This window comes from Talpa occidentalis, unplaced genomic scaffold, assembly GCF_014898055.3.
Source record: "Talpa occidentalis isolate TD23 unplaced genomic scaffold, MPIMG_talOcc4v2.1 talOcc4.13, whole genome shotgun sequence".
In the NCBI taxonomy this organism is placed as follows: Eukaryota; Metazoa; Chordata; class Mammalia; order Eulipotyphla; family Talpidae; genus Talpa; species Talpa occidentalis.
This window is the reverse complement of record NW_023601322.1, coordinates 33,725,466-34,013,823: the sequence shown is the minus strand read 5'-3', so window position 1 is coordinate 34,013,823 and position 288,358 is coordinate 33,725,466.

Here is a 288,358-nt window from a genome sequence, read left to right as displayed (position 1 = left end):
TAACAGTTCTCATTGACTCATCTCCTTGGTTTAAAAATAGAGTTTACTAACTAATCACTTGTTTCTTGAATTATAAGGACATAGATTTACATTCATATAGAAAAATAGATTATTTGTATTCCTACTTTATTAAGAGTATACTTTCACTAAATTTATAGCCAATTTCCTTAAATAATCCACTTATAAAATATCTTATATATGTGTTCTTTCTCCCACCTGAAAATTTCTTGATGAAATTACAAAGTGTCCACAATGGTTAAAACTTGCATATTTACAGCTTTGGTCTCTAGAAGATAAATGACTACATAAAATAGTATTTAAAATAACTACCAATAGTTTACATATGACTGGGATCTTTGCTTTTGTGATTTGGGCCTGATTATGTCATCAAGGATTATGGGTATTTTGCTCCAGGGTATTGTGTGGTAACATACCTCTGAAAAGCTGTGTATCTATACCTGTACATCATTTGCAGTGTTGTGAACTTTGAAAATATATACCTTTTTTTAAAGAAAAAAAAGGATTAAGAATACTTTGTGTGTGGGGGCGGATTCTTTCTACTCTGTCATCTTTGGAATTTCATTCTTGTCTTCAGATTGTTTCCTCATATTCTTCACATGGGTAAAATCATACAGTATTTCTCTTTGCTTGCCTTATTTAATTTAGCATACTACCCCTAAAGTCAAAAGGCTAGGATGTGAGCAGCTGGAATTTGTGTTGTAAGAAATTGTAAGATTTCGGGCCTCCCGGTGGCGCAGGGCTTAAGACGCAACCTATGCAACTATCTGAAGCCACTGCAGCAGGAGTTTCATCCTTGGCCCGGGAGCAGCAGACCTCTCCTGACTCACCCACTGGTCCCCTCAGCAGTGTATTTTAATCTGCCTGTTCTGTTCCCCACTCTGTCTCTGGTGAATCTTCTCCCCTCCCCATACCTCCGGTGTGTACCCTGGTTCTTGTATGCATAAATAAATAAATCTTAAAAAATATAAAATAAAATAACTACCAATAGTTAATATATGTGTGAGTATGTGTATATATGTCTTTTTTCTTAACGTTTACCATGAAAGTGTCTATAAACACTTTGAACTCCATTTTCAGCCATGACAATACAGCTTACTCTCTCGAAGGAAAACTGTAAAAAAGGAAAAAATGGATCAGCAGTATGGAAATTTATGAAGTAACAATTTGCAAATATTGTGTATCACATAGAACAGAACCCTGATTTCTTAGGAAAAATGAAGTGTTAGCTTTCAGATTGAAAGTATTTCCTAGAAAGGGAAAGATTATCCAAAGCAGATATTGCAATGTAGCTGAGATTAAGAAGTAAATACCAGGTTTGGGTAGGTGAACACAAATGGAACTGGTAGGGCAGGCACTGTAGAAAAGGGAACAAATAAGAGAAAACCTTCAGAGACATGCAGAAGTTTCCCCCTGAATCTTGAGGTAAATATTAATTGGTGCCTGTGAACACAGAAATTAATGAGATAGAGGAAAATAATAATTGCTGGGAAACTATACAATGAACAATTCCCAGAACAACACAAGACTAAAAAACATTTAAATTTCATCAGACCAAATTACAGGAACTTATTTGAATGTTTTAGGAAATTAATAGCGGTCACAAAAGGGTCATGCTTTAATAATTGTGCTATATGATAATTCCCAAAATAGTTTTAAAAAGGAAACTTTGAACCTATCAGTCAGCTCTGCCAATAACACAAACAATTTGCCAATTTGCCAAACAAATTCAGCACTCTTTAAAGAAAGAAAACTAAATCCAAAAATTCAATAATGCAATATTCGTATCTAGAGAAATTAAAATGTATTAGAAAAGTATAATTTGTTTTTACTGCTTCCATATGAAGTGACCACAAATTTAGTAGCCTGAAGTAATCAAATTTATGACCTTATAGTACTGTAGTATAGATCAAAGATAGGGTAAGTTTGTCACCAGATTGAAATCAAGGTAACTGACAGGTTTCATTCTTTCCTGAAAGGTCTAATCAGGAATTATTTTTCCCTGCCTTTTCACGTTAACAGAATTTAGTTTCTTGGGGTTTTAAGGCTGAGGTTTCCATTAAATTCATTTTATCTGCTGTCTGTAAACTGAGTAATTACCAGTTTCTTTCTTCTTTCTTGAGTGCATTTCCAAACACATAACCTCCTTTTTCCATCTGCAAAGCAAGAAATAAAAGGTACATTGCTTTTAACATATCTCTATGATCTCAGTCAGGAACTGTCTCCCATTTTTGAGAAATCTTGTAACTAGACTGGCCCCACTCAGAAAATCTAAGATAATTTCTTCATCTCAAAATCTGTACCCTTAATGGCAAAGTCTCTAGTATGTTAGGTGATATAGTTACAGATTTGAAGGGTTAGAGCATGAACATCCTTGGAGAGAGTAGCAGCAGTATTTGCCCAACACATTATGTGAAAAATTAGAAAAATGAAACTTGCAATAAGAATGAAAATCAGTCATAATTATGAATTTTAAATATGATAAATATTCAGAAATATCAGAAATAATTGATGATAAACTGAAGATTAAAATCAAACTATATGGGGCAAATATATAATTTTTTAAAGATTTATTTATTTATACATAGAGGAACTGGGGTACAGGAGAGATGTGTGGGATGGTGAGAAGATTCACCAGAGACAGAGCGGAGAATGGAATAGAACAGCGAACAGAACAGGCAGACTGACTGAAATACACTGCTGAGGGGAGCAGTGGGCAAGACAGGAGAGGTCTGCTTCGCCATGTGGGTTGCTCCCAAGCTGGCCGGGAATCGAACCCACACTGCAGAGGTTGCAGACAGCTTCACAGCACTGCGCTCAACTGCCTGCGCCACCAGGGAGGCCCCAAATATATAATGCTTTAAGGGGAAAATTCATTCAAGTTTAATGTTAGAGTAGATTCTATGAGAGAAATGAACACAGAATGAGATTATCTATTCAGACTGATGCTCAGAGAGGGAGAACACACTTGATAAATTAGCAATATCTGAGTAATTTCTCACACAATATCAAGTAGTTCTATATATGTAATTGGAAACCTGAAAAGATAAGGAAAAGAAGAAAAACATTTGAGAAAAGAATAGCTGAAGATTCTACAAAAGGGATGAAAAGCATAAGCCCACAGATCCAAGAAATTAAAAAAAAAAAGAACCTCAGGGAATAAAAATAATGTGAAGTTTGACAATTAGTAATAGATTCTTAAAGAAAAGTAGAGGGAAGAAAATACAAGTATAAAAACATAAAGACAATGATAAGAAACTTTAGTCACATCCATTGTATTATAGTCAGAAAGCAGTGGCAGTTAAAGTGCTGAAACAAAATTACTTTCCAACTTTTTTGTTTTTTTTTATTTTTAGGGAAAAAACAGGAGGAAGGATTTAGTCTCCAAAATTTGGAAACTAAACAATAAAGTTTTTTTTTTTTTTAAGATTTATTTTTATTTATTTATGCATACAAAAACTGAAGTGTAGGCCAGAGGTGTGTGTGGGGGGGTGGGGAATGGTGTTAAAAGGATTCACCAGAGACAGAGTGGGGAGCAGAACAGGCAGAATGACTGAAATACACTGCTGAGGTGAGACAGGAAAGGTTTGTGATTCGTGTGGGTTAGCTCCCTGGCTGGGGATCAAACTCAGGCCAAAGTGGCAACAGCTTGATAGTGCTGAGACCCCTGCACCACAAGGGAGGCACATAAACAACAAATTGTTCAATAAATCTCAAATTCAAGCTCCATAGTCAAAGAACTATAATGAGAAATTTTAAATATTTTGAAGTGAATGGACAAAACCCAAAATATCTAAATTTGTGGGATGCTGCTTAAACAGTACTTAGAAATCTATATCATGAAAGAATTGTTTATAATCGATAATTTAAACTTACCACTCAATCAGGAGAAAAAAATAACAAGGTACCCCAAATAAATGTTTATTGTTTCACAGTATATATTGATTAATAATAAAAATTGGTCCAGTCTGTATTGTAAATTTGGAAATGTAGGAAATATAGGAGAAGCTCACAGGGCCTAGATGAGTGTCCTCAGGCATCTTTAGCCAATAGCTTTATTATTGATAGACTGACCCTGGCAAAAAATACACTTGAAAAATACCTAATGTTATAATTTTTGCATTACATTTATTTTTTTTCAAAATCACAAGTTAGCAGTAGGCAGCATGGGAAAGTAAAACCTGTTCATCAGATGACAGAGGTAGTGTTTTCTTGATTATACCAAGCTTCATTTTGAAATGTAGAAAGCATATTACATGTATTATGGTTTAATTATTTATAATGCTTTCTTTGATAGCTATTTTAATATAAAACAATATTTTAAAAAAAATAATAGAAGAAATAGACTTATGAAACTTGGATTCAAATTCAAGGACATTTAATCATGCTATATGATTTTGAATATTAAGCAATGTTTCCTGTCTCTGAAGGGCAGTCTGGGAATATCGTAGGGCAAATTAACCATCTATTGCTGTTATAAAGAATTTTTTAAATCTGATTTTTCAAGTGCTTATTGGCACTCTTTTTTTTTTTTTTGGTCAGTCAGTTACCAAGCATGTGTGGTTAATCTAGAGAAGAATGGAGATTTGAAGTAACAGAGATCATCATTTGTTGAACTTATTTATTGTGACAGAAAACTTTCATTTTCACTGGAAAATACAACATTACTGCTTATAAAGTCAAGTTCATTTTTAATAGAATTTAATTCCATGCAGACAGCTATAGCTGTCAGAAAATATTGGCGCATGAGATGTTGCCTTTAAAAATGTTGGGACATTGTCAGTTGATGAAGGTAAATGAACATCCTAGATGATTACAAATACCACTTTGTGTTTAGTGTCGCATTATCAGTTGCATAATTCATCATTGCTATGCAAAGCAGATTGAATAAAGCAAGTGCCATTATATATTTTTGCTTTACCTCATTAGTGATGGAAAATGAACTTGACAAGATGTCTTTAATTCCATATTAAGTTGACCATGCATTTCAATATGACAGAATTTATGGGTGTAGATAAACTCCTCAAGTTTAATGAATGTGCAATATTATAATTTTGATCCAAACTACATTGGTCATGAAAGAAAGTACATTTTATATTACCTGTGCCCAAACTCGACTTTGCCTTTAAAATATGCACATCCAAACCTCATTAATTTGACCATGATCCTTAAGATACTATTAAATTATTTCCTTGGTACAATAAACTTTGCTCTGACCAGCCAGAAGAAATTACCTTTAAGTACCATTCATAAGCAATGAGATTATACAATATATAAACTTGGCTTTTCAACTTTAAAACTTTTTGTCATATTAAAAATGAAATTGGCCTCCCTGGTGGCACAGGGATTAAAGTCTCAGCACTATCAAGCTATCTCCAGCCACAGAGGCATAAGTTTGATCCCCCCACCAGGGAGCTAACACACATGACCCATGCTGTCTCCTATCTTGCCCCGCTGCTCCCCTCAACAGTATATTTCAGTAGATCTGCCTGTTCTGCTCCCCATTCTGTCTCTGGTGAATCCTCTCACCCCTCACCCTGTGTCTCTGGCCTATACCACAGTTCTTGTATGCATAAATAAATAAAAATAAATCTTAAAAAAATAAAAAAGAATCAACATTACTATGGAGAAGCTTTTGCATAAGACGCTTTTGCATAAGAAAATATAAAAGACAGTGAGAATGCCTCAGCTAATTGCCCATTTTTTTTTCCATTTGCCCCCCCCATATTTAACATGATTTATTTATTTATTTTTTTTTAGTGAAATACATTGATTTCATCATTGCTAGTCTTTTGGAAGTGGTACCTCCCCCTTCGGGTGCAGTCACCACAGTGCACCTACCACCAAATAATCCATAGGCCTCCACCATAGCCCATAGCCCATTGTGCTTTCTCTCTATCATATTCTCTTCTTTCTCCTTCTTCCACTGGGTTTCTCAATTCTTTGTCCTTTAGTTAATTAAATATCTTTTGTAGTCAAATATATTCACTTACAAAAAAGTGTTACTCTAGAACTAAGAATAAAAGAACAAAACAAATTTGATAAACAATGAAATGCATTTCATTTTAACTGTCCTGTTTATTAATATTAATGTAACATTAATTGGAATAATATGAATTTGGTGAGAAATTGTTAACATCATGGATAATAAAATCAATTGTTGCTAGATCATAATTATATAAAACTGATTCGTAAACAGTATATAAATTCCTTCACTTGTTGTTTCTAAATCATATACTATCTAAAGTCTATCACACTCTGAAGTAAATCAATCTAAATATGATGAATGTTAAAGAACAGTAAACTAGTAGTCCATTGAAAATTGAAACTGATATAGTCTCTGTTAGAAAATCCCATTATTAGATTAAATTTAATGTTCCTGGCTCTATGACCAACACAAGATGATCCAAATAAGTCTATTTACATCCCAAATATCTAACAATATCCAAGTCCTCCAAAGCCCACCACATTTTGAAAGAGTATTAAGATCCTGTATCTTTGTGAACACAAATATAACATTTAACAAAAAGCATTCTCCTCTTTTAAGGAAAAAATTGAGCTAAAATAAAGCTGCATACTATGCTTTTCCCCTTTTGTTCTTCTTTCAGTTCTAAATTCTGACTTGCCCCCAATTTTTAAAATATATTCTTCTCTCTTTGCATGTCTCCTCCTCCACTCTTCTTTCTTGTATTAGCTTGTCTGCAAAAATTATTCCAACAGTAAGCTTTGAAAATGCCTGATGGCTAATGTAGTTTTTGTGCACTAAATGGATAAATTAGTTATTTGGTTGAATCATTTAAATCCCATCTGCTTAGAATGAATAGATTAATAGAATCCTAGTTCATGCAGATAAGACTTTATTTCTAGTTTTCTATGTAAATTTAAAGAAGCAAAATCTGTAAACTAAATGCAAGTGATGGAGGAATCTTAACTTTGAATATCTTGAAATATAATTCAGGGATGGAAATTCACAAATGACTATTTTTTAAATGATTTTTCTTCAATAGCTGATTAGTAATCATGGTAATCAAGGGGAAAAAGAATATCAAAAGCTAGTATGAGTTCAGGGATTGTTTCAATTGAAAATGTGGATATTATATATATTTATAAACACATAAACATATAAGCTTTTAAAAATATCTTCATTCATGAATTTCATATCTCTGACTTTTAAATATTTGATGTAGGTGATTTAAATGATTTAACATTTCTGTAACTAAATGAAAACAAAATTATATTACTGGGATTTCTTCAATTTGCCTAACTTTTAATAATGCTTATTAAGACTAATTCATTAGTAATGAGAAGTATAACTCCACTTTTATTATTGCTGGTGAAACATTCTGATCATGTTATTCATACAGGTTTTTGCCCTGAGAAATATCTCTAAACCTCACTGATTCACAATAGTAATAATTCATTTCCGATGTAAATATTGTCTTCATTGGGTATCTAATCAATTTAGCACATTTAAATCAAAACATCTTATGAATTGAAAACCAAGTACCCTATGTCTTGAAATGTAATGTTTTCATTGTCCTGATATGAATTTGTTACTATGGGGATACTGGACAATATTATGTGAAAAAATTTCCAAGGTGTTCCAAGTTCATCTTTTAATTGATAACTGTTAATATTGAACTTGAGCTTGATAAGAGAATGAAAATTCTGTGACATCAGCAGGGTGCTAATTGCTCTAAGACATGTGCAGGAAGCTGGAGAAACAATAGAAAACGTATGTAACAGATTTATCTACTGCTTTTAAAAAAAGCCTGACTCCATTTTCAAGAGGTGGGAAAGTAATTTAAAGATCATTATAAATAGAAGTAGGATAAACACTGAGAGTAATCCATACAAAAACACTGTAAAGCAACTCTGCACATTCCAAGTCTTTTAAAACTCTTTGTTCCCTGGAAAAAAATGTAATAAAATAATCACCAAACTTAAAAGGCAGAACTCTTTCATTTACTCTTTAGATGTATTCCTCAAACTTCCAAATTTACCTCTAAGAGGAGAAGATCATTCATGTTTATTTGATTTGAAGAAATGTGGTTTTGAATTTTTGCATCTATAATTATGAAAGGTAATGGAATGTAATATATTTTAGTGCTATGTAAATCATTTTTATACATGTTTATATTTTATTGAGTTAACATTAGTTTACAAACTGTATATGATTTAGAGGTATAGAATCATACCCACCAAGGCACCCATGATCCTCTACCATAGTCAATTTTGCCTCTCCCCATTGTGCTCTTCACCCTCTTCTTACCCCTCTTATAACCTCAATTCTACAGTCAGATTTCTAGGATTTGTTATTGGTTTGGTTTTATCTGACTCTTTGTTTTGGTTTTATATATCCCACATAGAAGTGATACCATCTTAAAATGTGATTTAAAAGAACATCTCATTTTGATTTTTTGAGTCAGGATAATGCAGACCTCCCAGAAAGAGAGAGTAATTGCTTTTTTTAAATCTTCTGGAAGAATTTGTATAATATTGTTTTTTTCTTCATAATTAAATATTTGGTACATTTTGCCAATAAAATTATCTGGGTCTAAGGTTTACTATATAAAGAAGTCTTTAATTATATAATTGAGTTAATTAGTATAAACATTTCTTCTTGAGTGAGCTATGGTAATTTTTAAGGGATTTGTGCATTTTAACTAACATTAAACTTTTTCTTCTATTATAATATCTCCTAAGTATTTCCTTGATTTCTGTAGAATAGCTAGCAATATAAACTTTTTTTCATTCCTGATATTGGTATTATATATCTTCTTTTCTTAATCACCAGTTAGGGTAGTGGTTTATCAATATTTTTGATCTTCTACATGAGTCAGAATTTGATATCATTGGTTTTTCTCTCCTGTTTTTTGCTGTAATATTGATAATTCCTTTCCTCTGCTACTCTAAATTTAATTTATTCCTGTTTTCCTTGTTTCTTATGTGAGAACTGAAGTCATTGTTTTGAGAACTGTAATGCTATAAAAGCCTCCTTTGCCAAGTATGATTTTAATAGCATGCCACAAATGTGGGTATGTTGCATATATTTTCGTTCATTTAAAAATGATTTTTTAATTTCACTTTGTTCTTTATTTACTCCTAAGGTCCTTATGGGAATATTCATGTCTAAATATTTGGAGATTTTCCATAAACAATTTTGTTTATAATTTGAATACTTTGATTGCTTTTAAATTTATTGAGATTTATTTTATGGTCCCACATATGCATGTTCAGATCAGGAATTCCTTAGCTTAAAATTTGGTAAACATAGTATGAGAAAGGAAATTATCAGGTACGATTATGCTAGTGATGATTTAATCCTAGAGAAACATATTAGGAACAAAATCCTACAAATGAATAGAAACTAGAACATATGATTAATTATAAGTCATAGGAATTCAAAACTGGCTTAAAATTGGAGAGAAAATAATAATCTGTTACATTTATATATTACAGAAAATTCATATATCACCTTAATTCATTTATCACACTTTGCATACAAAGTGTGCAAAATAATAAAACAGAATAAACAAAGGGATTTTATTTATTGCAAATAAGACATGAGTTAAATAATTATCTTTCAAAAATTCCTTAAAGAAGCTTCATGCAAATGTCATAATATCCTTAGAGCAAAATAGACAAGACTGCCTATTAAGATAACTTCATTTTTTTAAAAAGAAGATTTATTTATTTTTATACAAGAGCTGGGGTACAGGCCAGAGACACGGGAGGGTGAGAGGATACACCAGAGACAGAGCAGGGAGCAGAACAGGCTGACTATAGAAATGCACCGCTGAGGGGAGCAGCGGGCGTAACTGGAGAGGTCTGCCACACCAGGTGGGATTCTTGCCAGCTGGCGGGGATCAAACAGGCACTGCAGAGGCTGTGGACAGCTTCATAGCATGGCGCTCAACCCGATGTGCCACTGGGAAGGCCCTAAGATACCTTCTATTTCCATTAGAATGAAGTATATTAATAGTACACTAAGTATAGAAAACTTGTAAGGTAATAGGATTGGAGGAATTCTAAGATAAAATTCTTATTGTGCTCATTAGAAATGAAAATTCATTATAAAGATAGATGAATAGATAGGATTAAAAATTTATCATGTTTCTATTGTTTGAACTTATTTAAATAAATAATAGTTTTACTTGATTAGGAAAACATTGTTCCTTATGAAATTATTTCAGCAAATAAATGTGGTTTGCTTTGTTAGAAAAATAAGTTGTTTTTCAGAAATTGAAAATGTGTCAAATACAAATTCTAGAATTGTTAAAAAAATTGAAATGAAGAAAAAATGCCAGTGTGACCTATAGTAAACAACTATTGGTAAACTCTGGAACACCATAAAGCTTATCAAAAATGCATAATAAGAATCTCAGAAGGATTGGAGAGTAAAACTCAGAAAGAATATTTGAAGGGAAAAAATCAAATTTGATTAAAATAAGATATATAATTCAGGAATCTCAAAAATTCCAAGCAGGATAAAGTGAAAGACATTGTCATCTAGGTGTATCTTCATCAAACTTCTGAAACAAGTAACAGAACAGATCCTGAAAAGAATAGGAAGCATTCATTCATATAGAAGGAATCCTCAGTAAGAATAGTAGCCAATTTGATCTGCTTAGAAACTATGAAGTCAGGAAGGTAATGGAATGACATGTACAGAAAGCTGAAAGAAAAATTGTATTTGCAACCAAGAATTCTGTATCTGGCAAAACTATCTTCATATATGAAGAAGAAATTAAATCCTTTCACTATTAATAAAGCAGGGAGAATTCATTGATAGAGAAGTTTTTATTTCAGAAATGCTAAAGGGACTCTCAGACTGAAATGAAATATTGATTAACTAAAATACATACAAATAATTAAAGAACACTTGTAAAGGTAAGTATCTAAATAAACAAAATTCAGTATTAATGCATTTTTGGTAAGCAACTTCTTTTTTATAATATAGTTAAATTTTAACTATATAAAATAATGATAAAACTATATTGAAAGGGATATAATACAAAGATGGAATTTGTGACACTATCAACATGATATGGATTAAGCCATATAGAAAAAAGATTTTGTATATTTTTTAAACTAAGATAGTATTAGTTAACCTAGACTGCTGTAAATTAATATACCCATTGTAATTCTGAAGACAGCCACTAAATATATAAGAATAAAAGAAACAAATCAAACTGTTATACTAGAAAATATCTATCAAAAAAGAAGTTATTCTTTCTTAAGAAAGAAAAAATCAAAATCAACAAACAACTATGAACCAGAGACACACTATGGGGGGTGAGGGGTGGGGAAAGTAGGGGATTGGGATCAAAATAAGAGGGTTGCAATTGTATGGGGGATATAAAAATAAAATTAAAAAAAAAAAGAAGTTAGCAGTGGAGTCATTGAGGAACAAAAACAACAAAAACTATATAATTCATATAGAAAAATGTAGCAAAATGAAAGAAGCATTTTATTAGTAATTACATTAAATGTAAATCAATTAAACTCTCCAATTAAAAGGTAAAGAGAAACAGAAGAAAACTATCCCATTTTAAGGTGTTTAGGAAAGACTCGATTTTTATTTATGGGTGCAAATAAGTTGAAAGTAAAGAACTTCATATTCTATTTGACACAAGTAGAAACCAAAATAGGATTAGTGTGACAGTACTGATATCAGGCAAAACATATTTGAAGACAAGAAGTGGTGAAGGAGTACATTTTATAAGGCTGGATTGGAGGTCTCTGAGGAAAAAAAAAAAAAAAGTATATCCACCATGTGCCAGAATATGCAGTGCCACAAATAGACACTATGAGGAGCCCCATGACTATGATTTATTATGGCATCAGCAAGGTCACATTATTCTATACTCAGACACCAGAAGCAACACCTGAGTCAAAACTGGCAAATTGCTTCAAGTCAGAGATTGTGCACACAAGCCACTCAACAGCTCATATACAGAACATTTTTTAGAGTTCTCTAAAAGTTCTAATTGGGCTGGGAGAATTGATTGAAGCTTCACAAGATGAAATCCTGACAACAAAAAGATACTTAATGCAACAGACAATTACAGTGAATTTAAAGGAATCAGAAAATATCTAGGAGTTGAACCTGTGGAAATAGAGACCTTACAAAGTATTCAACTTTATCATCATAATACACATGCATTAAAAGGCAGTAAATACAACTAGAATAAATCAGGAAAATTATGAATGAATAAAATTAAAATATCAACAAAGATAAAGGACTGTAACAGAACTAAATGAACCCAAAAGAAAATTTAATGGGGAAGAAGAGAAAATTAGCAAACTCAAAGACAGTTCTTTGAAAATTGCAAAAGTAGAGAAGCAAAAAGAAAAAAAGAATGAAGAAAAATGAAGATAACCTAAGGGAGATATAATACATTTTCAAGTAAAAATCTTACATGTAAAAATTCTAGAAGTAGAAGAGAAAGGGGCAGTGAATCTACTTGAAGAAATATAACTGATAATTCCCTTAATCTGAGGATGGAAAATATACATCCATATTCAAGAAGTTCAAAGAACTCCAACTAAAGAGACCTACACTTAGACACATCATAGTCAAACTGTTAGAAAAGAGCAAATAACATACCAAAGTTAAGTGCTTCCCTATCAGTAATTACTTGATATATATATATATATGATTAAATGCATCAATTAAAAGGCATAGTGAAGCCCCATAGATGGAGATAACATGATTTAACCATATGTTGCCTACAAAAGGTTTACTTTAGATCTAAGGACTCACATTAGCTAAAAGGGAAAGGGTGGAAAAGCCATTCAATGAGACATAAATAAAGCAAAAGTGTCAATTTTCCTATTAGACAAAATAGATCTAAGACAAAAACTGTAATAAGAGACAAGAATACTATAGAATTATGGAAGTCAATTCACCAGGAAGATGTTATGATTATAAGTGTGTATGCACCTAGTATTACATTACACATTTTATAATTTAAAATATTTAAATGTTAATATATGGAATGATATATAAAATATTTTATATTGATAAGAAGAATGGCTGTGATCATTAAAAGATGCTGTTTTAATTTTTTAAAGATTTATTTTTATTTATGTCTACAAGAACTGGGGTATAGTTCAGAGATGTGTGGGGGGTGAGAGGATTCACCAGACACAAAGTGTGGGGCAGAACAGGCAGATCTACTGAAATATACTACTGAGGGGAGGGGAGCAGCAGGCGATACAGGGAAGGTCTGCTGAGCCATGTGAGTTAGCTCCCTGGCTGTGGATCAAACTCCAATTCAGCTCATGCTTCAGTGGCTACCCACAGTTTCCTAGTGCTGGGACTTAACCCCTTGCTCTACCAGGGAGGCCCTGTTTTAATTTTTTTTAAAGATTTGACAAAATTCACTGATTTATTCAAATCAGAGTACCAAATTTTAAGCAGACCTTTCTCATATCATTTTATGTCATTTATTTTTGTAATTCTGTAAATATTCCTATATTCTATGTATGACACTTTTATAATTTTATTGTATATTATAGTAAATCTACACTATATGTATTATATTACTTAAACGTACTCATTATTCATTCACAGACATACTGTTTATGTCCACAGTTAGCCAGCACTAGGTGAATTAGTGAAAGTAGCAACCCCCTATTTTTTTGCCCCCCACCAATATACACCCCCCCACACACACACAACTTTCACCAGAATTAGGTGGCAGTCTATTTTAAGAAAACATGTTTTGAATATTAATATCTGCTGTTTGTACTTAGATTTTTGTATCTTGGTCTGGGGTTCTGATCTAAATCCATGCATTATATTTTCTACTCCAGCAGAATATATATCAAAGTATGTTATATAGAAGTAGTGATTATTGAAAAATAAAATTAATGAAAATCTTTATTAGAATATTTTATAATGATTAACAATATCTTATACTACTACACATTTCACCACTCTTTCTACATGTATCACTTCCTTAGTAAAATATATATGTATGATAATCATGGGGCCTCCCTGGTGGCGCAGGGGTTAAAGACAGCACTATCAAGTTATCACCAACCACTGCAGCAGGAGTTTGACCCCCACCAGGCCAGAGAGCAACCCACATGGCAGAGCAGACCACAATTGCCTCGCTCTCTGTTTCCCTCAGCAGTATATTTTGTAGATCTGCCTTTTCTGCTCCCCACCCTCTCTGGTGAATCCTCTTACTCCCCCACATCTCTGTCTTACACCCCCAGTTCTTGTATTCATGAATACAAGAATACAAGAATAAATTAATAAACCTTCAAAAATAAATAAAATAAAGTCAAATATATGATAATCAGATTATGAAAAAATTAAAAAGATACTAATTATTTCAAAGAGGGTTTTTTTTAAATGACAATTTTACAGGTTATTTCTCTGTATATGTAGAATATTAATGAGTGTCACAGACAACTCCTGAAGCATGTTAGATACTCTTTTTGTTGAAAATTAGTCAAACATAAATACAGCCATCTAAAATTTAAGTCCTTGAGCTATTTTGAAAAAAATATTTATAAAACAATTTGGAATAAAATGTTTAGAGTTTTACTTATTGTGTAGAATGTCATTGAATATATTAATATAGAATCTACATGTGGAATAGAGCAATATAGAATAGCCATTCAACTCCAGCTTTCTCATTCCTCACATACGAATTATTTGATATTTTATGCTATGAAATTCAATTGTGCCTCTTTAGTAAAATCTGTGAGAAAAAAACAGGGGTTAATGAAGGAATTGATCAATTTGCCAGCTAATCCGTAGAGCTTGGGGAAGTAGCTATTAGAGAAACTATGGAAAGAACAGCTGGACTGCTCATAGAAAAAAATCTTATTTACTGGGTTCATTCCAAATATGCTAACCACATAGTCCCCAGGTGCTCTGGTGGTAGTTGTTTCCTTTACAATCATTCTGAACTGTGGTTTTAATGGAATCATCTGGGCAATATTTACTGCCCAAATTGGACAGTACTCCCTATATACTAATTATATTCAGCACAAATGAAAATCTTCAAGTATTGTTTAGTCAATGATATTCTGATTACGGAACAGCTGCAGTGAATTTTTTCACTTGTCATATATTGTATCTTCTCATAAATATAATAAAAATAAACACTAGAAAAGTGATGATATCCCAAATGCAGAGACTGTTGCTTATAGCAGAACTACTTTATACTGGGCTACTCAATGACAAATATAATAATCACTTTAATACATTTTCCTGATTTATTTTGCCATTCATTTAAAAAAATATATATACCCACAGGGCCTCCCTGGTGGTGCAAGGGGTTAAGCACTGCACTGTGAAGCAATCTGCAATCTCTGCAGCACGAGTTCAATTCCTGGCCAGCCAGAGAGAAACCCACATGGCAAAGCAGACCTCTCTTGTCTCGCCTGCAGCTGCCTTCAGCAGTGTATTTCAGTCAGTCTGCCTGTTCTGTTCCCCAATCTATCTCTGGTGAATCCTCTCACCCCCTACACCTCTGGTCTGTACCCCAGCTCTTGTATGCATAAATAAATAAATCTTTAAAAAAAATACCCACAGTTTGAATACAAGGGAGCCCAGAGATCAAGGTTTAACTGTGTACATTTATTTTATATTTTTTAAACATTTATTTATTTTTATACAAGAAACGGGGTACAGGGAAGATGTGTGGGAGGGTGAGAGGATTCACCCGAGACAGAGTGGGGAACATAACAAGCAGATGGATGAAATACATTGCTGAGGGGAGCAGCAGGTGAGACAGGAGAGGTCTGTCCCGCCATATGGGTATCTCCGGGCTGGTGGGGATCGAACCTGCACTGCAGAGGCTGTGGACAGCTTCACAGCGCTGTGCTCAACTGCCTGTGCCACCAGGGAGGCCCTTAACTGTTTAAATTTAACTGAAATTTTTCATCTGATTTTATTGGCATGGATCCCTGTGCAAATTGTTGTTACAAATGAAATTATAGAACTATCAAGCATCTCTCAATTCAATAAAACAATTCTGCTCTCAATTTTTTATTAATCATGAATTATTAGATAATGTAATCCATTGTCACTATACACATATAAAATAAGTATTGTGTTTTAAGAGGCAACTGGACACAAAGCCTTTGAATAGGATCTCTTTTGTAGAAGTACAGTCCTAATTTAAGTATAGTATAATTATCTGAGGCAATCTGTGACACCCAAATCTATATTATTCTCAACTCTTAAATATAAAATAGGTGTTTATGTAAAGGAAGTGTGGACACAGGCCTCAAGTAGCTTATACTTAAAGACAAGTTTGCCCTCAGAGACTACTACCTTTGTGTAGGAAAATTTTCATGAGAGATGGTTCATTAATATCGTAATGTCATTGTTTTCATGTGTTGTGTGTATGTGTATTCATGTTACCAGCAAAGGACCCTCCTAGAACAGGTCATATCAAATAACCAGTGTCACATAATAGGACTAATGCTGCCACTTAACAGCCCTACTCGCAGTCTTTGAACCATGTTCATATGTATTAGATAGTTCTATTTTGCAGCCCTCTCCCCATTTCAACAGACACATTCTTCATCTTAAGTGTTTATGCTAATCAACTCATAATGTACAATCATTCTAGACTTGCAATTATCAATCTAAAAAACATTGCTTTACAGCAAACTGTACACTGATAATGTAGAAACGATTAATCTCTCTAGTATTGTTCATTTGTTGCTATGGAAATATTGCTTCTCTACAGAGCTATTAGTAAGCATTATATTGAGATTGCTGCCAATGAAAGAGTCAACCTTTCTAAACTCTGCAACAAATGCAAAGCTGCATAATTGCAGTCATGCTCAGCCATGCATACACACATCAGAGTTTGTGTTTAATCAATAGGATTTTGTTTTAGTGAGGAAATAAAATTTGTTTCTGTTATAAAACATTGATAACAAGTTGACTGTACATTGATGTTTATTGGGAATGCATGCAATTAAAATGTACAAATAATCTTATAATTCAAATAATTATTACTTTCTTATTTTTTCCAAATGAAATTGTACATGCATATTCGTTATAAAATAGACTATTTCTTTTAGTGATATGAACACTGCAACATTTGTTATTTTCAAACTTGAAAGAAAATAAGTAATTCTTCCCTTTCTAGAAACAATGTAATGAGAATAATGTTAATTTTTGAATACAAATTTGTGTAGTAGCATATATTCACTTAGAAGGAGGGACATAATCTCATGTGATTGCACATACCACATTTAGTCACAATTGACTGAGGTGACTTGGTTGGAAATTGTTTACACTTTCCATTAGGACTTATAACCATATGTTTCTGTAAATAAATACATTTCACTCACTGCACCAAGTGAAGAAAAACATTGTCAATTTCCATAAAGAATATCTGCTTGTCAGAAAAGCTAGTTTGGATAAAATATCTCTAAGCAAACATAGATTAAGCTGATATCAGTCAAGTTTTAATATTCAGCATATCTTTTTAATTATTATGAGATCATTGTTACAATTGCAACTTGATAAAGTATTCTTTAAATATAAAATAATATACAATAATCTCAAACTGCTGAACTGAATGTATTAGAAAAATATGCCATTAATTAATTTTCTTGAGTATTTTAGTTTTTCAATTTTATTGAGGTATAATTGAAAAATATAAATTGCATGATTCATAGCATATATATAATTATATATTACAATGATATTTAACATATCTATATTGTGAGATGACTACCACAATCAAGATAATTAATACATTCATCCCCTCACATAGTAACAATAATATTTTACTAAGTATAAAGTATTGTCTAGCTTTTAAAATCTTATTATTAGATTTTTATTTTTAATATTGGAAAGATAATAAATAATGGCACATAGGCCAAAAGAAGCTTCACAAAATTGCTTAAAGTTTCATATCACAGATTTATTTTTATTTTATTTTTTGAAGTCCTTCAGGTTTATTTAGTATTTTGCAGGTGCATAAATATTTCTTTTTTATTTTCTACAGTTATTCCATATATAAAAACTTTAAATGCTTCAATTCATTACGGCTAATGAAGGACAAAGGGTCTGGAAAATATTTCACATTGGATATAGTTACAGTTATTTGTTCTGTTCATTAAGTCATTTTGTTATACTTCAGAAAACTTTCAATTTTAGTGTATTAATCTAATTCTTAATTTTTTTCAAATAACACTAGATGAAAAATTGTGCTTTAAATGTTATACACACTAATTACTGATTATTGTTTTGCAACTTGATAAAGTATTCTTTGAATATAAAATATTTATTTATTTTATATTCAAATTATTTGTAAATGTCAAGCAATATACTTAAAGATCTTTGTTCATCTACTCTTGTGGTATAGTGGTATTTACATTTAAATCAATTGTAGTTAATTTTAAAATAAAACTCCTAGATTTATTGAATAAATACTATTAAAGTTAGCTAATATTTGATGGTCATCAGCTTGTAAGTGAGGAGGAATAGCTTCAAGATCTAATTTGAACAGTGAAAGTCATTTTCATCTAATAAGCATTAATGTGTGACAAAGTCGCTAGTTTCCCAAAGGCTTCCTGGAACACATTTCATCTGGCTATATCATTATGGAAATTTTGACCTTTGATCTTAATTAGATATTCACATTTCCATGATGAAAGTCATAATTTTGGCTAGATACCACCCAGATCAATGTCCTCCATAAACTGTTTGATTTGTAGTTTTAGTTAGGTAAATTGGAAGGAGGGGTGCAACTAAAACTTGTGAGCTTAAGATAATTGGTACTAATGGTGAATATTTACAGTGAATCCTTTTTTAGGAATGAAACTAGTAAAACTACAGGAAGAAGCTTTTCAAAACTGAAAGAGTCGACAAGTAGGTAGTTTTAAATCTAAAAAATTGTGAGAAATAGTCTCTCAAATATGATGCAATAATGGTGATCAGTAACACCCAATTGCAAAAGTGAGCATAAGAGCTAAGATGGTATATGGTCCATTCTTTAACAAAATTAATGGGAACTATTTAGTGAAAATGTTAGATACCTAATTATACTCTACAGCATGATTAAGAAGAAATTTCAAAAAGCATAGAAAACATAATTGTTTTAATAGCACTAAATGACCAATATGCTTATATTCTGCTTCATATTTAAGTGACAAAAATTATATAATATCACTATAATGAAGAAAATAAGTTTTTATCTTATTTTATTGTTTCTACATGAATAATCACTTGAGATTTTTGATAAAAAAACAATACAATATTATTATAAAACATTCTAACTAGACCCAAAGAAAAAAGAGAAACTAGAAAAGATTTTTTATTAGGCACTTATTAATTGGTAATTTAAAACAAAAAAAATTAGAAGCACTCTGATTGTCTAATACATTAATAAACTGGGTATCCATCCACTAGCATAATATGCATCTTTAAAAAAAAGTTTTTTGAGAACTTAAAATACAAAACAATCCTGTCAAATATGAGTAAACTTGTATTACATACAGCAAAAGACAATTGTTTCTGTTTCTTTCCAAACATTCTTCCTTTTAGTTTTCCCAATATTCCCCCTGTGTCCGTGGTTCTTAAACTAAGTGCATCTTAGATATATCTTAGGTTATTTTAAGACATTTCAAAGCTTGGTCCACCTGAGACAAAATGAGAACATTATATGCAGGGCTATGGATTTTTTTTTTTTTTAACTAACTCCAGACTCCCCGCTAGAGGTATAAAAAGTAATAATATTTTCTCTCCCTCCCTTCTTCCATCCACTAGCTATTGATTTATCAACTTCATTGAAATATAGTTCACACAACATACAATTTATCCATTTAAAGGATCCAGTTGTATGTATTTTAATCCAACCATAGAGCTATGCAATCCTCAAGACAATCAAATTTCAGCTATTTCAAATGCCTTCCCCAATAAATTGTTATCCAAATGCATCACTTCCCATTGCACCTTAACCTGAACACTCCAGTACTAAGTAAACATTAATCTGTCTCTGTAGAATTGCATATTAGGGACATATTAAATAAATATAATAATGTAACATTTTGTAAATGCTTTCTTTTTGTCACTTATATCAGTGCTTTTTTTCTTTTTACTGAAATACTACTTAATTTACTGCTTTAATACATTTTATATACCTATTCATAATTGATAGACATTTAGATTGTTTTTACATTTCTGCTATTATTGTTGTTATTGTTATTATTTGTTTACAATGTTTTATGTAGATATATTTTATTGACTCTGTAGATACATTTTGAGAGTATTGTTTGAGTATATTTTCATCTTAACAATATTAAGATACTTGTACTTCCATTTACTTAGATATTCTTTGATTTATTATAAAAATTCTTGGTAGTTTAGGGTGTAAAAACATTGCACTTCTTTAAGTTTATGTCTAAGTATTTTTTGATGCTATTATAAATAAAATTGTTTCCTTAATTTTCTTTTTGAAAGATTCATTGCTAATATATAGAAATGAAATTACTGTTGTGTATTGATATTATATCCTGCAACCTACCTAAACTTGCCTTCTGGTTTTAATTTTTTTTCATGAAATACTAAGGATTTTCTATGTATAAGATCATTTTATGTCCTCTAAGATAGTCATCGTATTTTTCACAAAAGTTATTTTTATTGTATTTTATCAGTTTGCTGTCTTTGTTTTATTAATATTCCACAAATAAGTGAGACTATCATATTATTGTCTTTCACTTTCTGATTTATTTTACTTCACATTATCACCTCATGTTGTATTCACATTGTCACAAAAGGCATAATTCATCTTTTTAAACAGCTGAATAGTATTCTATTGAGTACATGCTAGTTTCTCTGTCCAGGTCCCCATCAATAGGCAGTTAGGGGTGTGTTAATATTTTCATGTTCTTTGGATAACAGCATTAGAATGGTTTCTCAGGGGTCATTTGGTTGTTCCACTTTGTTTTGTTTTTTAAGAAATCTCCATCTAGCCATATTACATAAAGGGTGACCAATTTACATTCCTTCCAAATGTGTCTAAGCATCCTTTTATCCCACATACCATCATAAATTGAAAAAAAAAAATAAGTTGAAAATGCATAAATGCATTTAGTACACCTAACCTACCGAACATCACAGCTTAGCATCACCTACCTTAAGACATGCTCAGAACACTCATATTTATCTACAGTTGGGCAAGATCCTCTAACACAAAGCCATTTCATAATAAAGTGTTGAATATCTCATGTAATTTATTGAATACTGTACTGAGAGTGAAAAGCAAAATGCTCTAATAGAAATTTGAGGTGACTTCTACTGAATATATATAATTTTCACATTATTATAATACTGAATAATCTCTTTAGATTTATTTTTCATATTATTATAATACCGAATAATTTTTTTAAGATTTATTTTTTATTTATACAATAGCTGGGGTACAGGCCAGAGGCACGGGAGGGTGAATACTGAATAATCTTAAGGTGAAGCATTATAAGTTGGGGACCTTTGTAGATGTAAACATCATATGCAACAGCAGCCACTGCAGTCTATTTTTAAAACTGTTGGGAGGGGCCTCCCCTGGTGGCGCAGCGGTTGAGGCTGCCCGCAGCCTCCGGAATGCCGGTTCGTTCCCCGGCAAGGGTTTCACACAAAAAAAACAAAAAAAACAAAAACCTGTAGGGAGAGATATTTTAAGAACAGAGGGAAGATAGTATGTCTTAATGTATGTCACAGAGTCCCAATTTTTATGTAAATATTTAATATTTTATATTCCTCAGCTTTCAGAACCTGCTGCCAAAGTACCTCACAAGGTAAACTCTCAGTACAGCCCTTAAGCCCATTTAGTTCCTTTAAGGGTGTGCGTGCAGGCGCGGAGGGAAAACGCCAGCATTTGGTATGCTTCTTAAAGCTGTCAGTTTTGCTCAGTATATATTTCTGGAGTCTGAAGTCCCAAATACCTGACAGGGTGTTTCATTCTCTCGCTGTTTTGCTGCCAAACACTCTTCCCACACTATCAGCAGGGCCATCGCATTCCTTCAAGAGTGAGGAAAACTTGTTACAGTAACACTTGGCTTTATGAGAATCATCTTCCTAGTGGCTCAGGAGCCTCCATGATTTTGGTTGACACAAGTTCTGCTTTGGCAAGGCTTCATGTCATAGATAAGCGAAAAAGAAAGTTAATTCATACTTGAAAGCTAAACCTCTTAACTTATGAATCTTGTACAATGTTTATAAAGATGCAAAGCTTGAAATGGGGTGTGAATAATGACAAGAACTTTCCATAGTAGAAACCATTCTTCCCTACATATGTAACCTTCTGATGTTTATGTAGACAATGTGGGATTTCTCAGGATTTATTAAATCACACTATTAAAAAATTGGGAAAAAAGTGTATCCAATATCATGTCTAGGCCAATGTTGCACTCTGAGATTTCCTAGGATGCTTTTCTTTTCTTTGTGTTTACAAAGATAATGGGACAAAGGGTATAGCTTAGCCTACAATCACTGAGGCTAAGTAATTTAAATGAATATCCCATGAGTAATTTGTGAAAACTAATCCCCTGTAGAAGAACTTACACTAGGTCCTTAGGGGAAGTTTGTCACTTTTATTTGATGTTTTAAGAATTTATATCCTGACAAGTACCCTATCGGGGTGTCACTAGTAGTATCAGTTTAATTAAGGTACTGTCAGCTTTTCTCTAGTTTGTACAGTTTAATGTCTCAGTCTTTTATAATCAAATGGGCCAGAAAATTGGTGTTCAGTTTACTAGCCCTGTTTTTTTTTTTTTTTTCCCTAATGTATGACTGGAATTGTTAAGACCATTTTTTTAATCATTTGTGTTTAACATGGATGGATATATCTTTTCAATTTCTTTTTTATATTTGAATCACTTAATAGCAGTTAGTCTTCTAGTTCTACTCCATGTATCCAGAAACACTTAAACATAAATTAGCAGATAAATTAGCACATCATTTGATATTAGATTGACAATTCTGTTACATAATATATAAAATATATTAGGTTTAAGGAACACTTTAAGATTTTGTATAGTCTGTTTCTTGTGAGATATAAATGGCTTATAATTTCTTATGTATGAAATGTAGTAGTGGGTCTTTTTGATGAAATGGTTCTGTCTGGTATGTAACTACATTAATTTTACCAAATAAAATCATTTAAAATTAATCAATTTTTGTATTTGTCTCATGAAACTCATTATATGCAATAGAAAGTATAGAAATAAGTTAAAAGCATTTCTGTTGAAAAACTATGATATTTATTTTTAATTTTTATAATTATAAATCATTGAACAAATGGGGCCTCCCCCGTGGCGCAGCGGTTGAGCGCTGGGTTAGCGAAGCTGCCCGCAGCCTCTGCAGCGCCGGTTCGATCCCCAGCTGCTCCCAGGCCACCGGAGGAGGGTCCCACATGGCACGCAGACCTCTCCTGCTGCCCGCTGCTCCCCTCAGCAGTGTACTTCAGTCTTTCTGCCTGCTCTGCTCCCCGCTCTGGCTCTGGTGAATTCTTTCACCCTCCCGCGCTTCTGACTGTACCCAGTGCTTGTATAAATAAATAAATAAATCTTTAAAAAAAAAAAGAATCTTTAAAAAAAAAAAAATCATTGAACAAATGATCTAAACAACAAATTGTAATCAGCAAAGTTTTCTTTTTATGTTTTCTTCTGCAAGAAAGTGGATGCGGGCCTCCCCGGTGGCGCAGCGGTTGAGCGCTGGGTTGTGAGGCTGCCCGAGGCCTCTGTGGCGCCGGTTTGATCCCCGGCTGCTCCCGGGCCACTGGAGGAGGGTCCCACATGGCGCGCAGACCTCTCCTGCCGCCCGCTGCTCCCCTCAGCGGTGTCCTTCGGTCCTTCTGCCTGCTCTGCTCCCTGCTCTGGCTCTGGTGAATTTTCTCACCTTCCCGCACTTCTGACTGTACCCAGTGCTTGTATAAACAAAAACAAACAAACAAACAAATAAATAAATAAATAAAACATGCCTCTATTAAAAAAAAAATTAAAAAAAAAAAGAAAGTGGATGCGAAAGAAAATGTAAATTTCATTGCATTGTGTTTTGGAAAAAATATATAGATTTCATTATATTTTGCAATATGGAAAAGTAGATTATTCTGTTTGAAATGAGAACACTGAATTTCCTCTGACACTGACTGCAAAAGGGGTGAAAGCAAGGTGGTGAAGGGGCATGGTGAACTGAGGTGCGGACAACAGGTGCTTTGGTTGTGGTTGTTAATATGGTAATAACACCTGAAGTTGGTGGTGGAGAGGTCCTATATTCACAAAGTATGAGCAACAATATAAGCCAACATTACCTAATTAAAAAAAGATAAAGTATATGATTAATATATTTCACAAAGACAAAAGATAGATGTGTTCATGTTTTTTTAATAATTAAATTAATGTAAATTAAGTGCACATATACTTCATAGCAAATAAATTATAATACCAGGAAAAAAAATAGTGTCACTGTCCATATCCAGTGAAGATGTTCACTTTCATATAGTAACAATGGAAATACAAATTGATTATTGATTTAATCACATATACTTCATAACAAGTAAATTATCATACCAGGAAAAAAATAGTGTCACTGTCCATATATGGTGAAAAAGTACCTTTTATATAGTAACAATAGAAATATAAATTGATCATTGATTTGATCATTGATTTGATTACTGGTATTTTTTAACACCAGCAATTTATGACATGCATAGCACCATAGCATGATTAAGTATATTATACCATAGCCATTGATAGTTTGCTAAGTTTTATTTTTTTATTTTTTTTAATATGGAAGATGTTAAATGGTTGTGAGTTTTTTAAACATGGAAAAACCTTAAAATATACAAATGGTACAAAAGCTCATATACAATACTAGTGCAATTATATTTTTGAAGGTATTTTATATTCATAATCTCTAACATAAAAAAAAAGATGAATTCCAATTTCTGACCATAAGGTAGACTAGATATTTTGAAAGGATTTTCCACTACGATTACTGTGCTTTGAGTCATATACACTGTTTTCTCAGTTCTTTTGGTTTAAATCTACTTCTATATTTTTCAAAAAGTTGGCACTGTAAAAGTTGCAGTGATTTGGATTTCATCCTTTAAACAATGGGGTGTTGTAAAATGTCTTATGCTGAGTAGAAATAGGAAGCCTGTTTGTAACTTTGATCAGCACTGGTACTCTGGGAAAAATAGAAGGTCAGGTTTGATATTGAGACCAATGAGATTATTATTGCAAGTAATAAAGAAGCTGAAGTGAGAGGAGATGAATATTAGAGATGTTAAGGAGACAAAATGAAAGGATGTAGTAAAAGTTAAAAGGGATGACTGAAATATGAAACCGAAACACTATTCCAGATTTCTGACATGGGTGACTGATAGATGAAGAAGCCAAGCAAGAAGAGAAAATATAGGAGAAAGATAATATATAATAAAAATTATAAAACCAGATTAATATATAGTCAGACCCAACTAGCTATGGGCATCCAAGTGGAAGGTAATATGAAATGGAATAGGGTCTACCTATATTCAATCATACAGTACAGAGTAATAGCGGTGTCTGATCAGGATTTCTTCCCCACCATCAGGAGGAAATCTAATTATTGTGTACAAAATGGAAGTGAACTTTTACTTGATCCTATTACAAAATGAAAATAATGGTCAGACAACTGTATTATATTTTAGAACTATAGATCATTACATGGATTTAAACTCATTGGGGATTAATTTTTTTCTTTCTCAGGAGATATAAATTAATAAAACATTTCTGGACCAAGTGATTTTTTTTCTATTTATTTGTAACCAATATTATCCTTTTTCTTTGAAAATAGAGCTAGTAAATTATCATGGCCAATGAAACAGTGAGTTGACTAGATGCTCAGTGGCAAAGGGAGTTCCAGTGTTTTCATTTCTAACTGGCTGAATAATAATCTATTTTTCCACATCAAAAACTGCTGAGCTAATGAAATGTATACATTTTTCCAAAACACAAAGCAACCAGATTTGCATTTTGTTTCCTATCCCATTTTTTGCACAAGAAGTCATAAAAAGAAAGAAATGTTTTTGCTGTTCATTATTGTTTTAGATTCTTGGTTCAGTGATCTACAGTCACTATGCATTGAGTCATATGTGTTAGTCTATCAGTCTGGTTTAAATAAATCTGCTTCTCTCTATATATGTTTTTCAAAAGTTGGCATTGTAAAAGTTGTGATGATTTTTCCCCTTCTCTTTTTGTAGTATATTAAAATTATTTTATGCTTGTTTTATAAAAGCTATGAACATTCAAGTTTTTTTTTAATTCATATTAATAATAACAGTGACTTCACCTCTTCAATTGTGTTTTGCATATCTGGAGCATTGTGGCACTGAGTTTTGGTTTGTAAATGTAGTGCGGATTAGCATGAAAGATTAACAGTCTGTGTATGTTTTAAATGACATACATAATAGGGAGAACATAAAAATAGTGGTTAAACTTCAATCCTAGTGTTCACAGGTCACTAGTCACAAGCCACAATGTCATAGCTTGTTTGGGCCAAAAACAGCCCCAAAGCAAAACAGACTAAAATGAAGTCATTTATTCAAATGTTTCTACAATAGTCATCTCTTTGGGCAGCAGAATTTCAGAGGCTGTCCAAAAAACAGCAATTTGTCAACAATTTGAAAATGATTTGTGACATGATGTATTTATTTCACAGTATAATGCAATAATAGACATACAGTAGGATGATGATTGTAAAGGAAATTATCATTGGTAAATGCCCTTCCCTGCAATTAATTTCAGATGTCTATGGGGAAAATACTGATTGACAAAATGATTGTGGGTGGGTGAATGGACAAAATACATGTTACTGGTATTGTCCTATATCTTTTTTTGACATTTATAGAATCAAAATAAAATGATGCCTATAAAATAGAGTTTTAGTCATTTTCCTTTCAATGGAAAACAGAGTAGAACTCACAATGTGAATTCTTTAACATTTTAATAGATTTCACCACTGGATTGAAATACATTGCAGATTTGGAAGTGCATGAAGCCAACAAACCAAGGGTTGCTCCCCACTCCACACCCAACTTGCAGAAATTTCCAGTGTTCATTATTTTATGCCCCTAAAATTCATCATAATATGAATAGTTACATACAAAGTTATATACTTAAGATTTTCCATATTTTTATAGAAATTACTTGACACACAAGATGAAAATAAATCATAGATGTATGGTTTTATTTAATATTTAATAAATATTTATTGGGTATCATTATGATAAATGTTTATATACTTTTGAATTTTAATTGCTTCAATGGAAATATACAGCCCATTGGCAAAATAACAAAAGTAAATTAATTGTGGACTCCCCCCCATGAGTGGATTTCCATGTGAATCCTAGTAAAAACTAACTATATAATCTCACTTTAACTTGTACAAGAATATATTTATTTATTTTTATTGAGGTTAACTCTACTTAACAACACTTTATATCATCAGAGGCATGCAATCACATCCTTTCAGATGCATGTATTAACACCACTCCAATCACCAAGACACCCACAATCCTCCACCATAGTTCATTGTCCTCCCTCCCTCTAGGCGTTTTGTTTTCCCCTGTCCTGCCCCATCTTGAAGTCTGAATTCCCTAGTCATATTTGCAGGGTTTCTTATTGGTTTAGTTTTATCAAGCTCTTTATTTTATTTCTCTGTATTGCATACACATGTACGTGAAACCATCCACATATAAGTAAAACCATAACTTTTTTTAAAAAACACTTTCTTTTTTCATTTATTTTTTAAAGATTTTATTCATGCATACAAAAACTGGGGTACATACAGGCCATATGCGCGGGAGGGTGAGAGGATTCACCAGAGACAGAGTGGGGAACAGAACAGGCAGACTGACGAAATACACTGCTGGGGGAAGCAGCGGGCGAGACAGGAGAGGTCTGTCACGCCATGTGGGACTCTCTCCGGCGGGGGATCAGGTGGCCGGGGATCAAACCGGCACTGCAGAGGCTGCGGGCAGCTTCACAGCCCAGCTCTAAACCGCTGCGCCACCAGGGGAGGCCCCAAACCATAACTTTTTTGTCTTTCTCATTCTTTTATTTAACACTATTCCCTCCAGTTCCATTTATGTTTTCACAAATGGGGAAAAAAAAAATCTTTTTTATACAGATTTCATATATATTCCTAGTGGCTGCATAAACTGACATTCCCACCGACATTATTAAAATGTTCCTTTTTTTCCAGTCCTTACCAGCTCTTGTTTCTTGGCTTTTTGATAGTAGCCATTCTATTAATAACTGTTATGAGGTGATAATCTCATTGTGCTTTTATTTGCCTTCCCTAATGATAAGTGATGATAAACATTTTTTCACATGCTAGAGGACCATCTGTCTATCTTCTTTAGTGGAATATATACTTAGATCCTCTGCCAATTTCTTAATTGGGTTGACCAGTGTTTTTGTTTTATTGAGTTGCACAAGTTGTTGATATATTTTGAATGTTAATCCCTTGTTAGATATATAATTTGCAAATATCTTCTCCGCATTCAGTGGGTTAGCTTTTCGTTTTGGTCCTGGCCTCATTGACTGTGTAGAACTTTTTCAGTTTGATATAGTCCATTTGTTTTTTATTTTTTTGTTTTTATTTCTCTTGCTGTTATTTAATCTAGTTTCATATCATGTCATGTGGAACTTCATATTTCCAAATTCTTCCAAGATTTTAAATAACTTGTCCTTAAGAAATACTGTCATTGAAAATTTTCTTGGATTTTCTGATATAGTCCATATATCTGAGTGTCCATCTCTCTGAATTTTCACAAGATATGTTAATAGTTAATACCTGAGTTAATAGTTATACCTGAGTCCTGTTATAAAATAGGATTAGATTGCTGAACAAACAATATTTTGAAATATCTTTAATTCACATATACTTAGAGAAAAAGAGCTGGCCTTTTGTTAAACTATTGTAAATAAGGCTAAAGAAATTACTTTATTACACACAATATTTTTCTCACATATGTAAGAATTGTTATCCATTGACATTTGTATTTTTCATCATGAAATTCTTCCTTCATTTGTATGTTATTCAGCATATGAATAAAACATTCTTCAAGTTACAAAGAGGGAGTTATAAAATGGTTCTCTTACACTGAATGAATGCAATGTTGCAAGTTAGGTTAAGACTCAATCAACTGTGAAAAAGAAACAGCAAGAACATATTTTGCAGAGCAATGAGCATTTGGACATGTGCAGTTTTAGTATAAACAGATATATTTTACGGGTGGCTGGGCTTCAACCTCATTTTATACCTAAAATTGGGTGGCATGCTTATGGGGATACAAATAAAAAAGTTGATCAAGGCACACAATGTCTTTGGTACATAGTCTAAAGAAAATGTCATCAAATTTCATTTATCATTACAAATTATTTGCATTTTTTAAAAATGTATGGATACTGAAGAAAATATAGGGAGAAATAAGAAACAAACTGTTCTTTTTTTTAAAGATTTATTTATTCATACAAGAGCTGGAGTACAGGCCAGAGGTGCGGGGGGGTGGGGGTTGAGAGGATTCACCAGAGACAGAGTGGGAAACAGAACAGGCAGACTGAGTGAAATACCCTGCTGAGAGGACAGCGGGCAAGACGGGAGAGGTTCACCTTGCCATGTGGGTAGCTCCCTGGCCAGCCGGGGATTAAACTTATGCTACAGAGGCTGTGGATTGCTTCATAGTGTGGTGCTTAACCCCTTGTGCCACCAGGGAGGCCCCAGAAACAAACTGTTCTTAACTTCATTTAAACATAGTGAAACTAACTCAAAGACTTCAACTGTACCCTAGTTCTTTGAAATGGGAAGAGAATGATTCCCATGTACAGAGGAAACTATGGAATGTAGGAAAAAGGCTGAACTAAAAATAATATGTCAGTTCAATACTAAAATCATGTCAGCTGCTTTTTTTAATCTAATTGAATGACTATAACTTCAACTGAAAACCAGTTATTGAACAGTAGAGTTTGACAAGACAAATCTACCTGAAATTTTGTACAAAGAAAAGCAGAGATTGGTAATCAAAACATCATATTTTCAGGACTTTTAGCATAAACTTGTACTGAAAATATAGTTAAATAATCAGATCTATAAATAAAAAGTCATATTACTTAATTTTATATGTGTTAACCCAGTTCAACACTAAGGAATCTTAGATTTTCCAGATAGTTATGTTAATTTATTTTATTATAATGAGAATGCTATTGAGGACTGGTACAGCTAGAATCAGGAAATGATTGGTTAGGATGCCATTATACTGGAATCCCCATGAAGGATTTATACTTAGAATGAGACATCTTGCGAAATAACAGTTGCTCTGTAAATTAGATAACTGTGCAATTTTCTTCTTTTGTCTATTCTCAGAACTATAAAATCATCCTAATTGAGTTCCTGGAGTGTACAATCTAAAAGAAGTATACATTACTTTTTGTATTCCTTAGTGTTAAACTATATGGCTAAAAAGCAAATAAATTTGTAGTGGAAGGTAGTCTATATGCATCTCAATGAAATCAATTTTATATATTTGTAGAATAATTCATATAGTCCTCTAATGATGAAATAAAATATCTATGAAACAAGGTAGCATTTGGAATAAAGTGTTAATGACATTAATTATTGGGAGATTGCACCCTACTTTCCAGTGATAACATCCAGCAGTCATCATTAACTAGAACTGAATATTTATACTAGAAAACTTTCCTTTTTGGCTGTCCATTAACCATGTATAGTGCCAATATTTTTATGTTTTATTATCAATATCATTTTCTGTGGAACTTATGCAATTAATTATTAAACAACTGTCTTTTTCTTCTGATAATGGAGAAAAAGCTATGTAAAAAACTTGCTCTCAAGACTTTAAAATTGGGATATATATACATTCAGATGTTTCACTTAATCTGATAATTACCCATAACTAAACATTAATGCATGAATACACTAATGCTTAATTATCTTTAGAAAGTAAAATTAACTATCATAGAACTTCATCTCTAAGTACAGGTGAATTGAATTTTCTAAAAATGTATCCAATTGGATGAGAACACATTTTCATACTGTATTTTTGAGAGGGCAGTATTTTTGGACCCTTTGTAAATGTTTTTGTCGTAGAAACCAATCACTCATCTGTGATTCAGATCAAAGGAAAGCCATGAAAATATGGTGGACAAGCAAGAATAGCTTTTCTCCACATGAGATGTTTTAAAATCATCAGTGGCTCACAAAAATCAAAATAAAAACTTCACAAAAATGTGAAAAGAAAAAAATTCACTGGGTTTTTTGGGTAGGAGGAGTATAAGGGAAGGTAACTAAAATCTAGGGAAGTCAAGAGCTGGAAGCTATAGATGGTACAGATCACAAGAAAATATTTTATCATGATTTTCCTTCTGTTTAGTATCTCCTTGATTCTATCAATTACTTCTGAATCCTTACACAAAAGGGCATTACAGTTCTATTGCAAACATTTAATTTTTGGAATTATACTAAAAAGTACAGGAAAGAACAAAGAACATCTCATTTAAATAAGAAGAATATTTCACTGGAGAATTGTGCAATAAACAGTTTTATTTTTCTCTTCATATCAACATCTAACAATGATAAACTAATTTCTAAACAGATTATACATTTTTATGGCATGACAGTCTTATTTTGCTCAAAGAACTATAAGTAGATCACAAGGTTTATTTTACAGCAGATAACCAGTTTGCTAAGCTTGAGACCTTGAGAATATGACAAATATTGTTGGGTGACCACCTCGGGCACCACTACTGCTTTTGTTACTATTGTGTCTACTCTGATAGCACACCCATATCCTTAAGATATGCAGTTTAGGGCCTCCCTGGTGGAGCAAGGGATTAAGACGCAGCACTATGAAGCTATCCGCAACCACTGCAGCACACAGATTCGATCCCCGGCCAGCCAGAAAACTGACCCACATGGCTCAACAGACATCTCCTGACTCGCCCACTGCTCCCCTCAGCAGTGTGTTTCAATAGACCCACCTGTTCTGCTCTCCAATCTGTCTCTGGTGAATCCTCTCATCCTTCGCACCTCTGGCCTACACCCAAGTTCTTGCATGCATATATAAATAAAAATAAACCTTTATCTAAAAAAAAAGATATACAGTCTAGCAAAAACCTTCCTACAAATCCTCCAGATATCGTCATGTACACTTTCCTATATTGACCACTGTTTCTGCCATGTTGCACATTAAAACAGTAACACTCAGAAGGAATAATAGAAACAGGGTTGTATGGGAGTAGGTTATAAAAGGAACAGGCAAATTTATTTAACACCTGCACTCCCACTAATACATACAAAATATTCAGACCTAAAGGGGACTTAACTTTGAAAAAAACAATTATAATGAGGGAGGTGCATGGAAATTTCATGATGAGCAGAGTCATTTGGCAAAGGGGCAATAAAGAATGAGCCAGTTCTGACAGTGAGAGGTGCCTGAAGTACATAGCACAAGAATGCCCAAGGGACAAGATTTTCTGCACATCTATTCAAAGACAAATTCAACCAAAGTAGTCAGAGTATGCTTCATGAAATATGTGGAAAATATATATATATATATGCATATATAGGTGTGTGTATACACACACATAGAGGGGGTGGGGAGAGAGAAAGAGAGAGAGAGAGAAAAGAGAGAGAGACCTAAGAGGAATGAAGGCATTAGAAAAAGAGAAAACATTAAAGTGAAGGAAGAAGAGTGAAAAAATACCCAGTGGAATGCATATAAAAATGCAAATTAAAAGCTTTAAAATGAAAGACAAGAGGGCATTATTAGAAACCAAAAACAAGTGAATGTGATTAGACATCCATAATGATTATGAAAATATATAAGTTCATGCTTACATGGTACACAGAAGACAAGTCTTCTTTTTTTAAGTCATGAAAAATATAAAAATTAAAGTTAATTAAAATTAGTTTTATCAGGCACATGGCAGTAACAAGAAAGCTAAGGTTAGACCATGGTTATACAGGAATGAGTTCAAGTGCCCAAATCATTAAATAACACAATATATAGACTTTGTCTCTTCTGCGTGTGAAGGATAGCCTGGAAATAAGCACTTCAAATCAAAGGCATATAAATATCAATATCGAAGGCATAAAAATCAAATTCTTGTTTCAAATCCACAAAGCTCTCCAGTCAACCATCATTCCTGCACATACTTTTTCTCAGTCACATGTGCAAATCATTGCCCACATATACTGTTTGCAGAAATCCTACATGTCATATGGAAATCAAATTTATGTAATATGTCAATAACTTACACATTTCCAAAATTAGTCAGAACTTTACAGTATTTATCTGCACTAGCTGTCTTTTTTGTTTGTGTGTGTGGGACGCTGGGTGTTTATGTCATTTAGACATTACCAATACTTTAATTACAAATATTGGTTGATTTTCTTCTTTATATTCTAGATTACAATATTCTTTTTTAAAAAAAGATTTATTTTATTTATTTATGCATACAAGAGCTGGGGTGTTGGCCAGAGGTGCGGGGATAGGGGGAGTGAGAGGATTCACCAGAGACAGAGTGGGGAGGAGAACAGGCAGATCTACTGAAATACACTGCTGAGGGGAGCAGCAGGTGAGACAGGAGAGATCTGCTGCACCCTGTGTGTTAGCATCCTGGCCAAGAATGGAACTCATGCTGCCTTGGCTGCCAATAACTTCATAGTGCTGAGAGTTAACCCCTAGTACCACCAGGCCGGTCCAAGACCACAATATTCTTTGCAAGTATATATAAAATAGTTTCCTCTTTCTTTCCAATGTTTAAAAAAAACGGGGATAGCATTAGTTTAAAATATTGCACAAGATTCAGTGGAATATGGTCAAGATTCTGTAGATGTATATTACTACACTATAGCCACCACCAGAGCACTCATGGTATTCCACCATTGTCCACTGAAAATATTTTGCATGCAAATATAGCTTGGTATTTTGTATTTATTTATATTTGAATTTTAAAGAGTCACAGATAAAAATAAATCAATAATGACTAAACACAAAAAACTTGGATCTCCTAAATTGGGCTTCAACCTTTATCATTACTGGCCTCAGTTTTTTTTTTTTTTTTTTGGTAACATGTGAGAGGATAATGACTAGTTATTTTCCAAACCATTCCTAGTTTGTTCATTTCGTGAAATACAATAAGATGGATATGTACAGTATTTTTATAACATGCATTGAAAAAATTATTAAAATTACTCATGTTGATATAGTTTGAAACAGGATAATATGCTAACTCCTAATTACATAAAGAATAAAAACATTTATGTTGTTGGCTTGTAGACTATAAATAATTTGTAGTCGGGGGAAAATTCATTAATGTAATTGTGAGACAGGATGGTAGTTTATGTCAATAGAAAATTAAAGTATCTGAGTTTATATTCCTAATTTCTTATTTTTTAGAAAAACATTATTAATAAATATTAATTATGTTCTGGATCTATCAAATAAGCAAAGCATTCAAAACACATATGACAGAAAGCTTTCAAAAGTGTGAAGGTTTTTCAAAAGTTAGGCTAATATATTATTGATTCTTTTGTTCCCCATAGTTAATTTCCTTTTTTAAAATTTTTTTTTGCATAGAAAACCTAGGGCAGAGGCCAGAGGTGTTGGGGTGAGAGGACTCACCAGAGACAGAGAGGGGAGCAGAATAGGCTGAGAGCCAGGAGGGTCTGCTACCCATATATGAGTTAGCTCCCTGGCCAGGGATCAAAGTCAGGCCCTAGCCATGATAATGTTGAGACTTAAACTCTAGGCCACTAAGGAGGCCCTTAATTTCTTGAACAAATCTTCATACTGTCAGAGGAGGAACTAAAAATTGCAGATTCAATATGTCTAAAGCAAACTTATTTGAACATTAATCTATATAGACATGGGGCTATCTGATCATATATGCTTCTCAGATAAGGTAATACAAATTCATTATATTTTATCAATGTACTGCACACATGTATAGAGGCATTTTTGTATTGCCTCTGGTGTAAAGGGGTTTTTAGAGAATACATTATTGATAGCTTCATATTGGAATTCCTGTGCAATGCTGATAGTTTATAGGGATAACACATCATTTGAAATTAAAGTGTCCCTAGAATTTCCAACATGAATAAGTTATCTTTGCAGAACCAATAGACTCTCCCTCCTGGCCTGTAGATAGAACAATTCATTTAGAATTCTCTTTTCGGGGCCTCCCTGGTGGTACAAGGGGTTAAGCACAGCACTATGAAGCAATCCACAGCCTCTGCAGCACGAGTTCAATTTCTGACTGGCCAGGGAGCAACCCACATGGCAAAGCAGACCTCTCCCATCCTGCCCACCCGCTTCTCCCCTCAGCAGTGTGTTTCAGTCAGTCTGCCTATTCTGTTCCCCATTTTGTCTCTGGTGAGTCCTCTCACTCTCCACACCTCTGGCCTGTACCCCAGCTCTTGTATGCATAAAAATAAATAAATCTTTAAAAAAAATGGAATTCTCTTTTCAATTCTGCAAATAAAATCACCCATTTTCAGGTGGAAAAATCGAAGTGTTTCTTTTTTGTGATCCCAATATAAAATCAAGGATGAGTTAATAATGGAAAAAGCAGTTATGTCACATTTAGCTTTAAGATCTGTGATAAGTTTTTCTCTGAAGACACAGATTCTAAGGTGGGACTATGACCTGGTGATCTCTTACTACTCTAGTGTCTCCTTAGCAGTTTCTTTGCTGCTTTCTTATATTCCTCTTTTCTTTACCCAGCAGTGCCCCATGGTTCAGTCACTCAATGTGGGTTTTCATATACTTTCACACTCCCTGGACCATCTTTTTTTTTTTTTAAGATTTATTTATTTATGCATACAAGAACTGGGGTACAGGCCAGAGGTGTGGGGGGTGAGAGGATTCACCAGAGACAGAGTGGGGAACAGAACAGACAGACTGACTGAAGTACACTGCTGAGGGAGCAGTGGGAGAGTCAGGAAAGGTCTGCTGCACCATGTGGGTATCTCCCTGGCTGGGGATCGAACTTGTGCTGCAGTGGCTGCAAATAGCTACATAGGTTGCATCTTAACCCCTTGTGCCACCAGAGAGGCCCTCCCTAGGCCATCTGACCAAAACCTGTTTTTAAAATTATAATGTAAAGACTAGTCCCAAAGTTGTTTCTTTTACTGGGTCATTTTCCACAAACATCACATGCATTTATCTTGATTGTGTACCTGAAAACTCCATTTGGATTTTTGGATGTTTGGATATGAGTGACATTTTGAACTTACTTTGTCTAAAACTAACCTTATCTTCCCTCCAAAATGTATTTTACCTGGTGGAGGATCAGTTATGTTTTCAAAGTGTTCAGACAGGAAAACATAGTCATCTTTCTCCCATTCCTCACACTCTGTTTTGTAGAAATATCTCTTGACTCTGCCTTCAAAATATACACAGATTCTGAACATTTTTCCCATCTCCCACATTACCTCCTTGCTCAAGACATTGTCACTTTTTGCCTGAGTTAGGTGACATCTTCCACTTTTATAACCTATCACTTTACACACAATAAAGCACAGAGTTGAATCAAATCTTTATTTTTCTCAAATCCTCAGAATACAGTGGAAGTCATTGAAAGGGACCTTAGACCCCCAGAACCCAAAGGGTCTCACTATCTCTGATTTTATCATCAACTATGCGCCCTGCTGATCCTTCCACTCCATTTTAGAGAGGTTCAAAATATTCCTCAAACCCACAATTCCTCTACAAACTTCCTATGTCTTAAAGGAATTTTCAGCCCAAACAATATTTTTTGCACCTAATTCTTTTTTCATGCTTTCAAGATCTTTCCTAAAATCAAAATACATTCAAAATTTGTGAAAATCTGTACTTCAAACACAAGCAGCATTCTCCTGCTTCCTGGCACTTGACTAATTTCTCACTGAGAAAGTCTCCCAAGATATCTTCACAGCTTTCTTGTGATTCCCATTCTCATCTGGTTCTCATTCCCTTTCTCACCACGTTTTCAAAAAGACCTTCCCTGACTGCCGACTGTCATATGTAAAATTGCAGTATCCTCCATTTGCAGTTATGCTTTTCTGTTTTTTTTTCTTTAGTACTTATCACAATAATAAACAAAATACTTTTTATTGATTTGTTTGGTTAATTTATGTTATCTCCACTAAGAATATTTCCCCACATTCAGGTAAGGATTATTGCTGTGTTAAGTCACTGGTTTTTCCCCAGTATCTAAAACATAATGAAGATGCAACAAGTACATGAACAAACATATTTACTTCCTCTTAAGAAGATACTTTTTGGAGTGATTAAAGATATTAGAATATATCAGGAGACTATTCTATAAAATACAACACTGTACCTGGTGCCCAGTTGTATGCTGTGTTCATTGGTTTCAGTATAAGAGATCTGTAAACCACAGGGATGGAGGCTGGATTTAGTCAAACCCTTTAATTTTTATTTCTTTACTCCAAACCCTCAGAAAATCATTATTAGAGAATTTTCCAGTTAAACTTTATAAAAATAAAATGAATGTTTTTGAGAAACCTGGAAATCTTGTTTCATGTTAAGTGTTTAATTATGATTTTAGGTTGGAATCACAAGGTATTTTGAAAAATGGGTCAAAAAGGATAAATTAGTTTCATTACTAACAAGAATTCTTAGCTAAGTAGCAGTTTTGCTTTAGGCTCAGTAATTAAATCTCCTTGATGTGATATTATGTTACCTCTTTCTCTAGACTTGTTCCTTTGCTAATTGCCCTTAATCTATTATTGATCACTGAAACTTCCTCCCTAACTTTCCTATCTCCTAAATCAATTTCTCAAAGCCAATCAATAATTCTGTTTTCAGCTAACTTCCTTCATTTCCACATTGCTAAGTCTTTTTATCAATTTAAAATGAGATTTCAAATTGTCTTGTGAAAAATCTGTAGACAAATTAAGATGGCTCACTATGTGTGTATAGACATATACATTTATCTGTACATATACATTATATATGTATAAGATCTATAGATAGATAACTGGGTGTGTAGATATATATATATATATATATATAGAGAGAGAGAGAGAGAGAGAGAGACAGAGAGAGAGAGAGAGAGAAAGAGAAAAAGAGAGAGTGTGTGTGTGTATCTTAGGAACAGAAAATGAATTGGGTAGATTCTTTTTCTCTGGTTAGCTTTTTGAGAATATAGTACATAATTTACTTTTGTTTTAGATATTCTTATGTTAGCATTTTTACCCTTTGCAGTGATTTTTTAGGGGATCTAATGGAACAATTAAGTAGTGTGTTCCATCAACAGGGATTTGATGAAAATTTACAGAACAGAAAAGCAGTTAGGAAGACACTGGGAAAAACAATGTAATCTTACCCAGTGACACTAATCTTTTGATTGGCATGCACGAATATCTGTAATTTTCAAAATATTTATATGTCCATGTGCACATATGCATTATCTTTTAGTCAAACTGAAATCATACATCATGAGTTAAACAATTAATGCTTAGTTAACTCTATATTTAAAAAAAAAAAAACTGCTACCATTTTGTTGTATGTCATGTTATTAATTTTATTAACAGTGATGCTGTATTTCATTTTTTTTATTTATTTTCTCCATTTGAATCCATAACTACCTATAAAAAAAATCAAAAGCTGCTAGAACATTCTAGTATAATGCTTTCATTTACAGTTGAAAGACAGAAACTGGCAGTGACATTGACTCCTGAGGTAAAAATTACTTTTGCAGTACACATGCCTAAAACATATACATCATTATTCTTGCCCGCAATCTTGATCTACATACTATGTATAGCATTTTAACCAACTTCAGTACACAGATGAAGCTCAGATTCATCCCTCCTCCTGACTCAATATATATAGATATGTATCTCTATATTCTTCTGCATTTAGAAACATTTTGCCAATACTTCATCACTATATCATCTATTATATGCCTATGATATTGTATTTATCAAACATATACTATGTCTGTTGTCAAATATACATATTTCTATTAAAGAACTATTAAGGTAATATTCAGAAAATATTTAATGTATACAGTTTTAAACAGTAATTAGTCAGAGGCAGAGTTATAAAAGTATAAATTAAATATTAATATGGATTGTGTGAACATCCTGAAACTCATTTTGAGAAATATAATACTTGATTTTAAAAGTAAAACACATCAAATTAAAATTAATTATGATAATAAATTATATTTTAACATTATTTTACATATTACTTTAGCAATATAAACCATGATTTTAAGTGACCACATTTTCTCCATAAAATAAGAAATAGATGGGCCTCCCCGGTGGCTCAGCGGTTGAGCGCTGGGTTGCGAAGCTGCCCGCAGCCTCTGCAGTGCCGGTTCGATCCCCGGCTGCTCCCAGGCCACCGGAGGAGGAGGGTCCCACATGGTGCGCAGACCTCTCCTGCCACCCGCTGCTCCCCTCAGCAGTGTACTTTGGTCCTGGTCCTTCTGCCTGCTCTGTTCCCCGCTCTGGCTCTGGTGAATTTTCTCACCCTCCCGCGCTTCTGACTGTACCCAGTGCTTGTATAAATAAATAAAATTAATCTTAAAAAAAAAGTCTTAAAAAAAAAAGAAATAGATTATACAGTGAAGTACAAAAAAATAAAATTTTCAGGGATAGGCAATATATGCAAATATTTTTTTAAACATAAAGTTTTCTTTTAAACAAAGTATTCCTTTCCAAATTAAACAATAAATCTTTAATTCTTTATAAACTTCTAACTATAACCTTTGCATCGACTTCATGAGATAATTAAAATGTAATTAGCATGCAAATGGAAGCATTGTATCCCCCCAGGCACATATATTGTCATAATAAAATGTCTTTTAATTTCAAATTTTAAAATGTTTGTCTCAAATTTATATATTAATACGTTTACAAAAGCAAATTTGCACAGATGATTATTCATCCTTTTAATTTTCCTGTTCAAAAAATAATTCACACCCTACATTTTAAAGCAATAGAACAGCTTGTACTTTAGAATCATGGAAATGAAATACATATATGTCTTGTCAAGTGTTAGCAGACGATATCTTCTACTGTTATGGACATTCACATACAAAAATACAGTCCATGCTTTCTGAAAGATGGCATACATGTCACTGTGTTGCCACTGCCTTCCCAGTGCTTAGACACTTTGTGCTAGAGTGTTCCTATGCACAGATAACTGATAACAAGTAGGGGGCCTCCCCTGGTGGCACAGCGGTTGATCGCTGGGCTGCGAGGCTGCCCGCAGCCCTTGCAGAGCTGGTTCGTTCCTCCGCCACCGGCGAGGGTCCCACACACACACACAAAAACAAGTATTACTATTTGTTGGTTTTATATATTATTTTATATTAAATGTTATTGACCAGGTAACAAATTTAAATAATTAAAATTCAAAATATGTAACTGATGTCACTTAAAATACCTCTTCTTACCTTTCTCTGTTACCCACTTCTTTATGCAAACCCCTAATCCTCAGGTCATCCACTATTATCAGCTTTCTTTCCAAGTTTTTTTTTTTTTTAAGGTAAATACAAATAAATGAAACTACTCCTCTTTACCCCTCTCCCACTAGTATATTAAATAAACTTCTAAATTTTAACTTACCAATATTAATCTTTTTTTTTTTTTAATATAGCTGCATAGTCTACAACTTAGAGATGTTCTGTAACAATTTAAGTAGTTTCTTAGGTGATTTTAGTCTCCTTTCCTTAATTTTGGACCAGCATTTATTTGTATGTACTTGCTTCTATCAAATGGAATTTGGTGAAGTTGCATCTAAGTGACTTCCGGGCTAGAACAAAGGAAGCGAGAGTTTTCCCCTCTCTTTTCTCTCCCTGACTCTTTCTCACTGTACACTCTCCCGAGTTCCATTGGCCTTTGTTTCCTGAAATTTTACTTAGAAAGGAAATTTGCTAACACACTGAAGAAAGAAAGATCATAGAACCAACATCTAGGGCAAGGAGGATTTATACTTGAGCAATTTGCTTCAAGAGGTTTAGGTTGTTGCTCTTGTCATGTATTTTTGTTTACGTATGATTTATTCTTTTCAATCATACTAAAAATGGTTAACTATTGAATTGCAGAAACTCATTCAGGAAAATAAATGCATTTGTTTTTTTTTTTTTTTTGTTTTTTTTTGGTGGGCATGGATTATAAATATTATTTTTGATTAATTTAGAAAGGACCAGAAAGTGGGGTTTAAACAAATATTGGGAAAAGAAGCAGGAACCTCACAGAGGCGCTCTACAGCAACAGAGTGTAATGTCTTTTTCTCATCAGGCAAGCATTCCCATTTTCTTTGTTTTCCCTCTAGGCTTAATAAACCTTTATTTATTTATTTATCTATTTTTTGACATTCAAGGGCAAAAAGCCTCAATACAAAGAAAACATCAGAATTGCTGGCCACCAGATGATGGTGAAACCAAGTTGCCATCAATGAGAATACAAAGAGGCACATGCTGTCCCTTGCTCCCCTTCTGCTCCCTCTTAACTATAGACCAATCCCCATGACCCTTGCCAAAGATCATTGGTCTTTCAGATGCCAGTCTGCTGTCCTCAGTTTGTCAACAAAATTAACTACTTCCCTTCTCCTAAAACTCTGTTTCTTTTTATTGGCCAAGGGAACCAAAACTGGTCAGCCTTCTGGTGTTAACTGTAGGCAAAGATACTTTTGCTTGAGGGGTGGGAAGTACTTGATAAATAAACTCTATATACCCATTAGCTTGCAGGGAAGGGACAAGGCTGCATTGTTGTAATTAACATAACTTACAATGTTAGTTCTAAACTGTTTGCAGTTGAAGAACACAGATTTTTTTTAAGGTTTATTTATTTATGCATACAAGAACTGGTATACAGGCCAGAGGTGGGGAGAGGGTGGTGGTTAAAGGATTCACCAGAGACAGAGAGGGGAGCAGAACAGGTGGAGCTGCTGAAATACACTGCTGAGGGGAGCAGCAGGTGCTGCAGGAGCGGTCTGCTGTGCCATGTGGGTCACCTCCCTGGCCGGACATCGAACTTGTGCTGCAGTGGTTTGCCATAGCTTCATAGTGCTGACACTTAACTCCTTGCGCCACCAGGGAGGCCCCAGAACACAGATATTCTTGACTATGCTCTCATCATTCAGAAAATGACATTTAAGTAATCTTTCTAGTGAACACTTAATATTGTATATTGTCTTGCTTCTATAGTATCTATGTTTAACAGAAATGAAAGGGTGTTTTTTCTTAAATGAGTAAAAAGATTAAGGAAAAGAAAAGCAATTGTCAAAGTGTGGCAACTTTATTTTGACAGATGACTGCTTGTCTTCTCTGGTAGTTGAAAAGCTTTTGCAGTTGCAATTCTCCCACCTCACGTAGAATTGTCACTGTTCATTTAAACTACGTGCTTGATAACTTTTTTAACTTACCTGAAGAGTACTTCTGTTGCTAAGTGATACACTGAGGCAGAATTAATTGTCCTAATGGTGAGGTGACTGTGCCACCTCACTTGGCATTACAGGTTATTTAACATAAACATATGTGTTCTCATTAAGTGCCATCTTTCCTGAAAATACAGTGAAGCACTCATAAAAGAAATTTTGCCTATAAATCTGAAAGTAATTTCTCCAGTGCATTCTCTATATGTCTCATTGTAACACTACACAAATACCACCCATAAAATAAAATTATGTGTGAAGAATACATATAGCAATTTATATGATCGTTTTCCTAAACCACACTTTACACAATCTACTATATAATAAAGAGGTCAAAATTGGCCTTGAGTGTTTCTTTTTTTCCCTCATGAGAGGGCTCGAACAACATATAAACATCATTTAGCCGACAAAAATATCAATTCACTACATAGATAAAGTAATTTATTTTTCTGTTATTTAAAATTAGGTATAACAACCCCAGGATTGTAGATTCAGGTATATGTATGTTGTTATGTATATGCATGTTATAACTAAGAACATATCATAAGCCAGAAGAGAATAAGGGGTATGTGGGATCCTAGAAGAGTAAAAAAACATCCTAGAAGAGTAAACATTACCAGTAAAAAACATTACTGGTATAATCTGAATAAAGTCTGGAGTTTGTGACGAGTTATATACAAGTGTTGTTTTCTCACTTGCAACCAAGGTACCATGGTAATGGACAACACCAATTTAAGGGGAAATGAATGAGGAGTATATAAGAACTCTCTGTGTTAACTTTATGAATATAGGAAAAATACGAAAGTATTCCAAATTAAAAAAAAATCAGTAAAAGTAGCTTGTAAATTAATTATGTAAGATGTCTGAATAATTATTTAAGATGTCTAATAGCATGAACATGACAGGGGGTTGATTGGATGGTAGTTGATGGAAACCAGATCTTTTGGTGGTGACAATGGTATTGTACATGCAGATGTCAAGGTGTGAAGCTGTACCCCTAAAACTTACACAATGTTGTAACCCAATTATAACTTTAAAAATGATAAAAATCCTTAATAAGCTTCGTAGCATGTATGCACATGGATTACGCTGTAGATATAATTACTAAATGGTCATTAGTTTTAGTCATTTGTGACTTGAGGTTCAGAAAAATCTTGCTATTCTGATGGAAGGTTGATGAAATTAGAATGTTGTCATATTTTCCACAGTGACCTTTTAATGATTGGTATTTTCAGAGCAAAGTTCACTCACAAACAGGGTGTTCTATTAAATCACTATCACATATCACTTAAATTATTTTTTATCATATGCTCAAAATCACATAAAAATCTACACTTAAAAATGATTTTGAAAAATATGTGGAAAATTCCATTCAATTTTAATTATGTTGTAAGTACAAATCATTTTATTGATGAATGAAAAGGAAGAAAATGCTATTTACTGGACTACTGCATGCTATTTGCATATTTTGGATTTAATTTTTTACAAATGAACTTAAAACAACCAACATAAAAAACACATTTGATCCATTTAGTCATTTATTTTTATAATTAAAAAATAATTATCTTGCAAGACTTACAAGTACTATTAATTATATCTGATATTTCCTCATGTACAATTGACTCTTGATAATATCCTAATAAACAGTTGGAAAAAGTAGGAATAGAATGCAGTTTAACTTCAATATGTCTTGTCAATACAATATTATTGGTAAAAATTCATTGATTTTAGTAGGTTAGTCAACAGAGTAGAATTTAAGATTAATTCTAGAAATTTATGGAAAATATTTATTAAGCAAATTGATTAGCAAAACATATTGATATCAAACTAATCAGTAAAGTCAGATTTTTTTCATAGAAGTATTATATTATTTCAACAGTTAGGCTAATATATCTATTTAACATTGGTTGAATATTATGAAAAATATTTAGTAAGAATTGATTAATCCTTTTGAGAGAGATTATCATCAAATGATGAAGATATAATTAATATGTTCATTTAAATTAATTTATGAGAGGATAACAGTGTTTCTCATTTAATGTTTCACCATAATGATGAACACAATGTTATTTGTGAAGTAAAGTATACATTTCATAGCATTTTTAGTTGAACATGTACAAATATGTCATTTTACTTTTAGGGAATATTAAGTACTGATCACTTGTAAACTTTAGAAGTAACTTTTAAGTTCTCTTCATGTCATAATTAAATTTTCCTTTTTAGTCAGTGAAATATAAAATATTACTAAAGCTATTTGGTTCTGTTGCTAGCATGCAATTCTAGTTTTAATTGATAGTAGGTAGAAGAGTTTAACATTTTCAAGATGAAAAATAATCAAGATTATCTGTAACTAGATACATAATCTATCAAATTATTTAATCAAATATAGTTAGCTGTGTTATTAAATAATTCACAGATTCTCTCAGAAAGCATATAAAATGTTGTCTTAGATTTTATCAAGGGTAAAATAATAAGCAAGAGTGGTCCTTGAAAATATTCTTGTGACAAACATTTTAGCGACACTAGAGTGTTTTTCTTTCTAATTAAGACCCTACAGATGAAAATAACAGCAACTGCAAAAATTTCTTAAATTGGAATATATGCAAAAATCCATGGTTTGTTGTTGAGTATTTCTTAGCGATGTTCATTTGGCTTTGTTTTTACGACTGTCATAGACAAACAACAAACAAGCAAACAAACAAAGTTCTTTCACAATTGTACAGTGAAGAGGTGGGCTTGTTATTTGAAATTTATTTCAGAGCCAGCATTCCAAATATATTTGATTTTAGATAATTCCCAGAAAATTTCTAATTCTCTATTCACAAGATTTCCTAGAAATATATATAAGATAGTGAAATATAGACACTTTATAAAGAATTTTAAAACGTTGATGGAATTTTAAAGAACAGAATCCCACTATTTTGATTTTGCCACTAATTTTGTGCTCAAATTTTGACACCTCCAAACAAGAACCACATAAGTTTTAGGGACACATGCATGTGTAATACTACATCTAATGGGCTGACTGTGGTAATAAAGAATCACTTCTGATAAGACTGTAGTCACTCAGTCAGTCCACACCTGCCTCACTAGCCCACTGCTTCCAGTTATTCTCAATTACAAGATTTCGCTTTTTTTTTTTTCAACCAGACGGTAATGAAAGTAGTCAAGAAGCAGACAGTTGTAATTTTCTAGTTTTATTTTAAGATTAGATAATAGTCTGGATCAGCTTGTGTTTGCTGATTTATTTGTTTCAGATTTATATCTGACCTGTAAGCTATACTGTCTGACTCATAAATAGCATCATAAAAAAAAGATTTTCTTATTATTAGATTAAATATCCTATCTTCTATTTGCTGTTCAGGTTCATTTAACAAACAAGAGTAATTTCTGACTCTTCTAACCTTTTTTATCTAGTGGATGCTAGAAGGGTGATGCAGTAAAGGGTCATAAGAATGATAATAAGGCAGGGAAAGCCACAGCTGCACTGTATCACAGTTGTAATGCTTTATATGACCCCAAATATCATCTAGTGTTTTGATCTACTGGAATTATATTTCTAGGTCTTTGTGAACTTATTTCTACTTTTCAATCTTATTCCTAAAAGTTCCTAGTCTCTCTATAAATTAGAAATTTAACTGCATATTTCTTCACTTAACTAAATTCAATTATTTACTTAGATTTCCTATATGGTAATGTTTTCTTCATTCTACACTATAATATGAGGTTTTACGTCAATAATATTAGTCATTATCATAATTCTATTAAGATAGGTGATTAACTTCTCAGTAGAGGAGTGTATGTATGGTTGTAATCATTCATGAATTAATTTTATATACAACACTCATGGAAACACTAATAATATTTTGAGAAAGTGATAATTTATAATTATGACTCAGGGTAATATTACTACATTTTATCTTGATTGCTCTTAAATTTTTAGGTGTTTGTCATGTGATTTTTAATATATATTTCCACTAGATATATGGTTCTAGGGAAAAAAGACTATAAGATAATTTTTAAATATTTTATCTGATGGAAGTTCTATAGGATGTTGTGATTTGACATGAACATGTACAATTAAATCTCCAGTAAGAAATGGATTTATTTCTCTAATATGTTATAATACATTTTAAAATAATATACAAAAGTTTCTCCCTAACTTAGAAATATTTGATTGGAAATATTATAAAAAATATTTCTCAATTTTTAATTTTGGTTGTTCCTAGATTTTCAAAAGAAGCAAGACAAATTAATTTTTATTAATTTTCCTTTTATTATAAAGACCAAAGAATTATCTACATTTAAATAACTTTATTAGTAAAACTGGTAGAATCACACAACGTGAAATATAATACCAAGAATAATAAGCATTCTGAAATTATATGTATCTCACCCCTGTGGAAAATATAATTGAAAATATTTTCATTTTCTGATGATGCACAGGGAAATGGTGGCATAAGAAAATAAATTCCAGGCTGTCATTATACTATTAAATATTCATTATTAAAAAAATGGTAGCATTTTAAGGTAAAAAAACAAGTTGAGAAGAAACAAAGATAACCTTTCATAGGTAAATGAGCAGTCTGAGATTAGAGATATATCTAAAGAAGTGGAATCCTATATTAGCGAATCATACATGGTGTTGTAAACCAATGTTCTCTAACAAAATAACTATAAAAAATAAAAATACATGTCTTAAAATAGTAAAGGGACATTTATAAAAAAGTAAGGAAAAATGAAATAAGTATGGACTTTAGTTAACTATAATGTGTCAGTGCGACTTCATTAATTGTGATATATGAACCATGCTAACCATATATTGATCATAGGGGAACTTGAGTGTAGGGCATATAGGAAGTTACTCTTTTTAAGTTTTTAAAATATTTCTGACTTTTTCTAAACTAAAGACAATGCAGTGGATAGAGAAAGAAGTATATGGATGTTAGAGACAGGAAGTAAATATCAGCAGAATGTGGATATTAGAGCAATGTGGATACTAGAGGAAATATACATTGGGTTTTCTACATTGCACTAAGTATATGAATTTTCTTGCAATATTTAATATGTGATAGGGCTACACAAATAGAGATTTTAACTAGGCAATTTCTACAGAAGATATGGATTTAAAACTTCTATGCAATTTGCTGTGAAGAGAGTAGGTGTAATCCTTAGTAATTCCACAATTTAATGCCTTGATCGATCCTTCCAAAAAAACCTGAGGAGAGGTAAGAGTGGATAATAGAAAATCACTAAGTTTCAGTGTCCCACAAGGGAAGATAAAAGAGTATTATAAAGAGAAATGAGTTAACACTAACACCTGCTATTAAGAATCCAAGTAAATAAAAGAATGAAAGACTTTATTCATTGGATTAAGCTATAAATTTCTGCCAAAAGTAATTTTGGCAGAATAATGGTGGACTCAGGGAGGTCAAGCAGAGAGTCTAGTGGAAACTGGCTCACCTTAAACTTCACTTGATGTTCCAAATTCCCTACCCCTCTCCATGTCTACATACAACAACTGCATAAAAGTAAGCAGCACAATCTAAATGGTGATATGATAGGACTAGAGGAAGGATTTACCTAGTTTTCTGAGAACTCCTTGTAAAATGGTCTTAGAGAGAATGTCTTCTGCGGTTACATTTACATTCATGGCTTCCATTATCTACATTTTAATGACTCACCCTGATAATTTTCAGAGTTTCCTTTCTTAAGTTTTACTTACCTATATGTCTTACTGATATATTTAACATAACATATCTGAATAACGATAAAAATAGCCACACTTGTACTATTTATGTTTTGCTGATGACATGGAAAATGTTGAGGTGTTATTAAGCATGCATTATTATTAAGCTTCATGAGAATTCAGTAGTGATAGCATTTCCATTTTACAACTGAGAAGCCAAAGTGTGGAGAGATGAATTAATTTGCCTGAGAACCCAGAGCTAATTAAGTGTTTGGAGTGAAGTCATAAGCTGACCTTCAAAACCCTGACTATGTTGATGGCATTGTACAAAAGACTTCAGTTTATTACCACCAAACTTCAGTTCGTTCTCCATTCTATTTCATTTAATAAAGTATCTTCCAATTTAATAAGCCTGAAAAATGGCAAGATCATTATTTCTTCTTTATTTTCAAAACTGATGCTCGATAAATATCATTACTTATTCTCTCAAATATCTATATGCTTGTTTTACAGTCATTCCCCTAACCCATGCAACTGCCAAGTTTGAGGTTATATTTTCTTTTTCCTGAATTATATCAACAGCCTCCCTCTGGTCTCTCTGTCTTTAATCTCTTCCACATACCCAATGCATTCTTCACAGAAATAAATGAAATCTGTGTATGTGGGTCCCTGGTGTTTCCAAGTGAAATTTCTCCATGGTGTTCAGGAATAATTGAAATCTCAGTGCCTGACATGGAGACATTCTATCATCTGGCCCCAGTGTAATATTTCAGCATTGTATTTTACCATATATATCCAGGCACATTTTCTTTAGCCACGGGGAACTATTCTAAATCCCATGAACATGCTGTGTTCTCCCATATGTGTAGAACATCGCTAATTATTTTTTGTTCACCTGAAATACATTTCCCACCTTCCTTTTCATCTTCCTACATAGCTTTTAATTTTCTTAAAGAAACTCTATTTAAGGATTATCTTAGAATGATTTCTCTGTCACTACTTGTCAGTATTAACTTTGATGCTCAGATTTTCCTTGTTTTTGATGACCTTGAGTTGTGAAGAGTATTGGTCAAGTATTTTGGAAAATACCCCTTACTTGGAATTTGTCTGCTATTTCAATCACAATTATTCAAGGATTATATTTTTATTTGGAGTTGCAGGAAGGAAAACCACAGAGGCAAACAAATTGCCTCATGTATTTACAGTCTGATATTATAAATTATGCAGATAATTCTAGTAGTCATGTCATTTAGTGTGACAAATAAAGGGCTTGAAGAGTTTTACTGCAATGACTATTGAGAACACTATTGTAATCTAATTTGCTTTAGTGACATAAAAACTTATATTAACTTATATTTCAAACTGATAACCTAATTTAAAAAATATACTTATTCCAAAATGCTTCAGTTAGAGGCTATAGAGAACTAATGATTCAGTTAACCCATTTTTATTTTTAAGAACCAAGGATTAGATTCTGAAGTTGGGGAAAAGACAAAGTGATAGGAAACTAGAAATGGCAATGTTTGATGGGGTTAAAAAAAAAAAAAACTAAGGTGAAAAATAGAGAACAAAATCTATTTGAGTAAAGAAATTACTCAATCTATAAGCAAAATAAGAGTTATTAAAAGAAAGTACTCAATATGAATAGGAAGGAAAAACGTATCATGAAGTTGTTGGGCAGATTAATTTTAATTCAAGTCAAAAGGATTTTCAGGACTTACATGGTTTGTGAAAAGTCTCTAGTTCTCACTGATTAAGAGTAAAGAAAAGAGCCTGATGAGCTTAGGAGTCAAAGTTAGAAATAAATATTAGCTTCTGAAATCATTCAACAAAATATGCCATATAGTAATTTATGCTGTTATTGCATGTATAGAAATGAACATAACTGTCCCTCAGTACATAAAAGCTCAACCTCCATTTTATAATAAAACTTCCCCGCATTTTAACAATGCACAAAAATAGGCAGACAGGAGACCATGTTACCTAGTCTTTGAACTAGGTATAACCATTAGACTGTGTACTCTGTAGTTGGTGAGTTACAAGTGATTGGCACCTCATGCTCTAAGAACATGTCCTAGAGAGTGTAACTTCAGTGAAACAGTTTAGTTACAATATATTAGGGAAATACCCTAAGGGGATGTTGGAAACCAGAAATAAAGAAGTCTTTTGATTACCTCCTGGTTTAGTGCCTAACCACCAGGACTCCTCCCCTTTCCTTCCTCTAAAGAGTTAATCAGAAAAGTAAAGTTCTGCATACATATTTGAGCTTCTAAGTTGTAGATTTTTTTTTTTTTTGCAGCAAGTTAATTGCTAAACTAGATAATATACAATGCAAAGGTTTATTCTGGTGTAACTGTGTATAATAGCATAATTTTTATTTTCAATGACTGCCTATTTAATTGCAGATATGCAATTCTTGCCAAACAGGAAATTACAGAATATCAGTGCAGGAATTAGTGTCTGCTTACCATTAAAAAAGATAATGCTTCCAAATCCTAATGAAAATTAGCTGCAATTGTAGATATTCAGTAGCCTTTACATTTTTAATTTACTATATCATGGAATGCCCCTGATAAGACTAATAAATAATTATTTTACCCTCATCCTCAGAGTGTGTCATCTATGTGGGTTTGAAGAGTCAGTGACTTTCTTAAGTATATGGCTTAAGAAATCCCTTAGGCTTCCACTATTCTCCAGTCATTGTACTGTGCCCCTTCTTACCTTCTATTTTTCTCTTAATGTTAATAAGTTATTAGGTCATTTGACGGCAGGTACCCCCAAATACTAACCATTGCTTTAGAGAATTCTCCTGAAATAAATTTAATGGATTTGAAAAGGAAAATAAAAATATATTATAGGGAAATAAACAATAAGAAACAGAAGCTGCCTATTGAGATATCATTACAACATTTCTGAAGATAAGACAATCAATTGGCTCATGACATGACAACATAGATCAAATTTTGACTTATTTTGACTCTAGTCCTTCTTTTCCCCACCCATCCCTACCCCCAGCCCCCCCACCCCCGGTGCGTCTCTGGTTTATAGTTGCTTGTTGATTTTGATTTTTACTTTGTATTGATTAGTCTTTTTCCTGGTCTCTTATTTAGGTTTTCTAAATTCCTGCTATGAGTGAAACCATCCGGTATTTTTCTTTTTCTTTCTGACTTTCTTGACCCCAGCATTACATTAGAATCAGATGGAGAACTTTGAATAGATATTGATTCCTGAGACTCTCTGTCAGATAAACTGATTCAGTTGTCATGAGGTGGACTCACACATTTTCTGATTCTAATATGTAGCTGATCTGAGAAATAAGGTTCTTGAATAATTTGGAAAATCGATTATAAATATGTATGAGAGTATCAGAATGAGAGAGACTGTGTGTGTGTGTGTGTGTATGTGTGTGTGTGTGTGTGTTAGTTTCCAGCTGCTATTTGTGCTTTTTGGTTTGGTCTGGTTAGCTATTTGAAGAAATCCGAATGGTGACAGCTGGCCAGCAATTAGGAATCTCCATCTTATAAAAAAATCTCACTAGAAAATAATCTTGTTTTTTGTCTCCCTATAATAAGCAGTTAAAATTTCCATAATTAATTCCCTGCTATGCAGTTTTTAAATTGGCAGATGATTATATGAAGGAACTAGAAGAGAGAAAGAAAATCATACTTGAAAGTAGATTTTTCCTAGAAAATGAGATTTCAATTAAATAAGTAAAGACTGCTGCTGCTGTTTAGTAAGTTGTCTTTTATATAAGTTATATTTCTTAGATGAATGCTGAGATTGTAATATGCATTAAAAGAATTTCACTTTAGTATTTTGCTAAATAAATATGCATGTTCTTTGCTTTCTGAAAATATAAATTGAGAAAACATTAAAACAGATGTATTTTCTCCAAACTAAAACACACATCTTTTATTTTTACCTATAAAACATTTTGTGGGTCAAAGACCTCAAGAATTATAACATGTATTTAAACACAAGAAACAAAAGTTTAATGATAATAATGTTTATATTAAATTTAATTCAATTAATAAATCACAGTAGCCAAGAATAAAGTTATCTATTGAAATTGATTTGTATAAAAGTCTCTATATGTCATGAAATGGTGGGTGTGTGAATAGTACTGTATGTCATTTTACTAAATGTCCCTTGCTATTATATTTTGACTGTAATTCAGATACACTGATGGTGTTTTACTACAACACTCAGGAAGCATGTCTTAGTTGTCAGTGCAGGCCTGATGTGGTGTCCCTACTACTAGGAGCAAACCTTTCCATGGTAGCACAAGAGTTGACCCTAAAGAAGCACAGAGAACCTTAAGAATACTCATACATAAGGCATTGTCACCATTTCGAAAAGGCTTAATATTTAATTCTCAGAAAATAGTCAACAAGATGAAATTTCTAGATGCTGATGTTTATAGAGAAAGCAAATAATTTCACTGCTAGTCCTTTATTTTCTACACAAAGTTTGGGTTTACCACACCAAATTTTTTATATGTCTGAATATAACTAGATACCTCATATGTATAATAAAGGGCCCAACAGTTGTTTTGTTTTGTTTTTTTTTCCCCCACAAACTGGTATATTACTTCAAGATACATTTAAACATTAAACGTTCAGCTGGCACAACTTCTTGCCTTTTGCAAGCATTCCATATTCCATGTATTGTGTTAGCATGAAATTTTGTTTTTGGTAAAAGTACACACCATTGTCCTAAAGACTTACTTAAATATAACAACTGCCACTTAATTTGTAGTGAAAATTATAATTGATTCACTTATTTTTTCAGTGCTTCAGCTTTAAAAATGGACAAAGTTCTCTTGCAACAAATATTATAAAAATATTAAAAACTTTAAAATGAAAAATAAGTCCTTTCTATAACAAACATTCTTTTTAAAATCAAAAATCTTCCTTAAAGGGTCTTGATTCACTTAAAAAATTTCCATGGAACCATAGCTTGCCTGAAAATCGTGTTTCCCAGGTGACATATACAGATATGGCTATAGATAGGATTGTGTGCAATCCCTGAAACCCTGCTTTAACATCATCTATGTCTTATCCATTCAAGGGAACAAATCCAAATGTGTGTGTCCATGAAACAGAATGCACACTGCCTTCTAAAAAAGTAAAGCCGTTGCTTACAAATGCCATAAAGATGAAAAAAAAAAAATCGTGTACTATATGTCATGAAACTGTGAGACAAAGACTTACTCTCCAAGATGTTCCAAGGTTTTATATTCTCATCTTTCCTTCTGATGTGGTGTTTAGGAAAAAAACAACATAAAAACAAGACACGGGGGGTTGGGAGATCTTAGAATGGTATAACAGAGAGAAAGATCTTAAAAGAGTCATAACTGGGCCTCCTTGGTGGCACAAGGGGCTAACTCAGCTCTATGAAGCTATCAGCAGCCACTGCAGCACAAGTTCCATCCCTGGTCAGGGAGCTAGCCCTCTTGTCTCAGCAGAGCTCTCCTGTTTTGCCCCCTGCTCCCCGCAGCAGTGTATTACAATCTGCCTGTTCTGCTCCCCACTCTGTCTCTGGTGAATCCTCTCACCTCCTTTCCCCCTCACCTCTGGCCTACATCCCAGTTCTTGTATGCATAAATAAATAAAAAAAATCTTTAAAAAATAAATAAAAGAGTCATAATTAATAGCAGTTGATATCTAAAACCAGGCATTTCTGCCAGTGACTGTAAGCATGGTAAGGACTGTCATGCCAGCTCTCTTCAATGGGGCTGACACCAAGGTCTTGCTGCTGGGAAGAACAGAAATAGTAGAAATGAAAGAGAATTAAGTCTTTGTACCCATTCTGATCCATTGGTAGTATTCTCAGAAATGCTCTGTTGACACATATTCAGAGATTTTATATAGGTTTATAGGAAATAAGTACTAAATAACAGTTTGTGCATAAGCCTGAACCAGCTAAACACAATTTGTAAGATAACATTTAATATTTAAACTCTCAAAAGTTAGAAATTTGTGATTACATAGATAACAGGCATAGAGATAATATTATCTTCAATGATTAGATAGATGATAGATAATACAGGTAGCTATAAATGAGTGCTAAATTTTATATATTTTTTTAAAAGATTTATTTATTTATACAAGCACGAAGATACAAGCCAGAGGTGTGGGAGGGTGAGAGAATTCACCAAAGACAGAGTGGGGAACAGAATAGGCAGACTGACTGTAATACACTGCTGAGGGGAGCAGCGGGTGAGACAGGAGAGGTCTGCTGCGCCATGTGGGCATCTCCCTGGCTGGCCGGGAATTGAACCTGCACTGCAGAGGCTGCAGACAGCTTCACAGTGCTGTGTCAACCTGCTGTGCCACCAGGGAGGCCCTAAATTTTATATTTTTAATGAGTGAGTTATATATATTTAATGAATGAGTTTTGGTTAATGTGTTTAATGATTGGGTTTCTACTAGAAGATAGTCTGTGAAGTTAAATGTCAAGATATTCTGTATTATTACAGTTTAAGGAGGATTAAAATTAAAAGGTTTTTTTTTTAGCCACAACATATATTAAGATTTATGGTAATATAAATACAGCGGTGTAAATGAGTACAACTTTAGCATTTTGACACAATGAGATAAATACATTGATTAGAATGAATTTGCCAAGTTTTTAGACCATCACCTTGGCAGTCCAAGCTTTCACTTAAATAACATTTCAACTGTGAAATAATATATTTTTGCATTCTAGGTTCAGAAATGTGTATTCATTGGACTTAGGTACATTTTTATTTCAAATTCTTTGGAGTACAAAATAAATATCATATTGGAAAATACAGTTACTGGCACCAGACTACTACACACAAAGAATGTCTTCAATAAGTCATTTATATTCTCTATGTCTGATTGTCCTGAGCTGTAAAATGCAGCTTCAAATAGTATTTATTTAACAAAACTGTTGTTAGGACTAAATGAGGGACATCATGGAAAAATTGCTGAAGTAAGTATCAGACAATGTGTTCTTAGTTTTTATTTATACTCATTTAGCTGAATTCTTTAGACAACTCATTTGATATATATGACTTAGATCTACAACAGCCATAGGTAGGACTTATTGGGCACTTCTTACGTGACAGAAAGTGTTTAAAGTACTTTAAATGCATTAACTTATTTTATCACTATAATAGAAATATGACATGTAAATATAAAATGAAGTATTTTCAAATCATAAATATTTATCGTTCTGTGATCCTGAGTTGATTATATCAAAATGGAATAAGTTTTCCCTCACAGAGACAAATCAAGCACTCAAATTAAAATACAGAAGGTAAAATCAAGGTTATAACTACACGTTACTAAAATAGTCATTCACTTAAATATGAAATCATTGGAACTTTGCCATTCCTAGGTAAACATCAATCTTTATCTTATCTACAATATATTGCCCACTTGTTCTAAGTTATTCTTAATTTTTATATAGAAATAGTGTGGCATCTCTACTAGATTTTCAAATTACATTTCTTATAACTTTTTTAATTTCTAATGCAGCAGTGTTTGTGAAGAATTGGCATTAGAAGCTGCTAAGATAAGCAAAGACTTATCCATATGTTTGCAAAAATTAAATATATTGTCAAAATGTTAGAGAAGGACATATAAATGTCAAAAAATAAAAGCAAACTCATTTTGTCTAGTTAATCATTCTTCAAAATCTGACAAGGAAACAGTCCCATTACATGGTACATTAGAAACACCCAACAGATAAACAAACAAAACATATCCTAAAGGTAAATTTCTAATGCTCAATTAATTAGAGTTACATAATTAATGGCTCTTTTTTCTAAAGGATTCTTTCAAGGTGACTTCTAAAGCTTCAATTTCTGAAATAAAAATTTCTTTGGCATATTTATCTCTCTGTACATAATTTTTTAACTTATATGATAGGCTTTCCAATAATCAGAATTTCAAATTAATATTTTAGGTACATCCGAAAAATATATAAGTAAAAAAGTCTAAATTAAATAATATATACATATATAGAACAAAAAATAATAATTAAAATGAAAAGATTCAGTTGGAGACAGTTGAATCAACTCTTTTGTACATTTTATTTTTGGAGGAAAATAATAACTCAAAACCAGTGTAAAAGGGGAAAAAAATTAGCAGAAGCCTGCTTTACTCTCATAATGCTGTTTACTGCATCTATTAAATTCTCTCTAATCTTGACCAGGGAAGAAATAGTAGAGACAATTGTGACTGTGGGAATGTGTTCACCAGTACATGCCCACTGTATACATTTTAAACGTTGTTCATTGCCTGAGGGTCTTGTATCTGCAATTTTTTAATTGACCTGTAAAAATAATAGACATAGAAAAATATACTGTTTCAAATATATTGAAAACATCTATTTACAAAACAGAATCACTTGTCAGTTTTGTTCATTTCAACTCAGTATATATGTAAGTTGTCATTAATATGAGCTGAGAACTTTTTAATGGATTTGGTAATCATATAAAATGGGGACACCAGAATTAAGACTATGCAGTATCTGTAATATACTTGTAATGCATTGACTCCCTGAATTAGTGAGATAAAGTCCTGTAAGTGTGACTGTAGAAATTCTTAGGATATTTTTCTGCATCAGTTGGCAACTCACCAGATAGCAAGAAGATCCCCAACAGAGCTTAAAAGTAGAAATTATAGTTGGAGCTTCAGCACCTTAAAATGGTTTGCTTGAAACTCTAATTCCCTTAAATGGATATTGCTGTGAAATGAGGCCAACCCTTCCAGTACCTTACTCTACGGGAACCCAGCCTTGACAAATGGTTCTTAGAATTGCTACAGTCATGATACCCCAACTTGTACCTCTCACTCCAAGTCATTTGTATTTATTAAAACCATACCAGAAAGAATGGCATAGGAACTTCTGCTAAAAAGGAACATTCCCCCCAAACATATATGCAAAGTATTAAAATGAAAATAATTCATGAGATGATTTTTGAGGTACTATATATAAATAGTATGTTGAAAACATTGGAATATATGAAGCAAATTATTATTTCTAAGAAAATATAAAATTTCTATTTCAATGTGAAGCAAGTGTGTAAATGAGATGTCTTATTGTATCAGATAATTACAAAAATAATAATTTAGCCAAAAATGTAATATTTAAGAAAACAAAGTGCAATATGTCTATTCATGACCATTAAATTTGAAAAACTATTTTTTTTTGTAGCAGAGATACCAATGATCTGTCTGGATTTTATTTATGAATTAATTTTATTTAGCTAAAATAATCATGTGTATGATTGATTCTCTGCTAGGAATTACAGTGACAACAGATCATTACTATACATTTTTATGGATTTATCTAAGGAAAAATGGAGTAGTTTCTTCTGAAAACAAGGTGTCAGTTTATTTCACATCATGACAGAGCATAAGAAGGGAAAAAACTCCAACACAGTGAACTTTGTCATAGTATATAATAGCTGAGTCAAAAGAGAAACAATAGAACACGTTATTTGGTTAAAGTTTTTGAAACTGGATAATTCTGTGTTTTGCTAGAAATCCTTTTGATATTGTTATTAATTTTATAATGTCTATGATTATTTAAAAAATACAGGGACTAAAATTTCATCTTCTATAAAGGATCTAAGCTTCTTTATTAAAATGTTTCCTTTTTCTGAACTCTCCTGCACTGTTGGTGGGAGTACAAACTGGTCCAACCACTATGGAGAGCTGTGTGGAGATTTCTTGACCTACTAAACATAGAGCTTCCATATGATCCAGCAATTCCACTCTTAGGTATTTACCCAAAGGACACAGAAACATCAATTCCAAAGAGCACCTGCATCCCTATGTATATAGCAGCACTATTTACAATAGTTAAGCTTTGGAAACAACCAAAATGCTCAAAAATAGATGACTGGATCAAGAAGATGTGGTACATATACACCATGGAATATTATTCAGCATTCAAAAAAGATAAACACATGCAATTTGCAGCAACATGGATGGTGCTGGAAGGGATCACGCTCAGCGAAATAAGCCAGAAAGAAAAAGAAAAATATTGGATGGTCTCACTCATAGAAGGAATCTAGAAAACTTAAATAAGGGACCAGGAAAAAGAATAACTATGAGAAAGAAAATATCAAAATCAACAAACAACTTTGAACAGAGACACTCTATGGGGGGGTGCGGGGTGGGGAAAGGAGGGATTGGGGTCAAAATAAGGGGGTTGTAATTGTATGGGGAGTATAAAAATAAAATTTAAGTTAAAAAAAAGTTTTGTTTTTCTGTTTTTTAAAAAAAATTGTCATTTTGATTATTGAGCATTGGTTCTGATAAATCTATAATACTATCTAATTAAGTGAACCTCTTCTTACATTTATTTATAAATATATATATTATATATATTTTAAATTTTCTTCTCATAATTGCACCCTAAATATGGAAAAAACAAAATAGCATGTTCAGGATAACTTTTATACTTAAAATAAGAATGATAGGGAATCACTCTGATTTTCCTAAGTTTTTTCTAAGATTTTCCTAAATCACTCTGATTAAAAGTAGAAAACTAACAACTTTATGAGTGCAGGCTATGGTCCCTAGTTTCTTTTAACCCAAATCCTTTTCACAGTCCCCTCCAGCTTCTCCTCAAGACTAGACTCCACCCTTTCCGAGGGTGGGGCAGGAAAACTGGAACCTCCCCTTGCTATGGCTATCACACTGTTACAATTCCCTACTCTTCATCAGTCCCCAATTCCTCCCCAATGATTATTCTAGAACAATGATCTATTTCTAGATATGTGTAACCCTAAGTATACTAACACAGTATTTTAGCCGAAGTGGAGCATTTAAAAACTATTTCTGAGTCTGCATACTTTTTGCGACAATACAGTTATTTGGATATGTTCAATAAGTTTTTTGTTCCTCACAGATTTGAAGAATTAACTTCATTAAAAAGGGTGCATTACTTAATGCAATATGTACATTCAATGAAATCTCTATCAAAATTCCAATGGCATTCTTCACAGAAATAGAACAATAAATCGTGATATTTATTTGGTCCAACAAATACCCATATAGCAAAAACACTCCCAAGAAACAAAGAAAAAAATGTAGATTAATATTCTCCAATGTCAAACTATACTACAAGGTGATATTGGTGATATTAATTAAAGTTACTTGACATTGGAATAAAAAAACATAGGCACATAAATCAAAGGAACAAAATTGGGAGCCCAAAAATAAAATCACGCACATATGGTTAATTAATGTATGACAAAAGAGGCAAGGGAAATTTCTTCAATACATGATGGAAAAGGGGCCTCCCTCATGGCGCAGAGGTTAAAGACAGTGCTATCAAGCTATCATCAGCCACTGCAGCATGAGTTTGATTCCTGGCAGGTCAGGGAGCTACCCACATGGCACAGCAGATCTCCTCTGTCTCATCTGCTGCTCCCCTTAGCAGTGTATTTCAGTAGATCTACCTTTCTGTTCCCCACTCTGTCTCAGGTGAATCCTCTTACCCCCAGCACCTCCTTCCTGTACCCCAGTTCTTGCATGCATAAATAAATCTTAAAAAATAATAAATGTTGGAAAAACAGGACAGTAACATTGAAAAGAATGAAATTTGATCCTAATTCACACCATAAACAAAAATTAACTCAAAAAATGATTAAAGGCTTGGAAATGACATTTAACTCCAGCAGCAAGAAAAGTAAGAGCAAAAATAAACAAATGGAACCCCATCAAACTAAAAAGTTCCTGCAAAAGAAAGGTAACTTGTATCAAAATGAAAAGAAAAGACATCCTACTGCCTGGAAGAATGTATTTGCACATTACAGGTGTGACAAGACTTAATATGCAAAATATGCAAAGAAGCATTATGATTCAATAATTCAATAAAAAAGTTCAATAATTAAATTTAAAAAAAACATACAAAATTAAACCAAAGCAAACCCTGGAAGTCTGACTATAGAATTAAGACTGCCAGAGGGCTAGAGGAAGGGTGGGTGACAATGAATTAAGGTGGAAGTGTTTGGGTGCTTTGGTGGTGGGTTTGTTGTAGTAACATAGATTTGTGGAGGTGTGAACATATACAACTAAATCATATACAGTGTGCAAAGCAACAATAACTCAGTAAACATTACAGTTGAAGAAATAAATAATTGCTGTAAAAATGAGATTGAAAAATGATTAAAGAATGGTTAGAGAAGTGAACTCTTTCCCTAAAATATTTCCTTTCTTCCTCCTGTTTGCACAATTTTACTGAATAACACTAATACTATTATTTTTAAATTAGTTGAAAACATAATCTAACAAGCAACTGAAACAGGGAAGTGTTATTTTTTGCAACATATTTTTGTGGAGTAAGTTAGTTTTGATTATACTCATTATACTCCCAATTTGTTTGCCATATTTGATATTCATGTGTTCATTCTGTCCTTTAAATTCACTATTTATAAGCAGTTGTTTTTAAGTATCATAATGTATGAGGTTTATTAATTTTATGGAAAGCAGATTTTGGAAGAAATTAAAAAAAACTAATATTTTTCTATCAGTTTTGATTTAAAAAAGTAAGTTTAGCAAAACTGAATTTTTTTTTAGTGACATTTAAACATGGGTGGTTTAGCTCCCCTTCCCCCCCACACTATAATTTTAGCCACATGCAAACTTTATAATTTTGGCAGTGAACATAAGAATTTTTCAGGGGTGTGGAGAGGGTGGGTGGTAGAAGAGAGTTGTTTGCCACAAAGTATTTTAAATCTTTAAGGAGAAATAAGCCCTACAATTAAAGAACACTCTTTTAACGGAAAGGTGTACTTATTTATATGTTTTAAAAATCATAACCTTTGAATAATGATTTGTACTGAATGTCTTAGCGCAGGTGTTCGGATGTTCTTGTATAAACGATTTGTCAAAAGTAATTGGTGGGTTATGTTACCTTAAAAATAGGTAGTTATTTCATTGATGAATAGAAGAGGAGTTATGTGTGGGAAGTTTTATATTCTCAGCGTATTAGGTAAAAAAAAAAAAAGCTATCCATAGATTACATAATCCCAGTGTATATTCCTAACTACTACAATTTTAAATAAAATAGGTGGCATTATTTGATTTTGCAGTTCCTGTATGAGAAACTTTTTCTTAGTTTTTTTAAGGATATGAGGAAGCCCTTAAATTAAATTCTATAATGATATAATGGAGTTTTTCATAGTGATTTCAATTTTCCCGAGTGATTTTGATATATAAACCCTTATTGCAACCAAGGAAAGTATCTAAAACAAATGTACATTTTATGAGTTTTATCTGATTGGATTTGTCAAATACATTTTTGTGTATCTGGTCTGTAATTCATAAATCTTACCATTTGCCATATATGGACATATAAACTCACCACAGACTCTGATTCTTTTCTAATGACATATCAGTTACTTCAGTGTACAATAGAAATGTGATAGGAGTATAGCAAAGTGTTTGTTAGAGAGAATCAAATTTATTTTATATTTCATGTATATTCAGAATGAATTCTAGTATCCAAAATGCTTGCACAAGTTTATGTTAATTTTAATATAATAAGGGTGAATTGTTAATATATGTGAAAAATAAAATGTGTCAGATCAGCATTCAATAAGCTTATATATTGAAAAATACTATATCATATTATACCACTGTTTTATTTAGGAACAATATTGTAAGGTATTTCCTTTTTAGTATTCTTCAGTACAAATACCAAACTCCTTGTTTATTTACATTCTCATTTGAATTATGCTTTCTTCAACTGTTCAAATCAGTCACTACATTATATTTCAATGACATGACTGATTAGTCATAATCATGTAAGTTTAAAACTGTGTCCAAATCTTTCCTATCTCCACTTTTATGGGTTCACATGCTATTAACAGACTCATCAATTATCAACACAATGAGAAATAAATATCTTCATTAATTCATTTATTTAACATAATGACTTTCTGCCTTTCTTTCTCCCCTCCTCTCTCTCCTGTCTTTATTTTCATTTCAACCTGAGATCTTTTGTTCAAATATTAGATTTATTTAAAGAATATAAAAACCCAACCCCTCTCTTCTCCCTTTTTCTCTCTCTTTTTTTAAAATATTTATTTTTTTATACATACAAGAACTGGGGTACAGGCCAGAGGTGTGTGTGGAGTAGAGAGGATCCACCAGAGACAGAATGGGGAACAGAACAGGCAGATAGACTGAAGTACACTACTGAGGGGAGCAGCGGGCGAGTCAGGAGAGGTCTACTGCGCCATGTGTTTAGCTCCCTGGCTGGGGATCAAACTCATGCTGCAGTGGCTGTAGATTGCTTCATAGGTTGCATCTGAAGCCGCTGCGCCACCAGGGAGGCCCTCTTCTCCCTTTCTCAACATCATCTCCTGGATCACTGGGAGTTCTTGTGTATATTCACTATGTGTAATTCATGTATTTAGACTTAACAAAAATATGGTGGGGTAAAGAGTTAACATATTTGTTGTTCATTTTCTTTTCATTTCAGAATTTTGGAGGAAGCACTGATTTAAAATTACCATAATTCTGGGCCTCCCCGGTGGCGCAGCGGTTGAGCGCTGGGTTGCGAAGCTGCCCGCGGCCTCTGCGGCGCCGGTTCGATCCCCGGCTGCTCCCCGGCCACCGAAGGAGGGTCCCACATGGTGCGCAGACCTCTCCTGCCGCCCGCTGCTCCCCTCAGCAGTGTGCTTCGGTCCTTCTGCCTGCTCTGCTCCCTGCTCTGGCTCTGGTGAATTCTCTCACCCTCCCGCGCTTCTGACTGTACTCAGTGCATGTATAAACAAAACAAACAAACAAACAAATAAATAAATAAAACATGCCTCTATAAAAAAAAAAAAAAAAAAAAAAATAAAATTACCATAATTCTAAAATACCTTTTTTTTAATTAAAAAAACTTGACAAGTTCATATAAAGTTTGAATGTGTGATCAAGGACAAAATCAACAAAACTCATTTCACAGTAATACATGTTAAGAAATACCTATTCAGTGTCATGTTCCTTGCAAAAAGGAGACAGTATTTGACTATTTGGAATATTTATGTAATGTCATTCATCACATATACAATATAGACATGTAAAAAGATATACAAACAAATTTACAATGTAACAAATAGATAAACGAATATACACATATAAATATACATATGATATATACAAATAATGTGTATATATTTAAATGAAAAAATGTGTAACCAGACTATTAATCTAAATTTTGTTTGTTTTGTTACATATATATATATACATATATATATGACTTAGTGAAAAGTGGCTTATCTTTTAATATGCATTATTATCTGTCAGAAATATTGGTTATTTGTGGACATGAGGATATGCAGCAGTTTTTATGCTTAATGCCCTAGAAATTAAATGCTGAATGAATTAAATGATTTGAATTTTAAATTCAAATTCATACTCTCAAATTAAACCCAGATATTTTGTATTAATTTGTACTGTTACTACAAGTGTATAGAAGATACTATCCATAATCATTACACAAATTTCTATTAAATTATTGATCTTAGTGATTTACTGGAGTCCTCTATATTTTGTGAATATGAATCCAATATAATGCACATGATTTCTCTCAGTCTTTTTTATGTATAATCTGCCTGATATATTTTATCACATATATAATTTTTTAAATTATACAGATTATTTATTAAGGTATTATTGATTGATTTTGTAAATTGTCTTCTTTTAACTTATTTACTTTCTTGAAACTATAGCTTTATTATTCTATTCAAAAGTTTTCAGTAGTTCTATATTATCTATATTATCTATTTTCTTTTTTATCTTTTTACTTTTATAATTACATTTATGTAATATTTGTATTTTACTTTTGTGATGATTTAAGAATTATGTTTACTTTTTCCAGTACCATTTCTAATTATCCTATCACATTAAATTTTTATTCACATTCCACAGAATTAATCTAACACTTTTGTCATGTAATATAAACAAAAATGGATTTGATTTTGATCACATAGACTTGGTTCTGATGTTGTAGTCTCTATTTTCATCAATTTATTTACAATACGATAGCTTTAAAATATAGTTCATCAACTCATAAAGAAAGTCATCTTCTTCTAAAAATTTTTGATGTCATTTATATACCAGTAATAATCTAAAAGAGGTTCAAACAAAAAACATATACATGAATTATCATATTCAAAATATTAAAAAACATACAAATGTTCAAACTGTCATATTTATGTGCAATGATATATTATTATTCAGCAATAAACATATTTTACTTAAGTATTTAATCCCAATTTTATTTATTTTATTTAAATTTTATATATTTTACATCATTTTTCATTTTTGCACAATGTATGCATTTTCATCTTGGTTATAGTCCCCATACAATTCCCACCCCCCTTGATTTGCTCTTACTCTCTCCTCCCCACCCCCCCCCAGTAGTGTGTCTCTGGCTTATAGTAGCTTGTTGATTTTGATTCTTACTTTATTATAATTAGCCATTTTCTTGGTCCCTTATTTAGGTTTTCTAAATTCCCATTATGAGTGAGACCATCCAGTATTTTTCTTTTTCTTTCTGGCTTACTCTGCTGAGCATGATCCCTTCCAGCTCCATCCATGTTGCTGCAAATGGCATGAGTTTATCTTTTTTGATTGCTGAGTAATATTCCATTGCATATATGTACCACATCTCCTTGATCCAGTCATATATTTTTGGGCATTTGGGTTGTTTCCATAGCTTGGCTATAGTAAATAGTGCTGCTATAAACATAGGGGTGCAGGTGCCCTTTTGAATTAATGTTTCTGTGTCCTTTGGGCAAATACCTAGCAGTGGAATTGATGGGTCATATGGAAGCTCCATCTTTAACAGATTGAGGAATCTCCACACAGTCTCAATAGTGGTTGGACCAGTTTTCACTCCCACCAGCAGTGCAGGAGAGTTCCTTTTTCTCCACAAGCCTCACCAACATTTGTTGTTGCTAGTGTTTTTAAAATGTGCCATTGTCACTGGTGTAAGATGGTATCTCATTGAGTTTTGATTTGCATTTCCCTGATTACAAGTGATGGTGAACATTTTTTTCATATGCCTGTTGGCCATTTGCATTTCCTCTTTGGAGAAGTTTCTATTTAGCTCTTCTGCCCATTTTTTGACTGGATTATTTTTCTTTGTTTTTGTTGATTCTCATCAGCTCTTTATAGATTTTTGTGATGAGTCCTTTATCATTAGTGTTGTGTACAAAAATTTTCTACCAATTGTTGGGGTGAAACTTTGTTTTGCTTACTGTCTCTTTTGTTGTACAGAAGCTCTTTAATTTGATGTAGTCCCAGCTGTTTATCTTTGTTTTCACTATCACTGCTTTGGGTGATGTGTCTTTAATGATGTTACTCAGGTGTATGTCATGCAGTGTTTTGCCTATATTTCCTTCTATATATTTTATGGTTTCAGGTCTTATGTCTAGTTCTTTAATCCATTTTGAGCTGGTTTTTGTGCATGTTGTGAGGTAGTAGTCAAGCTTCATTCTTCTGCATGTCGTGACCCAGTTTTCCCAGCACCATTTATTGAACAAACTTTCTTTGCTCCATTGTGTATTCTTTGCTCCTTTGTCAAAGATTAGTTGACTGTAAATCTGTGGGTATATTTCTGCATTTTTTATTTGGTTCCATTGATCTGTGTGTTTGTTCTTGTTCCAATACCATGCAGTTTTTTAATTAATTATTTTTATTTTATATATATTTTACATAATTTTTCATATTTGCACAATGTATGCATTTTCATCTTGGTTATATTCCCCATACAATTCCCACCCCCCTTATTTTGATGTTAATCCCTTCTTCCCCACCCCCATAGTGTGTTTCTGGTTTATAGTTGTTTGTTGATTTTGATTTTTACTTTATTATAATTAGTCTTATTCCTGGTCCCTTATTTAGGTTTTCTAAATCTCTGCTATGAGTGAGACCATCTGATATTTTTCTTTTTCTTTCTGGCTTATTTTGCTGAGCATGATCCCTTCCAGCTCCGTCCATGTTGCTGCAAATTGCATGAGTTTATCTTTTTTGATTGATGAGTAATATTCCATGGAATGCCACACAGTTTTGATTATTATGGCTTTGTAGTATAGTTTGAAGTCTGGGAGAGTGATACCTCCATTCCCTTCTTATTTTTTCAGGAAAGCTTTGGCTATTCAGGGATTTTGGTGGCTCCATATGAATTTCATCAATATTTGTTCTATTTCTTTGAAGAATGTCATTGAAATTTTTTTTGGAATAGCATTGAATCTGTACATTGCTTTTGGTAGGATGGCCATTTTGATAATGTTAATTCTTCCAATCCATGAGCAGGGGAAGTCTTTCCATTTCTTTGTGTCTTCTATTTCTTTTAACAGTGTTTTATAGTTTTCTTTGTATAGGTCCTTTACCTCCTTTGTTAGGTTTATTCCCAAGTATTTGACTTTTTTTGTTTCAATAATAAAAGGGATGATTTTCTTGATTTCTTCTTCCTCAGATTGATTGTATATAGGAAGGCTACTATTTTTGTGTGTTGATTTTGTATCCTGCTACTTTACTAAACTGATTGATTAATTAGTTTTTTCTGTGGAGTTTATGGAGTTCTCTATGTATATTATCATGTCATCTGCAAATAGTGATAGTTTTACTTATTCCTTCCCTATTTGGATTCCTTGTATGTCTTTCTTTTTCCTTATTCCTCTGGCTAGGACTTCCAGTATTATATTGAAGAGCAGTGGTGAGAGTGGACATCTTTGTCTTGTTCCAGATCTTAATGGAAATGCTTTTAACTTTTCACCATTGAGAATGATATTGTCAGCCACAAATTTTGAACTCATGTTACATTATACAATTGAATGAACTTTGAACATATCATGCTAAGTAAAATAAGCCAGACACAAATGGTCACAAAAAGTATGATTCCATTTATATGAAATCATCAGAATAGGTAAATTTATAAAATTGAAAGAATGTGGTTGATAGAAAATGGGGGGAGAAATAGGGACTACCTGGATTTTATTTGGGGGAGGATATTTTTTTTCTGAATAAATATGCTTGCACACATTAAGTGTAGAAAACACTGAATTACTCACTTTTTTAATTGTCACTGACATATCTATGTATTTTTTTAAGATTTATTCACCTATGCATACAAGAACTGGGGTACAGATCAGAGGTGTGGGGGTGAGAGGATTCACTAGAGATGGAGTAGGGAACAGAACAAACTGATTAACTGAAATACAGAGATGAGAGAAGCAGTGGGCAAGTCAGAAAAGGTGTGCTATACCATGTGTGTAGCTCCTTGGCCAGGGATGCAACTTGCGCTGCAGTGGCTGTGGGTAGCTTCATAGGTTGCATCTTAACCCCTTGAGCCACCAGGGAGGCCCTGATGTATCTCTTTTAATACATTTTTATTTATCTGTGTGTTTATTTTTATTATATTACATTGTATTTAGGTAATGTTAGTTTACAATATTGAATATGATTTAGGATTATAGGGTCTTATATCTTCAGATGTTTACCCTTCACCATAGTTCACTGGACACTTTCCCCTTTTGTTGCCTCAACTCTTCAGTCAGATTTCTAAGATTTGTTTTGGTTTAATTTTATCTGTTTCACTACTTTATGTCCTTATAATTTACATATTAGTGAAATCTTTTTTTCATTTTCCTTCTCACTTATTTGTTTTAGCATAATTCTTTCCAGATCATTTATGTTGTCACAAATGTCAATATTTTACTGAATTGGTGTTGTTTTTATCTATTCTGGTTGCTACATATACAGGTTTTTCAGATACACATATGCAGATATTGTATAGTGTCTGCTTTGCCTTTTTTTTTAACACAAATATGGTAGTAGTGGATGTACAGAAGTTGCAACTTTAATTGTAGATAAATCAAACTTTCCCTTAATTTTTTTTATTGCTTAAGGACTCTTTTAAAATATATTTTCTTCTTAAAGCTGCAGGCAATTATGCAAAGTGAAATAAGCCAGAAAGAGAAAGACAAATAGCAGATGGTTTCAGCTCATAAGTGGAATGTAGAGAAACAAAACAAAGGGTCAAGCAAAAATAAACTCTAAAATAATCTGACTATTAAATTATAGTCATAATTTAATTGTAGGGAAGGTGGAGAGCAAAGAATTGGAGGATAGTCAATAGATTATGTGGAAAACTATGGGTACTTTGGTGGGTGTGGGATAGTAACATACATCTGTATAGGTGTGACCTATATCTCTGAATTACATTGTAAACAAATGTTACTTTAATATTGAAAAATAAATAAATTTGTCTTTAGTATCCTATAATTGATTTTTTATATTTATTAGGATCCAGTTTTATTCCCTCTATTTTGAAACCATTGACCATGTAATGTTTTTGCACAAGTTTAATATACATTCTCTAAAATGCAATTTCTCTCAAAAGTTTCAACTCATAAGTAACTTTTCCTATCCATTTTAATACTTTTCATTTTCTTTGCTATTATGAATATCTAACATATATTTAAGTCAGAATTAGTTTGCCTTGTCAATACCAATGTATTTTAAAGACTTTGATTATAAAGTCTTTTTGTTATGGTGTTGTTATTATTGTTATTGTTGTAGTATTATTGTTGTTATTAGTGTTATCTAGTTGAGAGACATAGCAAACCTATCATCTTTAATTTTTCCCTCCTTAATCAAGAGATCCTTTTACCTTGGGTGGGAAAATATCAACGCTGTTGATAAAAAGAAATGAGACTGTAAAGTTCTTGCCTCATTTTTTGTTTTAATGGGCAAATATGTTGCATATTTTGTATTATCTAATGGCCCCAGAGAAAACAGGTATGACTTTGGGTACTAGTTTAACTGAAGGAGTTTTAATAATAGAGGATTTACTATAAAGGATAGTGTAAGAATGGGAGGAACCAAAGGAGAAAGGCATGATATTCAAAAGTCTGAAATGACCTCATTATGTGAGGAACAGAAGGAAGAATTTTGCATTCAGACAATTTTCATGAAGACTAAAACTCAACAATAAACTATAGTTTCATAAATTGGAAGATAAATCCAATGTATTATTTAAAATTTGAAAGTCTCAGTTGAAACACAGTATAGAAAATGAAGTATTTTTCAGTATATGGTTATAATTTTACATTTAACTTTGTAAAATCTTTCTTAAATTCAGTTCGCTTTAACTGACTTTCAAAAGAATAATGATTAAGAATAAAAACCTGCTCCCTGCTGGGTTTGTTATTATGTGCTTGTAAGTTCCTCTTAACTGTTAAATTGGAGCTTTATTCAAACTTCAAAATGCCTATAATGTCTTTAGTCAAAATAATGCTATGACAGACAAATTCAAAATATTATTTTAAGAATATTTATGGCATTTCTGATCGGGGAAATTACATGTTTTAAAGGGCCTCTAATATTTTCATAAAATGCCTGAGAACCTGTAATATTTTCCATAGTATCTGAAACTAGCCTTCTTGGCTACTTTTATCATTTACTGGCCTTGTATCTTGGTCAAGTTATGTTAGTTGTCTATGCCTCAGTCTCTTCATTTGAAAATATAGACATAATAATACCACCTACTTTTATAAAGGTAATTTTTGAAATTTGTGGTCAGGAAACCCATGACTTTTCTTTGACTTTTCTTTGGCAGGTTTACAGATTGCATTTTATGGCATAGACTCTACTAGCAATATTTCTAATACCTTAGAAACTTTTCTTATTTCACATCATCGTACTCAGTGGAGTAAGAAACTATAAACTGGTATGTTACATTATCCTCATCTTCTTATTGATCAAAATAATCTTTCATATACTTACATGGTCAAGAATTTTCCCTTTATCAGATAAGTGTGCTTTAGTTTGTATTGTTTTTGAGAACAGAAGTTTTCAGCTCATAGGTAGTTTTGTTCCATTTGTTTATATTTAAAATAATATGAACCAGGAAAAATATCTCCATTAAAATTGTAAGTTACTAAGGCATTTTACTGTGTTTTGTAAGGTAATTGTATGATAAGTGACTAGTTGCATCTCAAATCAATTTTAGAAACCTAAATAGTGGTGGATAAAAATATTAAATATTGTGCTAGGCAACTCACATTTTAATATTAATTATAATTAAAATGTTTGTTTTTATTTAGATATATTATTTAGTGGAACAAGCAGACATGGCTTAAGATTAATTTGTATTCTAATTTTGCTAATTATTTGGAAGAACACCTACATTTGTGCCCAGGAAACCACTGCAATATTTCCTTTATGTTTGAAATATGTAAATAAATTTTTTGTCACCTGTTTCCTAATAGTATTTGAAAACAAAATTTTACTGAATAAAAAAAAACTTAGCTCTGTGTAAACAAGACTATGTTATTGTTATCTTTAGAATAAATATTTCCTCTATGCATTCACCAATAGAAAAGTCTGGCTAATTGGCATAATAATCTGTGTTTATATAATAAGGATTTAAAATTTTTAAATAATATAATGAAAGATGAGATATATCAGGGTTTCATTTCAGGTACATAGTTACCGGTTCCATTTATGCTTAACAATTTTTTGTTAAGCAATTTTTTTTAGGCAATTTTTTCAAAGTATTTCTTTATGGGAAAACCTTTCAATTGATGCAATTATTTTGTGATAGTGTATATTTTTCAAGTTTCATTACAGTGAACAGCCTCTAGGGTGACTGCTATGGGGAAAGATTGTAACTTAAATTTGTTTTTCTTCTGGAGTGTAATGTTGCTCATATCTATACCCAACAGTTTAATTTGATATGAAAACCAAATTTTCATGAGTTTTGATTGTAGCATTATATTTTGCATCTGCAATTTTACAGGCATGAAATTTAATTGCTACATTATTTGGTTGATTATTTTTATACTTGGCTGTTTTTGTCATTACACCAAAATTCAATTGTTCACTTATTGGTGCCCTTGGGAAATTTGCCCTGTACTGACAAGTTATAGTCATAATTTAATTGCAGAAGCTGTGCATGAAAAAAAAAAAATAAATGAGGTCAATTAAGTATATTGAAAGGAGTGAAGAAATACAGTGGAACTTAGAAATAAATTTCCAGAATAAAAATTATTATTGGTAAATACTTTCAAAGTATTTCACAATTACATTTACAGTAAATGATATCTAACTACCCATTATTTTTACTTCGTGTGAACATTTGTTTTCAGGGGGAAATATACAGCATATATTCATGTATAAAACTTTATACGCAATATTGTTCTGCATTATTTGGTGACTCACTTTATGCCTTCATAGACTGAATATTTTGTCTCAAATTCACTGAATAAACTTATTTTGTTTTTATACTATGCATAAGACTGTGCATAAGAACATAGAACTCATAGGGATATCATGAATTTTAAGAAATAATTATTTTAAGTGCTTACCTGAGAACCTAGCACTAAATAATAATTCCATAAATTGTTGCAGTAGTAATCTAATTTTGTCAGAGGACTGCATAGGAATGACATAGGAATGACTGCATAGGAGTGATTTACTGATGACCCTTATCCCCTTTCTGATTTCATCTCTGAAGTAATTCTGAAAATTAAAGCCATAAACTCAGTCTCCTTTGTCAGACTAAGTGAATTACTGAATTCAGAAAAACTGATGTTTTATAATGTAAAAGTCATCGTTGTGTGTGATGATGACTAAATCTGTAGTAAAATTTCTGGTTTGGGCTTATGTTATACTAATGACCGCAATGAATCATGCCTCTCTGGGTACACGCCTCTTTGCACATTTACATTACCATTATTTTCCTATCAAAAGGTGAGGTTTATCCATCCTATAGAATCTATCCTGGCTGCTACAACAAAAATATCATAGACTTAATAACTCATAAACAACCCGATATTTATTTTTCACGTTTCCGGAGACTGTCCAAGATCATGACACTGACATGGTCAGGTGAGGAAACCTCTCCTTGGTTCATAGTATTTTCTTCCTGTGTCCTCACATGATGGAGGGTATGGAGTCTCTGTGTAGGCTCTTTTTGTAAAGCTCTAATCCCATTTATCAGGGTCAATCTCATGAATTAAGCATCCTTCAAAAGTTTTGTCTCTAATACATAACATCAGGGGTTAAGAGTTAAGATGTGAATTTGGAGGAAACACAAAGGATCACAGCAACCCCCTTGATTCTGCACTTTGTCACTTGCATAGACCAATAGGTCAGAGCAAAAATAGCATGAGTTCTAAAGAATAAGCCAGAAGAGGTTATACAGGTTTTCACTCTCATCTCTGAGAAAATCAAATCGTGAAAGTCCAGTCTAACCTGTTGGAGGATGAGAAGCTACTAGCTAGAGAAGCAGGGTGCCTAGTTGACAGCTTGCACTAATTGCAAACTATGTGTGTGAGGTTACTTTAGACCCTCCAGTTCTAGTAAAAGAATACAGCCTTATTGGTGACCCCAGAAATTAGAGAAGACTCTTCAAATTGTTAAACATAGAATATTGGAAATTAATAAATGATTTTAACTTGTCTTACAGTAATTGAAAAATAAAATAAAATAAGCATATTGTCTTTGTTTTTCTCTTATGCCACTTCTTGTACATTGCCTTTTTGTGTACACATACACTCAGTCATCCTGTACATCAACTGACTTTTCTAATATGGTTTGAATAAAAGGAGATAGAGCTTTCTCAAGGAATAATTCAAAATAAATTTTTAACAATTTTACTTTATGAAGGCCTATCTCATAATCGTGAAGGACTTTTATAGGCATAATACATTAAAAACATAAAGTCCTTTGTTTTCTGTGACTATACTTAAAATAAAAATACAAATGAAAGAAACTGTATATTATATTTCAAAACAAATCCAATTTCAAGCAAAGATTTTTTTTACAAAAGAGCTCTCAATGTCATGACACTTTAATCACATCTGGGGAATACATGAATAATGTATACATTTTGCCACAGATCTTAAATAGCATTCATATCGATTCTATATATAAAAATTAAATTTAATAAAGTAAAAGTAAATATAGTAAATATTTTTACATGTCAAGATGATACAGTTACTTTCTAAGCATAATGACAATAGCAACATATTACCAGAGTTGATTTCAAAAACTTCACATTTAATTGTAATTAAATAATAACCACATATCTAGAAGGTAAATGATAAATATTACACTAGCAATATTGTTTATAACAGCTTGGTATACCAATTATGCCAAAAAAAATGCAAACAGATAAAACCAATAAAGGGTCAAGAAAACTAATGATTATTTCAAAAAAGAGGAAATATAAATATCCCATAAAACCATGATTAAATATGTACCACATTTGTTTAGCAAAGAAATAAACATACTACTAAACACAAGAATCAAATGAAATTCAGATAAACACTAGAAAGCAGCAGTCTAAGCAACATTTGTTAAGAATTTTGTACAGTTAGAGAAGGTGAAATGAATGAGACCCCACAGGTGCATCATCATCTTTGAAAAGAACAATTTGTGGGGAGGTGGTGGAGAGACTGACTGCTGGATGGCATCAATTATATAAGTGACTACTGATTAAGGCAGGATAAAGTATAAGGACACTATCATAACATGAACAATTTATAGTCCTGGTAGCAAAGTAATCAGTGTATTCTAATCACTTAGGTGTGAGAAATCCAGATGCCTGGCAGCATGGTGAACACCATATAGATTGAGAAAAAGTATTCAAGGATAACATTATCAAATTTCAAGCTGCTACTTCTCTCATTCACTTCCTAGTCAACTCCACTCTATAGTTTTTATTATATAGTTGGCATATATAATAAGCTTAAAGAATAACTGATATAAATTAATTCTTTTTAGATAGTAAAGTATCATTTTATACTCAAACATGCTATGTAAACAAAACTGTACTTTGATACATGGTAATTTAATGAAAAAAAACTGAGGCAAGAGACCAAGGAAAAATCCAGTAAGCTCTCTAAAATGGAATGACAATAAAATATCACTAGTGGCAGAAAGGAGAAAAATACTGTTAAAATCACAATCATGTGTGTAGAAGGCATACTAAGAAAATTAATTATGAGACAATGAAAAAAGACAATGAAAAAAGACAATTTCTTTTTGAAAAATTATCTTAATAACTTGGGTTGAGGAAGTATTTCTTTTTCATTACCTTCTCTTTTTTTTTGAAATAACACTGTATTTTATTTTGAGTTATAAGATTGTACTCCTTCAGCACTACCACGCCACACCCACCATAGTTCACCACCCAAAGTTCTCCATTACCTTCCACTTTTGCTCCACCCTCCCTGTTATCCACAAGTCAACAGTCAGATTTTTAGGGTTAGTTTTTGGTTTGCTTTTGTCTGAACTATTGTTTTGTTTTTGTCCATTCCACATATATGTGAAACCATTCAATATTTGTCTTTTCCCATCTGACTTGTTCTGCTTAACATTATCCTCTTCAGTTCCATCCACGTTGTTACATATGGCAAGATTTCATCCTCTTTAATAGCTGAGTAGTATTTTGTTGTGAATGTATACCATGTGCTCTTAATCCACTCATCTGTGTATGGGCATGTAGGTTGTTTCCATAATGTGACTACTGTAAATTCTGCTGCAATGAACATAGAAGTGTATAAATACCTTCAAAATAGTGTTTTGTGCATTCTTTGAGTAGGAATGAAATTGCCAGATCTAGTAGGTTTGCTTTTAATATTTTGAGAGACCTCCACACTGTTTCCCATAGGGAATGGGCCAGTTTACATTCCCACAGAGTAGAATGATTCCTTTTGCTCTGTATCCTCACCAAAACAAACATCTTTGAATAATTAATTGGTGATTAATAGATACAGAGGGCTCAGGTGACTAAGCATTTAATTATAGCAGAACTAAAAAAAGAGAAAATATAAAGTATTACTAGTTATTTTTTTCCTGTTACTATTGTATTTAAAATAAAAGGAGATTATTCTTACTTCTGCCAAATGCAGTGTTTTAAAAGAGAATTCCTTATTCATAATGATGTGACAAAAATAACATGAATACATTTTCTGAAATATTTTATCTTTCTCTTTCACTATGCCATTTCTTGTACATTGTCTTAGTGTAATTCATTTCTTTTTCAAATTTCCCACATTTTTGTTTCTTGTTGCCTACACAATTAACATATTTCCCATTGACTTTACCTTAAAATATAATTCAATTCTGCTGAAATAATTTGATAATAGAATACCCTGTATGAGCTCTCTCCCCTAATTGAAGATTGTTCTTATCTATACATCTTTTTCTTTGCATTACACTTATTTTGCAATGCAACCAATCATGAATTAAGGGACTCTTCTTCAATTTTCTTGTCAGCACTAAATTCCAATTCCAATTCTTATACTTATTAGAAACTTAGAGAATTAATATCCCTTATCTTCAGATTTCTGGCTCAAAAAAGCACTTAATTATTATATGGTCACATTGTTTTGAGGATTGAGATAGATAATAGTACATATGTAGTGGCTTATAATAAACAAGAGAAAATGCTATAATTTATTATGAATTTAGTATTTAGAAAATAGTATATTTGAGATAGAGTGTAAGTTAACATCTGTATCAGATAATACAGAAATTATAAGATCACACACCTGTTTTCCTTACCCAGCCATCAAAACTAAATTATAAGTTGAAAGGTAGAGAGAAAAGATAAATTTGACCAGATAAAGACTAATTTGTAGATTTGAAATAAAACATACTTCACCTTAAAAAAAAAAAACTTTAAAGGAAGGTTTAAAAACAAAATGGAATAAAATTACCTAAGTCTTGACCACACACCTATAAAAAGTAATACATCCACTTATTAATATATTTTTACACAGAGATATGCACACATGGTAGTGTGGTTGCACATGATTGTTAATTATTTCAAAATGTGAAAATATTACAGGGATGATGAGAAAAGGTGATATTGAAATGACCGAAGAAACCAGATCTGTAGAGTCAGCTAATGACATAATCATGTTCCTACCAAATCACAAAGTATAGCTCTGCAGTGAAAATACAAAAAAAAAAAAAGTCCCCTTTGTAACATTTATAAAATGGTGCTACCACTGAAATTACCTTCCTATGTTTTCTAATGTCACATTTGTTCCATCATAGTAGGAACATTTTAATTTATTGTTTAAAGGATCAGATGTGTGGTTAGTTTCTCCAGCCGTCTTTCTTCATTTTCTTGTCTCTGTCTCTCAGTTATAAAGCTTTATGTTATTTCCTCACGGATAATCTATATCCTGGATCTCTGTTTCTGGGTGACAGTTTTGTTAGTAGCTCATGTGTGGAACAGTTCCTTTGTTCTAGTTTATAATTGGCTCCCCAGCCACAGTGTTTTACTCCAGAGTATTTTCTGAAGTGTCATGGATTTCTTTAGCTTCGTCGTTTTTTTTTTTCTTTTAACCAGAAACCCTACTTTTTTACCCTTTGTGTTTACTGCCTTATGAAATAAAGTTACGAAAGAAAGATTTCCCTCTAGGCATTGTGATGTTTTTATCCTGAGTATAGTACTTATCTAAGCTGTGATTTTTCTTTTTAGCAGAAGGTGAGTTTCATGGCTATTCTGAATTCATTTTGGCTTTTCATTGTTTCTTGAAAGATCTAATTTAAACTCTATTTTTACACATATATTTATTGCTCAGAATTGTGACATGGATATTTTGCCTCGAAAGCTAATGTTTTCTTCTATGATTTATACAATCAAACAGAAATCACTGAAGGGTCATAGTTAATTTTCACATATGTTGATGAGTGTAGACACATATCTTTTGTTTCATTCTGACATTCAGAACCGACTGAGCTACAGAAAATGCTTCACTTTTGAGAACCTTTTAAAACAATACTTTACTCATTGCACTAAATGTTTGAACTAGTCAATGAACACCTGGAGCTCTGCTTAAAACGGGAAAGGATTTCAATATTTAAAATGAGAAATGCAAACCACTTTCATTCCAAAGATGAATGCAAACACCTCCGCACTATCCATTTTCAACCTTAACAGTGCTTAACTATAGTACTACAATATTATCTTCCAGGGAAAATACAGTTTCAAGTTAGTGGGAAAATGTGTTCTGGGTTTCTGTGATGGGACCCAGTCTTAAGCCCATGCAATCGAAATAGTGTCTATAGAAAATGCAGTTCGGAAATCTACATCATGATAAGAATTTCAAACTTTCTTCGTACAAAACCCTTCTGTGAGCCATGGATATTTTCAGTACCAAAGCAGCTGTTTCCAGCATTTTCAAAAACAGAATCTCACATATTCAACTTTCTTAAATGCAGAAAAAAATTTTATATGCTCTGTTTGTCCCCCTCTTTTGGGTTTTGTGAAATATTGAGAATACCATAGTTTCCTAACTACCTCTGTCAAAGAAGTTTATGAAACTCTAGCAATACACCCAAAGTATGCCATTTATAATTATTGACTTGATCCTTCAAAAAATTTAGAAGATACAGCAAATATGAAGTCAAAATCAACAAAGAAAAATGCAAATTTTGTTTTTTTAATTTTGACTCTTGAATTATAGCTGCATAATTCATATTTACTTTCAGCATTGTAAAATTTAATTATGTTTGAATATAAAATATGTTCATATAATATCACAAAATTATGTAAAGTGACTACTGTTCCATTTGAGGTTCATTTTGATATAAGGTGTGTGGGGCAGCTCTAAACAGTGTTTACAACTATCAGAAATATAACAACTATTTCCAGAAATTTCAGAAAGACACCACTAATTCTCCATTGGTTTGTTTGTATCTACACATCCCCATTTTAAGTAACAAGAATTGCAAATGTTAATTGAAGTCATTCTATTTATGAAAATATCAAGTGTTAGCGTCCAAAGATGGTTCAACATTTAGAATTTAAAGAAAAAGTTATAAATGATCCTATATTATACATATTCATTTACTAAAAAGAGACAAAGAACAAAGTACTTCAACTTTTAAATAGGACCTACAGATAATTTTACAGTAACTTATTGAGTTTCATTGACCCTGTGAACAATGGGCTAAATTCATATTTAGCAATGACACTTATGATTACTTTTAAAGTAAGAAAATGATGTTAAGAAGTATACATATTTAAAAATAACATCTTATCTGCTATTAGTAGGTTTTAACTAACATATTTAAAAATTCAATTTATCTTTATATTACATCAACCTTCTATTGAAGAAGACTTGATTGCCAACTACTAAAAATTCCATAGACATAAGGTATGTATAAACTCATGGTGCAGATTATCAGACCAAGTTTTGAATTTTATTATTCTCTCTCAGAATTAACATCTCTTCTTCATTTTGTTATGTTTACTATCCAATCATTAAGTACAGATGGCACAATATAAAAATTCAGGATGGTAATTACAAATATGAGAATTATCATGAAATCAATAAAAAGATGCTGCGATTAAAAAATCACTTTATTTTCAATTTAAGAACCTGAAATTCAGGTAAAATTAACAATATGATTGTTATATATTCATTTGAGCAAATAAAGTAAGGTGTAATTAAAAATTACTCTGTTCTGAATGAATAGTTTCTCTGCATTACAGATATGGTTTTTAAGTAATTCTTCCTAGTAACCAAATGGGGATTATTGTGATGCCAACATTTTAGTTTCCAGGTTAACCATTGATTTGTGAATATTCCTAAACTTATTGGAAGCGCTGCCATTTGAGGAAGTCATTTATACTTAATAAATCTTGAAATACCCATTACTCAACAGTTAGATCAAATATTTCTAAGAGATGATATAATCACTTGTTGGAAAATATTCTCAGATGACAAAATAGTGTGTAATTTGAATATATACAAACTTTATATACAAATATAATGAATATGTAACAGAAAAGATAACATGACCCAACAATTTTTAAATATGAGATTATTTTATAGTTCATCACTTCATGAGGTCAAAGGAATTGACTATTTGAGCATTACAAAATATGTCAAATATCAATCCACAACACTCAATAGTTAACAAAAACCTTAAAAAAGACATCTCCCTTGCATTGATTAAACTCATTAACTTTAAGCTGTGTACACACACACACACACATACACACATGCATGCATTTTGGTTTATATAAGGCAGATCTATTATATGCACATGAATACACATATGGATTCATGCCTATTTGCCTGTAATTTGCCTGATGTTAGGTAAAGAAAATGTAGACACTGTTATTATTCTTAAAATGTATGAGATGATCCTATCATTGCAATAAATATTTACATATAAATATGAAACATAAATATTCAAAGAGAAAAATATTACTTGTTTACCTGAATTATTAATAATGAATCAACTAAAATATGATTAGAACTAATAAGAATTCAAATAATGTGACTCAGTGCAGAATAATTATGCAAAAGTATTATGTAGTAGTCATAGCCAATTTTGTTTATATACCCAAATATTTCACACTTAAAATTGCTGCTAAATTAGGACATACATAAAACCTGTGTTAACACTATAATATGTTTAGCACTTTTTAAAACTTTTAGCTTTTTTCACTTTCCCTCCCTCCCTTGAAAAAAATGGAGAGATCTTATATGATAATCTGTGGGGATACCGAATACTGATCCATAATACCACACCTGCTGTACAAAAACCTTCAGGAAAGTTGTTTTGTAAAAAACCTGTATATAAAGTTTCATGACCTCTTGTGTAGGACTTTCTTCCTCTCAGAGCAAAAATACTGTGTCTGGTCACAAGATTTTACTATTATCCTTGTACAAACTTTTTATAGCATAGGTCTTGTATTAACTTCCTAAAATGTAAAAAATTCTGAATTTTGAAACCCATCTGGCCTAAAAAGTTTTCAATAAGAAGTCTTTAAGATGGCTTCCTTTTGCAAATTTGAATTTAATAAAAACCATTCTGAAAGTGATGGAATATGTCAACAATGGTTTATTTGAGAGAATCTACAGAAGAGAAAAATTAATTTTGGAAATGCAGATTATTAAGGGAGAAAATATTCTAGCAAATATTAAAACCATTAACATACTATTTTTAATAAAAAGGATTTGGGTCCTCTCAGGAGTGGAGACACTTACAGTGAACCCACATTTGAAGTTGAATTAGTGGAAAGACTTTGACAGGTAAGCACACCTATTTGAAGGGTGAGATTACAGGTGCCAGGCTCATGTTATATTTATTTCCAAATATCTAGGGCATTTTTGTATTTTACTCACCAAATACCACTTTCTGGCAGACTGAGGAAAAAATTCAAGTGGAACAGAAACTCAAGTTTTCAAGGTAATGCTGGTGACAGTACACAGAGGAGCCTTGCAGTCCAGGGATAGCACGTGATGAGAAGCTAAGGACAAGTAGCAGGATAGATACTTGGTAATTAAAACAATTACCTTTTGAAAATTCTCCAAAGCATAAATCTGAGTAACTTTTTACAAGTGCCTCCAGCAGAAGTTTGCCTTGCTTTTCATAGCATGTATTTATTCATGAGACATCTTAGGCCAAATCAGTTGAATTCTCAGGTCAAAAGAATGGTCCTAACTCAAAACTACCTAATACTCCTGGATTTGGTGTGGTTTGAGAACCACTGATTTGTATATATTAAAATTAAGGGGGGCGGGAGCAAAATGCATGTTGATGAGATAAACTGAGAGTTTCAATCCTGTAATTAGCAGACTGGGAATTTCATCATATTAGATTTGATGTTGCTTAAATGAGGAATATCTGGTTAAAATTGTCCTATTAAATATACTGCAATATTCTTTGCAACTACAGGCAATTTTTTTGTCCTGGAAATGTTCACTTCACGAGGAAAAATAGTGGGTATGATTGTGTTTGGCCATTTTTTTTGAGGGTCCCCCTTGCCTTATGCTAGGAGGGTCCTAATGCTGCTGCTAAGAAAAGTTGTGGTCAGATAGGTTTCAAATTTTGTATGTGTCATATGGTCCATGATATTTGCATTCTGGATCATCTCATGACAAGGTTCATTTCATGATACCATCCTTCTCTTGCACGAAAAAGAAGGATTTTTCCACGTTCAACCATTAAACTAGCTTATGGTTAAGTAATTAAAATTCCAACTATAATGAATAGTAACTTTGGATGAAACATGGTTAAGATAGCCTACTGTTTGTTCTTCTTTGACTTTTGGGGTGCTTGCAGTGTGGTCTATTTAATTTTCCTTTTGGTAGGAGAATTACTTTGTATATAGAAGTAGAATAAGAGGATACATTTTTCAGATTTAATGGAATATGCCCTAATTTTCCTTATAAAGGAAAGGAATGACCAAACTGTGCTGATGCAGTTTTAAGGGACATGCAGACATCTCAAGGTTAATGATTACAAACTCATTTCTGATATTTTTGATACAAATATTTACCTTCTCTTGGATTCTCCTTATTTTTCCTGCTTTATGTTTCCAAAATCCAAAGCCTAGAGAATAGTAAGGATTTATATTTCTTTTCTTAATACTTTTTATTTTTTTAAAGATTTATTTATTTATGCATACAAGAATTGGGGTACAGGGCAGAGGTATGGGGGGGTGAGAGGATTCACCAGAGACAGAGTGGGAAACAGAACAGGCAGACTGACTGAATACACTGTTGAGGGGAGCAGCGGACGAGACAGGATAGGTCTGATGCACCTTGTGGGTATCTCCCTGGCCGGGGATAGAACGCGTGCTGCAGTGGCTGTCAGCTTCATAGGTTGCATCTTAACCCCTTGTGCCACCACAGAGGCCCCAGGATTTATATTTCTTGCCAAGGTAATAACATGGGAATCTGGGACAGAGTTACATATATATTAGCTTCACCATTAATTTTCTGTTGGCTTGGGTTTCCAAGAACTCAGTGGGTAATGTTAAAAGCTACAGACAAAGCAGGGATGAATAGTAGATGACAGGCTCAAGCCCCTGGAATACCGGGGTAACCCAATATGCATATACTTAGAAACAAAGGCTAATCCACTATAAGCTCCAAGTTTTCATATCACCTAGTTTGGAGATCAGAAACAGAGTAAGTTATCTTCAAAATGTTGCTTACATTGAAAAGTTCTTAAATTATCTGGATGTTCTCTCTCACAAGTATGGGTAAACCATACTGGTATATAAGTCAATAAACAAGATAGAATCAATGTTTATGACTTTCATCCAGAGTCATCCTGTTTCTAACCAATCCATCAATCCATCATCTTTGCTCTGTGTTGCCCGCTCAATTTATCAGTCAGGCTAAGTTCTTCATAGATCTTCTAGATTTGGCATTTATGTTGACCTAAATTCCAGCTCCTGAACTCTGTTCATTCTTTGTTTTATACCTTTCATGTCCTCCTGGGCATCATATTTTCAGAACACATTGCTAGTAATTGACTTGTTGGCCTAGTCCTAGATCTATCCCTCCCCCTATAGGTCTAGAGAGACATTTCTCAAAATGAGCAGTGTTGTGAGATATCCTTGACAGCTATCCTAGAAAACATTTAAAACTGTAGATGTTCCAACCATGGGTTCTTTATATCACACCTAGAAAATTCAAGGAGTCTGTATAAAACTGGGACTCATAAAGGCCATAGATTAGCTCTATAGCTTTATAATAATTTAGCCTATTACATGTATAAACTTGGATGTTTCTTTTTTTAAGATTTATTTTACGTATGCATACAAGAGCTGGGGTGTAGCCCAGAGGTGCAGGGAGGGTGGGGGGCGGTTAAAGGATTCACCAGATCAGAGTGGGGAGCAGAACAGGCAGGACAGACTGAAATACACTGCTGAGGGGAGCAGCTGGTGAGACAGGAGAGGTCTGCTGCACCATGTGGGTTAACTCCCTGGCTGGGGATCAAACTCATGCTGCAGTCGCTGGCTATAGCTTCTTAGTGCTGAGATTTAACCCCTTGTACCACCAGGAAGGCCCTAACTTGGGAGATTCTTGAGGAATAGTGGGACTCACATTTCCTTCAAAACTTCCTTAGCAAATAGTTAATTTTCAGAATGGGATTTCTGTAGAAGTGGTATGTTAAAGATTGAGTTTGACATTAAATATTTTAAAGATACCCCATGGTGAGAAGTAATCTATATGCTTTATACACAATTTAGGTGATTTTTCTACACATACCAGATGTATAGATGGAAATAAAAATGTGGATGGAAACTGCTTTTACTTATTTAAAAAGAAAACATCAAATACTATAGTTGAAGAAAGAAAAATATATGGATGCACGCTTCCAGGTTGTTACAACTGAAATTTCTTCTCAGCAGCACCATTGAAATATCACCACAATTTATATCTATTTCTATTTCTTTATCATCTATCTGTCTATCTATCATCTAGACATACTATATTTCAATGATACTATTGAGAGGAAATTTCAATATATACATACAACTTAATGTATATATTGTCCATATATATTGATATGTGTATATATTCATTCATTTGGTATTGCATGAGGGTAGGGGAAATAATATCAATGCATAATGATAATCTTTATCCCTCATTTATTAAAAGGCTGGGAAATATGTATTTATTTCATATCTAAATATCAAATATTAAAAAACACTACTCCTTCTCAACTGTAAAACACTGTGTTCCTATACACTAGGACCTTTTCTTCTCTCAAATTATATATTTTCTTTATAAGGTATACTCTACATTTCTGTTTGTAATTAATATTTTGGTGCATAAACTACTTTTGATTTGCATTCTTTATTTTATGTAACTTATTTAGTTCTTAAATGTTTCATGTTAGGGGCCTCCCTGGTGGCATATGGGTTAAGGTTTCAGTGCTATCAGACCTCTTCTGTCAGGCTCACTGCTCCCCTTAGCAGTGTATTTCAGTAGATCTGCCTTTGCTGTTCCCTACTCTGTCTCTGGTGAATCTGCTCACCCCCAACACCTATGGCCTACACCCCCATTCTTGTATGCATAAATAATTAAAAATAAATCTTTTTAAAAAGTTTCATGCTAAACTTTAAAGAAGGCATTAGACACTATCTATCAGTTGCTTACTTTGCATCTTTTGTTCATCTCTAGTTTCTTTATCTGTATACTTCTTTTTCCTTACCACAGCCTTAAATTCATTTTGGAGAGAATATTTTTCCTCTATATTTCACTAAATCCCAATTTTGTTACTTTATTCTTCCTCTAATATCTGTCAAGAATTCATTTGCATATGTGGTTTCAATTTTACTCCTTGAGCTAGTAAAAATGAGAAGCCAAATTAATTTTTATTAAAAATATACTTGTTAAACTTGAAATGGGAAGGAAAAGCAGTATGAAGACATACTTTTTAATTTGAACTCTAATTTCATTTCTGATTTAATTTGATTATTATCACATTTTATTCTCCTATTACCCATCTTGGTTACTATTTCACAAGTCACCTCAAATCTCTAATGTCCTCAAGTCTCTAACATGCTGTTTCCCTCCAGATTTTGACCAATAATAAATATTTCTATTTCACAGAAAAACAAAAATATTTACAAAAATATAATATGCTTTATCACAGTGTCTCTGAATTCATCAGCCTTTTTATTTCTGCCTTCTTTCCGAAGGATGGTATTTGTGTAGCTCTTTAAAAACCTAATTCCTACACTTGTTCACTGCTTCTTGATCTCTTTTCTACTCCAGAGTTTGTTTTGTGCTAGAAAGTCAGTCTCCCCCACTACATGGACAGCTGTCTCCCCTACATCGACAACTGTCATTCTGTATTAGATCAGATCCTTGGTTGTTACATTCTCTTTAAAACCAGTATTTCTTTGTTCATAATTTCCCTCCATATTTATACTTTCTCTGCTACCAATTAGAACAAAATTCTCAAGGCAATTGATTTTTAGCCTAGTAATGTCCAAATTAAAGGAATGTTGACTTAGAGAACTGTAAAATTTTATTAATTTGTATTTTCAAAGCTACTAAATTCATGATAATATGCTGTAGTAACAGTAGGGAACTAACTAGCTCACACCCAAATCAGAGAATATTTTTTGTCTTGATTAATGAATATAAATCATTTGCTACTTATTTGCTAAGGAAAGTGTAATAGTGTTTCTGAGATTTTCAATAGGAATCAACATTGTATGCCCTAACCTTTTTATAATTATGCCTGCCTTGACATTATATATACACACATATACACACATACATGGTTCTATGTGACATTTCAAAATGAAGTAAATGTATTGACTTAAATCAGAGTACAGGATAAAATGTTATTTTGCATTCAAACCTTTTGTATCTAAAACTTGACTGAATGGCATTTTAAGGTACTTCGTATGTTGCAGCATTCCATTCTCTAAAACCTTCCAAACATTAATTCATAAAATGTGGGGAGAAGTTGCTTAATAAAAGTAACGATAAAAATTTAACACCACTTTGCATATTCTCATAGGATTTTCTTAGAGTTTCCAACGTATGGACATGAAGAATTGAGTCATTTCAGTAGCTCCTGAGATCTCTTTGAAACTGTGATTATTATTCACTTATGAGGGAATTTTAAACAGATGTTCCACTGGAATCCCAGCACAGTTATTTTTAAGTATGAATATGTCAAGTTTCTCAAGAATAAAACCCTCTAGAGGTAGGCCGATATTTTTTTAGAGCAAAATATTGGGGGGTTGTAATGGTTTCTGAAGGAAGATGTTTACCTCATTGTTTATGTGCATGGTCTATCCACTGTACGATTATGTTCATTTTTAATAATCATCAGATTAAATATATGACAAAAATGTTTGTATAAACACTAACATTTTTAAATAGTAATATGCAATGATGAGGGCTGAGCAAAATTAATTTCTAGGATAAAGTTAAAGTGGAGAAAAATGTTACTAGATCACTTTGTTAAAGTGATACTGAATAACTTCCAAAATATAGATTTTTATTGTTTTTGTTGTTTTATGCTATGAGAACCAGCGGTGCCTTAAAAGAAGCTATCTGAGGGCCTCCTTTGTGGCACAGGTGTAAAGTCTTAGCACTGTCAAGCTATTGTCAGCCACTGGGCCTGAATTTGATCCCTTGCCAGGGAGCTGACCTACATGGCACAGCAGACCTCTCCTGCCTCACCTGCTGCTCCCCTCAGCAGTGTATTTCAGTAGATCTACCTGTTCTGTGCCCCACTCTGGTGAATCTTCTCACCTTCTCCCACCCCATACCTCTAGCCTACACCACAGCTGTTGTATGCATAAATAAATAAATAAATGTCTTTTTTTTTTAAAGAAGCTACCTGAAATGAAGTACAAAACACTTAACATAGTTTAATTATTATTATTATTATTATTATTATTATTATTATTATTAATCTTGCAATTTTGACCACAAACTGGTGAATTTACTTTAGAGATTTTTTTTTTCTTTTTAAATTCCAGCAATCCCCAAATAAAACATATTGGTTTTAAGATGCATATTACTGCCTAGCCATGCTCAGAGCTACCAGACCAGCTACCAGCCATGCTCAGTTTCCACCAATGACCTCTAGTAAATTATCATTGGGATTTCAGCTTTACCTAGACCTCAGCTCGCTCTCTAATCCTTTGACTTCCTCAGATATCCACTGTCACTAATGTCACTCTGAATTTTGTTTTTTACAGAACTTCCCAATAATTCCTACTCATTTCCTATAATTTAGCCACCACTCTTATTAAACACTCTGCTTTTTGTTTTACAATTGTTAGTTCAACTCTGGTTCAAATTCAGCTCTGTAACTAATTACTGTGCTCACTAATGTCCTACTGATGGCTCTATCTCTAACCAGCGTTGATTTTTTCCACCATTGTTCTTCAGTGTTGAATCCAAATGCCAGGTGAGATTCAAAATGAGCCAATTTTTCAAATTATTTTTTCTTCTTTGGGAATTCAGAAAATGCAAGAATAAAGTTGGCATATGATATATGTCTTAATTTCTTTTTTTAAGATAGACAGAGTTATAAATGTGTTTTAAATAGAATGTGAACAATGGGTAATTTAAAGCATAGAAGTTAGGAAAATACAAAGCCATCTTTGTTTAAATTAGTCTATCTTAATTAATCTGGGCCTCCCTGGTGGTGCAAGGGGTTAAGCACAGCAGGATGTATCTATCTGCAGCCTCTGCAGCATGAGTTCGATCCCTGGCCGGTCAGAGAGCTACCCACATGGTGCAGCAGACCTCTCCTGTCTTACCTGCTGCTCCTCTCAGCAGTGTATTTCACTCAGTCTTCCTGTTCTGTTCCCCACTCTATCTCTGGTGAATCCTCTCACTCCCCACCCCGCACCTCTGGCCTGTACCCCAGTTCTTATATACATAAAATAATAAAAATAAATCTTAAAAAATAAATTAATCTGAGCACCATCAGCTTTCCTTTCCATATGTCACTTTCTGAGTGTGAGAGTGTAAGTGTGTGCTGATGGTGAAAAAAGGGAAGAGTAGATTGGTGGAAGAGATAAGGAGAGGGCACCCTAACTAGAACAAAAGTTGCATGTCAATACCAAAATAGAGTTTGAGAAATGCATCCATTCATTCAACAAATATTAAAGGAGCAAATAAAGTGTGATCCAGAGTAGTTTACAGAATGGTGCAATATAGACTCATTGGTGCAATGAAGATAGGTCAGAAATTATAATTGGTGACATTTCACAGAATGCACAGCTTTAAACAAATCAATTAATATAAGACAATTTCCAGTACAGGATTTGGAGATAACAGTGAGAAGGGGTATATTTGAAACACTGCATGTCATCTATTTCAGATGTGTGTTATTTGAGCCAGCTTCTTAGAAAAAAAAAAGTCTGGACTTATGAAGAGAGAGGCTTATAATTAGAGAGGACTTATAATTAGAGAGGAACGGCTTTTACACTGAACCTAATACAGGACTCATAGTATGAGGCTGAGTCAGGCACAATATCATCCACTTTTGCATAGAAATCATGACTTTTGTGCCTTGAATTCTTTATATAATGCAATGAAACCATGGTAACCTGAAGGCTGATAGTTTTTGAAGTGATAGGAGACATAAGCCTTGACACGACATCAGTTTCATTAGGATTGACAACACAAGGCTCTCTTAAAAGGTGAAGTTAACAGACAACCAAAAGGCTTCCTGGAAAAGCTGGCTGAGGTTTTATGAGGAACGGATATCTTATATTTATGGATGCTATCAGACAGAGTTTGTTTTAAGAGAGAGTTGGATTTGAGATTAGCCTTTTCACTTACTAGCTCTATGTTTGGAAACATTAAAACATTATTTTAAGCTCAGCTTCACTCTTATCATCTCTGACATGGACATATTAGCAGTAGCCATTTTTTAAAAACTTTGGAAATAAAAATTTTGGAAAGATGACATTAGAAACAGCCTCCCTGGGGGGCCTCCCCTGTGGCGCAGTGGTTGAGCACTGGGTTGCGAAGCTGCCCACAGCCTCTGCAGCGCTGGTTCGATCCCTGGCTGCTCCTCGGCCACCGGAGGAGAGGCCCACATGACGTGCAGAACTCTCCTGCCGCCTGCTGCTCCCCATGTACTTCAGTCCTTCTGCCTGCTCTGCTCCCTGCTCTGGCTCTGAATTCTCTCACCCTCCCGCACTTCTGACTGTACCCAGTGCTTGCATAAATAAATAAATAAATAAATAAATAAATAAATAAATAAATAAATAAATCTTAAAAGAAAAAAAAGAAAGAAACAGCCTCCCTAGTGGCTCAAGTGACTGACCTGCTACTCCCCTCAGCAGTGTATTTCAGTCAGTCTGCTGTTTTGCTCCCCACTCTGTCTCTGGTGAATCTTCTCACCACTATCCCCCTACCCCATACCTCTGGCCTGCATGTCAGTTTTTGTATGCACAAATAAATAAATCTTTAAAATAAAAAGATGACATAAGAAAAAGTAGGTAAAGTAATTGTGATAGTGCTGAGAATAATGCCTTAAAATTAAAATTTTAATTTGTATTGATTATTAAAACACATATGCAGTGAGCTACTAGAAACAATCATCATGTTTATGATTCATATTAAACAAATACATCAAAAAACAAGGTACAAGAAGATTATGTTGGATATAACTTTCCCACCAGTTATTATTCATTTATTAGCTAAACAAATGTGTTAGGGATATACACATGAGCCTTTCTTTAGCTTTTGGGGAGCTTATTGAAAATAATATATAAATAAACAATTCTGAATATATTTTGATTAACATTTTTAGAGCATACACTGAATAATTTAAAAAAAAATTGTCTGAGTGATGCAATATATTCCAATAAATGCCAGATTCTGTTGAGTTCCTAAGAGAAAATAAGACTGGATGAAAGAATTTAGTAACAGTGATTCAGAGACAGAGCATGTTTTCTACTTATTTATTCTGAAAAAAAAAAAAAGAGATGTCATAATAATGAGCTATATTTAACAGAAATCGTATAAGGATTTTTTTTAAAAATTGTATCTTGATTGATAGAGACAAATATTATGATAATTTATCTTAGAAGAAAATGAGCAAAATATTTTCCATTGCCTGACTGTGGTTTATTTGTAAGCCTCCTTTATTTAACAATTGAGATGGGACGTTCAGAACAACCTCTATAGGGCCTCCCTGGTGGCCCAAGGGGTTAAGACGCAGCACTATGAAGCTATCAGCAGCCACTGAAGCATGAGTTTGATCCCCAGCCAGGGAGGTACCCACATGGTGCAGCAGACCTCTTACTGTCTTGCCCACTGCTCCCCTCAACAGTGTAATTTCAGTACCTCTGCCTGTTCTGCTCCCCACTCTGTCTCTGGTGAATGCTCTCAGCCCCCACATCTCTGGCCTGCACCCCAGTCTTGTATGCATAAATAAATAAATCTTTTAAAAAAGAAACCTCTATTCCAGAATATGACCTTGGGAATATTTTTGGGAGGGTTCCCCAAATAACCCCCTAGTTCTCTAAGACATGGACTGCTCAATTCCTTAATTGAGTATATATTTCAACATAGTATCTTATTAACTAATAGTCTTCAAAAAAATAGTTTATTCTGGAAGATTCATAGTAAGTTAAAGCAAGATATATCATGTGTTATAGACAGGAAAAATGTTATCATTTTTATGAATGTGTAACATGATATATATATATCTTTGAAATACAAATATAAGTATTTAAACATTGGTCTACAAATATTTGAATTAGGTCCAATTTATAGTATCTGCTTTAAAATGTCAGAGTGTATAGTAAATTGGAACATATGTAGTGTCACTTTTCTCTATTTGTGACAAGAACTGTATCCAACTGTACCCCTTACTCCTTTGCCAGATTCTATTACTCATTTAAGATAATTAATGTCTGCTATAAATATGAAATTTAGAATGTTAATATAAGAAAATATATGAGTAAAAGTAACAAGAAAGAAACTGAGTTGAAACAGACTTTAAAATGTTACAGGGCAGGGAGGGGGCACCCCAGAACCCCTAAACCTGCCTTCTCTAAATAGGTTCTGTCATCTATTGCATCAAGACAAAACATATAAGACCTTTAATGGGAAAGAAGTCTAATACTTTAATAAAATTAGTGTACAATACAGAAAAGACCAAGAATATAGTTTCCAAATATAGCACCCAAAGTTACCCATCCCCTCATGGGTAAATGTCTAGCCAAACAAGATTAGTCCAAAGCAAGGCCCAATGCTGCCATAAGCCACAAGTCTAAACCACCTTCTGGTGAAAACCATAAAAAGGGTCAGAAACAGTAAGACAAGTCTGGGGAAAAAAAGAACAAAATGAAAACCAACATAAAAGCTGCCATTGTTAACTTCCCTTTGGGTCTCTCACCCACATCTGTTTCACCCAGGACCAAGAGACAAACTCAGTTTCTTCACATGTCTCTCTGCTCCATGTGCCTCCTCCAGGTCTCCTTCTTGCTCTCCATCCTGCTCCCTTCCTTCCCCAGTCTCCTCTCTGGCCTTCTTTTTCTCCCTGCTCAGCTCCACCCTCCTCTGGGTGGGACAGGAAACCTGAAACCTCCCCTTTTCCAGGAGACCACCCTGTTACAAAAAGACTTTATGGTCATCCAAATTTTATCACTAGCTTTATAAATAAATTGGATGTATAAATAAATATGCAATTATGTCCACAACATTATCTACATGTAAGACAGTATTTAAAATATCTACATAGTATGAGCAAAAGGCATATATTAGTCAATGTGAGATATTTTATTTCTTGTTATATTGGAACAAATTGTATCTTCAAGATTATGTATTGTATCTTCAAGATTATATTATTATACAAAAAAGTATCATCAAGATTATGGAAACAGGTAATGTTAAACTCTCCCTGAAAACTCCATATATTTGCAAGAACATTATCGGGTAACTGCCAAGTAAAAGCTCCCTCTCACAGCTCTGAGGGCAGGTGGATAGAGCAGATCTGTGACACAGAGAGGAAATGTAAATATCTTCAGGCTTTATGAGAAAAATATGCTGTTATTTCTAACTTCAGCTGTTATCTAGAGATTCTGATAAGGTAAAACTGTAAAATAAGTTGAGAACAGTTTACTAAGTTGTATTCTTTCGCTATGTTTAGGGAAGAGAAATATATGAAGGAAAGAGGAGGGATAAAAAAGTTAATGTGTGAAATGGGTTCTTTTTCTATCTTTTACTCATATAATTTTGCATTTCTTGAAGCTGAAATAGTTCTTAAAGGCCATATTTATGAATGTGCTTTCTCCATTTAACTGTGGTATTTATGTTTATGTCTTAATATAGGGTTCAAATAGGAGAAAGACAGGGTATTGGCTTGGTTTGGTGGAGGGTGAGTGAAACATTTGCATATATGGAAGAGCAAAAATGTAACCCCAAAATTTAAATTAAAAAATTTAAATAAAAAATTTTAAATAAAAAAATGAAAATAAAACACAACTAGCATATATTAACTAGATGCAAATTTTGGTGTTGGCAGTGTGCACAGTGGAAAAACCCATCATGCACTAATGATATATGCAAGTTGTATGAATTAAATATAGATAAATAAATATATAAAATTCAGTAAAAATAGCAATATATTGCTTCAGCATAACTTTGAAGGTTTTCTAAAAGACTTTTTTCTTCACTCATTTTGCTGTAGGAAAGCTAAGCTATACACAGAGAAGGAAAATGTATATTATGGGCTTTGGAGCATACTGAAAAGCTAATATATTTCAAAATGGGATGCAGGTATTGATTCAGAGGTTTGGATCTACTACATGTATTTAGAGATTTCTGTCACTATTAGAATAGTGTACTGTTAGAATCAGGTACTATTAGAATCTGGATTAATACAGAATTAAATAAAGTTTTTTCCAGCTATTCTGAATAAAATATTTGTCACCATCAAAGATTTCTACTTAATTTTATATTTTTGCTTGTAGTCAAATCTTTGCAAATTTACGTCTCCCATTTTTCTTGCAATTTTTTCCTCCTTTGAATTTCTGCCAAACATTGCTCCATGATTTCATCTTGATATAGATTAGTGAGCTGGCTACCTTACCAGTTTCTCATTTTTGTCTTCCTGTCTACTACCTGCCCACCATAACATTTTTCCATTATAATCTTCCATTATTTATTCATATGACTTCTGTGATCAAATCAAGTTAAATGATTTGTAGTATGAGAGAGTTTTTATTTCCCTTCTATATTTTTTTCATAGTCATGCTTCCACTTAGAAAACCTATTCCTTCTCAAATCTACCTATGAAAGTTTTTCTCATTCATCAAATCAGAGTACAAATACCTTTCTCAAGTAACCCATTTTCCTCTTCTTAGTTCAAAGTAATATTTTTCTTCTACATTAAGCCATAACACTTTGCATCTCTTTTATGTTGTTTTACCTATTATCATAGATTTATGCTGATATTTTGCCTCTTCTTCAGGAAGGAAGTTCTTTCATCTCATTGTAATAACAAGGCATAATATTTCCCACAGTGCTTTGCATGGGGTGATTATTAACAGTTGCCTGGCAATAAACAAAAGAGAAATGAAAGCCATCATCTTATGGTATACCTTCAAAAAGTGAGAAAACAGGGGCCTCCCCGGTGGCGCAGGGGTTCAGCGCTGGGTTGCGAAGCTGCCAGCAGCCTCTGCAGTGCTGGTTTGATCCCTGGCCGCAGGGCGAGGGTCCCACATGGCATGCAGACCTCTCCTGCTGCCCACTGCTCCCCTCAGCAGTGTGCTTCATCAGTCTACCTGTTCTGCTCCCCGGTCTGGGTCTGGTGAATTCTCTCACCCTCCTGTGCTTCTGACTGTACCCAGTGCTTGTATAAATAAATAAATCTTTAAAAAAAATTTTTAAAAAGTGAGAAAATATCACACTCAAGCAGTTTAACTACCACATGCTGCGAGGCAGCAGTTAGAGATGGATAAAGTGTAAAGCATGTGACTTGGACATAGAGAACAATTTTGTACAATTATCAACTGATAGCTGACCCACAGACCTTGGTCTAAAAAATAAAGGTCCATCCGGGGCAAAATGTTAGAAAAGAATGAAATGGAATCACTATCTTATCTTCTTCCCCTGCAACCTAGAAAACTGCATTTATAAACTTTTTTTGTTTTTTTTTTTAAAGATTTATTTATTTATGCGTACAAGAACTGGGGTACAGGCCAGAGGTGTGGGGGTGAGAGGATTCACCAGAGACAGAGTGGGGAACAGAGCAGGCAGCTGACTGAAATACACTGCTGAGCAGCAGGCAAGTCAGGAGAGGTCTGCTGTGCCATGTGGATATCTCCCTGGCTGGGGATTGAAATCATGCTGCAGTGGCTGAGGATAGCTTCATAGTGCTGCAAATGAACCCCTTCTGCTACCAGGGAGGCCCTTACAAATTTTTTAATGTGAAATTTTCTTTCATTTTTGTTAATATTAGTCTTAATCATTCTCACGATGATAAGAATTAAAAGAGTTCAAATAATCAATATTCCTACACATCATGTTGTGTGTATTTGACCCTTTAAAATAAAGTGTTTCAAGGCATCATATAAAATTATGTGTTTAGTATGCCCATCCCACTAACTTGCTATCATATTCAACTAGGTACATACAGGTTATCATTCTAGACTGGCATATATAAATGACAAATGTATTTGTCATAGAAAAAATGTGAGAGAAAACACAGATTGAGAGTGAATTTGGAATAAGTGCTGTTCTCTTCTGAGCAAGAAAAGCACAGGTTAAGTTTTAAGGTTATTAATGAAATTAATATCAGAACACTTTTCTGTAGTTTATGTTGTATATTTTAAAATAAACATATATCTAGAGATAGAGATTAATAATTGATTATACATATTTTATTGAAAACAAATACAAATAGACTTTTAATATTTCCAACTACATAATTTTTGCCGACTGCCGTTCAGAACTTTATAAAGAATGCAGAAGTTGATTTGACAACAGGTAAAAATTTTTTCCTTTCAACAATTATTTTTACAATTGTAGTAAAATGAAAACTTTCCAATGTCCTTGGCCCTGTTCGTTCATATTTCTGGTTTTACTTTGTTATCACACAATTCTGATGGAGTGTTATTGTGTACTTTTTCCAGATAAAGAATTGAGGGTTTAAAGGTATTATTAATTAATAATACAACCATTTAAGATGTATTTTTATGGGCCCTATATATCTATACTCGGCAGGGGAGATATTTTACTCAACATGGTAATATTGTGGCTATTAGAATACATTCAGGGAACTAATAAGCCTTTGACATTCACCTGATTGAAGAGGAATGACTCCAAGAAATGGAATAATAACAATTATCTTTAAAGCATTAACTATGTATTGGGTAATTCTAACAACTTTATTATACGTTAAATTATTCAACAACTACAAGAAAAAGTTAAATTAGTAATACCAACTTGATAGGTCTAAGTAACCCCAGAGATGTTAAGTAATGCCCTAACTAGTAAATATCATAGTAACAACAATAATTGTTCTGATGTAACTTCTTTTTTTTTAAGATTTATTTATTTATTTATTTATTTATTTATTTATTTATTTATTTATTTATATAAGCACTGGGTACAGTCAGAAGCACAGGAGGGTGAGAGAATCCACCAGAGTCAGAGCGGGGGGGGGGGGGGGCAGAACAGGCAGAGTAATGAAATTCACTGCTGAGGGGAGCAGCGGGCGCTGCAGGAGAGGTCTGCACGCCATGTGGGACCCTCACCCTGTGGCCAGGGATCAAACCAGCGCTGCAGAGGCTGCTGGCAGCTTCACAGCCCAGCGCTCAACCACTGCGCCATGGGGAGGCCCTGTAAATACTTCTTTAATGGTGCCAATAATATAATTTAAAATCCCACTCATGGGGAGGGAAGAGTTAGGGACTATGGTGATGGTGCACGTGTGAAATGGTGGTAGGAATTCTGTGGGGACTACACCTAAGAGGAGAAAGCAAACATTGTACAAAAGTAAACAATGATGTAATATATAAATAAATAAATTATATAAAAATAAAATAAAATCACTCACTCATTAAACAAATACAATGCTTTCTCCCTCTTGTTGTCGGTTCATTCTCCAAGAATGAATGTCTTTTCTTCACTACTATTAATTTGGTATTCATTTGTCCTGTGGAGAATTTGTCACCTTTGCTAATGCCTTTGTTATCAGATGGACATCATGCTAAAGCTGACATCAGTGCTTTGGCAAATGCATGCTCCCCTGTGTTCGTTATACAGATCTTACTGCACATTGATGCATATTCTACTTTTGGCTCTGTGTACTTTATTGGAGCTGCTTGGAGATCATTGCTATCAATAAGAAAAGATGTTACAAATTTTTTTTAACATGTTCATTGATTGCTAAAAAAAAAATTCCTGGTAATTTATGACACTGTATATTCTATTATGCCCAATTTATAGATTATGAAAGAAGCATTTTTCAGGCCCCTCACTGGTCAGTTGCAGTTAATAAAAATAAAACAACCATTTATTTTGTCAAGTTTAAAGTTTTATACCAAATTCATGTGTAAAATGAATGACATTTTTAATATTGCTAATTTTATCACTTTTTGTGAAGAGAGATTTTTGTTGTAAAGATCTTTGTTAGCCATCTCTCTCTCTCACACACACACACATATATACAAGGTATGGAAAGTTAAAATTAAATAATTTATTTGAAATAAACATTTCCTTGCCTACTATATTATCACTCTTGCACTTGAAGAAATCTCCACGGGATTCAACTGTTTGGCATTACAATAGATTTTATAACATTGCTGAAAGCATTCTCATATTCAGTAATAGCAGTGGAGCTAGTCTCCTCATTTGAAACATAAGGCATAACTCTGAAAGAGGCAGAAGCCTTTTTAAAACATCCAGGATGTGAGAAGAATATTGTAAATTTGCTTCTAGAGCTTACTTGACGTTTAGGTTTACACTCAAGACCTCAGATGGCTTGGAAAGGAATTTTACTTGAAAGCAAAACAATTAAAAGGAGCATGTTTGACAGTGAGGATGGGGCTGGGGAGATCTGGGGGCAGCGATATGTATACAAGTTAAATTTCTGCTTTGAAGATTACTCACATTGAGGCTCCTGATTTTCAAAATATTGTAAAAAAAAATGAGGACCCTTTATAAGAAACTCTAGTAGAATGAAAATAATCAATTACATTATTAATGATTATAGGAGTTCAAGCATTCACTCAATTATTAGTACACAAATATTTAATGAATGTTTACTAGATGCTAGTCATTATCTTAGAAATTAGGAATGTAGTTAAAAAATAGAGAGGAAGTAATTCCATGATTTTTTTTCTATTCATTTTAAAATTAAGGATTATTAACAGTTTCTAAGAGCCTTTAAGGACCAAATGAGGCATGTTGGCTTACTTTTGAATAAGGTAATACTCCTGAATAAGGGAAAAGCATATATCTGTAAGAAATTAAATCACACAGCAGTTAGATATTATGAAGACAGAAATCATAGTATCATAATTAAGATGAAAACTAAAATAACGTCTGTTTTGGTAAAAGTTATTTTAACCTATCCCAGATAAGATATTTACAAAAGTTATTATCTTGAATTAGTATTTAATTCCAAAAACAACTAGTGTCACAAAATAGGTTGTTAGGGATGATTATCCAATAATACAAAATCTTTGATGATTGCTGGCAATAGCCAAGAGGGAAAAAAAAATACAAACAAAAGATGAAAGATGTTTCAGCCATAAACGTTGTCTTATTTTTTTAATTAGAAATGACCACTTACTTGAAACTAGAGTGAGCTTAACAGACAATTATCAATGTTTTCATTTATGTTTCTCTTTATGAAGAACAGTACATGTCTTACTCTATAGCCACATAAATGCATATTTACAATTCTGGGAGTATAATCATTTGCCATTAACTTTCTTCTCTGGTAGATGTGTGCTGTTCAACTAAAGACATGAGATAGATATCAGCTAGAGTGAAATATCCAGCATCATGCTTTTTGATCTAGTATGAAGAAAAACTTATAGATATCTTCTCAATATGTTTAAAAATGGTCAATATCACTATTAAAATATCAACATTATCTAATGTTATTGGATCAACTAGAGTTCCTTTTCAACTGAAATTTTTATTGCGTAATAAAATATAAAACTTTGAGCTAAAATATCAGATGCTGCCAGAAAAAAAATATTTTGTGCTTCTTTCTTTTTTATATTGAAAATGTATTGTGCAATGTATATTTTACCCTTTCCCCCTCTTAATTATAATAACTTTCTGACTTTTTGCAATAATCAAAACAGTAATAGTGGAACAAAAGCAGACACATGGAACAATGGAAGAGAGTTGAGAGCCCAGAAATAAGGTCACAAATATATGGGCAGTTAATCAATGACAAAGCCAGAAATATACACTGAAGAGAGAAAATTCTCTCTTTAATAACTGGTGCTGGGAAAATTGGACAGCTTCATGCAAGAGATAGAAGCTGGACCACTATCTAACACCATATATAAAAATTAGCTCAAAATGGACAAAAGACTTGGTTTTAAAAACTGAAACCATGAAATACATAGTAGAAAACACAATCAAACACTCTGCAAAACAGGCTTCAGAGATGTCTTTGTGGAATCATCTCCAAGAGCAAGGAAACAAAAGATAATATAACAAATTGAGACAACATTAAACTAAAAATCTGCACAGCCACAGAAACTGTCGCTAAAACAAAATGTGAGAAAATAAGTATTTGCACACCATGCAAACAACAAGGGACTGATATATAAGATCTACCAAGAATGCATATAATTCAAAAGAAAGAAAGAAAGAAAGAAAGAAAAGAACCAACCTAATCAAAAAATGGGCAGAAAAACTAAATAGGCACTTCTCCAAGGATGACTTACAAAAGGCCAAAATGCACATGAAAAAATGTTCATTGTCACTTACCCTCAGGGAAATGAAACCACAACCACAAAGAGACACCACCTCACATCTGTGAAAATGGTCTATATCAAAGAGAACAGAAACAAGTGGTGGCAAGGATGTGGAGTAAAAGGAACCCTGATAGGCTATTGGTGGGAATATAGACTTGTCCAGCTCCTATGGAAAACAGTATGGAGACTTCTCAAAATATTAAAAGCGGGCCTACCAATTGAACCAGCAATCCCAATCCTAGGTGTCTACTTAAAGAACAAAAAAACACTCATTTGAAGGGATACAGGACTCTTATGTTCATTGAAGTACTATATTCAATAGCCAAGCTATGGGTAACACCTAGGTGCCCAAATAAAAATGAATATATCAGGAAGATAATGTATATATATTTACAATGGAATCCTATATATTTACAATGGAATCCACTAAATAATACATAGTGTTGTAAACCAATGTTACTTCAATAAAAATAAATGAATAAATAGATACAATTCAAGTGTATTAAAAATTAAAACAGGACCTTCCCTGATGGCGCAGCAGTTGAGCACTGGGCTGCTAGGCTGCCCGCAGCCTCTGCAGGGCCAGTTCGTTCCCCAGCCGCTGGTGAGGGTCCCACAAAAAATAAATAAATAAATAAAATAAAATTGAAACAAAGGAGTGCTTCTCTAGTGGTGCAAGGAAGTTAAGTCTCAGCACTATCAAGTTATTAGCAGGCATTGCAGCATCAGTTCGATCCCCTGCCAGGAGCTGACCTACATGGTGCAGCAGACCTCTCCTGTCTCACCAGCTGCTCCCCTCAGCAGTGTATTTCAGTCAATCCACCTCTTCTACTCCCCACTCTGTCTCTGGTGAATCCTCTCACCCTCACCCCCCCCCACACCTCTGGCCTACATCCCAGCTCTTATATACATAAATAAATAAAATAAATCTTTAAAAAAATTAAAATAAAAGGCACTGAGTTTTATTAAAAAAAAGTATTTGCAAATGAATATGTCTTAAAGAAATTGAAAAAAAAAGAAATTAACCCAAAGTTCTCAAACAAAAAGACTAACATCAAATACATATTTTGTTATGAAAATAAATAAGAGATAAAGATGAAAGTTAGGAAGATTTATACTTTTTTGTTATATTGTATAAGTATTTAGCTAAAAATAATCACAGCAGAGACTTGAAACAGGGAATAAGGCATACTTTTCAAGCAATAGTTAATAAATTACAAAGAAGAAATATACTAACAAATAACTATAAATGAAATATTCAAAACATTAATGTAGGAAAATAGAAATAGTCATAGATTAAAAAGGATATTAATTTGACTTTTGCGGCATAGTTTCACAAAAGCAATACAAATATATCTGAAAATGAATGAAATGGAAAACTTTTAGGAAATGTAATTTCAAGAAGCATTATTAAACCTTCACTAGATGAATTATCATTAAAAACAAATAAAGAATGTTGACAAAGAGTGTTCATTCCCAAAATGTCACACCTACATAATTTCTCAAGGGAACTATTTCAGATTCACAGAACAAATAATTCTGGAACAATCTAATTCAAAAAGGAAACACAGTCTCTTAAATTCCCCTTACAAAGTCAACATAACCACTGTTTCTATGATATTTTTGGTGGCTCTGGTAGTGACAGTCCTAGATTTCATATCCAGCAGGCTCCACACTTATATGACTCATGTGAATGCCCTACTTTATATAGCTCTTCTGTGAAATGGTATAAAATTTGGAGGCAGTAGATTATTATGGGATGCATTTTTATCAATGAAAAATAAGGGATTTAATTAAAAGAAATCCTCTCCATTCTCCCTCTGTTCAGATGAGGTTTCTTTTGCATGATATTATGGGTTTAATTGTGTCTTACATCCCACAATTCAAATGTTGAGGCCCTAATTCCCTCTACCTCAGTCTATGAATGTATTTGGGGATAGAGACTTTAAGGAGATGAAGCTGTTAGAGCAGCCACCAATCCAATCTCACCAGTGCCCTTAAAAGAAGAGGGAATTTGGAAACAGACACCAGGGATGGGCATACATGGGGGAAAGACCATTTGAGGACTGCAAAAACGTGGCTTCCTGTGAGGCAAAGAAAGAGGCCTCAGAAGAAACCAAATCTGTCAGCAATTCTAGTTTGGACTACTATCCTCCACAACTGAGAGAAACAAAGTTTCTATTATTAAGCTACCCTGTGGAAGTTTGTCATGACAGCCTGAACAAAGTAGTCACCACAGGACCAGACACAATTTCTGAGTAACCTGCCATGTCTCTATCTGACTCATGTGAACGCCCTAATTTATATAGCTCTTCGATGAAATTTGGAGGCAGTAGATTTTTATGGGATATATTTTTATCAACAAAAAATTAGGGATTTAATTACAAGGAGAGCAGTAGGTGAGACAGGAGAGGTCTGCTACACCATGTAGGCTAGCTCCCTGTGCTAGCACTAAGACTTAACCCCTAGGCCACCAGGGAGAACCAATCCATTTTTTAAAATAGGGAAATATTTGCCACACATTACCTGGTTTTTCTGTATGCATAGAACACTTAATGTCATAACATGCAAAACAAATGAACAAATGATATCAAGGCCAATTGTTTGAAGATCTAACTCAAATGTCAAATAAACATTTGGGATAGATGATCATTTTTCCTCACTGCTTAGGAAACAGTGTGCTAGTCTGTGAAAAACTCAACAGATGAGCAGTAGATTGAGAGAAATAGATTGAGTAGCCTCCTCCTACTCTTTAGCATGACTCTAAGTAAAAACTACAGAATGTAGGTAGACTTGAAATAGTTGCAGTATTTCAAGAAAAGGGGGCTATTTGCTGACACAGTATATCTCACAGAAACAGTTACACAGTTGGCAGGAGCAAAGGAAGTCAGGCTGAAGCTTGATAGCACATGTAGCATGCAGCAGCAATTGTGCACTGGGAATAATCCACAGTGCCTGTGCTCTTGAGAAAAGAAAAACCTTCACCCATGAACCCCAAGTTGCCTGTTACATAGGATTATCAATGATAAGTCACTGTTAGCCAGATGTTTGTAGCAATTGAAAGAGAATTGCATTTACTCCCCAGTCAAGAGTAAAGCATATGTCCTTTTGCATTTGTCCCATACCTCTGTCTTGAAAAATTTAGGAACAGCAAATTAAAAGAAGTGTGCTCTACAGAGCATACCTCCCTTTGCTAAGTCAAGGGTTAAAGTGTAAGCAAGGGAAAAAATATGTTTAGAGCTATTTTTGACTTCTCTAATGATCAAGAGTGACTGGAAAACTCTTGAATTTCCACAACCCATCATTAAGGAAGGTATAATATTTTTTCTCCATGGATTTACCATTTTAATAACACATACTGTTATACCATCTCTACATTCTTAATATAATTCTGGGGTTAGACTTTGAATTATGAAATTTATGTGGTTTAGTGGCATGTAACTTTAAATATACCAATGAGACTTCGTTGAAAATTCAATTATGTGCAAACAGAAACCAAAGAAAGTGAGTGTTGGTTCATCTAATGGCAGCCAACTATACACATTTCCTATTGCAATTTCCTATTCAAATTCTCAATTTTTTATTGCTTCCAATTATGAAGTGATTCAGACATAAAGACATAATTAGTTTGGTGAGAATGTATTTTCACATATATGGGATGTGAGAAAATAGTTATTGCACTAAGATGTGGTGAAAGACAGAGTGATTTAATTTCCAATTAATTAAGTGGAGCCATATATATATATAGTGGGACAAGCCATCCAGATGTCATGTCATCTGGGACAAAATGCTGATTGATAGGGGAACCCAGATGATTGGGGAAAATTTGTCTTTTTAATCATTTATAGAAGGTAAAAAATGTGCAACCCACAGGAAATATTTCTTGAAACCAACAGAATATCATGATTATGGACACTATTAATGCATATTTTCCCCTTGCTTACTTTCCTGATTTGAAAGCAATTGTAAAATTAATACCAACACAGAATTGTTGGGCCTATTAAAAAGAAATGTAATGTCTGTATAATACAGTTGTCAATAGCACAAAACACTAGGTGGGAGCAAAGATGTAATGGACTAAGTAAATTATGACAGATTGAGAAAGTAATAATTACATAAATGTTGCTGAGTAAACAGAGAGATATAATATATAACAGAAATACCAAAAATGGGCACTAGTTTGAAAAGAATAAAAAAAATCTTAAATGATAATATGATTCTTGGAGACCTTCAGGTCATTAGAGCATCATACACTTATTATGATGTCCCCTGCATCTCTATAGCCTTGGGATAGGCTCTAACTCTATGGTAACCATTATTCAAACTGAGTCCTGCTGGGAGTATAGAAAGAGGCAGAGTGTGGAGAGACTGTAGAATCAGCACAATACATTTTTTAGACTGCTTTGTGAATATACATTGGTTCAAGCTGAATTAATCAAGAATTACATATCCACAAAACATGCATTCGGTGTTCTCATTGAGGGAACTAGTCATTATAATACTTAATTTAATGGCAAATTACACTAAATGACACATAAAAACTTAATGTTTCTTGATATAGCATAGATGGAGGAATGCACAGAATTAGAGGAGTCTCATTAAATCATTGAATAAAGCATGTTTAAAGCATATCTAATCATTTGCTATGTCCCTTACAAGAATTACAGGATTTTGTAACCCTTACCAGAGAATAATTGTTCTCTTAGACCATAAATGCTAAACAGAAAGCTTCATTTCTTGATCTCATTGACACTTAGATAAACTCAGTATGATCAATTTTATAGGACCCCCTGCTGTTCTGAACACGGGGAATAACACATATCAAAGTAGATGAATAAGGAAATCTGAATATTGAGTCGAAACCATAGAATTGAAAAGACATCAGAACTGAGGAATTGGATGATGCTGACCCAGGAAAGCCCATGACACCATATCCCAGGAAAAATGATCACATCTTAAGTTTTTATTCTTTCTGAGGATAATTGATAATTATCGTGGCATTTCCACTGTCCTTTGATTGTATAGGCTAATGAATTCCTTTGGCTGAAGTTTGACAGTTGGTTTCCTTTACTTTCTTTCAGAAAGGTACTTTGATGATCTAATTTCAATATAATCATATTGTATGTCACTGCTGTGCTTTTATTTGCCCAGTAGCATTCAATAAGAAAAAGGGAGACCTAAACCTATATTGATAAATAGGTACTCTCTGCCTTTCTGTGTTTGTGATAATTTGCACACCACTGAGGTTACTTAGACTGTATGCAATAAATGTGTCTGAATCATACCTATCTTTGAATCTTACCATGTCTTTAATTTATGTTCTGTATGGGAGTGTCAAGAAAAAAAATGTCTGAACTGTTTAGACACAGAAGTAGTTTAAGACAGAATCAAAATCAAATATAAACATATGTTAAATGAAAAAAGGTCAATAAATTATGTACCATGACTCTAACTTCTAATGAAGATAAATTTAATGAGTTATAATACACCAGTGTAAAATAACGTGCCATCACAAGAACAAATGTTCATATTTTATATCTAAGTATTTAGTAGATATTTGATCACCTATTTATGACATAACATACTCAAGGAAATCACTAAAGTATGAGAAAATTTAACATTAAACAATGGATTTCTCCCATCTGTGCAGAAGGTATACATACTGTTATTAAACACTTTTTTTTTCAAACTAACAATCTTCTGATAACTTGCATAATTACATGTAAGTCTAGAAGGACCAGAAGAGATACAGGGTGATTTCCTTTGTGCCCCAACAATTTGGTGTGCCAACCAGGAACATATTTGTAGGCTGAATACTCCTTGCCCCTGAAAATGTTATGGAGAGAAATCCTGAATGTCTAACAAGAGAAGGCTAAAAGCTCAGTTTCACCAAGTCCAATTCCTGAATCTCTGTCGAGGAGGCCAGGAGGTGAGAAGTGGGGAGATTTTATTTCATTCTTTTAACTTTTAAGATGAGCTAAAGAAAATAATGGGAAAGCTACTAGGAAAGAAGATACTATGTGTTGGATGACTCTTGGTTTAAAGATTTAGTTCCTTAACTTTAGTTGATCTTTAGTTTTGTTTCTCTAAAGTTTGCTTTTTTTTTTAAAAAAAAAGTGAAATTTGGCTGTTTCTTTCCTATAATATGCTATGTTTTAATTAAGGGGGTGTTTTCCAACTCAAGGTAGAGTAATGATCTCTTCCACACTGAGGTGCTTTCCTATGCAATTCTATAGATAGGAAATTGGGGTCCAGGTTCTCGTCATTTCCCCTTCGTTTTTTTCTAGTCTTGAGGTTTGGGCAAAAGGAACTGTTACTTACCTCCAGACTCTGTCATTGGCGTCAAGAAAGATGAATGTGTACTGAGGTAACACCTATTGCTAAGGATCTTGGAAATCAAATGCCAAAAATATTTGTGAGCATGTGTCAAGCATTTAAATTTTATTATACAGATGCCACCTCAAAAAAAAAAAAAAAGAGAGAGAGAGAGAGAGAGAGAGAGAAAGAAAAACAGAAAAACTACCACGTCAGAATTGGTCATGGGCTGAGGTAGGTAGATTTAGCACCCACCAACAAAAAGAAAATGCCCATTCATCTTGATAGGTGAACTATGAAACAAAACACTCCCCAAACCCTGTGGTGTATCCCTGCTAAGTTATATTTCTGAAATCCAAGGGTCAGGTGAAAACTCTTAATGTGTACTAAGTTTTTTCTTTCGTTGTGAATAAGCTTCTGAATTTCTGGATATGCTATAAAGATTGCTTATTAGCTGAAAGTCATTATTACATATGTTTTCATATTATAGTCATTTATTTCAATTCCTTAAAATTAAGACTTCTCCCCCCAAAAATTTAATAACTTTTATGATTTCATTTTAATAGCTTTATTAAAATATAATTTACAAGTCATAAAATTCACACTATTAATTGTACAACTAAGTTGCTTTTACATAATGAGTTCTGTATCCATTACTACTATCTTACTATAGACTTTCTTCATTCCAAAAAGAGACCCCATACCTGTTTCCTATCCCTCTCTCACACATTTTGAGAATATCTTGTTTTACAAAGAATGAAACATAACTTAAAATCAGTTCTGTGAGATAAAAATATCAAATGATTCAACATATACTTACTGATATTTTTTGTATGGTTCAGTAGATTTGAAGCTTTATCAATATACTTATTCTTGTTTTTTTTAATAAAAATCTCCAGTTCTAGATCCTTCGTAATTTCTGATGTAGATTCTGTTGTTTGTTTTTATGTATTAAGCATTTATTAATGGGCTTATTAAGTAGAAAATTTTATACTTCCTAAGAAAGACAGGTGCAGCCTTACATGTAACTATATAAAGATAGCTTACTAGAAATATATCCACTCACTAGAAAGGAAAGAAAAACAACTATGCTTGCCTCAACTAGAGCTGATCAAATTCTATTACTAAAAATGTTATCAATCCTGTATATTGACACATTTTTTACTAGTATAGAAAGTTACTGTGGCTGATATCTGATTGAAAAGGATGTTACAGCTTTTAGGGTAAAAACACAAAGAGGAGACACTGGATGCTTGTTCCTGGGGCTAATTTGCTGCCTCTAACCTTGTATTTGTTGACCCTCACCTTTTGTCCACATTTTCCTCACACCACAATAACGCACTCATAAATTTCAGTTCCCCAGCTTATTACATTTGAGATTGTAAACTGCCAGGAGCTACGGTGCTGCCTCTCAAACAATTTTCTCCAATGATATTAACCTTGAATGCAAGAGATGTAAGTGATGGAGAGTTTACAACACCAAATAAGTTATAGTCTATTTGGTTATTTAATCCAAATCCTACATTTAAAAGAAAATTGCTAAATTTGAAGGTCAGGGGAACTATTTTTATAATGATATCATTGGCTTGTTGATAACTATACTTGACTAACACAAGAACAACAAAACCCCTGTGATTATAGATGTACTCATTTATGAAATTACTGTTAAAAATAAAAAGGTTGATTTAGTCAGGTTACTAATTTCATATTATTTTGTGTAAAACAACCTTCATGTAAATCAGGGTAATTTATACTAAGCATTTGAAATGTACACTAAGCATATATACATATACATACATATATATGTTTATACTAAGCATATATACTTTGATTATTTCAAATTTGGCTTAGTTAAATCCCATTGTTTTAATAAATATGAATGGCTTGAAACCTACATGGAGTAAGTATTTTACATGCATAATGCTTTAATGAAATGAATGTTAATATTATGCTTTCAACTATCAACTGCTGTGTTGGTCCCTCAGTGATCATGACTTGAAATCCAGTGGCTATGAACATGTACTTTATTTTAAAAATAAACAGTAAAAAATTTATAATATACATATTTATGAGCAGTGGCAAATGACTGGTTTAGGTTGGAGAAAAATTAGGGCAAGAAGGACTGAGGAAGACACCTGAGGATATCCCTATGATTGTGGGTAGTTTAATTAACTTTAGCTAAATGAAGAATTTTGTATCACCTGACAATGCTTTCCTGGAAACAGCAGCAATGGCAGAGGCATTAAAAATTAAGTACTCATAATGATTTGATCATTTATTATCTGTCAGTTTCAATCTTCATTTTCCCCAGCAATGATACAAGTATGAAAATGTTACAAGGCAGGGCCTCCCCAGTTGAGCGAAGTGCTGTGAAGCTGTCTGCAGCCTCTGCAGCGTGGGTTTGATTCCCGACCAGCCAGGGAGATACTCACATGGCGCAGCAGGCCTCTCCTGTCTCACCTGCTGCTACCCTAAGCAGTGTCTTTGGTCTGTCTGCCTGTTCTGCTCCCCACTGTCTCTGGTGAATCTTCTCACCCTCCCATGCCTCTGGCCTGTACCCCAGTTCTTGTATGAATAAAAATAAATCTTTAAAAAAAAAGAAAATGTTACAAGGCAGGAGGAAGGGTATCCCAGACCCCCAAACCTACCCACTCTAAATGGGTTCTGCTATACACAACATCAAAACAAAACATACTCTAGTGTGTAAGACCTTAAATGAAAAAATAACTTTAACACAATTAGTGTGCAATAGAGAAGGAAAAGACTAGAGTTAAAAATAGTTTCCAATTAGCACCGAACGTTATCCATCTCCTTGTGGGTAAATGCTCAGCCAAAAGCGTCGGCCCAAAGCAGGGATGCTGAGGCCCAAAAGTTTGTCACAAATGTAAGGCACCTTTTAGTGGGAACCCATAAGAAAGGTATTGAGGGGCCAAGCAAACTTGGAAAGAAAAGAGCAAAATCAAAATCAAGATAAAGGCTGCCACTGTCAACCGCCCACGGGTCTCTCACTTACATCTGTCTCTCACTTACATCTGTTTCAAGTGTCCTTCCATGTTCCCCAAATCCCTGGTACAAGTCCAAGGCTGAGGATGCAAGCACAGCTTCCTCACAGGTCTCTCTCTGCTCCCTTCGTCACAGGTCTCTCTCTGCTCCTTAAGTCTCCTGCAGGCCCTGTTCTTGCTCCCCTTCCTACTACCAGTTTTCTCTAACTTCCCCTCCCTGCTCAGCTATTAGGGTAGAGCAGGGAACCTGGAATCTCCCCTTTCCCTCTTTGGAAACAAAGAAAAATATATATCATTAGTATGCAAACATAGATTGCAACTCATTCAATAATCATTGTATAGTCTAGTCTATATCTCTCAAATTTCAAATACAGTAGTCTGGGAATTTAAGGGTGGGAGTTGGAGCCAAATTGTTGTGATCTCCCACAATTGACTTTACTTTTTTTTGCAATACAAGTGCCTGATTCAATGCCAGTCTTAAGGCTAGATAAGAGCCAGGATGCATCCTGCTGTAAGTCTCCTTTTTTTTAGGGATACCAGCTAAATGACTGTTATGGAAAGTCGGTACTGACTTGTCCTTTTTCTTTTTCCTTCTTTTGACTCTTCTTAAGCTTAAATTCTTGCTTTTGTGATTTAAATTCAATAAAGTAAACCCAAGAAACACTAGATGCTGCTCCCTCAGCACCAATTAAAGCAGAACCCAGGGTCTCTCTCTCTCTCTCTCTCTCTCTCTCACTCTCTCTCTCTCTCTCTCTCTCACACACACACACACACACACACACACACACACACACACACACACACACACGAGACCTCACGGTGGCCCAGGTGTGCTATGTAATTTTCAAGTCTTGTGAATAAAAAACCTGTTTTTTTTTTTTCCTGATTTTCTGATGGTTATTGCTGAGAGGCATCTTAAATTACAAGAACCCGAATCATCAGCCCAGTTGTAATATTGACTTAAAGGGGAAATGTCTTTGTGGACCTCTCACTGGGGGGTCCAGGGTAGTGTGCCCTCAGGCATTTCTAGTCATTGGCGTTTTTTTTTTTTTTTTTTTTTTTTCATCACTAGATTGAGACAAGCCCTGTGAATATATTATTATTGTCATGACAAAATAGGAAAACCCAGTAGCTTAAAAGAACACAAATAAGTCCTGTATCCTGTAAGTCTTGAATCCATCTCAACATCAAGCTGTTGAGAAAATGCTCCTTTCTGATGGTTCTAAGAGACTCCATTTATTTGCTTATTTAGTGAGTTAGAAGAATTTAATACATTATGGTTGTAGGAATTAAGTTCAAATTTCCTTGGTCACTTTTATCTTAAAACAGTTCCAAACTTTTAGATGCCACCCCCCCTTACTTGCTTATTACTTCTTTGTATCTTTAAATGCAACAATTGTACATCAGGTTACTCTTAAACTTTGAAACTTTCCCATCCCTTCTTCTTTTGTGGGGAAAGGATGTCCTGAATAAACTCCACAACCAACCAGTTTTACAGACCCCACCCCCACCCCAGACCAAAGAGATCCAAGGCACCAGGGACTACAAACCTCATAAGGTCATCACCACCCATGGGAGAATTGCTGGGAATGGAGGGTGGAGTTAAGCAGCCAGGCTTAGTATATAACCAGAGACATGTGGCCCTGGTGTAACAGGGTGGTCCACAGGAAAAGGGGAGGTTCCAGGTTTCCTGCCCTACCCAAAAGGAGGGTGGAGCTGAGCAGGGAGAGAAGAAGCTGCAGAAGAGACTGAGGAAGGAAGCCGGATGGAGCCAGAAGAAGACCTGGAGGAGGCGCATGGAGCCTAGAGACACGTGAAGAAACTGCGCTTGTCTTGTGGTCATGGACTGGGTGACACAGATGTGGGTGAGACCCATGGGGAGGTGACAATGGCAGCCTTTATTCTGATGTTGATTTTGCTCTTTTCCTTCTGGGCTTGTCTGGTTGTTTCTGACCCTTTTCTGTGGGTCCCCACTGGAAGATGCTTTAGACTTGTGGCAGGCTTTGGGGCCTTGTTCTGGCCAATTCTATATGGATGGACTTTTACCCACGAGGGGACGAGTAACTTTGGGTGCTTCATTTAGGAACTAGACTCTTTGCCTTTCCTGTATTATTTCCTAGTTGTATTAAAATTCCTTCCCATTAAAGTCTCATATGTTTTGTGTTGATGCGGCGGATGACAGAACCCATTTAGAATAGGTAGGTTTGCGGGGTTTGGGCTGCCCCTCTCCCTGTCCTATAACAGAGTTGGCGCCCAACGTGATTTAAGACAGAGCCATCTGTGGTTAGTCAGCCCCATGGGGTAATTGGGCTTCCCTATGTCACTGGCTACCATAAGCGCAAATGTAATTTTTGGTTTCTCCAGTGTGTTTGTTTCATATGTGGATTTGCTGTTAAAAAACTGGCTTGGGCTTTGTAAAAATTCTGTGTGTTTGTGTGTAATTTGTTTGTAGTGACTTGCTAAAAAAATTTAATTTGTAAAAATTGTTCTGTGACAGTTTTACTCAAAAGATTAGGCAGTACATTAGACCATGTGGCCAAATCAAAAATGGCGTCTGAGGCCACTTGGCGGGCTCTTGTTGGTTTTTCGCTGGCCTGCAGTGTGCTATTGGGGTCCCAGCTCAGCTGACTGGTAGGACACATTCACCATTATATATCTCTTTTTCACCGGGTAATTCCTCTCTTCGTTTCCCCTTTTTTGTAAATATATTCTTATTAACTTTTTTGTGTGTGTGCCTGCTGTTGAGTCTCATTACACTAAGTGCGAAGGTGAGGACCCACACATTTCACTTTGGGGTTGCTCTGTAACACTTCCATCATCAAATCTCTCACCTTCCAGTCTACCTGCTTTTTCCAAAGTCATGTGATTACACTGGGCTGACTTGAAAACCTAGGATATTGCTCTATTTAATGTCATCTGATTAGCAGTCGTAATTCTATCCCATCTGCAACCTCCCCCCCTCTTTATCATATAAAATAAATTAGTTATAGGTGTAACACAGGTGGGCAAAGACCCTAAAAAAAATTCTGACCCTAAAATAATTCTATCTGTAACACCTGGTTACACATCAATCCCAGGGACCACTATGTACTTCCTGTCTTTGCAATTCTTGTTAATGTGATTTAGAAATGCTGGTTTCCAGAGGAGGTACACTGTCACCAGAGGACATAACAAGCTTCCTCTAATGTTTTAAACCACTATTTATTGGCCACTTCAGGCTGATACCGTCATTTCAGGTTTTCAGGCCTAGTCTCCCAACCAGGCAGGGATTCCAGGCCGCAGTGGCAGCGCTGAGTCTCAGCCAACCCCACCACGGGTTGTTTTCTCATGAAGCCGCAGCAGGAACTTCACTGACATGCAGGCAAGCAAGTGAAGAGGCAGATTTGTTTAGAGAAAGAAAAAGTTTATTGAGGAGAAACGGAACAGAAATAAAGTATGGAACCAGGCCAGGGAGGGACAAGGGAGCCAAAGTAGAGTCATGCCTCAGGGAATATAGATCCACTTCCCTAATTATTCTAAAATGCCACATTTTTCTTTGTGACTGGTTAGTTCTGGGTGGTCTCACTCACTCTGTCTTAATGCCTCTGTGCCCAGAAATAAGTCTCTTTGTCCCAGCCATTATCTTAGCATGCTTTTTTTTTTTTTAAGATTTATTTTTTATTTATACAATAGTTGGGGTACAGGCCACAGGCGCGGGAGGGTGAGAGAATTCACCAGAGTCAGAATGGTGAGCAGAACTGGCAGACAGTTCGAAATACACTGCTGAGTGTAGCATATTTTTCTTTATTATCCTTGTTTGGAAATGTCCTGTTGCCCCTAGTCCTGGGGTATTTGATCAGTTCCCTTTGGAATTTGTTGTCCTTTTCTCTGGAGCCCTTCTTATACCTCCTAGGCTTTTTCTGTTCTATTCTGACCCTAAGGGCTCTCTGCTTGCCCTCTGACTCAAGGCTGCCAGGTGAATGACAAAATAAAGGAGCATTATCCTGTCTTAATGATCTGGAGGCAGTAGAGCTGCTGATGCACAGTAAGTTTAAGGAAGAATGTTTAGCACCCAAGTGACTTTTGGTGGCAGGCAATATTGCCCACATGTGGGGTCGGTACAACAACAATGACTAAGAATACCATTGGTTCAGGTGGATAAGGTTCTAGGTCATACCACCTGGTAATCATTTAGAGTTAGTGGGTGGTAAACTGAGTTTAGAATGGATAGTAAAGAAATAGTGTGATGAATATTTGTTGCCATTATGGAACAACTACTAAAGTGGAGTCTAAATAATCTACTAGCTTTGTTTATATAGATTTTCTCACAAAATGAAACCCCCCAGTATCCCAAAGGAGCTGTTTCCAGATGAGATGACTTTATAATGTGTACCAAGTGGATCATAGTGGACAAATCGGCAGACTCTAGTATATGCCATGATGCACTCAACAGATGCATTGGCTTTTTGCAATGAAGCTAATATTTCATGGCAATTACCCTCAGATGAAAGGATCTTAGCCTCCCTCCCTGGGGGTTGTCCATATTCAATGATGGTTAACTAGGAGCACAAGTGTCTGGTCACTTATCCTCATATTAGGACATTTTTGAAGACGTTCCCAGCTCTAGAACTCTCTGTAAGATTGATCAAATATTTTATTTGGCTTAATTATCCAATTTAGCTTCCTCTATTCCCTTATAAGTTTTAAACCTAATGTCACTCCCCAATAAACTTTCTGTAAGCAAATATCCAATTCAGAGTGTCATTTCTGAAAAATATCACCAAAATATGTTTGTTCATTAAAATGCATTCTCTGTAGACCTTCAAATATGACCTTGAACAACACTGATTTTATTTGCTTTGAGATGATAATTTTAATAATGATCAAAGTCAGTTATTTTAATACTAGTAAATGATGTGCTCAGTGAAACACATTGGAGAACAAAATAAGCTTTTTAAAAAAATGTTTCATTGGTGTTGGGGCAGGAATGGACCACAGTGCAGGTTTTCTGATCCCATGCAGACTGGGTAAAGGAGGAGTCAGAGTCCTCAGTGGTTTTGCAGGCTTTTATTGGGATTACCAGGTACATGGCAGGCAGGGGTGCTGGGGGACCAGGAGGCTGGCAGTCCTCCCAGCCCCCAGCAAATCCACACTCTCTCTGGCGTTCTCTGCTTCTGTTTCTTTGCTTCTCTCTCGGCTTCTCTTCGGCTTCTGCTCTTCTCAGCTTCTACTGTCATCCCCATGACACTGCCCTTAAAAGCACAGTCTTAGCCCAGGTGAATCCCACCTACCTATGCCCACACCCTATTCCAGGTGCCCGCCATCAGGCATGCATTCAGGACCGCAAGGATCCATCATCTATCCTGATGGCGGGAGGGCAGAAAAGTCTGACACTTTTCCTTACCCTACAATTGGACACTTATTTTGCAAATATATGCTTCATAGTATTATAAAACTTATTTTCATACTAATTCCCCTTTGAACTGCATAGGGTTATCTATAGCAGCATACACTTTTATATTGATCTCACTTTCATTCCATTTCTTCATATGATTACTAAAGAAACAGGATGGCCATTGAAAACCATTTTTGAAAATGTGGGGTGATAATTAAAAAAAATAGGAAAATATAACATGACTGAAAGCACATCAAAAATTTTTGACAAAAGCTTAATCACTTATTTTAAATACAGCAATTAGTGAACATCATAGTCAGATACTTAAATCAGACATAGAGATAGGTACTGTGTATGATTGCATTGCTAAAATACATATTTCATAGACTATTCCTGATATATCTGCATGTCTTCCAAATAATGTCACAATTCTTCATATAGATGTAGCTGTTTTGACCATTTAAATCTGTGTGAACTTAGAAGATATCTAACATTAGTTCTGCATTTAAATATAAAAAGGTAATAGAGCTGTTGAGATGATAAAATACAACTTTTGAAATTGTTTTTGTAGTTCATGACAAATGGTAATCAATAAATAATTTAACTATAATTACTATTTTAAATTTAAACATTTTTTCAATGAATCCAGGGTATAATGAGTATTCAATGAATTCAGTATATAAATCTTCAAAGCAATATTTGGCTTGTGAAAATAATATCTCAAAGTTCTATGATTCTTACTATGTGTCAGGATTCTAATCCCATGTTCTCTGTTATATCATTAAACTCTCAAAACATTCATATGAAGTAAATTCTATTATTGACATCATCATTTGCACATTATAGATGAGCATATTATAACACAAAGGGGATAAGTTACTTCTCTACATTCGCACAATGAGTAAATAACCAAATCTTGTATTTAATTCTAAGCGTTCTTATTTTAAAATTTCATGCGCAGTACCTCGGTCTCCTACATTATGGAGACTGACATCAGGGGAATACCACTGGCACGAATTAGAGTTGCAAGTAGGAAATAGAGACAACGAAAACCATCTGCTCAAATAGTTGATTGAAAAACTAACCAAATGAGGTTTGTGTCTGGGTTGTCAATATTAATAAAGGTAAATTGGCCCTTAACCTCTATCAATAAAAAGCAAACAATGAAAGCAGATGTACTTTACTAACATCTGTTCTTCCCAAACTTGAACTATTTCTCTAAGCTTAGACAATTTCTACAGTTTTTTTAAATGCTCTAGGATCAATTTTTCATAGGTGTCTCTATATGCAAAAAATGTTGCTTTCAATTCATAAAACTAGAAGTTGCTCAGTACTATATCCCTTGCCCAGTGCCATATTATTCAATTCTTCCACGGAATTTTCAGGAATTCCCAGTCATTTATAAGGCAGTGTACAAGAAATTTGAAGGTGTACTGAAAAAAAAAAAAAAGAAAGAAAATACCCTACCAATAGGATAGTAGCATGGTGGGGGCTCCTCGGTGGCGGTGGTGCAAGGGGTTAAATCTCAGCACTATGAAGCTATTGGCAACCACTGCAGCATGAGTCCGATCCTAGGTCAGGGAGCAAACCCGCATGGTGCAGCAGAGCTCTCCTGTCTTGCCCTCTGCTGTCCTCACCAGTATATTTCAGTCAATCTGCTCCCCACTCTGTATCTGGTGAATCCTCTCACCCTACTCACCATACCTCTGTCCTATGCACCAGTTCTTGTATGCATAAAATAAATATTAAAAAAAGGATGGTAGCATGGTTCAGTAAATAAAAACATTTCATGTGTGGTATGACAACAAGTTTTGCTTCTGTTTTCCTATATAGAGCATTAGTGGTTTTGATCCATCGATAGTTTCCCAATATGTTCCAAATTCTTTAACATCTTTCCTTCAAAAAATAGAGGTTAATTTTCCCTAATCTTGAGCATAGATTCAACTTAGTGACTCACTTTTAATAGATTTAATTAGAAGTCTAAGCAAGTGACAGCTGAGGAGTGCTCATAAAAAACATTGCAGGTTCCTCCTAAATTTTCCTGCCCTCTCCCTTCTCTCCTGCCGCCTCCTCTCATCTCTCCCTTTCTCTTTCCCTCTGCCTCTCCCTTTTTTTCCCCTTTATCTTGCTTTGGGGGAAGCCAACTAGGATGTTGTAAAGACACTCAAGTAAGCAGACCTTCGTAGAGGTGGCCATAATTCGGGCAATAAGACATTCCCCAATAGCCATGTGAAGGCACCTTCTTGGAAGCAAATCCTCTAGCCCCAGTCTAGTTATCAGGTGAATCTCAACTGAATGAAGAGACACTAAGACTGAATCACATAGATGAGCAGCTCCCAAAATTCTGAGCTACAGAAGTGAGTTAAGTATTTATTGTTATGTGCTGCTAAATTTAGAGCTAATGTGTTATGCAGAAATAAATAACAAATATAGACCTATTACTAATAATTTCTGAGCCATAAAATATAATTAAACTAACTAGCTAACTAAAAATTCTACAAGTAGGGTATTTTCCATAAAATATATCTAACCACCTAAAAATGCTACAACTGGGATATTTTCCAAAAGCTATATTAAAAATAAAAATAAATAAAACAAGTCTTTAATAGCTGCATCTCTGTTAGCTCTCTTTCTGTATTAACAGAAGTCTTCAAAAACATAAATCTTATTTCCTTTCTATTACTTTCACTATTTTTCTCTCTATATTCTATTATTATCTATCAAGTGAGATATGTGGATAATTAAACCATGGATGCAGATATAATCACCTTAAAGCCCTATATAACTTGAACAGAAAAAAAAATCACTTTTTAGAATCACAATTTTTGAAAACTAGTTTATCATAGACGATGACATGGAAATTTATCAGTGGTCTCAGTTAAAAACCATTAGAGAATACGCATCATTTGGCATCAACCACTTCAACAATACTGGAAAAATGTGCAAAAGTTCATGTTCTACTTATGCTGTAAACATCATTATCTTCACATACAGATGAAAATGTGTATAATAAAAACTTCTCTCAGATTTAAACATACCATGAAATTAGAAGATGTGCTGTGAATGAGAAACAGGTTTATTTACCTCTTCAAATTATCCCCTTGTGAATGAAACTACAAAACACTAAGTAAATTATTAATAGGTGGAGGAGTTATACGTACATTAATGCATTTTGCATAAAAATATAATTATATTGCTTTTATGTGATTATTAGTTATTAAAAACACTTTGATAGCCTGCATTTGTAGCAAAAATTTGGTAAAATTTTCTCTAACATTTCATGTGCATGAGCCCAGACTTTCTGTATGTTGGAGAGCTGTAGATGTGAACAAACCCATTGAAGTGTTGAGGTGTCATTGTATAAAATAAGGGGCAGAGAAATAGGAACAGCCCATGTCCTAATGCTGTTTCTTTCAACTACCTGGCATACTCAGACTATTAGCCCTCAGTTTCTGATGAGTTTGAGTAATAATAAAGTGATAAGAGACAAGGAAATTATACCCCTCTATTGATACAAAGGATATAAAGCTAAACTTTGCTTACTTGTTTCATTTTTAAGCAGTTAGACATGAGCACAAAGAACTAATAAATTAAAAGGAAGTAATCAATATGTGGAATTGCATTCTAGCAGCTCATGGTAAAGAGAGAAGGAGAAAGGAGGAGAGGGGAGAGGAGAGAGAAAAAGGGAGGGAAAGGGGGAGGGAAATGGAAGGAAAGGAAGGGAAAAGAACTATCTTTCTCAATAGTCCAGTGAAAAACAATTTGACAAAAATGAATTGAGTGTTAATATGTGCAAGACAATATATTAAGTTTTGAGTATGCAAAGAAAAGTATGTGGTCCATGCCCTTGTGCAACTCCTTGTCTAGAATAAAAACAGTTGTGTAAACACAAATTGTATAACAATGCAGTAAGATATAAATCATCACTATATGTGAGATAAAATAGGAGGCATAAAAGCCTTGATTTGGATGTCAGACAAATTTTCACAAAGGCAGGGATACCATATTATTCCTTCAAGAATCAAAAGGTAAAGAAAATGGAGAATGAATTAGGCTGAAAGGAGAGCACAGGCAAAGACAGGGATATATGGGAAAGCGTGGAATATTGGAGAATGGCATGTTTGGAATAGTAAAGATTAGGGTATCTGCAAAGGGATTGAACAGAGGATAGATGGACTTGTGACAGAGTTTGGGGGGAATGAGAATTTTCTTTTTTTTAATTTATTTTTTAAAGATCTATTTATTTATGCACACAAGAGCTGGGGTACAGGCCAAAGATACAGGCGGTGAGAGGATTCACCAGAGACAGAGTGGGGAACAGAACAGGCAGACTGACTGAAACACACTGCTGAGGGGAGCAGTGGGCGAGACAAGAGAGGTCTGCTGCACCATGTGGGTTTCTCTCTGGCCGGCTGGAGATTGAATTCTTGCTACAGATGCTGCATTTTTGCTTCATAGTGCAGTGCTTAACCCTTGTGCCACCAGGGAGGCCCGGAATGAGAATTTTCTTTGTTTTAAAAACCAACAAAAATAAGTCATATCATGAGTATAATGAACTAGAGGTCAGTTTCCCCACATGAAGGGCAGCCCTATCCTGTCCCAAATATCAATATAGAATATATTGAATAAATGAATTTTTTAAGTGTTGTTTGCTTTTAGAAGAGATAGTTTTCCAATTATGCAATGACCATACTTAATGATTAACAAGCAGGACAAGAACATTTTCTTTTCTCTAAATTACATAGGCATGCACTGATGTAGCTATGCCCAGGCCTAGAAAATAAATGAATGCAGTTTTAAAGACCTAGAATAAACCAGGATAAGAACATAAATGGGAAGTATCCATCAACACATTAAACAAGGTTTCATTTTAGAGTGGTAGAACTGGGTGGGGCTAAAACTTGTAGAAAGCAGAATTGTTATTTGAGTTAGCTCTGATTGTGAAAGTTTGATACAAGCCTTCAGCAAACAAGTTTGTTTCTCTTGTTTTCTTTTTAAGAAGAAGTAATAATTTTATAGGCCTGAAAGAAGGTAATTAAAGTCAGTGAAGAAGTTAAAAAGGAGGAAATATTAGGGTAGTATTAGTCCTTTCCCCAGAAGCCATTAACTTGATATTAATAAGTCTGCTGTGTTTTATAATTTAAGATTATTTCAAAGATTATTTTCAGAAATGAAATAAAATTGTGTAACTTTAAGGTATATAATGTGATGATGACCTATTTCATTTAACATAATACACTGAAGTCCCACATCCTTGTTGTCACAAACGGCAATTTTTCGTTCATTCTCAGGATGACGTAATTATGACCCTGGTGTGTGTGTTTGTGTGTATAATTTTGTTCCTCATTTTCTTTAGCCATTTCTTTATTGTCTGTTGATGGGTACCTAGGCTGTTTCAATATCTAGGATATTGTGAATAAAGATGCAATGAATATATGAGTGGAGATATCTCTTTAAGATATTGATTTTAAGATATTGATTTCCTTTGGATGTATACTTAGAAGTGGGTAGTGAGGTCATATGTTAGTTATATATATATTTATTTATTTATTTTTATTTATATATATAAGAACTGGGGTGTAGGCCAGAGGTTACAGGAGTTGAGAGGATTCATGAGAGACGGAGTAGGGAGCAGAACTGGCAGATCTATTGAAATACACTGCTTAGGGGAGCAGTGGGCAAGACAGTCGAGGTCTGCTGTGTCATGTGGGTTAGCTCCTGGACAGATATTGAACTCATGCCACAGTGTCTGGTAATAGCTTGATAGCATTGAGACTTTAACACCTGCGCCACATGGGAGGCCCCATATTTTAATTCTTTGAAGAAATTAGTTTCATAAAGACTATACCAATTTGCATACACATCAATGGTTCTCTGTTTCAATACCCTCACCAATAATCTATATCTCTTATCTTTTCGATGACAGCCATTCGAACAGATATGAGGTAACTGTTCATTGTTGTTTGGATTTGAATTTCCATCATAACTAGTAGTGTAGAACATCTTTTCATGTACCTCGGGAGGCCATCAATTTATTTTCTTTGGAAAAAATATATATTCAGGGTCTCTGCCTATTTTTGAATTGGTTTATGTGTTTTGTTTTTTGCTATAGAGTTGTATGAATTCCTTATATACTTTTGATATTAATCCCATAGAGAGGGTTGGTTCATAAATATTTTCTCAATTCAGAAATAAGTTCCATATACAGTCATGTACCATCCACTACTATTTTACAAGGAAACCAATAATGCTCAATAAGGAAAGGATAGTGCCATCAATAAATGGTTCTGGGAAAAATGGGCAATCACATGTGGCAGAATGAAATTGGTTCCTATTTCACACCCCTCACAAAAATTAACTGGAAATGATTTGAAGACATAACCATAAGAAAAGAAAACAAAACTTCTAAGAAAACTGGGAAAGTCTCCTTGATATTAGAGCTGGCAATGTTTTTTTTTTTTTTTGTCAGCATTGTTACATGAAAATTTTACTATTTTTTAATGAAGTGCCATTATTTTACATCCTAGTTAATTTTTTTCACAATATAAGATTTCTCCTCTCAGGGAGAAATGAGAGCTATGATCCTAGCTCTCCCACCACTTATGCACACATTTAATGCTCTCCCACCACAATCTAGTGGCAATATTATTTTTTGAAATAACACCAAAAACAATAGTAACAAAAGCAAAAATAAATAAGCAGGGTTGCATCAAACTGAAAATTCCTGCACAACAAAGCAAAGGAAAGCAAAAAATAAAACCCATAAAACAATCCAAAACATCGAAGACAATCTATAGAATGGAAGTATGTATTTCAAAGAAACTTTATTAAGGAATTTAGGATCAAACATCTATAAATATGTGGATTCTTTTTTTTTTTTTTGTGGGATACTCGCCCTGGCAGCCGGGGAACTAACCTGCGCTGCAGAGGCTGAGGGCAGCCTCGCAGCCCAGCACTCAACCGCTGCGCCAACAGGGGAGGCCCAAATATGTGGATTCTTTATGATCTCATCTTTTGGAAATGATAGCTTATATACATGACAGCATAAAATTATTTGATTCAATAATATTTACACTCTTATTTTATGTTCTAATGTTTAGATACTGGGCTTGAATATGAGATGTACATGCTTCCACCTGGAATTTGACTGCTTCAGTACAAATATTAGCACTTTTATCCTTTAAAATCTTGGTGACTATAGGTATTTATTCAACTTCTGTAGAACTCAGTTTCTTCTGTAAAGCTAATAATGCCATTTCATAAGGTGAATACAAACTGAGGCTAACTAATGTAATGTGCTTAATTAGCTGATCCATAAATCCTAAGTAACAGGTGTTAAAGGTTAATTTTTACTTAGTTATTACAAGTTATTTATATTTAAGAACAGATTTATATGTATATTTGTTTACATTAGTGTTGGTAAACTTTTCTTTAAAGGGTCAGAATAAATATTTTAAGCTCTGGGGACCATAAGGTCTCTCTGTGGCAATTACTGAACTCTGTCTTTTTAGCAGGAAATCATCTATCCATAGTAAATAAATTATTGAAAACGAACTTTTGAAAGCCAACCATAGAACTGAAGCATTCATAGGAGGATGGGTTAGGAGTGGGATGAAAACAAAGACAGAAGGGAGCAGAGTGGACTATGGATGATTTGGTGTAGGATGCACCATGTTGGTAATACCTGGTTGGGGTGTGGTGGACAGTCCTATATTCCTATACTGCCACAATACCAACAGTAATGTAAACCAATGTTACCTTAATAAAAACAATATATGAAAAATATGCTGAGGGTATATATCCACATTTGTACTATATATGTATAATATTACACTTGTATTTATAAAATCCCAATATATTGCATCACTGTTTTAAGGAAATGAGAATATTTATTAGAAACAGCAAAAAGGTTTGCAAGTGAATTGAGATGAACTATGTATGTTGTTTAAGATCTTTTTCAACTATTTGACTTAGTTTTTCATGTCAAAAAAAGGAATGAATGATCAAATCTCAATCAAACTGCACTTAAAAAAGCAGGCAGTGTTTCATTTTTGGTCTATGGTCTATTTACTAATACTAGTTTTACTGTTCAAAAAAAGAAATGCTGTGACTCATAATTTAACAGGAATCACTTAATGTACACTTAAAACTAAATTTTCATGTGGACATTTACAACTCCCAAGATTTCCCTCCCTTGATTCTCCATTTAGTTCATCCTTTATATTTCATGTCAATGTTTATAGTTTTCTCAGGAAAAGATGGAGGTCAGCACAGGAGAAAATTATTTTTTGTTAAAAATTAAACAATGTCACACAGCAGTTTGTCCATTGTGTATTCATTGCATATTAATAGCCTTCATAGCATCCTTAGGATGCCACTACACACATGAGAAATTAGCACAGAACAACAATAAAAATGTAAATTATCCTATTTTGGTGACTTATGTTTTCCTTCTCTTTGTGCACAAATGGAACTTTGTTTTTTTCCTTAGATAAGTCAGAAGAAAGTCAAATTATAAAGCAAAGAAAGAGTTGGAGGAAAGCAGGGAATTTATAACCACTATGTCAGGTAGATATGAAGATATGCAGAGAATGTTGTTTAGGTACAATAACTGTGTTTTTAACCCAGACCAGATGCCACATAATTCATTGAAATACAAAAGTATAACAAAAAAACCAAGCAGTGATTAACCAATATACTTGAGAATTTGTGATAGAAGGTTTAGAGGATCAATTTAACAAAAGATTTTACTAAGATATAAAACTGATGATGTTTAATATGAAAATATGAATGTTTCAAATAAGAATAACAAGATTATGCCAGCTGCTAGAAGATATAAATAAATTCACTGCAAGTTTATTTGAAACAAATATTATATGTTCTATGTATTTGAATCAATGGACTTTAATTTTATTTCCACTCTTATTGCACACATTTCTACTTATTATCTCTAATCTATACTATGCAATCTAGAAGTAACACTTTTATAGATGCCAAATAAATTTTAAATACACAATTCATCCCTGCCATGTTCACATGCAAACTCTAAGTCTCTGCCTCTTTCCTTCTCATTCTTTCTCATATATTCAATAAGATGACTTTATAAATTGCACCAAAATGATACTCCAGAAATTAAAGTATCACATAGAATTATATCTTTAAAATAATTTCAACAGAGTAAAAAATGCTTCTATTCCTCTCCTCCCTCCCACCCCCGAATGTGTTTTTTTTTTTTTAACAAGTTGTCTTTATGAACATGGCTTTTTAGTATTCATGAAGCCAATCAGGTGCAACAAGCACAGAGCAAGATACAAGGTCCACAAAACATATTAGTTTCTGCTTCTGCCTCTGATGTGTTTAAACATTAAATATTTATAGAAGAGTTGGAGAGCTATTCATTCTAATTATTATTCTTCTATGTTATATGTAACTGATTTTATGGTGAAAAATTCCGGCTCAAATAATTTTTGGAATATTCACTGATAGATGCAGTGACATTTTGTCTACTACACTGATTTGAATAATATCCAGATGCTTAATATATGACACATTGCTCATTAGTTTTATATGAAAGTGAAGCAATTTTTTGAGCGTACTATCTAATTTAATTGAAATTAATAAGAAATTCATTGGGAAAAATTTGTAAAATGTTATTGTCATGTCTCACTTCTCTAGCATGATATTATACATGAAGAGACAACATATTTGCAAAACATCTTAATTTTTTTAAATGCTAAGTGCATTTCATCAAGAATGCATGCACTCTAAAATTGCAAATCCCCTTATATAAATTAACACTTCTCCCACTCCCTTCTACCTACCCATGCTTTAGTTTTGGTGTCCCTTAGTACTTGTAGCTTTAATCAATCTATTACACTTTTCTCAGTCATTGAATGATACTCTTACTGTTATACTACTATAAAGACAAATCAATATGTGTTAAGAAAAAAATTCAGTAGCCAAAATCTTCCTAGGTTTCAATGGTATGTATTATTCTCCATATTTCTTAAAAAAATATCTGCTGTAATCATATAAGTTGCTGAATTATTCCTCATTCTGAAATTATCTTTATAAAATACATCTCTGAAATCCATATATATTGATGAGCTGCAAAGGACAGGCGATTATGACTAAAAATTCATCCAAACAAAAAAAGAGAAAACACCGATTGAATAATTCTTTCCATAATGTTCTATGCCTAAAGGTACAAAAATAGTGGTTACAAGGAGAAAAATTGGTTCTGGAGTTCTATCAGGAATAAAGGTTCTATATTATGCAACACACCTGACTAAAATAGAAGAACAAAGTCAGGTAGATTATGCTTAACTGGATTTCAGTGGTAACAACGATACTGATAATTAATTACATGTGCAAGTGTTCAATGTTTTTCTGCCTGACAAGAAGACAGCAAAGAGAAATTAAAGGCAAGAGATCTCACCCTGGAACTACCCCTCATAATGTGTCAAGCGCAGCCTATGCTCTCTGTAATGAGCATAACCGGAACAGGGCATGCCGTTAGCAAGAACAGATGTAGGACATATACAAACTACAGAAAACATTCCAATATATTTTTTAAAAATAGTTACTATCTCATATTTCTGAAAAATATTTTTTTCCTAGTGAGTTTGTGTGGTATTATTTGGATGTATACTTTCACCTTGAATTGCATGAGAAGTTTTTGTAAACTAGAAATAGCATTGTTGCATATCCCCAGGCCATGGAGAGCTTTATATGCTTAATTGATGTAATAAAATTGAAATAATGTTATACAAGAATAGTGGAATCAAATTCATTAGATATGAACTATTGGGGATCGCAAAATTATTATAATGTTACTTAAAATATAGCAATAAATGAAATTTGTAAATTGTAGCCTTAACAATTTAATAATCACAATTATTATCAAAGGCTTTCTTCTTCCTTTTCCTAGTGAAAATAGTTCTAAACATAAGGGCAAGAGATTAAAGTCATTAACTCTGGTTGTGTTTCCTAGTTCTACCAGTTGGTACCTTTGAAGATAGGTTATAGTCTTTCTGGGTTTCAGTTATTATTTTATATATCTTTTAGTGACATCTAATTTATATGGCTATTCTGAGCATCAAGAAGGAAATTATGAGTTTTAAATTCTGTGATTTTCCATAATATAGAAGATATTTTGATTTGAATGCATAAGCATATTTGGGAGCAAGTCTGGTGACAAATCGACTAAATTAAATATAAGTATTTTTTAAAAGATTATATTGATAAGAAGACTACTATAGCTCTGCTAGATGCTGATTATGACATTCACTCTGGGGTTTGGCAAGGGCCATTATGCTAATAATTATATATCAAGTTGTTTATTTTTAGCTTCCATGTCTCTCTCTTATTACATTCTATTCCTGAGACTGTGCAACTGAAGGAAATCATTCAAGGATGTCAGCTGTACTCTTACTGTTCACCTAAACCAGATGTTATTCTGGTCCATCTGTTCACAAGTTCTCTGTCACAATATGAAAAACAACTGGGGACTGTGAGGTGACACAGTAATTAACCTTGTAAATGACATTAGCATCACAAATGAAACCAATACTTAGTTTTGTGACTTTCATCAATTAGCGGCAATTAATCTTGGTTGCTTTGCATAATCTCCCTTTAATATTTTATCATTTGTTTAATGGTGGATGCTGTAAAATCACTGTTCTTTGTCCCACTTTCTTGATATTTAGATTCCTCTTTGTGTTACAATAAGCTTTGTAAATATCATTCTTCGGAGCAATTTATTTTATGAATTACTAATCTAATTAAACGTCCCCAATAGTAGCTGAGCAAACTTTGAATAATAGTTACAAATAGTTAAATTGTTACTAGAATTAAATTAATTTGAGTCTTTTTTAAAAACCCAACAAATATATCTTTGGAAAGATTCCATAGAACAAAGTTTAAGAAAAGAGATTTTGAATTATAGAAGTAAAAGGATTGTAACCAGATGAACATCCAAATTCACAGAATTAAGAACAGATTAAAAGAGAGAATTAGAGAATGGAGATTAGTAACTTTGAATATGAATTATTGGAATTGTATATGTTTGAAAAGTCATGCAATAAAAATATAAGATGTAAAAAAGCAGTTTAATTAGGTAATAAGAACAAAATAAATGAAAATTAAAGGCAGTTAGAAAAATAACAGGGAAATGTCTGACCACCAGATCCATATCAAAAGAAATTGCTAAGGTTTTTATCAGACTGAATGAGATTTAGATATAGAGAGGGATGAACATTTTAAAAGGAATTTTGAGGAAATAAATGTAAAAATTTGAAATTTTATTGAAAAATTATACATGTAAGGAGATAAAGCAGTTTTAATGTAAAGAAGAGATATTTTTGTGCACCAGAGTCCAACTATTAAAAAAAAAAAATCTAGAGAACATATTGAAAGAACCAGGGAAAAAAGACATTATGTGCATGTGTATCTCAAGGATATATATTTACTAGATCTTGTAGATCTAAGGCAAAAAAAAAAAAGGTACAAATTACCAAAACTGGAGTTCACATATGCTAAGTGTCAGGACTGACACTTCAATCTGTGTTTATTTACAAAGGCATTTCACTACCATCTTCCTTTATTATTTTATAGTATTTTTCATATGTGTATATCTCTGTATATTTGTGATCACCGCACACTTTTAACTGATGAACATTTTGGAATATAAAATGAGAATTATCGACAATCTGTGAAGTCTGACAAGTACACTAGAGATTTTCTCCTGCTACAAATATATTAAATAAGGAAGTATTTACATGTCTCTCCTTCTTGACTATCCAATGGTGCAATTTATACCTGTGCAGCTATACTAGATCAGTCTGAAGTTATTTTTTTCTAGTGGTGAGTTGATAATGCTTCACTTGTATACTCAAAACCAACAGAGATTTGTGAGGCTCTATATCCATTCTAGCACCTTCTACTTTAACAGTTGAATTGACACTTGGGTAAATCACTCTTAGTCCTCAATAAGACAAAAGAAAAGAGTATTTGTTCAAAAGAGCTCACAGTCTCCCTTTGAGTTTATAAAGATACTCTGCAGAATTTGACATCTTCAGTGGAGAAAAATGAAACCTAATTGACAATTACATTTCTCCAACTGAAAGAAGCAACTCAACAGGAATTTGTTTTCCTTCCTTCCTTCCTTCCTTCCTTTGTTCCTTCCTTCCTTCCTATTTATTTCTATTACAGTATCATTGTATTACAATACTGTATGTGATTCAGGAATATAGGATCACACCCATACAGAGATCTGCTACCACCACACCCACCACCAAGGCACAGACAGTCCTGACTATAGTTCACTGGGTACCCTCCACAATTTGCTTTTTCTACCCTCCCGCTTCCCTTCTAGTAACCTTAGTATTACAGTCAGACTTCTAGGGTTTGTTATTTATTCGGTTATGTATGACATTTTATCTTGTTTTTCCATAGTTTTCTCATAAGTGAAATCATCCTGTATTAGCCTTTTTCCTCCTGACTGGTTTTGTTATTACTCCCTCCAGTCCCATCCATATTGTTGCATGTCAAGAGTTCATCCATTTTTATACTAAGCAGTATTCCATTGTGTATATATATCATATCTTCTTAATCCACTCATCTGTCCTTAGGTACTTCAGTAATTCAGTTGTTTCCATTGGCTATTATAAATAGTACTGCAATGAATATAGGAGTGCATATTTCTCTTCAAATTGGTGTTTTTGCCTTCTTCAGGTTGATACCTAGGAGTAGGATTGCTAAATCATATGTAGATTTATTTTTAATATTTTGAGAAACATCCATTCTATTTTCCATAGGAGTTGACTAGTCTATAATCCCACCAACAGTTCAAGAGTATCCCTTTTTCCCCACATCCTCACTAACATTTGTTTCTGATTTTTTGATACAGGCCTTTCTTACAGCAGTGAGGCAAAATTTCATTGTAGTTATGATTTGCATTTGTCTAATAATAACTGATAAGGAGCTTTTGTAATGAGCCTTTTGGTCATTTGCAAGTCTTTTATGGACAACTCTCTATTCAGATATTCCGCCTATTTTTTGACTTGGTTCATTATTCTCATTTTGTTGAGTTATATGAGTTTTTTGTAGGTCATAAATATCAGTCCCTTCTCAGATATATGATGTAAAACTATTTCTCCTATTCACTAAGTTGTCTTTTGTTTTAATGATAGTTTCTTTGCTTGTGCAAAATATTTTGTGTTTTTTATTTTAGTTTGATGATTCCATTTGTTTGTATTCTCTTTTGTTTCTCTTGCTTTTGGAAATGAATTCACAAAACATCATTTGCAATTAACATGATAATATACATAGGATAACCTAAAGACTCCACTAAGAAAACTAATTGACAATAAACTAGTAAAGTGACAGGTCATGAAATCAATTTATAAAAATCAGTTGTGTTTCTATATGTAACCAATGAACTAGAAGAAAAGGAAATCAAGAAAACATTCCCTTTTTTCAGTTGCATTAAAAAGAATGAAAAACCTAGGAATAAACAACAAGTGATGGTCCAGTGCTATAAAAATTATCAGATATCATTAAAAGAAATAGAAGAAGACACAAAGAAATGGAAAAATATGACCTGTTCATGGATTGGAAGAATTAGCATTGTTTAAATGGACATCTTACCCAAAGCAGTAAACATATTCAAGCAATCCATATGAAAATTTCAAAGGCATTCTTTAAATACACAGAACAAACATTACTAAAATTCATATGCAACCCTAAATGGCCAAAGCAATCCTGATAAAGAACAGTGGTATCACACTTTCACACTTCAGTTCAAAGCTATAATAATCAAAACAGTATGCTACTGGGAATAAAAATAGATATATAGGCCAGTAGAATAGGATTGAGAGTCCAGAAATAAACCCACAGTTAAATGGACCATTAATCTATGACGAGGAGTCACAAGAGCAAACCCTGGAGAAAGGAATGTCTTTCAACAAATGGATTTGGAAAAACCAACTCACATGATGCTATTTCAATTTATTTGATGTACTCTTCATAACTTTTGTAAGATGGCCTTTGCATATGCTGCTCAATCTGGCATACAGCAGGTACTTAAATTATTAAAATGAATAAAAAACATAGTGCCTGATAATTGTGGAAAAATACAGAGACTATAATCTTAAATATTAAGTCATAGTGTCTAGGGAAATTATAACTGATTACTTGAGAGAATATATTCAGGAATAAGAAGTAAATATCGTGGGTAGTTATAGACATGTTGAGATTGGTGATACGATATTCAATAGACACCATTTGTCAGGCAATTGAGTAAAGGGATTACTGTTCAGGTCTATCATTGGGATTAATATGTAGATGGAATTCTATGCTCAGATGTGATTATTTAAACTCATCAGTTTAGTGCAAGAAGATTTTTTTTAAGGTACTGATTATGCTGAAGATATTTTTTTTTGGTGATGGGGAAATAAAGCTGAAGATGGCCAGATCCTAATGCATTTTAGATTAGTAAGTAGGTTTATCATAATTGTAGACTATTATAACATAGAAAATAAGGCAGTATGAACATGGAAAAGTTTGTGAAAATAGAAACTGTAATAAAAATAGGATGAGAAATATGTATTTACTTCTGATTTAGGAAAACACTCAATTTACAAAAATCCTGATGAATGAGTAATTTCTATCATATGGTAAAAACAAAATATAAGAACTGTGAATATATAGCTAGTTCTTAAGTTGCTTTATAAAGTCAGAAGAAAGTGATATGTTTGATCACATTTTTTTTCTTCGTGTATCTAGTCATTGAAGGTAGTTTATTAAGTATAGACAACAAAGGCACAATAAAAGCTAAGAAGTATCAAAGAAATTCTCTGTGTTTGATGTCAGAGAACTTAGTGAATTTTGAACCCTAAATAGATATGTTGACACATTTCAGCTGAGGTGCTGAAAGCACAGAAATACAAATGAGGAAGAACTTGAAAGTATCTCTGGGGCATGATCAATCTATCAAATATCTGACATTACTTTGTAACTATGTGTCATTATCTGAAGCAATGATCTTTTGAAAAGCATATGGATCACTACCCTAGTCAATAAATGTGGACAGATTCACTGAGACCAGGGAGAAAAACTTAGCTTTCTTGTGCCTCAATTAGTCACCTGTGGAAAGACAGTTCAATGAATGATTGCAATTTATTTCAGCTCTACAAAGCAACCTAGAACTAACTTATTAAAAAAAAATGCCAATAATGAAATATGCAACATATAAAATATGAGTATAAAATCCTTATAATTGTGAAAACCAAATAGACATATTGCATAAGAGAATTGTTCTTAAAAAGCTAAGATAGGACCTCCATTGGTGGCGCAGCGGTTGAGCGCTGGGCTGTGAAGCTACCTGCAGCCTCTGCAGCACCGGTTCAATCCCTGGCCACTGGCGAGGGTCCCACATGGCGTGCAGACCTCTCCTGCTGCGCCTGATGCTCCCCTCAGCAGTGTATCTCGTCAGTTCTCCTGTTCTGTTCCCTGCTCTGGCTCTGGTGAATTCTCTCACCCTCCTGCGCTTCTGGCTGTACCCAATGCTTGTATAAATAAATAAATCTTAAAAAAAAGCTAAGATAATATCAATTAACACATAAAATAATAAAAAAATATGCTCACACATAAAATCTATAATTGTTCTTATGCAATAACATTTTAACTTACTTATAGTTTGAAAAACATGTACATGTATATTACTATTCCACTACATATCTCAATTTTATAGAAAAAAAAATGCTGGAGCTCAAGTAGAATGACTTGTCTACTATTACTAACCAATAATTAGAAAAAAAAATAATTATGTTCAAACTCTTAATTATAAATCTTAATTTTCCTGTTGATAAACAATTTGTAGATTTAATATCTCTATATCAAAGAGGAAGAAAATATGTGTGGTGTCATTGAGTCAAGGATGTCTATTTCAAAACAAATATATCTCAACTCTACTGGATATGTCAAATAAGGAACTTTTGGCAACAGAAGAAACTGTTGTAAATTAATCCAGAGTCTATTAAGAGGGACAGGACACTTAATTACAGGTAATGACCTTGACATTTCCTTTACTATGCATGCATAGACTGGTATCCTGTGCAACTTTGTTGTCCATCCTACAAAACACAGAGAATTACTCTGGTATTTGACCAGATTATAAATTAACGGAATGTGAAACTCTATATAATTTTGTAGTTGTATCTGGAAATATAACTCAATGGTGACAACTGATAGTAATTGGAGTTTGTGGTCTGGCTACTCACTACCAAAACTTGAGAGACAGAAATTGATGGGAGAAAATCAGGTTTAATCAGGAGCAAACCTGAGGATGTGGCAGACTACAGTCTCTAAGATGGTTCTAAGGCCATCTTCCTGAATTACAATGTAGCAGGGACATCTATGGGGGAATACTAAAGAAGGGAAGCTTCCAATATAGGTACTCATTCTTGGAAAAGTTATTTTTATCAAAACAATGTGTTAAGGATCACTGATATCTTATGCTTTTGGTCGTCCCATGGAAATGGGATCAAGCACTTACTCAAAATTTAGGTCTGACATTGAGACTTGTGATGTTGCATCTATACGAGCAGAATCTGAAAAGATTTATTACTTACATAGTTGTTCCGGGAGGGAAGAAAAGTCTCCCTAATAAGCTTCAAAAGGGCTAAGAAAGAAAGGGTGAGTGGTTTAGGGTTTCATTGTAACTCATTTTGTTTCAGTATTAGTGTCAAAAAGATCCTTTCTCCAATGCTTGTCTTTACATTTTTTTTAAAGATTTATTTACTTATGCACACAAGAGCTGGGGTGCAGGCCAAAGATGTGGGGCTTGAGAGAATTCACCAGAGAAAGAGTGGGGAGCAGAACAGGCAGACTGACTGAAATACACTGCGGAGGGGAGCAGCGGGCGAGACAGGAAACATCTACTCTGCCATGTGGGTCAGCTCCCTAGCTGGGGATCAAACTCGTACTGCAGTGGTTGCATATAGCTTCATCGTGCTGTATCTTAACCCCTTGTGCCACCAGGAAGGTCCTCTACACTTTGTCTAGAAACTAATTCATTATATTTGTGTGGGTATATTTCTGAACCCTCCAGTCTGTTTCAGTTTTCTATGTGTCTATTATTTTTACAAGACCATCTTTATTGATACAGCTTTACATTAAAGCTTGAAATAAGACAATGAGAATTCTCTCTCTTTGTTCTTCATTATCCATTATAACCTTTAGAGTTGGCTTGTAATATCTACAAAATATATTGCTAGAATTTTAAATGTGAATGTTTCAACCTGTAGATGAAGTTAGAAAGAACTGGCATGTTGATAATAGTGAGTTTTCTAATACATGGAAAGGAATGTTTCTTATTTAATTTGATATCCTTTTAGTTTTTCTTTAATATTTTGCAACTTCCACATGCATCTCTTGCATTCATTTTGTTTTTTTTTCTTGCATTCATTTTGTTAAATTTATATGTAAATATAAAATCAAGTAAAATAATACAGAGTAAGAAGTATTTAATGTTTTCTCTCTCACTAAATAGTGACATCATTCATACAACTGCACAAGACACAAAGCACACAAGAGAAATCTGTGAAATGTTGTTGAGTTTTCTCTTCTTACACCTCCATATCTTTATAGCCAGCATGTTTTATAGACTTGACTTCTAAATGACTCTTAGTCCTATACCAAGTTTCTGTCATATCTTGTCTACAGAATCTTTAATAATTGCTCATTACTCCTTATCTAAATCCAAATCTAGTCCTTTGGACATAAAAAGTCTGCAAAATCTAGATATTGCCAACTTTATGACATTCTTACTTTCCTTTACTTTTTTCTTTCTAATTAAAATACCCTACACGTGTTCCTCAATGACTGTGCTACTTTTTGTTATGAATACTTCCTAGAAGTAATTTCCTCTTTTAAAATATTCATCCCCCTTTTAAGTTAATTCAGACTCAAATAGTCATAACTTACTTTTTAAAATAAGTCTTTTCAAAGCTTTCCATTTAACTTTTAGTCTTGATATGGCTCTCTCCTTACATGCAGTTTACCACCCTATTAGTATTCACCAATTTATTTTTAATAATTTTTGTTTTGTTTATACAGTTATTTAAAACTTCTATTCCCTGCTAAATTCTTTTCCTGGAAAGCAAAGATTATATATTTAATTTTCATTGGCTTATTAACTAGCATATGTAGTGTTGGTTCATGATAGCTCCTTAGTATTTGTGAAATAAATGACAAAGATTTTACTAAAAACAAAACAAGAACTTGGTTTACAATTTTTTTTAATTCCTGACACATATTAAAATGTCATATGTTCTAGCCAGGAATAGATGCAAGAAAATGAAACGTTAGGTAATTTAAAATGGCTAAGTGCCAAAGTAATTTTAACCAGCCTTAAAAAGGCATATTAACATTTGATTGTTTACACAGGAATGTACATGCTAAGAAAACAATTTTATTATAAATATACCATATTACAATTCAAAACATCATATTTTATAAAATATATTCATATGCCCAAAATATAAGTACACACAAATAAACATATTACATGATATATTCACATTATATAGTTAATATATTTACCTATAACATTTTATTTCCCAACTTAAGTTATACTATAATATAAAAAAGATCAAAATCATTAATAATATATAACATATTTAGTATGTAAATTTTTTTCCCATCAATGAATATGTGTATGAAACAAAATGCAAATTTTGTCTATAAATGTTTGACGTTTTCTATACATACACACACACACATTTTTGCATTTCCATTAGAAGTAATTTATCCTGACATCTTTGGGCATCTCTTTGAAACTCTAGCAGATTACTACTTTTCTCTAGTTCTCTTATTTAGATCTTTAAGTTTAATAAATGACTTGATTTTTAAAGATAATTAAATTATTTAATGACATACAAGAAAGAGCAAACTCATTTAAACACACCAACACTCTAAATCTTTTTTTTCCTGTATTGCTCCATCTAATTCTGTTTTTAACCCTTAAAGAAATAAATCTACACATAAAAGACACACCTGACTTTTAGCTGACCCAGCTTTCAGAAATACTGCTTCAAAGTTTTTAAAATTCAAGAATAAATGTAACTTTCTGAAGAACCACCGCTAGAGAATAACAAGGATTTTATCTTTCCAGTTTTTGAATTAAGATCCCATTGAACTTTCATAAATGCTTGATTTCAGACCTCATTTTCTGAACTCATTCTTTTTCCTTGGAAATGAAATGCCATTGAACTGTCATTCGAACAAAAATCCAACCTTTTAGTTCCTTCTCGACTAAAAGCAGAAGAGGTTAAGTAATATCATATTTCCTCGTGTTTTCCCCTGGGGCAATATTTATTCTACTTTGTTCAGTCATCTTTGTGAGGTCCTTAAGTTATTGCAGAAAAGAAAGAGCAAATCTATGAGCATAAAGTGTCATTCAGTACTTTTAAAGAATTAAGGAAAATCTAATGTGAATTAGGTACAATGAGTTTAAGTCATAGTTTTTTTTTTTTTAATATATGGTTTAGTTCATATTAATTGCAATTAGTGAAAAAAAAGGACTTATTAACAAGTTGTCAACTAAATACCATTCAGGCTGCTTTAATAAGTGGGTATTTAAAATGTCAACCCTAATTCAAATAAAATGAGGCTCAAAAATAAAATGAGTTTTAAAATTATTTGAAAGTTGTTTGCTGCCTTAGGCAGTCTGATCAATCTCACAAAATTATTGTATTTTAATATACTAGTAGCTTATAGATGCTCACAAATTATTAATCTTCCCCTTGAGGAATTCTCAATGGAATGTTTACTCTGTAGAAATAAGTCTACATGTGAGGAATCCACAAAAACTGGAATGGGATAATGTTTTTTATACAAATGCCTAAAAATATGGAAGTGTTTTTGGAATAAGTAGTGGAAGTAGGCTGGTAGAATTTTGAGAAACATAATAGAAAAAGGCTAGATTGCCTTGAACAGAATGTCAGAAGAAATATGTTTGCTAAAGTGCTGCTAGTCGGGGCCTCCCTGGTGGTGCAGGCGGTTGAGCCCTGAACTGTGAAGATGTCCACAGCCTCTGCAGCACGGGTTCGATCCCAGCCGGCCAGCGAGAATCCCATGTGGCGAAGCAGACCTCTCCTGTCTCGCCTGCTGTCCCCTCAGCAGTGTATTTCCAATGGTCTACCTGCTCTGTTCTCTGCTCTGTCTCGGGTGAATCCTCTCACCGCACATCTGGCCTATACCCTGGTTCTTGTATAAAAATAAATAAATAAATCTTTTTAAAAAATAAATAAAGTACTGCTAGTGAGGGCTCTGAAGGAAGTGAGAAAAATGTTATTGGAAATGGTAGGAATTGGGATTCTGGTTGTGTAGTTTCTGAGTGTGTGGTATCACTGTGTCCCACAGCTATATGGTCAGCAGAAGTTGTAGGGAATAAATATGCTTGTTTACTCAGGATATTTTCAAAATGTTGAAGAGGCTGTTTATAGTAAAAATGAAAATTGGGAAGATAAATTGAGGGATGAACTGTTAAACAAAAAGAAGCAAAAAATGGTGATTGGGGAAATTCTCAGCCTATTTGGATGGCTAAAGATGCTGCAGTTAAGAGACTTCTTCATAAACACACATGGAGAAAAATCTGAGGGTGTACCTGTATGAAGTTTTGTGAATGTGTCAGAAAGATCAATTGATCCGTACACTGGGTCACCCGAAAGCTTTATCTTAGACAATGAAGGTGTGACGCATAGATCCCCCTCAATTAAATGAAAGGTTCTCATTCCAAATGGAATTCCAAACATTCCAAAAATATAGTTTCTTACCCATTTCAGCAGAAGCTAAAAGTAGAGAAGGGCTTATTTCAGAAAGATCTTTGGTGGACCCTTTTTCTAATGGAGTAGTCCCCTGTTAAATCCATATAAAACTGAAAAAGGTTCTTGAAATTTTTATATTACAGAAAACCGCCAGCTTAGATTAAAGGAAAGGGACAAGGCTGCTTGGTCCCTAAACAAGTCCTGACAGAAAGCAGTGCAATCAAACTACTTCTGCAAACAAGCAGCAACTTTCATAAAAAAAGGGTTGCTTGACTCAGAGGGTGGAACCAAGAGCACAGGGGATTGAATTTAGAAACAAGAGAGCCGGGGAATACTATTTCCAGGCCTTGGAACTTAGTGGAGTTTGCCTGACTGGATTTCAATATGGCTTTGAATGGACAACCACTTTTTCCCCTTTTTTATTCACTTGGATGTCTGTATTTGTTTTTACATTATTTTATAGTTGTATGTTAAAGTGTTGTGAGGGGATAGCTTTTTTCATTAGCTTCAAAAACCTACAGATGGTGAAGAATTGAGACTTGGGGCCTCATGTACACCTGATTTATATTACTTTGCTGATGAATTTTGGCATGAATTAAATTATTCATTATTTTGGCAATTTTTTCAAATCTTCTGAGAAAAGAATACTTAAGAATGACTGAATAACAGACAGCTTTAGAAGTGGGAGATGGGAAGTCCCTGAAGATGGAGGCATCTGGGAATATTTTGAAACTTAAAGATTTTATTCTCTTCTCTCTAGGAACATTTGCTTATGTTTTAGGAATATAACTTTAGAGATATTTTTCCTCATCTTTGGGAGAGATTTATTTAATATGTAATTTACCTGCAGGAGGATGGACAGAATTGCTAGCTGGCCTATATAACTGCAGGATTCCAATCTGGTGATGCAACTGACTAAACATACAGGGTAATATCTGACTTTCATCACGTTGCGCCCTGCGCTTTGGGGCCTAGGGAATTGGTACTGGCGCTGGTTTCTGAATTTTGCTCTTCAGCTGGAAAATATATATATTTTGGGCTGGCTAACTTGTTAGGCTAACTTGTTAGCTTACAGAAAGTGTAGCATCTTATATCTTCTATAGCTTTCCACTTAATGTCAACATAACCCGGGCTACCTGTCATTCATTTAAGTCAATATATTTTTACCGTGGGGCCTTCCCGGTGGCGCAGCAGTTGAGCACTGGGTTGCGAAGCTACCTGCAGCCTCTGCAGCGCCGGTTCCATCCTGGGCTGCCAGGCAAGGGTCCCACATGGTGCGCAGACCTCTCCTGCCGCTTGCTGCTCCCCTCAGCAGTGTACTTCGGTCCGTCCTTCTGCCTGTTCTGCTCCCTGCTCTGGCTCTGGTGAATTCTCTCACCCTCCCGCGCTTCTGACTGTGCCCAGTGCTTGTATAAAAAATAAAAAATCTTAAAAAAAAATATATATTTATATATTATATAAATATATATATATATATATATATATATATATATATATATATATATATATATATACCGTGTTGGTCTTTACATTCTGAGTACTATCAAATCCATTTTCTTCATTACAGAATAAAGTTAAAAAATAAAATAAATGAAAAATTTCCAGCACTTTGTTTAAAACATTTCAATAATGAAACCCATGATCCTAAACTACGTTAAGTTCCCACCTCTTTCTGTCTGTAAAAGATCCTTTCACGGTATAATTTTCTTGTCCTCCATGTAGAGTATCACATGCATGCTTTTTAATTCTTAGTATACAGAATGTCCCTGTACCCTACCCCAAACCCAAGTTCTTTCATAAGCTGATGATAGCACCTTGGTCTACTCCCTGCTTCTCTCCTCTCCTAGCTGTTTTTATTCATCAAACATTTTGTAAGTTCTTCTAATAATTATTGTCTTCTTTATCACCTCTTCAGGAAGTTTTATTGATACACTAAATATGTATATATTCTCACCACTCTATTCTTTTCAGAGATTACCATGATTATAGTTTTACATTTCATTCTGTAGTCATTTAGTTTCTCTTGGTAGTAAGCATATTCAGAGTCAATGCTGACATTTCGTCACTATTTTACTCGTATTTCTATCAAGCTTGACACATTTATTAATTTATATGTCTCTTAAGCGAATGAATGATTAAATGAATGAATGGCAACTTTCCATAAGTAATATCCAGTTCTCTATCAAAATGGTAATAAATAAATAAATAAATAAATGCAATATATCAGAATAATGGAAAAGTACAACAAAACATTTTATCATACTTTTTAATATATTAGGTGATTAAATTTGTTAAGTAACAGCTAAGAAAATGATCAATGAAATATGCCTTGATATCCTAATTCTCCATGCTATTAAGATTTCCAGATAGATCCCTTCTATCAGCCAACTGCAACAAATAAACATGTCAACAACAGAATATAATATAAAGATCACAAAGTGTCAGAAGACCTTACTTCAAATATTCTCCTAAAAATGAAACTTCATGCACTGTTGGTGGGAATGTAGACTGGTCCAGCCCCTATGGAAAACAGTATGAGGGTTCTCACATTAATAATAAATCTAGGCTGCAATCCAGCACTTCTTCTAATTATTCTAATCCAGCACTTCTCCTAATTATTTACCTGAGAAATTTAAAAACACTGATTTGAAGGATATATGCACTCCTGTGTCCTTTGCAGCTGTATTTACAATAACCAAGTTATGGAAACAACCTTAGTGCCCAAAGACAGATGAGTAAATTAAGAAGACATGGAATATACCCAGCTATAAAAACAGATAAACTCTTTTCATTTGAAACAACAAGAATGCAACTGGAGTGGGTTATTCTAAGTGAAATAAAGCAGAAGGAAAAAAGCAAATACTGGATGGTTTTATTCATGTCATCTCAATTGAAAGAAAAATTCTCCTAAAAGCTGTGTAACCTCTAAGCCTCTTCCTCTTTACAACTCTGTTTTCTCATTTATTTATTTATTTATTTAAATATTTATTTATTTATTTATTTATACAAGCACTGGGTACAGTCAGAAGCACAGGAGGTTGAGAGAATTCACCAGAGCCAGAGCGGGGAACAGAACAGGCAGACCGATGAAATACACTGCTGAGGGGAGCAGCAGGAATGGCAGGAGAGGTCTGCGTGCCATGTGGGACCCTTGCAGGTGGGCGGGGATGTAACCAGTGCTGCAGAGGCTGCAGACAATTTCGCAGCCCAGCGCTCAACTGCTGCGCTACCAGGGGAGGCCCATGTTTTCTCATTTATAAAGTATTGTCAATGTGTGATATTTTGATTTATAGGAAGATATATATCTATATATTAGGTCTGTCCCCATTTGTTGCACAGAGATTTTAAAACCCTTGATATTGTCCAAGTGGTAAAAACACTAAGTTTTTTTTTTTTTTTTTTTTTTTGTAATATTTGGTTTTTCACTGTATTTCCTGAACAGGGTTACTTAAACCTTTGCAATTTCCTGAATCATAACAGTATTATTTATTTTAATGAAGCAACACTGGTCAGTTCCTGTATGGCTCTTGGAAGAGGACCATTCACCAGAAAGTCCAGTCTATAGTTAGAGACAGGATGTTCATCTACATTCATTTTCTTAAGAGGGGAGAAAGACTGGAAATGCATTTAATTATCAGTTACGCTGATGAATGTAATAATGATAGGTTTATAAAATCCCCCAAATTTCTATGTTGAACAAATGTGGAGATGTTTAATGAATGGTATATCAAAGGATTGGAAGCTCTGTAACACCCCTCATTTTCCCCCATCCCTTTCCCAGTGCATCTCTTCCATCTGGATATTTGTTTCCTTCATCATATCTTTTTATGATATACCAGTGAATGTATATAATTTGATTTCCTGATTTCTGTGAGTTGCTCTAGCAAATCAAGGGAAACAAGGAAAGGATCTTGAGAAACTGATCTGTAGTCAATAAATCAGAATCACAGGTGATATCCTTGGTTTGAAATTGATATTGGAAGTGGTGTGAGAACAGTTTTGTGGGACTGATCCTTTCACCCATGGAATCTGATGCTGTCTCCATGTAAAGCGTCAGACTGAATTAAATTATGTTAAATTATAGGACATCAAATGATGTTTTGGAGAAGTACTTAGTGTGGAGAAATACCTCCACACAACTGGTATCAGAAGTATTGTGAGTATTGGAAGATGCAGGAGGATATTTTCATACGGTCCCTTCACAGGTCTCTGATAAATACCAAGTTGTATAATGCATACTGACATGTCATAGTGTACGTTCTACTAAAGTCAGGTAAAGAAAGTCTACCTCAACTGAAGTTGGTAGAATTGATAAAGGAAATTAAATTTTCCCCAATCATATAGGTCATCTCTCTAGATTATTGATAGCCAAGGTTCTATATTTCTCACCAGTATGCTACTTTTCCAGGTACCTTAATTTCTAAAGAGAAAAATTGATGATTGATACACATTTTTCTAAGCTCAGCTTTCTGCAGCCTCCCTGGTGGTGCAAGGGGTTGAGTCTTAGCACTGTGAGGCTATCAGCGGTCACTGCAGCATGAGTTGATCCCCAGCTAGGGAGCTGGCACACAGGATACAGCAGACCTCTCCTGTGTTGCCTGCTGCTCCCTTAAGCAGTGTATTTTAGTCAGTCAGTTGTTCTCTCCACTCTGTCTCTGGTGAATCCTCTCACCCACCATATGTGGCCTGCACTCCAGGTCTTGTATGCATAAATAATTAAAAAAAAAAAGAAATTAAGCTCAGTGTTTTGGAATTGAACTTCATTATCACTCCCATTTTCATTAGCAATGTGCTGTATAACAAAGGTCCAGTAGTATTAATTTTATTTATTTTTTTTTTATAGAGCCATGTTTTATATATTTATTTTATTTGTTTGTTTTGTTTTTACATGCACTGGGTACAGTCAGAAGCATGGGAGGGTGAGAGAATTCACCAGAGCCAGAGTGGGGAGCAGAGCAGGCAGAAGGACAGAAGTACACTGCTGAGGGGAGCAGCGGGCGGCAGGAGAGGTCTGCACGCCATGTGGGACCCTCCTCCGGTGGCTGGGGAGCAGCCGGGGATCGAACCGGCGCCGCAGAGGCCGCGGGCAGCTTCGCAACCCAGCGCTCAACCGCTGCGCCACCGGGGAGGCCCCAGTAGTATTAATTTTAAAGGATGGCATTTAAATATTACAGAATATTTGGAAGAAATAATTATATTCCTATGTAGAACTTTGGCATTATAGCTTTTTTCCCCCTGATTCTACTACTTTGGATTAAGCATGAACTGTGTACAATCAGAACTCAAAAACCATCAAATAGATTAAATAAAGACACATTTTAATCCAGATTAGTTTTGGATAACTGAACTGAATATAAAAGAAGTTAAATGTTTAAGAACACTGAAAACCTTTACTAAAGGTAGTAGAAAATATCAATAGTAAAGGTATTCATATCTTTATTATTTTTGATTCATGATGAAATTTGCTAATATTATTGGTGCCATATTCACTAAATATGCCTAGAATCTGAGTCACAGAAATTAGATTTACAAAGTACAAGCTAATAGAATAACAACAACAAAAAAAAAATCATTTGGTTGCAGAGTGTCATCTTGTTCAATATGTGCTTTCTCTTTATTTCTATTAAAAATTAGGTCAGTTACCAGAAAATGTCTTACCATACTTGGATAACAATTTTCATTTTTTGGTATACTTTTAAAGAAAAAAATATCTGATTCCTACAAACCCTTCATATTTCTGTAGTTAGAAATTTTCTAAAGGAAACACTTAAAAGTTTATCAAAACCAATATAATAAAAAGTCTGAAAACTCTGGACAGATTGAAATGATTCAGAGTAATTAATCATCCAGCAATGTTATGCATTCTTCCTTTCAAAATTCACCTACATTCCTTTGCTTTGTGTCAATAAATGTAGAAATAAAAAACAGAGAGCTCTGATATCTGTGGGTATTGTATTGGACATGAGGAAATAAAGTACAACTTAACTGAAGAAATTTGGATTGTATTTTAAGAAATCAGTACCCTAGCATTCTACTACTCTCTACTCCTCATTGCTTACCCCTGAAATTGCGTGTATCTGCAGAATTCTAACCAGGTTTTTTTTTTTTTAACATCTACTTCAGCTTTCTCCACTCTCTGCCCATGTTCACACGCAATCAACAACCATCCCCAACTGTCATTTATGCTCAAATCTTCCTTTCCAAATCAGTCATCACTTGAGCTTCATCCATTTCTTGCTAAAAGCCCATTGGAAAACACTCTCTATATAAAATATTTCATGGATACCTCAAGGTCATACATCAAGGTGTTCTCATTAGAACTCTCCTTCCTCAATAGTTACCTATCCTTTTATGTGCCCTCACTTTTTATTAGTAGCCTTATCATTCAGGCATTTGATACATTTGAAAAGCAGAAAGTTTCTTTGAATTGTTCATCTCCTTTATTATCTCTATAACCAATCCCTCTTAATATTTGCCAAAGAAGCCATTTATATTCAAATATTGCATTTATTTGATAAATATAAAAGTTTATATTTATATAAATATAACATATACAAACTTTCAGGCACTGTTTAGATTCTGGAGTCACAGTTTCATAAGTTTATATTTTAGTGGGGGCAGAGAGGCAATAAAACATTGGCAATCAATTGAATTAAGATCTATAATATGTCAAAAAAATTGTATTTTGAGTGCTTTGCAAAACCCAGGTTGAAGAGGGCAACCATGATACTTTCTGCTAAGGATATAATGCAGAGAGCAAAAAATAGGGAGTTTGATATACAAATTTTGGAATCAGGAAGATGTACCTGAAAAATTGATGAAAGAAACCAGAATGAAGAAGAGAATTTAAAAAGATTTTAGATGAGTATAATTTAAATTATTAGAATTTAAATTATAGGAAGGAATAAGAAAGTTATTTACCCTGCTTATCCCTTAGTCTCCTTATCTTTACAGTGATATATAACAACTGCATACTTGCAAAGATAAAACAAAGTAATATATATTAAGTGCATGAAAAATATGTGACATATATGATCATTGCCTTCTATTAATTTATGATCAATATTATTATCATCAAACACATAATATATGGAAGCCATTATGCAGGGAATTTATGGAATTGTGCATAATTTTAGTGGTGGTTCTGCTCAATGATGAATAGATGTATACATTCTAAAATGCTTCTATCAGCTATTTATAAAGGAATTTTAAATAGACACATAGACAAATCTTAATCTTCATCATTGGAATTGCAACAGTTTGAATGTAGGACAAGAACAGATTTATTTATACAAATTATTTTTTAATTCTTAATTTATGTATTTAAGGTTTTAAATTAACACATGCACACACACACATACACACACACACACATTTTTTTCCCAACCTGGTACTACCTACAGTTCTGCTACACAAATAAGAACTTAGTCTAAGGCTTTCTTTTTAAATAATAGCCATGTTTCTTGCCTGTCCATTCATTGGTCTGACTTTCTATTGTATTAAAGGCCTGGATGAATTTATTTATAGCCATAATCTTTTCTTCAGATAATAGCTAAAGCTAATGGTTTATCATCCCTACACCTCCAGTAGTCTATCTTTCCTGATTCCTTAGGGTTGCTATCCCCACACCTCATCACTCCATGGGATCTGAACAGACATCATCCTTAAAATCCCATTTGTACCATTTGGATCAGGTCAGGAAGAGTAATAACTCTAATCTTCCCAGAGTGATATTATTAATCTTGAGCAGGTGAGCTCCAAGGTACTTTCTTTAACCTGCACATTTAGAAAGCAAGAGCTTTAGGGCTGTAATGAATAAAGCGAAAATGGAAGCCTGCGGCATGAGGGTGATGATTGTAAGATTAAGCTGTACTTTAGGTTTGCACTAAACCTTGTTTACTCTGTTAAATCAAAAGCTTTGTGAAAACTAATGAGAAATATTAAAAGTTCCTCATATAAGGTGAATCTGAGTATTATTCTATTTTGAATACTATTCTTTTAATGAAGATTACATGTATGGGAAAATAAATTTAATTTAATAATCTAAGATAATTGCAGTGATTTTCTGAAGCAATCATTGCCTTTAATTTGTCCAGTCTTTCCATAACAGAACAAGAAACAAACATTTTCAAATCAGAAAAATAAAAGTGAACACTCTTAACTTCCTCCCTACAAGTTTCCATTCAAAAACCGTATTCTTACTTATCTAAATCCTTTTCTCCTATATAAAACAGAAAAGGTTGTGACCTCTATTTGTTATTAATACTCAGTTTTTCACATGGGTTCTATTTCCTTTTTAACACTTCAGATAATCTTTTTATTTAAAGATTAATTTTATTTATTTATACATACAAGAGTTGGGGTGCAGGCCAGAGGTGTGGGGGCAAGGGGAGATGAGTGGATTCACTGAGACAGAGTAGGGAGCAGAACAGGCAGATTGACTGAAATATGTTGCATTAAAAAATATCCTATACCCTACTTCATATTAAATTATAGAGCTGAGGCTCAAAGCCAATAATCATTCTTTATTTTTATTCCACTGTATTAATAATGCAATGGTGATATTCAATAAGTTCAGTTAAATATAAGTTTATACCAAATTTAGTTTCTATGTAAGAAAAAGTTTTAATAGTTAAATTGCAAATCTTCACAACACAAAGTGAATTTTGCACTCCTATGTTTATAGCAGAATTATTCATAATCACCAAGACAAAAAACTCAATTCAAATGCCAAATGATGGATGACAGACTTAAGTAATTTTTGTGTACATATTCAACTAAATATTCAGCTATTAAAATAAATGAAATCATGGATCATAAGGTGCATATGATAATTTAAATACGTTAAAGAGTAAAAGGCAATTACAGAATGGTTTCACTCCATTTGTGGTGTAACTAAAAAACAAACACAACACAACAACAATATCTCTTGGACTGTGAAGAAGAGGGTGATTATCAGAGTAGAACTGGAGGGATGGGGGAGAGAGGAGAGAGGGTAATATAACAGGGCACTCACTGGCTCTGCAGTTTTAGTGGAAGATGAGTGAAATGTGTGCACATGTTGAGGTGTGAAATTGTACTCCTGAAATTAAAAAGTTTTGTAAGTAAATGATAAATCAATAAAATTTGATTTAAATAAAAATTTTCTTCCAACCTTAATTTGTTCTTGGAAAGCAAATTTGTTCTTGTTTGAAAAGCCCAGAATATTTTATAAGTAAAAATGTATCTAAACTTAGAAACATGTACCTTTTTTCCTAACGTGTATTATGTTGGAAATTTGGAGTCTAATGTGGTGCTCAAGCCATATAATTGAAAAATTAGATGTGTAACACCACAGATATGGTCTGTAAGAAGTAAGTTAATATGATTTGTTCAGGACATTATGTATGGACATTAAGCATGAACTAGTAACAAAATTTTATCTTTGCTTTTTAACAGATCTAAACAATTTTTCTTCAATTAAGTGTAATGATGCAGTCTTACAAAATGAATATCCTGTAAGCAGTGGGGATATGTAACAACTGATGTAAAAAGCATATAGAAACATATTTTGAGATTTTATCTATAACTGAGTGTATGTAAATATATGTATATAGATAGGTCAGATATAAATCCTGTACTAAAACTGTTGAATTAAATCTAAAGCAGATTAATGTACCATAGCAAAATAAAAACCTTGGGATTATTTTGTCTAATGCCAGAAGAAAAATCTTAAATACTATTAGCTGCATAAGCTATCATCTAACTTTATAAAGAGTAGGCCATAATAAATAGTAAATAGATTTTTCTAGTCACAGTATTCTTATGTGGACTTATTAGGAAATATGTTATTATGACATTGTAGGGATAGTTATTAGTTTATATATTACCCATGGATTTTCCATAATTTTTCTCAAAATGTTATTGATTACCTAGTAAAGATTAATTTACTAATTTCTTAATAGCTACTTTTATTGAACTGTCACAGATAATAGTCTTACTTTGTGGTACCCAGTTAAACAGATCTAATTCTCAGTATTAAAATATCTTTCAACTTCATATTACAGTGATCATTAATAAAACAAGATTAATTTACCTTAAAAGCTTTGATTCCTCTGCAGATATTAATTTCTATCTAGAACATGTCCTATAAAACATGACCTCTGTCATTTTACCATAATTTTATTAATTCACATTAAGAGTGCTAATATATAGGCAAATATTTAATATACAGTCTTTTAAATATAATATAGATAGGTATTATCGGAAAACAAACTTGTTTAGTGAATGATGACATATACCAAATGTTTTGAATCTACATGAAAAATTTTATGTATATAAATGATCAAAATTAAAAATAATATACCACACTGTTAATAAGAACACATTTAGTACCATGTGTTTAAGGAATAGAAAATTTCTTGTTGGGTTCATAAATAAAGGCTTTGGCCAAAACAGGAGAAATCTGAGACTTGAGAAAATAGTAGGTTATTGATGTTACAGAAAAAAAGAACACTTTCCTTTTGGTCTCCAATTATAAACAATTGCACATGGTGTTCTGCTCTCTATGCAGTTAACTAAATTCCAGACATGAGCAAAGATGAAACAAAGATAAAATGATAAAGATAAAATACCACATCATTAGTTGAAGCCAGAATGGAAATGAGACAGAACTGAAGTAACTGACAATGATTCTCAAACCTATGCCGTCTCATATTTAAACACTCAAGAATTTATATGTTCCCTTGAGAAGGGAACAAAAAGGAAAGAAAAGTCTTTAATTGCATTCATATTTTTCCCAGAAACAAGGAATGAAAACAAGTCTGGGGTAGCTATATTGACCATTACTTGGCAAGATTTGATTTAAAACCATTAGTAGAAATGTGGGTTTTAGACTGAAGTTAAATTATTGGGAAATAATTACTGAGTTACATTGTTGAAGTATAATTATAGAAAGTGAAAAATCACATTTTGTTTTTATTCTCTTGATTTTATAACTAGAAAATAACCTCTGTTTCATCTTTAGTCCAAATTTCTTACTGGCCTTAAGCAAAGACAGTTTACTATTTTTTTTTCTTTTTTTGGTAATCATCAAGGCTAATTCTTTTTTTTTTTTTAAGGCTTATTATTCTTATTCATGCAATGTTCAGTTTACATTCTCATTACTTTTGGATGTGTAAGGACAAAGGAGAACCTGCTGAGAGAACTGGATATAACATAGCATGTAGGCAAGTACATTCCACATATCATTACACTGTACAAAATAATTTGCATGCAAATTCACCTACAAGGCACAAAGACATTTTCATAGGGAGAAAAGTAGGTGAAGGCTAAGTAATAACTGTGGCAGGTTTTCTCTGTTCTGCTCTCACCATTATATCCACTATCCCACATTTTAACAGACGTGACAATTTTCAATGTTCACTGCCCTAAGTAAGTTTAAAGATCAGTGCATTTGAAATAGTCAAATTTATTTTCAATATTTAAAGTAAACATAATCTTGATTTTTTAATTATATGCCTTTGTTTGTTCTTATCCTCTCTCCTAGTTTTCCTCCCTCTGCCTCTCATCTTTCTCTTTTGTTTTCCTTCTCTGTTTTCTTTGAACTAAGATTAGCCATAAATATTAAAAGTGAAGGAACTTGTATTACACCATAAGCCACAGAATGGGGAAACATTTACTGACATTCTCATTAAAAAGGAAGGCAGAAGAGGAAAAACAAAACTATGGCTGGAGTACCTGAGATACATCTCTTGTTCAAGCCCCAATAGTATGCAATAAAATTCTACTGGAGTGTAGAAACCCATATCTGAGGAAATCTGTCCTTTTTCTGGTTGAAAATAAAGCAAATGTTTTTGGTTAAGATGGACTCTTCACTATTAATAACATTAAAATTAAAGAATAGCAGTAACCTTATAGGAGATATTGCATTAACTCATATCTATAAGTATTCAAATCAGTCCTCCCTTAAGTTTTACAAGTACAAATGTCTCCCTGCTTCCCAATAGATGTGAGGAAGAAGGTATGGATCTGTGAACTTGGTGGAGGCTTGAGATAAAAAAAAAAAAAGTTGGCATAATAACAATTCAAATAAAAATTACCAACATTGAGATCACAGAGATATCATTCCTGTTAACCCTTGCATAATTTTTCTTTTTGATCCTAGCCTGATTAAAACAATGCCAGTCTAAGTAAATACATTAAGAAATTTGGTGGGGGATGGTTGGAACACTGGTGATGGGCAGAGTATGAAAGTTTACATTCATGGAGCTTTGAACCTATAATCCCCAGAGCAGATACAAAGTTATAACCTACTTTAACTCAGTAAACATAATTTGGGGAATAAAATTTAAGTAACTACACAATACACTGGTAGATAATCAAGAAGTCGTTCCTAATTTGTTAACAAAATCATTAATAACTTTAATGTTTTTGGGAGACAAGTAAATTCCAGAAATTTTAGTCTACCTTGCTACCAAAAACATTTAAATTATTATTTCTAAATTAGAGGATCATAGTGAGGGTGTAAGATGTTCATTCTATGTAAAGAATACAAGACCTTCCACATGTGACCTGCTCCTGCAAATTACTACTATATTATGCCACCCTTAACAAATCTTCATTTAAGAGCCACATTTAACTTTCACACAACAGCCTGTGTAGTTTGCATTCAGTTTTTTAGCAGTTTGCTCAGAATCTTCATCAAGATTTCACTCTCGGGCCTCCCCGGTGTCACAGCGGTTGAGCGCTGGGTTGCGAAGCTGCCCGCAGCCTCTGCAGCACCTGTTCGATCCCTGGCCACCGGGGAGAGTCCCACATGCACGTAGACCTCTCCTTCAGTGCCCACTGCTCCCCTCAGCAGTGTACTTCAGTCCTTCTGCCTGTTCTGCTCCCCGCTCTGGCTCTGGTGAATTCTCTCACCCTCCCATGCTTCTGACTGTACCCAGTGCTTGTATAAATCAATTAATAAATCTTAAAAAAAAAAAGGAATCTGTTGAGGTCTTTAAAAAAAAAAGATTTCACTCTCATAATTTCCATTAATATTTGTGAAGTTGTCATCATTGTTCCTTTAAGCACCATTTTCATTACATAATTCAAGACTTTGAAGTAAAGCCCATATTACCTAACAGAAAACCTAAAATCTCCCATCCATTTTACAATGATTCACTGCCTTAATTGCTTCCTATGCAATTTTAGCAAACATTTCTTTTACCTAAGATAACCATGTGCCCTTTGCTTTACCTGACTGATTTATCTCCACACCCAATGCTTGCTTGCTTTTTTTACCATATCATGTGTTTCTTTGTATGTTATATTTTGCTGTTTATTGTGCCTTCACTGTGAATATGGAGCCATTGTAGCTTTGTTATAAAAATACTATTTTAAATTTACCAGCCCCAGCTTATTAAAAATATAAGGATTTAATTACCTTTGATAATGAAATGTGTCCTTCTTTGGCCATCATTATGGATTATGACAAATTCTTAAAGTTAAAATTTCAGGTGGAAAAAGAGATAAAGCCTGTTCATCTATGAGTTGAAGAAATTCATGGGCCTTTATAGGCTCACACTGTTTCATAAATACATTGTCATTTGGGATACTGAAGTTGAGGAAGTCTATAGTTAATACCAAATTTTATTTGATAAATAGATTTGCTATTAATAGTCATTAATGTTACTTGCAGTTGCTGTAAAAATTAAATATCATAAATCAATTGCATATTTAAAAATATATTTCTTTAGGACAAAAAAATGCCCTTGAATGTATTCTAATGCAAGATGATTAGAAAATACATCTAAATAAAAAGAAGTAATAAAAGTGCATGTCTCTAGGTTTTCTTATTTGGAAAAAAGTTAACTTTGATACATTTTTATCTTTTGACCAATCACTTTTAAAATTAAGAGCTACATCCCAAGTGTTGTTGCAAGAAATTATATTTTAATTTAATCAAAATATTATTAAAGAAGAAGTATGAATATACAGGTTAAACATTGGATGGAAACCTATGTGATAGTGTACTAACACTGCATTCAAGACAGCATTAAAAAGGGCCATTTGATATATATCTTTAATATTCTTTCTATTGAAGTATAAAAGAGTTAAGGAAGTAACTTAGAGTTACTTGGGAAAATGTACCCCCAGATTATTTTATATGTAACATCCTTTACCATTCCCTATCAACAATAGCCCTTACCTCAGAACCATAAAACAAACATTCAAATCACAGAGAGAAAATTCATGTTACTGTGTTTTAATTTCATATTTTACTTTTACAAGTTAATATTTTTAGAACTAGTTAGTGTGGTTACTGTAAATTTATTTCTGAAAATAGGAGTGATATAATTTAATAATTCTATGTAAATATATTTGAGGTAAAATTTATAGACAAATTATAATAAAATCTCCATAAAATGAGAATAATTGATAAAATATGATATTCACTTTTAATATGTAATGATGATTTAGAGCATTTTATTGGCTGCACATTATCAAATTGAACTTAATTAAAAAGTCTCTCCTGGGACAGACAGACAAATAAAACAAAACAAGTAAAACAAAATAATTTATTGTTATTAGTTAATATCTCTCCTATAGTTTAATCTGTATCAAGTAATTTTCTATTAGCCAAGATATCCGAAATCAACTCTAATTCATATTGTAAGATTGCAAAAGCTTTATTTATGTAACATATGTGACATATTTGCTTAAAATATTTTGTAGTTAGAATAGTCTGTGGGAGTTAATTTTTAAAAAAAAACTTTTGTATTTTCTCAAATAGCCAATGGAATCAATTTTCCAAAATAACATGAATTTAAAAAAACAGAAAATTGACACTAAACCATCTCTTTGTGACTCTTCCATTAAACCAACAGTGGTAGTCATCTATCCCTTCTTTGTTTACATATACAGGTTTACAACTGCTTAGGTAAACCCAGGTTTCTGTCTTTCTCCTTCCCCCTCCTCTTTGGTTTGTCTCAGTTCTGTAGTTTGCTTGCTAAATTTGTCTTTTTCTTTTGTGACCCCTTGTTCAGTTTCCCTACATTTCTCCTATATGTGAAACCATCTGATATTTTTCTTTTTCCTTCTGGCTTATTTTACTGAGCATATAATCCCTTTTGGCTCCATCCATGTTGTTGTGAATGGCATGAGTTTATCTTTTTTTGATCACTGAGTAGTTGTCCATTGTGCATACATATCACATCTTCTTGATACACTCATCTGTTTTTGAGCATTCAGATTGTTTCCATTAGATTGATATATTTATTTTTTTAAAGATTTATTTATTTATTTATACAAGCACTGGGTACAGTCAGCAGCAAGGGAGGATGAGAGAACCCACCAGAGTCAGAGCGGGGAACAGAACAGGCAGACTGACAAAATACACTGCTGAGGGGAGCAGCAGGCCTGGCAGGAGAGGTCTGCATGCCATGTGGGACTCTTGCTGGGGACTGGGGCTTGAACCAGCACTACAGAGGCTGCGGGCAGCTTCGCAGCCCAGCGCTCAACCGCTGTGCCCCCAGGGGAGGCCCGATTGATATATTTAAATTGAAGCTATTGACCTGGGAATTGTGATATAACATGTATAATATATACTGTGTTAAAAAAATATTCAAGAAAACTGGCATTCTCAGGTCTGAGAACAGTAATGTGATCAGGATCCACTCTATATGTTTCAAACTTACTGTCTCAGTTCATTGATGAAGGATAGTGGTATTTTTTGATGATGATGTATATTTAATTTTCTGAGTTAATATTTATATGGTATTGTTGGGAAAAACAATGATAGCATGTTAATAATGTTTCCTTTTTTATAATCTTTATTTTTAAAGTATTCACTTTTATACTCACACATTTATTCAAATATTTAATGAGTCCTGGGTTACAAAAATCAACACAATATTAATCCCAGCTTGGAGTTGCTTACCAGCTTTATCAAGTCTGGGGCTATCCTGGTCTTATCTGTAGTGCCAAGTATGCTTTAGGTTGGTGAAATCATAGGTGTTTCACACTGGGGGAGTGAGTTCTCTGTGGCTGGTAAGAACTTTGAATTTTGAGTCAATCACAACACAAGGTGTAAAATTCAAGTAGTGTAAGTGTGCCTCCAGTCCTCTCTTTCTTCAGCAGTGTCCATCCATTCATTTAATATATGACAAAGGGAGCCTCCATTACTACACTTAACTACATACTACAGAGTGGAACATATATGTTTGGTTGTAAACTTTTAGAGAACTTTGGAAAAACATAGGTCTTAAGTTTACCCTTCTCTACTTCTCTATCATTTGACTACTACAGAGTTTCTGGGGAGGATCTGAACCTCCATAAGTGCAGAGATTTAAGCCTAAAAAATAATTACCTCCTGCCAGTTAACAGATTTATTTTATCCACCTTTGGTAAGGAAAAAAAAATATATTTTCTTTATCCCTGCTCCTTTAACTAGTCAGTCAGCTATAAGGAAAAAGAATATAGAGCTGTGGACTTTTCTTTCCTTTGAATCATGCTTAGAATCCACAGAAATTCAGGTAGAGGTTTATTGCCCACATTTTTCCAAACCTTTTCACATTTATAGAAATTTACCTTGCTTATAACCTGGAAAAGTATTTACTAACTATCATTTTCTCTTATTTTGTTATTCTGTCGAACTTCAGCTTTGTCTTATTATCATTGCTTGACATAATTGAAAAGGGGATAATTGGTGGATTCAAATGGGGTAGCAAAGATACTTTCACTCTTCCATCTTTAAACACATTCCCATCATTATTCTTATTATCAAATAACTAAGGAGTTATCACTGAAGACAAGAAATAGAGGTTTATTAGCATTCTGCTAAATCCAATCAATTACATAATAAAATTGTACCCTTTGAAATATTATCTCTTTATTGTGCGATAAATATATTGGTAATTTTAAACTAAGAAATCAAGATAGGAAACAAAATAAGTTCAATATTGTAAGTTAGGTGCCAAAATATTTGGAAATAGTTTAGTCATCTATGTACAAAATGCAACAGAATTAAACACTATTATAAATGTTTTAAAAACTAAAATGACAATATAATAAAAATGTTTATTCATTAAGTTGTATCATATTTCTGTTTTATTTATATATATATTTGAACCTTTTATACTATGGAGAATATGAAACATGTAAAAAAGTAGTCAATCTAATAAACCTCTATTATTATCAAATTAAATTCTTCCCTGTCCTATTTATATCCCGACACAGCTTTTCTTCCCACTGTATTATACCAACAGTTTATCCATTCATCCATCAAATTCCAGTATGCTTTATAAAGAAGTATTGCCTTTAATTAATTTCAGGTAAGTAACTAAGTTTAATGGCAAATTGCATTATCCCACCCCCCAAAAAAAACAATAATACCTCAATAGACTAAATATCTTGTCAGTTATTTAGTCATAAATATTCAAAATCAGAATACATTGCAATGTTTTTCCTCCATAATGATCATTATTTTCAATATACAGCTACTGCCTTCATTTTTCCTATATAGTCTCATAAGTCTACTTGTTGCTCAGATATTCTGCTCCAAAATTTAGTTTGCAAATTGTTACTTAAGCAGTAATTCAATATATAAAAAGTAATTGACCATTATAATATATGAAAATATTGGGGGTAGATAATTTGTAGGGAAAACATAAGTTGCAAATTTTAGCCTCTAGGAAACCAAAAAATACTTTTATGAATTTTACAAGTTTCATATATATATATATGTGTGTGCTCGTGCACACGTTCGTGTGTTTGTGTGTGTGTGTGTGTGTGTGCGTGTATGTATATATACTTGCAGTATATACCTTGGGGCAGACCTTCCACCTGATTGTCAGAGTATAGTGTCCTAATTCCCAATTCCTTTGTCATCCGTATATCTTCCTCTGAAACTTCTTGCAGAGTTTTATGCTGCTGCTCATTCTAAAGTAATATACACAGAAATTTGTTTTCCCTAGAGCTAGAAATATATTACTAAAATCGTATAGTACTGCCAAAAGTGGCATTCAGAGAAAGAAGATATCGATGCAACCAGAGGTGTACATCTTGTGCTGAGTTTTGGAGCATTTAGGATTTGAAAATACTCTCTTTATGGTATCCAGTGATGTTAGATTTCAGATGCAGGAAATTGTGATATACAATGAGCTTTACATCTTGCTCTAGGCTATAACTGATAGAGTTTAGTTCACTGAACTAAGTAGCTTGAATTACATTTTCTAAATGCATTTTTTCATATCTCCTACCATGGGCTGACCATCTGTGAGTTGTTGATTTTTTTTTCCCCTCTCCTGTGGATATAAAACTAGATTTTATCTTCATTAAATGTATAGAGAGTATACATGGCATTTTTAAAAAGATTTATTTATGCATACGAGAATTGGGGTACAGGCCAGAGGTGTGGAGAGAGAGGATTCACCAGAGACAGAGTGGGGAACAGAATAGGCTGACTGACTGAAATACAATGCTGAGGGGAGCAGCAGGCTAAGCAGGAGAGGTCTGCTGCGCCATGTGTCTAGCTCCCTGGCCTGCCGGGAATTGAACTCATGCTGCAAAGGCTGTGGATAGCTTCATAGTACTGTGCTTAACCCCTTACGCCAGGGAGGCCCTACATGGCATTTTTTTGAAGAAACTGTGACTCAAAATATTGCTAGTGACTTGGAAAATATTTATAAAAAATGTATAAGAATATGTGACTGCATAATAAATGTAGGTAATCTGGTCTAACATTTCATAAAATTCAAACAACCTTTGATATTGTTTAGTAAGTGAAGAATTTACTCTATATTTTAAAGTTCATCTATAAGCTGGAGATTATTGATTTAATTGGTTGTCAATAAATATTAGAAGATTGGGGCCTTTGTTGGGAAAAGTAAAATTTTGTTGCCTAATCAAAAATTTGCAATTTTTGTTACTCACAGTGACCGTAATGCACAGCATTCAGTAGATATTTAAATATTTATGTATCAGTCATTTGCCAGATATTTATTGGAATTCACTTAATATAGTACATCTGATACTTGAAGGAATTTCACAATTCCATGGAGAAAGCAAATTTACCAAAGATAACTAATAATATAAGTCAGTAAATGATACATTTGGGGTATACATACTGGCTCTAGGGTATGCACAACTTGGACATGTTTCTAGGGCATTAGGAGTATAACCATAAAACTCACAGGGTGTGAGAAATAATTCATCAAAATCCAGGTGAACCATAAAAATTGGAGTACATAAATAATATCAGCGGTCAGAAATATATGGAATACCTAAAATGTTGAAAGAGATTTGGACACTTAATGATGAACTTAATGTAGTATATACACAAGTTGCTTCTTAATGATGAGCACCTGAAATTTATGTAATGGTATAACACAATGCAACTTCAATAAACAAATTTTAAAAATAAAAATATATCAGTGTACTCAAATATCCATAATTACAACAAAGAGAGGAGGCAAAAATGAATGGTTTTGGGGAGGAGGCAGGAGAGGTAAACAGAACAGCTGTTAAAATACAGGTCTATGCCAAATTCCTCATGTACAGGATGTTGTTGAAACTTCTTACCAATATGTGAGATTAGAAATAATAAAGTATTTGCCTAAGCTATACCACTTGTAATAGTATATAATATAAAGGAGAGTAAATCTTAGGTGTTTGACTTCAAAATACTAGTGATTATGCAAACAATTAGCTAAAAGGAATTCTCTGGAATCAGTATAGAGGTAAGGATAGAAGAAAACAGTCACAGACTAATCCTTGAACCTGAAGCAGATTTCCATCTTATTCTCAATTGCCTGATCTCTCTCCTTTGAGATCCAATCTTAACCTCCTGTGTATAATGATGATAATTTAGAGTTCTGTGTCTTTGTACTTACTGGAGTGTTGAAAGTCTCATAGTTCTCTGTAAGAAACAAAAATTACTAGCAGGGTCAAAGGTGGGGGTTTAAAGAAGGGAATTGATAGTGTGAGGTATTATGGGATATGATCCAAATAAATCCTGAAAGACAAAAAGATTAATCTCAAAAAGGGAAATATCTTCATTTATGAAGCATATTTATGAATTAGAGACCTTCAAATTAATACAAATCACATCATCACCTAATAATTTTGGCGAACTAAATCTCTTAAATTTAGCACATTCCTTTATTACTGTTCTTGCTGAAAAATTGTTTTACCTTTGTCAAACCTGTAATTCATGCTCTAGTGAATGCCCTCTCTAGCAAGGTTATATAGTGACTTTCCCATGAAGAACTCAAAATGTCTTTAGGAGTTTTATCTTATTAATTCTCACATCCCTGTAAGGCAGGTGGAAAAAATTACTATCCTCATTAAACAAACTGTCAAGCTGGGGCACTAAGTTTTTTGCAACCACAAGGTTACAGAGATTTTTTTTTTAATAGTATTGTGGATAGCCTGTTTGATTAATTCACTAACCTCACTGCTTTTAAAATATAACTTCATATTGACTTTTTACTCCATCAAGAACTTGTCAGTAGATATCTACTGGGTAACCAGACTGAAAACTTTCTCCTAAACCTTCTTTTCCTCTCTTTCTGCATCACTATTGATTCCATGACATCCTCAAATCAATATCTTCATATCCATTCCCACTGCCACTATCCAGTCTCATGAGTACATACAAAAACTGCCTAATAGTCTCCTAATCATCTAAGTTGTAATAGTCTCCATTTCAAATATTTCTCTATGCATGCACAATGCATGTTCTCTAAAACACCACATTAAGAATTTTACAAATACATGTACAAATAATTTCAATATACTTAGAATTATAGGAATTTTGTCCTTAGATTTCAGCATGTCATAAGAAAATAAAAGGGAAAATGAAATATATATATACACACACACATATATATGTGTGTGTGTGTATATAATAGATAGAGAGAGTGCGAGAGAGAGAGTTTTATAGTCCTGGGGAAATACCTTGCCATTGATTCAGACTCATGACTAAGAACGATGGTGGTGAGGGTGACTTACATCTGCCCCGTTCTCATTGTTCTTAGATCCTTGTGCTTCTCAAGGCAAACATATACCTCAATAGGTGATCAGATTCCAAAGTTTTAATAAATGGGAACTTTAACCCTATGCCAACCATTTTATTATTCATTTCTCTAATGGTAAAAATGGTTGTTAAAAGTCATTTGTTTATATTTTTATTTTGCCTGTATTTAACTTTTTTTTTCTTACATTGTTGTTCATTTTTGTACAATATTTGACGTTTCCTCTCAGGTATGATCCCATAAATCTCCCTCCACCACATCACACATCATTTGTGTAAATAAAGTATTTATTTTAATCTTAGAAAATTATGAAGATAACACAGAGAGTGCTACCCTCCCCCACCACAAACACTCAATTCCCTCTATTGTTAATATCTTACATTTGTGTGTTTCTTTTGCAACAATAAATGGACCAATATTGGTATATTACAACTAACTACAGTCAGTACATTACTCAGATTTCCTTAACTCTTACTCAGTGTCTTTGTAATGTTCCAGAATCCCATTGCAGACACCACATTATATTTATCTGTCATGTCTCCTTAGTTTCCTCGTGACTATGATGACTTGTCCTTTTATTTCAATTGTTTTCAATGATCTTAAAAGTTCTGAGTAGTACTGGTAAGGCATTTTGGGGAATGTTTCTCAGTTGAGATCTCTCACATTTAGGCAAGTGTTATTTGGGTGGCATAGGGGGAAATTGTGAGGGCCAGGGAAGTGAAGTGCTACTCAGCTTTAGATACCGTAACCATAGGTGTCAGTTTAACCAGGACTCTGTTTAGTTTGACCTCATTATTGTTTGTATTTTCTTTCAGTTTCAAATGTAACCTTGTTAAAATAATAAAATACATAGCCACCTTAGTTTTTAGTACTTGAGTTGATCAATGGTATATCAGACTTCTAAAAGGTTTCTACTGAAACTTAAATTTTGATTAACATATAGTTCAAAATCATGGTACCTTTAAACACTTTAAGCACAAGGATAATGTTATTGTACTAATATGTACATGTAATATTATAATCCATGTTTGATTAGAGTGTAAAAAGATAAGTAGGCAAACTTAGTCTCGAATGATTTACTTCTTTTATTTCTATTTAAATCATTTTGCAGCCTCTTCAATCTCCTCTGGCATCTAAAAATCAATGAGCCAGGGATTCTACAGCCCATTGGCAAGTGTCTGTCACTCTTCAGAATTTCTGAATAAGTGGAATGATTAATTCATTTAAATTTATTGCCCAGGAAATATCAGTGGTGGCTGATGCTTTTCTCAACAGTGATTTATATTTAGAAGAAAGTGAAAATCCTGGCTATTTTAATTAAGTGAATGCACCAGTAAATCCAAGAAGACTTTTTCCTTTGCAGTTTCTTTAAGGAATAAAGTGCTCTTTTTCTGGCTTTTTGTTTGTTTGGTAGCATAAATTTTTGCCACTTCTTCTTGCCTTAATGGGGTAGATGTCCCTAAAGATTGCTGCTGTGGAAACTGATGAATCTCTAGTCATTAAAGTTCTCTGCTGACATTGTATAAGAGCTGTTGGGATCTCTTCATTAATCTTGAGATGGGAAGCTTTAGATAAGCACAACTAAACTTCAATTCTAACACCATCCTCAGGGTTTATTAGCAGAAAGTACTCACACCTCAGGACTAATTTTTTTTTCATTCAGATACATTTTTACCCCAACGGTTTTGCAAGACTATTTACATCTGTCTTAATAATACTCAAAACTGCTAATATAAATCTTGGGAATATTATTATGCAATTGAAACCTGTTATCAGTAACTTCTTCCTATCACTTTTAAGTGACTGAAAGTGAAGTGAGGGGAATTTAAGAGATAAAACAATTTGATTCATAATCTTTTTCTATAAATCATATTCAATTGAATTGGCTTAGATTTTTCATTAAAATCTTTACATTTCAATCTGTTTTTAGTATTTTTAATTTTAAGATTACTTTTCTGAATCTTATTAGTTATTAAAAATTTAATAATAATGCTCTCACATTACTGAACTCATACTATCAAGCTTAACTTGAGACATTGGAGCATTATAATAGTGCTCTATAATTACAGTACTTAAAATTTCATTTATATGTAAGACACAAATATTGTGCTCTATCAACATGGCATTTTTTCCCAAATTAAAGAGAATTAGATATCTAAAAATATAGACTAATGTTCTATGAAATTTTTATTGGTTCATTTCACATTTATTATTGTCCCGTGTACCAATATCCACATTTGAATTGGAGAAATAATAGCTTTATATTTATTTAAATCTTTTTCCCAAATGTGAAATTCAGTCACAATAAGGAGAAAGCAAAATGGTTGTCATAATTCAATTTCATTTTTACTTATTCTTATAACTCATTAGACCTCCAGTTCTGATTTGGTCTAAATCAAAATAAAGTGTGTCAGAAGTTATTATCATGATGATATTTTCCTTAAACTTATTTCTGTCTGTGAACTTCTATTTCTCAATGCAATTCTATAGTAAAGTAAATATTAGAAAAGTAAAAACTAGAAAACTCCCTGCTATACATAAATAGCAAATTATATAGATATAGATATAGATATAGATTTTAAAAATCATTCAAAATACTTTTATTGAGCATGAGTGTTTTCTGCTATAAGGCACTGACTATAATGAAATACATAATATCAGGGAGACTGTGACTAGAATTATAAACAACATAAGTATATATCCATGGAAATGCAGAGAAAGAAATTTAGACCTATTAGAGTTCTGTAAGTATGTGTTCCAGAACATATTAAAAAAAAAACTTTCTAGAATGGAAATAAAATATGCCAAAAATAGATGGAGAATTTATTGAACCAGATCATCTAATGTAGCAGAATGCCGTCAGAGGTGAAAAGCAGTAAGCAAAGCTATACCTGGGCAATGAATTGATAGATATTGTAAGGGACACAATTTAGAACTGAATTGAAATGAGAGATGTAACATCTATTTAAAATGTAAGCAGGGCCTCCCCGGTGGCGCAGCAGTTGAGCGCTGGGTTGCGAAGCTGCCCGCAGTCTCTGCAGCGCCGGGTTCGTTACCCAGCCTGCTCCCCAGCCACCGGAGGAGGGTCCCACATGGCTCGCAGACCTCTCCTGCCGCCCGCTGCTCCCCTCAGCAGTGTACTTCGGTCCTTCTGCCTGCTCTGCTCCCCTCTCTGGCTCTGGTGAATTCTCTCACCCTCCCGCGCTTCTGACTGTACTCAGTGCTTGTATAAATAAATAAATCTTAAAAAAAAAAAAAAGTAAGCAACCTGGAATTCACCTAATGCAAATTATCACACTACACAAAAAAAGAAAGATAAATTAAGTGATGAACTCAATAATTCAGTTAGTGAACTAACACAAGGCCACTAACACAAGGCAGATGTACTATATATTGGCATATGATGAATATTTTTATTTAAATCAATATCTCTTTAAACCTAGTCTCTGAAACTCTCATTCTGATTTCTTGCTTTTTGGATGATACTGTTTTTATTATGGTGAAATATACGCTATGTGAAACTCAGAAAAATTTTCTGTCCTTCTTCTTCCTGATCTAATGTGCTCACTCTTTTATAGTGATTCTATACAGTCTGTCTATAGATGTTTCAAATGTCCAATGAACTGTGGTTATTTCTTGAGAAACTGGAGGTAGCTCTAATATGTTTACCATTTATTTGTTTCCCTCCTTTTTGGATTCACTTCTCTATTTCCATTACTCTCTCTTCAAGGTCCACTAAAGGGACCTTGAAATCACTGGACAATTAAACTCAATAATCTTCAGAATATCTTCAAGTCTATTCTTAGTACCAAATATCAATATCCCTGAATTCTTCAAAAAGAGAGACATTTGAAAAGTTGTATTCAAGGGTTTTAATTATGCATATTATGTTGCTTGTTAACAAATTAAAGACATCTATTTTTATACACATTTCCCCAGATGTCTGCTGTGACTTTCCTTTATGTCTCAAAAATCCATATTCTTTACAGAGGATAGTCTGTGGTCTTACCATTTTCTTTGAAGATTCAAAAACTTGAAAATGGATTATACTTTTTAGTCCACAGAGATTCTGAATCATTTTCTAGAATGAATCATTCAGGTTTCTGCTTTGCAAATCTCAAGATTCCCATGCAGCTATGTAGGTTCTCTTCTAAAATTCTCACTTACACAAATGCAAATGCACCAGCTCTTGCAAATTGTATAGGATGATGTGGATTTTATACCACTATCTTGTTTGGTGATATTTCTTCCTCCAAATAATCTTTGACTTTGTTTTTAAGTCTCTATCTGTGTGTCTCAGTCTATTAATAATAATGCTAATGGTTAGAAATACACCAGTGCACTCACCCAAACTTCAGTGACTTTCCCATAGATTCCTCCTTGCATGCCAACATTACAGCTGAATTGGTCCCTGGTGTTCTTATTGTGACTGAAAATAGAGATATTTTTAGAATTACACAATATATCGGTATCACAATGAGGTCATGGGAGAGAGAGTGATAGTGAGAGATAAAGAACTTGGAGTCTTAATTTTGTTTGTTGATTAAGACTTGGAGTCTTAACTTTGGCGCAGCGGGTTGGGGGCAGCGCTGTGAAGCTGTCCACAGCCTCTGCAGTGCGGGTTCGATCCCCGCCGGCGAGAGTCCCACATGGCGCAGCAGACCTCTCCTGTTGTGACTGGGGATTCCCTAAACGGCATGTTTCGGTCCTTCCGCCTGTTCTGCTCCCCTCTCTGTCCCTGGTGGACCCTCTCACCCTCCTGCGCCTCTGGCCTATACCCCAGCTCTTGTATAAAAATAAATAAATCTTTAAAAAAAAAAATAAGAAAGACAAAATAAGGAAAAGTTCCCACCTGACAACTTATCCAAATCAAGCAGGAGCTTAAAAAAAAAAAAAAAAAAAAAAAAAAAAAAAAGCAACCTTAGTGGGAATAAGCAGTCTGCCTATTACATGGGCCCATGACTGCAAACTTTTGATTTTAACCATTCACTTTTAGGGTGATTGCCTCTTTGATGTGGATGCCTCAAAAATAAGTTTGTCAGGCACTTGCATTGCAAGCCAACTGTGGGAATTTACAGTGTATCATTTCACTGATTTTTGTCAGATAAACAATATGACCTACAAGTGGCTATACCTTAATTCCATATACTTCTGATTTATTTTTAGTAAGGTTAGGTAGAAATATTAGCACAAATATGTATTTCAAGACACATGATGACTATACTTATTATTGAACATTCACAAATTATCTTCATTTTTGGTTAATAGTAATCAAATTTTTCATTTCCTGGTTATAATAAGTAATATTGCAAATATTATTTTGCAGGCCTATCTAGTAGAATAGCAATTGTCGTATTCTAGGTGATTGCTGCCAAATCTCAACAGTCTCTTGAATTTTAGGCACGGTATCATGCCCAATTAATCATATTAATCTGTGTTAGTCTGTACTTAATTTCACATATAGGGGGATTGTTTTAATCACACTAACGTCAAGAAAAAACATGTTAATAGTTTCCCATATTATATGTCAAGGTATGCATTATCCTTGAATTATATATGTAACAACATAATCTCTTCCTTTAACACAATTTAATTCATGGTATATTGGCAAGGTCATTACTATATAGACCTGGGATAAGGAAGAAAATTAGGTATCTAAATCTTTACATATGTAGTAATCATAGAAATATTTTATGCCACCCTTACATGGTAATCATCCTCTAGATGTGTGGCAGTAATATAAACATGGATTAAAGGAAAAAAAAGGCCTCCCCTAGTGGCGCAGTGGTTGAGCGCTGGGCTGCGAAGCTGCCTGCAGCCTCTGCAGCATGGGTTCGATCCCCAGCCCCCCGACGCCGGCAAGGGTCCCACATGGTGCGACAGACCTCTCCTGCTGCCCGCTGCTCCCTTCAGCAGTGTATTTCTTCGCCAGTCTGCCTGTTCCCTGTTCTGTTCCCTGCTCTGGCTCTGGTGAATTCTCTCACCCTCCCGCACTTCTGACTGTACCCAGTGCTTGTATAAATAAATAAATATGTAAATAAATAAATCTTTAAAAAAAAAAGAACAACAAATATGTTAGCCTTTCTCATGTGTCTCATATTTCACTTCTTAGAGTTGACTTTAAAGTAGGTTAAAAATAAAAATTAATTTCACACATGTCAGTCATTGGGATTAGTTATTATTATCTTGATTCAATTCTGAACAGGTGATCTAGAAGTAAATGACTTTATATGACCTTATAAATTCTCAAATATGTTTCTATAACTTGTTTTGACTATTTTACCTATAATTAAATAATATAATTAAACTCCTGAAATTTTAGGCATTACCACTTTTAAACTTTCTCAACTAAAATGCAGTTGTAACATTTGACATGTAGCTTTTATTAATATATACTGTTTCCTAGAATTTAAAAACATATATTTCCATGAACTATCTCACAGGTATTTGCAGATTTCCAATCTATTTTTAATGAATATATAATTATTCATTATAAGCATTACCATCTACAGCATACATATAAATCCAACACCTTTTTAAATAATACACAGGATGCTGAAACACATAGTTTACATTTCCACTAGTGAATAGATTTGGCTTGTTGAATTTTTAACTATTGTGTGAAACTACTACTGCTTCATCAAGTAAGTATAACAGGTGAAGATTGTATCTTCTCTCACTGATGCTGCTGGTATTTAAGTACAACAAAGCTTTTACCTGAGATTTCCTCAAGTTAAAAACACAATTTCTAAAGGCAAGCATCTTACAAAAACAATAGGGAAGGTTGTTTGTGATTGAGCTTTAGATTATTCATGAAAAATAGTAATTTGAAAAGCTATTATTGCAGTCTTGGGAATCTCCAGCACCCTCTATTTTGTAATATTTAACAAGGAATAGACTGAGTACCTTATTTAATTAATAGAAGCAAATGTGATAAAGGTCACCAAGATATTATTTTAAATACTGCTCAGAAATCGTGCTTATAATTTCCCTCATTCTGTGCATGTGGTGAGTGAAGTACAATCACTATCTTACCAGTATTATTTGGGATAAAGAACTTAGAAGGAAAGGTTCTATTGTTATTGACTATTTGCATGAGTATGTTTGTGTGTGTTCATGCACTACATGTTTTATACAATAAAAGTATTACTGGAGACTGCAGGAATCAATTTTTCTGGAACCATCAATGAAAACATATATCAAAGAGTTGGAACAGAATGTTGTTTCCATTCATAAACTAACATCTGGCCTTCATGCTAAAGTAAGTATTCCATGTATTGCTAAAATTTAATGTTTTTCACATTTTCTCCATGATCATTAAACTTTTGGAGCCTCTTCTAAATGACTACAGAACCCTCAAACAAGAGTCCAGGATCAGATGGCTTCACTAATGAATTCTACCAAACCCTGACAGGGATATAAGGCAGAACAAGAAAGCCAGCTTGATTTATTCTGCTCCCAGGCTCTGAAGAGAAGAAGGATTCATTCTGCTACTGGAATTCAGAGAGGAAGCATTTATCAGACCATTTCAGAAGAAGAAAGATTCTGCTCCCAGCCTCTGAAGAGACAGACATTGAGCAGTCAACTTCTGTGGGATTCACCAGAGCTTCATAGAATTTTAAAGGCCTTGTAGATTTTCATAGAACTTTGTACACCTCTAGATCTCTACACCTCCATAGACCTTCACAGAGACTAAGCCACTGCCCATGCCTCTGGCCCAGCCTTTGACATCGATAGCAAGGAGTACTTTCAGGCTCAGCCCATTATCTCAAAGAGCTGACAACAGCCTCTGGTTCTCCAGCACCATCTTCTGGTGCTATTGAGTCCATTTCTGTCTGATTCAACACCTGGCCCAGCCTTCAGACCATTGTGGCCTGCTGTGCATTACCTCATCTTCCATGAATGCCCATTGTTTGGGACTTGTGGATACCATGGAAATTATCTGAGGTGAGATAGCCGGGAACTTGTAATTTCTAAAGCTTTCCTTTTAACAATCTCTTGTTTGTTAAACAAACCCTGTTGTTGGACCCTGAGCCTCAGTGGTCTTGCAATTGTGTATGTGGGTGAGAACCCACTGACAGTGACTTGTCCTCTACCTCAAATCTGTCCCTTAGCACTCTTGGAATACTGAGTTCTGTTGAACAATCTTTTAAGAGTCTTTTACACTGTTTCAGTACTGTTTCAAGAGACTATGCTTTTAACTCTCTTTTCTCCAGAGTTTTGTTCACAAACTTTTCTCTTTTCCTTTCTTCTTCAGCCTCCAAATTCCCCAAGCACTACCTTGCTAAGTGTTAAATACCCTTGTTTTTGTTAAGAGATTCAAACACAATGTATGTTCTAGAACATGAGAGGGTGTGAATTAACAATCCACGCTCATTCTACCAATATTTAGGTCCGCCAGACCTCCTGATTCTTAGATATAATGTTTTTCAAAATAATGTAATTGAGTCTTTTTTAAAAAAACAGTTTTGGGGCCTCCCCTGGTGGCGCAGCGGTTGAGCGCTGGGGTGGGAGGCTGCGCGCAGCCTCTGCAGTGCTGGTTCAGTCCCACAAAAACAAACAAACAAACAAAAAAAAACAACAGTTTTCAATCATTGGTTCTAGTGGAGCAAGGAACTAGAATGGCTATATAAATGTTGACAATGGCTTTATTTTTTCACAGTCCTATAGCAATAGAGTAGCTTACTCTTTCTGTGGTCTAAATTACTACAGCACTTGTTCATAACTGAGATTCTATTTCTCATCTGTTAAATGAGAGAATGAACACAATATTATGCAAATGTTAAGCCCTGTAGCCCCTAATCCAATTTTTAATGAAATTGGGCATTGTCAAAAAAATAAAATTCTTCATGTCACTTAAAAGCAAACAAAAAATAAAACAATTATATCTTTTGGCTTAATTCCAACTATATGTTTAATTAGAATAATGCTTGTGCTACCTATCAAAAACCAACCAACAAACAAACCAAAAAAAATCCTCCAGAATGAAAATAAAATTTAATAAATACTTCCTAACTTGGCTTGATTAGCATAAGTTTAATAGAAACAAATGAACAAAGAAAGCACCATCACAATAGCAACAAAACATAAATTCAAACATCATACTTGCATATGCATATTTATATGCTGATATATAATAAGACATAAAATTGTGAGGTAGTGGCTCTGTGTATCTTAGCTTTTGCTAACAGCTCACCTTTATTTTCTTATCTGATATTTAATACTGTGATATATATGTAAATTGAGACAGTGACCCCCTTACTATAATTACAGTTAGTTCACTTTTGTATATTCTGTTATATTTTAGATCTGACAATTATGTTTTATATATACAAGTTTTAATGTATGTCTGTGTGAGCTAAATTGTTGAAATTCCTTTAGAGATTCTTGGTATTTAGAATAACTTTGCTTTCACAGATAAACAATAACAACAACAAAAATCACTAAGATATTCTGTCTCAAGCATGTGAAAAAAAATGGATGAGTTTGCAGACAAATTATAGCGTTATTGTAATTGGTCACCTGAGGACTAACGTTGACTTAAACAGAAAGGAATAACTTTTGTCTGAAGAAAATAAAAAATCTTCGATTGGACTGAAGGGGAGCAATAGCAATCAGTATGGCACCCCGAGAGTTGAGATTCTGTCAGAAGGTTGTCAAGCACTCTATTACATGAGAATGACATGGAATTGGAAACTCAGTGACAGCAGTTGGCAGAAATATCATTTTGTAAGAAACATATCTTTAAAACTCTATTTAAGCATAACAGCAAAGATAAGCAAAGGAAATCTGCCGAGAAATGAGGGATGTGTGTTCTCACTCCAAATTTATCTTTTTTTTTATATTGAATTAAATTAATAATACTCTTAAATAGTTTGTACTTTGCTAAGCCCAAAATTGACAGAATTCTGTTAAAAACCTCCTGGTAATCAGCTATTTTATTTAATTTATGTAGCATGACTGTTGCATTTATGCAGTATTTAATCTGCAGGGAAAAATATTTATTTGATTCAAACAGATTATAAAATTCTTATACTATGTCTAGGACATTGTATGTGATGTAAAAGTATTTTCTGCTGAAACTACTACTAATGCTATTTTGAATATCATTCTATCCTCAACACAATAAATTAATGCTGGCATCATTTTCATTTTATAAAAGTGGAAACCAAAGTGACAATGAACACGTATCAACTTTACTTCAACAGTTATACTTGTTAAGTGAAATAAGCATTACTGGGCTTCTGGAGGCTATTTAAAATATATCTTTCTTATACCTGGAATCAGAAGAGCTTTAAAGATCCATATACTTTCACTGGTGCTATTTTTAGAAAGACAAATATTTCAGACTGATAGTTTCTCTTAAACACAATGAATTAAGTTGCATTATTGATTCAAATAAAAATTTATAAACCAAAACAATAAGAAGCATAACAGAAGAACATGATAATGAAGATAATGACAAAAATGAATTAGCATATTATATTCATCAAAGAATTTCTTTTAAGAGAAAAGCAATAAAATGTTTAAGAAATGAGAGGAAATACAAAAGCACAAAATACGAATTATCAAAACTGGAACAGATAGAAGCAAGATAAATTAAAAAATTTGGAGAGATAAATGTTGGCAGAGTCAATATTAGTCAAAGTTAGCATAAAATAGAATCAAAAATTTGGTGGAACAAATTTAATGAGTTAGCAACAATAATCTAACATAACAAATATTTGCACAGGTATGATCAGGAATACATAAACTAACATGGGATAGTGAAATGCAATATCAGGAAAACTTTAGAACTCCTAGGCCTGAAGTGGCAAGGGAAGGACAATAGTTACAAGTCTCAATTGGAAGATGTTTTCAAACAGGAGCTTGAACTCCTGAAAAAAGGTGGCAATTTGTAGAATTGTGTTGAGGTAAATAAAATGAGATTAGAGCATCCCTAAGTTCCCTTCACTACCCTCTGATCTTTCAATGTCTATCATTGACCAAAACCAACAAAAAGCCAGTGTTGAGAGTTTAGGAGACGGAGCTCAAAGTTGTCACCTCCAGCATAATCGAATAAGGAAGAGAAAACCTGAAGTTATTAATAAGAGTGGTAACCAAAAAATCATATTAGCACAATAATAATCTTTCATCAAAATGGTATGCACAGAACTTTCCAAAGCCAGACCACAATGTTATCATCATTAATCTCTGTTATCCTGGGAAACATGTTTGTTTGTTATTTTTAACTAAACTTAAAATGTCATATGTCAATTATGTATCAATAAAGTTGGGGAAACTTTGTGTGAAAACTGATTTTAAATTATTCTTCATGGTAGTCTTAACTAGGAAGAATGACAATGATGGAGGATATCCAGTATGTAGTGCAACTAATTATTACTTGTTATTTGTGAGTGGCTAATAGATTGATGCAAAGAAGCAGCAAGATTGATAATTGTTAGAAGTATGTTATGGGAAGGTAGTATTGTTCATTTCCTTAGTCCCAATGGATGAATATATCCAATCCATAGCAATGCTTAGCATAAGTGCCTTAGTGAAAATGATGTTCTTCATAATCAATTAGAAAGGATGAGCCCTCAGTGGATGTGAGTCCTTGACTTTCTCTTTACACTAAAGTGTGGCAGTGTGTTGTTTGATGTGCTTGTGTAAAAACCAGGAATGGTAAAAAAACTGGAAGCCATGCATGATGTGAGAATCACAGACTTCCTATAATCAAGACCTCCATTTTGAGTCTTCAATTCCACTATAATAGCCACTCACTCTGTTCCTGGATATATTGTTATACAGGAAGGAAACCTAGTATTTGGAGTTAAATTCCTATAGTGATATTGATAATTTTTGCCTTGCAATTCATTCTTACGGAAGAATTACTTAATATATGTTTGAATTTACTTTCTCTGCTTTTCATGATTCTTCCAGACATACCATTGTACTACTTTGTATGTTATCAATGCATTTCATTGCATATTAATTCCCCACAAAGAAATAAATTACCAGCTAAAGAAAGGAATCAATGAACTGATATCTATGGGATTCACTGGTTCAATCTCAATACAGCTTGACTAATACATTGCTAGAATGAGTTATTGATATTTTTTATATAGATCTAGTTGAGAGGGTATACATAACATACTGAGTTATTATTTGAAAAATGAAGTTATTTTTGTAGACTGGTGCCAACAAATAGAACTATCTATCCTGTGACCTACCTAGGTTGTGAGGATTTAAAGAATCAGGTGATTAATTCTTAACAATTAATAATGCATACAAATATACTGCTTCTTTCCCTGTTAACTGTGGACAGTCCAGGCAAACTCTGAAAGTTTTAGTCTCTAAAACTTATGAGGAAATTGATTCTTATGAAGAAATCAGACTGCAAATTTGACATGCAAGTTCTTCATCCTGAAACTTGGCTTTGCAAAGACAAGTCCAGATAAATAAGTCTATAGTTGTAACTAAAGGAAAATTTAAATCAACCATTGTTCTTGTGCTGGTATGAAAAGATTAATAATTTCCCCTTCCCAAAGCTATCTTTGCTTTAGTTTTTGCCCCTTCCCAAAGATAATACTACCATTAATTAATTAATTAATTTTTAAAGATTTATTTATTTATTTATACAAGCACTGGACACAGAAGCGCGGGAGGGTGAGAGAATTCACCAGAGTCAGAGCAGGCAGAAGGACCGAAGTACACTGCTGAGGGGAGCAGCGGGCGGCAGGAGAGGTCTGCGAGCCATGCGGGACCCTCCTCTGGTGGCCTGGGAGCAGCCGGGGATCGAACCGGCGGTGCAGAGGCTGCGGGCAGCTTCGCATTCCAGTGCTCAACCACTGCGCCACCTGGAAGGCCCCTACCATTAATTTAATGATCTTCCAATACATACATACATACGTATATATTTTCCAAAGAAACACCGTTAAGTCTTTAACCTATATCTAAAAGGATCTTAATTCACAAATATTTAAAATATATACACACTGTTTCTTGGGCCTCCCCGGTGACGCAGCGGTTGAGCGCTGGGTTGCGAAGCTGCCCGCAGCCTCTGCGGCGCCGGTTCGATCCCCGGCTGCTCCCCGGCCACCGGAGGAGGGTGTCTCGCATGGCGCGCAGACCTCTCCTGCCGCCCGCTGCTCCCCTCAGTAGTGTACCTCGGTCCTTCTGCCTGCTCTGCTCCCTGTTCTGGCTCTGGTGAATTCTCTCACCCTCCCGCGCTTCTGACTGTACCCAGTGCTTGTATAAATAAATAAATAAATCTTTAAAAAATATATTAAAAAAATAGGGCCTCCCCGGTGGCGCAGCGGTTGAGCGCTGGGTTGCGAAGCTGCCCACGGCCTCTGCGGCGCAGGTTCGATCCCCGGCTGCTCCCCGGCCACCAGAGGAGGGTCCCACATGGCGCGCAGACCTCTCCTGCCGCCCGCTGCTCCCCTCAGCAGTGTACTTCGGTCCTTCTGCCTGCTCTGCTCCCCGCTCTGGCTCTGGTGAATTTTCTCACCTTCCCGCGCTTCTGACTGTACCCAGTGCATGTATAAACAAACAAACAAATAAATAAATAAATAAAAACATGCCTCTATAAAAAAAAATAAAAAATATATTAAATAAATAAAATATATACACACTGTTTCCATTTAACCAACTCAAAGTATGCTTTCAAATAAGAAAATATTTGTGCAAGTGCTTTACAGATTAGAAAGCTCTAATAATTTTTATTGCACTTGCTGTATTACTACATTGGACAAGGGAACATGATATTACAAAAATTCAATAGCAATTGCATTTAAAGGCTGATGTTTCATAATCAAAACATAATAAACCATGTTAGCATCACATAACAAGAGATAATTTGTTAAGGAAATAAATTCCAGGTAATCACAAGCAACAGTATTAATTATATGAAAACTATAGTATATCTATGTTTTGGAGAAAATAATTTTATATCACATGTTTAAATTATATCAGGGTAAAATTAAAGTAGTTGAATTATATTCTAAGTACAATTGCAGGATGGTTTGATCAAGTGGAATGTTTAAACAGTATCAAATATTACTTATTAAAATTATTTTTTCTAAGACAATTATTTGAAAATAATACTCATGCAGCATTTTGTACGATATTCAGGAAACAATTTAAGAATCCACTTACAGAAGATTGAATAAAATGATGTGATATATAGACATTATGGGATATTATTCAGGAAAAAAACAAATGCTATCATTTATTGCAAAATGAAAGGAATTCCAGTTAGATAGAGAGAAACACTGGATGATTTCAGTTGGTTTTACAAATGAATAATATCAAAAGTTTAAAGAATTTATGCCCATTTTTTTTCCCTAAAAACCAAAAAAGGAATACTCCCTATATAAGTTATGATGCCAGCAATTACAGAATACTGAAACCAAATAAGACTACACAAGAAAATTACAGTTCAATATTCTGGATGAACGTAATAATCAGCAAAATACTAGCAAATAGAATTCAACACTTTATTACAAGGATTATATATCATGGCCAAGTGGGATTTATCACAAGGATGCAAATACATTTTAATATACATAAACCAATACATCATGTAACCAAAAGTTAAAATAAAAATTGTGATAATAGCAAGAAATTCAGAGAAAGCATTTGATAAGTTTTAGCACCTATTTATGATATTAACTCAAAACAAAATGGATATAGAAGGGTCCTACCAAAATATAATAAAGGATATATATTAGAAATCGACAATCAATATAACACCACTTTTGCCAGTGGATTCACTTCGCAATAACAATTTCTTTCTCCATGTGTTAGCAATCCTATAGCTATTTTCCAATCAAATTTATCTCTCTGAAACATTTAGCAATGTTGAAAATGACTTTTCTTTATATTCTCTGCTATAACACCACACATTCTTGATTCCCCGCTACATTTCTGATAATTTCTGCCTTATCACATTCCTGGGAATACTTTGTCTGATAAATCTTGGTCCTTTTCTCAATATGCATGCTCTTTCTAGGTGATTCTATCTATTGTTACATAATTTTGCAAAAATATTAAAAAATCCCCAAATTTTGAAACTTCAAACTTTGTTCTGAGATCTAACCACCAAAAATTTATTGGATTTTTCCACTTGATACTGTATGTGGAATCGTAAACTCAGAAAATGCAAAAATATTTTATTTTCATAGTTTCTCCTCCTTTAATAAAATCTTTTACAAACTACATTTTAATTGCTTGGTGCAGCCATACAATAAGTAGAAGACAGACATTTTAGAGTAATCACATTATCCTCTGTTCCCTAATCCTCAAGTTCATATCCCATTCACAGCCCTAATCAGGAACTCATTTTATTTTAAATGAAGCAATAATTTCTGAGTTAGTGTTCTGCATCTCATCAGCTCTTCCTTGATACATTATCTGCAAAATTTCCTAAGAGCTTACTTTGACCAAGTGGCTTCTCTTCTTCCATGATTCCTATGAACAGGAGATTCAGATTCCAAATTCGCTGAATGGTTAGCCCTCTGACCGTGCTTTCCAGTTTTTCTTCAGTTCTTGCCACTTAGGTCATTTATGTCACAATTTCCCAAACTGAATTGATTGAATGTCATACTTCAACTGTTTGCTCATGCCTGTTTGTTCCAGAGCACCTCCCTCATTTTCATCCAGTAAGACAAATGATCCACGTAACTGCCTATGGAAGCATTCTTTGAATTTTCCTTTTGTTATGGTTCTAAGTCCCATTCTTGTTTGATAATACCCTGAACACTCTACTGTTAATAGTAAGAAAACAGTGTTAGAACAGTGCTATGGAGGGCCAAAAGACAGTGCCAGGTAGAGGACAGGTCACTGTCTATGGGATCTCATCCATGTGCTCAATTGCAAGATCACTCAGGCTCAGGGAACAACAATAGAATTAATTTAATAAACATGAAACAAAGGGTTTCTGGCTATCTCACCCAAGATATTGTCTATAGTGTCCCAATATCCCAAACAAAAGGCCGCTCATCCAAGATAGTGCTGTTCCATCAGTGAGGGCTCTGGAGCTTGTGGCACACCAGCAAGCAGCAGGCCAGGATCCAACTCACCTCAGGTAGAGGGGCTCACAGGGGCCCACTGAGGTAATGCAGCAACAACACAGCACAGTCTGAAGGCCAGGCTGGACAGCAATGGAGGCCACAGTGCTAGGAGGCAGTGGCGGAAGACCAGAGGGTCACTCCTGCTACAGCCACCAAAGCCTTAGGGGCTCTTCACTGAAACCCAGTTCACCCCAGGGGAGGGGCTGCTTGTAGGCAGGATGCTCAGTGGGTCGGACTTCCGATTGCCACTGTTACTTTTTTTAAATTTGTTTTTAAATTTTCTTACATTTTTGTTCATTTTTGTACATTAGTATCTCCCCTCAGGTGTAGTCCCTATAACTCTCCCACCACCATGGCACCCAAAAACCATCACCATAGTCCACTGTGTGCTTCCCTCCCCTGTTTGACCCTTCTGCCTTTCCCTTCCCTGCTGTATGCCTCAGACCTATGGTTTGCCTGCAAGTTTTGTCTTTTTTTTCCTGACACTTTGTTTTCCCTATATCCCTCCTGTAAGTGAGACCATCTAATAATTTCCCTTCTGACTTATTTCTCTTACATAATCCCTTCCAGCTCCATCCATGTTGCTGCAAATGGCATGAGTTTGTCTTTTTTGATCACTGACTAGTATATATGCACATCTTCTTAATCCTTTCATGTATTTTGGGGCATTTAGGTTGCATCCATATCTTGGCTATTGTGCTGCAATAAGCATAGCAGTGCAGGCTTGGCTCAGCGGCTACTTGCACATGCTGAGGCAGTGGAGACAGAAACTGCTGCTGCTGCTGCCAGCCACTTACCCTCCCCCTCAACACCCCCCAACACCGCCTCCTCCCCCCCGCCAGCCTTCCAGCTGTTTCTCCTGGATGTTCACTTTGGAGGCGGGAAAGAGGGGTTTTTGTCATGTGGCCTGTGCCTCAAACATCAGGTTTCAGTAACGTCACCTTAAGAAAGCCAAGGTCCTTACTAGGACCCTGAAGGGTCCTCCTACAGTTTTCTGTAATTATATTGTCATATAATTCAACATTAGATTTGTGTTCTGCAATGTTTGGTGCCTACCCCTTAAGTTGTACAAAAATAATGGGAAGAAAATAGATAAAATAATATATTGTTTTTGGCTTTTTCTTTATTTTTTTAACTACTATTTGTATCTCCAAAATATTCATAATGTCACTCTAAGTTACCGTACATTATGTAAATTAATACAAATTTGAGGGATGTAAGTACAAAAATATTAAACAAGGGCTGATATCATTATACTTCAGGGCCTTCTAACACCCTTGACCACAATTTCCATAAGGCAAGAGTTGTAGTTTTAAAACTAGGTGTCCAAAGTCTCTTGTCAAAAGATTTCTTTCATTAAAACCAGAGTTTGTTATCTTTAGGCTACTTAGGAAAACTTTCCATAATATCTGGTTAAAATGGCATCTCCAAAATCAAAATATATGATTGTTTAATTAATCAATTGCTTTTTAACGAATTATCTGATATGGTCCTTGTGGATACTGAAGTTTTCAATCTATCACAAGTGCAAACATCCAGTAGATCCTTATGTGGAATTAAAAGTTTGAATATGCACAGAAGTTCATGTAGCATAATACAGAGTTTTTGCAGGCTGCACAGGAAAACTTGGTCTGGCTGGAGATGTGAGGAAATTAGAGGAGAAAACAAGTAGAACCTTATGGGAATGGTGGCCTGGAAAGCAAAGGTGAACAGGAATTTGGACTATGTTTAAGGAAGACAATAATGAGGGTATGAAGAATGAATACTTGATAAAATTTCTAAGTGAAACTCATTAAGTATCCCTTTAGTAGTCTGTGCCTTAGTAAATCTATGTTCCAGATACTCATATAACATGGGAGACACATTGTTATATGGAATTACAAATATTAAAAACAGTAAGTACTATTACAACATTTGTCATAACCAGTGTTATCAACTCTAAAAGTCCTCACCCTGATAAAAAAAAATAATAAAAGAATACTTGTTTCATGCAGTATTTTCTGTTGGAAAGATAAAAAGGAAGTTGTCTATTCTAGTCCTTGTACTTCCAAGAGTCATCACAGAGGAGGTCTTGGATCAATATCACTGGGAGCTACCAATTAATCCCAACTTGATTAGAATTTAAAATATGGGAGAGAACACAAGTCTATTGTGACATTGAAATCAATGACTTTATTGATGTGAATCAAGGGTAGTGAAGTTGGCATTATTTGTTTCTTCTTTGGGTGTTTCTAGAGCATGATAAGTTCTCTGTGAGTATATTATCTCCTGTGATATTCACATATATCTCAAATATATTCTCCTTGAGGAAAGAAATATCTGTGTAAAATAGAGTTTACATTTTGAAATAGAAAAGGAACTTTTGAGCTGAAAGGTTCAGGAATTATTCAATATTTTTTTTTTTTGTACTTCAGAATGTTTATTTCAATTATTGCCCATTCTTTGTCCTTTGCCAATCTCTACAAAAGGAAGTGAGGCCTATAAGAATCTGAATTATTCAATATTTTGGAAGCTTTTATTATATGGAATGCTGAGATATCCTGGGTTCGAACAGGAAAACAGAAACCATTTCAAGCATTTAAAACTGAAAGAATTAACAACTAATTGTTACTGTGATTTGGCATTTATTTTCCTCTTTTACTGATTATTATAGTCAAGTGCCTGTCTTCACAAAATTTACACCAGTCACTTCTTTAAAAAGAGGATAGACAAAGGTCCATTGTTTCTGCATTTATTTTAGAGCCCAGATTTCCTGGGAATAATAAATTCTTCCATCAGATCTCAATGTGTCTCCTCAAGATATGGCCAGGGTTCTTTAGATGGAAGACATGCCAGTATTTTACGTGTAAGGTTTCTTATCCCTTTGATTTGCTGCCATTATTGGCCTCCTATAGTCTTCTATATTTTTTTTTAAGCTTTCTCCCATATGCACAGGAGACTTTTTTTTTTTAAGATTTATTTAGTTATTTATATAAGCACTGGGTACAGTCAGAAGTGCGGGAGGGTGAGAGAATTCACCAGAGCCAGAGCGGGGAACAGAACAGGCAAAAGGACCTAAATACACTGCTGAGGGGAGCAGCGGGCGGCAGGAGATTTCTGCGTGCCATGTGGGACCCTCACCGGTGGCTGGGGATCGAACCGGCGCTGCAGAGGACACAGCACCTTCGCAGCCCAGAGCTCAACCACTGTGCCACCAGGGGAGGCCCTATAATCTTCTATTGTTTATTATTATTCAATACAAACAGGAAAGAACATAAAAGTAATTACATATAACACTTCTTATCACTAATGTTTAATGAAAACCTAAATTTTACCTGAGAGAAGTATATGAATTGATCTCCTCAACCATTATAATAACTTTTTTTTCTTCCTATTGTTTCAGGAGCATAGGAAATCCAATACCTCCAGGTGCTCATTCATTGTCCAATTTTATAGTCATTTTTTTTTTTAATCCTCCGGTGGGTGTATTTTTCCCTTGGGAACTAAGAATTTCAAGTTAGCAAGCTATAATATATTTCTAAGAACAAAAAAAATGAATGACAGTCCATTCCTGTTTGATTCCTTGAAGAAATCACGCCTTGCTTCATATAACGGACTCCTTTTGGTTTATTTGTTTTTCTAGTAGAATCATGGGTGAAATTTGCTGTATGAACATTCCAACTATGAATTGACAAACTGTGCAAATAGCCACGAGATAGGACCACACACAAATTAGATCCAGTCTAAACAGACTCACAACAAAATTCCAGTTATCAGTTGATCAAATGAGTCATTAATATAATCTGTGGAAAATGGTTATTATTATTATTTTTTTTTATTGTGGACCCAGGTTTCAGCCTCTATACAGAGCTAGTGTTTCTGTGAAGTCTGGATATTTTCCTGTCCTAGCAACACCCCCACAGGAGAATAGGGAACTGTGACTCCTTTAGGGAAGATTTGATAGATTTTTATATATACTCAAGAAATTATTTAAGGGTTCTTCCTTAAAGAAGGACATATACTTCTTTTTCTTTAGCTTCCCTTTAAATTAGGAAGATCCAGGTAGAGACTGAGTTATGACAGAATTTTTGCAAAAGCTCAAGTCACATTTCTGGTACCAGGCCTAGAGTGTCCTAATGACATAGATCAAGTCACAGCTAAGTCGGCTACACATCTATTCAATTGCTAGTAAGCCATTGTCAATGAGGCACATCCATAAATCTGTTAAATCCTGTGGTAATTGTTACCTTTTTATCTTTATGTGTTAGCCATTATAACTGTCTTTATTGTTTCTGTATTCCATAAATTTTTCTTTAAATATCAGGGATACCATTATAATAATCACATTTCCTATATCAACTTTATTCTTCAGAGAATAGTTACATATAGAACTAGTCAAGCATGCATTCACTAGCACTAGTCCTTTCATTAGCATGCATTTATTATGAGAACTTTTCTTAATGTCTTAGTGAAGGGAGTATCCAGTAGAAATACATTTCCTCTCACTGGATTTCTTCCTTAATATTATTTTATTTTTTTTAATTTAAACTGTTTTTTTTTAAGATTTATTTATTTGTTTGTTTGTTTGTTTATTTATACAAGCACTGGGTACAGTCAGAAGCACAGGAGGATGAGAGAATTCACCAGAGCCAGAAAGGGGAACAGAATAGGCAGACTGATGAAATACACTGCTGAGGGGAGCAGCAGGCGTGGCAGGAGAGGTCTGTTGCGCCTTGTGGGACCTTCGCCGGTGGCCGGAGATCGAACCAGCGCTACAGAGGCTGCGGGCAGCTTCGCAACCCAGTGCTCAACCGCTGCACCACTGGGGAGGCCCTCTTCCTTATTTAAGGAGAAAATCAAGCATATCTATTTTATTGAAAGGAAGTCGTTATTAGGGGCCTACCTGGTGGCGCAAGGGTTAAAGTTTCAGCGATATCAAGCTATCACCAGTCACTATAGCATGATTTCAATCGCTGGCCAGGGAGCTAACCCAAATCGTGTAATAGACCTCTCCTGTCTTGCCTGCTATTCCTCTCAGAGGTGTATTTCAATAGACCACCTGTTCTGCTCCTCACTCTGTCTCTGGTGAATCCTCTCACCTCTCACACCTCTGGACTTCACCCTAGTTCTTCTCTGTATAAATAAATAAAAATAAATATTTTAGAAAAAAAGAAAGTAAGCCATTATTAAGTTAGATTTTTATTTAAACAGAAAATAAAATGTTAAACCACTTCCAGCTATATAACAAGGATGTTAAAACCAAAGACAACATAAAGAAAGAAATCTATAGACCGATCTCCCTAGTAAACACAGATTAAAAAATCCTCAATAAAACCTTAGCAAAACAATACATTTAAAAGATTATACACTATGACCAAATGGGATTTATACTAGGAGCGCTAGCATAGTTCAACATCCAGAAATCAATCAATACAATACAACACATCAACTTAAAGAAAAAAATCACATGATAATATTCACAAATGCTGAAATGTATCTGATAACATTCAGTCTCCATTTATGATGAAAACCCTTGAAAAACTGGAGATAAATGGAATGTATCTTAACATTATAATAATCACATTTCCTATATCAACTTTATTCTTCAGAGAGTAGTTACATATAGAACTACTCAAGCATGCGTTCACTAGCACCAATCCTAACAACAACCATATACGACAAACCCATAGCTAGTATCATTCTAAACAAGTTCAGCAAAGTGGTAGGATACAAAATCAACATGCAAAAATCAGTTGCCTGCCTAATGATGAACTAGAAGAAACAGAACAGATTACTGAAATTCATAGGGAACCACAAAAGTAGCCTTGTGTCTTTATGAAAGACGTGCATTTCTAAGACAAAGAACACATGGAATTTAGGACTTAAAATGTTCATTAATCTAAATTTTAATGAATATTCCTAAATAATTCTAATGTTGAGAGTTCACTGGCACATAGCTATAATATGGACAGAACAGCAGCAACTTACCCAAGTATAAGGGGCTGTTTCAGACCTTTCAAGTGCATTATTGATCATTTTTTAACTCCTTTGTATTTGTAGTTTATATAATTCTGCACAAATTCAAATCATAATTTCCTTCGGGCTTAGCCTCTGGTGGTGGTAATGTTATGAATATTTAAAATACGGGTGTTTGCTTGTATGTAATAAAATGCACGTATTTGAGTATATATGTGTCAATGTGTTTATGTAAATGCATACATATGTTTTGTAAGCCTGTATGAGTGTACATGTATATCTATATATGCTTTGTATTTATATTTTTAAAAATACTAAGAATAAAAATATTCTATTGCAATTTTAACATCCAAATCTTTTTAATTAATATGATATTGAACACTCAAATAAATATAGTATAGACAAATATCTAATCTGGTTTTAAATTAAGCTGAGTAGGCTGGGATATACACATTTAGCATTTTTTAAATAACATGAAAGACACTCCTTTCCACAGTTATCAATGTAAAATAAAACCCAAACTATGCTATTTGGAAAACTGTTAAACAACAAAAATGTTCCTGACAAAATCATTTTAGATTTGATAATATTGTATTGGAAAATATAATAAGCAATGGTGATCTGTATTAGGTAGTGAGTTCAAAATGACTTGGCTCTTTAAGTGACACTACAAACTAAAGCTAATTGGCACTTAGAAAATGACATGGTGTAATCATTAAATACAGTCATAATTTGATTGATATTTAATTCCAGAATAGTGTTTTGTGGACAGTCTGGGAAGATCTTATAAAATCATTTGAAAACAGAAGCTTTGGTAGGTGCAAAATACCAAGGACACAGTTGACCAGTTTGGATTGCTACTTAAAATCCTCCTCCTCCCTCTCTTTTATAACACATGCTGAAAGAGCAGGCTGCCAAAGTCTAATGCAGAGTCATTTTCATCTGCTCGTTTTATTTCTATTGCCAATTATCCTTAATTATTGAAAACTTTTTTTCCAGTGTGTAATGGATGCTGAAATGTTAGCATGCTCATTAAACTGAAACTCTAGAAGAGCAATAGATTCTGATAAGCACTGGTTTGTTATAGTTCTGAAATTTCAAGTATTCCTTACTCTATTAACTTCAGATTCATACTCCGCACAACATTTACCCAGAATTAGTAATTATTATTTTTTAAAGCCAAAAACCTCTCATGAAATGACTTAAATGATAAAAACTAAGAATAATTTAAATCGCCTTGCTTGAAGGACAATCAAACCACATGCGTGCTCATGTGAAAGCAGCAGACCTTCAGCAGAGCAAAAAATCCTTCCTACATTGCTTTTGATTCTTTGTTAGCACGGCCTTACTACAAAAGCCCTGTCTGTATTTCAGTGAACTAGCATCAGCTGATAAAAGCCATAATAAACTATATATCCATATACACAAAGCATCCTGAAGTTTAGGGATGATATTGTAGAGTGAATGTTCATACATACCTCCACATATATTAAAAATTCTACCAAATAAGGGCCTCCCTGGTGGCGCAAAGGGGTAAGACGCAACCTATGAAGCTATCTGTAGCCTCTGTAGCACAATTTCCATCTCCAGCCAGGGAGCTACCCATATGGTGCAGCAGACCTCTCTTGACTCGCCCGCTGCTCCCCTCAGCAGTGTATTTCAGTAGATCTGCCTGTTCTGCTCCTCACTCTGTCTCTGGTGAATCCTCTCACCCCCTACATCAATGGCCTGTACCCCAGTTCTTATATGCATAAATAAATAAATCTTTAAATATTTCCCAGAATTACTTTTTCTATATACCTTCAAGTTAGTAATAGCCACAAGAAGCATGATATATTAGATGAGTGAAGACAAGTGTTGAGCCACCAGGTGAAGGTATAGAAGGGCAGGTGAGCTCACCGATGAAGAAAGGAGCTCCAGTTCCTGTGGCCAGACATGTACCCTGGCATTTTTGGGAAGGAGACACGTGGAGGAGAGAGATGCAGACACACTGGAAAGACATAAATGGTTGAGAGACACTTGGGGAGGCTGACAATGGCAGTTGTTATCTGCATTTGTTCTTTAATTTTTCTCCATTCATTCCAGACTTTCCAGGCCCCTTTCGCCTTCTTCCTCTGGTTCCCCTCCAGAAGGTGCTTTAGACTTGTGGCAAGATTTCAGGCTCTACTTTGGACCCACTCTATTGGGGCATTTGCCATCAGGGGGTGGGTAATTCTGAGTGTTTTATTTGGAATATCCTTTCTTCTCTTTTTTCTGTGCATACCAATCTGATTAAAGTTCTTCTACACTTTGTATTTTTAGTGTGAATACTAAAACCCCGTTTAAGGGTGTGCAAGTTTGGGGGTCCTGGAGTATAACCTTTGGTTGTAGACTCACACCATCTCCTCTGCACATATCTCCCCTCAGTCAATATTGTGTGACCCACGCTTCTGCGTTGTATCCTTCTCAGGGCTGTGGGCCAGGTGGCAGTTATGGCTTTTAAGGAAGCCTCCTGCCTGGGGCCACAAACTCCAGGAATTTCTGGGCTAAGGGGAAATTGGACCAAATCATAGCACTGCTCCAAGCCAGTTTCTTATAATGGAAATAAAACACAGTACAAAGGTTGAAAGAAGTATAGTATTCATTTATGATGTAAGGATATGAAAACAACATCTTTTGATCTGCAGGAATTTTCTTTGTATGATTTGCATGTTTTGTCTTAGTTCCAGTTGATGCTTATTATGTGTTTCAAACATTCTATTCTATTTTTTGGTTGTGAAATTCTACTGATTGTATTTGGCATATAATTAAAGGCTTTCTCACCTACATAATTTGTTACAAACATTAAGTTTCTGGAGATGTATCATTTAGCATTTACAGCCCACCAAAATGTACTCTTTCAAAATTAAAAAAAAAAAAAACTAAAACTAAAACAAAACATGACCATTTTATGTGCTGGAAGCAATATGATTTTGCATTTGAGGCTTGGCTTAGTTGTACAGCTTTTGTTGCTTAGATGACAAATGAGGTTGTAGTCATCTATGCCTTGCCCGTGGTTGATTGGTTTAAGGACTCAATTACTTTTTTGGTGGTTTTGTGTTGGCTGTTGGCTGAAACTTGTGCCCCAAATAGGCTAAGTCCAGGTGTCTTCTCTAGATAAGAGTGTTCCAAGTGGAAAAGTGTTCCAAGTGTCAGTGGAAAGGTCCAGTCATCCTATGTGTGTACTGATTTCCTTTCAGCCAATGTGAGTCAAATGGTATAGCCTAGGTCACAGGCAGAGGGGACTTCACCAGGAAATGAATTCAGGGGGCTAAGTCTCTGGGAATCTTACTGTGACAGGATACTACGCACATGTCATGGGCTTCTTTTCTGTAAAAGTGTTATGAAGACATTGTGTTGTAAGTAAACATCTTCATATCTGTAAAAAAGTATGTTTACATTAACTAAGGGCTAAATTTAAATCTAAATTCTACCAATTAATGAGCATGTGTGTCCTTTTCCTGAAGATTCTCAAAGTGTAAAATACAGTTTGCACTTATTTTAAAGATCAATATGTAACTGGCATTTTAGTTTTGGCAATTTTATATTAATAGAATTAGTGAGAAAATGGTGCTTGTAAATGTTGATTCATTATTTTTCCAACTTTGAAAAATCAAAAGAATCACTTGAAATTGATGTACTTTTTTAAAAGATTTATTTATTTATGCATACATGAACTGGGGTATAGGCCAGAGTTTTGGAGGGGTGAGAGGGCTCACCAGAGACAGAGTGGGGAACAGAACAGGCAGATTCACCAAAATACACTGATGAATGTGAGACAGGAGAGGTCTGCTGTGCCATGTGGGTCACCTCCTTGGCCTGGGATTGAACTTGTGCTTTAGTGACTGCGGTGAGCTTCAAAGGTTACATCTTAACCCCTTGTGCCACCAGGGAGGCTCCAAAATTAATATACATTTTGAAGGGTAGATAACACCTTTACCTGTCATTTATTACTTTGATTTTCATTTTTATTGACAAAAAATTCATAAATATTATATGTAAATTTTTCATCAAAATGCATTATATGTGTTAAATCAACATTCAATGGGATAAAACTCCAACTGTTAATGCTTAAATCAAAACAAAAGATAAATTAAAGGATACTTGATGTCATAGGCCAGAGAATTGCAAAGTTTTTATGTAAATTGCTAAATGGTAAATATTTTAGCCTTTCTGGCATGCTTTCTCTGTTTATCAATCAATTCTGTTAATGTAACAATAATGCAGCCAGAGACAACAGGTAAAGCAATCAGCATTGCTATATTTTAATATAACAACAAAAACAAAACAAAATAGGATTTGACCTATGAACCATAATTTGCAGGTAAAAAGTTTGTACATTCTTGGAACACCAAACTTATTGAACATTAAACTTTTCTGCTAGTCCAGAAAAGTGTTCTTTTAGAAAGATTTAGTACTTCTTGGAGATCTCAGGTGCAATTTCTCAAGCTCTAAAACATTTAAATTCTATGTGAATGAAAAATTAGTCATTAGTCAATGATTAAATTGGAAGACTTAGGGCCTGTTCTGGCAATGATAGTTTAGTTAGAAAAAGACCCATACTGGATATTAATCGGGTATTAGATATTGGTGCTATTTTCCAAACCATTGTGCTAAGATGACATTCTATTTAAATGGACTAAGTCCCCTTGATTGGCTACCTATTTGGTCATAAAACAACACTTTCCTTAGTGTTAATAAATAGTGCTTAGGTATAAGAAACAAATCTGCATTTTTTTCACTCAGATTAAGAAAGTAAAATTTGAGATACAATTGTCTTAATCTTAATTTTGGTGTTAAGGTATCCGTTAAAGTACTTTCTATTAAAATGTATTGCATGGGCCTCCCTGGTGGCGCAGGTGGTTCAGCGCAGCACTGTAAAGCTGTTCACAGCCTCTGCAGTACTGGTTCATCCCCACCGGCCACAGAGCAACCCACATAGCTCAGCAGAACTCTCCTGCCTCGCCCGCTGCTCTCCTTAGCAGTATATTTCATCAGTCTGCCTGTTCTGTTCCCCACTCTGTCTCTAGTGAATCTCTAGTGAATCTCATCCTCCTGCACATCTGGCCTGTAACCCAGCTCTTGTATAAATAAAATAAATCTTTAAAACAAACAAACAAATAAATAAATAAAATGTTCTGCATGGACCCATATTTTGGTAACTTTAAGGTCAAAGAAAAATGTGCTAATTTTGTTTTAATAACTATTGTAAATTTTTTTTAGATTTATTTTATTTATTTATACATATAAGAGCTGTGGTGTAGGCCAGAGGTATGGAGGGCAAGGGGTGAGGGGATCCACCAGAGACAGAGTGGGGAACAGAACAGGTATATTAACTGAAATACACTGCTGAGGGGAGCAGCGGGTGAGTCAGGAGAGGTCTGCTGCTCCACAAGGGTAACTCCCTGACCAGGGATTGAACTCATGCTGCAATTGCTGCAGATAGCTTCAGAGCTGAGATTTCACCCCTTGCACCATCAGGGAGGTCCAGCTATAGTAATTATTAATGATATATATAGAAAATTATATGATTCTATTTTTGAAGTGAATATATTATAATTTAATTTCATCTTCTAATCATTGTCCCTTTGTCTAAAGTGCATTGTTAACATTAAAGAGAGACAAGTAGGAAAGTGTTGGCATGTTTGAATGCTATTAGAAAAATCAACAGACAGGGTGCCATAGGCATTCACATTTATGTTTTCTACTCTATACTGACAGCTAGAACAATCTGGTTTTGTCTGTAAAGTTAGCACATATTATTAAAGCATATGTGGGATACATTTTCATAATGTTGCATGGGGTTTTAGCCTTGCATCTGTTATTAAAGTCATTAGAAGTGGAATTGCTAAAGCCTGCCATTACTCTCTGACATTTTTTCCCATATGAAGGATATAAAAGAAGAAACACACTGCTACTATTCTCTTTTTCAATTAAATAGTTTGTACGTGGGTTACATTAGAGACTTAAGATGACAGGTCTTATTCTTCCAGGTAACAGCATTCCAATTTGACTCATTATACACAAACATGCACATACACACACTCTGCCGACTCAAAATTATATGTCTTCAAAAATAAAACCTCTTTTATGTAAATGTCCAATTTATAGATATTCATTCAAGAATTTCAAACAACTTCCAACGCTTCTACTAGAATCAGAAGCACTTAACATTTGAATTCAAATTATGTTCTTTGTATACTTGTTTTAAAAAAAAGTCTGTGTAGATTGAATTTTAAATGAGTAATAGAATATTTGAACAATGAGACTACTTTTCTCATTTTAATGTTAATAGTAATTGGGCATATTACATTCTTTTCAGTGTCTAAATTACATTCCGAGAATGCACGAGTTATTTTGGAGTAGTAGAGTACCAGTTATTTCATTAACCTTATGTTTTATTGCATTATTTAGAATCTGACAGAGCTGCACTCCAGTCTCTAAATGACCCCAACCATTTGAAGTTTCAGTTTGTTCATCAGTGAAAGGGCAAACTGGTTAGTTGTGAGGATTCGAAAAAAGAATACAAAAACACTTCACTTTGTAACAGAACTAGCATTCAGTGAATAGTGATTAATATTAATATTTTGTTAATTATAATTTTCTGTTATTATCATTTATTAATTCTAGAATTCATATGACCCCTGTTCCTCTGAAATGTGAAGGATATTATTGATGTTGAGAGGAAAATCACAGAAGGGGGAACTCAGGGAAGTGTCTTTCTGGATAGTAGACAGCTCATTCCATGTGACCTAACCCACCCAGGTAATACATTTGGAGAATTTGAGATATTAACCCATATAAAGAACAGTGGGAAAATTGTTACTTTCCCCATAAACTGTAGATAATTGCAACAAAACAGAAACAATTGAGAGAGCAAGTAATTATTAGGAACCATAAGACTTAATAAGATATAAAGTGTCTGGTTTGAAACCCTTAACAGTATGTCCTGTAAGGTACAATATAATCTGCCTTTTAAACTGCTATACAGTACCCTACAGCCTCATCCTTGATGTCTATTCATAATGCAAACAACTCAATTACCATTCTGCTTGTGTATATTCATTTATCTTTCTGAAATGACCACTTTCTATTTCTCCACCTAGAATAAATAAGGCCATTGTTAAACACTCAACTCAAATCTCTTTTTTTAAGCTGTTTTGAACATATCCTCCAAAATAGAAGGCACTGCTTCTTTATGTCTCCTTTTGTGCAATAATGTGAGATTCCTAAAGCACTTGCAAATTATATCTCATATATATATTTATAAATCTGTCTCCTGCTTCAGTTCGGCTTCTCTGATAATTTGATGTGAACTTTCAAAGTAAAATAAAAGTTTCATTACTGAATGATTTTTCTCAAGTAATGTCTCTAATTTTATAATTGAGGAATATTAGCTGAAAGTGACATTAGTTGTACTCGTCTAAGAGAGATGAGGAGTGTAGTCAAACTACTATACCCTGAACAGGTTGTTTAGACTGAGGGTATACAATAGGGATTTTGTTTTGTTGTAAACAAAACAATGTATGGAAAAGATAATAGGTTCTGTTTCTGTTGTCATCTAATAATTTTATTTTAAGGAGTTGGCAAAATATAGGTAAATCATGCTTAATAATTAAATTCAGAAAATGAAATGGCAGAAACTACAGTATTCTCGGATTAAATGAGTTAATTCAGTGAATAACAATCCTTAGCATTTAAGAAGAACTATAAATAACAATTTTGAGCTCATTATAATTCAAATATATATGTAAGGACACACCTCTAGATTTTATCACTAGGAGGAAAATAGTTGCACTCTCTGAGGCTACTTAGGTGGGGTAGGCAGAGATTAAAATAATTTAATTGCTTCTCAAGTACTCTTTCTTATGTTCTGGAGATACCAGTTCATCAACCTTTTGAATATTTCACTGAAGAAAGTTCATTTTCAAGTATCATGCTATCTGACTTGGCTTTCTTAGGGATTCTAAAAAGTTACTTTTCCATATGCATTTTCTGCAGATGTGCAGTGTTGCTATTTTTCCCTCATTTGATTTCTCTGTCGCGGTAGATTTGTGGATCTTAAATATATGTCTCCACATTGTATTTTTAATAGGGTTTTTAATAGGGTTTTGGGAGAGAGAACAGTTAGATATGTATGTTCAGTCAACCATGTTAAGTGGGGATATTCTTTCTTTCTTTCTTTCTTTCTTTCTTTCTTTCTTTCTTTCTTTCTTTCTTTCTTTCTTTCTTTCTTTCTTTCTTTCTTTCTTTCTTCTGTCTCTCTCTCTCTCTTTCTTTTTTTTTTGAAAATAGTAACAGGAACATATATAATCAGTGCTTAAGCCAATTTGGAAAATCTTAATTCTTTGCTGCAATTTTATGAACAATTATGCATGAATAGGGCACGGGAAATTCTTTATGCCTTTATCCCAAATAGCTTTATTAACCCTGGTGTCAGTGTGAATCTCTGACTTCCCATCTGCTTCATGGCAAATGATTAGATCTCTTTGAGAGTGTAGGGGCATATTTCAGTTACCACCCATGCGAGAAAGGGGGTTAAATCTCTGTCTTCTATCTGTAGGCAACTGGCAGCCCCACTTGGTTTTGCAGGGGTAGCATCTGGAACAAATGAGTCATGGACAGGGCTACTTGGCTGAGAGACTTGGCTCTGCTAGGCACCTGCTGGGAAGCAAGGCATAGCTGAGGTGCTGAAAACTGTCCAGAAAACAGGATGGTCAGGTTTGTTCCACCAGACCAAATTCCTGACAGCACAACTGAACCAGGAGCTGCAGCATGTGTGTCCCTACCAAGAGGTGAAGCGCTGGGCTGATCGTGACCTTGGTGGTCCAGGTAAAGCTGGCACTTGCACGTCGCTCTTCCAGATCGTGGATCCTGGGGCAAAAGTAGCTCAGACCTCAGTTTTACTCCTCTCACAAGATCAGGACTGTTCCTCTCATGAAAATTAGAACATCAGATAAATTGGAGGAGTCAATGACCTTCAGTACTTTCCTCTTCTTCCTCAGAGTGATCAGATCATATCTTCTTTCCACAATCCCAAACTAAGCAGTTTGAATTTTACACATTTCCATGAGTAAAATTATCAATTACTATATACTTTAAGGTCAATTCTGAATATGTGAACTTCTATTTTTTTTTTATTTTTGTGCTTTAATGTAATACCTTATTTATGTGTAATCGTATAATTATCAGGTTGAAATGTTAAGTTTTGAAATATGTTTTAATAAAACCTAAAGGAAAATATAATTTAAGTACTAAAAGTAGAATTTAAGTGCTGCAGCATTAGAATTGAACTTTTTCTTTCTTAATTTTTGGATACCAAGCTTAAATAATATCATATAGATTGTGAATAGAATTGCAAAGATTCAAAAATGAATGCTAAAATTATGATTGCAGGGCCTCCCCTGGTGGCGCAGCGTTTGAGCACTGGTCTGTGAGGCTGCCCGCAGCCTCTGCAGCGCCGGTTTGATCCCTGGCTACTGGCGAGGGTCCCACATGGCGTGCAGACCTCTCCTGCTGCCCGCTGCTCCCCTCAGCAGTGTGTTTCGTCAGTCTTCCTGCTCTGTTCCCCGCTCTGGCTCTGGTGAATTCTCTTACTCTCCCGCACTTCTGACTGTACCCAGTGCTTGTATAAACAAACAAACAAACAAATAAATAAATAAACAAATAAATAAATCTTTAAAAAAATAAAATAAAATAAAATAAAATTATGGTTGCAAATTGATTTTGATTTTACAGACGTCTTGTGCACCTGAACTTGTTAAACATTATATTCACTTCAGGAAGAAATTATGTTTATAGTGTCTTTGACTTTTCTTTAATCATCATGGATATCATTCTATGTTAATATCAAATTGTGCTATATAAATAAATTACATGGTAATTATATTTACACACTAAGAATAACTATTAAACCAGAAGATATGAAAGCTATAAAATCAATTAGTCAATCTCTCTAACAATGTCATTCTTTACTCGTTTTGATAGTCTGATAGACATTTAAATGAGATCATCATTTGTATTAATAACAAAAACTGAAACACATCTGGAGAATAGTCATGTTTTGTAAGCTTATGGGCAAAAAAATTTTATGGGTTTCTTACATACCTCTTGAACTTCAAAAACTTTAGATTTCTTCATCTAAGAAATCTGCATTAACAGAAATATGGAATACCAGACTGTATTCCAAAGTTAGTAGATAGAAAAAGTTTGTGGGGAGTAGTTCCAGACACAGAAAGTTTCTCCTAAAGCTTTATATCTGGAATACCTAAAAGTGAAGTATACATTTGGCAAATATAACCAGCACATGCAGAGATTTAAATCGTATTTTCAGTTGCTTGCACAACCAATTTTATCTGCAAAGAGCCAAGGACATTGAAAATACAAAAAAAAAAAAAAAAAAAAAAAAAGGAAATGCATGTATTGAAGAAAGTGGAAATAATGCAGTAAAATTAAACCTGAAAGTAAAATTTTGCATCCATAATGTGTAGATGTTATGTGACCCAACATTCAGAAAAGAAAAGTAAGTCTAGCGTAAGCAAATTTTAAAACATAATTGAAGTATAAGGGAAATGTGAATAATAAAGTTTTTAAAGAATTAAAAGTAAAAATGCAAATGATTGGGAAATAAAACAGAGAAGAAATATTTAGAACATTAGAGGACAAGTCTAACTTGTGTAAATAGAAATAAGAATACAAAGAATGAAGTTAAAGAAAAGACAAAAAATGGCATATTTACAGAAATAAGAATTTAACAATTTTAACATATGTCCATAGAAATGGATGAAGATAATCCTACAACACAGAAAAACAATGGTGGCACAGGGTTAAACTCTCAGTGATATCAGACTGTCACCAGCTGATGCAGAATGGGTTTGATCCCTTGCCAGGGAGCTGACCCATATGGTGTAGCAGACCTTTCCTGTCTTGCCCACCGCTTCCCTTAGAAGTATATTTCAGTTAATCCGCCTGTTCTGCTCCCCACTCTGTCTGTGGTAAATCCTCTCACCCCCCACCCCCCGCAGCCGCCAACACCTCTGGCCTATACTCCTATTCTTCTGCCCAAGAAAAAAAGAGAAAAACCAAAAAAAAAAGCTATAGATTTTTTTACATAAGTATATGATTGCAGTGTTGTTGTTCACTTAAGTAATATGGGCATATAGGAAGAGTGAAAATAGGCAATATGCTGGTGTAACATAACTAAATCCTCACTCCTACCAGGATATGAAGAGATATCTGGAATTGATATCTGAAAAGATACTCGTGTATCATGTAGATATATCTTAAAATTTTTAGAAGAAACACCTAAAGAAATTTTCTTTTGTGGGAAGAAGATTGAAGAGAGTGAGAAAGGTTAAGGCAAGGAACAATTAGGACCAGGAAGTAATGATACTAAAATAAAGCATAGCATTTTTATGAACTATGTGCATAAAAATTAGCTTAATGAACAATTGACATTGGTCTGATAATAGATTAATTTTAAATTGTTTAAGAAATTACTGTTGTTCTAATATTTGTAAAATGCCAAGTAAATACTTTAAAGTTGGTAAGAAATTTGAACAGATTATGTCATTTATAGCTTCATAATAATTGAGTTGAGATTTGTTTCATTATGCTTTTAAAAAATCATGGATCTCAAATTTTGATTTAAAACTTCCCTATTTTGATCAGTCATGTAACTTATACATGTCATGTGCTATATGTAAATTTAGCCTCAATTCTATCTCATATATTTACTAATTACATATGTCCAATGAAGTCACTGTCATCAGACCTGACTTTAAACTCAATTTCCCAATTTTAAAGTCAGATTCTACTTTTACTATCATTACTATTTTTTTATTAAAATCATTCAGTTTAGTTATTTTTAAAGTTACAGTTAATATTACTTAAAGTATGTATCATAGCTATCAATAATAACTTCCAGAAATCACCTTCCCCAATCACTTCCAGAATTACCGAAATTGCTATAAATTCTTAGTCTACTTTCACAATTTTTAATTTTGTTTGAGTCCATCAATGTTCTTATAAATTTTCATTTTACTTATGTTAGGATTCTATTTTTTTCTTTTATTTAATGAAAGAAATATTTACAGTTGTGAATGAATTAATATCTCAAGGTCCAATTTGTTCAGAATAAATATATGCTGTACAATTCATGCACAGACATACAGTAAATACTGAAGTACTTAACAGGTTATAACCAATGTTCTACTACTTCTTTTTAACCTGCCTTTTAGATTGTGTCTCCTATTCAATTCTGGTTGCATTGCTTACACTGAGATACTCATAATTCCCTGAGAAGACAACTATCTGAATACCTTGATAGCTTACACACACACACACACACATACTCTATCTGACAATATAGTATGTTGCCAAATTCAATTCTTTTTTTTTAAAGATTTATTTATTTATACATACATACATACAAGCACTGGGTACCGTCAGAAGCGCGGGAGGGTGAGAGAATTCACCAGAGCCAGAACAGGGAGCAGAGCAGGCAGAAGGACCGAAGTACACTGCTAAGGGGAGCAGCGGGCGGCAGGAGAGGTCTGCGTGCCATGTGGGACCCTCCTCTGGTGGCCGGGGAGCAGCCTGGGATTGAACCAGCGCCGCAGAGGCTGCGGGCAGCTTCGCAACCCAGCGCTCAACCGCTGTGCCACCGGGGAGGCCCCAAATTCAATTCTTATTTTGGACTCTGTATGAACTTCTAACTTCCTTTAATAATCACAAAAATAAGAATATCCTTGAATCTGTTGTATTTATATATGCTATATTAGGCATTTTTTAATTTCATGTTTATAATTATTCCTACTTGAATCTTTTTTTACTCAGAACAAGGATAATGTCTATATCATTTTTTATCCCCTACCATGGCTGCCATAATGCGTTACACATAGTAAAGACTAAATGATTGGTCTCTTGAATTGAACATTAAAGTTTCATAACCGTACTGAGGTTAGCTTCTATTTCATTTTTTCCTTTTTATGCAATATGTGTTATTAATAATAATTACTATTGTTACAATTGGAAAAAAACCTAATATGGTTAAAAAATTAAAGAATGTGCAGATAGTGATTATTTTCATATTTCTGCCAGTCAAATTCCAAGCAAAATAATTGCCTCCCTTGGGCCTCCCATAATCCAGAGGATGTAATGTATATAATAACAATAATAATATGTTTCAATAATGATTCAGAAACAGCATTGAAGTGTGGAAATAGTAGTTTGGTTTCACATTCCAAAATTAAAGAGTGCCATTGTATAATTAGTAACACTGGATAGAATTTTAGTTTTTTACAAAATCAATCACAAACTGTTCAAATTATTGCTCTTCAACCTCTGTATTTCAACCTCAAATATTGTTAATATATTTTTACATATATCTTTAGTAAGTATATGAGGGTTTACTGGAAATAACATGTGTTTCCTAGTTATACATTCTATAGAGAATTTAAGAATGCTTCTAGAATGGATTATTGCAAAACTTTTTGCAAAGAGTTTTTATAAATCTTTTCAGGTGGAGGACACAGTAAGTATCATCAGTTCAATCCTCTTCCCTTATCAATTAGGGAACTGATGAGAAGGAAAGTTATGATCTGGTTGTTCTGGAGAGGAAGTTAACAAATTTCTATTTCTCTCTAAGATTATGTTTATGAAAATTTCTGACATGTATTATCTTGCTTGAGCCTTCATTAAAAGTAATAATTAACTTGATAAGAGAAGGGCAACACCCACTAGTACAGATCAACATTTTCAAGACAGACGGTAAACTCTTGAAATGAATATAATAGCTAAGAAAAATACATATATACAGCAAAAGAATCTGTCTCTGTACTTGATTTGACTCAAATTCCTATGGTGACAGGAAATGGATATCATCACTGAAAAAGCCCTCCAGTTAACTGAAAAAGTAGGAAGAGAATAGAGTCTTCAAAAATTGAAGGAACAGGGAATGTTGAATTAAGTTATACATATGTATGAATAATATGTATATGCATACATATATGTATATATACATGTATATTTGTATACATGTATACAAATATACATGTATATATATATACACTTTCTTTTTTAGTGTAACAACATAATGGCATGGGTATTAATTTTTAAGTAAGATAGCAACACTCCCTATACCTGTTTATAAAGCAAGATTATTTGTTCCTCTGGCTTGTTTCACCTTAACATATTGTCCTTCATGTTCACCCATCTTCTCACATATGTCAATATTTACCTTTTTTAATCTGAGTAATATCTCAAAATATGCATTTTCTTTATCTATTCATCTGCCAGTGGGCACATAAGTTATCGCCATATCTTGGCTGCTGTGAATAATATTGCAATGAACAGGGGAACATGGTAAAAGTCTATTAATCATAAGAAACAATGATGTGGATAAAATCTACAGAGTCCACTTAAGACAACATAAATAATTGCAGAGGTACCTAGTTTTAAGTCTTAAAACTTTTGAAAGGTAATCTTGTTTATAAAAGTAGCACCTAGGACCTCCCTGGTGGCACAGTGTTGAGCGCTGGGTTGTGAGGCTGCCCGCAGCCTCTGCAGCACCGGTTTGATCCCCGGCCATCGGCGAGGGTCCCACATGGCGCGCAGACTTCTCCTGCCACGTGCTGCTCCCCTCAGCAGTGTGCTTCATCAGTCTGCCTGTTCTGCTTCCTGCTCTGGCTCTGGTGAATTCTCTCACCCTCCCGCGCTAGCACCTAAATTAATCTTTTTAAAAAGATTCATTTACTTATGCATACAAAAACTGGGGTAAGGCCAGAGGTCTAGGGGGATGAGAGAATTCACCAGAGACAGAGTGGGGAACAGAACAGGCAGACTGAAAGAAATACACTGCGGGCAAGTCAGGAGATGTCTGCTGTGCCATGTGGGTAGCTCCCTGGCTGGGGATTGAACTCATGCTGCAGTGGCTGAGGACAGCTTCATAGGCAGTGTCTTAACTCCTTGCACCACCAGGGAGGCCACTGTTCACTGTATATAGTTTTAGTCAGTGTATAAGTAAGTGTACCTGGTGTTTGTGTCTATATGAGTTTTTATAACTACCTTGTATTTTATATACATATGTATAATTTGTTCTGTAATATAGTTTGAATTTTCAGTTTGCATTTTTAAAGTTGTCTCATTGTATTATAAAAGCTTTGTTTTCCAATAATAATAATAAATCATTATTACCCATGTTATCTAATAATAATAATAAACAATTTTGTTCCATTTAGAAACTAATTTTAGTTCATAATTTTAATACAATAAAAGTTTTAATATTTCTTTTCATTTATCTAGTAATACCTTTTTTTAACTTGAGAGCAATTTATTAATGATATAACACATTGGAGAACTAATGGTTTATTGTTAATATTCTTCCTACCATTACTATGTATGTTAATACAAAAATCAATAGACATTTTTGATTTTTATTTTCTCAGAGATATTTGGGGGGTTCCTCATGAAACTTAAAAAGGAGAGGTGATTCCTTATAATTATGATTTATTTCTGATCATCCATATTTCACAATTTGGACAATGATTATTTCTCTAGTCACAGGATTGGGGGAGGACAACTAATACAATTACTCATAATTGAAATTTAAATTTGATACCTTATATAAAGCATAGAATATTGTTTTTGAATCACACTTTAGGATATGTTTCATTTTCTTCCCACTTTGAGATTCTTCAAGGTTCCTAAAGACAAGAATTAAAAAAATAATATGAACAAATTGTCTTCATTATAAAACATAATAATTCAAATAACATTCTGATTACCTATGATGTTTATTCTTATCTATTGATAAATCCTAAATAAAAAAAGGTTTGCTATAAGAACACAGTAAAATGTGAATTATTTGACATAGACATTTCACATATTTATTAATTCAATTAGAGTTGGCAATAATGAGTGTGAAAAGAGCATAAAAATGAAAATAAAATAAGTTACAAACTATGTTATGATATATACTAGTTTGCAAGCTTAGGTAAAAAAGCTAAGGTCAGTTTTCTTATCTTTAAAGTCTGACTAAAAATAATTGCTTCAATAATTGTGGAAAGATATAATGAAATAACTGTAAAATTCCTACGCACTTTGATTGTCTCAATGGAATATTTTCTTGCTTTAGCTTTTATATAGACATTTGGGTCCCTTTTATGTCCTTAGAAGGATAGTAAGTCCAGGTAAATGCCTACATTTTATTGCTTTGAAGTATTTTCCAAATCTCAGTGTAGTTCCCTGGTGAGCTATGTTAAAATTCAGGGGGGACTCATACAGCTTAGGATATGCAGTTCAGCATATTACTAAACCTATGCAGGTTCTTTCTACTTCTGACCTTAGACACGTAATAGAAACAGATAAAGGGCAAAAAGAAGAAGGGTTTCACCTTAGGCATATTCTTTAAAATAGTTCCTTTTCCCCACCTCTAAGATAATATTTTGACATGACAGCTGTTAAGACTGATCAGGAAACATGAGAGAAGAGACAGTGGGGAACACATAACTGAATCAGAGTTCAAAATTGAATCATGCAGAGATGGTAGGAAAAGAAGGCCTCCTGTTTATGTATGTTCCTCTATCAACTGATAGCTAACTCCCTACCTCTATGCTATCCAAATAAAAATCACTGACTCTCAGAACTGTTTTACTAGCTGTAAAATTAAATTATGCCTAAGTTGAAAAATTGCCCAGAAAATCTGAAATGGAGAGGTCTTAGAAGGTAAAGAATATACCATTTATTTTTGTTTCACTGGAATATCTCAGAGTTGTAAAATTAACATTTGTTGAATAAAATAATTAAAAGTGTAATGCAGTATTTCACTAATGTTGCACTAAGGTAAATAGACTTTTGCCTCTTTGATTTTTGGTCAGGAAAATAATTTTTATAGACATCAATGCAATTTGAAATATGAAATATGGAAACTCAATAATATGGTAAATAAAATTCCATTGTGAATTATATTATAGCTTAGTTATATTTATTTCTTTAATCATTTACATTAAAAGAATCTGCTCCTCTCTCTAACATGTATTTTTTATATGCTGTCTTTGAAGTATTTTTTCACTTAATAATTAAGTAAAAATACAAAAGTTCTCAAAAATAATAAAAATATATATACTCTATGATCCATTCCTTGTTTTTTATCCAAACAATTCAAAATCACTAATTTGAAGGACTGTATGTTTGCCTATATTCACTGCAACATTATTTACAACATCCAAGTTAAGAAAACAACCTAAGTGCCACTTACAGATGTGTGAATAAAGAAGACATGGGATTGGGCCGAAAGGAGCACAGCCAATCACGGAAGGGGGAAGTATCCTGATGCCACGAGATTGTGGGAACATATGTGAAGAAAGAATATTAATCTAAACCTTAACGAATACTTTGCCAACAGTCTACTGTTTTTGAGTGGCAGAAAAAAGAAAAAAGGCCAAAGGGACTTCTAAGCAAGATAACAGAGGCGGCACTCTCCGACCGGCAGAGAGGAGGAAAACAACAAACCAAAACGGCCAACAAAAACAAACGAGGCAGCAAGCGGGACTGTGAGTGGAAAGGAACTATTGCAGCCACCAAACCCCGTGAACGGGAGCTGAGGCGAACCCTGCAGGATCCGCCGCGGCGGTGAGCGAACGGCTCCGGGCGCCATTAGAGAAGAACAAAGACCCCGGGAGACGCGCACACAGCCCGGGCTGCCGGTAAGCTGGCGCGGAAACGCGGCGCGCTCGGGGAGCTTGAAAAGCAAGTGCAGACCGGGATCGCGGCTGCCCAGGTCCCCGCGCCTGCGACCTAGGCTTGCGGGGAGACGACCTAGGATTGCGGGGAGACGCGTGGAGAGCCTCACTGAGGTGAAGGTCCCTCCCTGAGTGAGCAGGAACCAGGCGCCCAGGCACGGGAGCTGTGCAAAAGGCGCCATTCCCGCGCCACTGAACTGGGCTACAGCCCGCGTCCTGGAACTGAGGGCTTTGAACTGAGACCCGGGGCACGAAAATTCGGGGCGTGGTTTCTCCACGACGGTGGGGCACAAGGCAGACACAGCACCCCAAAGCTGTTGAGGTGTACCCTACCATTCCCGCTCTGTTCTCTGTCCCACGGGGTGGGGGGAGGCGAAAAACAGCCCCCCAAGGACAATAGGAGAGATCTCTGGCGCCACCTAGCGACCAGGAAAAAAAAAGTCACTAACACCCTATAAAACAGGACATTTCTTAAGACTGCTTGAAAAGGGCAGAAGGTTTCTGGAGGACCCAGTGGCCAGCCGGGAAGTTATTCCACGCCAGGCCCCTTCCGACCAGCAGTCTGAGCCCACAGAGGGAGCAGGCACCCACGTCCGGGGCAGACCGGGTGCGCAGAAGAGTGTGCCTGAAACCGGAGGCGCAGGGACTGCATCCCGCTTCGCCATTTGAGAACAGGGACATTTCTTCAGTAAAAACTGCCTAAAACCAGCAGAAAGCTCCCCCACAAGACAGAGATGGCTCCTGGAAGAGCCAGAGGGGAGCGGAGAAGTTCACCCAAGATGTCAGTCAGTCCGAGCAACACAGTGTCCCAACGCATACGACAAATTAGAAAACAGACAGTAGGGAGTAGAAGAACCACACGCAACCTAAAAACTCCTCAGGAAAGAAGCACACCACAAAAAGAAAACCACTCCCCAGATTGCAACGACAGCAACTTGGAAGAACTTCTGAGCCTTCCAGAAAGAGAATTTAAAATTGCCATGATTAAAAAGTGATAGATCAGAAGAAGGAAATTGAGTCCCTAAAGAGGGAAGTAAGAGAAATGCAGGAGATCAAAGAATTAATGGAGGAACTAAAGAACTCTGGGAAAAGCAATGAAAGCAGAATAGATGAAATGGAAGAACGAATAAGTAATCTTGAAGACACAGAAATAAAAAGAACCAAAACAGAAAAGGAAAGAGAAGTACGAAGGAAAAAGAATGAAGAAAGACTTCGGGAACTATCTGACTCCATGAGGAAAGGAAATATAAGAGTTATAGGAATTCCAGAAGGAGAGGAGAGAGATGTAGGAACAGAGAAAATATTCATGGATATAATTGAAGAGAACTTCCCAAATGAGAAGAAGGAGCTGAAAATTGATATACAAGAAGCAAGAAGAACACCAAACTTCCACGACAAAAGGAAAAACACAGCAAGACACATAATAGTAAAGCTCCCAAGAATCCAGGACAAGGAAAAAATAATGAAGCTGACAAGAGGAAGAACAGATAACATTCAAAGGAAAACCAATCAGGCTGACATCAGACTTCACTGAAGAAACACTACGGGCAAGGAGAGAGTGGAGGGACATAGTCAACAGACTCCAAGAAAACAGATGCCAACCAAGAATACTCTATCCCGCAAAGCTCTCTTTCCTCCATGAAGAAAGAATATGGACCTTCCCAGACAAAGAGAAACTCCGGAATTTCATTGCGACTAAACCCCCACTCCAAAAACTACTACAAGGAATCCTAAAGCCAGAACCTCAGAGGGACGAATAACAACGAAAGAAGACCAAAAAAAAAAAAAAGTTATTAAAAGAATAAATAAATAAAATCAAAGGAAAGACAAACATAATGGCAAATACAGATGCTAACATATCAATATTAACTCTAAATGTAAATGGACTAAACTCTTCAATAAAAAGACACAGAGTTGCAGCCTGGATTAAGTAACAAAACCCAACCTTTTGCTGTCTCCAGGAAACACATTTAGCTACAAAAGATAAAAATAGGCTCAAAGTCAAAGGATGGAAAACAATCCTACAAGCAAATGGGCCAAAAAAGAAAGCAGGAACAGCTATACTTATATCAGATAAAACTGACTTCAAACTCAAAAAAATAAAAAGAGACCCCAATGGTCACTACATTATGATTAAGGGGACAATACTTCAAGAAGAAATAACACTCATTAACATATACTCACCAAACGAAAGAGCACCAAAATATATCAGACAACTGTTGTCCTCTCTGAAAACAGACATCAGAGAAAACACATATGTAGTGGGAGACTTCAACACACCACTATCAACAATGAATAGATCAACAAGACAAAAAATAAGTAAAGAAACTAAAGCTCTAAATAAGGACCTAGAGCATTTGGGCTTAACAGACATCTATAGAACACTAAACCCAAAAAAAACGGAGTACACATTTTTCTCAAGCGCACACGGATCATTCTCCAGGATCGATCACATACTGGGGCACAAGACAAACATCAACAGATACACCAAGATTGAAATCATACCAACCATCTTTTCTGACCACGAAGGCATCAAACTAGAAATAAATCATAAAAAGAAGGCAAGGAACTATCCTACCTCATGGAGATTAAAAGCCACACTACTGGAAGACCACTGCACTAACGAGGAGATCAAAGAAGAAATTAAAATATTCTTTGAATTGAATGACAAGGAGGACACCAATATCCAAAATGTATGGGATGCAGCAAAAGCAGTAATAAGAGGAAAATATATAGCAATAGAAGCTCACATCAAAAAACAAGAAAGAACTCAAAGAAACAACCTAATCTCGAAGCTCAAAGATCTAGAAAAAGAACAACAAAAAAACCCCAGAACCAGTAGAAGAAAAGAAATAATAAAAACCAAAGCAGAAATAAATGAAATTGAAACTAAAAAAACAATCCAAAAGATCAATGAAACCAAGAGCTGGTTCTTTGAAAAAATAAATAAAATAGACAAACCCCTAGCCAGGCTCACAAAGGAAAAAAGGGAGAAAGCACAAATACACAGAATCATAAATGAAAGAGGAGAAATCACAACGGACACAGCAGAAATCAAAAGAATAATTAGTAACTACTATGAACAGTTATATGGAAACAAGTTCAACAATCTAGAGGAGATGGACAAATTCCTACAACTCTACAATCACCCAAAGCTAGATAAAGAAGAAATAGAACACCTAAACAGACCAATTACAAGCAGCGAAATTGAAATGGTAATTAAAAACCTCCCCAAAAACAAAAGCCCAGGACCTGATGGATTTACAAATGAATTCTACCAAACATTCAGAGACGAATTAGTGCCTATCCTTCACAAACTCTTCCAAAAAATTGAGAAGGAAGGGACAATACCAAACACGTTCTATGAAGCCAATATTACACTAATACCAAAACCGAATAAGGACAACACAAAAACGGAAAACTATAGGCCAATCTCCCTAATGAACACTGATGCAAAAATCCTCAATAAAATTTTAGCTATCAGAATCCAACAATGTATCCATAAGATAATTCACCACGACCAAGTTGGATTCATTCCAGGGGCACAAGGATGGTTTAACATCCGAAAATCAATCAACGTTATCCAACACATCAACAAAAAGAAATATAAAAACCATATGATAACATCAATAGATGCTGAGAAAGCTTTCGACAAAGTGCAACACCCATTCATAATAAAAGCCCTTGAAATTCTTGGGATACAAGGAACATACCTCAACATCATAAAGGCCATCTATGACAAGCCAACAGCCAGTATCATTCTCAATGGTGAAAAGCTGAAAGCAATTCCATTAAGATCTGGAACAAGACAAGGATGTCCACTCTCACCACTGCTTTTCAATATAATACTGGAAGTCCTAGCCAGAGCAATAAGACAAGAGAAAGACATCCAAGGAATCCAAATAGGAAAAGAAGAAATCAAACTATCACTATTTGCAGATGATATGATAATATACATAGAGAACCCCAAAATCTCCACAGAAAAACTAATTCAACTCATCAATCAATTCAGTAAAGTGGCAGGATACAAAATCAACACGCAAAAGTCAGTAGCCTTCCTATACACAAACAATAAATCTGAAGAAGAAGAAATCAAAAAAACCATCCCTTTTATTATCGAAACAAAAAAATCAAATATTTGGGAATAAATCTAACAAAAGAGGTAAAGGACCTATACAAAGAAAACTATAAAACACTGTTAAAAGAAATAGAAGAAGACACAAAGAAATGGAAAGACATCCCCTGCTCATGGATTGGAAGAATAAACATTATTAAAATGGCCATCCTACCAAAAGCAATATACAGATTCAATGCTATTCCAATCAAAATCTCAATGGCATTCTTCAAAGAAATAGAACAATTATTGATGAAATTCATATGGAATCACCAAAAACCCCGAATAGCCAAAGCTCTACTGAAAAAAAAAGAAGGAAACGGAGGCATCACACTCCCAGACTTCAAACTATACTACAAAGCCATAATCATCAAAACCGCATGGTATTGGAACAAGAACAGACATACAGACCAATGGAATCGAATAGAAAATCCAGAAATAAACCCACAGATTTATGGTCAACTAATCTTTGACAAAGGAGCAAAGACTATGCATTGGAGCAAAGAAAGTTTGTTCAATAAATGGTGCTGGGAAAACTGAGTCGCTACATGCAAAAGAATGAAGCTTGACCACTACCTCACACCATACACAAAAATCAACTCAAAATGGATTAAAGAACTAGACATAAGACCTGAAACCATAAAATACATAGAAGGAAATATAGGCGAAACACTACGGGATTTGCACATCAAAGACATCTTTACAGACACATCACCCAAAGCAGTGATAGTGAAGAGAAAGATAAACAGCTGGGACTACATCAAATTAAAGAGCTTCTGCACAGCAAAAGAGACAATAACAAAAACAAAGAGAAACCCCACCAACTGGGAGAACATTTTTGCACCCAACACTAATGATAAAGGACTGATCACAAAAATCTGCAAAGAGCTGATGAGACTCAGCAACAACAAAGAAAATAATCCAGTCAAAAAATGGGCAGAAGAGCTAAAAAGAAACTTCTCTGAAGAGGAAATGCAAATGGCCAACAGACATATGAAAAAATGTTCGACATCACTTGTAATCAGGGAAATGCAAATCAAAACTACCATGAGATACCATCTCACACCAGTGAGAATGGCACATATTAAAAAAACTAGCAACAACAAATGTTGGCGAGGATGTGGAGAAAAAGGAACTCTTGTGCACTGTTGGTGGGAGTGCAAACTGGTCCAACCACTATGGAGAGCTGTGTGGAGATTTCTGGACCTACTAAACATAGAGCTTCCATATGATCCAGCAATTCCACTCCTAGGTATTTACCAAAGGACACAGAAACATCAATTCCAAAGAGCACCTGCACCCCTATGTTTATAGCAGCACTGTTTACAATAGCTAAGCTTTGGAAACAACCCAAATGCCCAAAAATAGATGACTGGATCAAGAAGATGTGGTACATATATACCATGGAATATTACTCAGCATTCAAAAAAGATAAACACATGCAATTTGCAGCAACATGGATGGCACTGGAAGGGATCATGCTCAGCGAAATAAGCCAAAAAGAAAAAGAAAAATACCGGATGGTCTCACTCATAGCAGGAATCTAGAAAACTTAAATAAGGGACCAGGAAAATGAATATAAGAAAGTGAAAATCAAAATCAACAAAAAACTATGAACCAGAGACACTTTTTGGGGGGTGGGGGGCGGGAGGGGAAGGATTGGGGTCAGAATGGGGCGTTTGCAATTGTATGGGGGAATATAAAAATAAAATTTAATATTAAAAAAAAAAAAAAAAAAAGAAGACATGGCATATACACATAAGGGAATACTATTCACCTATGGAAACAGATGAGATCTTGCCATTTGTGACAATATTGATGGAACCAGATAGAGGTGGTTATGCTAAGTATAAGTCAGAAGGAGAAAAAAATGTTGGATGATCTCACTTATAATTGGAGCATAAGAAAAAAGCAAAGGAATGGAAAAAAACAAATCCAAACACACTCTAGAAATATGACTGCAGAATTAAGGCTATTAGAAGGGGAGATTTAAGGTGGGGGGACAAAAGGGAGAAGGAGGCCAGTAGTTTGTAGTGGTGAATTATGGATGCTTTTGTGGGTGTGATGTGGCTGCTTACCTCCATAGAGGATCTAACATGGTCATTAGAATAAATTGTATTTAGGAGAGTTCATTGTCTTAGGCACATCATTAACTTTCTAACAATTTGAAATTTTCAAATTAAATTCCAAAATTATGATCAAAGGATATAATCAATAATTTTAAATATTTGTTTTTAAAAGAGAAATAATAGATTTTCATTTGAATTGTATTGTTCACACCAGTTACATGACAAATATATTTTTGGCCATTTGACCTACAGGCCTAAAACTTACTTTTTATTTCATTTTGATTATTGTGAAACTTTCTCAATCTCATTTCTGAGCACTTACTTGTAAACTTGTCATTTTTATGTCTGTCATACCTATTTTAGTGAGCAGTTTTAGGCCCACAGTTTCTACTAACATAAGGCATTCATTAGATTAGATAACATTACTGTGTTTGAAACTGTCAAATGTTACACAAATCATATCTGTAGTGAAATTATCAATAGCAATACTTATGTATGCTTAAGTTTTCATTAAGAATAATGAATATATTTTCACTTTCAATGAAGGTATTACAAATCTGTGATATAGTCATAATAACTGATATATTAAAGTCAGTTAAACAGATATAACTATGTCACTTTCATTTTAAATTACTTCTGATGCTAAGATTAATAATAAAATAGTAACAACATCTAGTGTATGTATTTTCTGGATATTAAAAATAATTTTAATCATTGGAATCATGGTGAGAACGCTAAATGTTTTATTAAGTTATAAAAATATATGGTATAGGTAATTCATACAAGTCTAATATTTAAAATAATATTGCCATTTGTTTGAAAAGAAGTACTCTTTTTCTCCTAATTCATGGACTAATTAGCAGGAAAATAACAAAAAATCTTTTTAAAAAATGTTTTAAAACAGTGTGATTTTTATTTTATTTTATTTTAAAGACTTATTTACTTATCTATACAAGAACGGGGTACAGGCCAGATACACGGGAGGGTGAGAGATTTCACCAAAGACAGAGCGGGAACAGAACAGGCAGACTGACGAAATACACTGCTGAGGGGAGCAGCGGGCATGACAGGAGAGGTCTGCTGGGCCATGTGGGACCCTTGCCTACCCACCGGGATCAAACCAGCACTGCAGAGGCTGCGGACAGCTTCATAGTGCTGTGCCCAACTGCCTCTGCCACCAAGGGAGGCTTCAGTGTGATTTTTTAAGCAATGTTTCTTTTCACAGTTTATTCTAGAAACTAAGAAAATATTTGAAAAAAATTATTACTTTTTAGTAAGGCCTGGGATCTCCTATTGCAAATGTTTAGAGCTTTTTTTAATTATATCTAACTCTGCATATAGTGATATTTGGCCAGATTTACTATTCTCAAATGTTATGAGTTACGAATTAATTTATCAACTTGTATATGCAGGGATGGAATGACCCACAGTTCATTTAGTCAATAATATTTACTTAGCAGGGTGGAGGTGGTCCATTTAAATGATAACCTGCTCCAAATTCAGGCTCTCTTTGCCTTAATCAATCTTCCTTGAAATATCTACTCATTCATGATCAAAATAACATCTGACTCCTCAAATATTGCCTCACCTGTTGTGCCTTATACACATTCATAGCCTCACCCATTTTTTTATTCATACAACTTACCAATTATGTGTTCCATTTTTCATAGACTTTACTTTTTTGAACAATTTTAGGTTCACAAGAAAATTGAGCAAAAGGTAGAGAATTTTCATATAACACATTATAACCTCTTCCATTATCAATATCCCCTACCACAGCAGTGCAGTGCTATCATTGTTAGTACTGATAAACCTACACTGACAAATCAGTCACTCAAAATACAGTGTACATTAGAATTCACTTTTGATATAGTTTTAATGGATTTTGACAAGCATATGACATGTTTCCATCAGTATAGCATTATGCAGTTTCACTACTCTAAAAATACCCTCTCTTCTTCCTATTCACTCCCTACTGATAACCACTGACCTTTTCCCTTTTTCTGTAGTTTTGCCTATTTGGGAATTTCATATAGTTGGAATCATGCATTGTCTTAATCCATCTGGGTAGGTATAACAACTGTTCGGGAGGCTGCTAAGCCCAAGTGATGGTGCTGCCAGATTCTCTGATTTGCTGGTGATAGTCTGCGGCCTGGCTCAAAGAAATGATTTCTTGATGTGCCCTCACATGATGGAAGGGGCTAAGGAACTCTCTAGAACCTCATTTAAAACACTGTAATCCCTCCATGAAGTCTCCACTCACATGATTTATCCCCTCCCCAGAGGTCCCAACTTCTAATACGATTACTTTTGGGGTTATAATTTTCACATGAAATTTGGGGATCATGCACATTCCCCTTTTCAAATTTGATTTTTCACCTAGTAATATATATTGAAACTTTCTCCATGATTTTTCTTTGTATTTCAGTTTATTGTTTAACCTCCTACTAAAATAAAACATGCATGAAAACAAGGCCTTTGTCTCCTTTTCTACTATAATGTTACTAGCATCTAAAATAAAATCTGACATGGTGTTTAGATCCAATAAATAATGTTTGAATAAATGAATATATTAAATGAATGATTAAAAATCACAATGAATGTTAACACACAATGGTATCTGGAAGATCAGGAAAATATTCTCTGGAGATGCAGCCTAGGAAGGCAAATTATTTTACCAACTTACATAACTAGTAGGTTGCAAAGCTAAGACTGGAAGACGTGTGAAGTTCATTCTACTTCACTATTGTGTGATATTGCCTACAAAATATAATTTACTTAATTTGAGCTTTCAATTTCTAACATTATTGTGTAGTTTGATAAATTAGATACATTACTGATAAAAGTTTGTGACTGCAAATTTTGATATAAATAAAACTACTCTAAGATGTATCAAAAAGAAATGCTTAAAAGGAGTAATAAAGAGATAATCTTAAAAGTAGTTGGGACACAATACAAATTAGATACAGTGTTGCAAGGATAAGATTAAGAGCGTTATAGGCTTGTAGCCAAACCTTTTGAAAGCTAGAAAACAACATAGTGAATACTTTAAAGGACAGAAAGAAAAATATTGTCAGGCTAGCATTCTGTGTATAAGATATTTTTTTTAGGTAAATAAAGTTTATAGAATTTATCACTTTCAGACATGCAATACAAGAAATGGTAAAGGAATTTATTCAGAAAAAAAGTATAAAACATAAGAAAATGATCAAAGATTTATTTTCTAATTTAAAAAATATTTAAAAAGATAATTCGGACTTCTGAAGAACTGAAGACAAAGACAACTCCTCCTTCCAGTACATCCTCCAAACACAAAATCATTAGAAAAGTAAAACTACACGATGCCATTTGTGTAGTGTAAAACCAAAAAATATCCAAATACAAAAGTGAATTTTTAAAAAGGCCAGTGCAAATTTCTCATGCTTTTATCTCATTTCACTTCACTCTAGGAAGAATGGAAGATAGTAATTTGGTTAAGATTGATGTAAAAATATTACCAAAATGACTAAGTCTATCATAATTCTGAAAATAATAAAAAGAATCCTACTTGATCAGATCATGGACTACAGGCCAGTGACTTAACCCTAATGTAATTTGAAGGTGTGGTTCTCAAAGTGAATATATCTGGGGGAAGAAAAAGTACAGAACAAAAGGGAGATGTGCCTTTTGCAACTGGGGAATGAAGAGGAAAAGAAGTACAAGGGGAACATTTATTATCCTACAAAGTAATGTTGAATAGTAGCAGAGATAATGGATATCCCTGTCTTGTTAGTGATTTTTGGAAATGCTGCTACATATTTCTTTTTTTTTAAAGATTTATTTATTTATGCATACAAGAACTGGGGTATAGGCCAGAGGTATGGGGACTGAGAGGATTCATTAGAGACAAGGTAGGGAGCAGAACAGGCAGATCCACTAAAATACACTGCTGAGGGGAGCAGCAGGTGAGACAGGAGAGATCTGTTGTGTGCCATGTAGGTTAGCTCCCTGGTTGGAGATCAAACTCATACTGCAATGGCTTCTGATCACTTGATTGCCCTGACTTTAACCCCTGGGCCACCAGGGAGCCCCTCCATGATAAGATATTTTTAATAAAAAGTATTACATAATCTGAAACTCAAATCTAAAACCAAAATGAACTTTGATCTTAACCTCATCTCTAAAAAACAACTGCCATGATTCTTTAATTGTAAAACTTGAAACAAACCTTTGGATATAAACACCATAGAAAAAAAGATTCTACTCTTTGCTTAAGAAAAGGTCTTAGATATAACACCATGCACATAAAAATATTTCTGAAATGAGACACCACCTCAGTCCTGTGAGAAAGGTCCATAAAACATAACAACAACAACAACAAAACAGGAAGAGCAAATATTGATGAGGGTATGGAAAGAAAGGGACCCTGGTTCACAGTTGATGGTAATTTAGATTGGTTCAGGCCCTATGGAAAAGAGGTTTTTCAAAATATTAGACATAGATATACCATATGATCCAGCAATTCCACTCCTTGGTAGTTATTCAAAAAATTAAAACACTATTTTGAAAGGATATATGCATTCCTGTGTTCATTGCAGCACTATTTACAATAACCAAGTTATGGAAAAAAAAAAACTAAAAGCTTAACGACAGATGACAAGATTAAGAAGTATAATATATATGCACAATGGGATACTATTCAGCTATTAAAAAGATTAACTACTGTCATTCACAACAACATGTATGGAAATAGTGTACAAAACAGAAAAGACAAAGAATATAGTTTCCAAATCTAGCACCCAAAGTTACCCATCTCCTTATGGGTAAAAGTCCAGCCAAACAGGATTGGCCTAAAGCAAGGCCCAAAAGCCTGACACAACTCTAAAGCACCTTTTGTCAAAAAAACATAAAAAAGGATCAGAAACAGTCAGACAAGTCTGGGGAAAAAGTACAAAATCAAAACCAAGATAAAAGCTGCCATTGATAAGCACCCTACGGGTCTGTCACCATGTCTGTTTCGACCAGTCCAGGACCGAGACAAGCACAGTTTCTTCACCTGTCTCTCTGCTCCATGTGCCTCCTCCAGGTCTTCTTCTTGCTCTCCATCCTGCTTACTTCCTACCCAAGTCTCTTCTCTAGCTTCTTCTCCTCCCTGCTCATCTCCACCCTCCCTTGGGTGGGGCAGGGAAACTGGAACTTCCCCATTTCTTGGGGACCCTCCTGTTAACAGAAAAAAATATATATATAATGGATTTATATAAAGAAGATATAAATCATGATTAAATTTCAATAGTAAAAAACAAACAAAAATAGTGTTCTTACTTTTTGGTGGAATAAATGTTTAAACAGATGACAGGCAACCAAGTATAAGATGCTAAATATTAATAGTTGTCAGGGAAATGCAATAGGATCAGTGCATAGATTCAATCATGGCTATTTTTTTAAATGCAAAAAAAAAAACAAAAACAAAAATAAAAAAAAAAAACACCTGAAAGTGGCAAGACCATATTCTGGTAAAGATACAAGCAAACTGAAATAAGCAAAGTTGCTGGTAGGAATGCTAAGTACAAGCATTTCAGAAAACATTTGGCAGTTTCCTATGTTTTACTAACAATTGCCATATGACCCAACAATCACATTTATATGTATTTACTCAAGAAAACTGAAACCATAATTCCATAAAAAGACATATACAAAAATATTTATAGCAGTTTTATCCATAATTGCTAAAATAAGAACAACCCAAATGCCCTTCTTCTGACCCACAGTAAACAAGCTCTGTCAAAGTCACACTTACTTAGCCATAATGTGACTTACAGGAAATCAGTCTCAAAAATATGATGTTAAATGTACTATCCCAGAAATAAGAAGTAAATTCTGTAGTAAACCTTTGGTATAGCATTCTAAAAGTCATAATTAATATCAGGGTGAGTAGGGTTTATGTCAAGGGGAGAAAATTGACTGGAATATGTAAAGCAAACTGGGGAGTGATAGAAATGTATTTTTTAAAGATTTATTTACGCATACAACAACTAGGGTACAGGCCAGAGGTGGGGGGGTGAGAAGATTCACCAGAGACAGAGTAGGGAACAGAACAGGCAGTTGATCAGCGCCATGTGGGTAGCTCACTGGCTGGGATCGAACTCGTACTGCAGTGGCTGCAGATAGCCTCATAGGCTGCTTCTTAACCCCTTGCACCACCAAGGAGGCCCCAGTGATAGAACTGTATTATGCTTTGGTTATGTTAGTGATTGCATGATTCCAAATATTTATCGAAACTCATCAAATATTACAGCTAAAGAGAACAAATATAAGTGGATGCAAATTATTCATCTATAGGGCCTCCCTGGTGGAGCAAGGGGTTAAGACGCAGCCTATGAAGCTGTTTGCAGCCCCTGCAGCACGAGTTGTATCCCCAGCTGGGGAACTACCCACATCGTGCAGCAGACCTCTCCTGACTTGCCCGCTGCTCCCCAGCACTGTATTTCAATCTGCCTGTTCTGTTCCCCACTCTGTCTCTGTTGAATCCTCTCACCCCCCATACTTCTGGCCTGTATCCTAGTTCTTGTGTGCATAAATAAGTAAATCTTTAAAAAAATAAAAATAAAATTATCCCTCTATAAACCTGACTGATAAAAGGTAAGAATTAATATAAAAAGTTAAGCCATAAAAATATTATTAAAAATATACTTGGAGAAGCTATATTAATAACAGATAATGTGAACTTCAAAACAGGGAAAATAACCAAGAACTAAAAGGGCAATTTTCTCGTGACAAAGCAGTCACTTAATAAAGAAGGCCTGAAAAATTAATTCATGTTTAGTCCTATCAGTGGAGGTGGAATGAAGCTAAGTTTAAAAAAAAAAAAAAAACCTGTATTTATTTCCCCTTCTATATGTGCACAAGATTATATAAATAAATATAGCAATTCTGTAATGTTTCTGGATTTTCCATGCTATTTCAAGTACTATATTTTTCTCTAACATTTTTTTAAGAATCTTTTTAATGCTTTGATGAATTCAAATGCTACTTTCCCTCAAAAAGAGTTGGCAATCCTTTTTTTTTTCAAAGTTCAAATAATTTCAAAGAGTTTATATTCTGTTAAATTATAGTCAATTTTAATTAATAGATTCTATGACACACTTCTGTGAAAAACCACAGATTATAGGGGTTAACCCTGGCTGCTGTTTAACACATTAATGACTTAATATGTACTCTTTCAACATTTCCTAATTTTACTTATAGAATAGTTCTACTTTGTAAATTGACCCACAAATTTAGGAATTAAAAAATTTTATGATTGAATTTTACTTTTTTTTTACTTTTTATATTAAGCTAAAATAAATCATCCAAGTTATTTATGGCCTATGAATTTTACTATGACAAGATTTGTAACAGGATTTTAATACATTATTGTATAATAATGAATTTTACTTTGAAGCATATTTATATGGAAGAAAATCAATAATGTAACTACAATCCATTAAATTACTATTGGATCTCTTTCTAATATTCCAGGCAGTAGTTCCCATAATTTTATTTTGTTACCATTTCTTTACAGGTTTATGTAATTGACTGTCCAAAGTGCAGCACTTAGGGTAGTTTTTTTAGCACTTGGCACCAGAATATCTCAAGTTCCTGAAGCTCATTTCATTTGTGACTTTGAAAGCTAGCAGTCCAGTCATGTCTTTTCAGTTTCAGACTCCAAGGAATTTCATATAAAGAACTAAAGGAAAAAGTAAGTTGAAAAGAGTCAAAAGCAAGCAGGACTACAAGGGGATACAAGCAGCATAGAAAGAGCAGAAAGCATAGCTTCAAAGCAGTGTATGTGGAATCTCATGGTACACATAGATATCAAAAGAAAAACAAAGGGTAACATTTTCGTATTCACCTAATCTTCAAAAGGAAGGCTCCAGAGAAATTGGAAAAAAGTATTTTAAGCAATATTTACCTCTGAGATTGACCATGTTTAAAAGATGGAGATTGAGATGAATAGCAACATTCTTTTAGAATATGATTCTATTTTCTACATGTGGAAAGCATAACTCTTTGTTTACATGTAGGAAACTGATTTTTGAGGAGATTGTAACAGGGATTTTACGTTTAGAAATATAGATATCATTTCCTCTTCACTTAAAAATGCACATTATAATGAGTTGCATTTACTTATGCCTAACTAAAATCATGTTTCAATATACACATGACTTATGAAATTTTGCTTAATAAAGTCAATTAATCCCACCACAGGTCTTCATTTCCACTAGCTTCACTTAAGAATTCTTAAAATGTGCTTTGAGATAATCAAGACAATTTCATACCAAATCATTTTCTCTGATAAAAATCAATGTCAATATATAGGACTTTTCCTTTTTGAAAGGTAAGGAAGCCTTCAGCTATTGCTGGGAATATTGAGATTTGAAGTTGAAATGGTTATCTAATATAATTTTAATGGATAATTTATTCCTATAACTGGCTGTAGCTATGGAATTGGGTAATTATTCTGAATACAAAAATTTTTGTTGGCATTACTATTGATTAGGATCAAGTAGAAAAATGGTTTGTATCAGCAGACAGAAGCAGACTCTATTGCCAATCAAATCACTTCTTTCAAATGAAATCTCATTGTTTTTTAATGCACTGTTTTATATACTGAAGTAATTTTTAAAATTCCACAAATCTCATGTAAGGATCTAAAACAATAAACATAAAAATGAGAAGGTATTGGTTACAGATTTTAAAATTTGAATTAAAAAAAATTAATAACAACATTGTAGAGCCCTAAAAATACTCAGAAGTCTCCTTCAGTAAATTATGAAAACTTTTCTCCCATTTCTTTATTATTCTTCTTTCATTAAGGTCTGCTCTTGTAGTATACCAGCATCAAAATAAATTTAAAATGAGTTATTACATTTTATTGTTTTCTGTTTGTCTCATTAGTAATATTGCATGAGGGTTGTTTTCTATTATATTTTATTACTATGTTTTAGATTAAGTAATGATTTGGGAGATAGTTTGAGAACATGAACACTGTTAAAAGTATTACTACTATGGGGAAATATTTCCTACTTTTTAATATCTACTTATCAAAAAAACTTTGGGGAAAGAAAATCATTTAAAAGTTTGTGAATATGTAATAGGTAGCAGGCACTAACAGAGAAAAAGACATATTAAGGAGCATTTTATAAAAGAATTTCATATTTAATGTCATTTTGCAGTGGAAGTCATCATTCTATCCTTCCAACTGTATATATGAGATAAACATCAAATATACATACTTATCAGCTTCTGTAATTCTGATAAATATAAGCAACAGTTTCTGTATATACCCAGTGTATTGTAGTGTTTTGTGTTCCTAAAGGGAGAGATTTTTCAGTATTGTGCCTGATCACAATGATTTACACACAAAGGAATACAATGCATTCCCTTAATACTTCCAAGTGCCTTTTGAACAACTCACTTACAAAGTAAAGATCCATAGATCTGAAGGATAATACAAAAACAAGCAGCCAATATCTTTCACAAAATATTGTGAAAACATATTTCTATATTGCTCTATTTTTCAAAGTGTTTCCATTATTTTACCTTTATTTATTCATTTTCAATTTTTCCAGCTTTATTGAGATATGTGATAAATTGTATTTGGCAAAACTGTACATTCAAAGGAAAGTACTTTGAAATCTGGCGATGATTATTGTTAATGAAACTGTTTTATATACTTGAAATTTGTTAAGAGATTTTATTTTAAGTGTTAACACGTACAGACAAAGATAACAATGTAATGGGATAGATGTGTTAATTAACTTAATTGTGGTATTCATTTCACAATATGTATGTATTAACTCATCACATTGACACATTAAATATATATGTATATTAAATCATCACACTGGCACATTAAAAATCATGTTGTACAATTTGAATTGTGTTACAAAACTTCCATATGTTTTGTTATGACATCTTGAAATAGACAAGACAGATAAGGCAGATGAGCTAGTCCTGAGTCAATTAATACAGAAATAGAAAAAAAAGACATACTTGACTAGTAAGCATGAACTGTTTTTTTTTTTTTTGTAAAAGACACAAAGTTGCAATGTCAAATAAAAATTTCAAAATCAAGGTGTATGCATCTTCCCATAGAATATATACATTACAACAGGTATAAGACTGGCAGATAGAGCACAAGGTTGCAAAGTTACCAGATTCCACTAGATCAAATTGTCTTCTCCAGCACTGTGAACTATGTATGGAAGTTGAGTCAATATTTTCAGCTAAGGTTGCTAACCAAACCACATTTATAACTATGGGAAGGGTTTTTTGCTATGTCTCACTTTATTGAAAAACACTTTGCCTCAGTGAGTCAGTTTTATGCCAAACACACAACTTTTAGCACATGTGTAATCACTAGCCTCCTTCCAAATATAGATGATTTGCATACTTTAAGGAGCAAATTTAGAATGAGTGGAAAAATGGGATAATGGAGGAGGCAAAAGAGGAAAACTAAGTCAAGTTTCAGCAGCTTAACTTCACTTAAGGGGTAATTACACAATAATCCCATTGCCATTTGTAAGATACATTAGAATTTGTATTTTTATCTTCTTTACAGGATTTGTTCATAATATTTGTCTTATTATTCCTGTCAATAATAAAATGTATTTTTTTCCAGGAAATGCAACAACTAGGGGGAGCAAAACACACACACACATACACACACACACACACACACATAACATGTAGATTATAATTGTTTGTTATTATAAACTTTAAATCTTCCTAAGCATAGAATATACTTAAAGGCTTAAAATAACGTGTGCCAAAAAGTGAGAAACATAGTGAGTAAAAATATTTTTGGATCCCCATTTATGGTGATAGTGGAATAATAGCAGAATAAATCTACCTTTCTACTGACAACAATTATATACTCAGGGAAAAAAATAAAATAAAACAGAAAACTATTTGATGGTACCTAAAGGAGGTCAAAATGATCAGAGTCTGGAGGCAATGTGACTCTTAAGGTAAAAAGGACTCATCTAGTAACCTTTCTACAGACACTATTCCACATTCACAATATATTATTGACAATTTCCAGTTTATAAAATATTAATAGACATATGAAATTATAGGAAAATGCGATTCACACAAAGGCATGTATAGTCAATATAAACAGATTTTAAATGACCCTAGTGCTGTAATTAGCAGAAAACAAATTTAAAATCACTATGATAAACATGCTGAAGAATCTACAGGAAGAGATTAAAATGAATCAGCAGATGGAGTATTTCCAGAGATTTATGGCCACTTCATGGAAGTATATAATAGAAATCTTGGAAGTAAGAAGCACAATGCCACACATACACACACACACACACACACACACACACACACTCTTTCACCACAACTCACTAAATCTGATAAAGAGCTGAGTGGACACAATAGGAAAAATGGCCAATAGGAGTGAAGACAATTCAATAAAAAATTATCCAAATTGTAGCACAGTCAGAAAACAAAGTTTGAAAAAAATGAAAGGAGTCGTAATAACCTACAGGATAATATCAAGTTATCTAACATGGTTTTCAGTTTTAGAACACAAAATGAGAATAGGGAAGAAGTAGATATGAAATATTTTTAGTATTATCAAAATGGAAATTATCCATGCCTATCATGGGGATGGGAGGGCATAATGCATTAAGAAATATCCACAAAATGAACTTGTAATTAAACCTAAAAAAATGAGTGAAGACAAGTAAGTACTATTATGGAATGATCTCCAGGGTATATTGTTTCATGAATAAATCTGGGATCAGGGCCTCCCCTGGTGGCTCAGCAGTTGAGCGCTGGGCTGTGAAGCTGTCCGCAGCCTCTGCAGCACTGGTTTGCTCTCCGGCCACCAGCGAGAGCCCCACATGGCATGATAGACCGCTCCTGCCACACCCGCTGCTCCCCTCAGTAGTGTATTTCATCAGTCTGCCTGTTCTGTTCCCTGCTCTGGCTCTGGTGAATTCTCTCATCCTCCTGCACTTCTGACTGTACCCAGTGCTTGTATAAGTAAATAAATAAATCTTTAAAAATAAATAAATAAATAGACAAATAAATAAATAAATAAATAAATAAATCTGGGATCAGAATACTATATATAGTATGACATTTTGTTTATCTGTGTAAACAGAGACACACATATACTTCAATGGCTAGATTTAAGATAAGCAAGTATAATTTCAACTGCATATTTATACATTATAGATACATGTATATGTACACATGTAATATTTGTACACATGGATGTATTTAATGACAATATAAATAATCTTATATTTTATTATATTTTATATCATTACTATAACTACATATTTATGTGTGTATATCCATATCCTTATCTATGACATTAGCCACACATCATCCAGATTTCTATCTATATCTATATGCTGAAATTCATGAGAATAGATGACATTTCAGTTGTATAGTCACGCCTAACATAAAGATCTTGGTTTCAGCAAAGGACTCTAGGGATCTTTGGAGAAATGATTCATACCAAGTCACCAGCTGTTGTATTTTACTAGATTTAAGAGAAAAGAAAGCAAATACAAAGAAAATGTGGGCAAGGATCCAGTAGCTAATGTGAAGGAATTTCCACTAGTTAATTTGAGATCATCTAAAACAAAAATAAAAAGAATTGAAACTAATTGTAATATTTAGAATGAATAACAAAGTCAAGTTACAACCTCTAAAAGATTGAGAAAAAGGACTTAAATGCTATCATTTGGGAAATGGTTATAAAAATAATCCATTGTGCTGGAAATTTGTAATAAAAGGATAAACTAAGCATTCAATCTTTCTAGGAGGAACTGTAGCACTCCCTAGTTGGTAAAGGATGTCACTGTGTGTGTGTGTGTGTGTGTGTGTGTGCACATGCACGCATGTGTCTTTGAGCTTGATGTTTTCAGCAAGAAAGAATAAAATAAGATTTTTTTTTTTAATCTTGTAATAGGGCCTTCCCTGGTGGGGCAGCGGTTGAGCACTGGACTGCAAGGCTGCCCGCAGCCTCTGCAGCACCGGTTCGTTCCCCTGCCGCTGACGAGGGTCCCACCAAAAAAAAAAAAAAAAAAAAAAAAAAAAAAAACATTGGAATAATTGTCATTCTGTGCTTGATGTTCAATCAGATTGAATTCATAGCATTGTTTGGATATAGGATGCTAAATTCTTTTCATTTTTCTTGATCAATGACATTAAAATGATGGGGAAAATACTACCATGTTACAAAATTTTCAAACTAACTTCTGGAAAACTTTTTCATTAGCAGAGACATTTTCCCAGAAATGGTAATAAGGTATTGATCTTCATTGTATTATAATGCTTAAATTTGTTTTCCACATTCATGAGTATTACTGATCTTTCTGATGCAATATTTAAAATATTTTCTGTATTAAGTAATTCAAATCCAGGAAAATAAAATATTATTGAATATTTTGAATTCAACAAATTTCTTATAGCATTTACTTCCAAATACTTTTTGTAGTTTTTATTCAATAGAACTTTTATTTTATAATGAAGAAATATAAGCTTAACTGTAGGACAATTGATTCTTGAAGAACTATGTGTTTCAGCCTGCCATATTCACTATAAGCACCATTATAGAGACTGCATACAGATTACTATTTAAATAAAATTAAAATCAAATTCCTAAAAATAAGCAATATACAGATAAATATCAATGATCTAACAAGCCTGAAATGCAGTAAGTGTATTTGTACATGAATAGGTAAATTTAAACATGATAAACAATATAATAAAGTATATATAAACAAAATACATAAACAATATAAACAGCTAAAACAACAATTAAAATTAATATCAAGAATGATTTAAAAAGGATGCTATCTCAATCTAGTCTTTTCAAGATAAGTAAATTATGTCTGATTTACTTTTAATTATTTTAAATTTTATGGTAACTTTACTTTTGTTATTATGAATGGTATTAACTGCTATCATGGGGTATAAGTGACATATAATAAACTGTACATTTAAAGAGTATAATTTGATGTTTTTTCAATATAACAGTATACTTGTAAAATGTGATTATGTTTACCTCCAAAATAAGAAAATTTTAATAAGAAAAGATTTATGTACTTGTGTATTTATAGTATTAGCCACAGCAGCTAAGTCATAGAACCAACATGAGTGCCCAACGACAGAAGACTCTATAAAGAAATTGTAGAGTATATACTCAATAGGCTACTACTCAGCTATTGAAAAATAGAGATAATATATTTTCAGATAAAGTGAATGGAACTAGATGGGATTATATGAATTAACTCAGGAAGTGAAGGACAGATATGAGATTGTTTTACTTATTTGTGAAATATAAATAACCAAAGAACACAGACTGGCAAATCACAGCAAAAATAATTCTCAGACACTGAAAAATATATTGGTTACCAGAGGGAATAAAAAGTAGGGAGGAGGGCAGTGGAGGAGGGAGTATGACACTGGCATGAGTGTTTTGATGGAGGGTAAGTGAAGCATTTGCACATATGGGGTTCTGAAAATGTGCTCCCAAAGTCATGTAACTATGTAAACAACTGACACATAATAAGAGGACAAATATTTTTATTAACATATATAAAATAGGCTACTAAAACAAAGAAAAATATTAGAAGAACCTGACAAACTCAGTTTTCATTTGCAGTAAAACATGGAATAATTCTTTGTTAAGAACCAAATCAAGATGCTGAACATGTGGAAACCCTGAATAAAAATATAGAAATCAATGATTTTGGAAGACCTTGGCATAAGGCAATGAATGGGAGATATTCATTTGAGAGCAGATGAAAATTTTGATCACCTGTATTCACTGCCTGGAAATAATCTAGACTTTGTGCAGTAAATACAGACAGACCTCCATATTCTCCTGAACTAAGGAGAGGAATCACTGAGTCTAGTGATAGTGGTAAAATGACTAGAGGATTCATGGAAAAATACTGGAAAACAGACAACTGGCAATCTGCAGAGGGTAACTACTCCAGTCTTTATCACAATACCAACCATCACATGTATGTAAGAAAACTAGCTCTGGAAAAACACCACATGAAGATTAAAAAGAGAACTTTCTGGAACTCCCAAAGGCTAGTAATAGTTTCCATTACTATTAGTAGAATGGAATACTTCATAATTTTAAGGCCTTAAGGTAGATTACTCAAGAACGATTTGGCTAACTTGGGGGAAATTAGTCTAAACAAAAAACCTTCACTGATTTTACCTAACAAATTTAAAAGCTGTGCCTCATAATTTAACTGCATCCCAGAGAAAGCTCAAGAATATTTATGAGTACAAAATAGTCAGGATTCAACAATGCAAAACTGACATAGCTTTGCATGTAATTAAGAGTTTCCAGGCATGAAAAGAAATTGGAAATCCTGACTCATAATTAGAAAACGATCTATCAAAACTGACACAGCAATGATATAAATGATAGAATTAATAGAAAAGGATATTAAAATGATTATTATAAGTATGCAATATCCACTATCAATAAACCATACACATTTTGAAAGAGTGTGGGCACCGTGAAGTGTGGAAATTTTAAAAGATCTCTTGTAAATACATAGAAAATATGATATTGAATAGATGAATCTCTGAGTTACTAAGGGATCCAATTAAAAATTAAAAAAAAGAATATTGCATTCTTTAGCGTATTTTTATTTATTAATTTGTAACTAAATAAAAGAATAAAAAACACCTTCTATTTCTTATATTTGAGCTAGAGAGATGGGCTATAACAAAATTACTGATATATTAATCTGGTATCAGATTCATAAACAGGGATCTATCTCTTGTTATTCAGCAACTGTTAAAATATCAGTTGAGACTGCCATCTTTCCTCTTTGCTTGGCCATTTCATTTTGAGGGAAGTAGTTTCAAATTTATATGCTTGAGAGTCTTTTATTGATCACCATATTGTATATCTCTGCAAATAAAATATGTAAATAAATTGAATTTCAAATTTTAATAAAAGGAATAACATATTTTCTTATCTGAGTGACCATTGCAAATTACCAATTGATCAAAACAGCACAAATATTATAGTTTTCAAAAATAATATAAATACTGAAAAGCATGTGGATATATGAAGTCACTCTTCTGCAGATCTATGGTGTGTTCTCTTTCATCTTTAGTACTCTGTCCAAAAACACCTCAGAGAACTTGATCTCCTGAGCTTACAGTTCTGCCTCAGCCAGTGAGTTTGCTGCATTTTACTTGTGTTGTCATTCCTGCACTGACATCTGAAATCAATTTTAAGGAGGAAGCAGAGTGTTCATAGGGCTAAACTGCCTTCCCATTTTTTGTCACTTCACTGTATAATATCTAATTTATTTAAAACCATTGTTTCAAATACAATGTTCATTTTTGATTGCTTCAGTTTTTATAAATTGTAAACCAAAATATTGCCATCCTTCATCTACAAATCTCTGTCATATTTTATTTTTTTTAAGATTTATTTATTTATTTATACAAGAAGCTGGGTACAGGCCAGATGTGCGGGAAGGTGACAGGAATTTCACCAGCGATAGAATGGGGAACAGAACAGGCAGAATGACGAAATACACTGCTGAGGGGAGCAGTGGGCAAGACAGGAGAGGTCTGCCGCGCCATGTGGGATTCTCGCCAGCTGGGCTGGGATGGAACCTGTGCTGCAGAGGCTGCAGACAGCTTCACAGCGCTGCGCTCAACTGCCTGTGCCACCATGGGAGGCCCTGTCATATTTTATTTGGACAAAGAAATAGCTTAATCTTAATATTGAGGAGAAATTGTGTGATGAGCTAGTGAAAACTTTGCTCTACCAGCAGCAATAGTATTAGGTGGAGATTAATGAACAAATGCATTAGACACAGTAAGTTTCACTTCATTTATGCTTACCCAATAATAACAGTGATTTAGAAATGGTAATAGCAGAAATAGCAACCACATGGCAAAGGCACAGCTTCCAGTGCCCTCCACAATGTACATACAGTGGATAAGATCATAGGTTACAGAGATTGAAGGGTGTAGGTCCCACCTCCAAGTCTGCAAATAGCAAACTCTGGAGTTGTTTGCTGTTTATATTTCCTCCGCAGAACTGAGTAGCACCCATCTTCTGTTGTAGCTTAAAATTATTGGCTATGAGTTACAAATCAATTGCTGCTATTTTAAAAGCAATCAAAATGAACTACATGTTATTTTTTAGTATGAGGGATTTATCTTTGCCTAATGCATAAGTCCATTGAATTTGTGTTGCAAGAATGATTTAGTCAAGAATTTTCCTGAAAGTGGGTCATAGACCAACTCTGAACATTGTCCTTAAAATAGCATATAGATACCTACCTATTACACTATTAGCTGTATACTCTGAACAGTCTTTAGTTAGTCCTGATTGTAGAATAAAGGAGATATCTATATCAAACGATAAGTGGTGGTAACTGAGATGAGAATGAAAGGTGGGGATAATATTTTTTGTTTTCTTTCATATTATTATGACTTCATGGAATTCTATATCAAGGTCCTTAGAGGTAATTTCCTACATGCACTGGAATGAAAACTTAAAGCACTGGTTAGGTAAATTGAAAATTATTAGCAAGGCTTAGCTAATTTCTTCCAGTGTTACATAGAGTAGCATACTAGCCAATGGGGCAGAATTATCACATAACCTGTATTGCTCACTATTTGAACACAATTGTTGAATGTAATGTATAACCTCAATCCCTTTAATGGATTGTAAGTACATTTGGATACTAAAATCACTTGCAAGTAATATAAATATAACTAAAACTTGTATTTGGTGCTTTACAAGTTGAGATTTCTATAAAGTTATAGAATGAAAACTAATCTTTTTTTCTCTTTGTAGTTCAGTATGCAAATTGATGTGATAATAAAATTAAATTATTTGAAAATTTATTTTGAATATATTTTATTCATTATCAAAGAGCATTGTAAACATACTACTTTGTTTTAAAAGAGGTAAGAGCTGAAGAACAAGTAGGCTGTTACTATATGAAATATTGAAATGGAAAATTTAACAATTATTTATATTATTCAAGGATGGATTATTAATATTACTAATAAGATTTTTCAAAATATTTAATTGTATATTAGGCATAAAAAATACAATTTCATCTAAATTTTAGATTGTATCATAATAGCCTCATCCTATATTGATCCGAAAGGATTAGTGTTCAATATTATATATTTCCTGATTAAAATTTTTTACATAATCATTTAATTTTACTATGACAATTTTATATAACCTTTCACATAAACTTAAGTAGTTCAAGGATATTAAGAAAGTTAGCATAAAAGGGAAAAAAAGTTATGGTTTTATACCTTAGAAATCACTTGCAATTCAAAGCATGCTGTTGCAGGATAGAGTTATAGAAATATTACAAATAAAAAATTCATTGTTAAATTAAATATAGAAATGAATTAGCTTCAAAGCATTTTAAAATTAAAATAATTTTAAATATAAATCAGGAGAAAATTATGGACAATTTCTATTTCCCTAGTAGGTATTCTAACTTTAATCCTTCATATTCATTATAAATGACTATTCTTTTTATCTTTGGCTTCATTAGTACCCCTTATCAAACTTCATTCAATTGCATTTATATTATTTGTAAAAATTAAATTACTCTCCTATTGTCAAACTTCACTTTAAAAATAATGCAACCGATGTATATGTGTTAATAAAACTGAGAAAACATTTATTGAAACCTTCTACCAAGAGCCAACAAGGTGCCAAAGGAGAAAACAAAGGAAAAGACAGTTTTGAACTAAATTAATTCAGAGTTTCTTCATGCTCACAATAACCAATTTTTTTAAATATTTACTTTATTTGTTTATGCATACAAGAGCTGGTGTGTAGGCCAGAGGTGCAGGGGGGTGAGAGGATTCAGCAGAATCGAAGTGGGGAGCAAAACAGGAGGATTGACTAAAATACACTGCCGAGCAGCGGGTGAGACAGGAGAGGTGTGGGTTAGTTTACTGGCTGCCCCGGGAATTGAACTCGTGCTGTAGTGGCTACAGACAGCTTGATAGTGCTGAGACTTAACCCCTTGCACCACCATAGAGGCCCATTCATGTTCACAATTACCAATTAATTGGATATTTCTAAAAATGCAAAACTTGTATAAAATATGGACTGTGCCTTCCTGACACATATGAACCAACAGGAGGGGGTGTATTCATGTGAAATAGTAAAGGACAATATGAAAATACTGCAATTAACTTTAAAATTTGTTAATTTATCAAGTCTATGTGCATATTTAGTCTGACAATTTTAAAGTTTGAAATACATGGTAATAAAATAGGTTTATAAGAATGTAAAACAAGTTTCAATGATTTACCCTCTAGTCAATTGATTGCAATTCTTACAGTTCATCTAGATATTCTAGAATTTTAATTTGCTATTAAATATAGAAGAAAAGGTTGCATTAACAGAGGAATGTCTGATAAGAAGATTTAACTCTAAGGCAGCCCGTGTATATAGATACCTTAAGGAGTCTATCTAGATCAAGGCTACTCACAAGATAAATTTTAGATTATTTCTGGCAGAATCCAATACTCCACTATTGAAACATAAAATCTCAGCTGCAGTATAGAGCACCAAATGGTCACTCTATTTGCAGTCCACCCATAGCTATTTTTATAGAATGTGGTGAAAATTCTAGGATCTGCATATGAAGAACAGTGAGAACTACATTTTGTGTTAAAATCACACAGTGAAACAAATGGGAATATATTTTGCTAGCAACAAATTCAAGTATATTTTGGTAGCAACAAATATCCAAATATGAGATTAGAAAACAACTGCAATAGCCTTGCATGAATAAAAGAATGGATCCAAGGTCATACTGCTATGCTTTCTCTGAAAAATATAGGACTTACCTACAAACATACTCAATATGACACTGTTATTCTTCCTGGCATAAAGTTGATGTTCCACTTGAATCTGCCATTGGGACAGATCAGAAACTGTCTTTCATTAAAGACAGGGTAAAAAATTGGCATTTCCCCTAGCTGAGGGAAGTGGTCATGACATTATCATACAATTATTTTTAAATACTTTGAATTTTTCATATTGATTTTTAAAATAATATTTTTTTCTTCATAAACACAATTTCTCTTTATTTTTTTTAAATAATAAATTTTATTTTTATATTCCCCCATACAACTGCACATGCCCCATTCTGACCCCAATCCCTCCCCTCTCGCCCCTCACCCCCCAAAAAGTGTCTCTGGTTCATAGTTTTTTGTTGATTTTGATTTTCACTTTCTTATAGTTATTCATTTTCCTGGTCCCTTATTTAAGTTTTCTAGATTCCTGCTATGAGTGAGACCATCCAGTATTTTTCTTTTTCTTTTTGGCTTATTTCGCTGAGCATGATCCCTTCCAGCGCCATCCATGTTGCTGCAAATTGCATGTGTTTATCTTTTTTGAATGCTGAGTAATATTCCATGGTATATATATCTATCACATCTTCTTGATCCAGTCATCTATTTTTGGGCATTTGGGCTGTTTCCAAAGCTTAGCTATTGTAAATAGTGCTGCTATAAACATAGGGGTGCAGGTGTTCTTTGGAATGGATGTTTCTGTGTCCTTTGGGTAAAGACCTAGGAGTGGAATTGCTGGATCATATGGAAGCTCGATGTTTAGTAGGTCCAGAAATCTCCACACAGCTCTCCATAGTGGTTGGACCAGTTTGCACTCCCACCAGCAGTGCAGAAGAGTTCCATTTTCTCCACACCCTCGCCAACATTTGTTGTTGCTAGCTTTTTAATATGTGCCATTCTCACTGGTGTAAGATGGTATCTCATGGTAGTTTTGATTTGCATTTCCCTGATTACAAGTGATGTTGAATATTTTTTCATATGCCTGTTGGCCATTTGTATTTCCTCTTCAGAGAAGTTTCTTTTTAGCTCTTCTGCCCATTTTTTGATGGGATTATTTTCTTTGTTGTTGAGTCTCATCAGCTCTTTGCAGATTTTTGTGATCAGTCCTTTATCATTAGTGATATGATAATATATATAGAGAACCCCAAAAACTCCACAGAAAAACTAATTCAACTCATCAATCAGTTCAGTAAAGTGGCAGGATACAAAATCAACACACAAAAGTCAGTAGCCTTCCTATACACAAACAATAAATCTGAAGAAGAAGAAATCAAAAAAAAAAACATCCCTTTTATTATTGAAACAAAAAAAATCAAATATTTGGGAATAAATCTAACAAAAGAGGTAAAGGACCTATACAAAGAAAACTATAAAACACTGTTAAAAGAAATAAAAGAAGACACAAAGAAATGGAAAGACATCCCCTGCTCATGGATTGGAAGAATAAACATTATTAAAATGACCATCCTACCAAAAGCAATATACAGATTCAATGCTATTCCAATCAAAATTTCAATGTCATTCTTCAAAGAAATAGAACAATTATTGATGAAATTCATATGGAATCACAAAAAAACCCCGAATAGCCAAAGCTCTCCTGAAAAAAAAAGAAGGGAATGGAGGCATCACACTCCCAGACTTCAAACTCTACTACAAAGCCATAATCATCAAAACTGCATGGTATTGGAACAAGAACAGACATACAGACCAATGGAATCAAATCGAAAATCCAGAAATAAACCCACAGATTTATGGTCAACTAATCTTTGACAAAGGAGCAAAGACTATGCATTGGAGCAAAGAAAGTTTGTTCAATAAATGGTGCTGGGAAAACTGGGTCGCTACATGCAAAAGAATGAAGCTTGACCACTACCTCACACCATGCACAAAAATCAACTCAAAATGGATTAAAGAACTAGACATAAGACCTGAAACCATAAAATATATAGAAGGAAATATAGGCGAAACACTATGTGATTTGCACATCAAAGACATCTTTACAGACACATCACCCAAAGCAGTGATAGTGAAGGCAAAGATAAACAGCTGGGGCTACATCAAATTAAAGAGCTTCTGTACAGCAAAAGAGACAATAACAAAAACAAAGAGAAACCCCACCAACTGGGAGAACATTTTTGCACACAACACTAATGATTTTTAAAATAATATTTTATTATCATCTATTCATTCTACTATCACTACTATCATTAGCAAAATTAATAAACATGTAAGTAATGAAACTGTCAAACTTTTGAAAGATTTTTCAAACTGTAGGAGAATGGTTTTCATTCAAACCACTTGACAGAAGTAATTCTTGTTTTCCTCTGAACATAGAGGAAATGGTGTGGAGAGGACTGAACTCATAACCCTGTTTTTCTTTCTTTCTTTTTTCTAAATGGTGGTCTGCGATAGGTCTTGTACCCTCAACTAGCATAAAATTTTGTAGATAACATGAAATAAACAAAAAGCATTTTTAAATTTAAATTTTATTTTTATATTCCCCATACAATTACAACCCCCTTATTTTGACCCCAAATCCCTCCTTTCCATAGAGTATTTGATAGGAAAGTAAGACAATTAGTTTCTCTAAATCTATTATTCTAAAAATCAGGCTGGGTCAGGCATACAAAATAATTTTCAAGTGAAGAGTCTAAGATTCACTCAGACATTTAAAGGTTATAAATATAAAACATTACTAACATCTCAAGAGATTATAGTGGAATATTTCAAAGAAACTAACTAGCATTGTGATATGAAGAAGACTCTGTTGCTGGTCAACATTATTCCGGGTTGGATAATAATAATAAATATTAATAATAATAATAATAAAATAATAATAATAAAATAATGATAATAATAAATAATAATAAAACTAATGTTGCTAATATTAATTCCCATTGTATTTATTTTAAATCTGAATGAACTTAAAACCTGATCTGTGTGACACATTCTGAATGCAGAAGAAGAGACTCATTATTACTTAAATATCACTTTCTGTTAAAAAAAAAACAACTCTAAGTAATTGTTTTAGGGAATGGCACAGAGTTACAATTTTATTGTATTTTGATTAAAATAATAAATCACTATAATAGCATAAATCTAAGATATATCCATAACTCAGGGAATTGAGATAAAGAGATATTTCAGTATTGCTCTTTGCTTATTATTTAATCCATAAAGTTTTCTGAATGAGGTCACAAAAACCTAATGTAGAAATTGGCCACACACACAATGCAAAAATATTTTTAGATGGCAGAGTCATGATTTCCATACATTATGGAAAAGTTACACATTATCCCTAGATATTATATTTTGCCATCAAATATATCCTGTCTTATTATTTAGTACTGAATTTATATATTGTGAGAAAATGAAATAAAATTTTCAAGTAGTGCAGGGAAAAATACCATTGAAATATATGGCCACAATGACAAATTAATCTTCCCTGAAGAGAAGTATTCTAAACGGGGCCTCCCTCAGGAACAGAGAGTAACTGACTAGCACTATTTCTTCATAGCACTGGTTAAAGAAAAGATTTTTTTTTTTTAAGGTGTCAGTGTTGTTTCCCCACTCCGTCTGTGCACTGCAGTTGCTACATAGATGTTGTTAATGCCCAACATTTGACCTATGTAACAGGAACCAAATAATGGGCTCAGCAATTATTATGGGGTCTTATTAGGAAATGGATATCTCAGAAAACTACCAGGATAGAGTGCTGGAAAAGAAAGAAGATGTGATAGGAACAGACATATTTATCTATTGACTGACCAAGAAGAAAATGTAACAGAGTTAAAGATTGTTTTGCTATCTACTTCTTTGAACCTAGTACTTAATAGAATATTTTATGGGTAATTTCAAGCTATGATACAGAGTCACTCTTATTAATGTTAGTTTTCATAACTCTCACATGATAATAGCAAACCTATTATTATCTTGTTAAGTTATTTAAAATGTTGCCTCATTATTAAAAGGGAAAATAAAATTTCTGTCAATGGTAATAATTTGAATATTTACTATCAATTTTGTTAATGATTATCTAAGTTTTTTAAAAAATAATTATCTAATTATAAAATTCAAGAAAACTTACCTCTTTAAAATTTCATAATATAGGAAACCTGTTTTTACTAAAATATTTAATGTCAAAAATTGTCAAGTCAGAAGGAAATGTAAATGAATTTGCTTTTGCCAATTTTGACTATACCATTTTGGGAAAATTAATAACTTTTAGTGTCTTCATTTTTCCCATTTTTAACAGAGAATAATAAAATCCAGATCACAGACTTTTGATGATGATCAAATAAATAGACAGAATAAGAATTGATAGATTGTTAGTAAAATAATCTAGCATTTAGTAAGTACTAACATAAACTATTGTATTTAATGATTCAACCACTTCCTTTTTTATCTTATCTACTTCTTACCGTTAAGCTATTCTAATCTGAAAATATAATGAATTAACTTTTTCTTGGATTATGAATGCCAAAAAAAGATTTATAAAATGATATTCCTACTCATGCAATTAATAATTTGCTTAGATATGCTCTGACCTGGTATATCAGATCACTCTGAAAATTCGATTATACTTTATCTCTGATACTTTTTCATAAACTCCTGTTTTGATCTTTTAATTTATTACAGAATAATGAGGGATTTGTATGGATCTGTGTTGCCAATTGCAAGAGCCTTATGTGTCAGTTTCCTTTCAGAGTTTCTGATATTTTCAACTCAGAGAGGCTAATGGCCAGATTGAGGTGCTAAACTCTTAACTTATTTCTAAATTGTAATGTGCAATGACTTCATCTAGTCTGGAGTGATAGTGGGTTTCCATGTACTAGTTCTATCAACTAGTTCATCAGGAGTAAGGTCATGAAAATTTCTCAGTTCCGCACAAATTTCATTAACATGGCTTTGCCTGCCCGCATCTTTACCTACAGCATATTACTTCCATCTCAAGTATATCAAAACAAGTTTTTCCACAATCCACTATTTTCTGGGGATTTCAGTTTCTGAAAAATTAGCATAGGAGAAATGCCAGTGGTAGAAAAGAAGATGTAGCCACTGGGTTGGTAGGCCTCCCTGGTGGAGCAAGGGGTTAAGTCTCAGCACTATGAAGCTATCTGCAGCCACTGCAGCATGAGTAGAGTTCCCGGCCAGGGAACTACGCACATGGCACATCAGACCTCTCCTGTCTCACCCGCTGCTCCCTTCCGCAGTGTATTTCAGTCAATCTGCCTATTCTGCACCCTACTCTGTCTCTGGTGAATTCTCTCACCCTCCCACACACACCTCTGCCTTATACCCCAGCTCTTGTATTCATAAATAAGTAAATCTTTAAAAAAAAAAGTTTGGGTTGTTGTTTACACTGTAGTTACTATAATATATGTTGTTGTTGCTACTGAGGCACAAAGACAGTGTACATTCCTGTCCACTTTGTTTCAAACTCACAGGTCAAAATATGTACAATGATGGTGACCTATTCAATCATATTATGTCAATGGAATGAATTGTGTAACATTGACAATAGATAGGTAAAATGCCCAAAATAGTTTCCTGTATTCCTCTGAATATTAGTGATTTCTGAGTTTTATTAATATTTTCAAAAGGAACTCAAAAGCATTTCCTCTGAAATGATTGCATTGATACTGTTTGAAATAAAAAGCACATTTTTTGACTGCCCTGTGATATCATGAGTGAACTTTTTTATGTTTATTAACATTAGGTATAACTAAAAATCTTCAAAAGCTTTGGAAAATTCTGTGGGGAATGTGCGTGTTTATAAATGCAGTTTATTTTGGATCTTCAAGAATATTTAAAAGAATTTGTTCTTCCATATTTATAGCATTTTAAGATCAAGACAAGGACATCACATGATCAAAATCATGATACTTCCTTCATATATAAACATTAATTATAACTTCAAATATGTGAGGATTTGTATTGGTGTAAGGATTTGGGAAATATAATGATGAAATATTATTTGCACAAGCCATAATGGTAAACACAATCTTCTCACTACTGTTCTTTTAGTAAAATTTCTTTTCTTCTGCTGCTAAATTATAGTTGTTGTTGTTGTTGTTGTTGTTGTTGTTTTAGCTATGTTGATTTGGGTGGCTCCAAGATAGCATGGATTTCCCTTGAAATAGAAGTAAACAAAGAAAATATTTTTGAGAGGTTGCTGCTTGGTTTTCTCAGTGTGATGTGTAAAACAATCTCTGCTTTCCCTTATTTTCTTGTAGTCTGCAACAGTTACAGATCAATTGGGAGCAGTATTCTGCAGGAGGCAGGGGATAAATGCAGCATGTTCTGTATGCAAAATAAAGTGTTTAATATATGGACATCAGACATCAGATAAATTGGCTTTAATTCTTGGCTCTGAAATTTATTGGGAGTTTGTTTTGATCATATTTTATTGAACAAAGTTCAGTTGCTGTTATTAGTATTATTATGCTTTTGTTTTAACAATTATCTCTGATTAATTTTTGCCTAGCTGAGAGAAAAGAAAATGGTTGCTATCATTAACTATAAGGATTTACATTATTGGATATTTACACTATTACAACCATTTACATTTGTTAATTTGCTTTTGCCATTTTACTCCTTCAACTAGTCGTTAACTGCAAAATATATAATGCATACTCAGGATTCTATATTGCAGATCCCAAAATCTTGTCCTAGAGATTTTTGAGGTAGTTTGAGATGTTAATTACCGTTTGAGCCTTTGTGAAGCAATACTAAGCAGCATCTTTCTTCAGAGTCACTTAATAATGTATCTCTGACCTTACTGAGGAAAAAGCAGTTGGAGCAAATGGATATCAAGTGATTCAACTGATGTGTCTCTCAGAGGAAGAAGACTCAAAAGCAAGTGAAATTAGTTGCTTACTAGATTGGAATAAAATTCCATTTGCATATTCTCCATGAATAAATGTTAATTTGAAAATCTATTGTACTCTTGTTTTTTTCACCATTATATTTTGCTTGCTTCTGAGGATAAAGTTGTTCATGCATATGTTAAAAATTTCAGAAACCCTAGAAAAGTTGCAGTGGACAGTAGCATGGACATCTGTACTCTATTGAATTGTCAGGCAATGTTTGGTCTGTCCTCTCTGTGAGTCTGAACTGCTTAGAAATTTCTCATTGCATTACTGGGATTTATAATCTCTCTACATCTAATGTAAGTTGGGGTCTTTTTTGGTATCTTTATTTTCGTACTCATTCAGAGAGCAAAAATTAATGGACAAACTTAGGTCACTCTAATAGGGTTTCTACCCGCCTTAAATCCTTAACTATATTATGTTTTTCATATTTTAGAGTATATTCAACTTTAGGTATGATGTATATACAAAATTCCCAGCACATACAGTAAAGCGGGTCCACAAATAAGAACCACAATTATATCTGTTTGGTTACTGTTTCAAAAATAAATATAGATTTTACATTATATCTACTGTCAGAAAATATAAGCATTTTAAAGTTTGATTCAACAAAGAATCTTATAGGAGCCTTTTTAAATGATTTTTACCATGGCATAAGTCTATCCCACAATAGACAGGGATTTTTGCAGAGCTGAACATCCTCAGGGAGTTTGAAAACCAGGAAGATAATAGACTAAAATGTCCACTCATTTCTGCTAAGTCATACCTTTCTAATAGATACAAAATTCTAAGATTATTGGCAGAAGTATATGTTTTCATATAATTAAGTTATTAAAGATGTTCTATAGGAGAAATATAGGTATTTAACTTATCAAGCACATGTTTCAATGTCAGAAATATTTTTTTCTTTTGAAAAAGGAAAATTGGTAAGGTTTTAAATTTTGTAAATTTTCAGAAGAATCTGTTTTGCCTTTATATTAATATAACATATTTTTTTTCTTCCTGGACATTAGGAGGATCAGTAAAATAGGACAAACTGAAAATTCATAAAAAATGCAGCGACTGAAAAACCAATGTTGTGAATTATAGGTATCTGAAAGTCTGTTTGACATTGCAATTTGGAGATGTTATATCCATTGTGCTGAAACAGAATGAATATGATGCTGAACTTTATGTCCCAAGCTGGTTTCGAAAATGAACCAGGTCTGAGCTCACATTGGAACCAGTCAGGTTCAAACTTAAACCAGAACTAATCAAGTCTTGGAAACAGCTGATCAGGGAAATGCACCAATCAGGCTTGAAAGGCAGGTACCCTGAAGGGATATAAACAGAGGCTTTGTCAGCTTAAGATGCTTCTGAGGGACTGCCTCAGGCTCTTTTTTGGGAAAACCTTCACAGAAACCTTTGTTTCCACTACATTCACTGGGAAACCTTTGCCACATCTTCTCATCAGAGTGCCACTGGCCAATGCCCACATCTCTAAAGAGAGGTAAAATGGTCGGTCCAGCATCTGGTGCTGCCCCACAGGTTTCAGATTGCTGACACACTGCTGCGGTGCTGCCTCAGCGGCAACACTTGTGACTACCCCCAGCTGCACAAATTAGACCCTGGTTCTCCATTTATCAGTGCGCTGCCAAGTCCAGGCTCTCATCAGAGGGACAACATTATCTTGCATGAGCAGCTTTTGGTTTACACTACTGGACACTGTGGATACTCTCTGGGTAAGGTATTTGACCATTTCTGACCTTAGAACCATTTTCTTTTTCCCAGTTAATTCTTTGTAAATAAACGCTGTTGTTGCACTGAGACGGTGCCATATCTTGCAATTGTGAGTGTACAGGTGAGACCCTGCAGTGACAAATCCCTCCAAAGACTTGCATGATTTCAATAGGAGCCACAAGATCAGGTAGGCAACTGTTTTTCTACCCTGGGCTCTTGGGAAGCCTGGGAGAGCTTCCTGCTTGAGGAAGCCATGTGTAGAAAAGGGAACCTTCTGGAGACCCTGTGGCCAGTGGCATCCAGGTGGGTTGGAGAACTGACTGGGTTCTTCTGAGGGCCTGGAGTTAAGCCAGGAGATGCCCCAGGTACCTACTGGGGTCCCTAGAGGCTACAGGCATCTCTGTGAAGAGGCACCTGGGTTCACAGAGCTGCCAGAAGCTCAGTGCCATGGAAGGTACCCGGGGCTACCGGAGCTACATTCAGCCACTGGAAATAGCAGAAGACTTGGTGACCCAGAGACCTAGGTCTGTGGAAGCCTCTTAGGAACTTAGTACAGAGGAAGCAACTCCATGATACTGGACATTAACTCAGGCTGAGGCAGACCAAGTCATGATAATGTACAAAGTAGCATATTTCTCTACTGGAGATTCTCTATTAGAGGTGCAAGGAAAGATCATTTACCCACCCTCTGATAATGCCTGCTCCTATCTCTAAGAAGGAACCCTCTCCTAACACATACTTTAGATGAAATAAAGTTTTCACCACTAACAAAACTTTTAAGCTAACACCCTCTAGGGAAATCCTATGAAATCCATCATGAAGAAGTCATAGTTACAAAGAGATCAAAAATTCAAGAGATGAAGTCACCTCTTAGATAATAGAACAACAAAAGGACCCAACCCTTTAATTATGCTGGGTTAAAACTGCTTAAATAGAGCTTCCATCTATTTCTCAGGAATCCACACACAGACACTGTCCCTGATACCGAGTCCCTTATGATGAATTATATAACCTTTAGTAACTTCTTGCTTAATACCAACAGGATTAGAGTCTCCATTATTTTTACTTATTGGGAAACACAAGAATCCAGAATCTGCCAATACTTGCAGGTAGAAGATGCTGGCACGTGGTGGTTCCTGTATTTGCAGAAGTTTGATGGGTGCCTGGTGCCAAGCATATGCCTCCTGGAGCAGTGGGCACCTCCTGGGTTCACTGGAGCTCACAAGCACTAAGGTGAATGGGGAGCTGTGTTTGTGGGGGCTCACACAAAGTCAACCAATGTAACAGGAGTGGGCACATTGCAGGGCAGAACTGCTCAGGTGTCCATGGTCACCTCAGTGGCTTATTCCACTCTCCCCTGCAGAGGAAGTGTCTCTGCTCCTTGAGATGCTGCCTAGATGTCTCTTCCTCCAATCACTTTTGCTGCTTGTCAATTTTTAAAGGTTGCTTCTCTTTGCAAGTTGCTTTTATTCACTCCTCTGGTTTCCTCTGCCTTATGGTGATCATGGTCTAAATTAACTTTCATGTTTAAATCTCAACCCTGATCTTAGTTTCTAAGATCAAAATACTAAAGTGAGGACCTCCCTGGTGGCACAAGGGGTTAAGACGCAACCTATGAAGCTGTCCGCAGCCTCTTCAGCACAAGTTCCATTCCCGGCCAGGTGGCAACCCACATGGCACAGCAGACCTCTCCTGACTCGCCTACTGCTCCCCTCAGCAGTGTATTTCAGTCAATCTTCCTGTTCTATTCCCCACTCTGTCTCTGGTGAATCCTCTTACCTCCCACGTCTCTGATCTGTACCCCAGATCCTGTATGCATAAATAAATCTTTAAAAAAATACTAAAGTGAAATTCTTGTGATTTTGCTTTAAGTCAATTTGTCTGATGGACTTAATCACTGGTGGCCAGATCTCAAAAGCACTGGGAAAAATTTTGCATATCTAAGAATTGAGAGAGAAATGAGATACTTTTGATTGCCTGCTAAGGTATGTACAATGACATAACTGTATTTGCCCATAAGGAAAACATAGTTATTATTTTTTGTAAGTTCCATAATCTAGCCAAGTTTTACACCTAGGGATTGGGTTCTCCATAGTGACAACTTTATTCTATTTGGACAAAATATGCACAGGCACTACCAGCAGTTATTTAAGAGACAAGGATGGCACAGTGGGGCAGGGTTGGGGGAGCATCAGTATTGATAGGAAGAAAAACTTCTCTCCTTTCTCACAATTGAAGTGGGGAAGGAATAATTTCCCATAAAAAAATCAGGGAAAGGAACTTTTCTAAACAATTGTGTATATAGATGTTCCCTGTAGTGCGTATTCTGGTTTGTACTTGCAATTTCTCTGTAAATCTTATTAAATTACATTTTATATTTATTCCACAATTGGTATGTTAACAACATAAGAATATTTGCTTAGTATTATCAAATCAATTACTTTATTTAAAGCACTTAAGTATCTTATCTTTCTAGTGACTGTTCTGTTTGCTCATACTTACTAAGAGAGGTTTGTTTACTCAGCATCGATTGTTGATATGGATGTTTTCATAGAATGAGTTATTCCTATTCAGATTTTTCTGGCTTAGAAAAAAAAATAAATGTAAATCTGCCTATTAACACACATATTTTTCCCTCACAAATTGAAAAGGAGCTAGATACAGCCTAAGTAAAAAGAAAAGCTTAACTATTTTTCCTGTAATTGTTTTTTCATATCAGTGTGGCGGGTTACTTACAGCAGTGCTTTATTTATTAACAGGAATAAATGTTGTCATTAATAGTTATGCAGTCTCTCTTCTGTAGTGTGCTGTCCATAGCAAGCACAGGTAGGAATAAATGTCATGAATAACTTCTTTTATTTTTTATGTGTATATTTGAGAAGAGCTAATAGAACTGAGAATTGGCCTGTCTAATGAAATTAAATATAGTCTTTGCAACATCCTTTGTGTCTCTTATTCATAAATCATAAGTATGTGTTTGTAGCTTTTGATTATTTATTTTTTAATTCATTCCATACATATGTATTTAGCTCCTTCTATACCCCAGGCATTATTTTAGGAAATGAATAAATAATAGAGAACAAAAGAGACATAATTATAGAAGTTCACTGTTTGGTTGAAGAAATGGAATGAAATATCTGTAATTAAACCAATAAATATATATAATAAAATTATAAAAAATACAAGAATTACAGGAAAAGGAATTAAATAATAAACAATTGGGAGTCATTAAGACAGCTTCTTTTATTATGTATTAAAGTTCTATTTCCAGAAACAAGACAGGTAAGAATGTTCACTCTCTTCCCCTCCAAATATTAGTCTTTATAAAGAACTTTCATACAAAATGAAACAAGGAAATCAGATAAATGTTAACTAAAATGTCATCTCAACTATTCTCAAGGTCTTATCAAAAAGAAAGGGCAGAAAACTTAGCAAAAAGTTGGGGACCTCCCTGGTGGTGCAAGGGGTTAAGCACCACACTATGAAGAAATCCACAGCCTCTGAGGCATGAGCTCAATCCCCCTCCAGGGAGCCACCTACATGGCGGGCAGACCTCTCCTGTCACACCTGCTGCTCCCCTCAGCAGTGTATTTCAGTCAGTCTGCCTGTTCTGTTCCCCGCTCTGTCTCTGGTGAATCCTCTCACCCCCCCCCCACATCTCTGGCCTGTACCCCAGCTCTTGCATGCATAAATAAATAAATCTTTAAAAAAAAAAACACTTAGCAAAAAGAGAAGTTGAATTGTTAATGTCCCCAATCACTCTAGTCAAGTTGTATAGCATACAGGGAATAGAAATTGTTCTGATAATTCTGCATCTTCAAGAAAACTGGATTGCTGCTTGTCCATTAGGAAGGGATAATTACTTCTCTGAATGTCTTGTGATTGTGACACTTTGGTGCTATTCAGATTGCTTTATTATTATCAGATTGCTTCCATTATAGCTTTAGTCCTCAGATTTTTTAGGGTCTTATATTAAATTTGAAATGTTACTGGTGGACTTGAGGTCCTGGAAAGGAATGTTTCAGGAACCTTCCCCAAGATTCCTACTATGTTCTGTTGGACAAAAAGGAATCAATCTTGTAAAGAGATGGGAGAGAAAATATTCAAGGCAAAGGGAATGATAGCTGAAACGTCCTTAATAAAATAACTTGACACATTTTATTTACTTCACTTTCTGTTAAACTTGTCATAAATTCAGTGTCATTTCAGTTCAGTGCAAATGAATTTAGTTGATTCACATTTGTTTTCTCCAGAACCGATGCAGAATTATACCTAATATTTATACATTTTGAACATCACCATGAGAACAATGAAGGTGAAGAATTGAATGCTTGTGATCACATATAATGCTTGTGATTAGCATTTCAAGATGAAAGCAATGTAACCTCTCCTAATGTTAGACTCTAGAGGGAACCAAAGAGCATATAACCTTTATGGTCATGGAATATGATTTGGTTTTATGCTGTCACAGTGATGAATAATAGGGTTTAAAGTTCTAAAGCTAAAGAAATGATTGTTTTCATCAAAGTATATTACATAGATTAAGGGTTTAGTGTGCTGGAAAGGGGTCAGATTAAGTTCCCAGTTCTCTAAGTTTCAGAAAAATTTCTTTTTCCAGAAAAGGTTGTGTTTTTTCTGTGAACTGATCTTTTATTGCCATTTAATTGGAAAATGGCTATGGAATTATAGAGAAAAATAATTAAGAAATTTGATACTCAAACCTTTTGTGTATTGACCTTTGTTTTGGCATCTAAGGGCACATTATAACATCTGCAGGTATTGAGCACAGCTCACCACAAAACTGCTTTGGTTTTTAAGGCTAACTTATCATAGAAAGTAAAAGCAATTTTTGTCTGGTGTTGTTCTTTTTAGATACATTTCTTTTAGGTTGTTGGTAGCAGAGTGGGTAGCTTGGAAGAGAGCTAAGGAAGGAACTGAAACACATCTGGATTAATAGAATTAGGATATATTCCTAACCCCAGCCAATTGTCACTAATTCTCTCTAATGTGTGAACATATTTATTTATTTCCCTATGAATATGCTATGTGTTTTCCAGCCTTTCTCCCAATTAACTTAGTATTCACCGATTTTCTCAGTACTTTTAAAATTATTATTCATTAAATATTTCTCCTAATTAATTCACTTCAACATTAGCAGCTATTTTTTACTCTTTTCTGAGATACTTGGGCACTGAATTTATCACATTATCTACCAGTAAAATTTCAAATGATATATATGCTGCAGAACTCAGTCATGTTCTGTTTTATGGTTTTTTGTTTGTTTGTTTGTTTTTTCCTCTTTAATAGACTGGAGAAGACAACAAAGTAGACTGTTCACTTCAGAGCCATCTCCACACATTAAGTATACTCAAAGACTGGCAAGGGGCCAAACAAATTATGTCTTGATAACTCTATCCTGGAAAATGTGCGTGATGGGTTGACAGCATGATTAAGAGGAAGGACTAGGGGTGACTCAGTGTGGTTCATATTGGTCTACAGAGTTCTGTGTTGAGTCTGTCTAAATTTTTAAGGAAAAAAATCCCAATGTATTACTCTTCTCTGAATTGTTCTTTGAATATATTTCTTTTCAGGAATTTAAGAGGACTTGCAGGATATGAATGATTGTTTGCAGATCAAATACTACATTCTATTTCTTTAATGTAAGTTAAATGTATATAATATCATGGTAATGAGTCAAGTAAGTGTTTCCCAAAAATGTCTTTTGAGAGATCTCATTGTGCATTTCCTCTTGGTGTTTTTTTTTTTTTTTTCTTGTGTCAGAATAATTTATCTAATACCTCTTTTAAAATCCTATCTATGGGCCTCTCCTGGTGGCGCAGTGGTTGAGCACTGGGTTGCGAAGCTGCCCGCAGCCTCTGTAGCGCCAGTTCAATCCCCGGCCACCGATGAGGGTCCCACATGGCGTGACAGACCTCTCCTGCCGCCCCCGCTGCTCCCCTCAGCAGTGTATTTTGTCAGTCTGCCTGTTCTGTTCCCCACTCTGGCTCTGGTGAATTTGCTCACCCTCCCATGCTTCTGACTGTACCCAGTGCTTGTATAAATAAATAAATCTTTAAAAAAATAAAAATAAAATCCTATCTACTATTAAAGGCATTCTTAAAATTATACTTAATATTTTATAATGTAAACTTCTTGTGAAGATTTTGTTTGGGTCAGCTATTCAATGCAAAAAGTAAAAGGAAGATAACTGAAAGGGATTCAGAAGGCAGAATCGATATTCAAGTAATACCATTTAAGATGACCTCATCTTGGGAAAGTAATTTATAACACTTGTATATACCTCTTATTCAGCTGTATTTTCAGGTGTGGTGTGTAATGACTCATTTTACCAGGTAATTTTTATCATTCTTTTATTGAAGTAACATTGTATTATAACAGTATGTAAGTTTCAGGTGTGCATAATTATAAACCAACATCTATATATACCACATTAAGTTGACCACTAAAAGTTCAATTATATCTTTCAGCATAATTTTGAGGCTATTTGTTTTATCATCAATAAAATGTTATAGTTATAATACATGTATAAACATATAAACTAATTAAAGAGCTGATATCATTCCCACTTTAAAAATAAGAAATTGATGATTAATTTGTCTACTATTTGACAATGTTAAGGTGTCACTGTTAAAAACCAAGTTAAATTTTTCTCTTAATATCCGCTATATATCATCGACTCTATTTTATTCAAGTCCATAAGAAGAATGAGTGGCATAATTTTGAATCTCCATCTTTCTGTATATCTAATAATCTTTCTTGACTTGTAAAGCTTTTTTTAGTTTAATTGTAAATAATTTTGTAGTAACTCTATGCTCTATACCAGATTGTATGCTCCCTTAAGTATTTATGAAATCTTTACATAGCATATATTTGTGCCAAAATGAGGAAACAGAAACCTGAGGCAAAGAATTAATAACTTATCCAAAGTCATAAAGCCAGTGAATGGCAGATCTGGGGATTTGAATCCAGTAGTTCGGCTCCAAAAGCTTTATTCTTTATAGTACACTCTGCTGCCTTTATGATAATAGCTCACACATCCCTGAATTCTCTAAGCTTATCAATCAGTAACTATAATTGAAATGGTGACATGTGAGACCCAGCTAAATGTTAGCATTGACTGATAATTATTAGATACCCAATATTAAGAATTATTACTAGAGTATATCATATCAAATGACTCTTTTAGGAGAATTTATATCCAATACAAATACTTAGTATTACTATGCTTTATCAAATATTTTAGAATGTCATATTCCACGTGGTTTAAGGCAAATTTTGTTCAATTTAGCATATTTGAGTTACTAGGAAAAGTTTTCAAAATATGTTCTAAAAGAGAGATACCTGTAATAATGCAAATAGGTAATCTAATCATTTAGACAGTTTTATTACCAAGATCAACATAGAATTATTTGATGACATTAGAGGAAGTGATAGAAAATGGATGTCTTAAAGGAAATTATCATTAATCAAATTTAGTACAACTAACCATTGACTTCTCATTTTCAATTTATCAGAAAAAAAGTACTGAGATAAAAATATAGAGATAAGTAAAAGACACTCCCTTTGGAAAGGTTATGTATAGAATTCTAAAATGACCTAATAGGATTTATTTCTTTCAGCATGGTAGCATCTTAATTCTTGAAATGCCAACATTTGGTTGAATGTAGTTCCTCCAATCTAAACTAGAGTTAAAAACTTTTATTTAAATATCCAATGCCGGGCCTCCCCAGTGGCTGCGCAGCAGTTGAGCGCTGGGCTGAGAAGCTGCCTGCAGCCTCTGCAGCGCCAGTTCAATCCCCGGCCACCAGCGAGGGTTCCACATGACGCGACAGACCTCTCCTGCCATGCCTGCTGCTCCCCTAAGCAGTATATTTCGTCACTCTGTCTATCTGCTCTCGGCTCTGGCTCTGGCGAATTCTCTCACGCTCCCATGCCTCTGACTGTACCCAGTGCTTGTATAAATAAATAAATAAATAAATAAATCTTTAAAAAAATTTAAAAATAAATATCCAATGCCTTATCTAGATGCACAATAGCCTGATATCATATATAGTATTTCCACTTACTGATAGCAGTACATAAGTAATTCCCAGAGCATAGAAAACTCAGATTTTTTTTTTTTAATAAAAGCTGTGTTTGAAAATAAATAAATAAATATCCAATGCCTTATAACTATGTAAAAATCTAACTGTGCAATTCAGCTTCTCTTCTATAAAATTATTACTTGCATTCTCCCTTTCCAACTTCTGTATATCGCTGGGCAGTACCTAACATTCAGTTATGAACATGAGATACTTAGTTATCAATGTGAAGTCCTCTGTTTTTTAAATCCTTATTTGATATTTTTCCAAATATTGTAGAATTTTCTTAATGAATATTGAATCCACTCCAACACACCATCCCTATTTATATCACCACTTATTTCAGTACCTTATTACCAACCAGCTAAAGCTTTCTAATGTAGTCCTAAATGGTATCTCTTTAGTCACTCGTATCACTCTTAAAATTATCTTCCAGGAGGCCACCAGATTCATCTTTCTTAAATAACATGTGACCGTTGTACTCACTCCCTTGTTAAAATTGGTCAATTGCTTGCAACGGCTAAAAGGAAGTGTTTAATCTCTGTTTTCTGGAATAAAGACCCTGATGTAGTAACCTCAGTCTACTTCTATTCAACATTTGCCACTCTATATCCTGCACTTTAAACTGTAGTTCCTAACACAGACCATGCTATTTTATAGGGTCATGATTTATTCACAATGCTCTTTTGATTTTTCAAATTTTTTAATTGAAAAATTAAAGAAAAAAAAAGATAATTTTTCCCTGTTTTCATCTGTTTAATTCCCCTCAAAATTTTATTTTAATGGTCATCTATCATTTTCACCAGAAAATATTTTCCAAGAAAATAATGGCTAGAATATTTTTTTCCCTTGTCTTGAAGTACCTTGAATATATGCATAATTTAACATTTAACACAATTTTATGAAGGTACCCTCTGTTAAAAAAAAAAAAAAAATTGAGTGTTGGACCTCGCTGGTGGTCTAGGAGTTAAGTTTTAGTGCTATCACCACTATAGCCTGGGTTAGAGGCCTGGCCAGGGAGCTAACCCACATATGGCACAGCAGACCTCTCCTGTCTCACACGCTGCTCCCCTTAGCAGAGAATATCAGTAAATCTGCCTTTTCTGCTCCCCACCCTGTCGCTGGTGAATCCTCTCATCCCCTGCACCTCTGGCCTACACCCCAGGTCTTCTGGGGTGCAAAAATAAATAAAAATAAAATGCAAAAATAAAAATTAAAAAAATAAATAAATCTTGCTGCCTTTTAGTGGATGCCCTCAGGAACTGAAAAATATCCCTTTTAATACAAAATGTTGAATGATGCTTAAATGTAACAGACATGCAGTAAATGTTGGTTGAACTTAAAGGTAATTGTATACTTCTGTTTTTTTGCCTGTATGAATAGGATATTTTATTTGAGCTTGCTCAGTGATCTAATACCAAGTTAAATTTAATGAATGTTATTGTTACATAAGTTGAGATTTCTGATCTTCATTTGTTTTAATCTGTCTTAGAGAAAGGTTATATAAACAATGGACTATATGTGATATAACTACTAAATATGTAGCTAATTTTTAATTATCAAGTTAAGAAATGAAGTCAATACATATATGCATATATTCATTATTGAAAATAAATTTTATATTTCTAACATTAACAAAAATATGACAAAGTTCACCATGTAAAAGAGAAATTACAACAGGGTATATTATGCTCAAATATGGAATTCCATGCCAGAATTACATTAAAGATTTTTTCTGTGGACTGTAATATTTGAAATGGAGGTATACAACTTCAAAGTTTTTTAAGATGTTAAATATGTTATATTTTAAGAGAGATGCTCCATCTGTAAGGATCGGAAATTGAACATTTAAAAAAACTGTATAACTCTATTAAAAATTAAAAGTAATTAAAGTATATTGTTGTTCTGAGGGAATAATTCTGAGCATGAAGTTTACTTACAAATCAAATATTTGTAAGAATGACCCATCAAACCACCAGGCATTCTGTCTTACTATAAATGAGCATATTAAATGATAAATTGGTGTTTTTCAGAGGTACTGAAAAATAAACTGTTATAAACTATTAAAAATAAACTATTACAAAAAATTGTCAGCAGTTGATAACCAGAGAACTGATTCTGTAATTTAGTGAGAAACTAAAAAGATCAAAATCACATTTCTGCTTCTAAACAGGCTTTTGGCTTTGCACAGAACTGCTAATAGCATCTTAGAAAGGATTGAGGGAATTATAAAAGTCTGTTCTTTGGCTGTTGTGGGTTCTACTAACAGATCAGTTACAGATGAACTGGCCTTGTTTTGAGAGAATTAGAATATTTCATACAAAGCATCTTACTATGCAAAAACCAAAAAGCAAGAAGTTTAGCTGCTAATAACAACTAGGTGTTTTGTTTACCTAATTCCTTATTCACAAACATGAGACATCACAAATGTTCTCTCTTACTGATGAAGTGGAATCAGAAGAATCAATCATCAATCATGCTTTTAGGTGTTTTTCTTATTTTAGCCTATTTGTCAGTGTCTCCCCACATCAATTGGATACTACAGAAAAGTCCTTTTTCTATATTGTTGTGTGTCTGAATATTCCTATAAGTTTCACCTGCCTCCAGATCTTTGACTATAATTCTATTCTGACTAGTGACGGAAAATACTTCATAGCATTTATGATCTAAAAAAGACCAGTCTTCTTATGTGGTAAGTTAACATGGAAACCTCATCATTATTAAAGGAAAACATTTAATAGTAGACATTTTAAGAGCTGGGGGATTTTATGTGAAACACACACACACACAAGGAGCTAGATATTCATTAATATTATTGTTTTTCCCAAAGAAGAGCATAAAAAATAATAATCACAGTAAGACTTAATGGATTATATGTCTATAGCAAAGAAATGATTAATCCCTTCGAGTCATGTCCTCAAAATACAACCTCAAGAACATGTCAGGGAGGTACTACAAATGCTACTGATTTTTATTTGACTTTAATTATTATTTTCTTATTTTACGTTGATACCTCTTCTCTCCCAGCTACACTTATTTCTCTACATATTCCCTTTGCTTCAATTCAATTTTATTTAATGTGCTGTTTTCTAGAAATTTAAATTTTAGTGTGAACTGCTATTACTGCACACACATTAGTAACTATTTTTCAAACAATAGTCATTTAAGTTTTCTTTTTCCTAATAGTTGAGATTGCCCCAAATGTAAATTAGTATTTTAGGAGCACAGAATATAACTCAGTATACAAGGCATTAAAACCAAAAGTTGGCTTGAAAACTAGTAGGAATATTTTAGAGTCCTATTAATTAAATGGATCTTATCACTTAAAAATAACACTATATCATTTTCTCTTTAAATAAAAATCAATTCTAGACAGTTTTCTTTAAAAATTATATATATATATGTATCCACACATTTGTTCAAATGGGGTACAATGACATTTTCTTAATTATAATTACATACACTATTATTGATACATTCAAGGGCATTTTTTGGTAAAAATAGTCCAAGGATAGTTTAACTATGAGTTGATTTATCAGTGACTATAGTAACAAATTTACCAAAACAGTCTGCAAAATTTTCAAACCCATTTTACAGCAAGATAATGAAATGAGAGGAAAAAAGAAAGAGAAGGCAAAATTCAACCACACTTCTTACTCATATTTGACCTAAAATGAAACTGTACTGTCAGGAAATATATGTTCTTTATCCACAATGTTCAGTCACAATGAGGGAAGACATAATGCATTGAAATATAGAACATAATTTCTTGATTCACTTTTGTAACTCATTCTCTGTATATGAACAGAAATTATGAAAAATTTTTTTTCCAGTAATTTGTTTTGTGTATCTCTGCTCCTTTCTACTGTAATCTAGTCAATGCTTTTCTTTTATCTGGAGGACAACAAAGACACACAGATATGAGAATGTAAATATATCTTTGCACTCAAATTTATCCCTGGCTAAGGAATCACATCCTTTTTTGAATAATAATTAAAAAGAACAGGGTGTCATTTGTTCTCCCCTGAAATGAAATCTATTCCACTCTCACATGTGTATGTTGGTCTGAGTATAGGATTGACCCCTTACACAAACCTCATTATGTCAAACAGTAGGACACGTTAGTGTTCTAGCAGTGCATTTTATATAATAAGGCTTCTGAAGGACAAGTGTGGGTTCTAGCTCAGATGGCAAACTTCTTTGCATTCTGTTAGTATGTAATAAAGATGAAGCTGTTGATTTTAAGTTATGAAATCATGAAAAACTAGACATTAAAATTAAAACACACACTTATGTCCATGTATGTCCCAAAAAACAAATAAAAATTCTGTTTTGCAATGTTTTTTGAAATTGCTTTGCACATTCTTTCAACTGCAGACAGATCTTCACAGCTACCCATGTAGTTGACAGACTTAGTAGGTCAAGGTTAAGATCTGAGTTTCAACAGTCTAACAATCACACAGGTGGTGCCAATAACACTTGTCATGGACCACACTTTGTGAGTTACGGTTCTTGATAGCTTCTTGAGTAATTTATTCATGTGTCATGATTTAAGAGTATTGTTGACAAATGACACTCAAAAAAGACTTTTGTTTCCATGAAACCTTGCAAGTCTATTATTTCAGGAAATATTTGAGGGAGAATGATATCCAGACAGAAGCATTTAACAATGGAGGAAAGAAAGGTGTAGAATCTTTCTTGATGATTTTAGGTACTGTCACTTGTTGCCGCAAATGTTCAGCTCAACTGAGAGTTTGCTAACAGAAAACAGAAAGTTAAAATAAAATTGACTTTCTGCCCAAATAGGGGTTTCCTTATAGTTAAACATATTCTGGAAAGTCTGGTTAGTCAGCTGAGAATTCTTGAAGGAGATTCAAGTAAGTTCTGGGGAATTCACGAGAATTTATATCCTACTCAAATTCTAGCTTCTCCTTTTTCTTTTTCTTTTTTTAAAAGATTTATTTATTTGTGCATACAAGAAACTGGGGGTACAGGCCAGAGGTGTGGGGGGTGAGAGGATTCACCAGAGACAGAGCGGGGAACAGAACAGGCAGATCGACAGAAATACACTGCTGAGGGCAGGAGTGGGTGAGTCAGGAGAGGTCTGCTGGGCCATGTGGGTTTCTCCCTGGCTGGGGATCGAACTCGTGCTGTATTGACAGTGAATAGCTTCATAGGTTGCATCTTAACCCCTTGCGCCACCAGGGAGGCCCCTCCTTTTTCTTAATAGTCTGAGAATCTTGATAAAAGGGCACTACCTTTGGGCCCCCCACTGGTGGTGCAACGGTTGAGCGCTGGGTTGCGAGGCTGCCTGCAGCCTCTGCTGTGCCAGTTCGATCCCTGGCCACCAGCAAGGGGCCCACAAAAAAAAAAAAAAAAAAAAAAAAAAAAAAAGGTACTACCTTCAAATAATAGAATATGATATGATCCTTTGAATAAAGGGAATATATCTAGTTCAATATAATAAAAGTAGATGTTAACAGTGTATTATTAATTATAGATAATATTTTAGCACATATTTCGATCCAGGCAATATACTGAACAATTTATACGAATTTTTGTCAACTGATTCTCAAAAATATCTAATAAAATGATATCCCTGTTTACAGATGAGGAAAAGCAGACTGATAAATTAGCTTAACTCAAGTTATATAATATTTAGCAGATGGCAAAGACTGGATTCAAAGTCAGTTAAATTTAAAGAATTTGAATTCTTAACCATGACTTCTCATTGGGGAGGATTAAAAGACAAGTAAATAAGTTAGGAAAGATGTTGCTGATAAAGACCTCTTAGGCTTTAAGTGCCTGGAAGCTACTATTCGTACAGTACTATAAGCTAAAGAATTTAAGGAATTTTATGTTCATAGTTAAACTGTACTCTGTTGGCATCTAGATAAAGAACTGCATCGTTTTTCAGTTTAACTGATTTTAATCTTAGTAAAATTTATAGGAATTCATGACGCGGTTCTAACATTACATAACACAAAAATGATCTTGGTCTTTGGTGAAAGCAATGCAATATCAGCATTGCTATAAACTTTATCACATACTCTCCTTTTAAAAACCAAGGACTGAGCATAAATTGGGCAAAAAAAGGTCAGTGCTTAAGTCTCTAGAGTGAAATTTATTATGAATTAACATTAACAAAGTATGCCATTAATATCATCTTAGTTTACTCACCTTGGAGATAAGCCTTATGTAACTGTTCCTTAATAACATTCATCTGAGAGTAACATTTAAAGAATATGACAAAATTGGAGATAAAAATAATCAGAGACCTAGGCAGAACTTCAGAAAACAAAATAGCATAATATATTAAGGGCAAAAGTAGGTATTTATGCTGGGAAAGGACAGCGTACAATAAATGCAAACAAGCAAAATAATGTCCATTTAGCTGACAAAATAAAGAGAATAGTTTTCTAATAATCTATAGAGGATAAAAATATATAGTTGCCTTGCTAACAGTAAGGAAAGAATAAAAGAAATAGGGTTAACCCTTTTGAACTCATAACAATGTTAATTCTATGATAAAAGAATGTGAAAATAATTAAACAATGCAGGTTATTTTACTAATAAGTTGCATATCAAATAATGTGTCCTTTGTATTGCATAGCTATAGCAATATGATTTGTGAAGATAATATTTTTTATTAAAGAATTTTTTCTGACATATGATCTATCAGAATTAAAAGTAAATTGTTGTACTATACAGTTTGAAATTATCCAAAGTGGTCTGATCACATAAGCCTCCTAAAAGACCAAAAATAAAACAAGATATCCTACTACACTCTGAACAACTCAGTGAGCTCTCCGAAATATTTCCATGATGGATTTTTATTTTATACTGCTGCTTGCATCGCTTTGTCTCTTAATATTTTTCCACATGGAAAATGAAGCATCTCTATTTTCATCTTAAAATAAGGTGACATGGTAAATCACACTTTTTTTTTTTTTTTACTTTGAAGTGTTTTCTTTTTTTTAAATTTTATTTTTATATTTCCCATACAATTGCAACCCCCTTATTTTGACCCCAATCCTTCCTTTCCCCACCCCTCCCAATAGTGTGTCTCTGGTTATAGTTGTTGATTTTGATTTTTTCTTTCTTATAGCTATTCTTCTTCCTGGTCCCTTATTTAGGTTTTCGAGAGTGTGACTGTTAAAACTCACAAGATTTCTTTGACAGGAAAATGAAAATGTTCTAAACTGATACTGGTATTTCCATAATTCTACTATCGTAAAACTCAATTGAATGGTACATTTTAAATGAATCAATTATGTGGTATGTATATTGTACTTCATTAAAGCTGCTTCAATGTAGCCAACAAAATAAAAATATAAAAACATTTTTTCCAATAGTTATTTGATAAAAAGGATAATTTTATAAGAAAAAATTAAATTCTGATTTTTAAAATTATAGTCTATTCTCTTAGACTATAGGCTGCATTTACTTTATATACCAGTGTGAATTTACATAATTTTAACCAATTGGATACATTTTTGATCAAATTCTGTTTTCCTTTTAAAGACCCAAATAATAGAAAATACCATTTGTGTTGATATAACTGCTTCCTCAAGCAACACTATTTATTTTTCTAAAGTGTTTTCAGCTGATCAAAGTTAAATTTTTGATCTTATAGTAAAGTTCTTTACATATACTTACCTACTTAATCCTTATCACACACTGTAGGGTATGTAATTAGACTTATTTTGTAGATTTGTTAACTTGAATCACAAAGAGTGTAGATAGCTTGATCAGAATGGCCAAATTATTTAGTAATAAATCCAAGATTTACAAAGAGGAAGTCTGAGTTCAGAATTTTAGCTTTAAACCATTATGTTCAACAGTTTGATAAGATTTATAAACCCACATGAGTGTACTTAGTGGCTTTCAGGATAAGATTGTGTCCATGTTTATTAAGAAAACAAAATAAATTTAGTAGCATATCAGAAGTTAGCACTAAATTACTTATCTTTATTTCTTAAAGATTTATTTATTTATTTATTCATACAAGAACTGGGGTGTAGGTCAGGGGTGAGAGTATTCATCAGAGACAGAGTGGGGAGCAGAACAGGCAGATTGACAGAAATACACTACCTGCTGAAGGGAGCAGCAGGCAAAACAGGAGAGGTCTGTTGTGCCATGTGGGGAGCTCCCTGGCTGGCTGGTGATTGAACTTGTGCTGCAGAGGCTGTGGATTGCTTCACAGGGCTGTGCTTAACCCCTTGTGCCAACAGGGAGACACTAAATTACATATCTTTTGATAACATTTACTTATACAATGGTACTAACTAAAAATCTTAATATTTGTAAAATATTTGATCTATAAACTCTTTTGAAGACTGTCATTTCCATATAAAGATGAAGAAATTGATATATAAAGTTATGACTTATAGATAACCATGCAAGTATGTAATAGTAGTAATTATCCTCTAATATAAATATTTCACAGGAAGTCTAAAGAATCATGAGATTATAAGAAACTTTAATCAATGGCTCCATGAGGAGTCAGACTTTTTTACTCTTGTAGGCAGTATTTAATGGAAACTCAGCAATTTTTGAACTATATGCTTTTCTTAACTACTAATAACTTTTCCTTAACCTTCCCACTAGGAAAGTCATTGTTTAAAGGCAAGTAGAAGTGTCTAGGCTTGGGCTTATAAGTCAGTAGGTTAACTACCCATACAAAAAAAAAAAAAATCAAAGATTGTTTGTGGCATATGGATTTGGCCATTGTTTTGTAAGTTTCAAGACCTAGAAACCATTTTATTTTAAAATTATTGTTTTGAAGTTTTAAGGATTTTGTTGTTGTTCTTTTATAATTGTCCCTGACAATAATTTTATTAGATTCCCTGTAAAGAAGCACCAAATTTTCATGATGGTATAAATTATACTTTGAATATGTATATTTTAATCTCTCCAAAGTTGAGCAATTCATTTTATATAATCAAATATTTTGTTTAAAAATCTGAAACACATCTAAATTAAACTAAACTAAATCATCTCTCCTAAAAACTATTTTCATTTGGTATTTCTTAGTAGAGCACTTGTAATAAAATTGAAGTGCTTTTGAATGGATTCTGCATATGCTTATAAAATTTGCACAGGTTTGAGGGTTCAAAAAATGATGAATAGAATATAGACTGTAGGCTGTGATAAAACCAGAACCCAGACTGTCTATAGCAATCATGGTAGTCTCATGGAGATGTTTTGCACTTTAATATTGGACCCTATTCAAAAACAATGATGACTCTTCAAATGAATATCACTATTCAGTAAAATACAAAACAAAAACATCAACTTTCCTGAATGTATCAGTTTAAGTCATAATCATAACAAGCCAATATTTTGCATGATAATAAGGCAGGAATAAAAGCAATATTCTGAATATATAGTCACAAGATATAACACACTAAACCAGCACTAAGAGAGTCTATCATCAAACAACTTTTGAAAGGATTTTTCCTGTTTATTATATTTAAAAACTAATCATCAGAGTCTACTACCTCTTTTCTCATCCATGGAAAAGACATGAAAGAAAGTATTATCAACACTACTGACATCCATTGCAGGCCGAGAAATACTGTAATATGAACTTATTTATTTTTTTTAAAGATTTATTCATTCATGCACACAAGAACTAGGGTACAGGCCAGAAGTGCGGGGGGTGAGAGGACCCACCAGAGACAGAGTAGGGAACAGAACAGACAATTGACTGAAATACACAGCTGAGGGGAGCAGCGGGTGAACCAGGAGAGGTCTGCTATGCCATGTGGGTCACCTTCCTGGCTGGGGATCAAACTCATGCTGCAGTGGCTGCAAACAGCTTCACAGTGCTGTGTCCTAACCAGTTGCGCCACCAGGGAGGCCCCTGAACTTATTTAATATGTCCATAACTCAGACAAAGAATGAGTTTCAAAATCATGCAGTGCCATCATTTTGTCAGCAACATGAGAAGATTCCAAGTTAATCTTGAGCTGCTAGATTCCTTTCAAATAAGTAATACTACATTAAACTAATCGATTAAAAATGTAAGATTTTTCAATTTTAAAAAATCTGTAATTTTATGGAATACATATTTTTATAACATTTGTTGACAACACTATCTGGGATTCAGAGGTATATCTTCATACCTCTTCAAATGTATGTTACCACACAACACCAATCTGCAAAACACCCATATTCCTCTATAATAGTCTATTGTGTCCCCTCCCAAATGAACCTCCAACTAAATACTTGTCTGGAATCACATGGATGGCTCATTTTTGAAATGACCTTTGAGCTTAGCTTAGATTTTCAAAACACCAATTGACAGTGCTCTTGCTGAAACTTACAATTTCTGGAGAATGATTTTTCTTGAAACAGTTTGGTGGAGATATTTTGTCTCACTTCAATTATAATAATTTCTGAATAGACATGAATCTGATTGTTAATTTCTATTGAATCTAAATTTAGTAGATTGATTCTACTAAAAGTAACTGTGATTCAGTTTATTTTATTAATTACTAGATTTTTTAATAGAGCAAAACAATTTTGTTTTTTCAATGAATGTTTACTTAATTTTCTAAATATAATGCTACATGATATGAATATGACATTGAAGAAAAGTCTTCCTCTAATGTGATTATCTTTCTTATTTGAGAAGCGTTGAAATGTTATCACAAATTAAAATTTTGAAGTCAAAAAAGCAGTCATCAAATATTTCTAATTCTTCTCTCATGTACTTTTCTCCTTCCTTGAATGTGGTTATTATTAGTGCCTTATTTTGACTGATAAAGTATGAGCAGAAAACCTATGTCACTTCTGAGCAGAGAATGTTGTGTCCCTAGTGATTTGCCACATATCCTATGTCCTGGGATGAATATCATAAAAAAGCATAGAGCCTGCCTCAGTTGATGGAGCAGAACCTATATAAGAAGAAAAGTTCTTTCTTTCAGAATACTGAGATTGGAGAATTTTTTGTTGTTTTTATATAACTTAACCTAACCTGTTCTGATAGCACTTATAGTGCTAATTATTATCATTTTCTCTTCAAGAAACACTCTCAAAGTGGGGATTAACAAAATGGAAAAATGGAAACATTTTCAATAATGAAATCAAAATGTAAGTTATCATAGTGATCATGCAGTAGACCAGAGCTAAACCATCTGCGTCATCAATATCCCCACACCTGAAAATACAAGTAAAAGGTTACCAGGGCCTGAAGGAAGAGAAAAATCTGTCCCCTCAAGGTACCTCTTCAAGAGGGAATTAATATCCCAAGCTCATTCTCTTCCCTCAACACCTCCCAGTGCTTCCAATAGATGAACCCAAATGAAAATGATAGAATAAGAATCAATCTTTCAGGACGTACATCAAAGTAGACCATGGATTTGAAAAGGAACTGGGAAGGTATTTGGCACAAGCACAAAAAATGATCCTTGTATAGATAATTATAGGGACACAGGAAATAACATGTCATAAAGCAGGCAGAAAGAGGACTTTCAAGGAGATTCTGAAGGAATACAATTTAAGCTGAATCTTGAAATCATGGAAGAATTTATAGTTTGTAAAGGCCTTCTAGGTATAGAGGAAAATCTGAGCAAACACAATATTTGCAAAGATAGAATAATTATTTATATATCATACTCAGGTTTACAAAGTGATCTGACTGGAGATATATACTGTGACCAGATGGTAGAAGGAATTAAATATTATATTAAATAATTAACCAGACATCAGATGGCTAGGAGGAAAAAACAAAACAAAACAACGAAGCATTTAAAAATGGTGACATGACTGGATTTGTAATTAAAAACAAAATACACCAGTAGTAAAAGTAACTTACATTTGTTTAATTATTACAGTGTTCCAAGTCCTGTTCTGACTACTAAATATATCTGTGAGCTAAGTATTATTACTATCCCTATTTTGTAAATCAAGATTGTAAAGCAAAAGTGATTATGCTAGATGACACAATTGTTAGTAATGGAGTTGGAAACTAAATCTCTTGAAAAGAGTAAAAAAATGTGAGTGCAAGACTGAGAGCAGGTTGGCACTTAAAAAACTGCAGAAATTATTCAGACAGGACTAGTAACCAGCAAGATAGTGATAATAACAGAGAGGGGTGGGTGATTGATTGGCTATTTGAAATGAAAGGAAAGAGGTATCTCTAATTGAAAATACTTGCTACACTTAGCCAAATTTACACATTTTGCCAATTGCATAACAGACATTTTCACTTTAAACAAAAATATTCAAAATTAACAGGTTTATTTAGGTTCATAAAGTTAACATTTTTTAAAGAAGATTCTGGACCATAGCAGAAATGGATGTTCACTTTATTTTAGATCCCTATGTTAAAAAGAGGAAAAGCATAATTTAATATTGAAAGTATTGTCTCTTATGACTTGAAAATTTAAAATGAAAGCAAAAAATAACAAGGAGAGTTAAATTTGGAGCTAACTCAATCATTAAATTCATAATGTTTAGGTAATGGTACTGGGCCTTTGTGATACCTACCTTAATAGACCTGTGTCATTTGAGTATTTAAATGCTAATTAAAGCAGCAACTATAACTTGTTATCTCCATCACCATCTCACTAATTTTGTAGGACAGACCTATTTTTATCTTCATTAAATGCTTAACTAGCTCTTTTCTTCCTCTAAGGTAATCTAGGATATTTTTGGTTGTGATAAAATTAATATGAGTTGTTAAAGAATAAATAGTTTTAACTTTAACTAAAATATTTCCTTTTCTGTCTTTCTTTTCTCTGTATCATGACATGCAAACTAATTTAGATTGTCTAAAGATTTATTCTGCAACTGAAAAAAGAAAATTGTTTAGTTTTTACAGTTGAGAATACTATCTGCCTTTTACATACACAATCTTTCAGTAATCATGCACCTAAAAAATGTACTATTTTAAAATCAAATATTATATTCAAATTAGAAACTCACAAGACCTATGTTAATAGCAGTAGCAGGTTAGTATATTAGAAAATAATCTACTAATCCGTCAATGGAAAGAAAGTGATATTTCACCTTCCTTTAAAAAAAGTATAGAACAAATATTATATCAAAAAAATATAGAGGAAACTCGTGACATTTTAAACTGATCTATATAAACATGAATGGAATAATTAAGACATAACTGATCAGTCATATGTATAAGTTAAAGGGTCTATATACTTATAATATAGAGTAGTAATCTTTTAATACATATCTAACAACTTCAAAACTTAATCACATAAAACAATGAACTTTCATCTCAGAGTTTCATAGTGTAACAAAAGTGGGAGAATTTAATTGACTTAGGGTCTGCCATGAGTTTTGCAGTCAAACTGTTGATTAGGGCTGCAGTCAACTGAGGAATTGACTTACTGGATAACCTATTTCCAAGATCACCAATGAGTTGTTAATGCATTCTTGACAGGATTTGGGTGATCCATTTCCAATCTAACACATGTGGTTATACAGTAAGAGCCTTCAGTTCCATGGGTTTGAACATGACACAGTAGTCTTCTCCCAGAAAGTGTGATCCAAGGAGAGAATGACTTATATAGCAGCAATAGTTTCTTGTGTGACCTAATATCAGAAATAACATATCATATGCCTACCATCTTCTTTTGATTACATAGAAAAATTTTGATATAATGGTGGTGGTGGAGGACATATGAGTGTGACTATCAGGAGGATTGGGGGCAATACCGAATGTAGGCCATAATCAGTGTGATCATATTTATAGTAAGCAAAGGTAAATAGTGCAAATTATAGCCACATATATCTAAAAGAATAGAGAGGGAATAAATTAACAATTGGGGTTAAGTAACAGATTAATGTTCAACAGTAGATAAAAAACAAAAAAGATGATAAAGAGAGTTAATTAACGTAGGTATATGTAGGATCAGGAAACATTTTCTAACAAAGATTTATAAAATACTGAGGAATAGATAAATGGTGACAGTGCTTTAAATAATTTTATTGAGATCATGAAACTCAGCCATTAAAAGTATACAATGCAAATTTTATTATATTCATAGATATGCAACCATAACCACTGTATACATTTTTTTTTAAGATTTATTTATTTATTTATTTATACAAGCATTGGGTACAGTCAGAGCGTGGGAGGGTGAGAGAATTCACCGGAGCCAGAGCGAAGAGCAGAACAGGCAGACCGCTGAAGTACACTGCTGAGGGGAGCAGCGGGCAGCAGGACAGGTCTGTGCGCCATGTGGGACCCTCGCCCTGTGGCCGGGGATTGAACCAGCGATGCAGAGGCTGCGGGCAGCTTTGAAACCCAGTGCTCAACCCCTACGCCACTGGGGAGGCCCTGTATACATTTATTTTTTTTAAAGATTTATTTATTTATGCATACAAGAACTGGGGTACAGGCCAGAGGAACACAGGGTGAGAGGATTCACCAGAAACAGAGCAGGGAACAGAACAGGCAGACTGACTGAAATACACTGTGAGGGGAGCAGCAGGCGAGACAGAAGAGGTCTGCTTTGCCATATGTGGGTATCTCCTTGGCTGGGGATCGATCGAACTCGTGCTACAGTAGCTGTGGATAGCTTCATAGTGCTACGCCTTAACCCCTTGCACCACAGGGGAGACACCACTGTATAAATTTAAAATATTTTTCCATCACTCCACAAAAAATTCCCATTACTAGTCACTGCATTTCCTCTTACTACAACTCCACTGACCTGCTTTCTATCTCTATGGGCTTGCCTGGCCTGGACATTTTATATTAGTTAAACATTAATAGAGTCATAGAACATGTGGTCATTGTGCCGCATTTTGATCAGTTGATGAATGATTTATTTTGTTTTCCCTTGTTGACTACTATAAATCATACTGCTATGAATATTTTTTGTGTAAGTTTTTGTGTCAATATATGTTTTCATTTCTTTTGAATATATATCTATATGTGGTAACGATTTGGTAACTCCATATTTAACACTTTGAGTCATCAGCAAACTGTTTTCCTAAGTGGCAGCCTTATTTACATTCACATCAATAATAAATAGAGGTTGCAATTACTCAACATTTGCCATTGTTGAAGGTGAACATAAATGTAATTGATTTTTCATGTTGAATGTATATCCTCACATGTATAGGACATATTTATTAGGTAAATAATTCTTTTACCTATTAATTTGTTCAATTCCTTCTTTGAGCTTTTTTTTAATCAATTCAAAGTTTTAAATCTGTAATTGTTTTGTTTGAAGTTTTGACTTTTTCATGTAGAAGTATGACATTATATATCATTTATAGCAAAAATAAAAGCACACCATTTAATCTTCATTCAACATGAATTTACCTGCCTGCATTATTCACAAGGCCCATTGATAGTTCATTTAAATGTTTTAACTCATAATTTTAATTTAAAGTCCTTTAATTTAAAGGACTATAGAGGACTTCTGACTTTCAAGTTACTGTGACAATCATCTAAATTTTTTCCATGTGATCCTTCCTTCTTAAAATTGAGTTTTTGATTTCAAGTTCTATTTGAAGATTGTTTTTGTCTTTTAGTTGGTTGTAGTGTGGTTAGCAATGAAAAATAAAAGCTCTTCAGATGGATGCAATCACAATCTAGAAAAGTACACTTAGGTGAACTGTGAGGAATGTTGAGGAAAGCACAGGGGAAAGGACCATTGAATCTAGGCTAGGAAGTGCCACAGTCTGATTTAACCCCACGCTTCCCTCTAATCTTTCCACTACACCTTGATTACAGAAATAAAAATTGTGGACAAAAACCAAGTCGATGTTGGTCTGAGTCCATGCAGCGCACACAAGCATGCACCGAGCTTTAGAGTGTGAGATATAAAAGCTTGCAGTTAGGACTGACTTCATGCACTGACCCATGTAGTCTCCAAATTTCTTCGGCATAGAAGAGGACTGCCTTGATTTAGTAATGTGCTGTTGTCATCATGAAATATTTAATAATTTTAAATAAGGAGCCACATTCTCATTTTGCACAGGACTCTGCAAATCATCACTGCCTTCAGTGACAATAAATTTTGGTGAATATTAGAACAGGGTTTCTGCATGTGATCTATTATGGGTGCCTGACCTATAGATTATAAGTTGAGACCAAACTTAGTAGCCAAGAAGCAGATGAGGAAGCAAAGCCTCCTGTGTTTTATCTGAACTGCAGAAGTCTGCCAACCTCTCTATCTATAGTAATTTGTTGAGGTAAAAATAATTTTGATAGTATTGATTCCATAACTGTATTAAGCTGTGCCACCCTATGCTTTTCATTCACCCTTTCATTCTTTGTTTCATTCTTATTATATTCACGATTACGTATTTGTAAGTAGGAAGAGCACAGAAATTTAAAATAAATATAAAAATCACCAGTATAAATTACCAGATATAACAAACATTAGCATCTGTCATATTTGTTTCATACTTTTCTTAGGAAATTAAATATAATAGTGATAGACAAAGTCACATCTTTTAATCATTCCAGAGCCCCCCTCCCATTTCCTATGAATATTCACTATACTGAAATTGTTCTGATATTTTTTTTCCCATTTTGCATGTTTTGCATAAATTTACACATTTGAAACAAGTAATTTTATTGTGTTTGTTGTTGTATGCTTGACTGTCATTAAAAGGTTTATTCAGTGGCAGTGGCAGCTCTCTTCTCCTAGATGTCAGTTAGGTAAATACTAATGGCGTTCAGGGACAAAGATGTGTTTAGAAAAGAACCAAGGAAATATCTTGAATTACATTGATGTGATTAGAAAACAATTCTTGGGGGACTCTTCTGGTGGCACAGAGGTTCAGCACTGGGCTGAGAGGCTGCCCACAGCCTCTGCAGTGCTGGTTCGTTCCCCGACTGCCGGCAGGGTCTCATACAAAAGGAAAAAAAAAAAAAAAAAGAAAACAATTCTTGGGACTGTGGTTGACAAAAAATCAGTAGACAAGTACAGCTCTAAAGTAGAGAGAGGTGTTTTATACAAATAACACAAAATGCTCATGGTCAAGAGGATAAGGATGCTTAGGAAACTGGACAAAATTGGATTTGATTAGAGAGTAGGAATACCAATGGGAGTAATGCAAGTAATGAGGTGTAAAAAGTTGATTTAAGTCAGAAGATGAAAGGGAATTATACAAAACTGTATTTTCTTTGTACCCATTAGATGATGCAGAATAATTTTCAAAAGTAAAACATGTATTTGTTTTAAAGACATAATTAGATAGCTATGCATTTTGAAGGATCACTCAGAAAAGGGCTTCAAAGTTCATACTGGAAGCAAATATCCATTGAGAGCAAAGAAAGGTAAATTCAAATGTATAAAGGATTCAGTTTCTATTAAACCAATGTGTATTGGTTTACACATTATTTCATGAACTTGATCAAGTTTTCTGACTTCTTTGTTCCTTAGTTTCATGAAATTAGGAAAGAATATTATAATATTATATAATTTACACAGTATTATCAAATATCAGTATGCTGTTCATAAATCTTTAGAATATGAAATTATCTTTTGGCAAATTATTTTTTAATGATTTATTTTATTTATTTATACATACAAAAACTGTGGTGTAGGCCAGAGGTGTGGGAGGTGAGAGGATTCAACAGAGTCAGAGTGGGGAGAAGAATAGGCAGATCTACTGAAATTCACTGCTGAGGGGAACAGCAGATGAGACAGGAGAGGTCTGCTGTGCCATGTGATTTAGCTCCCTGGCCGGGGATTGAACTCATACCACAGTGGCTGGCCATAGCTTGATAGGGCTGAGACTTAACCCTTGTTCCACCAGGGAGGTCCACTTTGGGCAAATTCTTAATTCAACTACCATATTCAGATCTTGTTCCTCTAATTTCACATAATATGTTTAATGTTGATGAACAGTAAAATAACATTGTGAATTTAAAAACAATATATCCACATGACAAAGCTCAACTAAATTAAAAAGAATCAGTGAAACCAGGTAGAGTTGATATAGCTTAGAAACACTCAAAGAGGTATGAATAATCGGAAAGACTACATTTGTCAATGACAGGGTCCATATATATCAGTGCATTTTCAAAAGTGGAAGAAATGTTTCCTTTTACATTATGATCAGGTTTAAATTATGAAAGTATAAATTAATATGTTGTCATGGACTTTTCATTTATTCTCATAGATATTATTTTTATCTTTCCTTTAAAATATTTAAAGTCTAGGGCTTCCCTGGTGGCGCAGACAGTTGAGCGCCACACTGTGAAGCTGTCTGCAGCCTCTGCAGCGTGGGTTCGATCCCGGCAGGCCAGAGAGAACCCCATATGGTGCAGCAGACCTCTCTTGTCTTGCCTGCTTCTCCCCTCAGCAGTGTATTTCAGTCAGTCTGCCTGTTCTGTTCTCTGTTCTGTCTCTAGTGAATCCTCTCCCTCCCGCGCATCTGTTCTGTACCCCGGTTCTTGTAAATAAATAAATCTTAAAAATAAAATAAAAATATTTGAAGTCTAATATAAGAGTCACCTAAATTTGTGGCTGGTATCTTTTTATGAAGTATTGAAATAATATACTGTTAAGTATACAATTGGAGATGATTACATGTGGAATTATAATTAATCTGTTGAAATTATCAACACATTTTATTTAACATATAGAAGCCCATGTTCGATAAAATCTGTCACAAAATACCAGATTTTCATGTAGTTTGTGCAACATTAATTAGATATCAATGTTTGACATGTAATTTATCAAAATGTTAACATTGATTTTATCACATAACACTTTTAATATACAAAATATTTCATTGAATTATTCAAAATTAACAATTTTGCATCATGAATTTGCTTGATATATGAACTTTTTTTTTTTTCTGCAGTGAACAGCTGGGGAAAAACACAAAAACCTTATTTTTTCAAAAATATAACTAATGTTGGTTAAAAAATATCATTGATTTGGGAGTCAGGTCTTTGTTTTGAGGTCTCTGGTTTACTCCAATCACCAGTGATCAACTAAAGGAGCGTATTTTCCCATGAATGAAATAGACATTGAAAGGACTGCTTTCCCAATCAAATGTGGTTTGTTATAGGTAATCAAATAAGATAATATGCACTGAGGAACTGTAGAAATTATAAATAACTTTAAATACATATAATTATTCCCTTCTAAATTGTATAATTCTAAAAGACTTAGTGCTGGTATTTACTATGGTATCTTAATATTGATGAAGAATTAACCTGCAAACATCAAGTAAGTTAAATATTTTTAAAAGATAGTAAATAATTCTGGGCATGTAAGAAAACAGTTTTTATTTTTATCCAATTAGATTTCTACATATTGCACTGTAAATCTGAAAGCAACTATTAAATGGCAATATTCTAGCAAGTTAATATTGTTATAAATCAATAGATGCCAGTCTTATCAAAAGGATATGAATTTTGAGACTTTTATAATAAGTAGAATATAAATATATTCAGGGAAAATAATATTTGTGTGTTCCAAGATATTTCAAAATGTATTTATTTTTTTAAACCATTTTAAAGGTTAATATACTAATGATTTAACTCATGCACAATTAAATATTTGTGCCTTGCCTTTTAATGTTAAAGTTTCTCCTAGAATATGCATAATATGAAAAACATTAAATTGCTCAGTAAAAACAAATTGAAATTATAAAATATAGTTCGAAATATACACATTTAATGTACCATTTTGCTTATTCACTTGCAAAGCTTAAAATGCAAATATATAATCACATCTTAAAAAATAAATATGTTGTCATTAATTTTTGATTTTAAAAATGCAGTACTATTTCTACAAAGAAAACAATAATTTGTATGGCGATGCTGTCCCATTGAAAAATTATTTAATGATCAAATGACATTACATTATAGGTTAAATGAATAGAGCACTAGGAATGCTACATTTGTGATGCGGAGTGTTATGTAGAGTTTTATTAGCTATTTTGGATTGAATATTGATGGTCAAAGGATTGTTAACAGAAATGAATTATCTAACTGTAAGCAATTATAATTTACCAGGTTATATATAGTGGTCAATTTATGTTTAAATGACTAATATAGCACATAGGCAATTTTGGCACTCAATAATTGGTATTCAGTAAAATAAACTTGCCATTTGGATAGAGATAGATGGAACAGCATGGAATTTATATTCTAATTACTTCAATATCTCACTGACATTAAAATGCTCCTGTTGGCAAAGGAAGCGGTTGTACAAAGCACGTGTAGTAATACATCAGTTGCAGAGCCAGTCTTTGTATTGAATCTCATTTATAGGAATGCATGCTATGTACTTCTCAATGAAGGAATAAAAGTATTCTTACTTAACAACTTTCCCATCTGACTCACAATCTCCTGGGATTTTGCTAAAATTAAATTAAGTTTCTTGATAAAGGAACTACTTTTTTAGAGTTTACTATTTGAGTAGGAAGAGTGAAGTTGATTTGCTGACCACACATGGTCATTAAAGTGCCTTTCATATCATTCTTACCAAGCACATACTGTTTAAGCCCTGTGAGCACTTACTGTGGTAAGATTTATTTAATCATATAACTTTCATTCTTTAATAGTTAAATAATTTTATAGTGATATCTGGTTTGTAAATAGCCACATATCATGTGAAAATAGTAATGATAACTTTATTACAATTTTAGCATAGAAAATCCACGTTAAATTATTAAAAATTGACCCAATGCATAACAAATTTATCATACTTTTACAATAAAATTAAGGAGAGAAATCTAACAACCTCATTTAAAAAAACTGGTCAAAAGATAGGTACAAATAAGAGATATATACACACACAAAAAAGAAGAAACAATACTATGAAAAGATAGTGAAATTCAAACATAATAAGACAAATAAAAAATACTAAAATACCATTTTACCCATCAAATTAAGAATTCAAACACATTTATCTTATATTTGGAGTCATATCTTAGGTATATCTTTTACTTCTTTCCTTCCCTTAACACTTTTGAAATGCATCTACACTGTTTTATTTAACAGTAGAAACTTCTTAGCTTTTCTAAACAGTTTTACGCTATATGATGGACCATGATGTGTATCCATTTGACATTTATTTGACTTCATGTTTTTCCCAGATTTTGGCAATTTGAAAAATGCTGGTATATACATTCATGTGCTGATTTTATGTTTTTATTTGTTTGGACATTTTCCTTCCATTGTGTTTTCTAAAATATTTAGACATGATTTTCAACTAGTTAATAATCTTTCAAAATTTGTGAAGAAATATCATCAAATATTTCTTCTGTCTTGGGCCTCCCTGGTGGCACAAGGGATTAAGACACAACCTATGAAGCTATATGCAGCCACTGCAGCACTAGCTCGATCCCTGGCCAGGGAACTACCCACATGGCACAGCAGACCTCTCCTGACTCACCTGCTTCTCCCCTCAGCAGTGTATTTCAGTTGATCTGCCTGTTCTGTTCCCAACTCTGTCTCTGGTGAATTCTCTCAGCCCTCACACCTCTGGCCTGTACCCCAGTTCTTGTGCAAATAAATAAATCTTAAAAAAAAATAATTCTTCTGTCTCTTTTCTTCTTTTTTTTATTTCTGAGATTCCAAGTATAAATGCTAAGGTATTTGATATTACACATTCATTGAATATGCTTTTCTCTATCTTTTCTTTCCCACTTTTATCATTTTAGGTTATGTGCTTCATATAGACTCACCTTCAATGTCATTGATTCTTTTCTCAGTGGGGTCAAGTTCACTGATGCATCTGTCAAACATGCTTCTCAACTACTTTGGATTTGTATTTGTTCTTTTTTGTTTGTTTTTCATTTATTACATTCCTGTTTGCTTCATTTTTACAATTTCCATATCTTGCATATTATCTACCTTTTTGTGTTAGACTATTTGACACATGGTTAATCAATCATGGTTATTTTAAATTCCCTCTAAGATAATTTATGATATTCATATCATATCTCATTTTGACTCTAATAAACATTTTGTTTCTAAAGACTGTGTGTTTCCTTGTTTTTGATATGCCTTGCATTTTAATGAAAACCAAATATATTTTAGTCAAAGAGATAAAATCTATCGGTGTAAAATTATTTTACAATTGAAGAAGATCATACATTTTTTACTACAAGGTTATCTGTTAATGAAGACAGGCTTGGAGTTGATTTTATACATATACTTTCCTTGACTTTGTTGCCTTACTATTTGATTTTTTAAAAATTACTTTTAAATACTTACCCTTATAGATAATCTGATTTCATCAGCATCCCCCAGCTGTATTCAATCATTAATTTGCCTTGATGCTTGTCAGCATGCTGGTGGGAGCTTAAGAGTGGGCACATTGTCTGCTGTACTAACTAAACCTATTAGCTAGGTTTTCTGATCTTATGTCTTGGGAATTATAGCCTTCAAAAACAGGGATGGAGCAGTTAGTGGAAAGGTGTAGGATATGACCAAGAGATGTTAATATTATAAATTTATAGATTAATCTTTAGACAGGCTTCCTCCTGATATTAGGTGAAGGGCTCCATTTGCTTACACTACTAATTGTTATTTCTTGCTCTATGTCTTTAAGATGTAAATATTCTTTTTTTTTAAAGGATTATTTATTTATGCATCCAAGAGCTGGGTGCAGTCCAAAGATGCGGGGGTGAGAGGATTCACCAGAGACAGAGTGGGGAGCAGAACAGGCAGACTGACTGAAATATACTGCTGAGGGCAGCAGTAGGTGAGACAGGTAAGGTCTGCTGTTCCATGTGGGTCACCACCTTGGCCGGGAATAGAACTTGTGCTACAATGGCTGCAAATAGCTTCATAGTGTTGTCTTTACCCCTTGCACCACCAGGAAGGCCCTAAGATATAAATATTCTAACAAAAAATCATAAATGCAGAACCCCCACCCAAGCATCACCATGATACTGGGAGATGGGTATGATACTGAGAGAAAAACAATCAGTACAAAACTGTCTATATTATTTAGTAAACTTATAGTTTACCAAATTATTACATATATATATAGCTTTTATAAAAAATGCATAAATTAAAAGTTCTTGCCTCATTTTTTATATATATATATATTTTAATGGCAAGGGTGTTTGAAAGATGAAAGAGAAAGATATTACCAGTTCTATTTTAAATTCTGTTATTTTTTTCTTTTCTCACTATATAGTTTTGTTTCATTGTTTCTTTGTTTCACCTTGATAGAGGAACCTACAAACTGGAACCTACAAACTCAAAATTTAAGGCTATTAGAATGACCTAGCCACTTCAACAGATGCATTCTCTAAGGGCAGATTCTCCATAGCATAATAAAAACAGCTTTGGAAAGCATATCATTAGAATTGTAATGCCATATTCTCAGTACATCATATTACATTATGGGGTGCATTATCCTTCTGCTGTATGAATTTTATTCCCATTACCACAAAGACAAAAATTCAAAGAAAATTAAACTTGAAGAACTTGTTTTAGGGCTTATGGGTTATCATTGCTAATGAATTTTTATCAGTATTATATGAAGAGAAAAAATAGAAATTTTATGAATCTATAGCTCTTTAGTTTTTATACAGACAATGAATTTTGAGTTATTCTGTCTAGAGTCAGTTTATAATGATTTTCTTTTTCTCTTGAGAATATTTTTGTTCTTGCAATAAATCATTTAAATGTTACTATGTGAAAGGAGTTTAAAAAACTATATTCTAAATTATGTATTCTCTCTATATAATAGTACTTAATGTTAAGAAAGAAAGGCAGGTACACCCACATAGGAAGTACAAAGTTCTAAAGCTACTTATTGTACTTTAGTAGCTGTCTTTGCTCAGGACTTTAACATACTTGCAGATTATTTACCATGTTTTTAATACACTAAACCAAAGCACATCTTCTTAAACTGCATAATAACTGAGTGAGAAATCATATTGGAAAGAAAGAATATACACATGAAGAATTCTTACCAAAAGTTGTTATTTCAAATATCACAGCTGCAAATCCAATTATGCCTTTATTCATGTATCTATTTATTATACTTGAAAAATTGCCATCTGTGTGAATTCATATGTTTCTATATACAAGTAGACCTTTATAGTAGATGCATAAAAGCTGGTACTTATTATTCAAAGACAATAATCAAATCAAAAACAAGACATAATTGAACATTTTGTGGTGGTCTTGGTGAAGGATAATCTTATTTGCATCTTAAGTATATAAGCTTGATTGCTTTATTTTAGATTTATGACCCTACTTCAATGCTCCAACTTCAATTTTTTTTAAAAAAGACATGATTTTTCTTCAAGTTGAAAAAGTAAAACAATATTTATTTGACAAAATATGAATACTTCGAGGCAAAAATTTGGGTTCTTATGCTTGTTTTTCAAATTAGAATGACAAGCCATGAATATTGTTCTCTAAGCATTAATATATATGATTTATGAATTGTAATTCAGAGTTTATGGGATATAAAAGAATGTGGATATAAGTGTGGATATAACAATTAATTCTATTTCTTATAAGAACTTGTTCATTGATGTATTCCTGTAAGATATTGTCTTCTCAAAAATTCATACGTATTGGGCCTCCCTGATGGCGCAGCCTTTAGCGCTGGGTTGCGAAGCTGCCCACAGCCTCTGCAGCACTGGTTTGATCCCCAGCTGCTGGGCGAGGGTCCCACATGGCGCACAGACCTCTCCTGCCGCCTGCTGCTCCCCTCAGCAGTGTACCTCGGTCCTTCTGCCTGCTCTGCTCCCCGCTCTGGCTCTGGTGAATTTGCTCACCCTCCCACGCTTCTGACTGTACCCAGTACTTGTATAAAAAATAAATCTTAAAAAAAACATGCATACGTATTTATATGCAATTAAAATTCTAGGTAAAGAAATTGTAAGTTTATACATGTAGGGAGTGCTAAAGTCATCTTAAACTATATGTGCTAAAATGTGTAATAAAAACATATACTTTGAATTAAAATAATAAATGATTAAATTATTTTAAAAGTTGTAGAAAGAAACTCATAATGTATAGTGTTAAAGCTGTTTTCTAGTTTATACTATTTATCTTAAGAAGTATTCTAGGTTATTCTAGAAATAGTTTAAGTTATTGAGTACAGAGAAGTAGGTAGTAGGCATTCAATACATGCTTCTTGATATGAAACAAACTTAAAATCTGGATATTTTTATTGAAGAACAATAAAAGTCCACTGTATCACAAGCAAAATTTCAAAATAGTAAAACAGTTACTAATTTTAGTTTGGGTTATAATGGCTTCAAACCTTCAGATGAAATAATTCTCATGGAAAGCTAATTAACAGAGAAGTTCATGCCCAGGCTGTGGGGTTGGGAGAGGGAGGAAGGAGGAGCAAAATCTGCTAAACCTTAAGGAAATCTTGATAAAATAAGTTTATATTAATTAATCACCTATATTTATATAATTGAAGTTGCAAAACCTTAGTGTTTTTTTCTTGCTCTGAAGTAAGAGAGATCATTAGAGAAGAACCCTACGGGTATAATCAGAAAGTTACTAAGAAAGTGACTGACTTGACTGACTTTGGCATTCATCTCAATATTTGATGACTATTATTATTAATTTATAGGTAGTTATTTCATATTCTTGTGTAGTCATACATTGTTGTAATAAAACAGTTTAAGGAAATGACAAGTAATTTTTTTCTCATATGGCATATAAAATTGGTATTAGATATAGCTGTTTGAATTTAGGGGAGAAAAAGGATCATAAAGTATTATGCACAAGAATTATATGAAATGGTAACTACCATGAGATATAAAGAAATATAGTTATACCTCTCTTGGTGGAAACCAAGACTTTGGGTGGGGATTTAACTGTTTCATGTTGAGCTTCATAAAAACTAGTTTTTCATATGTATTTTTATGAGACAAATTGTTGTCATATGGATGATGCAAATAAAAGATAACATTTAAAGAGATATAAATAGACTAATGGATTTGAGTAAAATTGCACTTTTAACAATAATGGAAGGGGAAACAGGTGTCTCACGATTCCTCAAATTGTTTCTTTCTGAAAAATGAAAGACTAATTTTACTACATGTTTTAGTACAATATGTTAGTCTGTGAATTTTGTAGAAGATGAATTCATAGGTAATTATCAGAACTGCGATGTAAGTCCCAAAGTCTAAATTCAATAGCAGTTGTACATGTATTAGTTCAGCAAGCAATACTGGATTTTCACAAACATGCTGACTTATGATGACCAAAATGAGAAATGAATAACCAGCAATGGAGCCTGGATAGCAATAAGTAGAAGTCAACAGATGGTGTGTGACTATCACACTGGCACTGAAATAGCAGAACAGACAGCCATGCTTACAATGATGACAGATTGACTGAGTAGAAAAGCTTGAATGCACGTGTGGTGTTTTCTCTAGTGTTTCAATTGGAGACATAAAAGTTCATATTAAGCTCCATATCAGTTAGAAATAATAAGTCAAATTCAACTCAGTGTAGGGTTGGAATAGCTGTTTTGTTTTTCTTTTCTTTTTTGTATGTATGTATTTGTGAAGTGGGAATCTGTATACTGACTAACAGAAAATGAGCTATTTTTCTATCATTAACAAATACTAATGATGTTAATGGCTGTCCTTTAAATTTAAACTCAGTGACCCCTGGGAAGCATGGATATTATACTGTAACTTTATCTGATATGATACTTATGATAAAATGTGACATTTAATTATTCCCAAAGAAAATATAACCACTAAGTTGATTTAAGCAGTATTATTCATTTCTACCTTACTTCAAAATGTTGAATTAAATCATCAAAACAATAGCTATCTATATACTGTAATGATACAAAAACTTGTCTATAAATTGTAGATAAATCAAAGGTGAATTTTGAAGTGTAGACTCTGAGATAAGTACACAACATTGTATTTGAATTAAATGATCAATGACAAAGCAAAACACTTTAAGAATAAAAGCAAATACCCATGCAAAGAACACAATAGTAATGTAATTTGAAGATATGGTATATAGAGATGAGAATATTAGATCTCTTACATTTTTCAGGTATTGTTTCAAAAGCATTGTTCACATAATTATAAAAGAAATCACTGGCTCTTTACATTTATTGTATAAGATCTCTTCTGACCTGTGCAGATAAACTATAAATGAAAAAGAAAAAAACAAACTTCAAATGTGATCAGAAAATAATTGATAGAATATTAATATCATATAAATTGTGTAGTGGAAATTGTATAAGCTTGTCTAGTTCAAAAACTGTAATCGCCTCTGGTCTTCAGGTGCCTGTTCCACTTACATTAACAGAAGTAATTTATTTTACTAATAATAATGAGTAAATATATAGATATTTAGTTAAAAGTTTTAACATATTTTGAAGAAAAAATAATCAAAGCATAGTTTAAAGAAATTTTGGTCTTATAATCAATAGCTATCCATTTTTGATAACATATATTACTTTGATAATATATATAATACATATCAGCAATAAAGATGCTGTACTGTATGCCATATTAGGAAGAAATGTGGTTGTGACACACATGTTTTGTCAACATTTCCCTTTTTCAAGATAGCAATTGTAAAATGTAGTCCATAATTCCAACAATATACAAGTTCACTAACTCATTTGACTAATGTTTTATTTAATGCTTTTCTTGATCCCATACACTGAATTATGTGCACATAGATTTGGCCAAATCTACAGTCATTTTGGAGATACAGTAAAGATGTTCAGCATTGGACTATATATAAACTCCTTCCTCAGGTCTAGAGTCTTTTTATAGGCAAACTGTAGAGACCTCCAATATCCTTGAATTAACTATGAAATAACTGTCTTTTTCATTAAAGACAGTAAAAATAAATAAATAAATAAATAAATAAATAAATAAATAAATAAAACAATTACTTTCTAGAACAAGAACAAGAATCAAAGTAGTATGTTCTGTTTACTATTTACTAGTGGAAAGTAAAGTTATTATCAAATACTGTCATGGTGTTATCACCCACACAGTTTCAAAAAGAAATGAGTATTTTGCAAACAGTTTCTAATTTTGAATCCAGCTGTCTAATTGTCTTCATGTCTGTTATAGTTTCCAAAAGATACCCATCATTACTATGTCATCATTGAGTCAACAGTCCCATCTGTTTTACTTAATTTCAAACTAATATTAGGTATCACTTTTCACTGTATTTCCACATATCTTGCACATTTTTCTTTTTTTATAAAAAACTGACACCTCAGAATACCCAAGTCATTTCATTAAGGAAAAGTGAAAGGGAGCTATAGAAAGATTGGTTATATGAAATCCTACAAGATGTGCTAAAGAAGGTCAAACAAGAAATATTCTTTTGATCATTAGGACTTTAAAGTAACAGTGAGATCAAGGAAATATCCTCAAAACAAATAGCTAAATTTTGAAAGTAACAAAGATCAATGACATTAAGGAAATAAATTAACCTCAGGATTGACTATCAATTAATTCTGATATCAGAAGTAATATATATCTTCTTCAAATAGGAAAGAGAATTTTTAAAGAGAGGAAGTGTAAAACGGAATGAAAAAGTAGCAATGCTTCATCAAGTATTTTAGCAAAATTATTTTCTGCTCTGAATAAAACTAAAACATAATAGTGAATGTAGTGAATGTGAAATATATATGTATATATAGGCACATTTTGAAAATATAATTAGACTAAATTTGGTTCCACCCTGGGATTAAGAGGATAAATTTAGAGATCCTTTATTTTAACAATTTAACATATTTAATTCAGGATATTTAAAAGTCAAACAAAATTGCCAGAGGAATAAAGATCAAATGGTCCAAATGGTCACCTTAACATTAGTATCAAACCAAAAAGGACTAGTAAAATTATATTTCTTATCATTTTTAATTACTAAAGGTGACCCCTGCTCAGTGAATATTAAACCAGATGCCTAATGTTCAGGTAGGACCCATGAGGTGTAGGGTGACAAACAAACATTTCTATTTACCTATGAGCATGGAAATATTTCATTTTTCTAATATTTCATGAAACCTAGAACTAGGAAAAATGATTGGATTGTATTGGAAGAGGTGTCAATATTGTCAATTTTGAGCTACCTTCCAGGAATCATGCTTTTGACTATCTATGAGAGGCAATCTGTTCTAAATGGGAATAAAATCAGGAAGAATAAAGGCAGACAATGAAATGTAGTCAAGGTACATACCTATTTTTGTTTGCATTTATTCCTGAAGCCTGACTTAATTTCTCCTCTGCTGGGAGGTGTGGTTACTTACTCTTTCACAGTGACCTAGAATGTGCAATAGTCCTTAGGACATATTTATTAAGGAAAAAAGGTAATAATAAAATAGCTTATATTAGCAAAGGAGAAAATGAAATAGACCAACAAATTAGAAACAAAGAAAGAAGAAAAAGGTAGGGGTATAGATTGAAAACTGTTTTTGAAAGTACAGTCAAAATAAATCAAGACCAAGTAAATATTGGAGCAGAAGTTAAATACTTGCATGGTGAACAAAAGAACAAGATAAAATATTCTTATTTCATTTTAAAAATTGCTTGGAGTGGCTAAATACAAGTATACTACATCAAGATGAAATTAGATTTGAAAAAAGAATATGAAAAAGAGAAATACGCATAATGTGATAAAATGAAGTCAGGGAAAATATAGATACAATGTGAAGTCCAAATTCTTTTGTATTAATCAAAAGTGATCAAAGTTATACATGTATTAGCAAAGCAAATGAGCTGATTAATTGATTTTAAAGAAAAGAGTATGGAGTTTGGGAGGCAGAGCATAGAACCTTATTACATTTCTGAGAAATTATTTAAATTGACTAAGGAGCTTACAAATCATGGTGGAATGGAGAGGAATTTTACTAGAGACTTGTTAAGACTTTTTAAACCCTTTGGATACGTAAGGTTACTGTCATAATTATCAGTGCGTGACAGATTATTTAAAATATGATCACTTGTATTAGAGACAAAGAAGAACAAATTTGGTGACACATGACCCAAAATCTTTAAGTGCTAGACAATGTAAGTTGACAGCCAAAGAGAATATGAAAAAATAATTGTATTAATGAGCCTATTGATCACATCCAGATCTTTTCAATGAGCTTAAAACTACTTTAAGGAGATAGAGTAGGTCAATGGAAAACTGTTTTCTGTCTAATATATTTTTCTACAGTCCATACCTATGGATGGATTGAAACTTCTAATTCACCTTAAAATAATTGCACACAGGCACAGAGAGGTTGGCATGTGTCCCTTGAAATAATTTGAAGAACATAAAGAAACCTCTAAAGAGAAGACTCCCTGGCAAGATTCATGTCTACTGAGTAACTGAGCAATGGCAGGCTGGATTGGATATTTTTGAAAGTCCTGTTAATTTTTTTTAAGTATTTATTTTTATTATGCATACAGGAACTGGGGTACAGGCCAAAGGCATGGGGGTGAGAGGATTCACCAGAGACAGAGTGGGAACAGAACAGCCAGACTGACTGAAGTACACTGCTGAAGAGAGCAGCAGGTGAGACAGGAGAGGTCTGCTGTGCCATGTGGGTAGCTCGCTGGATGGATGGGGATCAAATTCATGCTGCAGTGGCTGTGGATAGCCTCATAGATTGTGTCTTAACCCCTTGTGCCACCAGGGAGGCCTAGTCCTGTTAAATTTTGATGGAACAAGAATTCTATGTCCTGTGTTCCAAGTGTTTTTTTTTTTTTAAGATTTATTTTTTTTATTTATGCATACAAGAACTGGGGTGTAGGCTAGAGTTGCAGGGGGTGAGAGGATTCAACAGAGACAGAGTGGGGAGAAGAGGCAGATCTACTGAAAAACAGTGCTGAGGGGAACAGTGGACAAGACAGGAGAGGTCTGCTGCGCCATGTGGCTGGTGATAATTTGATAGTGCTGAGATTTTAACCCCTGCGACACTAGGGAGGCCCTATTTAATCTTTTTTATTGAGGTAATACTGTTTTATAACATTATATGTGATTGAGGCATAGGATCATAACTTCTCAAATGCGAAATTCAAAGAAATAGTTCTGTTATTTTATAGTCATAGAAATTGTTTATCTTTAAACATAATTATATAAAGAGCTAAAACCACCTTATTTTACATTTCTCTTCTCATTTGACATGGCAAATAATGGGATGGAATTAATATATATCAAAATCTGAATATATATATTCATTTATAAACATTAATTTATTGTTTCAATTTTATATGCTAATTATACACATACACATATATACAGGATTGACAGAGCATTTGAAGATAATTTTATACTATCAGATTGTTTCATCCATCATTTGGTCATTCTAAATATGTTTTGCTTATTTTCTTATCTCTAGTGATCATTTGCCCAATTTTTCTGGTTGTAAAGAAAAATGCAGCTCTGACTCTCCTTTCTGAAAACCCTAACTTACAAGAGCCAGAAGCATGATCATTTTTATACATAGAAACAAATTGTCATTAATTCAAAACTGGGTAAACTGTTTCTTTTAAAAAATTCTTGAGTAGTCTCATTTTTCACTAACTATAGATGTCATTTCAGCAATGAAATACTACACACATTGGAGATAGAAAATTGAAGTTTGAGGAATAGCTACTTCTATTTGCTTGTCTTCTTGGACTTGCATTGGTTCTTAAAACAAAGAATTTTAACAAGAGAGCTCATTATGATCCCCATTTGGTTTGTGATTATCTTTATATAGCATTTATTTAAAGTTTGCAATGGAAATCAGATTGTGATTGGTACTTCACAGCCCTCTGAAGTGATATAGAATTGATAGGTATTTGTGTGTTCTGTCACCAAAACCAGCTAAAGATGAGAAAGCAATTCCCTAGAATTCTTTAGATTTTCTGTAACTTTAACATTTCTAAGTGGATACCCATTTACTCAGAAGTTTCTGGATTTCTCAGAAAGCTATTGGACAGTGTAAATGATTACTAAAGCTGCCCATTTGTAGTACATATTTGGCTGTAGATTTAAAATTTTCAGGAAGAATGAGAGAAATTAGCATATATGTTCCTTTTAATTTCCCTTATTATTTACTTCAATTGTATACAATAATCTAATTTTATTTAAAAAATCAGCCACTCTCTCAGACCAAAGAAATGTAAACTACTAGGTCCCAAGTAAGAATGGCTCCTTAAAGGCTTTTACAAACCTCCCAGGCCAAAGGTACATATGTTGAATGCATTTCCATTAAGAAGCTACTGCATGCATACAGTCTGAATAGTTGTACCTTTTCAATTTTTCTCATTACTAATTTTAATAGGACTTTGTGTCATCAGAATAATGCAAAGGTATAAACTGAATATATTTCTGTAATGAAAATCGAGATAATGATTATGACTTATGATGCATGTAATGTGATAAAGGAAATAATGAGTAATTTTAGAGGCAATTACTTTACATAATATTTTTATTATGCATTATTTTCATTTAGAAGATTTTGTTGAAATAAAACAAGTGCATTATCAATTTTAATTTTGTTGTGTAAATAATATGCAGCACAATATGGTGCAAAATTTTTAAAAGGTAGAATAATACAATTACTGCTAAATGTATCACTGTAATCTCAGTATTCCCTGAACAGTTTGAAAACCTAAAAATATGATTGCATTTTATAATGGCCAATATAATAATTTTAATCCTTTTTAGAACTTATAAATGGGTACTTATTTAAAGAAAGAGTTAAAAAATTCATTGATAGTCTATTGTATTAAATTTTAACTACGCAATGATCTAGATACTATTATATAGTAAATTGGAAACATTGTATTAAGGAAGAAAAAATTAGTCTTCCATAAAAACAGCATAGGATGGTCTATTTTATTTTGATTTGTCTACTATCTACCTTGTTTCCTTATCACTTATATATGAAATCATCTAACATTTGTTTTTCTCCTTCTGACTTGCTACATTTTGCATAATTCTATTTGGATCCTTCCGTTTTGCTGCAATAGCAACATTTCATCTTTGTTATAGTTGAATAGTACTGCATTGTGCATATATGACACATTTTCTTTATTTTATCATCATTAAGCTGTTGAAAATAATGCTGTAAAAACCATTGTGGTGGGCCTCCCCGGTGTTGCAGCAGTTGAGAGCTGGGTAGCGAAGCTGCCCACAGCCTCTGCAGCGCCGGTTCGATCCCCAGCTGCTCCAGGACACCAGAGGAGGGTCCCACATGGTGCGCAGACCTCTCCTGCCGCCCGCTGCTCCCCTCAGCAGTGAACTTTGGTCCTTCTGCCTGCTCTGCTTCCCGCTCTGGCTCTGATGAATTCTCTCACCCTCCGGCGCTTCTGACTGTACCCAGTGCTTGTGTAAATAAATAAATAAATAAATAAATAAATAAATAAATAAATAAATCTTTAAAAAAAAGAAATTATTGTGGTGTGGTGCACAATGATTTCATATTATTTAATGATTTCATATTATTGGAACAGATACATAGAAGGGGGATTACTGGGTCATAGGGCAATTCTTTTTTTAGCTTTTTGAGGAACCTACACACTACTTTCCAAAATGGTTGTGCCAATTTACATTCCCACCAACAGTGTATAAGGGCACTTTTTTGCCCAAACTCTTGCCAACACTTGTCATTACTAGTCTTTTTGATGTAAGCCATTCTCACGGGTGTGAGATGATATCTCACTGTGTTGTTTTTTTTTTTTAAAGATTTACTTATTTATACATACTAGAATTGGGGTACAGGCCAGAGGTGCAGGGGGTGAGAGGATTTACCAGAGACAGAGTGGGGAACAGAACAGGAAGACTGACTGAAGTACACTGCTAAGGGGAGCAGCAGGCAAGACAGGAGAGGTCTGCTGCACCATGTGTCAAATTTGTGCTGCAGAGGCTGTGGATAGCTTCACAGTGCTGTGCTTAACCCCTTAAGCCAACAGGGAAGCCCTTCATTGTGGTTTTAATTTGCATTTCCCAACTCCACCAATAACATGGTAAACAGATATGTTGGGATTATCCTCTCCCCCAAAAACACCTAAAAGGAAAATAAAAGCACAATAAAATTTGCTTAAAAGAATATAGAGGTTTATAAACAGAGACAGAGGACTTCCCATGGTGGTTTTGTGCTGAAGTTAATGTCTTGCTGTGGAGAAGGATAGAGACATGAGGGAGGAAGGACCAGGATGATTGGAATCCCTATTATTCCAGGTGGAAGTTCTTCCCTGGTCTGCTGAATCTCATCTGAGTGACTCTACTTTCCCCCCCCCACCCCGAGGGACTTTTTTGTTTGTTTTGTTTTGCACATACTTTCTATTTGTCAAATAAGTATTTGCCAATGTGTTCATAAACACAGAGAGCAAACACTGGATTTAAAGTAAGAATATCTGGGTTCTACTATGCAAAAACCACTTACCACCTATGAGGGCTTAGGTAGAGAACTTAATCTGAGCTCAGCTTCCTTCCTGAGGGACTTTTTTGGAAAGGTGCAAGTGTTCTTTCTCAGATTTGTCTCTACAGGTTGCCAGGATTGTTTATTTTTCTCTGGTTCATTCACTAATTATTGCTGTATGATGTTCTTTATTTATGGTTCTGTCACTAACCTGAACTTCTCACTTCTGTAACCACTACTTTTCTTTCCATCTCCAAATTAGACATAGTTTCTAAATCCCAAAATTCTTCTTTTGATATGTGAAAAATAGAGCACATCATGGAGAACTCTGGATGATAGCATGACACAAAATTCTCATGCTTCCAACAGTCAAGGGACATGTGTGTATTTACCTTCTATCATCTGTCAAAATACATCAGCAAATCACACTTTCATTGTTCTTTCATCCATTCAGATGACATACAATGTAAAAGAATTACGGAAATAATAAGGCTTTAGAAAATAATCTTCAGGGCCTCCCCAGTGGCACAGTGGGTTGAACGCAATGCTGTGAAGCTGTCTCTAGCCTCTGCAGCGCGGGTTCGATTACTAGCCGGCCAGGGAGAAATCCACATATGGTGCAGCAGACCTCTCCTGTGATGCCCACTGCTCCCCTCAGCAGTGCTTCTGTTCTGTGTGCCTGTTCTGCTCTCCGCTCTGTGAATCCTCTCACCCTCCCACGCCTCTTTCCTGTACCCCAGCTCTGGTAGAAATAAATAAATCTTAAAAAAAAAAAAAGAAAAGAATCTTCAACTATTTTCCTTCGCTTGTTCTTATTATTCCTCCACCTTCCATTGCACCACGTGCTTCCACTCTGACTCAAGCTTGGGTTAAGACAGGTAAAATAATATCAGAGGCAGTTTTAACATCTCTTAGGAAGCCGAACTTAAAAATAAATTCATGTAAATGTAATTCTTTATCATACTATTGTGTCTATAAAATGTGTGACAACTGAGATTTCCTTCAGCGTAAGAGGAAAAAAAAAATCATTAGAAGAAACAAACAAGTGTAAAGTTAGATGTCAAATAAAAAATGTTTGAATCTTATCATGTTCACTTCATTCAAAAACAAGTCATTTAAAACAACATGGACCTCCCTGGTGGTGCAATGGGTTAAGCATCAGCACTATGAAGGAATCCGCGACTACTGCAGCATGAGTTCTATCCCCGGCCAGGGAGGTGACCCACATGGCACAGCAGACCTCTCCTCTCAGCAGTATATTTCAGTCAATCTGCCTGTTCTGGTCCCCACTCTGTCTCTGGTGAATCCTCACACCCCCTACACCTTTGCCCTGTACCCCCACTCTTATATGCAAATATAATTAAATCTTTAAAAAAAAATAAAAATATACCAAATGGCAGTGACTCTCTAGGTCTTGGAGCTTTAGTAATTAACAATGTTGATAGTTCTATGAAGAAAAAATAAAGCAGGAATGAAGAAATGGTAGTGCTACATTTCAGCTAGCATTTAGGTTTTTTTTTAGTTTTTCCAATAGAACTTTATTTTTTTCTCAGTTTTTTTTTTAATTACCAATGTTTATATAACTATACAACTTTTGAACTACAAGGTAGCAATTTATCAAAGACCTGACTATATCTGAAAGGTGGAGGGGATTGCATGTTCAAGTCCTGAGGCAGAAGGGTATTGGAAAACAATATGTGGATGGTTTAAGGTCAGAATAATGGTAAATAAAATTAATAAGGAGAGTACTAAATGATGTAACACTTTGTTCTACTTAGAGTAAGAAGGTTTGAAACCACTAAAGAGTTTGAGTATATCAAATATTTAAGATTTAGGGATATGTAATTAGACAGCAATATTCGATAACAAAAGGGAGATTTATGTATTGTGCAGAGAATAGAAAGTAGGGAAAGCCTGGAATCCCAGTAATGCTGGGAAGAAGAAATCATCACAATAAACCAGGAGAAAAGATGATGATGGCTTGGACTGGAGCAGTAGGGATGGAGGCAGGAAAACATGGACAGAGTCTGAAGGCAGTACCAGTAAGACTTAGCAATAGATCACATAGGGGAAGGTTAAAGAGAGGAGTGAGTAGTGACTCCAAGTTTTTACCCTGTGGAACTGTCAATTTTTGCAAAGTGAAAGGCTGTTGTAGGAACAGATGTGGGAATTGCATGGCAGGCACAGATATGTGCTCTCAGGACCTCTTCAAGAAGGGAAACCAGCCCAGCTCTGAGGAAAATAGCTAGTTGATGGCTGTCAGCTGCTAGATCCTTCAAGGTTTGCATCATCTCTCAAGCTGAGGTCATGCTTTTCTCAGCATGATGCCAGCAAAATAACTAAGGAAGGCAATGGTGCCCCTGGAACATTTTTCTTAGAGTCACTCCCAGAGAAGGACAAAAAAGTCATTCAGGGACCTAGTCATTTCCATCTAACATGAGACATTTCTCAAAGGGCAGTCTGTGACACAGCTTCTCACTGAGCTGGTAGAATCTGTCAGGTAAGCCTGCTAGTCTGATAGCTCCACATACTGAATCATGGTCTGCCCTTTAACTTTCACAAGCGTGACCCTGAGCAGTCTCTTGCATTCTGAACTCAGGCTTTGCAAGGAGAATGCCTATATTTTAAGGAAACAGCCTGTCCTAACAAAGTAGTTTTATCAGTAGTTTTAAGCAATTGAATATTCCCACTTAGTCCAGTTCTCTGCAGAGAACAAAGTACTGCATTAGGTCATGTGCATCAAGTGTAACTGGAGAAATTAAGACTCACCTTCCCTTTGGACATAAGCACCTGCTTATATAGCCCAAGTACGTTAATGTTCAAACTTGATTAAATTTCCTTCAAAAAAAAATGCATCTCTTTAATTCCAAGTAATCTCAATGTCACCATTTGATGACAGAACAAATCCCCATTTTTTTACTCAAATGTTCTTAAAATATTTAAAACCAGTTATAGCTTCCTGTTTTTTCCTTTATTTTAAGAAGTGTGTTCTAATTTTTCCCTAATTTTCCTTGCAAGGCCTTTTCTCTTTGCTGTTAGCATTATATTCTGACAAGTCAAAACCTATGACATTTTCCAGAATATACCTTCCTGAAATGAAGGCAGCATTATCAACATTAAGTAGAATGATATACCTGGACTAGTTGATCTGGAGAAAAAAAATATACTCATCTGGAATACAAAATTAAAATATTTTTGAGTATATAAACTGTGCAATGTGATTGATATATAATTATAAGCCGATATAGATATTAATAGTGTTAACATTTTCTTGAACATTCTATTATTATTTTAAATTTGGCAAGTATAGTTTCACCAAAGTATTTGGATGCAATTCTACTGATATGTATCTCTTCATGTTCATGTGTGTGTATGACTTTATTAAGTATAAATAAAATTATTCTCAATCCACTATCACATACTAAAAATAACATGGGTTTAAAGAGAGAAACATGAATTCTTGGTTCTGCTCCTACTAATACTTATACATTTGTTAGAATGCAAATCATAATTATTTTTCTTTGGGTTCCTTATTCTGAAAATGTGGGATAATAGATATGAGCATTTTATAAACTATGTAGCTACACAGCTATATATATATAAGCTATATATATATATACATACACACAAATATACATAGTTATGAAATTCTTGTTAGTTTGGTAGTTTGTATATCACATTTGTCAGCTCATCTATCATAATAATCACATATTAAACCACATGCTTGATGACTGATTCATTTAGTAGTTACCTATGCATTTTAATAGGCATGAATTGCCTAGCCCATTTGCAAGCTAATTGATTGCTTAAAAATAAACTTGTAAACAGTTAATCTAATTGACCTTTGAGAACTAACTTAAAATATTATCTAAAGGCAGGGTGTACTTAACATGCACTTGCCCACTTGTATGTCTTACAACAATTTTTTGTTTAGTATTTCTTGTATTTCAGAGGAAATGTGCTTGTTCTAGTACAATGCTGTGACACTGGTAAAATGTACACCAAGATTATTGATTGAGCCATACCACTCTTATTACCTAAAACTATATATAAATGTTAATAAGCTACAGTATGTATATTTGGAAATTCAAGATAATTTTATTTTTGTTTAATCATTTTTAAAGATTTATTTTTATTTATGCATAAAAATAAATAAAAAATTGACTGAAACTTTTCTCACTAAGATTATCAATGACCTATATGTTGCTAAATGTACTTTTCATTTTTCACCCTTTGTCTTATTTGACTTCTCATTATCACTTAATATTTATATAGTAATGGAAAATAATGAACAAGACAGAAATATTCAAAATTCATGTGAAATACAGATAAAAAATGGACAAGATTCTAAATGTGGCATACCTAGATGGACTAATAACCCAATTAGTGAGTCTTAACTTTGATAAAAATGAAATTGAGGGTTTTGTGGGGGAAAAATAGCTTTAAAAGGATATACTTGATTTGGTCATTTTGGTGAATGACATTGGAAGTTGATTATTTAATCACATGTAGGTGAATGTATTGAATTATCAGGCAGTGTAAGACTATGAATTTACATTAACAGGAATAACAGCTAAGTGCTAGTCATTGGGGTTTGTACCCCATTTTGGCTTGACAGTCAAGTGCAATTGTAGAAAGAAAAGGTTAAGAGTCTGTTATACTGACAGAAGGGTGACTAAAGTTTGGGGCATTACTTCTAATAAAGTGGAGAGAGATGAACTAACATTAGATGAATAATAATCACATAATAAATGTTATCCTAAGTTGCCATGATGATGAATGGAAAAATGAGACTGTGAGAAAGATTTTCAGGTAAACAAAATATCTTAAAATATGACATTTTCTTAAGGTTTGCAATAACTAAGACATTATGAAAATTCAACTATTCCTTAGACAAATCAAACTAATTCTTAGGGCATGCTCTCAAGGATTCTGAGGTCTTTCAAACTAAGAGAAGTGAGAAATCCAAATATCATAACAACTTAGTGTAAGCATGCCTCCATGTAATAGATTTGTCTTTTTCACCCACTTCAAACTTCACACTTCATTTCACACTACCCTATGTACTTGGAATAATATTCTGATTGTGCACTCTTTTCCCTCTGTCTTAAGTCATCTTTTTTCTTTTTTTTTTTCCCACCCTTTTGCAAGCCCATCTGTTTGGTAAAAATCCCACCTGATATAACTGTTCCTTTGTCTGCTTTTTGTTTTTTGTTTGTTTGTTTGTTTTCAGACTAAGCAGTTTCTATAACTGCTTATAATAAAAACTCTCCACTGAAACTGTCAACTCATTTGGGTAAGAATGTTAACGTCCTTGACTTGTTTTCCTTCCTCCATATTTCTGTAAGAAAACCTGATGCTCATAAACAATGTTACAAGTCATAATATAATTGATATTATTAAACAAAAGATAAATCCTTTCAACTAGCAGATATGCATAGAAATCTGAGTTTTACATTTTTTTGATTTTTAGTTAAGTGCCAAAAAAATATGAAGACATAGCATTGATCATATATTTAATATTGCTTTTACATAGCTCACCTAAAACATAAAGACTTTTAAAATATTTTATTTTTTTAAATATTTGTCTATTTATACAAGAGCTGGGGTTCAGGCCAGAGGCACAGGAGGGTGAGGATACACCAGAGACAGAGCAGGGAGCACAACAGGAGACTGACCAAAAACACTGCTGAGAGGAGCAGCAGGCAAGACAGCAGAGGTTTGCTGGCCATGTGGGTCTCTCCCTGGCTCACCAGGAATAGAACCCACACTGCAGAGTCTGCAGACAGCTTCACAGTGCTACACTCAACGCCCTGCACCACCAGGGAGGCCCCTTGAAATATTTTAGAGGGTAAATTTAAAATCAATTACACTGAACATTGTTGCGGAGTATTTTGTGTTGTAAATACCAACAATATTGATTTAAAATATGTAGACTTCATTTTACATGCTTTTCCTGTTTAAAAAAAAAATGTGAAAAAACATTTCGAAAATTGTCATTTTTTTTCCCCTCAACTCATTCGAAAAATTTTAAAATAGGAACTTTACCTTCCTGACCACATACACATACTCTTTTTATTGAATACAGAAAGACAGGTGCCATAAGTTTCATTTTTAAAATAATAAAATTACCTGGGTCATTTGTTGTTGAGACATACCACTTTAGAAGACTGATGCTTCTTGGTAATAACTTTATGATTGACTATACAATTCTGTTGTTTTATGTTTATTATAAAGTAGAAGTCACAGGTAGACCCTTGACATTTCTATCTTACAACTGTATGGAATAAGATGTTTGATTTCTTTTTTTTTTTCTTTAAAGATTTATTTATTTATTTGTTTGTTTATTTATTTATTTATGCAAGCACTGTGTACAGTCAGAAGGGCGGGAGGGTGAGAGAATTCACCAGAGCCAGAGCGGGGTGCAGAGCAGGCAGAAGGACTGAAGGACCGAAGTACACTGCTGAGGGGAGCAGCGGGCGGCAGGAGAGGTCTGCGAGCCATGTGGGACCCTCACCTGGCAGCCGGGGATCCAACTGACACTGCAGAGGCTTCGGGCAGCTTCGCAACCCAGCACTCAACCGCTGCGCCACCAGGAAGGCCCGAAATTTGCTTTCTTAAGTCCTGTACACTGTGTTCACAGGGTGACTAGATATAAACATATTTATTAATTTCCAATAAATATAATATATAAATCACTTTTTTTCATAGGTAGTAGACAAAAAGGTGAGTTCGGTGACAGATTCAATTCATATAGATACTATTATTTGTCACCCTGTTGTTCAAATAGACTTCTGTGATTCTATGATAGCATTTATTCTATTTGCTGTATTAAGTTATATGGGTATTTTCCTACATATTTTGAAGTATATTTTATTAATTTAAAGGTAAAGAATAAAATGTGTTTTCTTCTTTGTATATAACACATTATAAACTATTTTTGCACATCAATACTTATTTATTGGAGTAAATACTTAGTATAATAAACATTCAATTTTTAAAAATCTAATATGTAGATTTAATAATTTAATATTAGTATTTTATGCTACAGATTTTTCTTCCGGATAACAGTTGTAATAGTACAGTCTATTACCTTTCAAAGTCAATGGATGTAGATCTCCCCACACAGTAAGAATAAAATAATATTTTCTACTAAAGTATATAACATCTTTATAAATTAAATATAAATGAATTATATTTTTGTTTTAAAAATTGTTTAGTGAACTATCCAACTCAGCTATTTAGGAATTTCCCCACTGAAAGAAGAATTTCACTCTCAAAGGTCAAAGTTACCATTTAAGGAAACATGCATTTAGTTTCTAGCAAAATTCTGAAGCTCTCCTGGTGAATAGCACTAGAAATAAACTTTTAAGTGAAAAGACAGCTACACAAATGTTCCTTAGCCTATAACACAAGCACTCAAAAGGAAAGAAGAACTTCTCACCAAGAAGAAATAGTGCAATGAATTAGATGTTTTAGGAGGCTGTGCCAGGGGATTTGTAAGAGCAGGTACACAGAATCTCACAATTACTAGTGATTAATTTGAAGGCAACTTAAATCAGCAGTGACTAAATGGCACTAATATTGTATCAGCTAAATGAGCTGCAAGAAGAACCACCTTTAGTTTGTATGTGGAGAATGATTTCTGCTTAAAAATGGAATATGTAGAAGTTCTTAGCATAATAGTGTAATGGGATGAAGGATTTATCTCTTTGATACCAAATAAACTCTCCCATTTCTTTTATTTACTTTCTACCTGGTTTAATAACCTTGTTTTCTTACATTCCAAGGAAAAAAGAACATCCCTAAAATAGCATTGAAATGGCTGACCACCAGGTGATAGCAAAGCAAGCTGGAGCCACCCTGACTTCCCCAAATTTCCAGATACCTACATCACTCTTATCTCTGGATAAATACCCCTGCCCTCTGCCAAAGAGGGGAACGATAGTTATTAGGACACGAGTCTGCTGCCCTCCTCAATTTGTTCTCAAATTAAACAGCTTTCCTTCTCATCAAACTATGTTTCTTTTTATTGACTGAGGGAAGCTGAAACCAGCTTTTGGTGTAAACAGGTGTTGTCCCAGAAAGAAGTTAAAAGATGACTTGCTTATGTTTTCCTGCTAAGAGGACTGTAACAATCACAAGGTTAATGGTTCAAAGTGCAAACTAAGCTAAAAATTCAACTAAGAAAAACAAACAGGAAGGCAAAGTAGGGCTTATAACTTATTCAAGCTCTCAGTTGAGCATAGGAAATTAATACCCATGTAATATACCGATTATATTTGACTCAAATACGGAAACTGAAAAATTTGTCATCTATATATTTTTTTTCTTTTTAGAGATATATTTATTTATGCATACAAGAACTGGGGTACAGGCCAGAGGTGTGTGGTGGGGGGGGTGGTGAGGGAATTCATCAGAGACAGAGTGGGGAACAGAACAGGCAGTTATGTACTGAAATACACTGTTGAGGGGAGCAGCAGGCGAGTCAGGTGAGGTCTGCTGCACCATGTGCGTAGCTCCCTGGCCAGCTGGAGATTGAACTCATGCTGCAGAGGCTTTGGATAGCTTCACAGTGCTGTGCTTAACCCCTTGCACCACCAGGGAGGCCCTATGTTCAGACGAAATGTATCGAAATTTACAGGATTTCAGCTGCAGACATCAAAGGTGAAGAAAATATCCCATTATCAAGTATAATGATCTATGGAAGTGTTACTCACAAAATAAATTACAGATAAATGCACAAATGAAGTTCCATAAATATGTGTTAAAGCTCTTCAATTAAGTAAATAGGATGTATTTTAAAGTCAAATAAAATAATCATAAGTCTTGTCAGTAAAATGGTGTATGTGATTGTTACCCTTGATAAAATCGGTCATTCTTTGCTAATTCAATGTTATGATTTGTGGGATACTCTTTGCTCATCCCTAATTATGAAAATCTATATCACTTAATTATTCACAAGGATATTTCACCAGTTTTTTACAATGTTACCCCAAATACCTATGAATTAGCTATCTTGTCTCAGAAAATTTTATTGCTTGAGCAATTTATTCAGAATTTTTAGATTTTCTACCTTTTTGAAATGGTAACTAATGAAGCATAGTAGCAAGTACTATTAGCAAATCAAAGAAGAAATAAAGAATAGATGTATGAAAGAAAATAATTGGTTTTCTTAGTATTTAGGAGTCTTGTATAGCATTTGAGTAATTTATTAGAAAATAGTAATTATCAGATGTCTAACATGTGGCTAGACTCCGCAAGTTGTTGAGGAGATAGGAGAGAAATACACACAAAATCCAGCTCTCTATGAATCACACATAGTTAAAACAAAAGGTAAAACTTGTCATTGGTAAAATATCTATAGGCTCATTCATTACTAAGAAGAAATGTAAAGTTGATTTAAGATAAAATAAAAATTAATTGTTTTACCTGTAGACAATTTGCTTAAATATATTAAGCAAATTAGCTTAAATGTAAATCAGGGGTATGATTTCACAAGTCAACGTTATTTGAGCTCAAATGATAACATTTTTACATGATTTGGGATTTATCACATCTGAGAAAGAAATATATATTATATAGGTAATTTGTAAATTTGCATTTTCAAATTAAAACTTTCAATAAAATGTTAAATCTACCACAAAAGTAGATTTGTGCATAGGATGTTTACATATCTCTACCATGAAATGCATCTTTAGTTCAGAAACTACATAAATCAAATATTTTCAGGTTACAGACTTGGGAGCTACTCTATATTATAGGTTATTATAATACAGACTTGGGAGATATAATATAGGTTATTCAATTGTTTAGTGTAGTAAATAGTATACAGCATAATTCTGTGAATCTGGATAATCCTTGGAGATGTTTACATATAAATCACTGATTTTCACCAGAGCAAGCAAAATATATTGAATTTTCACCAAGCAAAAATACATTGAAGAACTGTGATCCTTTGTGTTCTGTTCAGGGAAAGGAATGGTAGATCCTTACACTGTAGAATGGTAATCCCAATTAAATGATTAGTAAATTAAGAAAAGGAGACCTGGGAAGTGAGTTTAAATTTGAAATATGTTTGTAAACAATTTGCATGGTATTGATTGACAATAAATATTGATATATACAGTGGAAAACCTTCAACAAATCTACCATGCACCTAGGACAGTGCTATCAACTTTCAAATGATTACTGGAAGCTTTCTGAAATGGTAAAATTAATGAAGTATTATAGCAAGTTCTATTAGCAAATCAAAGAAATAAAGAATAGATGTATAAAAGAAAATAATTGGACAGAGGATGTGTAAGCATGTGTAAGCATGTGATAGAGGAAGTGTAAACATATGTTTATACATAATATCATAAATCATCTTCATCAGATGCATTCTCATCCTGCTTTTCATCATCAGCAAAGCTCAATACCAAGCATTGTTTAATAACAATATTTATGTTAACTCTGATTTTACTGATGGGAAATTAGATTATTATAGAACAAGAAATGACATTTTAAATAATTTGCCCAAGGTCATACAGCTGCTAAATGGCAGTTGGAATTTGAACCTGTGTCATCTAGTTCTAGAGTTCACTTTTGAAAAAACCATCTGATTATAACTTTAAAAATAACTTTTGGAAGAAACTGTTGTGTTTCTCATACATGATATGATGATTAAAAAGAGAATTAGCAGACTAATTTTTTTTGCAGAGTTGGATTGCATTGCAGATGCTATTTTTAAAATAATGGTTCAGAGACAAAGGGGCTGTTAAGTATGGAGTCACAATTAATTAGATTTTGATTGTCTGGGTGAAGCAGTACCACAGCAGTGAGAGCAAAATGCTGTAGCTATCACACTAGGGTCCCCAAAGAACCAACCCTGGATTTATTCCTTCTGCAGTCCCCTGGCATATTGATTACAACCATGCCCAATTGACTCTCTTTAGACAATTTAACAATAGTAAGCATTACACAACCAAAACTATGATGAACACTTGCAAACTGGATTTGTTCTCTTGGATTAGAGTCACTATGTAATGTCCAAGCTATCTGCCTGGGAAGGGGATGGTAGACACAGAAGCCTTAGCTTTCCAAGTATCTCTACCAAGGCTTCAATCATGTAACTGAAGTCAATTTGGATTTTTTACCCTAGTCAAACCCAACATATGATATGATTGGTGACTCCGGCCACCTCCATATGGAGTGGAATTGCCCAGCTAAGCCCAGACAAACCACACCACAATGAGCAACAATAACTGTTTCTATATAAGACAATAATTATAAGGGTGGTTTGTTACACAGCTATAGTCATTCCAAACACAATTGTGGACTAACTTTTCAAAAATCTTTCTGTGAGATAAATAATTTATATGGATATTCTAATGGATCTACAATTGCTGGTCAAAGCTGAGCAAAGCAAATCACTGGTGGTGATCTTTCAGAAGCCCTCAACTTCAACTCATCCCTCACCTGTAGTTAGCTAATAATCTATGTTAAATTTGGTAACGATAGGTAATAATTTAAAGTAAGTATTCGTAGAGTTTGGATTTTCAAGTACATACATAAATACATTCTATATATACAATATATATACAATTTTTTTATTTTCATTCATTTATGCATTTACTTATTTGGTGACTATTCTGTGCCAAGCTTTCTAGAAGTTGTTAATAAATAACAATGAACCCAGGCAAAATACTGGACAAACAAATGTTTGTTTGTATGGTGAAACTATGAAACAGGTGAATAAAGTGGTATGTATTTACTCTCACTAGTGTCCACAAATGCTCTTCTAGAGTCTGAACTAGACCTAATAGATTAATGTAGTAAAGAACAAAAACAGCAAATCAACTTCCAAACAAATGTTTATCATAAAATTGTATTTTTCCCCAAAATATTGACATACATATATAAAAACTTGATAATAGTAGCATCAGGGAAGAAGGAATTTCCCAGCATTGATCGATAAATGCTTATCCCTTATAGAGAATGCATGAAAAAGATTCTACTTTCTGAAGAAAAATACATTATCATGGAAATAGAATTGCTTCTCAATAGTAGTTCATTTCTAATACCCAAATTGCAGTGCATTGAAAGAGTCTAATTCAAGTCTTGGGGAAGCTTTTCTTCCCTTACCTTCTCTGTTTGAATTAATTCTTCCAGATGAAGTGTCATTATCTTGGCTATCAGAAACAATTGTACAACAAGGAAACAAGGAAACAACAAGGAAAATTTCCAGCTACCTATTATTCATACAAATTTAATATAGCGAACAGGTATTCAGTAGCAAAAGATGAAAATTTAGTAGTATGAGAAAATATACAGCATTGACTTTTTTTTTAAACTATTTGTTGTTTCTTTGTTTGTTTTTAAATATTTATTTATTTATACAAGAACCAGGGTACAGGCCATATGTGCGGAGGGTGAGAGGATTCACCAGAGACAGAGTGGGGAACAGAACAGGCAGACTGACTGAAATACACTGCTGAGGGGAGCAGTGGGTGAGACAGGAGAGGTCTGCAGCACCAGGTGGGCATCTCTGAGACCGACAGGGATTGAACAGGCAATGCAGAGGCTGCTGACAGCTTCACAGGGCTGCGCTCAACTGCTTGCACCACCAGGGAGGCCCAGCATTCACATTTTAATTGAGAAAATTGAAATTATTCTATCTGCAAGGAAAGTATTTAAGAAGCTTTTTTCTTGTAGACTAATCCTAATGAATACAAATTACAGTTAAAGTGAGACATTTTGCATAAACTGAACAGTAACATTTCTTCATGGCATTTAAGACTGTAGTTTTGAATTTTCACATGATGTTCTACATAGAATGCAATGTCATGTGGAGTGATCTGACATCAAAAAGCCCCCAATCTCTAGTAGGTGAACCTTTTCCCCACTTTCATGCCCAAGAAAAAGTGAGCTCATGTTGAGTTCTCAGAGGCAAAAAAGGAATGGCAATGCTTTGTTCACTTTAGTTTGTTCTGATTCCAAGAGACTAAAAGCTCAGTTCTGAACGGCTAGATTTCAGTTCTGCTAAGACTCTAGGGCTTTATTTCTCACTACTGAATGTAATTTTGCTTTTTAGTTCCCTCTAAATATTTATCTTTCCTGACCCTCTGAACTAGTTTGAACCATGATTATTTTTAGTAATATTTTTCATTTTTTAAACTTAAGCTTGTCAGTATGCTTATTATGGTCATTCCATACAATTTGTATTATAGCCATGTAAGTTGATAAAATCACAATTATTTAATACCAAATTTCCAAGACTTTTAAGAAATTGTTGCTCTGGTGTTAATTTGATAAGGGACAATGAAATTTCATATTTTATAAGATATTTCTCTAAGTACACTACATTTCAAACGTGCTATCTCTTTATACTCACATATACACAAACATGCACATTATTGCTAGTATAAAAAATAAAACGGATTAATCTCTCTCAAACAGAAGTCACCCAATTCTCTGACTGTTAAATATATAATTCAAACAAATGAAACATTATTCCAGATTGTTGCGATTCCACTCAAAGTCTGCTTTTCCAGACACTCCCTACACAAATCTGAATTATTTTGTAGCTATTTCTGTAGTTGGTATGATTCATATATAGTTCATTCTCACCCTTTATTTATTTTATTTTTTTAACCTCCCAAAACAAATCTGAGATCACAGATTTCAAAACTTTAACATAATACACATTTGGGGTCTTACTCTTTGAAAGCAGAGTTTAAAAAATTTAAGGATGGCCGAAATTTGTTAACATTGAGGAATAACACTGATGATCTAAAAGTGGGGAAGAATATCAGCACTTTCAGTTATTCAGGAAGAAATAAAATCAGGGAGAAAGTGAAGATATATGTTTCTTACAGAAGTAAAATTATATATAATTCCACATTCTTTAATAATATCTCAAACTCTGCCTATTTATCCTGAAGCATTTATACTTAGCAATTATTGGTTTATTCAAGCTAGTGTTTCTCATTTCTTTTAAGAGATCAAGACTGTATTCCCTTATCCTGAAAATAATTACATTGCATTCCAGTTTGGTTTGTTTTTTTCAATGATTTTTGGGCTCTATTCACAATAAAGAAAAATGAGGAATAGATGGTTACCCAAGTTCTCAAAGAATAACTGAGAAGTATTCATGTATATAAAAGTTTATAGTCTTCAGTAGAGATTTCACTACTAAAATGAGATCAGGCAAACTCTGTTTTCAAATTCTACCTACAGTCTAATTTAAATCTGCACACTTATAGCCTAAGCCAGTTCTCTTTTGTGTCTTTTAATGATTAGGACAATTAGAATCATACACAAAACACATTATGGTTTGCTTTCTTTTCTATATTATATCACATAAGTAGATTTTTTTTTATTTCCATGTTATCTCTATGGTTGCTTAGTAGAAGTTGTTATTTTTAAAATCAGTGAGATAATTTCTTTTTTCAACATATGGTACTTCTTAGTAGTTTCCCTCTCTGAGGAAGAAAAAAAAAATATTCAGTCTAGTCTTTGATATGACTTGCAAATTTTCTAAAGTTGCTGACTATTGTCATTATAGTTCTCTAAACTATGCTAGCTTATTTGAAAGTTTTTACTTTCTATTTTCTCTGAGACTTCAATTGTATTTATTTATTTAGTCTATCAGAATAACATAGCAGATAGTATTGCTGTCCATTATATTTTTAAAGGAAAAGTTTCTAGAACATGTGACATATTGCAATGGTATTAGAAACTAAAATGTGTGATAAGCAAGAGTGTCTATATGAAATTTGTGAGGTTGTGTTCCTCTTGTTTATTCCCTAGTGATTTAAGCAAATTATATATACATTCTTTTTTATTGGCAATAATGCTCAAGAATCACAGAAAGGATAATATCTTATAAATGCACTGGGGCTGCTTAAATTGTGAATAATTCACATGTAGTTCACATAAGAACATTTAGGTTCGTTCAGAATATTAACTTTAGCATTTCCATGGGTTATAAAAGAAAGAGAAGAGTCAAAAACAAAATATTAAACAAAAGTATGAATAAATAGCATCAAGTTAAGGAGCTTTTAAGCCCTAAATCTTCTGTTTAAAAAAAAATAATGGTTTAAATTCAGAAAATAATATCTCATCATTCCTATAAATTTTTCTCATAACTCCCTATAATAATGCTTAATACTAATTCTTTATTGTGATATATTACATAACATATTTTCTCAAGGTATGTTTTAGTTGATTCTTATTTACAAAATTTGGAACTGAGAATGACATTGAAGATTATATTTTTATGCAATCAAAACTAAGAAGGTTCAATGAAGTCAACTAAATTTCTAAGATGGAAACTGGAATTTAGTGGCAGAGCCAGAAATAATACCTTAAACTCCTGATTCCCAGTCAATGCATTATTTTTTCTGCATTCCATGGTCTTCCCATCACTGGGTGAAGACATTCTATTCAAAATTGTCTCAGTCTGGTTTCTTTGCAAGTCAAATGCACAATAGGTTAGCATATAGAAAGGAAGCTACTAGTTTATATGCATATCCTTCAAAATTTGAACAAAGAACAGTATAGAAGCATAGTGAAAATTAAAATCAAGATTTTTGGTTTTGTTTTTATTAAAGTAACATTGGTTAGTATCATTG